This window comes from Rattus rattus, chromosome 8, assembly GCF_011064425.1.
Source record: "Rattus rattus isolate New Zealand chromosome 8, Rrattus_CSIRO_v1, whole genome shotgun sequence".
In the NCBI taxonomy this organism is placed as follows: domain Eukaryota; kingdom Metazoa; phylum Chordata; class Mammalia; order Rodentia; family Muridae; genus Rattus; species Rattus rattus.
Window position 1 is genome coordinate 33,388,009 of NC_046161.1, and position 262,727 is coordinate 33,650,735.

Below are 262,727 nucleotides of genomic sequence, written 5' to 3' on the forward strand. Positions count from 1 at the left end.
GACAAATTCTGGGTAACAAGTAGGGAAGACCACTCGTCCATGACGAAAAGAGTTTATTTGACCTCGGGCCTCTTCCCAAGTCTCTTGGTTTCACTGATCCTTGCTTCCTCCGTACATGTCAAAAGCTAAGGGAAGAAAAACGACCAATAAAATAAGGCTGAGTAAGGATAATAGAATGTGTTGTTATTTTCACTAGTCATCTTGGAGTCAATTCAGGAGTGATGTTAGGAACCCTGAAATGCCAAGCCGATTTGATTGCCCCACAATCCTAGGCCCCTCCCGCGGACTGATCATCAGAGGGTGGGGCAGGCGCTGGTGTGTAGACCGCGGAACAGCTCTCCGCAGTCTAGACAGGACAGAGCAATCTCTAGCCCCGACTGCGAGAAGCTACAAAACAGTCTTCCCGTTGTTGTCTAAGGGTTTAATGGTTACAGAGGTTTGATTGACAAGCATTGCTATCCAATCGAAACTGAGGACAGTACATGTCGACCAATAGAGGGCGTAAAGGAGACTGACGTGCACACCACCCACCACGCTTTGCGTTGCCTGGAGCCACAGCAAACGTCAGCTAGTAAGAAAGACGCTAGGTGCTGGAAGAGCGTCTTTGATTGGTCCATCATAAATTTTTTAAATGAATTCCTACTTGTGATTCGTCCAAAGTAGACCAAAGCCTAGGTGAAGGGGACGGAGAGCTAGGGGTGAACCCTGGTGAGGAACCTGAAAGCCAGGTGAGGAGCGGAGGCTGACCGCAGAGGTTTGGAAGGTGAGGGCGGGAGAGGCGCGGACCACCTCAGGTCATCCCGGCTGCTGGCCTGGGATTACTGCTCAGATCCCAGTGTTCCAGCCGCGGTACTGGGAGCTGATGTGTGGTGCAGCCTGCAGACTGAATCGCTGCCTGCCTAGTAAAACCGGCAGGACGGTGATGCACCCTCTTTCTACCGTCAGGTGTCACCTGGTCTTTGGGGGGGGGGGTGGCACTTGATTTTGCCAAGACTTGCAGTGATTGACCAACAAAGATGGAGGCATTAGCCTAATATTTTAAAACCCAAATGAGGTCGTAGTTTTTAAAGTAGAAAAAAAAAAGTATAGGCGCTCAGTCCTCCAGTTTGTTGTTTTTTTGAGAGAGATCTTGCTAAATATCCCAGGCTCGCCTCAAACTTGTAGTCCTCTTGCCCCAGCCTTTTGAATGCTAGGATGACCAGTGTGTACTACTACACCAGGCCATTCTAACTACTTTTGAAGGCTTGGAATAAGCAATAAAAAAAGTTGAAAAGAGAGCTGGGTATGGTGGCGCTAATCTTTAGTCCCAGCACACTGGAGGCACAGGCAGGCAAATCTTTGTGAGTTCGAGGCCATCCTAGTCTACAAACCTTTTCCCGGGACTGCAAGGGCTGTTACACAGAGAAATTCTGTCTTGAAAAAACAAAAGAAAGAAAATCAAAAAAGGTTTCTCTGGAAAGGCAGTCCTGTCAAAAACACCTCTCATTTTCTATTGCTTTCAAGGACTTGGTTCTGAAGTTCGGGGTACGGGCATGGTATCATCCACCAGCAGCCTTATCTGTAATCTCCATCTGCCCCAGGCAGTAAACTGTCCTCTGAAATAGGTGTTTTCTCCCTTAAGATCCTCAGCTTGTTTTGCTGTGGTGGCTTAAACCTTTAATCTCAACACTCGGGAGGCAGAGGCTGTCAGTTCTCGGTGTGAGGCCAGCCTGGTCTAGCTCCAGGACAGCCAAGAGTAGGCAAAGAAACCCTGTCTCGAAAAACAAAAGCAAACAAACAAAGATCGTCAGCATGGTGGTGAGCATGATAGTTTTCATCCAGCGAGCCCTGGGTACAGGTTTTTTTCATTTTTCCCTGGAAATTGGGTGAAAAGGGCTGTAGCACCAACCTTAGTTGAAGAACGAAAGACATACGCATTAAAAAGGGTCTGGAGAAACTTTACAGGGGACCTCACAGCCTCCATCACAGGGAGGAAAAATAACAGAGCACCTGGCCTTCCCTTGATCTTGTCAACTGTTGCACACGGTGTTTAAATTTGCACAAATTGGGTTTTTTTTTTTCCCCTCCTCTAAAGGTTACTCGCTTCAAATGAATTTACTCTTAAAATTGTGTTGGCTTAAGCATCAACTCTCAGAGACTATTCGGATGGTATTCTGAGTCTTAAGTAAATGGACATTTTTTGTTTTTGTTTTAGTCAAGTCTCACAAATAATTTAGCTATTCCCGAGGCGTGGGGTTGTAGCCCAGATGGCACAGTCACGCCTAGCATGCACGGGGACCTGAGTTCTGTCCCCATTGTGTCATAAACAGGGAGTGGTCCACACCTGCAATCTCAGGGAAGGTAGATAGATGATGGGTGATCAGAAGGTCCCTGGGGCTGGAGAGATGGCTCAGCCCAGGCTTAAAACAACCTGTAACTCCAGTTTCTGGAATCTAATGCCCTCTTCTGACCTCCACAGCACTTGCCAAACATCACACGCTCATGCACGAACATCAATTAAAAAAATTTTTTTAAAGAACCCCAAGACAATTGTTTGGTTATGAAATAATGACTCTTGTTTTAGAAGGGCTTGGAGCTGTTTCTCCTGTCACTGAAAAGTCAGACTATAGGTATAACTTGATGTCACCTGGGCCTGACAGCACCCATGGGGATAGAAGCTCAATGCTTCTGGTGTTCCCAGCCTCAGCTGTCATTTATCCTGATTTCTAGGGGATAGGAGTTTGTTTGTGTCTTCTAGGTTATTGTACGATACCCAAAACAGCACAGCTAATCCTAAGTAGACGTTTTCTTCAAGGAAACCCCATCGGCTCAGCCAGTCACCCTAGTTGTTTCTGATCTCCCTTTTGACCCTTTTCCATTTCCGTAGCTAAGGCAAGTTCTTAGCTGGAGAATTGTGGTAGTCCCCTAACTGATCATCCGTCTCCGGTCTCTGCTACCAAATCTGAGTCTTAAGTGAGGGTACACTCCGATGTGGGAGAGATTGGCTCTACACAGGAGCTGTGCCACTGGGCCACTCTAACCCTGCCTCATGGTTATTTATTCGTTTATTCATTTTTTGATAATTTTACTTTCAAACAGTCTTACCAAATTGCCCAGTTGGGCCTTGAACTTGAAATTCTTCTGCGTCAACTACTGAGGGAGTCGGGATTATAGGCCTGAAGCCGCTCTAACCTAAGCTATAACATTCGTCTTATGAAAATGATGAACTCTCATGAGTCTCAGCCTGGGAAGATGGCTCAGCAGTTAAGAGCACTGGCAGAGGACTGAGGCTCAATTCTCACACTTACACAGCAGCTCACAACTGTCTGCGGCTGTAACCTCAGGGGACCTGCACCCTTGCACAGACATATACACAGGCAAAAGACCAGTGGGCGTACAATAAAAATAAACATGGGGCACAACTTTAAAAGTAAGTCTCACAAATGTTTAAGAACTAGAGGCTATCGAAATCTCTAGTTTGGGGTGTCTGCCAGCCAGATTAATAAATATTAGCATTCTGCTCATGGTTTTTAATCTTAAAGAAACGAAGCATCAGAAATTGTTAAAATCCCTTCTATCCTCTTTGCTGGTCCCATCCTGTTTTCGTCCTCCCTTCCGGAGACTCTTCCCAGAATCGCTGTGTTCAATTCACACTCATTTTTCTTTTGTTGTTGTTTATTATGCGTGTTCCGGGGTTTGTGCACTTACATGTGTGTGCATGTGGGAGGACATGTGTGTGTGATCCTCAGGAACTCGTTTACTATGTTTGAGACAGGGTCTCAGTGATCTAGAGTTTAACTAGGGAGGAGTAGCTGCCCAGTCAGCTCCCAGGATCCTCCTGTCTCTACCTCTCCAGCACTGGAGTTAAAAGTACTTTTCACGTGGGTTCAGTAATCTAATTCTTCCCACTTCCAGGGCAAGCACTTTATTGACTGAACCATTTCCCCAGCCCAGTACCCATACCATTATACTTTTGATGTATAGATAATATATGTATATGCATGTGTGTGTGTATGTATGTATGTGTGTATATAATTGAAGATAACTTCCTTTAAGTTCAAAATGTAAATCAAATACTTTGGATTTCAGTTTATGGCTTACTTTTATTTACCTTTCCCCACCTCAAGCTATGTTGTTTTGTTTTGTTTTGTTTTGTTTTGTTTTTTTTTTTGGTTCTTTTTTTCGGAGCTGGGGACCGAACTCAGGGCCTTGCGCTTCCTAGGTAAGCGCTCTACCGCTGAGCTAAATCCCCAGCCCCCATGTTTTGTTTTTTTTAATCACTTAAAAAAGCTCCACGTTTATTTTGCTTTCTGACTCCATGCCTTCAGCCCGGTTCACAAGTTTTCTGCTCCTCAGTAAGGCAGGCAGCTTGACGCCGTCACGGACACACATGGAGCCACCATAGGCCCTCTGCCCTGCTTCTTTGTCTTAGACAATCTCATAAGCATCGTGTCTTCCAGCAGGAACCCCTGGGAGTCTGCCTGGGCCCACACTACATGTGGATTTAGGTGTTCTCCCAACCTTCTTGCTATAACGGTGAACCATCCTGTTGCCAGGGGCTTAGAGGCAGCCTAGTTTTCTTAGAGGCTGCATTGTAGGAAAGCCCACAACAGCATGGCAGACACTGGGCCATACAAAGTATCTCTAAAATTTTTTTTTTTTTAGATTTATTCATTTATTATATATAAGTACACTATAGCTGTCTTCAGACACACCAGAAGAGGGCATCAGATCTCTTTACAGATGGTTGTGAGCCACCGTGTGGTTGCTGGGAATTGAACTCATGACCTCTGGAAGAGCAGTCGGGTGCTCTTAACCGCTGAGCCATCTCTCCAGCCCACCAAGTATCTCTAGACCCAGTCCCTAGAAGAGGAAAAAGAAAGGGTGGCTGTTTATTTGCTCTCGTGCTTTTGTATGTGTGTGTATTTGTGTCTGTGTTTGTTTAAGATGGGCCCTCGCTGGTCTGGATCTAGAGATGTGTCTCCCTCAGACACCCCCTACAGACACAGCCCCGCAGGCAGTACGGACACAGGCCACTGTTCCTGGCTTGCAACCTGCTTTTGTCCCTCAGCACTGCTTGTGGGATATATCCGCGTGTCGATGAATGTAGATCAGGTCCATTCGTTTGAAGTGTTCATGGTGAGAATATAATAAATCCACTGGATAGGTTGTAGCATTTACCTCCTCTCTGCTATGGAAATGACAATGACTTCCCTCGTGTGTGTCTCTGTAGATGAGAGTTTCTAGAACTCTTTTTTTGAACTTTCAAGGGCGGTGCATGCCGCCAAGGGACATTTGAGGCCAACTTGAACTATTACCATGGCTGGAATATGCCAGAGAGCTCAGACTGTTGGATGCTGTGGAACGTTCGGGCAGCCCTCAGACGAAGAGTCACCCTGCACCTTGTGCAACTTTCCAATGCCCTCTAGGATATTCATTTAATAATTATCTGGGCCTAGAACCTAACTCCCATTTTTTGTGTTAACATAATGTATTTTTTGGCACAGTTCAGTGAAGTGTAATTTCCAGGAATGTAATTCAAGGGAAAATTATACTGATCTGTGGTTTGGAACTTGTTCCCCAGTCTAGAAAAAATCATCTAACCGAAGGCGGCACAGCTCGTGGTATTTGAGTTGCCAGCACAACACACCTGCATGGTCTGCATGTGGGGCTCTCGCTCGCTAAGTTTAGGCGAGCATCTGACTACTGTACTTCATTATGTATTCTAGTGTAGTCAGCCCGAACGCTCATAATTCGAACATATGCTGTTTCATTATGAATTACTTCCACTAAAAATCAACTTCTGTACAAGCTACGGGGTAGAGGTCGAGCTTTATTGTTTCCTGGCTAGATATTCATCTGCGTTACCACCACTGTGAAGCCCTCTTCACACTGGGCCACGAAGCCAGCCACTTCCTAGGGAGTATGAAGTTCTCACAAATGCCCAGATCTGCGTCTGGGCTTTCAGTTCCGTGCGATTGGTCCATGTGTCTTTGTCCCACTGTCACACTGTTTTAATTACCTTGGTTTCATAACGTGTCTGTGGCAGTTGGTGACAAGAAAAGCACATTGCCGTTCCTAGTTCTCAGAGTGGTGTTGGCTATTCTTGGCTCTTTACTCTCCTGTGTGAATTTAGGATTCCTTACAAAAAAAGAAGTATTTTTAGATTTTGGTTAGAATTGCACTGAGTTTTCACGTTAAGAAAAATTGAGATCTTTTCATCAAACCATCTCATCTGAAAGCATGAGTTACTTCTCTATACAGCCTGCTTCATTCCACTATCCAGGTACTTTTCAAAAGCCTTTGCATAAAGTTGCCTAATTTTGGCTGCAAAAATCTTACAAATATGTTTTGTACTTAATCATATTTACACATATGTACATATACATGCCTATTTTTGCTATGTGAGTTTGAACTCTATTTAGATATTTAGAAGGTAGTGAAGACAATACCACCTCAACCATTACCTAGCTTTAAGACACAGCTCATGACCACCCGTTTCACATCAGCACCCTCATTTTGTCCCCCACAACCCCTAAATGACACGAAATGCCCAGGTACCACATTCTGTTGTCTGTCGTGTGTTGTATGTGACTATATAGATTCATATGTTATAAAGAATCACTATGTTTTTTTTCAAAGATTTATTTTATGCACATGAGTACACTAGCTGTCTTCAGACACACCAAAAGAGGGCACCAGATCCTATTACAGATGGTTGTGAGCCACCCTGTGGTTGTTGGGAATTGAACTCAGGACCTCTGGAAGAGTGGTTAGTGTTCTTAACCACTGAGCCATCTCTCCAGCCCCTAAATCACTATATTTTAAAAAGTGCGTTCCACTTAAAAAAAAAAAGGTAATTTTTTATTTTATCTTATTAACTGTCCAGTGAGCATTGAGTCCTCTCAGAAAAGGTTTTGTAGTGAAATATAACACATACAGAAACAACCCCCACCCCCAGGTGTATAGCTAGATACAGATTACCAAAGTTACAAAGTCAGGAAACGAACACCCAGATCAAAGAACAGTTTTATCATCCATGCCCCGTCCCATCACTCGAGGTAAACAGACCTCGGCAGTGCCCTGGAGCAGTTGGACCTGTTTCCGAACATTACGTAATCGGAGTCTACGGTGAACTTGTCACTCTGCCCTTCGCCTGATGCTTGTGAAATTCACCCGCACTGTTGGATGCAGCCCTGTGTGTGACGGACTGTGTGCATTAGGCTCTTCATCCCTATGGACTGTGTGCATTAGGCTCTTCATCCCTATGGACTGTGTGCATTAGGCTCTTCATCCCTATGGACTGTGTGCATTAGGCTCTTCATCCCTATGGACTGTCTGCCATCTTCATCCCTATGGACTGTCTGCCATCCTCATCCCTATAGACTGCCACCTTCATCCCTATAGACTGTCTGCCATCCTCATCCCTATAGACTGTCTGCCACCTTCATCCCTATAGACTGTCTGCCATCCTCATCCCTATGGACTGTCTGCCACCTTCATCCCTATGGACTGACTGCCATCCTCATCCCTATAGACTGACTGCCATCCTCATCCCTATAGACTGTCTGCCACCTTCATCCCTATAGACTGACTGCCATCTTCATCCTATAGACTGTCTGCCATCCTCATCCCTATAGACTGTCTGCCATCCTCATCCCTATAGACTGACTGCCATCCTCATCCCTATGGACTGTCTGCCACCTTCATCCCTATAGACTGACTGCCATCCTCATCCCTATAGACTGTCTGCCATCCTCATCCCTATAGACTGTCTGCCACCTTCATCCCTATAGACTGACTGCCATCCTCATCCCTATAGACTGTCTGCCATCCTCATCCCTATAGACTGCCACCTTCATCCCTATAGACTGACTGCCATCTTCATCCTATAGACTGTCTGCCATCCTCATCCCTATAGACTGTCTGCCATCCTCATCCCTATAGACTATCTGCCACCTTCATCCCTATAGACTGACTGCCATCCTCATCCCTATAGACTGTCTGCCACCTTCATCCCTATAGACTGACTGCCATCTTCATCCTATAGACTGTCTGCCATCCTCATCCCTATAGACTGTCTGCCATCCTCATCCCTATAGACTGTCTGCCATCCTCATCCCTATAGACTGTCTGCCATCCTCATCCCTATAGACTGTCTGCCATCCTCATCCCTATAGACTGTCTGCCATCTTCATCCCTATAGACTGTCTGCCATCTTCATCCCTATAGACTGTCTGCCACCTTCGTCCCTGTGGACTGACTGCCATCATCCTTTGGCCATCCTGGTAGACATACAGAGATCCTTCGATTGGTTTTTATTTGCATTTTTCTGGTGGCTAGTGAGGTAAGGACGTACATGTATTGGCCATTCTGCTGTTCTCTGTGTGAAGTTGGTTCTCTTGTTTCCCTCTGATTTCTGAAATAACAGTAAAATCCATTAATTTGGGTGTGCCATTTGTTGTAGTGCTCTTGTCTGTTTGACTGTACGTTTAGAGGTTTTGTGGTTAGGTTCATGTGTCCTCCAGGTTATAGCTCTTGACTAAATCATTTCTCTCAAACCTGTTCTTATGGACACTTTCAAATCTTTACGTATGCTGTTTTGTTACAAATACTGTTCCACTAACTTTTATGTTGTTTCACCCTGTGGTGGCAAAGCATACAAGATGGCGTTCCCCACCCTGGCCAATTGCACTGTGCAGTTCACTGTGCGGTGTGTTTTCCTGACTGTGAATCAGAGCTCCAGGACGTTAGTCCTGCAAGGCTAGAGCTCTGTGTATATTGGGTGTCCTTGCCTCCTTTCCCTGCCGTTGCTTTCCTAGTGTCTGCCTCGTGTATCTTTCTCAAATTCAGTGTTTCACCCTCTCGTTTGCCGTTTCTGTCGCTTTTGTAAAGAGCTACTTTGAATTTTTTAAAAAGTTCAGGATGAGAATCTCTCAATGATCAACTCTGGGGTGCTGGTTCCACTGACTGTGTCGTATAAAATTGAAAATTTCCCACTCTGCGGTGGCACAGAGGACCTCACCCACAGCCTCGTTTGTGGGAGGCCACTGCTCCGCCATTGATCCCAACCTCCCGGCCTATTTCATATTTATTCTTTAAAAATTGTGTGTGCGGGTTGGGTGTATGTTTATGTGGGTGTGTGCATGCATGTGTTCAAGTGTCCCTGTGTGCATAGTAGTTCTTGTTACTATTATGCAAGTGTTTGGTAGAGGCCAGAGGTCAAGGCCAGGTGCCTTCTTTGGTTGCTTCTCCATCTTATTTTTCAGTCAGGATTTCCCACAGAGCCTGGAGCTCACCGGTTGGCTAGACTGACCACCAGTGAGCTCCAGGACTCTCCTTAACCCACTCCCCAGTGCTGAGAGTACCATGGTCACTACTGCTTTTCTGTGACTGCCAGAGATTGGAACTTGGGGCCTCTTGCTTATGCAGTAGACACCTCACCAACTTAGCCACCTCCCTGGTCCCCACAGATTTATTCTTGAAGGAACTTTGCATGCCTACTGAGTGGTACCCCACTCAGCGACTTTACTTTAGCCTCTTGGGGATCCTGTAGGTTTCTCACTTTTATTGTAGTTTACATTAGGGATCTCATGAGCTGAGGCACAACTGGAGAACCTTCTTAGGCCTCCATCTCCAGTCAGAACCACTGTGGACTTTGAGCCCAGTTCCTGCTTACCCATCAGGCTTTGGGGGTACATTAAACTAAGAGCACTTTAGAATGTTACCTTTTTACACCTCCGGTTTTTAAAATTCCATTTTGTTAGACACTTCTGCTGTTAGCCCCATTAACCAACAGTTCCCATCATCTGTCTACAGTGTACCACTGTGGTCTTACCTCCCCTTCACTTGAATTTTGTAGACTGGTCAGCATGGCTTCATTTATTCACCAGCAAATATTTGTTTTATTTTACATAATCTTGATGCTGAGAACTGGGGAGAGCAGAGTGGGCAAAACAGTTTCTGTCCTCGGGAGGTTTTTTTTTTTTTTATCTTAATAAGAGGTAGAAAATGAACTTGTAAACAAATGGATAGGAGAGCTAACCGTGGAGGCTGAGGCTAAGGATCTGTAACAGGGCATTTGCCTGTCATGCAAGAGCCTGGGTCATTAACTACAGTGAAGAGTTCTCCGAAAGACACAGAGAGACTCTTTTGGAGAGTTATTTTAGATGGCAAGTCAGGGAAGGGCTGTCTGAGGATGACCCTCCTCCGATGAAGCCACATTATGAGGAGAGGCCACACAAATAACCAACTAGCGGGTGCCTGCCTTGCTGGGGGCTGCCGGTCGAATCCTACCTCTGGAAACGTCAAGTACAGAGATCTGAAGACAGGGACGTACTCGCCGTGCTGCAGATACTAACATGATGTCCTCGGGGCTCTAATGAGGGCAGAGTGCTCGCTCTGCAGGGAGGACAGAGGCAAGCGGGAACTCCCTCTGCTCTGCCATCCTGTCACACCGATTCCTCCCCAGTGTGCAAGCGCTGATACCCCCTTAACCTTCTCCCTGTCTCAGCTCTCAATATGTGTTGCTCTCGCTGCAAATAAGAACGTAATACAGATAGGCGTTTGCATCACGTTGTTCTCTGGTAGACCATAAGCTTTGCTGGAATGTGTGTCTTATTTCTCTTTGTCATCCCTAAGGAAGAGCACAGTGCTTTCCATGGTGGGCACAGCACAATGTTGACTGAATAAACTTCCTTCCTTCCCTTCCCTTCCCTTCCTTCCCTTCCTTCCCTTCCCTTCCCTTCCCTTCCCTTCCTTCCCCTTCCCAGTTCATGCTTAGAGTCTCTTTCCCAACAAACTTACAACAAAAGACCTCAGTCTATTTCCACTGTGTTTAAATCAGCCAAAGAAACCCAGAAACCCGAGGAAGAAGCTGTTTTCCTAAGATCTGTCTCTGACACTAAAAAAGAAACTCAGGAACGTGCTCTAGAATGGCATTGCCTCATTAGTGGAGAGAATGGTACCCCGCCCAACCCCAGGATAGCCTGACTTTCAGCATCTGTGGTGATCTATTTGGCAAAAGGATCTTTGATGTGGGTTTAGACCTTACATCTGGTGATAGTGGGTAGACAGAAGACAGAGAAGGGAAATGTCACGTGGAGATGACAGTTCCTGTAGGTGCAAGCAAGGGAGTGCCTGGGGTCCCCAGAAACTAGAGGAGCCAAGCAAGCATCCTCCCTTAGATCCTGTAGGGGATGCGTGGCCCCTTGGACACCTCTGTTTCAGACCCGTGGTGTCAAAGGCTGAAGGAAGGAATTCCTGTTGTGAACCACAGCTAGGAAACCAACACTAACTTGCCTCTTGTATAGCTCAGACGCAATACCTTTCTCATTGCCGAGACTAAACAAGCCAGTGTAGAGCGCTTAGCCTGTCGTAGGAACCCAAAGGGGTGATGTCTGTTCTAGGGACGGGGTGTTTTCTTCCTTCTGTGAAGGAGAACTTGACAACAGAGTGGAAGTTTCTGTCTTGTGATTGCCTGCTGAGTCCAAGTTTAACGGAAGCCTTGGCTTTCTGTAGCCTTTGAAGAAGACTTGGTTAAGGTTTGTGGAAGAAAAAGAGCTCAGATTTCTAACGTGGGCTCCAGAAATCAAAGTGGAGCCGAAGAGCCTGAATTTGAAATGACAATAGGCAGAGTAGAAAGCAGCCTCCGTCCAACACCCCCTCCCCCAGTCCCCACCCCTGTTCACACATAAAGAAAGCTCTGGGTTCTGCATTCCCAGTTTTCATTAAGGGACTCTGGGGCTGGACATTCCTGAAAATTAAAGACCATGAGTGAGCCTCCTGACATAGTGGTCATCAAGATTCCTCACACCGAGTCCAGGCTTTCTGTGATGTCTGAACAGTAGGCACACTCAGGAGGGGAGGGGGGCAACCAGAGGCTAATGCTGCTCTCTGTCCCCTAGGATGGCTGGCATGGTGTTGGGAGTGGGTGCTGGCGTGTTCCTCCTCGCTCTGCTCTGGGTGTTGGTGCTGCTGCTGTGTGTGCTGTTATCCAGAGCCTCTGGGATAGCTAGGTAAGGCATTCTTTCCAGCCGGGAGTCCTAGGTAAAAGCAATTAGAGGTAAAAATCGCTGACGCTCATTAAACATTTAGAATTCAGAAGATCATTTTTGTAATTACTGGCAGTTTGAACGAGTTGCATTTTAACCTCTTATCATAAGCACTAACTGTGTTATTTATGCTCTGAGGCAGAGGTGGGAGGGCAACGGAAGCGTGTTCTTCAGTTCTCACTGTGGAGGAGATGGATGGTGGGAGGGAGGCAGAGATGACAAGAAAATCTACTTTGGCTGCTCTTGAGTTCCTTGGGAGTTGTAGGCAGAAGTTTTGTCTAATTGTTCAGATTTATGGCACATGCTTGGTCCAATCCTTAAGACTTTACCCTGGGCCCACAGACACTGAAGTTTTCAGTGAGATGGCCTGGCCCTCAGTACCAAGCCATAACCTAATCCTGGAGACACTTGAGATACACAATGTCAGGGTTATGAACAGTAATAAACAGACAGCTGCAGTATTTGCCGAAGTGTTCTGGTCTGAAAGAACAAAGGTGTGTGGGGATGGGAGGGATGTGTATGTCTATACGCATGAATGGACACTTTGTGCAGAAAACGATGAATTCCCATTGTTAGGAATTGGGAGTTACCAGGAATAAATAGGAAGATACCCAGCTGGTACCTGTCCTGGGAAGCAAGGCTTCGGGGTGGAGGACTTTGTGGGCCTTCAGGGACAAGCCAGCACAGGCCTGTGACCCCAGCACAGGCCTACGGGTTAGAAGTAGACAGTCCACAGTGCTTCTGATACTCAGATCTCTTTGCTCCCAGGTTCTCCATCATCTTCGTCTTCCTGGGTGCTCTGATCGTCACCACAGTTCTATTGCTTTTCCCTCGAGCCAGTGAATTCCCGGCCCCAGAAGGCGAAATGAAGGTAAAGCTACTGCGTTTCATTTTGCTCCTAATCTCAGCCCCTCCACCCTGCCCTGAGAGCTGTTCAAGCAATGAAGAGGCTCCAAAGGAGCTGCAGGGCTCCTGTCCCTTTACCCTGCAAAAGGGTCTTATGGATCTCACCCGCAACCGCACCACCGGGCAGCGATTTATCTGGTGTGACGTCATTTGCCACTTGCATCAAGTTGAGTGGCAATGTAGAAAGCCCTCCTTACTTAGAGACAGGAAGAGAAAAGAGTTAGGAACTAGGAACTGGCTGGCGTAGGCTGTACATGCAATGTTCCCCACTCCTGGTAGCATTGGTTCAGAGTCTCAGGTCCTGATCAAAATGGGTGTAATGCTCTCGGGGTGCTTTTCCATCCTGAGGGACTTTTTCCACTGTTGTGTTAAGAGAGTCATTTCCATCAAGAACAGTAGGTAAGAGGAGCCTTTCCATGGGAAGCAGAAGGTGAATTACAGATGTGTTCTATACCAGTGAGTGTCATCTTCATCCCCTAGACCACATCTGCCAGCCCCTACTTCTGTAAATAGATCTGCATCACCCCTGCCATTGTCCCATTTCTGCAGACCTCACCTGTTCTGGTTCATTCCTGACTTGAGGCTGGTTCTACCGTGTGTGGCTGCTCTCAGACCCATAGGCTCTTGCTAAGGGTACTGACCTGTCTGTCCCATGACATCTTCTGGTGGTATTCTGATTTCCTCCCAATAGCTATTTTAATTTAGGAGTAGAAGCCATGCTAGTAGTTAACATTCTTAAAGGATTACTATATTAAGAGACCTGTGCTAAACACCTTGTTTATATTGTCTTGTTGAAACCACACAGCAACCCTAAGTTAGGTACTCTTGTTTTCCGGGTAAGAGGGTCAGGTGACCTGCCCAAATCCACACTCCAGGAAGAGCAGAGCAAGGATTTAAGCTGGGCTCTGTCCTCAGAATCTTCAAGTGTGCCGGGCAGTGGCGCACACCTTTAATCCCAGCGTGTGGCAGGCAGAGGCAAGTGGATCTCTGAGTTTGAGGGAAGCTTGGTCTACAGAGTGAGTTCCAGGACGGACAGAGCTACACAGAGAAACCCTGTCTCAAAAAACCATACTCCATCGCCCCCCCCCCCAAAATCTTCATACTTGTTGGAACTCAATAGAATATCAAAGACCATTCTCCAAATCTGACAGATTGTCAATTTGACATAGTCCATAAAATTACATAATATTTTGAAGTAAAATGAACACACACTTCCAGCTCTACCTGAGACTAATGACGGCGAGAAGAAGGAAATTAGCTCTGGAAACTCTAAGGGAAATTATGCTTACCACACAGATTCCAAGAGTTATTCCCTTGGGTGTCAGGTTCTTCTCTGCAAATGGCTTACCCCAGTTTCTTTGTTTTTAGGAGAAGAGAGTGATACATGCTACCATGTTTGTAATTATTGCAGGTGTGACTAGTAGAAAAGGCACATTTTCAAATCAATCCCTCTCCTTCGTCATATGAGTTTCGGACCCAGGAGACAACCAGGATTGAGCAAAACATGTTTGTCAGCATGGCCAGCAGAATTGGAGCTTTCGTTCTTAGGTTCTGAGAGCCTGCCCCTGCAGCAGCCTGGCTCAATACTGTATCAATAATACATGGCCTGGGCCTTCTGCACCCAAGGCCTGCTAATTGGCTAATTAAAAAGTGAAACAGTCAAGCGAGCAAACATGTAGCCCGCGAGAGACTTGTTCAGTACCAGAGCCAAGGTCAAAGTTATGTTAAAGCTGTTTTATCAACCTGACCTTGGTTGTAAGTTGACTGTTGGGGTAGTCTCTGGAGCAGCCGGGGTGGCCGCAGTCGTCTTCTTGATGTCTTCGGATCTCACCCATACCTCTGCTCAGATTGTTCAGGGGCTTTGTGCATCAACACTGTATTAGCTTTCTGTTGCTGCTGTAACAAATTCCTGCCAGCATAATGGTTCCTACCGTACGTAAATTTGTTATTTGTGGGTTAGCAGCCCATCACCAGTCTCCCTGATCTTTCCAGCGGTTCTGGAAGAATGCCCACTTGCTGACTTCTTCCAGCTTTGAAGGCTGCTCCTAGTGCCTGGCTCATGGCTTCCGTCTGTGGCCATCTGCAGAGCCAGCAGTTGTGTCACCTCTCTGACTGTATCCATTTCACGACTCCTTTCCCGAACGTATTTTCTGCTTCTTTCATTCTGTTTTGTTTCTTGAGACAAAGCCTTACCGTGTAGCCTTGGCTGGTGTGAAATGCAGTGGAGATCCGCCCACCTCTGCCTCCAGCGTGCCTTTATCTTTTAAAACCTCTGCTAACATTGGGCCTCCCTGGATTGGATAATCCAAGCTAATCTGCCGACTTCCAGGTCACAGCCTTAACTCCACTTGGTCATGCAATCCATGCGTTCACAGGCTCAAGGCCTTAGGGTCTCTGGGCTGTTATTTAGGCTGTGACCATTACTGTCAGGCATTTGGGACTCTCTCCAGGAAGTGGGTTCTCATGGCTTCTGTGAAGTACGTTAGGCACTCATTTGGCTTATGATACCTGCTTCCCCTGCCCATTTCAGCACCACCGCTTAGCTTTGGGGAGAATAGAGCTCTGTTCCTTACAAGGGGACGGCAGACATCTGGGCAGAGCCAATAGCAGATACAGGTTTTTGTCAACAAAGACCGGTAAAATTGGGGCTTCCCATATGACTGGTTACTAGGCAACCAACTGTATGATGGGGCAAGTTCCATACCCTTTTAGTGCTTTAATATCTTAGATAAGTGGCCACTTTCCCTCACTCCCTTGCAATTAGAGTTCAGAACTCTTCTGATGCAAGCTTCAGAGTCAGCTTGTTCTGAACACTACTCTTCCCCCTAAATTGAGCCATTTGTTTCCTGTACCTTATTATTATTACTAGTTGTTGTTGCTCTTCCTCCTCCTCCTCCGCTACTGCCTTCACCCGCCGCCCCCCTACACTCCTCCTCCTCCTTTCCTGTGAAAAACTCTCATTTTCTTCCCAGGAAGCCTAAAGTTTTCTTATCCAAAGGCAGAGGGAACCCAGGGCAGGATACGACTTGAAGTTACAAAGAAACACCCGGCACAGCCATCCGATTTCCGGTTCCCACAGGCCGGGCACCGGCATGGCAGAGGTTCCATTTTGATATTTTCTCTCTCCAGATTGTGGATGCCTTTTTCATCGGCCGCTATGTCCTGCTGGCTTTCCTCGGCGCCGTCTTTCTTGGAGGCCTCTTCCTGCTTCTTACTCATCATGTGCTGGAGCCAATCTATGCCAAGCCACTGAGGTCCTGCTGAGCGTGGTAACGGAAGCACGGGACATGTTGGCGTCATGGATGATAAGCACAAAGGCACTCTCCGGAGCCTTGGCCACCTTCATGTCTTCAGACTAGAGGAATAACCATTTGTTGCTAAGGCAGTCCTCCTGAGCCTTGGCCTTCAGAAACTCAGTAGTGAAGCAGAGTCCATGGATGTAAATTGTCACCATCAAGACAGGCACAACTGTCTTCTCAGAACCCACACTCAGGATTTCTGTCTGTTTTGAATGAATAGCAGTGACAGTGATCTGCCTTGGGTAAATGTTCAGTCAAGCTGTGAGTAGTGGACTTGGGGGAAAGAGTTTTGGGCTCTGTTGTCCAACAGAAGAAGCCGGTCCTTTTTAATAAGGTATAAATAAAGTTCTCAGTTGAGTATTTGGAACCGTTTGGAAGAGAAAGGCACTCAAACACAAAATTGTTTTAATGAGATAGTTTGGAAGACGTATGAGACATCGGTTGTTGACCATTCCTTATGTGCGGTTCCACAGAGCTCGGTAAAGACAGTGTGTGGCACTGCCTGAGTTCCAACAATGCAATAAACAAACTCCTGGCTACAGCTTTTGGGTATCTACATTTGAAGTTTGCTCAGAGATTAGAAGGGAGGTACAGAAATGTTAGATGTCTTCCTGTCATGTATTTTGGGTCTTTTTCTCCCAAATTTGGTGGCCTCCGAATGCTTTAAGTGTTTAGTATTGTGTATGTGTCCACTTTGGGCTTTGGCCCTTTCTAGTTTCTTTCTTTGGCAGTATTATACATTGAACCCATGGCCTCATACAAGTACACTACTATCCTATCCCTCTACTTATATTTTTGTCTTGAAGAAAAATTGCACTGTTTCCCAGGCTGGCTTTGAACTTGTCACCCTGCCATAGTTTCCCAATTAGCTGGGGTTTTAGGCCTGAACCATCAGGCCTGGGTCTTCTTATCTCTTGGTCAGTTGCTCAGTTGGTTGATTCCAAGGTCTCACTTGGGGCCTAGAGCTGGCTTGAACGCTGGCTCCTTCTGCCTCAGCCTTCTTGGGTACTCGAATTGCAGATGTGTCCCCCCACCCCAATATCCCTGCCTCTGTGTTTTCATCTTGAAAACTCTTTCTCCAAAATTATTAAGGAATGTATATTCTCAGCATATAGTATGACGTCACATTTGTCTAACTCCCAAGATCAATAAAATTTGTCACTAAATGGAGTGGAGGGCCCAGTCTGCTTCTGCTTTGGAAGTGTCACCCTGCCTCTCCAAAGCTGTGTGAAGAGGAGTCGTCTAGTCTGAGAGCGGGAAAGGTGGCAGTGCCAGCCAGATGCCTGGGCTGGAGCGGTTCCTTTGAGACTGACGTTTTAGAACAATGTATTACTACTGCTCTTATTTCTAAGTAGAAAAATCCTGAAGTTTAAGGTGATGGACTCTCTTGGGCTTCACACAGCAGCCAGTTGGCAAACCCAGATGGGTCAGAAGCCAGTTTCTCCCACAACACAAATAAACCTTCCACACCAGTGGGTTCTCAACCCTTCTGATGCTGCAACCCTTTAATCCAGCTCCTCGTGTTGTGGTAAACCCCAGCCATAAAATTATCTCCATTGCTACTTCATAACTCTTAATTTTGCTAGCTATGAATTATAATGTGAGTATCTGATATACAGGCTATCTGATATCCTACTCCTGTGAAGGGATCACTTGACCCCCAAAGGGTCACAACACACAGGTCAATAGTAGTGGCTCTGGATTTGTGACCCCTTGGTTGAGAACTTGAGAGAGGATAGGGCCACTTCTTTTTCCTACGTCTCCTTGATTCCATTGTTGGAGTATAGAAAAGCCCAATTCTACAATGTCATGGGAGCTCAGCCCAACGACAGGAGGCTGAAACCAGTGATTATTGGGAGTTAAGACTGGCAAGGACCAGATATGGTCGCGCTCCACTTGAACTGGCTTGTCTGCTTAACTTGGGGGAATCTTTCTAGATGAGAGTTTATTCAGAAACCTTCTAATGAAATTGATTCTTAGTCTGGCCTAGAGCTCATGGGGAAGACATAGAGAAATGTCGTTCTGAGAATGGAAGGGAGAGGCGGGTGTGTGGAAACTGTGAGGGAGGCGAGCAGTCCGGAGCTCAGGTCTATTTGCCTCAGTGCACAAAGCTTCCAGGTACCTGTCAGCCTTCCTATAGAGTGCCTTAGCCCGCCCAAGCGGAGCACAGACCCTGACAGGCGCAGACTGCGGTGTGCTTCCTCCCAAGAAGCCCTCTGGCAAGGCAACTCTGGAAAAGCTCATAGAGGTTCCTGATCATAAATCTATCTTTATCATTCCTTTGCAAAGGTGTCCAACTGGAGGCCAAAAGATACCAAAAGTGTTGGGGTTGGGTGGGGGCGGGGCTCTGATCCCTGATCTAGTTCATAAATGATTTAGTGTTTCCTAAACCAGAGGGATGAAGAGAAAGCTTCAGAGAGAGGTATGTTACAATAGCAGTAAAGGCCCATTGAAGAAAAACTGGTCAAGAGAATGGAATCTGGCCAGAGTAGGGACCTAACGTCCGAGTTGGGTCAGGTCAACCACCTGGCCGAGAGATCACTGCTAGGATGTCAGGTTCCCTTTAGCTATACTAAAGACTATCTGGAATAAATGTCCTGTTAGTGAGATAACACACGTAGGTAGGTCTGCTTACCTCTCTAAATACTGCTCAGAAAGAGGCAGCTTCTGATTTTTCTCTTTCAGATGTTGGCCAGAACCTAAGTATGTTTTTTTCTGATAGTTTGGGCTTCCTTACTCCTTCTCTAAAGCCACTGGCTTCCCAGCCATGTGGTGCAAGCTGCCAGTTCTGGATGATGCTGATACCACAAAGCTTCTTTCCTTCGGTGTTTTCTTCCTCCAGGAAACTCCTGAGATCAACAGCTTGCCTGGCCTGGAGGTTTTCTCTTAAATTCTAATAGAATTGTTCTTGAGCTTAAAAATAAAAACCTTCAAAAGCAGCACTAAAGAGATGGATGGCCCAGTGGCTAAGAGCACTGACTGCTCTTCCAGAGGTCCTTAGTTTGATTCCCAGCAACCACATGGTGGCTCACCACCATCTGTAATGAGATCTAGTGCCCTCTTCTGGTGTGCATGAAGACCGAGCATATATATATATGTGAGTGTATACATATATATATGTATATATATGTATGTATATATGTATATGTGTGTGTATATATGTATGTGTATATATATATATATATATATATTCTTTAAAACCAACAAAACCAAAATAGTCTATAAAGTCAGTAGTTAGTAGCTGTGAGGTTTTAATTATCTACATAGATAGGAATTTTGGTAAAGGTGAAAAAACTAAATTCCTTCTCAGATATTGCTATCCAATTTTTTTAATTGATGTCACAGGCTTATATATTAAGAGCTGGCTTTATACAATGCACACACGTACACACACCATATCACGTATTTCATTTTGGCTTGCCTTCTACAGTTCTTACCTGTAATAACTAGTATGGTGAAAGAAAATGATAACTTTCTTCTTTCATACTCAAGGTAATCACGTCCAACTTTAAAAGACAGATAACAAGAGCAACAACAAAAGTCCAGAAGTGGAAGGCTAAACAAACGAACTGATGGAGCCCAGAGATGTCAACATGGGGTATCACTCCTTATGCTCAGGACCTGCTGGAGACAGGCTAGCCTAGGGTTATCCCTCAAACACCCACCCAGATCATCTCAGGGTCCATTAGCTGTTCTCTCCACAGGGCAGTTTGTGTTCATTCACTGTCCCGAAAGACTAGTTATTCCTCACTGTGTGAGAGAACAAGTTCTTGGACAGAGCTGCAGGACAGTGTCCTGTCAGGCCAGACTAGAAGTACTCCCCCCCGCCCCCCACCCCCAGCTCCATTACAGTAGAACGTTTGTCTAGTCAGTTAAGCAATACTGAGCAATATTTTAGAAATGTCAAAAACAGCCAAGCATATTGAATATTTTGATAAGCAACTTAAAAATTTCTCACTGGTAAATGGAAGATTGTTTTCTGATCCAGGGTTTCAGATAATTCATGTAAAAGTGTTCCAGAGGAATTGTATCGGAGCACAGGCACTGAGAGCACAGCACTGCCCCCATGCAAATACCATTCTGCACTTCAGCACCGATGAGTGCCCAGTGGACCTGTGCTGATGGAGTGAGGCAGTGGAAGGATCAGGGTGGGTGTGTCCCGGGTATTTTATTCTCATATGGAGATGAGTTTCCTGTTCTATTCTCCAAGACCTAACCTTTCATATCAACTCAGTTCCATTGCCGAAGAAGCTAGGTGTTCCTGTTTGATTCCCAGTGTGTAAAGAAATGTGTTGTTATTTCACAGATGAGAAACAGGCAGAGGAGAGTATGGGTTTGTAAATTCACAGTAGTAGTGACTCTCAGACTTGAAGCACCAGCACTAACTCCTCATCCATTCATTTTCATCTCATACCTTAAAGATCAACTTTCGATTCCAAACGGCTCCTTAGTCTTCCATTGATTAGCTGTTTGCACCCACTGTTTCCCTTACTCCTATCTGTAAAGGTAACATTTCTTTAGAACTACTGATACTGATAAGAAATGATAAACGTGTCAGTCCAGTCTTTGGCCTAACCAGATTTGAGAATCAGATACAGAAAGTAATCCGGAAATGTGTTGATAGCCCTGAGTGGAATGTGACAATTTAGGACTGGGAAGGACTTTTCATAGTTGACGGAAGTGACCCTTTAACCCCACCCCCCAGCCTGGAAATAAGCACGTGCCATTCACGCAGACATGACGGTTTTCATTTCATGCAGCATAGATGCCGGGTATTTCTCGAAGTGCACTGTAAGCGCTTATGTTGTCATGTGTCAGATCTATTAAGTGGGTCTCGTGAGTGCCCCCACTTGACACAACAGGTACAGACTGGGAGAATCACTCAACAAGGGGTGTTCAGGAGTCAAGGTTGAAAGTGAGGCAGTTTGGCTCAGTGTTTGAGCTCTGAACACTTGTGTGTCCGTAAGGTACAAACAGGATTAAAGGGACCAGATCCAGGCAACACAGATCTACTTGAGAGAAACCCCTAGAAGCAGCTGTTGATTGTAGGGAGGAGGTCCAAAGTCTGGAATTGGGCAGGAGTGTGGAACAAACTCGTTAAAGTATACTTAAAGACGACGCCATCGATGAGCTCTGAATGGGGCACCGTGCAGCAGCCAGAAGAGGGAGCAGTGATTTCTAAAAGGCTGGAAAGGATGCTGTCCTACTGGATGCTATGTGGCCAGCCCTGTATTCGTGTTAATCTTTGGGGATTTTGGCACACGCACTCTCACACACGTGGTGGATATGCATGTGAAGACCATAAGTTAACCTCAGGGGTCTTTGTAAGCTGCCATCGGTGTTGGCTTTTGTCTTAGGTAAGTTCTCAGCAGCCTGAAGCTTGCTATCTGCCTGTTTCTGCCTCTCTGGATTATAACTCGCCACCACACTTTTCTGGGGGTCAAACTCGGGTCCTCGTGCTTGAGCAGCGAGCGCTTTACCCGCCGAGCCAGCTTCCGTGCACTGGGGACTTCTTTTGCTTTCGTGTGCTTCTGACTGTAAGTTGCTCATGTCCTGTTTTGCCCTAATGATGCCTATTAGTTTCCCATTGCTTTGCTAAAGCAAAGTCCTGCTTTAACACATGAACACTTCACGTAGCTTAGAACAATGCACTTGTATCATCTCACTGCCTCACAGGACTAAGGACAATACAGCAGGAGATATTCTAGGGGAGAACTATTTGCTTGTTTTTTTTCAGCTTCTAGAAGTCACTCACATCCCAGGGTTGGTGAGTCCTTTCTGTACTCAAAAACCAGCAGTGTAACATCTTCCAATCTCTCCCACCCGTGCCTCACTGTCATTAGTGAGAGCCTTGTGGTTATACTGGGCAAGGACCTGAAGTCTCGTTTATCACGTATAAATGTATTTATGGGTTCTAAGAATTAGGGTGTAGACATTCTGGGTGGGGGCATTACACCTGCTACAGAGTATAGGGCCCCATTTCCCAGCTGTAAGGATGGCTTCCTTCCATACTCCAAACCTCCCTCACTCCCATAGCCTCGCGGACAAGGTCTGCCGCTTTGTCTAGGTCTCAGGGCTCCCTACGGCGGCCCTCCCCACCCTCAGTCTGGACCCATATTTAGGTTCCTCCTCACACCTTCGGTGAAGCCTCAAAATGCTCAGCTCTACGAGCAGCTCTTTCTTTCCCTTTCTCCTCCGTACCTGCCCCTCCTCACACACTAGACCAGCCTCCCAATGGATCTCTAAAGGAGAAACACAAAGAGTTATTGCCTTTTAATTACACGTGCTATTGTAGCATCTATAAGGAAGAACATTTTAAGCTTAATTGAGACCAAATGTGAAGTTAAATTAAATGAATAACTAATTAACATAATGTTCCTGCATTAGCCCCGAGTGAGTGCAGAGGCCTGAGAGAAGACAGGTACCGGGCCTCTGGTGAGCAAAATGTGCGCAGAGCTGGGAGGTTAGGGGGATTGGGGGTACAGAGCTGGCCTGTCGAGTGAGTGCAAAACGGTACATGGGGGGTCCTTCAACCTTTGGGATTTTTCTCTGACCCTCTTTCAGCTACAGCCTAAGCCCTCATTTTTGAGGCCTGGCTCTGGGCTCCCACAAATCTTCTGAAGCTTTCTAATGGCTCTCTTGCCTGTCTGGAGTACATGTGTTTGTTTGTTCGTGCGCTGGTCCTTATCCTAGCATAGGATAGCATGACAAGATTTATATTAGCCTCTTCTGTCTTCCAATTCTCACTGCCTTGTCATATTGATCATCCAAGGCCCATGAATTCTTCCTTCAGATGCTGTCACGTCTGAAGCCACCAGGATTGCCCCTACCAGCCCTTATCCACCAGCCCTGTTGCATCAGGTCTGGACTGATGAGGTAGCCCTCAACTGAGGTCACTGTGTTCTTTTGGCTTGTGTTGTTTCTATTTTCATATTCTGACTTATCTGCTAAGGAGACAAGAGCAGCAAGTGTGACTAACACTTCACACTGATCTCCCTTCACACCGATCCTATGCCTCGAGCAATGCTATACCCCAGTTCTAGATGAGGAAACAGGAAGAATGTGGTACATAATGGCACTGGGATGGAGAGGACCCCCAAGAACCACTCTTTCCACACTGACCTCAAGAGGGTGGTAGGGAGGAATCTGAGGAGTCAGGAAGCAGTCCTCCTTCTCTGCAAAGGAACGGCAACACCTGCCTACCGTGGACTCTACCATGGGATGCTATCACCATCTAGTGGCCTACAGAAGTAACACAGCTTTGCCTTAAAGCCTGTCCTTTCCACATAATGTCAGGTACTGAGCAGACTACCATGTGTCAGCCCCTGCCCTGTACCAGGTCCTGAGTAGAAGAGGTTCCCGAATAACTGCTTCCTGCAGAACCAAAGTGACGATCAGGCAGGTGAGCTTTATATTTTATTGTTGAGGCCAGAGTGTCCAGCTCCCACACTGACCGACACGACGTCCCAGAGGACGACGCAGTGGATGTATCTTGTATGGGGGTCTAGAGTCCTGCTGTACTGCAGGTGTTATCAATGTCATGGCTAATGCCCTCTGGGAATGCCAGCTGTCACAGTCCCAGAACACCAATCTTTGTTGTTCATGTGACAGCGCTTCAGGAGCCCCAGGGCTGCTGCTCTGCCAGGCCCTGCCACGGATAAACAGAGGCACAGTTGGCAAAGGAAGTCTGTGTTGGTGCTGATGGGCAGCTTAGAGGTCAGGCGGAAATGCCGGGAGTCGGCCTGGCATGTCGTGAGCCAGGGCTCAAGAGTGGAAGGTGCGTGCATCAGAACGCCAGGCGGGAGGTGGGCACGAGATGGCTCCGAGCGGCTGCTCAGTTCCAGTTACTAGGATCTTCATTTCTTGCTAAACTTGGCACCTGTGCTCAGGGTTAAGGCTGGTCCACAGCCACTTCCTGTTCGTTCTGACAGGAGCTGTCAGGACGGGAGCATCCAGCGCTAATAGGCATTGGTAGTTGCCATTGTACACAACACCCCTTAGCTTTCAGAGCACTGACCCCAATGTCTTCATCCACTGAGGCATCTTCAGGGTGAGGCAAGGGAGGTACTGGACTCCTAGAGAGGGCCATGGTCAGGAGCCCGAGAGCGAGTCCCTCCACTTCAGTACTCATGACAGCTCCCTCACCCCATCCAAGCCTTGCTCTAATGCTTCTAAGAGGCTGAGTTACCAACAGGATCACGTGGAGGATAGATCAAGAGGGTCCTCCTCGGGGAAATACAGGAAGAAGGGTAATTCACGGACAGAGATGAGAGAGAGAGGCCTGGCACTTTGGAAGCCAGGTGAAATCCCTCACTGGTACAGGGTGATTACTGAGGTTATAATTTAACATGGGACGGAGAGATGCACCTTTTCCAGGCCTTGCTCCCTCTCGGAATCCAAACAAGCAAGAGTCTGAATGTGCCCTTCCTTTCTGCTTTCAGCTTAGTTTGCCATTTTCCCATGCTTGGTGCTCAGCAGTCCCTTCCCACAGAGTTTTCTGTACCCTTCCTTAGTGGCAGTGTAGCTTTGGGCTAGACTGGTCAGATCAGGAGGCTTTGCCTCCCGCTGTGACGCTGTGACGGAAGTTTCCATTCTCTTGCTCATAGGAAGCACATTGGGTGCCCGGCAGGGACGGCCTATACTGTTCTTCCAATCAAGGCCTCAGATTTGTTTGTACCTGCGTGAACAGGGGAGGGGGGATGGAAGAGAAAGTAAGCCATGACTTAATAAGCGTCTGCCTTTCATGTCTACTGTCCATAATTAGGCTTCACCTTTACTTGTTGGGCAGGCGCTAACAAGCCAGAATAATATGGGAAACAAACTGTTTCGGCCACATTTGGCCACTTCCCAAAGAGCCTCACTCCCTATCTCGTTTTCTCTGTGCCTCAGACCAACCCTAGCAGGCACCTGAGGGAAACATCCCCATTATGTTCAACGATGCAGAGACTCAGGCGTTTGCCAAGGCCTTAGACAGAGGTGAGTACAGAGAAACCAAGAACCTCCAGGGACTCGAGGTTCTCAGCCTAGAGCTCTCCCTGCCCCAGTAAATCTCTATCCCTTTCTTAATGGGCCTTCTAGGAAGAACCAGCCTGGGAGGGCTGCAGTGCCCAGGAAGACAGGCCGCCCCCACAAACCTGGGTTCTGTTTTAGGTCCTGCTAGGACCGTCTCCTCACTTCATGAGGATACCTGCCCCTCAAGGTGGCCGAGAAGTGAGCGATACAGTTGAGGTGAGCCTGGCCTTCAATCCAGCTCTCCACACACTTTTCTCCCTTTCTGCTTTTCTTTCTCCCCCTGGCTTCCCTTCAAGTCTAGCCCAGAGAATGTTGGTGAAAGGAGAAAACTTAATGCTGTCCAGTCCCCTGCCCCTGCCCTTCCTCCAGAGCAGGGCAGGGAAGGGCAGGGCAGACTCTGTGAATGCCTCCGTGTGCTTCCTGCTTTCAAGTTTTCTCTGTGTATGATGCCTTCTTAAAGTAGAAATGCTTCCCCAGACGCTGTGTGGGTTTACCATGACCCCCCGGGGGGGGTCTTCATTTACCATCCGGCCCGGGTCCGGGCTGTGCCAGCTCCTTTGCTTAGTAAGATACTTCTGCCAGAAGAGCCAGCAAGGCCCTAGGGACAGTCGCCCAGTCACCAGCACCTCAGCCTCTGACTCAGCCACTGACCTCTGTGACTTCCACACCCACCACCTCTGGGCACCAGGCAGAAACCACACCGGACTAAGCACTGTTGGCAATTTGTTCCAGAGGCTTTGATTGGTCGTTACCCTTTTCTCCACAGCCCAGGCAGAGGGGTCAGATGATTTCTGACATTTAGGAGGCATCTGCAGCTCAGCCTCAGATCAGAGAAGAAAAGGTTCTGGGTCTCTGGCCCCTCTGCCTCACAGGTGTGTCCCAAGCCCTTTGCAGCGTCTCAGATCCCTGAGAAACAGTTCCCAAGCACCATGCTCTGACTAGCTTGAATCTCCAGGTATGGCTCCCAAGGAAACAGAAAAAGCTGATGGCAGGAGGGAAAAATCATACGCAGGAGAGGAGAGGATTTCCAGGCAGCCCACGTCCACAGTCATACTTGAAGGAAATACTCACAAAAGTCATGGGACTTGAGGAAAATACTATCGCGGGTGGGTTAGGGCCAGACTAGAGCTATGGAGACACACGGGGACAACAGAGGCAAGGTTAGTAGTTCTGGAGAGGGATGGGGGTCCAACAGCACATCGAGGGTGGCTGCTTCAGGGTTCCTGAGGCCCACAGTGGCCCAGCACAGACTGAGGATAGAGTAACTGAGCGCTGGGTTGAGTCCTAGAAGTGAGATTAGGAGTATGGCCTCCACTGCTAGAAAACTCACCCACTGTTTCTGCTGCGGGCCGTCTTCCAGGCCAGGATCTCTTTGTACACCAACCTGCAGAGGAGCTGTGGGGGGATTCGGGGTAGAAAGAGAAGGGGAGACACTGTGAGCTTCCAGGCTCAGCTGGCCCATGGGACAGGTGGCTGAGAAATTAAATGAACTTCCATACAGGAGGAAGTAATTCTGAGCAAAGGGCAACTGCCATTCCCACCATCCCAGAAGCCCCAGTGTTTTATACTGGGGTTCCAGACTGCACACATAAAGCATTCCCTAACTGACCTCTTTGTAGCCCAAGACCGCTTACCACGCAAGCCAAGATGTCGGCAGAGATGAGCATGTAGAACACATTGTTCCAGCCTGTGGGGGAGATGAGCCCGGCCAGCAGGGGCCCCAGAGCCGCACCTGTACAGAACAGTTTCATGAAAGCAATATACGCACCTTCCCCAGCCACCCTGGGCAGCGTGCCTGGGGGTGCACCCGTAACAAGGCTGTTGGGAGTCCAAACAGTGACAAACCTATGGAGCCGGTGCCGTCAATGATGGCTGTGACAGTGGAGAGGGCCTTGGCGTTGCCCTTCAGGCTCTCGTGTGTACCCTGGGGAGACAGAGTGGAGTGGGGCAGCTCAAGCTAAGCAAAACCGCTTGGGAAGAACGGTGCTGGGAGAAAGAAGACTCGGGTGTGGGGAGGGGCCCTGAGGTTGAAAGGAAAGAGCCTGAGGAGGTTCTGCAGGACAACAGATGGGAACGGGAGAAGGGGAAATGTCTCTGTAGACAGAGCCCCCGGCCCTCCCTCAGCCCAGCCTGGTGCCCACGTGTGGCTCACTCACCAGGTCAGCAGAGACAGCTGTGGTGATGAGTGCATAAGGGCCATTGACCAGGACCCCACAGATAATCAGCATCACTGCGAAGACAGCAGAGATGGCGTTATGAGAGATGAGGGGCCGTGTGCAGCCCCGCTCAGCCCCAAGTCCAGAGCAAGCCACGTCCTTGCCGTTGGCTCCACACCCACCCACACCGAGGAGTTCCCCAGGCAGAGGCTCGCTAGTGACCGGGTGGGATTCACACCACCTCCTCACCTATGGAGCTGGTTATCCCATTCTGGCCAATGTAGTTGTACAGGAACATCTGAAGGAAGAAGGACATGTTTTCCTCTTGCTGGGCTAGACCTGAGTCTGGACCAGTCCCTGCCTGCTCTGGCATTCTGCACATCACTTGTTTTTCCTGCCTTGTACATTCTCAAAACGGATGGTGTAACTATGGTAATCTCTAATTTCCTTTTTATCCCAGTCTTCTCGTTTTGAAACAAGTATCATGTAACACAGGGGTTCCCGGAACTCACTCTGTAGCTGAGGAAGACCTTGAACTCCCGATTCTCCCCTGCCTCTACCTCCCAAGTACTGGGATTACAGGCATGTACCACCATGTATGGCTCTATGATTTCCCCTCCCCCTAAACATCTTCTCAATCTCACTGTTCCTTGGCCAAAACCTGCCGCAGCTGGTGTCCCTCTTCTCCACCAAGGTTAGATAATCACTAATCCCATCCTGCAATTATTGACCCTGGTCTCTTTTCACAGAGCCTGGTCCTCTGCCGACTCTCGCTTTTCCTCCTCTACATGTGCCCAGGAATACACATGCACACATGAACAAAGGCATAGCTATGCATGCAAATATGAAGATGGATACACAGGTGTGAGGCCTAGACACCCGACCCCGAGCGTGTGCATGCTGAGACCGTACGCACCATGGGAGCAGCCAAGATCAGCATGACGCAGCAAGTGGTGGCCCTGCCATTGGTGTAGTCGCTGATGAGCCCTGCCATGATGCCACCTGAAACACATGCTCACTCACACGCTGTCCCTGACACTACCATGCTGTTCCTCATCTGCTACCCAGGTTTGTCCCAACACCCCGCCCAGTACTGGCTGGCCTTAGGAGTCAGCACCTCCCTCTGTAGTCTTCCCCTGTTCCCATCATGCCGAGAAACCAGAGCTCGCTGGTCATTTTTCTCAGGCCCACCCAGTCTAGCAGGAACAGGAAAGAGAATACACTAGGAGGCTTTTCTGCTCTGCCCAGATCATGGCCAGCTGTCCCTTCATTCTGTCCCTCTGCATAGAAGCAAACAGAAAGACAGCATGCCAGGACAAAAGGACAGGGCCTCACCTATGATGCCACCAACATCGAAGAGTGTGGATAGGTCCCCGGCCTCCTTGGCACTAAAGTGAGCTATGGAAAACAGAAAAACATAATCAGACACTCAGGGAGGTTTGAAACGATGCTCCTGAATGACACAGCTGGAAGAGTTCCTGTGACACATCACTCCTGTCTGAGGAAAAGGCTGAGGCTCCATGGCCAAGTGATTGGCTAGGGCCACCAGGTGGGTTTGCAGCAGCTTGTCACACACTCTCTCAGGGACAAGTCCTACACTGCTCTCTTTCCCTGAAGGATGACCTAGACCTTCACAGTAAGGCCTCTCCTGCAGGCCTGGTACTTGGCTCATGAGAGCATCTTCAGTTCTTTCTCCTGGAGTATAACAGCTCTGACTGGGCTCTCTCTTTGACCCACTCCTGACTTAGAAGCAAGCTCCATGGGGGCTCTTCCTAGGCAGGCCACTGTAGGTCTGTATTAATGCTCATGGCCACAGGAGGAGACCTGTAGGAAGATGGGGCCCTGGGTTTAGAAAAGGGGAACATCTAGAATCTTGACTTGTAACTCCACCCTCAAAGCTGACTCATACTCTGAAGTCATCAGCAAAGCCACAAAACAGATTCGCAACGCAACGTCTGCAAAACTGTGGCAGCACCCTCAGAGAGAGAGTCCCTCATGTAGAGCTCTAGGTCAAGCTACAGCTTGAGATCTGACCATGACTGGTCCTGGTCTCCCATTCAGAGTACGTGTGTGTATGTGTGTGTGTGTGTGTGTGTGTGTGTGTGTGTGTGTGTGTGTGTGTGTGTGTGTGTGTGTGTCTGTGTATAGTTGCTATCTTTTCCCACAGCTGGGAAGGCGTAAAGCAGCTCTGGGCTAAAGGTCTTGGGTAAAGGGTGTGGTTCTGAATCCCAGGGCCAGCGGAGTAGAGCACATTGCTTTTTGGTATGTTACCCCATCAATGGCAAACCAGAGACTCTAGACTCTGAGCAGGTGGAAATCAAACAGCCCATTCAACCACAACAGTGATCTCCTTTCACCTTTGCATCCTTGGACAGGGGCAGTGGAGAGTAGCTTTGGGGCAGCTCCCTCAGTGTAGCCCAGAAGACCACAGTACAAACACATCGCTCCCATAATGGTCCTTGGAAGAAGAGCCATGGAGTCCATGGAGTCCATGGAGTAGGAAAGCTCACACAGCCCTTCTTTGAGTAGGAGGTGTTTGAGGCAGACCTCCACCTACCTGTGAGCCAAGTAGCCCACACTCAGGCTAGGGAAAAGAGGATTGCAGGACAGAGCTTTTGACCCTAAGGCCCAACCCAGCTCCGAGAGGGTAGGTGGCTGGAGACATGCATGGGCTCAGCCTTGCCTGTGTACTGGAATGAAACCCAAGTATCTCCCGGCACCAGAAGTGGCCTTGGCCTCCTCCGAGACTCTTTTTGCTCAGCTCCTCTTCTCCTGGGACTTACCCACATTGAAGATGTACAAGGGCAGCCAGTAGAGAAAGGTGTAGCTGACCAACTTGGCGAAGAGCAGACATAGAGAGAACTCTATCACACCCTGGGGAGCACAAGAGAGACACAATGGAAAGGGGCTCAAGAGATCCCCAGTCTAGTGGAGGCCCTCCAGGTGGCCAGCACTACCCCATGACTAGCATCATTCCCACACAGAGCAACCTCAAATCTACACCCCCATCCTAATGGCAGCAGTGTGCCTAAGGCTGCATGTCATGTCAAGATAGGCCCCTGTACATACTGTCCTTCTCATGCAGCCGCCCCACCCCCTCACATCTAATAAAAACACCAGAGAGACTGTCCTCCCTTCCTTTCACAAACATCTCACCGGGATTTTGAGTGCCCCCAGGAAACTGATGGCTTCAGGCTCAGGGCCCTGCTCCTTGGAGGAACAGGCTGCAATGTCCACACTACTTTCCCTGCTGCTGTAGGGACTGTTCACAGGATCCTCAGGGTTGTCCCGTTCCTTCTCCAGGTCATCCTGAGGAAAGAAGACGACCCCTCCTTGTGGGCAGGGCCATGTACCCACCTTCCCCTAATGGGGAAGACAGCCCCGTTGAGAGGTAGGGGGTGCTCATCCTGGAGAAGGTGGACGCTTCTCTCTTGGGCAGGCAGGCACATTAGGTTGTGGGGCATTTAACCTAAGAGCCCAAAACTGGTTCTGTGATGTCACTAGACCACAGCTCTCTCCTCCAACCCTGGGCCCTCCCATGGCCAGTTCCTGCGATGTGGGGAGGAGACAGGGCTGGGGCTGGGGTGTCAGACTCACATGGTGCTGGGGAGGGGTGCAGTCCACATCTTCTGGGTCTGGAGGGGGGATAGAGAAGTGCCTTTCTGAGAAGGTTGTCAGTACACAGACCCTCGCTCTACAGTGGAGAGTGAGCCCTACAAGTCCCATGTGACCCCCAGCATTATGGGAGCAGGCTGTCTAGGCCTACCTGCCTCTTGTAGAAACTGTCATAACTGCTTCTTGGACTAGTAGTTGTAACACCTGACCTTGCTAACTCAAGGCTGTCAGAGAATGGGAAAAAGCCAGTAGCTGTCTACACAGCCCTTCGGCAGAGCACACACTAACAGACAAAACGTCGACGCTACATCGTCCCTCTTACACCTTCAGAAATCCTCCAGAGCAAGCACTGCTGTCCCTTTACAGATGGGAAGACAGTGTCAGGGTCATCTGATGCCCTGAGCGGCTTTGCTGGAATATCCAGCTGCTTCGTCCCACGAACACACCTTACAGCGTGGGGGTGGGAGGGGTCCACTCACACTCAATAAGAAAGAGGAAGGTGATGACGCCCATGACAGCAGTGATAATGCCAGGCACGATGAATGACAGTCCCCAGTGCTGGTTCACCCAGATTCCAGCGATCAGGGAGCCCAGAATATTGCCCACAGACGTGTGGGAGTTCCAGATGCCCATGATGAATCCCCGCCTGAAGAGGAGGGAAGGGAAGGGGGGCAGTGAGCGAGGATGTAAAGTGAAGAAGTAGAATAATAAGTAGAAAAACCCACAAAAATATAAGTGAAGTGTGTACGTTTTTCATTGATTGAACCTTATCTTAAATTAGCTTTGAGCGATAAAGTTAATTTTATGCTGAAAAAATGACTGGCCCAGCCATGCTCAAAAGGCTACCTCTAGCCTTTGGGATGTACCCACAACTGATATTCTGAGTCCCCAGACAGTGCCTTGCCTGGGGACCCATTGCTTTAGCAGGCCCTAGGACCAGCATAGATGGGAACTCTGATCACAGGGAAACTGTGAACCTTCCATCCTTCTCTTTGACCCCAGTCAGTATCACTCTAAAACAGTTGTCTTCAACTGGGGGGTGATTCTGCCCCTCAGGGGACATCTGGAAACATCGGAGATGTTCAATGGCCATAACTTGCTGCGTGTTTTGCTACTGGCATCTAGTGGGGAGATGCTAGGCATACTGGAAACAAGAAACAAAAACCAGCAACACCCCCAGAGCAAACAGTGGAACAGCTCAGACTGTACGTGCCGAGGGTGAGAAACTGAAGCGAGCTAACACAAAAGCCAGTCTGAGAAAACAGCATGGTGGGGCCTTTTATCTTCAATCAAAACTGGAAATTCACCTGTTATAGGAATTATAACTAAGGCTGCCTGCTCTGTGGGCTAAATCCTAAAGACAGACAAATAGCACTGCCCTTTAGTCTCAGAGACGTTTCTTCTCAGTGGGTGAGACCCAGCAAGAAGACACATTTTCTAATCTTTTCCCCTGGAAGTGGTCCAGAACCCCCATCACCCCGTGCCCCACCCCCACCAGGGTGGATCGCACTCCCTCATCTCACTCACTTTCCCTTCCCAAACCAGTTGCCAACACAGGTCACCACAGACGGCCAGCCCGTAGTCTGAACAAGGCCATTGCAGATCTGTAGAAGAGAGGGAGGGTGAGAGTTAGCTCAAGCACTTTGGGTAGAGCTGGTTCAATGACGTGGAGCCCTCCACACACCCTGCATTGAACCATGTCTTTCCCTCACTTGCATGTCCATATACAATGTCACATGAGCTGGCTTCTCCTAGCTCAAGATCATGTGAGCTGAGACCTGACTTCTCATGCGTCTCAAGCAGATTCAGTGTAGTGCCCACGGAAGGCTCACTGAGCCGGTCATTTGAGACTTTGCAGGGTTGGAACAGGGTCCTGAGCATGGTGACAGAAGGGACTAGAACAAGGAGACCAAGTCTCTGTCTGCTCTGACCTGGGGATGGCCAGGGATCCGGAAGGACCTCTCTTTGAGGGGAACAAAGGCCCAAGTGCTGTGCAGACTCATACCTGGATGAGCACGAAGTACCAGAGCATGTGGATATTCCAGAAGTATCCCAGGCCGAAGAGGGAGGTGAATAGGCCGCTGAGCACCATTCCAGCTGAGAGGTAGTAACGCAGGGGCAGCCGCTCCCCAAAGATTCCACTGGAGAGAAAGACGGGTGAACTCCAGGTTAGCGGAGCTCTATATCCGGTCTACCACCTCCCTCTCCCATCCCATATTACTGAAGCCACTGCGGCATGGTGACCAGGGCTGATCTGTGTCCTACTGCGTTCCAAGGATGACTCTGGTCCTCCCTTCCAGGGATCGTCTGCTTTATGACACGACTCTGACAATTCTGTTGCCCGTGTCCCTCCTTGCTGGCTGACCACTCCATGTCACATGTTTCCCACCAGCGCAGTCTCTTTCATCAACTGGATGGTTCTACCTACTGTGATTCGTGAAATATCCCCTCCTGCATGTGTTTGGGCCCCATGTGTCCCTTCATGCTTCAGGGTCATATTCAGATTGCCTCCAGGATACCTTTTCTTGGCTGTCCCTAACGAAATGCAAACTCGACACTCTAAATTCTAAATTCTCCCTCCTTTCGTCGTGGGAGCCTCTGAAACACCACCTGTCCTCAAGTTCAGCAGCTTAGGCAGCAGTCATGCTAGCTTGTAACCTTCCTTGTCTGCCACAAGCCTACCTCAGCTTCTCCCTCACGCCTGGCTCAGCTCCTCCCATGGTTCTCCCATTCCACATCCCGGGGCAGGCCCTCTGTAAATGACCTTATCCTTAAGCCCTGTCTCCGTCTGTTGCTTCTGTACTCCTTCTGGTAACCCTGTGAGAGGTTCCGCCTGCATGCCATGACGTTCCCTACACATTTCAAGGCTCACCTCCTCCAGAGCCTTCCTTAACTCCTTGTCTTCATCCCAAGCTTGCACTACATGACTACCCGACACTTCAACGATTTTCAATTAGCTGCTAGCTGAGGGTCCTTCTACTATGCTGTGAACTCCCTGAAGGCCACACCCTGCCTTGTCCATCAGAGGATTGCTGGCAGCAAGTGCCAAGTTTGCTAGGTGAGACCCACACTGTTATATAGTTTAGACAGCCCTGGGTAAGCTTCTCCTTGGGAATCTACTTGTCCAGGGCTGTGCTTAGGGAACCCTGGTCACACCTGCCAACACTTCCCTAAGTGGAGCATCCAGGAAGCTATATAGGAAAAGAGCTGCTGATAGCAGTCCAGCAGCAGCAGGTGGAGGAACAGCGTGGTGACCACAGAGAGGGACAGAGGCTGGCCATGGGCTGATAGCCTGGGTGAGGCCTTGGCCTCAGCCCTGCTCGGAGGCACTTTCAGCTCTCTCACATTAGTCTGAAGTCCGAGTGAGGAGAAACAGAGAAACAGCAGCTATGAAGAACCCACCCACCCCCGATACCCCCAACGGGCATGGGGGTCTCCCTTTCTCTTACCTAATAAACATGCCAATGGCATAAGCCACTAGGAAGGCATTGTCCACAGCTCCCAGTAGCTCCTTGTAGTCATCCTTGTCTGAAAGCAGATGGGAATGAAGAAACCTGGCTGAGTGTCTGCTCTGCAGAAAGGTCCCTTTCACTTCCAAGGGGGGATTAGGGAGTACAGGAGGCCATGTGCCCTGTTCTTACCGAACGGACTCCAGCTGCACCAGGTGGTATCGTTGAGATCGTGGGTGTCATTAATGGGTCTGACAATATCTGAGCAGTTCTGGTGCAAGCGGCTCTGGGAGGCAATGGCATACACGGGTCAAGGGTCATACCATGCCCTGAAACCCACTTGGCCCAGAGAGAAGCAAGAAACCTGCTACTCAGTCATAAACACCGCTGCTTCCCACCACAGTCCATGCTCCTTCCTGCCAGTAGCTCCTCCAACAGGGATAGGTAACCATCCAATAGCCATGAATGGAATCCACAGAGCCTGGACCTCCTGCCTTCTTAACTCACCCACACCCACCCACGGTGCTGTCTGGGAGGTGGATGTAAATGGAACATGTAGGAAGGTTGTAGGAAAGAGCCACCGACATGGGTGTCTGCCGGGTGGAAGGGTCAGGTCTAGTGACCAGGGTAAAGTAGATTGGGAGGGGACTGTCTGAGGTCTAGAGCATGCTGTAGCACACGCTGCTAGGCCCGAGCTGTCCCACATTCTTCCTTACCAACCAGGCTCACCTTAACGATGCTGATGGGCTTTCTGGACATGTGATAACAGACATAGACGAGGAAGGTGAGCAGCAGGATGAAGCCACGGAACCTGGAGGAGATAGGAGCATCCCAGTCTTTAGAAGCCCGGCCACAGCGCCCTCAAGGCCTCAGCACCGCCAACATTTTGCCTTTAGGCTCTCCTCTAGACACAAGTTCCTGGGGCAGAGGCCAGGAGTGTCTGGGAGCAAAGGGCCCCTGTTCACACACACACACACACACACACACACACACACACACACCTCCTGCCACCATCTTTCCAACCTCTTAGCCCCTCTAGGGTTTCCCTGAGGCAATGCTGTCTGTTTGTGTAGAACAGGTATGGCCACAGAGAGTTAAAATCGTTTCCTAAATGTCAGAAATGATGGGCATGGGTGGAAATAAAGGAGAGAGGGGTCTGTCTGCAGAGTGAGGGCCATATTCGCCTTGTGCTTAGACGACAGCAGACTTGGCCCAGACGATAGGAAGAGATGACTCAGCTGAGACAGCTGGTGACAAAACCTGAGTCCTCTCTCTTTGGGTCCCTGGCTAGTCGATTTCACTGGACAGAAAGATCATGATTTCCTCCGAGGCTCACATATCCCGTGTTCACTCCCCTGCCCTCCTGCTCATCCCATGGGCCAGCAAGATGGAAAGAGCAGTCTAATGAGGGGCCTCTCAAAGTTTCCACAGCAGCGTGCCCACTTCCACCCAAGGGTCTGGGGAGACTCCTATAGCACCCTGATGAGTCACTGTTTCCACAGCAAGGCATCAGCTGAGCGGAAGCAGCAACCAGGAACCAGGAGGTATATGGAAAATAGATCTCAGAATGGGACTGACTGAGTATAGCTCAGAGGCAGAACACAGGTTTAGTATGCTTGAAGCCCTGGGTTTCAACCCACCGGCAAACAGACCAGCCTGAAAGAAACTGTTAGACAGTAGAAGGCTCAGTGCCTCTGCTCATTACAGAACAGGGTAGAGGAGAAGGGTGAACAGACTCTTCAGCACTCGTCTCTCTTGGCTTCATGGACCTAAGGCAGATATTGGATGCTCGCCCTGCCCTGTATGGTAATCTGCCTCCAAACTCCAAACTCACCTCCCCGAAGCATGTAATTAAGCAATGCAGGCCGCCTCTTGTGAAATAGAAGGTGTTTCTGCAGAGCCTGAATCGAGTTGAGCTGCCAAACACCGTCTCAGTTCACCCTGGACTTAAGTTTCCTACCTGGGCATCTGTTTAATTCTCTGCCCTGTATTCTTCATTCTTAACCTTGGATGGTTGTACAAACCCGTTGTCCCAGAATCCAGTAGGCTAAGGCAGGAGGACTGGGAGTCTGAGGCCAGCCTGGACTACACAATGAGACCCAATCTCAAAGTACCTCTTTGGCTACTTGTTCCCAGGCATCTATGTGACTCACCCAGGTCTTATAGGGACGTCAAGGAAGCCAAGGCTACTCCAGATGCCTGCCTGTCTCAATGATTGATATTAAAAAGCTTGGTGACACCAAAGTTTTCCAGGCCTACCAGCTGCCATTTAGCTTATTCCTAGTTCAGGGATTTCTAGAATATTCTGAGAAACTTTAGAGAGAATACACAGCTAACCTAAGCAAAAAGCAATAGATGGAAGGAATCTGCAGCCTTATAGTTAACTGGGATGTTGCTTAATCCAGGGGAAAGCAGGCAGATTTGAGTGACAAATTCCACTCACCAGGTAAGCCCTTTCTGCTTCTGGCTTCTTCAAGTGCACATGGATGGTAGCATCGGCCCCACCCCCCACCTATGTCACTCTCATCCTTGGGTACCTGTAAGTGCCACAAAGCTTGGTTTGTGTGACCACTTATCTTGGCTGACCGCACAGGGGTGCCAGGGCTACAGGTCATGACCTATCAGGTCTTTTCTGGTTCTGAAAGACCTTTCGGAACATTAAGTCCCACAGGATCCCCTGAGAACACAGCAGTGATGACTGGTCAACAGAAGACCCCAATTTTACCCGAGAAGTCAGAGGCTGTACCTCAGCAGACATGCCAGAGGCCTCATGAGCTGCAAACAACCAAGAAGGCACCAAGAAGGCAAAGCCAGCCGTTTGAACCCTCCCGCCCAATGTCCACACTGCTTCACTCCCACATATCAGGAGCATCCCAGAAAGGCAGGTCCAGCCCACCTTTCCCTGGCTTCCTCCTACCTGAGTTCCCAGCTGTTAGTCCTTATCTGTCCCATGCTCTTTCCATCCAGAGCCCTGGCCCTTCCAACGGTAGGTAGGAAATGCCATTGCTTTTCAAAAAAAAAAAAAAAAAAAAAAAAAAAAAAAACATAGACTCGCCCTCGCAACCACCTTTATGAGAAAGGGGAAGAAAGATCCTGCCTTCTGCAGGTCACAGGGGAAACAAACACACAGGGAGAATTAGAGCGACTGTGACGTAACTGCAGGAAGCCTTGTGTCCCATGGGAGCACAGGAGGGACACCAAACCCAGAGGGATAGAGGTGGTGTCATGAAAAGGTTCCAGGAGATATGATTGGTTTCAAAATCAAGCAGGAGATGGCTAAGTCAACCAGGGCTGGGAGATGGGCCAGGGAAGAAGCATCAGGGAAGGCACAGGCATGAAATAACACGGCCTGTGTGGGAACACTGCATGGCTTAGGATATCTGGAAGAGGAGACTGAGCCAAGCACAGAAGCAAAAGAGGCCAGATGAGGTAGGACCTAGGTTAGGTAGGGCTGTGTGTGCCAAGAGGTAGAGTTTGGGCTATCGTTTGAAGAGGACAAGAAGAAGCCACTGGGAGGGTGAGGCCTTCCTAGGAGTGGCTATGAGCCAGGTGAAGCCAGGGGGAAGACCCATGTGAGCTTCCTCACTGCAGGGTGGTGCCCATCCCTGTGCCTTTCTATTCTGCTAGCCACTTCTAGGTACACGGCAGCCTCACAGGATGCCCTAGATATATTTCAAGCTCATGTCCGTAGAGACAAGTAAGGACTTAAAATCAGGCAAAAGATAGTCTAATTTTCTAAACCTGTTTACTCCTCTAAGAAGGGCTTTTTCACCTTATTCACAGAAGTATTGACAGTTGTTTTGTTACAGATCTTACAGCAGTCCTGATACCCAGTGGGCACTTAAAAATGGCTGTTGTTTCACAGAAGAAGGGGAGTTCCAGGACTTCATTGCCTGGCAGAAATTCGGAGGCCATTAGACTTTCCTCACTACTTCTCAAGGATGTCTACCTAAGTCTCCCAGAACAAAAAGACCTAGGGATGCTAGTTCCTTCCCTTGTTTAGGGAGGGTAGGGTAGCTGCAAGAGAGTCTGCAACCATACAGGAAAGTGACTCTGAGTAGCTAAGGTCTTCCTCAGGTCAGCCAGTCCATACTAGTATTCTGACCTGTGATTTTTTTTTCAGCCCCCTGCAGGGGCCTGCCCAACCTAGATCACAATCTCCCAACCAAAAACCTGACCCCTAAGTTAGCAAGAAAGACAGGATCCTTGAGAGCCAGGGTTTTTAGCCTGGGCTGTATGGTGTTAAGCTGACACTGGATTCCTCTGGGGCTTCCTGCCTGGCCTCTTGAGGGTTAAGCTCATTAGCACTGCTGGGCCCCAGCAGTGTTGGAGTCAGGCCTCCTACCTACTAGCCAGTGCTCCTTTCAGGGCACATCAGGTGTGCATGGGAAGGGCCCCCAGTGCTGTCATCAAAGGGGCCTAGGACCATGGGGGATAAGTTAAGGGTGGAGCTAGACTGAGGCTTCAAGGAACTCAAGCTCACAGCTGAGGACTCTGAGCAGGGCAGGACCGACAGGTTTCACTTCTCACAAGCCCTTCCTTCCCTCAGAAACCAAGAAGCCCCATAGGAGGAGCAGGGAGAAAACCTAGAGAGCCACAAGGCTGCCCTGGTGTGGAGCTGGACTGAGCAATCAACCAGTCCAGGGGTCAAGGAACACGTTGGGGAAGGTTCCCAGACTACTCTACACAGCTGTCCCATGACCCTGTAAGTCTCTTTTGTTAGCAAGAGGTGGCACTTTCTTAGAGTCCCACCTCCTCCACCATATGCTGGTTACTGAATAACCAAGTCAGATAGAGAGGGACTAGCTATCTCCTAAGTATTAGCTGACAATCCAACTTATTCTTTCCCAAGACCTCGATAATAGCTTTATCACTTCATTAAGACTTTGCACTAAGAGTGATTCTGGGCTTGAACAGGGAACAATGTGTCCCACACTAGCAAGAGATAATTAACAAACACCACCCCTACGTACCCTCATCGATACCACAACAAGCCATCACGACCCCAAGAGTAGCCTCTGATCTGTGGAGAGGTGGGAACAGGCCCCTCTCCTCAGTCAGCCCTGTTGCCTACCTCCTCTTGCTTTGCTCTACAACTGCTTCTCTGATAACCTTGCCCATGACTTAAGAGACAATGGGGCTTTAATCACTCCCAGTCACTGACCACTGCCCCTGCTTCAACCTGGGACAGCCTCGAGGACCAACATCAGGATGTGACTGCAGGTGACCTTGGCACTTGCCCTGAGGAAATGAACCTGGTGACCTGTTCCTGGGTGTGCCAGTTCTAGGGTCAGCAGGTTCTCAAAAGGATAGAGGGCTGGGTACAGTAACAACCAGACCGGGATCAATTTGGACTGTGCCACCACTGTCACCTTCTACCAAGTCCTCCACCAACACTGGGAGATATCCTAATGGGGAAGGGCCAGCCAAGGAGAGATACCCAGGGGCAGAGTCCTGAGTCATGACTGCAGTATTCTAGAGTGAGCAGGGACAGGATAGGCTAGAAAGGCCTCTGAGGAGAAAGCTATACTGGGGCAGGGAGCAGGCCTGTGGAATCCCAGTCCCCTTGTCCTCCTCATCCTCTTCTTCTTCCTCTAGATGGGTCTTAGCTACTGCTCTGAGGAGTGGAGATAGATGACTTAGGGCTCATCTAGCTAAGAGGTGAAAGTTCCATACTTTTCAACAAAGGCTGTTTTCCGAAGAGAGCACAGGTATGAATATGGCGACGGCCTCATAGCTGTAGTCCTACTCAGGGAAGTAGGATGATGGCCTTCTAGGACCCTTAGGAGACCTTGTCCTTGCCCTACCCTCACTGTCTCCTGAGCATGCAGAACTCAAGGCCCAACTCCCCCACCATCACTTAGTGACAATCAGATGGGGGTGGAATCTGGTTTCAGGGCTCTGTCCCTATTGGCCAGCTCTTCTGAAGTCCACAAACTGGCACCCTTAATGTGCTGCAGCTTACAGCCTGGTGCATCCATTCTTTCTGAGCTCTCAGGGCTTCCCTATTTGGTTTGACTTTCTTCTCAAATATATAGTCCTCTTCCCAATAAATAAATGAATAAGTAATACCTTAGCCACAAACATCATCTAGAAAGTTCTGAGTTCCTGTGGTTACTGGCCCGTGGTTTCTTCTCTGGGAAGGATCTTGGGACCCAGTCTTATGTCCACGAATCTCCCTAATCTAACACTGAATCCCAACAAGAAGCATGGGGCTCTATGGGCTGGCTCATTGCCCTCGTGACAGCTTTCGTGCCCTGTGGCCAGTGTTACTTTGGGACTGTCTAACTCTAATCTCAGTGAGTCCTGGTACAGCTTGACTGAAGAAAGATCCTGACCAACTATGCAGACAACTCCAAGCCATTTGCTGCCTCCTAGACAGTCCACAGAGCTTGGGCTGACACCCATTCAACGTGGTGGGGGCTGGGGGGGGTGTCACGTGGGTCCGTTCTTTAAGAAAGGAAAGAGGAAACATCCAGGGGAAAAAGAGGAAACCCAGAAACCAGCTGCTTCCAGCTGCAATAAGAAAGATGTGGGGGATGGGCCTCTAGGTCACATGCTGGTGACAGGAAGATGATCAGACTCCAGCATTCTTGGGATCATTCCTCTGTAGGACAGGGCAGCCCCAGCTTTCACCACAGCTCTTCTTAAACAGTTTCTTCTTCTTCTTCTTCTTCTTCTTCTTCTTCTTCTTCTTCTTCTTCTTCTTCTTCTTCTTCTTCTTCTTCTTCTTCTTCTTCTTCTTCTTCTTCTTCTTCTTCTTCTTCCTCCTCATCTCTTCCTCCTCCTCCTCTTCTTCTCCTAATGAGTACACTGTAGCTGTCCTCAGACACACCAGAAGAGGGCATCAGATCCCATTACAGATGGTTGTGAGCCACCATGTGGTTGCTGGGAATTGAACTCAGGACCTCTGGGAGAGCAGTCAGTGCTCTTAACTGCTGAGCCATATCTCCGGCCCCTTAAGCAGTTCTTTCTGCCGCTTTATCAAGCATCTCTTTACAGGAAGCAGGAAAATAAGATGAGACAGGAACCATCTGGACTCAGATCTGATTCCAGCCCTCCGGCCACAGAATAGGGAAAAGGACATCAGACTTTTACGGCAAAGGAAGCTGAGCCTTCATTTCTGGTTTAACTTCTCAGGCCTCCATTTTATATTTACAATAAAAGAATAAAGAACTGCCTAAAATTGTCATAAGGGCTGATAAACACAACGGGTGCACAAATATCTAACACGGACAGCATCTCTCCATGTGTGTTTGAGTACTTTTCTGCTCTGTCTTCCTCACCAACTCCACCACAGAGATCAGTCTGTCAGCATCGCCCAGCTTCCACGGGAAGATTAAGGTACAGGAAAAACACAGTGTGGGAGTCAAGCTCCTGCTCCTCCAGCCTGAGAAAGCTGGCGCCCTCCACACCCATTCCTGCTCATCCAGCTGCTGTGTCACCCTGCTCCCTCCTCCAGGTCCTGACTTTCTCCTCCACAAAAGTCCTCAGGAAATTCACCCAGCCCTTTAAGCATCGGCCACAGTCATCTCTTTGGAAAGATGCCCCTGTTGTCCCAGCTGCCCCCAGGCACGCCTATGAAGATATTGGCACAAAAGGCAAGGAATCAGGCAGACCTAGGGCTAGGGACCTCCTGGGTATTTTTGGTGGTACAGAAGCGCCGTGAATTAGTGGTGGTCTACTTGGTCTTGACAGGGCGTGGAGTAACACCTCCGGGCTGAAACTCCACAGACAGCAGCCACCCTCCACACACCTGGTGCCGCCCGCTCACAGTCCCACTCCAAGGACTGCTTTCTGGCACACCCTGCTCCTGCTGGCTGGAGTTCTAATTAACCAGTACCCAGACAAAGACTGACAGATTTAATGATTCAAGGTCACCTCCTCCCAGTGGGTGAATCCCTTCTACAACAACAATTTCAGGTGCCTAGCTAATTCCAACTACAGAGGCCTAAGTGCTTTAAAAAGCCTTTCGTTTACATGTGTATCTTAAAGATAAAAAGGCTATCAACTTGAGGGAGGGGTTTGAGGGAGGGGAGCTGGGAGGAGTTAGAGGGAGGATAGTGAGGAGGGAAGGACATACAATTCTATTCCAAATAAAAATATTCTTTTCAGGCTGGGCTAAGGTGGTGCAAAAGCACCAGGGAGGCAGAGGCAGTCGGTTTGAGGTCAGCCTGGTCTCAGAGCTAGTTCTAGGACAGCTAGTCTGCACAGAGAAACCCTGTCTTGAAAAACAAAAAAGAACCCAAATTATATACGTATGTGTATATATATATATATATATATATATATATATATATATATATATGTGTGTGTGTGTGTGTGTGTGTGTATGTGTGTGTTTATCTATACATATCTATATATATATATATATATTTTAAAGAACTGAGTAAATGTAAAAATCAAACTTTTCATTTTAATCTTATTAATACCCTGAGAGAAACGCATTTCCCTTTTCCTTCCATCCTACGGAAATGTAGCCTCAGAGAGACTAAGTGGTTTGTCTACAATGACAAATGATGGTGATTTCTTATTTTCCACCCACATGATCATCGGGAGTACAGTGGGAAGACGAAAGGCTTAGGAGTCAGATTAACCTGGATCCAACTCCAGTTCAGTCATTTGCCAGCAATGCAATGCTGTACAAACTACACGCTTTCTGTCTCTCGTGTTATCAGTATGTCCCATGGGGGAACTAACGGTTCACTTAAAAAAAAAAAAAAAAGACAAATTAGTAATCCGTGGTACACAGTAGTAAGGAACGCTTATAGAGTGACAGTCAGTAGTAAAGCTTCTTGGGGATTTAACACAAGCCTGGCACCCATCCAAATGTTTTCCGTTTAAACCTCAGCAATCTTACGAGTAGGTATCTTGTTATCCGTATTTCACAGGTGAAGAGTCCAAGACTGGTATCTTCACGTCAATTTTGATGCTGTCCCTAGGGTTCATTTCTAACTTCCTTTCACACTGTAAGTCCTTATCCTGTTGTCTCCACCTCAGCTTACGTTTTATTTAGCACAGGAAATGTGCATTGGTTTGACATCCGTCTGTAATGATCCTTGGTAACGACAGAGAGAGTCACAGTTACTGCGTGCTCCTTACATGCCAAGGGACTTCTACTTCTACCCCTATTTAACACTTCATGCTCAAAGCCATACTCACAGGAGGCAGTTTTCTTCAAAATCAATTCAACTGACCTCTAAAAGGCACCGTGCATGTATGAATCACGGCCCTTTGACACTCCGTGTGTGCAGTGCTGCTTCTAAGCTTGCTAACTCGGGGCTGTGCATGTAGCTAAGTAGCAGAGTACTTGCTTGGCTTACCCAGGACCTGGGTTCCACACCTAGGGCAACAAAGCCAAATAAATAAATAAATAATGTTGTGTGCTTTCTGTACTGAGAGGTTGGCATGTGACTGGTTCTTTACCACGATTCGCCGTCATTTTTCCTGATGTGTGCTATTTTGGGCTGAGGTTGTAGCTTGGTGGTAGAGCATTTGCCTTGCGTGGTTGTGGGATGTGTTTTGTGGATGGTAATGCAATTTGCCTCGCGTTGTAGTAGGTGCAAGTGGTTAAGTCTGGAAAGCAAGTGAGTGTGATAAGATCATGTCAGGGCGGGCTCAGGTGAAGATCAGGGTTCCTGGAAAGCCACCTAGATTTTGTCTTCTACCTTTTAAAAAGGGAAATGCTGAAAGTAGAATGGCTTTGCAAACCAATGCTCATCAGTTGGTGTTAGCAGCCCTGGGAAATCAGAACATAAAAGCAGTTTTCTCTGCATTAAACTTACATAGATAAAATGTCATTATTTGTATAAATAGTTCAGAAATTTCTGTATGATAAAGTACACAGATTTCTGAAAGCTGTCTCTGTCTATGTTTTTTTTTTGTTGTTGTTTTCTTTTGTGGTGTCTGGGGATTGAGACTAGGGTCCTGCGTGTTCTAGGCAAGTGCTCTACCAGTAAACTGCAAGCTCAGCCTTTTTCTATTTTCTATTTTGAAATGGGGGCCCCTACTTGTCCAGGTTGGCCTTGAACTCACGATCCTCCTACCTCAGCTTTCTGAGTATCGGACAATTACAGGCCTAGCCACATGTTTCCACTGATCCTGATGTTCCTTTGTCTCATGGCAACATGCAGGGTTGTCTGCCGTAATTTCAGCTACCAGCTAAAATGTTACCTAGGTTACAACTCTAGTTCTTTAATTTGAAATACAGCAACTTCCCAGGCCACTGATCCTCACCTACAAATCAGATGCTTAGGGACCTACCCTAAACTTACTCTTTTATTGTTTATAGTCTCTGCATATTATGTGAATGAGTCTCATATTTCTTTAGGGATGTATTTATTTTTATTTTACGTGCGAGCGTTTACGTGTATATGTATGTTTGTGCACCACTTGCATGCCTGGTCCCAATGGTGTCAGAGGGTGTCAAATCCCCTGGAATGAGAGTGGCGGTCGGCTGTGAGCTGCCACGTGGGTGCTGAGAATACATCCTGGGACCTCTGGAAGAGTAGCCAGTGCTCTTAATGAATGAGCCATCTCTTCAGCCCATCTCATATTTTTTTGTATGTTGTATCTAAAAGTTTCTCCTAGAACTTGTGCTTCTTCATTCCTATGAACTGAGTACTTACTCTTCTGACGGTCCCACTGAACAACGCTAAGTACGCAGTAGTGGACAGTTAGGGAGACTCTTCTGTTCCAGAGATTGCTAAGGCAGGATGTGCAGGAGCAGCACTAATCAGTAATCACACAGCAGTGAGAGTGTGACTGTCACGTACACTTGAAATGTTATTATAGCGCTCCATTTTCAGGATGCCAGTATAAGGAAGACCTTTTTCTTTCCTCTTAGGTGATCCATAACCCATGACAATTTAATAGGTGTTGTGTGTGTGTGTTTTTTTAAACTGAACTCCTCAGAATGCAGAAACTTCCAGTGAGTTTTCTTGTTCTACAGGGTGATGTGGCTATTTGTAAAGTGTCCATAAGAATCTTTTCTTTTTTAACAAGAGCATATTTAGAAATGATTATGCAACCAAGGTCTTGCCTGGGTGTTGTATTAGACCAGGATGTCTTTTTAATATCCACTATATCAGCCCCTCTGAAGGAACTGGTGCTCCCTGTGTGGAGCCAACACTAATAGAGCACTCCAAGGGAAGTGCTTTTCTGAGTTCTCCATCTCACAGGAGAGGAAAGTCAGTTTTTCAGATCTAAAAGCCTTATGATATTTTGGAGGGGAAGGGGGAGAGGAGTCGTAAAGAAAGAAGGATTTGCCCAAATCTATAGCAGGTAAAATCTGGTGAAGACAGTTTCTTGGCATCTTACCTCAAGGCAATAAATCAGAAAGTGAGTATTTAAAAACAAACAAACAACCAACGTGTGGCTATGAAAGAGCAGGGCAGTGGCTCAGTGAGCAAAGCGCTCTCTGCACAAGCTGAGCTCCGTCCTCAGCGCCCACGCTAAAAGCCTGACGCAGTGGTGGCTGCATCTGTGCTCCGGGGCCCTGGAAGGCAGAGACAAGCCGGAGCTACTGAGAGCTTTGTGGAACTCACTGGTAAATTCTGGGTCCCAGTGAGAAACCCTGCCTGTCTCAAAAAATAAGATGGATGGCTCCTGAAGGCAGACACCTGAGGCTGACTTCTGGCCTCCACTGCCAACGGATAGATGGATACACACACACACACACACACACACACACACACACACACACACACACACACACACACACACACACACACACAAAAACACACACACATAAATACACCACACCACACACAGACACAGACACACACACACACAAACACACACACACACACACACACACACACACACACACACACACACACACACACAAACACACACACACACACACACACACACACACACAACCACACACACACACACAAACAAACACACACACAAACAAACACACACACACACACACACACACACACACACACACACACACACACACACACACACACACACACACACCCACCACACACACAACAAACACCACCACACACACACACACATGGACCATACCCCCATTCAGAGTCACACTAATCCTCACACACATAGTACACACTCACACAAACACTCACTCACACACACACACTCACACACACACACACATACACACACACAAACACACACACACACATCTTAAAAAAATTTTTTTTTAAAGATTCCTTATGAAAACTTCCAGTAGTTCAAATTTAACATGGTCTACCTGGTTAATTAATGCTTTTGCTGGACATAAGTAAACAATGAGATTAAATCTAAGGATTAAATCTTTACTGTGTGGATCAAAATTTTTTTCTTAAAGATTAAAAAAGAACCTGAAACAGAGTCTATAAAGTAAAGGATATTTTGAAGAGAGAGTACCTTCCAGATCATCTGAATCTAGTCTGTCATTTATCGTGATTTTAGTTTTTCTTGACATTGAGCACCTTGGGCTCCCTGAAGTGGTAGCTAATCGATAGGTCATAGAAAATATGTCCACTAGTGATATAGCTTCAAGAGTCTTAATGTATAAATGAGTCTATTTGTGTTATGATTTTAAAAATTGTGGTAAAATATACATAGCATAAAACCTTATCATCTCAACCACTTTTCAATGTAAAGCCAGGGCAGGTAAAGCCAGGGCCGGCAAGTACATTGTGCACCCATTGCTGCCGTCCACTCCACTAAACGAGAACTCTCCACTCCCCTCTGAGTTCTCTTTCTACCCAATTATGACGTCTTCCAGCTCCTTCATTATGAGGGCAATGCATTCTCTCACCCTCATGTTTATACCCTTTTGAAAGTCATTTTATATCTTTCTGAAAACACAGAACTGTTTCATGGTTCCAAAATTTAAAAGGACCACATAAACTACCTAAAGGATTTTGTATATGATTAGCCTGAGAGGGCGAGAAACAAAATGACACTTTTAAAAACCAGGCCAAATTGATCACTAAGTATCTGCCCAATCTCAAGATGACCCTTAGTTTAGTTTGAGAATTTAGATTTGGCAATGCTGTGTCATCTGTTTTTCAAAAGAAGCCAGCAACTAACTACTTTGTTAAGTTTTAGAGTTTATAAACGACGGTAACTAACAAAACATTTGAACACCCTTCCTTCCCAACCCCTTGCAAACTGAGTACACTGCCCCTAAAGCTCAATAAGAGTGGCTGAAACTTTTCTTCCCAACATAAGGGTGACCTTGTGGTCGAGGGGACAGATGCTGTAAATGCCATCTCATGCTTTTAAGGGTGACCACCCAGTGTTGGAGCAGCTGCAGCTCTGATCCCAGAGATCTGCTCGAGCTAGGTATCCCTGAGACGGGACTGGTGCCCCCCAGGCGGGCTTAACGAAACCAGTGATTTCTGGCTTGTTACCTAATCCAGTCAATAGGGGACCTAAGCTCTCTGGCTCCGTTTATATCCTACCAGTTCTTGGCCTCGGTTCCCTACAGACAAATCCGGATCCCCTTAATACACAGATAAGACTTGGAGGCACTCTACAGGTACCCGCCTGTGCGCCTGTGTTTGCAGATACAGGTGGCAAACCAGAAAGGATGAAGAATCTAGGCACCCTGTTTTTCACTGGGGTTGTACAGAAGTCTGGGCTAAAGTGGAATTAATAGTTCTGTGTTACTAACCTTCCACGCCTGCGCCACTGAAGGAGCCCTGCCAGATAGAACTAAATCCCCCCTCCCCCACCCCGGGGACGCGCAGAGACATCCGCCGCCGGAGCAAGTCTCTGCGCGTCTTGGTAGCCTCCCTCCCCAGCCTCCCTGCCCAGCCCTGCTCACCAGCTGTCCCTAGAGAAGGCGCGGAGGAGCCAGATACCCGGAGCCAGGGAAGACCGCATCTTGCGGCGCCGGTACTCGAAGCTGGGACTACGGAGGGTGCAGAGCCGGCGCGCGTCCCCGCCAGTGTCGGCAGCGATTTAAATGCCCCGCCGGCTGGCCCGCCCCAGGCAGGCCCATGGCCAGAGTCCCCGCCCCTTGAACATGACCGTCCTGCCCTCTAGGTCACACGGAGTGCAAACCCTAGCTATCCTTTTGCGCTCACTAGCAACTGTTTTCTATGCACTGCCATCTATTTTCTTGAACGTTCTCTCCTTGTCAGAAACCGGCAGTCTGTAGTTTCCTGGGGCTCCTATTTCTTGTCTGAGCTTTTCGGTTTCACTACCCACGAAGGGATGGGGAACTGAAAACAGCAGCCCTTACAAGTCATCAACTCGGTGTAACGTCCGGGCTCCGGCAGTGCTACCTGTCCTAAATGTTTCTGTGCCCTGACACAGTGCAAATCAGGCGCTCTGTGCAAGCGAGCGCAGTGGGACTGCCACATTGACTTGTCCTTAGAGTGCGGGCGCTCTTCCGGAGCCCTGGAAGTGTCTCAGGGATCCCCAAACCCACCTCTCTGGTTCTGGTTCTGTCTGCTCAGATTCCAGTTTACTGAGCCTGCCCGGAGCCTTCCTAAAGCTCCACTAGCCTGTTCTGCCTGCTGTAACAATGTTGCCAACACTGCAATCTCCCCTTTCCAGGCACGCAGCCAGGTGGCAGTGAAGAGCTACAAGGGTCTTCCGTGCTCATAAAAATGACTGCCTCTTGATTGATGATTTCAGGGTATATTTCCACCTATAAAAAGAAGCTGTGATGAGATTCTTGTATAGGAAACCGAGGGCAAAATACCGAGGGGTGGAAAGGGAAAGTATTCGCCTCAAAAGTAAACTTGTTAATAGTACATAAAATAGGAATGTGTCTGTGCAAATGGGTTTCAGCCCTAACCCCACCCACCCCTAACTCCTAGGAGTGCCCAGTATTCAGAGCAAGGTCAGGGAGGTGCAGCAAGAGCTCCACCAAACAGTGGAGGACTGAGGATAATGGGCTTGGCTAGTCAGCCCTGGTATCAAGCAGAAAGAGGGTAAGCAGAGTTATAAAACCCAGCAGTACCCAGAATGGGTCTAGTGCCAGAAATAAAGGCAATAAGTCAAGGTCGGGGTAAAGGAATAGAGGAAGGAGAAAGGCAATAGGCAGGAGGCACAAACGCTATGGTGTGTAAAATGCTGGAACACAAGAGTATCATGTAGTATGACTCAGTGAAATCCCTAAGTACAGGGTCTAGGGAGATGGCTCAGTAAGAGCACTTCCTCTGCGAGTATGAGGACCTGAGTTTGAATCTCCAGCACCCACATGGAAAGCCAGGCATGGCTGCCTGTGCCAGCGACCTCAGTACTAGGAAATGAAGAGAAGTAGAACCCTGAAAGCCTTAATACACAGTATTAAGCCCACCCAAAACTGAGTCTTTGTAACTCAATTAAAAAAAAAAACACCCTGTCTTAAGACAATAATGGAGAATGATAGAAGAAGACACACCAGGTCCTACTCTGGCCATCCGCCATCGTATGTGCATTCACAGGCAAATGCACCACATGAAATACACACACACACACACACACACACACACACACACACACACACACACAGAGAGAGAGAGAGAGAGAGAGAGAGAGAGAATAAATAAATAAATAAATAAACAAACTGCCTAAGTACTCATCCCTTTCTGTTCTCACCCCTTTCTTACCAGTCAGTGAAGTGGGAATTATCAAAATGGATAGCATGACTTTAAGCTCTCATTGGCCTGGGGCACTCCAAACCCAGGTGGCAAACACTCCTGATCAAACAGAAGACACACGGAGTGAGCTGGCATCCTCTGAATGATAGCCACTGATTTCTAGGGGACTAAGAGAAGGATCGGGTTGCAGTACAAATGAACCAAGGAAGCTGCGGGTCATCTGAGGTGACTCAGTACATAGGTATCAGTAGAGGAATGGAGAGACTATTGCCAAGGTCTTTGTGGTGCTAGCTAGCTAGACTTCAGCAGTACAGGCAGCTGCCTCTCCATTTGAAAGACAGCACACTACTGTTTGTTTTGCATGCTTTCCCAGAGTGTTCTGGTGTCTCTTCCATAGTTGTATCTGCTGAGGGCTGGAATTGTAAGACTAGGTGCTCATAAGTGCTTATGCTAAGTGCTCTGAGGTTGTAAGACTATGCCCCACCATGTGCTAACAAGTACTGAGAAGCAGGGCCATTCCTCCAACAGTCTTTGCTGCCTATGGATTTGGGGCATGAACCGTTGTCCAGGGGTTAGGCTGGCACCTGGGGCACCCTTCTCACTTGCTCCTGTAGGGCACCTGGATGCTCTCTGCTTCCTGCTGCTTGACACTGCATCTCTCTCACTCTTGCCTCACCTTCCTCTTGTATCTGACACCCCCATACAGCACCTTCTCTAACCCTGTGGGATGTGACTGGTGTTTGAAGAAATGAGGTAAGGAGGATCAACTCAGTCAGCCACTGAAGGAAAAGATCATAATTCCTAATTGGCAGCCCTCTAATTACTATGCTCCAGTATTAGGCACTTGTGATGAAGAAATCCAACGTTAATAGTCTTTTTAGCCACAAAGCATCAGTTTCAATTGCTACTAAATTTCATCGATCACCATGTGGTTTTCTGTTTATACTCTTAAGCAGTGAGTGCCTTCCTTGGTTTTAAGGAAGGGACAAAAGGCCGTGAATGCTCCTGAATATTGGAGACCAAATGTCAAAAGAAGTTACTAGGCTGAAGAACAAAATATCAGCATACAGGTAAGCATCAACTTAAAAATGCATTTCTCCTCCCTTTTCTGTCTTATAAAACAGATGACAGAAGAACCGTATCTCAAGAGATGTGATTGAAGGGGCAGGAAGTTGGGATACTGGGAGAAATATAATACTTGGAGTTTTCATTGAGAGACAGACACTAAAAATAGAAAACACTGCTTAGAGTCCGAGACAACCCTGATTCTCCGTTCCCATAGCTACGAAACATGGACAGTGACACCTGCAGTACAAGGTGGCTGTAAGAACTAGAAGTTACTTATATAAAATATTTAATAGTGCCTGACATGTTCAGTAGTTCTTGTAGGTAGAGAGATTATGTATGTATAATCAGACATCAGCTCAGCGTTCTTACAAAGAACTGATGTGTATAGAGGTACAGGTTTGTCTTGTAAAATCCTTGACAGTGTGCTTGTGGGCAAGACAAACCTATGCTACGCCACTCAGTGAAAGCTGCATTTCTTTTTTTTTTTTTTTTTTTCTATTTTTCGGAGCTGGGGAACCAACCCAGGGCCTTTGCGCGCTTAGGCAAGCGCTCTACCACTGAGCTAAATCTCCAACCCTGAAAGCTGCATTTCTGAAATGCCTATCAAAGAAAAGCTCCACCTTGATAAAATTAGTTACAAACAAGGGTTTGGATTTACCAAAGACTGGACTGGCAGTTAATAATGTCCTGAAGAACTGTCTTGACACACCACATCTGCAGCTTCTCCCGTACCCAGCCTCCTCAGCTGACAAGAGACAGCACAACCTCAGAGTCATTATAGAAGGGGGAACAGTGCAGCATAAGTGGTTAACTATCATAATTTCTCAATGTTGCTTTGCTTAAGAAGTAAATGGCAATGGTAAAGAGGAGTTTGTCTCGGTGACCTAGTCTCACAAGTTGCTGATGGTCTTCGGGTGAAAGCAATAATTCATCCATTTACCTATTTAATAAATGTGTGTTCAGTGTCAGTTTTGTGTTAGGTTGAGGACAAACTGATAAAACAGGCACAGTGCCTGACCACAAAGAATTTACAGCTGAATAGGTCAGGGATGTATAGCATAGCCCCACTTCCAGGGTAGGTTGGTAAATCGATGTGAACAAGAAAGCACACTACAGAGTGTGTTCATAGAACTAGAATAACCCTGAGATGGGATCAAATACTTCTTAATCTCAGAAGGCTTCACTGTATGTAACATGCCCAGATTTGAGGAATGGCTAGCTGCTTACCATGTAGAGAAGATGAGAAGGTAGGGACCCACAGAACACATCTGCAAAACAACACACCACAAAAAACATGATCCTGAAGGAAATTCTGCATAGCTGGCAACTGTTTTCCACATGTGCATGGTGGAAAAGAAAAACTACAGAAGATGTGACTGTTCTTAAGTGCAGTGAGGTGGTTAAGAGCAGTGAATGGCCATGCTAACAGGTTGAGATTTTTCCCTTTGAACAGCAGTTGTTATAAGAGGGTTTCAAGAAGGGTTCAGAAATACTGAGCCTAGTTAGTCGTCCACATTTGAAATCCCAGCACTTGGGAGGCAAAGGCAGGAACATGAATTCTAGGTTAAACCTAGGCTAACATAGACACTTCTAGAATGGAGAAAGGGAAGCGCCCAGAAAAGTTAACCACGTGCAGTCAAAAGACCAAGCGAAGAGCAGCCAAGCAATAAGAGGCCCACTCCAAACAAGTGCCAGACAGAACACTAGAGCTCTCCAGTCCTGTCAGCCAAGACTACAGGTGACCCGTATTTCTGCTTACCCCTGTCTACAACAGATCCCCATACCCTGAGGTGAGAACTGGGAACTTCAAATGTGAAGAAACTTTTACCTCTTCTCAGTAATAATGAGTACTCCGACCCATACACCACAGTACCATTGGAAGTCCAGAGGGGGAGCAGTTAGAAGATTCATTCCACCTCCCATAGGACTGTCCTCAGAGGCCTAGTCAGAATTCTCACCCATCTAACCATAATAAGGTATACTTGGTCCCACAAGGGTGACAAGTAGGACCAAGTAGGAAACCTATACTTTTAGCCATTGTCACCTAGCAGAGTAGGTCAAAAATAAAAAACAAGAAACATGACCCTCGGAACATATTGTCACTTTCCTAGTAAGTGTAAACTGAGTCAGGAAGGTGGCTTAGCAGCTAAGGTTACTGCCGTGCCCGAGAACCAGAGTCCTTGGAACCCACAGGATGGAAGGAAAGACCTGACTTCTGACCTCCACATGTGTACCATGGCACATGCATGCATGCATGTACACAGAGTCATTGTTTAAGTTTGAAACACACTTACCATACAGTTAAGTTTCATTCTTGGGCATGTATACCGAGTAAGCGAACATTTCTATCCACACGAAAGCCAGGACACAAATGTCCACAGCAGCTCATCTAAATAGCAAACATTTATAAATGACCCTCAGAAAGTAAATGGTTACAAGCTTGCTGTAGGTGGTACACACCTTTAACCCCAGCACTCAGGGAGCAGAGCAAAGCCATCTCTGAATGTGAGACCAGCCTGGTTCAGAACGGCCAGGCTGTCTTGAAATAATGTCTTGAAAGAAAAAAAGATTAAATGGCTACATCAAAAAGCCAAGTAGTACATGATATCATTTATATTATGAATTATGAAGATAAATAGGATATAAAGATGACAGTGTGTGTGTGTGTGTGTGTGTGTGTGTGTGTGTGTGTGTGTGTGTGTGTAGATATGAGTTTAAGTTTATAGGGTAACACAGGGATCTTGGTTACAAGGGAGTCCTTCTGTATCTGGATCATGTGGTGCTTACTTGGATCAAAACATGATAAACTGAGACAGAGATATATGCATGCACATTGGCTAGCCTTGGTGTGAACAGGCAGGCGGCAAGACTCAGGGATTAACTGTAGGATTGACATAAATTCCCTGATTTGAGATCTGTCTTGTTGGAAATTCTTATTCTCAGGCCCTAATCATTTTTCTAAGCACTTTTACTAAATCTTCCTGTCCCTACTGCCTAGTAAGGAACTGGAACAAGCTCTTTCCCAGTTTATACCAACTGAGCTCTAGCTAGAGAGACGGACAGGCATCACTTGAAAAAGGCAGAAATATGTCAGGGGCTTCCAGGTTCTTAGCACGTCCTTTATTACACAGAATGCGGTGTGCAGCAATGCCCTGAGTTAAAACATCCGGTCCGGGGGCTGGAGCGATGGCTCAGTAGTTGAAAGTATACTAGTATTTTGGAGAAGCCAGGTTTGGTTCCCAGCACTCAAACAATGGCTCTGGCTCGCAACCATCTGTACCTCCAGTTTCAGGAGATCCAACACTCTCTTCTTGCCTTCTTGCACCAGGCATGCAAGTGGTACAGGCATACACGAAGGCAAAGCACCTGTACACATAAAATAAAAATAAGAAAATATTTTTAAAAATCTATAAACAGTTATCAAGTGGAGTAGAATGCCTATGTGTAGTAGTTTAAGTAGCTACACTGTGTTGGGAAGTTTCTGACCATAAGAGAACAGGCAAGTTTTCACAGAGCACTTTGCCTCAGAGGAAGTAAGTGCTTAAGGTTGAAAAATTCAAAGGGCACTTCACTCAAACAAAAGCCAGTTAATCCTAAGGGACACTCCTGCCAACTGATCTAAATGCTCCCAGCTCTCTATAGCCCCAAGGAGAGGCTATCAACACCAGGAGATTTACAAAGGGGCAATACCCAACTTAAGCTCATTTTAGCAAGATTTCTAGTCCCAACTATGAAGATAAGGGCTCCTGGCAAACACAGGCACGTAAAGGAGCCTCGCAGTCCGTTTCCTGCATGTCAGATAGACACAATTACATAACCCATAGTGGCCTGAACAAATTGCCTGTGCCTGCTGCCTCGGTGGGCCAGAATATAGAAATGCAGGTCCAACTGTACTGTGCTTCTAGAACCAAATTCATGAACTATATAGAGATGAGTCACTCATCTATACATTTCCATCTTGGCCATTGTCAAGAGGAAGAGGTAGTAGATAAGGACTTTAAACAATGGGAAACAAGAGATACATATTTACTGAGCATCCATTGTCTCTCAGCTATCATCACTTGTGTCAGACGACATTCCTTAATCAATGAACTTCCAGGTTGAGCCATTACATGTAAATCTACAAATGTAATAACAAATACCAAGTGTTGTCACGAACTCAAAACTAGCTAAACAGCTCGTTCCTGTTGTGTTAGTCTATGCTCCATCCCACTCTGCTTCCGACTCTCCCTCTGCTCTTCACTGTTAGTCCTACTCTCAGTTCTGTTCCTCATGTGCCTCTCCCAGTCTCCACTATGTCTAATGCGAATGACTCAAGTTATTTACAGGGTGAGAACGAGTTAGAGCTACAGGGAAAGACTACCTGAGCCCAGCCCCTCAAAGACAAGAGTGGTATTACAGTCTTTTCTGTCATCTTAAAGAGCTTTAGGCTTATGTGAATAAATGTTTTGCTGGCATGTGTGTATGTGCACCATGTGTGTTCCTGATGCCTGCAGAAGTCAGAAGAGGACACTGGGTCTTGTAGCTGGAATTACAGGTGGCTGAGCCAATATGTGGGTGCTAAGAATCAAACCCGGGTCCATTACAAGTGCAGCCACTGCTCTAAACCGCTGAGCCATCTCTTTACCACCCCCCCCCGCACCCAAGATGCCTTTTCTTTCAGCAAAAGTCAATTTTTTAAAAAATGTATACAATACAATGTCCTGATGCATGACAGAAAAGATGATCTTGTACCTTTACTTTTTGACAAAATGTTTTAATTCCTTAGAGAAAACATTGTGCCCACATGGGAACATAGGGTAGGCTTGGCCTCTTTAGGCTGAACCATAACTCAATCTTAGCAATTCAAAGGTGGGTGGGTCTCCTAAGATGAGGGTACCTACAGCTTTGAACCAGGAAGGATTTACAAACAGGCGTCAACTCACCCTCAGATTGAGCAAGAGGGAAGGCAGACTGATTTGCAATTTAATTGACACACCCACTTATTTGGCAAACTCATTCTTTCATCTTCCACCTTCAAAAAGAAAAAAAAAACTAGTTTTGCTCTCTTGCCCTCTCCTCTTGTTCCTGCTCTCCCTCTCTCCCTTTACCCTTCCCCTCTCTCTACATGCTCACGGCCAGCCTCTACTCCTCTATCCCCCAATCCTCCCTTACCCCTACTAGGGACATAGAACATGCTTTTATTTGGGCAGTGACATAAAAGCCATACTAGATGGACTTGTATTCCAATACCCATTAGCTCAGCTCATTAAGAGACCCTGAAACAGCAGTGGACCAATGTGCTTGTGTTGTAGAGAAGGCCTTGCCTCTTGAATTGTTAAGGAACATTTACAATAGAGATATTCACATATGGTATTAAGAATGGTACTGGAGAGAGTAATTCTGTTGTTAACATAAAATATTCACTTTACTTACTATGTGCTAGATACTAGGTTAGCCACTGGACATATGCTATCTCACTGAATTCTCAGAATTCTATGAAGTTTCATTTTTCCCATCTAAAATTTAGATACCTTCAGTAACTGACTTAAGGTCACGTAGCTGGCATCGAGAAAGATCGGGATTTAAACCATAATCACAATCTTAACTCCTACAAAAACTATCCCACAGGAGTACAAACTCTGAAGATAAAGCAAGAGCTTCAATATCAAAGGACAATTTTGGCATGTAAATAGAAACAAAACATGCTTATAAGGAAGCAGAAATCTGGAACCCAGGTCATTTTACAGGAAAACTGATCCCATTTATAAAACAAGCTAATTTTATTTTTAAAATGGGGAAGTGTTTTTAGATTAAAACATTTATAGATTTACATGGCATCAAAGTACACATTCTCAATTACCTGAGATTTTATTTAGAGGGAAGGTAGAAATCGTTTTTTCGTATCTTTGAGTTAAATGGAATGGATGTTCTTATCCCCATTTCAAACAGATTTCAAAGTTGTTTTTACTAAACTACCATTTTGTCCTTCTCATTTTTACCCTAATGTCCTCTATGGTTTTTCCTCCTTGATTTCTCAACTTTTATAGGGCTGGGAATTCAGATATACTTCATAAAAGCAGGTGATGAGGTGCCTCTCTGATTACTCATGGTGTGAGCTTTGTTACAGAGCCTCCATACCGACCCAGTCTGTAGCTTCTAGGTTCTATTCACCATCTGAAAATGCCTGCGTCAGAAGTTCCAAAACTTTGAAATAACACTTTCTCCTTCAAATCTCTTTATTCATAGGAGGAGGCAAAGGGGCAGTAACATAACATTTCAGGCTTAAGACTTATGCTGTAAATTACTCAAAACAAACAAACAAACAAAGAAACAAACAAAAACCCCCACAAACAAAAAACAAGACCAAAACAAAGCAGAACAAACCTCAAACACAAAATAAAGCAGACAGCATAATGATTCTCATAAACCCACCCCCAGGATCCAGTATTATTAAGCTTTTGTTACCACTTACTTGAATCTGCTCCTTTGTCCTATTTTGTTGAATTAGGATGAATCTCAAGACACACTTCCATTTCACTCACTATCTCAGTATCCATGTCTGTGTTGACATAGATCTTTTCGTTTCCATTGCTGGCTTTTTTTCTTTGGGGTTTGTTGTGCTAAGCACTGAACCCAAGGCCTTGAACATGCTAGGGCATTTGCTTTATCACCAAGTTGTTGGAGATTAGTTCTAATGCTTTGAATTAATCTGGCTCCCGAAATCGGGAATCTGTGTGTCCAAATGCTGAAGGTCCTTGTGCCCAGCTGGTTTTTGATCAATCAATAAAGAGCCAATGGCCAATGGCTAGGCAGTTAGACTGAGGCGAGACTGTGAGGAGAGAGGAGGGAAGCAGAGATTGCCATGGTGGGGAAGAAGAAAGACCAGACCTAAAGGCCCACCAACATTTGAGGATCAGGGAAAGTGGCCACATGGGCCACTTCCCCAATTGTATTTGGGGTAGCAGAGATGAAATATAGATTTTAAAAGATGTTAACTCAAGAGTATTGGAGCAGAAGAATATTTGCTAGCAGTGGGAAGGATTAGAAATGCCCAGCCATTAAGCTAGTCATGGCATATCAAAATTAATTGGTGTGTGTGTGTGTGTGTGTGTGTGTGTGTGTGTGTGTGTGTGTGAATTGCAAATCCAGATGTACATGTGAGACCTGTTGGAAGCACAGAGTCATTAATAAACTACCGCTACACCAAGTTACATCTCTAGCCATCATTTCTTTTCATTGTCACTCCTCACAATACCAGTAACTATGACTTACACTTTCTTGGATTAGATCAAGTTACCTTTTTCAGACTTTCTCCTTTCAGCATCCAAACAAGGTTCACATGTTATATTCAGCAGTCATGTTTATAAACCTTTTAATCCAGAATGTAAGGCACTAGCCTGCTTTAAAAAGTTTCAGTTTTCCTACAGAATGACCTAGGTTCTAGGTATCTGCTTCTTTGTGGTAAAACTTGTTCGTTTTCTCTTCACACAGTATCAGTCAGAAAATGACTTACGTGACCATTCTCTAACACACATTAAATACTGTTCTAGATGAGTAAGCATTAATTTATCATATACTATGGAGAGTTTCAGGACTCAGGGTCTCTTTTGTGTAATAGATTAACTGTTTTTGAGACAAAGTTTCACTATGCAGACCAGGCTGGCCTTGAACTCAGAGATTGGTCTGCCTCTGCCTCCTGCACTGTGACTGACGGTGTAATGTAACTTTCACTTATACAGAACTATGTGCCATCCTTGAGTTTTCTTCAAGAACCTGGGCTTTAAAAAAAATGCTAAAAGACTGATATGGTTATAATCCTTTTCCTTTTCTTTTTGCAGAAATACTTCATGGAAGGCATTGCTTGTTTGCTTTTCTTTGCAATGCTAGGAGGGTTAGGAGATTCAGACAATGGATGACCTGTCCAATAGGTTGGCCCATTAATGAGTGCTATAGGTACTGGAGTCTGAGGGGAGACATACGGCCAAAATTTCCGCTTGGGGCCGTGAATACATGACTCCTGTTGTAGCACTAAATACCTTACTTTTTAGACTCCAATTTGGTGTGTTTGACATAGCACACCCCCTTAGGATTATCAGCAACACTGAGGGCATGGCATGATGGATCCTCTGCTTTTGCTTTAAGAAAGTTTTAAAAGCCTAAAGCAACAAATTGAAAAACTTCACCCAATACAAAGAGCTGGATGCTTATCTGTTTTTGTCTTTCTTTATAATTTGAGGCTCTCAATCTCGTCTTTTTTTTTTTGTCCTAGAAACCTGAAGATACCTACAATGAGACACAAAGTGATGACTACATGTAAAAGATAAACGAGAAGAAATATTTTGCTTCTAAAAGTGAATAGAAAAGTGATGCCTGCTGCCTCCTTTTCTCTAATTTAAATGGTTAAAAGACAGAAGCAGTTTCTAGTCAAAGCTTACAGTCGGTGGTCAATAAAGTTGTTGACAATCCTATTCCTGCCCATCATAAGAGGGCTAAAAAGATAAGGGTGAGGCCTAGATAATTCAGTGATAACTGCAACACTACAAGGGAGAGAACATAGACACTTCGTAAATCTAAGCATCTGGAACAAGCTCGCTCAGGTTGAACTAGCTAGAAAAATGTGCCACACATATTGTTTTAAAAGAATTATTTATTTATTTTAGGTATACGATACATTGTAGCTGTCTTCAAACACACCAGAAGAAGGGTATTGAATCCCATTACAGATGGTTATGAGCCACCATGTGGTTGGTGGGATTGAACTCAGGACCTCTGGAAGAGCAGCCAGTGCTCTTAACCATTGAGCCATCTCTCCGGCCCAGCCACACATATTCTTCTTTTTTTTTCTTTTTTTTTTTTTTTCGGAGCTGGGGACCGAACCCAGGGCCTTGCGCGTGCTGGGCAAGCGCTCTACCGCTGAGCTAAATCCCCAACCCCCACATATATTCTTGATGGTTGTTATCACAAGGAAACAGGCAGACATCCCTGTTAGTACATGGTCCTAAACTTGCCTCTACCACAGAGCTCTAGCTCTTGGCATAGTCTATGGCAGATGATGAAGGATTCTCTGGGTAAGAGCTGAAGCTGAGCTCTCAATGCTTGTGCCCCTCTGGTTAAACTCATGCCTTTACTGTAAGTGCTTCTGTTCTGCCTTCCTGGTGCATTCTGACAGGATCAGTGGGCAGCACAGAGACCTTGTCTCACCCTTATCTCTGGAATAGGTTGGCTCTCCATCTATAGTAATGGAGAGCTTTGCTGGATACAGTAGCCTGGGCTGGCATTTGTGTTCTCTTAGGGTCTGTATGACATCTATCTAGGATCTTCTAGCTTTCATAGTCTCTGGTGAGAAGTCTGGTGTAATTCTGATAGGTCTGCCTTTATATGTTACTTGACCTTTCCCCTTACTGCTTTTAATTTCTTTGTTTTGGGCATTTGGTGTTTTGACTATTAAGTGACAGGAGAAATTTCTTTTCTTGTCCAATCTAGTTGGAGTTCTTGTAGGCTCCTTGTATGTTTATGGGCATCTCTTTCTTTAGGTTAGGGAAGTTTTCTTCTAGAATTTTGTTGAAAGGTTTGATCTTTTCATTATGTCCTGGATTTCCTGGATGTTTTGGGCTAGGAGCTTTTTGCATTTTGCTTTTTCTTGGATTACTATGCCATATGTTTTCTATGGTATCTTCTGCCCCTGAGATTCTCCCTTCTGTCTCTTGTATTCTGTTGGTGATGCTTGCATCTGTGACTCCTGATCTCTTTCCTAGGTTTTCAATCTCCAGGGTTGTCTCCCTTTGTGATTTCTTTATTGTTTCTATTTCCATTTTTAGATCCTGGATGATTTTGTTCAATTCCTTCACCTGTTTGGTTGTATTTTCCTATAATTCTTTTAGGGATTTTGTTTCCTCTGTAAGGGCTTCTACCTGTTTACCTGTGTTGTCCTGTATTTATTTAAGGGAGTTATTTATGTCCTTCTTAAAGTCTTCTATTATCGTCATGGATGTGATTTTATAAATTTATTTTTTTAAGATTTTATTTTATTGTATGAGTACACTGTAGCTGTCTTCAGACACACCAGAAGAGGGCATCAGATCTCATTACAGATGGTTGTGAGCCACCATGTGGTTGCTGGGATTTGAACTCAGGACCTCAGGAAGAGCAGTCAGTGCTCTTAACCACTGAGCCATCTCTCCAACCCCCATGGATGTGATTTTAAATTATAATCTTGCTTTTCCAGTGTGTTGGGGTATCCAGGGCTTGCTGTGGTGGGAGAAGTGGGTTCTGAAGATGCCAAGTGGCCTTGGTTTCTGTTGCTTAGATTCTTGCACTTGCCTCTCGCCATCTGGTTATCTCTGGTGTTAGCTGGTCTTGTTGTCTCTGACAGTGGCTAGACCCTCCTGTAAGTCCTGTGTCAGCTCTCCTTGGAGACCAGGTCTCTCCTAGCAGGATTTGGGTACTGAGAGATGTGGCATAGGGTCAGCTCTGGGCGCAGACAGAAACCGGAAGGATTCCATCCCAGACTGCTCCTCGGTTCTCACATCCCGAGGGCTTCTGGGCTAGTCCCTCTGAGTAGAAGTGGTAGCCCTCCCTGCGCTCTCAGGTGTGTCAACACTCCTGGGAGATCAGCTTTCTCCTCACCCTTGTCTCTGACACGTCAAATCTACCAGTAGTCTACACTCAGTAAGAAGAGCAAACCAACTGCAAAACGTGATAGTGAGGGCAAAAGTAAAAACAGAACACATGCTTACGTATTAGAGCTGTGCTGAAAATCACATTGCATAGCCATCTTTTTTATCAAAAAATCACTGTCCAGAGACATTAAATTATTTGTCCTAAATTAGCACCAACAAGGGAACATGAAACCAGGCAAAATGAGTCCTGATAACTTTTCTGAGGAGATACTACATAAGACTATCATGATGAATTACCTTTAATAAATTCCAATTGTCTTTATTCTGGTCAGACTAAGTCTATAGAGAGAGAGGGGAAAGTCCTAGAAAAGTAATATCACAGTAATATCAGTAATATCACATCTCTACATGCATTCCAAGGCACTGATCACTGGGCGAAGGGATCATACCACCATCACAGGTCCAGAGTGAGGCAGCTCTGCGCTGCTGACCCAGAGTCCAGATGCTTGTAGGACTTCAACTGTGCCTAACTGTTTATTTAAAACCATTAACTTAAGAACTCGCTCCATTTATGCACAGCTGAATTTTGCAATTATTCTGTGTTGAACATTCTACTGAAAACAATGAAACAGAACACAGAAGAAAAGGTTGGGTAGAGGACACGTTTGTTTAATTATTTAATAAATATCGACACAAAGTCCAGTAAGTATCAGGCACAACCTTAATATTGGGGATGTATAACAAAATTTAACAAATAGGAAGTATACGAGCCAGCGGGAAGAAAAGATAAATAAATAACCCATCGCCCAGGCTAAGCAGCAGCATGAAGGAAACATTTAAAGAGGGAATATGGAGCACTTGTGTCAGGGGTGAGTAGGAACGGACACTTTAGCTCATTAGGGAGGCCTCGTGATAAACTATGTTTGAACAAAGATGAAGGACACAAGCTAAATATTATCAAAGGAAGATGGCACAAGACAACCGATGAAAAAGCCTTGAAGCAAAAGTGTCCTTGGGGTGCCCACATTAGAACAAGCCAGTGTGGCTAATCAGAGCAGAGAAGAAGGAGGCAGGAAAAAAGTCTCAGATCTGCTTGAGGTCACACTATCATTTCCTGCATGACACTATAAGGACAAGCCATTCCTCCTGAGTAAAATCAGAAGACAGAGGAGACCTGTGCAGGAGTGGAAGGGCATGACTGATCTTTCTGACTTTGAAAGGTCTGCTCTGGCTACTGTATTAACAACAATGTATGAGCTGCACATAAACAGAAGCAAGAAAACCAAGGAGGAGGCTACTTAGTAACTTAGGGGAATGAGGCAAGCACTGTAAAAACAGTTGAATTCTGAGTGTATTCTATGGATAAAACCAATAAAACCTGTATACAGCTTGCATAAGAAAGAGTGGAGAGAGTGACTCCACAATTTTTGGTGAAAATAAATGAGATGGAAATGGCATTTACTGAGATGGATAAGAGTATAATAAGGAACATTTGTTGCTAATTTACTTAAGAGTGGACTGGGGTGTGTTGTTAGAACACTAGGATGCTGTGTTGTTAGGAGTGGAGAGAGGAAGATGTGCTAAGTGTAGCAGGGTATGCCTATAATCCTAGCACTTGAGAGGTTGAAGGCAGAAGGATGAGACATTCAGTCATTCTTAGCTACATGAAGAGTTTAAGGCCAGCACGGATTACAGGATATCTGTTTCTGGGGGGAAAGGAGGGGAAGAGAGAGAGGAAAGGGCAAGGGGAGGGAGAGAGGGAAAGAAGAGGAGAGGGGAGGGAAGAAAGAGGAGAGGAGGGAGGAGAGGGGGGGGAGGGGAGGGGAGGAGGGGGGGGGGGGGGGAGGAGAGGAGAGGAGAGGAGAGGAGAGAGAGGAGAGGAGAGGAGGAAATGAGGGAGCACGGCTAGAAAACTCACAAGTAATCCATAAGAAAGATGGTTTGGAACATTTCAAGCAGTGGCAATAAGAACTAGAGATAAAACTGAATTTAGACACATGGCATCATTTGCTAATGGAATGATGCAGGATGAGAGAAAGAGAAGAGCAAATGATTTCTACAAGGTTTTGTGCAGAACTGTCGTTATCTGATAGTGGGTAGAGTGTGGAAAGCACAAATCTTTGGGAAACCAAGCATACAGAAAAGTTATCTATGCAGCCAAATTTATGAATCTGGAGTTTAGAGATAAAGTCAGGAGCTAGAGAAATAAATTTCAAAGTTGTTCGTATATAGTTGATACTTAAAGCCACAGACTTAGATAAAAGCTCAAAGGAGCAAGGGGAAGGAAAGATAGAAAAGAAGAGAAAAGATTTAAAACTTTGACGTTGGGGATGCCAGGTGATAAGGTGATTAAAAAAGTGATGGGTCACTTATGTTAAATCCTGTTGATAATTAGGATGAAGTTTAAAAATAACCTTTAGGTTTAGCAATGCAGAAGCCACTGGTGACTTTGGCCTGGGACAGAGTCCACCTGCCTCAGCCTGTCTAGTGCATGCACCACCACAGCCAACCTCAAGAATGTTTTCACAGAGTGGTAAGGCAAACTGCTAATGTATCAGTAAGGCAGCATATGAAAAGGAGCAGTAAGTACTGAGAACTCAGGATGTTGTTTTAAAGGGAAACAAAGAAGTTTAGTGGTAACTGAAATTATGTCAGGTAAACCAAGTTTTTTTCTGTTTTTGTCCCCCCCCCCTTTTTTTAAGTTGGGTAGTTTTCAATATGGAAAATAATTACAACAGTTCTGTGTACTTTTAGGAATATTCTAATAGGAACTTTTGTTTTGAGACAAGAGTGTCTCTGTGTAGCCTTGGATGTCCTGGAACTTGCTCTATATACCAGGCTGGCCTTGAACTCCAGATCTACCTGACTCTGTCTCCTAAGTGCTGGGATTAATGGCACTTGCTGCCACCACACCTGGTGTGGGAGAAATTAATGATGTAGTAAAGAGAAGTACTGAGGCAATGCCTTTGAGGAGATGGGGGAGCTCACTTCAGTCACAGGATGGGACAGGATAGGAAGAGAGCTCCGCAGTAGCAGGATTAAGTAGGCACAGGCAGGTGTGCCTCTATAGATAACAATGGTGGGAGCTGTAAGGTTCCCTGTGTCTATATTTCATGCATACAGAGAGCCTTGCTATCAAATAACAGTGAGGAGGAAACACCTACAGATAATATGAACAGCCATCCAAGGACTATTCTCAAAAAAATTTTTTAAAAATTATTCTGTGTATGGGTGTTTAGCCTGCATGTGTGTCTGAGCTCCATGTGCATACAGAGCTGGGCCTGTGGAGGACATCAGATCAGTAATCCTGAAGCTACAGATGATTATGAGCTGCCATGTGAGTGCTGGGAACTGAACCCAGGCCCTCTGGAAGAGCAGTCAGTGCTTTTAACCAAGGAGGCATCCATGTTACTTATCCACTCACTCACTCACTCCCTCCCTCTCTCCCTCCTTCCCTCCCTCCCTCCCTCCCTCCCTCATTCTGTACCGGGATCAAACTCGGATCAAACTCCTCGACTTACACATGCTAAGCAAACACTCTGAGGGACAGTCCCTAGGCACACACTACTTTAAATTTAGTTATTTTCCTTACCCCTAAACCCTATTTCTGCTCCAAAAATCAAAATCCATCTCTTTAGGATCAGTTTTTACCTTTCAGCCTCTTCCTCCTTAAAATTCTCTGCTAATCTAGGAAGGAGACTGAAGTTTACCCTGCAGACTTTGATTTACCCCTGTCTTAGTTGGGATTTCTCCTGCTGTGGTAAGGTACCGTGACCAAAAGTAAGGCTCCAAAAGGAAAGGGTTTGTTCTGCTTGTAGTTCCACATCACAGCTCATCATCAAAGGAAGTCAGGACAGGATCTCAAGAAGGGCAAGAACCTGGAGGCAGGAGCTTATGCAGAGGCCATGGAGGGGTGCTTGCTCCACATGGAGCTCAGCCTGATCTTTTATTGAACCCAGGACTACCAGCCATATGGAGACATTTTGTCAATTGAGGCTCTTTCCTCTCTGGTGACTTTAACTTGTGTCAAGTTGACATAAAACTAGCCAGGACAACAGTCATGCAAATTTAGGAACAAAACAAGAAACTTGGATTCCATATTTCCTTCCAAAGCACATGTATCACTTCAAACAGAATTCACCACACTGCAACTATGTGTGACAGGTGACTTACTTCTTTTTGATCAAAGCTACTGCTCTCAGACCTCTGTAAGTCACAGAAGGAACCACTGGCCACTGGTAACATAAGACCAGATGCAGTGCAAGGACATTTGCATCTGTGGTGTTTTGAAGAAGAATAGGCCCCATAAGCTCATAGATTTGAATGCTGGTCACCAGGGAGTGGCACTATTAAGAGGTGTGGTCTTATTGGAGCAAGTGTCAGTGGGATGGGCTTTGAGGTTTCAAATGCTCAAGCCAGGCCCAGTGTCACTCTCTGCCTGCTGCCTGTTGATCCAAAAGTAGGACTCTCAGCTCCTTCTCAAAACCATGTTTGCCAGTCGCCATGCTTCCCACCAAGACGACAATGGACTAAACTCCTAACACTGTAAGCCAGCTCCAATTAAATGTTTTCCTTTGTAAGAGATGCCGTGGTCACGGTGTCTCTTCACAGCAATGAAACCCTAAGGCATCAACCTTGAAACTTTTATATATAGACTGAAACTAAAAGACTTAAAAGTTTTCTGATGATATTCAATGGCCCAGTTTTAATCATCATTTTACTATTTTGAGATCACACAGTCAAATACCTGTTTCAGAAAACCAAACTTAGAACAAATAAACAAACAAAAAATTTTATGAGGACTAAAGAAACAAAAGTCAATACAACATATCTTAGGAAAGTAATACTGTATTAACAAAAGAAAACCTATTAAAATTTTTTTAAGGTAAGAATGTAAGTTTGAAGCTGGCTTAGCCTACATGGCAAGGCCCTGATCCAAAACAACAACAACAACAACAACAACAACAAAAAACCCAAAGAATACATAATAATACTAGATGTAGAAAAGCATCAGATAAAATCCAACAATTCCAGGATAACAACACTCAATAAGTTAGTAATAAAAGGGAACTTCATCAAATCTGATAAATACCACAGAGACTAAAAATTCATTGCTCTTAAAGTACTATACAATTTTGTGCATGATGTTCTAACCAGTAACAAGACCAGTAATTAGACAAGAAAAAAGACATAAGAGACTGAGCTGGAAGTGGGTTTCTATTTTAAGATGACAAGATTCAACATATAAAACATTCATGGCTGGGCTAGAGAGATGGCTCAGTGGAGAACAGTGCCTAGTGACCTACCCTGATAATCTGAGTTGCATTCTTGGATCCCAGTGGAAGAAGGAAAAATGACTTTTTGAAGTTGTCCTTGACCTCATATATATAGCAGTAACGCACACACACACACACACACACACACACACACACACACACACACACACACACACACACGTTAATAACTAGAACATAAAGTTCTGGGTTGAGGATACAGCTCTTGCTCAGCTTCACAAAGTCCCAGGTTCAGTCCCCAGCACTGCATTAAGTGGGTGTGGCAGTACATGCCTAGACCTTCAGCACTCAAAAAATAGAAATGGGAGAGGATCTTCCTAACTACATACTGAGTTTGAGGCCTGCCTAAGTTACATAAGACCAGGTTCAAAGTAGAGAGGAAGGAAAAAAGGCGATTTCATTTACAATGACATCAATGCAATAACATTAGGAACAAGTTTAACCTACACACAAGTTTTGTCCTCTGTAAATGTAAAACACAGCCAGGAAAAATTAAAGCCATATCCATATAAGATCTCATCCCATGTTCATGGGTCAGATGCCAATTATTTCCAAATTAACCAGGAATTCAGTATGTTTCTTATCAGAATTCAGCTATTCTTTTGTGGATTTTTGTTTTACTTTGTTTGTTGTTGTTTTGTTTTGTTTTTGGCAGAAAAGTGACCTTAAAACTCATGAAAATGTATGGACTCAGAAATGTAAAATTGTCTTTTTTTTTTTTTTTTTTGGTTCTTTTTTTGGAGCTGGGACCGAACCCAGGGCCTTGCGCTTGCTGGGCAAGCGCTCTACCACTGAGCTAACTCCCCAGCAAAATTGTCTTTTTTAAAAGGACAAAGGTAGGGCTCATACTTGTCTACTTGAAACTTATCACAAAGTTATAGTATTCCAGAAATATTCTAGGTAAGGACAGGCACAGGATGAATGGTACACAACAGGGATCTTACAAGTGAGCTCTGACATGTCCAGTCAATTCTATGTGGCAAATGGTAGTCTTTAGCAAGTGATAGTGGGATACTAGGTCTCTACATGTTAAAGAACGACCTTTGACACACATTAGCTTAAAGTGGATAGTAAGTGACTCTTAATATAAAACCAACACTTTAAAAACTCTACACTTGTGGCCTTGGATCAAGTAATGGCTTTTCAGACAATAGCAAAAACACAGGCCACAAATGTATATATTTATAAAGTGTGTGCTACAAGCTGCAGAAACCACTAAGAAAGTGAAAAGCAGCAGTTATTACACTCTAATCCCAGCATTTGGGAGGCAGAGCCAAGCAAATCTTTGTGAGTTCAAAGCCAGTCTGATCTGCAAAGTGACTACCAGGACAGTAAGAGCTACAGTGAGCTACAGTGAGACCCTGTCTCAAAAAAAAAAAAAAAAAAAAAAAAAAAAAAGAAAGATAGTTCCCAGAATGGGAGAGAATACAGATGATACAGCTGATCAAGGATCTATGTGTAGCATATATTAGCAGCTCTTCTAATTCTGTTGAGGTTTGGTCTTGCTATCTATTGTAATGCTAAGTGGTGGCCCCCAAGACCTGGAGTCCTCACATAGATATGTGACCCTTCCCCAAGCTATTTCTGATTGGTAAATAAAGATGCCAACAGCCAGTAGATAGGCAGAGGAGCCAAAGGTGGGGTTTAGGTTTCCAGGGCTTGGGGTCTAAGGAGAACCAAGAGAAAAAGAAGAAGGTGTAGGAGGAAGAGAAGCCACTATGGGTTGGGTGAGCCATAAAAACTTGGCCGTAAGGGCTGGCCAATTGGAGTTAAGAGCAGTCTAGATGAAACACAGTAAGTAATAACTCGGGATTATCCTAAGAAAGTAGATTCTAATAGCAGAGAGGGTAGGCATCTGCCCAGCTCCTGTGCTGTTTAAGGCTTACATAAACATAAAGGCTGTGTGTGTCTTTTATCTGGGAGCTAAATGGTCAAAGGCAATGTAGAAATTCCAAATCAGGATTAAAATTTCTACAACATAATGCCATAATAAAAAGACAACCCAATTATGAAGCTGGCAAAATATCTGACTAGCATCTTCAAAAGACAGACCCACACGGCCAAAAGGCACATGAAAAAGATAACCAACATCAACTGCTAGGAGGAACTTTAAAACCACAATGAAATACCACAGCACAACCACCTGTCTAAGAGATGAATGTTGGTGAAGAACGCGGAGCCTTTCTTTACATGTTCTGGGGAATGAAAAGTAGTGTGGCTCCTTTGGAAAACAGTTTGTAGTTTGTCAAAAGTGAAACACAAAGCTGCTATGTGACTCCAGAGTCTCACTCCCATAGACCATGAAATGAAAACATGTACTACAGAATCCCGAGAACAATTCTCATAGCAGAATTCATAAGAGCCATGTAGAAAACCCCCCAAATGCCTAAGAGGATGAATTAATAAATGGTTTTATTGTTACGATTACTATCAGTACTATTCAATACACCAATGAATCTGACAACGCAGATGAGTGTTGGCATCAGGCTAACTGAGGAAGTTCAGTCAAAAAGAGCTCATATTGTATATTCCACTTATAAGAGGAGTCACATATAGGCTTATTTATACATTAAAAAAATAGATTAATGGTTACCTAGGATTAGAAAGGGATTTTTAGAGTAGGAAGTCTCCAAAGTGACTGACATTATGGGTTCCTTATGTTTTATTGTTAACATTTTTAATTAGTAACAATTATATAAAAATTGCTTGTCATGGAGAGCTAGTTTGAGGGCAGGGAGCCTTGTGCTGTGTTCTGCATTTCCTAGAGAACAATAGATCAGGATGACTAAAAGTGACTCAAGAAACCAAAGGCTTAAGGCTGCTTATGCCTTCTTTATGTAGACAGGCAGAGACAACCACAAGAAGAGCCAATGTCCTTCTCAATATTGCAGTCCTTCTCAATAGTGCTCTAAGAAATGGAGACAATGCCTGGGAAGGGAAATTTAAAATTATGAAATGACAAAGTTGGATAGAAATCCCTCCGTTTGGAAAATGAAGGACTACAGACCCTCTTCCAGGAGGCCTGAAGGACACAGGTACTATGGCTGCCACAGACTACTGTCTGCATTCTTGTTTCATTCTGTCCGCATTCAGAATTCTGGCCCAAGATCAAAGCCACAAATCCTGGGAGTCTCTATTTGTAGATGTTGTTAAACAAGCACACACAACAGTTGAGTGAGATGGTGAACAGCTTAAGTAACAGAGAAAAGCAGGCCTGCATCAGTGAGGTGGTGAAGCAGAGGGAGAAATATGAGAAGGATGTCCCAAGTACAAATCGATGGGAAAATCTGACAGTAAAAAGGATCCTCTTGATTTGTTCACAAGAAAGAGAAAGAAGATGAGGAGTAGCAACAGAAGCAGAAGGAGAAACAATTATTTTATTTGGCTTAAAAATTTTTGAGACAGTTTCATGCAGCTCAGCTGGCCTCAAACTCTTAATCCTTCTGCATCAGCCTCCATAGTAGTGGGATTAAAGACATGAACCACCATGCTCAACTAAGAATGTTTATCTATCTCCTTGCAAACACTATAAAGAGGGGAGTACCATGATCCACACATCTTAGTTGAGCTGTGTCTATTGCCCTCAGGGGTTTAATTTAGAATCTGACCAATCACACCGTGGCTTCTCAAAGCATCTATGTTTACATGAAGTGGACATGTGTGTCTGGAGCTCCTGAAATTGTATCCAAGTTGTACATGTTTCCAAACACTTTAAAATGAAAAGGTGCTCTTGTGTTCTCCTTACTTTGCATTTTGCTTTTGGTATGACAAGGCAGTTGAAGATGTTTCTAGCATTATGTTTTTAGTTTGTGAGTTGATCTAAGCATCATTATTGGCTCTAAATATGAAAAGTGGACATAAAGCATATCTATAGCTTATAAGGTAAACAATACAACAATAACAAACTCTTGATGCGCCTTGCTTGGGGTAGAGAAAATGACTTTTGGAAGGGCTATAGCGCATGGGTGCGCTGTGAGGCTGGAACCGTGGACACTGTGGTAGCTTCCAATAGCTTCAGGTTGCCTTGTGGTTTTCTACATGACATAGCATTTTGCTCACACTCTTTACCTGTGAAAAAGAGAAGCTAGCATGAGAAGTTTTTGGGTTTTGGTTTTTTCTCTTAAGTTATTATATATAGATATACAGTAATTTTATGTATAGATATACAGTAATTTTTACACAAACTGAAGAATTCTTCACTGTCAGCAAAGAAACCCTGAGTTAACTCAAGTTCCAGAGCCCTCTATACCTACAGTGAAGCAAACACTCATATACATAAAATAAAAATAAATAAAATCTCAAATTTAATATAAAATAAAATTTAAAAGTCCTATCTCCAATGTCACTGAATGAAAAAAAGAGGCAGTCGTTTAAAAAGTAAAAGAGATGGGAGGAAATTTTTCTTTAAAAAAAATGTATGCCAAATTCAAATTCTTCTCCTCTCTATTCTTATATAAAACTAGAAAAGCCAATGGCCCTATAGATGGCCGTTAAAGTTCAGAAGTCTGTTTCTTTTCTCCCTCTTCCAGATACTTTCAGAACTGTCAAGATTCCAAAGCACAATTTCAGAAGGATGATAAGATAATGTCAAAGATTTCTCATGAGTTTCTCTAATTAAAGAAAAAGCTTAAAATACATTTTTTAAAAGAAAAAAAGTCCAACAAAAAAAGTAAGAGAAACCTTACTTTTCTAATTACTTTAAAAATAACAGGTCCCACAAAGGTTTAAACCAAAGAGACAAGTTTGCAGCTTTTGATATTGGTCCCAAGGCACATAGACAGTTAGGTGGACTTCCTTCCAGATAGTACATCGCATACATTTTAACAGCCTTTCCTGTATAATTTTTGTGGTTGACTTTAAGTAAAGGTGGAAATACTACCAGTCATCGTCACTGACTTCATCCTCTTACTGGAGACTTTGTTTTGAAGTTCTGTCTATGTGCAGAAGCAAAATTACGAATGGCATTTCGAAGAGTTGCGTTCCCCTCAGAGATATCAGAAGAATTGATGACTGAATGCAATGCCCGATTATATGCTGCAAATGAAGGTTTGCACAACAATGAATAAAGTTAGACTCCAGACAGCCTTCCTACTTCTTTTTCCTATTGGCACTGCTTCATTACCCAAAATGCCACAGGCACTCGTTCCAGCCACAGAATAAATATTTACTGAGTGCTGACAAAAGAGGCTAACCCTGTGTGAGGAAAGAACGGAGATTATAGAAAATGGCAACAAGTGAAGTTGTAGTAAAAAGTGCTTCCACACCACAGGCATATATACAATGTCACCCCAATAGGAAGATGAATATGAACGAACAGCTAGGGAACCCCGGAAAGCTGTGAGAAGCTGTACTGTTTCAAGCGGGCTTTTGAGGGATAAACAGGAGGAAAGAAAAAAAGCACTATAGGTAGAGAGCTAAGTGTATGAGATACAAAAAGTATAAGAGGAAGTTTGATGAGGCTGGAGTGTGGCCTGAGACTAGGGAGAAGTATATAAAATGTCATGCATTTCATATTGTCATAAGAAGCTTTAAAGTAACTCATAGGACCGATAAATTCATATCACACAGATGAAGCATTTTGAATATGTCAAATATTTCAATGTTTATGTTTATGAGGCTGACAGAGCCTTGACAAATCAATACTTACTGCTGGGCAGGAAACACGAGTAATTACAGAAAGGACTCCCTCCATCGTCTCTGCCTGTGGCTCTTGATAGAGCTTCCCATCCTAGTTGGTGTCCCCAGCAAAACTGACAGTATGATATGGATATATGCTTTTAAGTCTGTATTAGACGGCATTAAAGTATGGCGATAACAGACTCCTAATTTAGCCATAAAGGACACACTTTTTTTTTTTTTCTCAAGACACGCTCTCTCTGTGTAGCTCTGGCAGTCCTGGAACTCATTCCGTAGACCAGACTGGCCTGGAACTCAAAGAGATCCATCTAACTCTGCCTCCCTCCACGTTCTGAGCTTAAAGGCATGTGCACTACTGCCCAGCGAGGACAGACTCTTAAGGTGCTCAATTAAGGGGAAATCTGGAATCTAAGTCTTCTTTTTTTTTTTTTTTAAAGATTTATTTATTATAGATGAGTACACTGTAGCTGTCTTCAGACACACCAGAAGAGGGCATCAGATCTCATTACAGATGGTTGTGAGCCACCATGTGGTTGCTGGAATTGAACTCAGGACCTCTGGAAGAGCAGTCAGTGCTCTTAACCGCTGAGCCATCTCTCCAGCCCGAATCTAAGTATTCTTATATTCAGTGTAATGAGCTGGAAACGCTTCTCCATCATAAGCAGGACCAGTCAGAAATGAAATTAAAATGATATTCACTGTCTCATATATTTGTTCTCTAAAGGTATAAATAAAATTCTCTTAATTATATGTAGATGTTTGATTTTAATTGTTACTGGGACTTAACTATTCCTTAAGGACTTACCTCTATAGTTTTTATAGAAAATGCAATTGTTGGCACAGGTATCAGGATGAGCATCCCAAAAATCAGGACCACAACAGCACAGCGGAGGTAAAGTGATATTATAAAGCTTCATTTTCTCCTGGACCTGGGCTCGTAAAGCTTCTACATATCTATGGAAATACAGTGCAGTCAGGTAAGTCAACTATTAGGAGAATAATATGCATATACCTGATTTTATAGCCAGATTTCTCTCCTCTGTGCCTCTAGCTTTCCTGTGGGACATGGCACTAGGAGAATATGGTGCGAGTCCCAACAGGTCCGAGCCAGTCACCGAAGCGAGGAGCAGTATGAGAAGGCGTACAGGGTCTCTGACTTTGTATTTTTTGAGACAAGATTTCTCTGTATACTTCTGGCTGTCCTGGAACTCAGAGATGTGCTTGCCTCTGCCCTCTGAGTACTGAGATTAAAGGCATGGGCCACCATCACAGGCTAAAGCAAGCCTGTTGAAGAATATGAGAAAACCTACTTTCTACTAGGTCTCTTCTAGATCCAGAATTTCCTGCAGAACGTTAAAGTCACCTTACATATTCTTTCTCTCTCTGTTGCTGTTTTTCTCTGGCTCCTTTTATTTCTTGCAGTTGTAACTGAGCTAAAACATCACTTATCTTCTTCTCTTCTGAACAAGGTTCTTCATGACAGTTCACTCTTAGGAGTCTCTGCTCTTCAGCGTAGCGCGCTTGTTCTTTCCTTTTCTTAATTCTGAAAACAAAACAAAACATAATTAGAATTTTCTAAAACTGTTATTTAAAATTAGCTTCCTGATCCAAGTAACTCAAGAAATGCCCTCAAAATATGAGAATTGCAAAATCAGTTCATCAATCTAAGAGCATCTTCAGAAAGCATTCATGTTGGCTGACGTGAGTTTATCTTCTAATCGCCTATATAAATCCATTCTCAAAGGGAAATGAGAACTGGTCAGTAAAACATTTTACATAAGAATCCCAGCATAAAAACAGGCTCAGGCTAAAAGTACATATGCCACTACCAAAATGGTGTAACAGGCCAGGTTTGTCCTCATACCAAAGAAACTTAAAATGAAAATGCATATAAGGCCAGGTAGTACTGACTCTTGACTTTAATCTCAGCACTAGGGAGGCAGAGGGATCTCTGAGCTTGAGGCCAGCCTGGTCTACAGAGCTAGTTCTAGAGTAGCCAAGGCTATATACAGAAACCCTGTCTCCAGAAAATGAAAAAGAAAGAAGCAAGTAAGATAAAACAGCAGAAATAACAGCTTTCAAGACACTGACATCAACTAGGAAAACACAGTAGTCCCTAATAGATGAGAAATAGAAAAGCAATTGCTATCATTGCCAAACAGTTAGTGCCTTCAATGTTTCTAGACAATAGCACTGGGGAAATTCAAGTGTAACCTGGTTAATTCCCCGAATAAAACACATTTGTAACAGCAATACATTTACCAACCAAAAGGTCAAAAATAAATCATAATGTTAGATATTGTCTATAATGTTAGAATGTCTACTGTTGTGATAAACACCATGACCAAAATCAACTTGAGGAAGAAGGGTCTATGTTTTATCTTACAAAGTCACAGTCCACCAATGAGAGAAGTCAGGGCAGGAACTCAGGGCAATAACTGGAGACAGGAATCAACGCAGAAGTCATGGAGGAATGCTACTTACTGACTTTCTCCTGTCTTGCTTAGACTGTTTTCTTATATAACTCAGGCCCACCTGTCCACAGACTACAGTGAGTTGGCCCCTCCCACATTCATCATTAATTAAGAAAATATGTCAAAGACTTGCATACAGGCCAGTCTTAACATAGGCATTTTCTCAATTAAGAGTCCCTTTCCTGAGATATGTTTGTGTCATGTAGAAATGACCTCTCCCCACCAAAACAAACCCTAACCAGTACAAATATCCCATCAACATACGGTGATTTGAATGAGAATTGTCCCTATAGGCTCATAGATTTGAATGCTGGTCACCAGGTAGTGGAACTATTTTGAAAGGACTAAGGGGTGTGGTCTCGTTGGAGAAATGTGCCACTGGGAGTGGGCTTTGAGGTTCCAAAAGCCCTATACTGGGCATCACGGTGCACACCTTTACTCCTAGCACTTGAAAGGCAGAGGCAAGTGGATCTCTCTGAGTTTGAGGCTAGTCTAGACTAAAGAGTGAGTTCTAGAACAGCAAGGGCAATGTAAAGAAATCCTGTCTCCTAAAACTGCCAAAATAAATTATAGATAGATAGATAGATAGATAGATAGATAGATAGATAGATAGATAAACAGACAGATAAACAGACAGACAGATACATAAAAGCCCATGCCAAGTCCAGCGTGAGTAAGTCTGTCTTTGTCTCCCTCCTTCTCCTTCTCCCTCTCCCTGTCTCTACCCCACTACGGATCAGGACTCAGAACTCTCTCAGCTTCTGCTCCAGTGCCTGCCTGCATAATGCCACGCTCCCTTCCACGATGATAATCAAGTAAACTTTGGAAACTGTAAGCCAGCCCCAATGAAATACTTTCCTTTATAAGAGTCACCACAGTCTTGTGTCTCTCCACAGCAATAGAACAGTGACTAAGACACAAGTATGCAAAGGAGACAGGGAGAGAACACATAATGAGTAGAATCATCAAACAAGATCAACTACAACCGGACTGCTGGGTTAGAATTACACAGAAGAGGGTTGGGATTTAGCTCAGTGGTAGAGCGCTTGCCTAGGAAGCGCCAAGGCCCTGGGTTCGATCCCCAGCTCGAAAAAAAAAAAAAAAAAAAAGAACCAAAAAAAAAAAAAAAAAGAACCAGAATTACACAGAAGAACATTTACATAGTCACTACAGACATATTATGTATGTTCAAAAATAAAGATCAATTTAGCTCAGCGGTAGAGCGCTTGCCTAGCGAGCGCAAGGCCCTGGGTTCGGTCCCCAGCTCCGAAAAAAAAGAAAAAATAAAAAATAAATAAAGATCAGCTGGGCATGGCGGCATATATACATCTCAGCATTCAAGAAGCTGAAGTGTGAGGATGATGCCAAGTTTGAAGCTAGCCTGATCTATATAGTGAGTTCCAGGTCAGACTACATTACATAGTGAGACCCTGTATTGCACAAGTTACATGAAAAAGATGGAAGTCAATCTTCCAGGGCTGAAAGCTACAGTTTCTGAGTAAAAGAGACAGTAAACATGACTTTGTCAATACAATTTTGTCAGAGATGCAAATCTGAAAACATAAAGATAGAAACGCTAAGGTATATCACAGCAAAAGGAACGCAAATGAAAGAGCATAGAATTATTCAGATCAAAAGTCAGGTAAAGAAATCCAATAGCCATTTACGCAAAGATGAAATCAAATGGCACCATTCACCATACCAAGGAAATGCAAGCCAAAGTTACAAAATAAAATAAAATTAAACAAATCTAGCCAGGCTACTGGCGCACTAGCACTTGGGAGGCGGAGTCAGGTGGATCTCTGAGTTTGAGCCCAGCCTGACCTACAACATAGTGAGTTCCTGAACAGCCAGGGCTATGCAAAAAGACCCTGTTTTAAAACAAATAACAAAAAGATCATCTAACATCCATCAGAATAGTTACCACTTAAGAAAAAAAAAAGTAGCTGAGGGCACCTCAGTTGGTAGAGTGCTTGCTTAGCACTCAGGAAGCCTTGTGTCCATCACGTAAAATTGGCTGTGGTATGTTCCTAGTTCTGTAATCCTAATGACTAAGGGACAGAGGTGGGGGCTCAAGAGTTCAAAGCGAGAGCGAGAGAGCGCGAGAGCGCGAGAGAGAGAGAAAGAGAGAAACAAGGTAGGCATGGTAGTGCCTATCTGTAACCCCAGCTTCCTGAGAAACTTAGGAAAGTGGAACAGACATTCAGGTCCAGCCTAGGCAGAGAAAATCTTCTTGTGCAGTTCTTGATGGGATTCAAATGACAGGCCACTATGGAAAACAATTTGAAGTCTTTTTAAAAAATAAAAGCATGAAGCTGGAAAGATACCTCAGAGGGCAAGGCACACTGGCTTTTCTTCCAGGGGATCCATGACCCATTCCTACCACTGACATGGTGGCTAACAACTCCATTTACAGGGAATCTGACATTTTCTTCTGGTCCCTTGGGTACAGTATGTACATGTTGTGCATATATACATACATACATGTAAAACACCCATATACACTAAATGAATAAATAAAAACTTAAAAATAAAATAATTTTAAAGGATACACTATACCTGAGTAAAAGAAAGCATATATATGTAAATATATAAGGTATAAGTCATATACATGTGTATATGATATCAGTGCCAGTGTATATTTCAGAGCAAAGAAAATGATAGATAAAAAAGGAGATCTACCATACACTTTTTCCCATACACTGCTTCATTACATAAGTCTGACTGCCCTAGAACTTAAGATACTGACCACAGTGGCCTTGAATTTACACAGTTCCACTTGCCTCTGCCTCACAATTAAAGCTATTGGTATTAAACATCACAATGGGCCTATATCCCGAACATTTTTAAACCTAAGAGTAGACATTAAAATATATGTAGGGTTTTGGATATAGTTCAGTGGTAAAGGGTTTGCATAGTATGCATGAGACCCTGGGGTAAATCCACAGTCCCACACATAAAGAAATATATTTTGGGATCTGAAGAGATGGCTCAGCAGTTAAGAGCACTGGTTGCTCTTCCAGAGGATGTGAATATAATTCCTCACACCCACAAAATGGTTCCCAAAAATCTGTAAGTCTAGTTCCAGGGTATCTAAAACATTCTGGCCTCCTTGGACATTAAATATACAAGTGGTACACAGATACATATGCAAGCAAAACACCTAATATATAAAATATTTTTAAATTTTGTGTTTATGTTTTAAATGTGTATATAAATATATATATGACTATGCATACACATACGGTAAAAATTCATAGAACTATAAAAATATTAAAAATTAAAATATATGCAAAAATTAGAGACCTTAATTACTGACACAAGAAGTCAGAAAAAAAAGATACAGTAGAAAGAGTCTATGAACCAACCTAATTGAAATTTATAAAAATATTGTAAGATATTGAGAGTAATATCTATTTTTCTACTACAAAGGTCTTGAACTTGAAAGCTTTACCAAGATAGACAATACTCTAGAATAACAGTTACAATCCCTGTGTGGGGGGTCAAACAATCCTTTCACAGGGGTCACCTAAGACCATTGGAAAATACAGATATTTATATTACAATTCATAACACTAGCAAAATTACAGTTATAAAGTGACAACAAAAATAACTTTATGGCTGGAGTTTCCACGACATGAGGAACTATATTAAAGCATCACAATGTTAGGCTGAGAACCACTGTCTTAGACTACAAAACAAATGTCAACCAATTCAAAAAGATTCAAGTAACACACAGCATATTTTTTGATATGATCAAATAGAAATAAATTAACAGTTAAAAACAGACAAACATTTACAAAACCAAATATATTTGGGAACTACATGATATACTTCTAAATAACTCATGATCAAAAAGAAGTGGCAATTAGGAGGAATTTTTAACTGAGTAAAATGATATACCAGATAAATCCAGTTAAAGAATATTTTAATAGAAGACTGGAGAGATTATCAGGGGATAAGAGTAATGGCTGCACTTCCAGAGGACCCATTTGAATTTCTAGCAGCATCCACATGGCAGCTTATAATTGTCTATAATTATAATTGTCTATAATTCCAGTTTCGGGGATCAGTTTCTTTGACACCAGGAACACACATGGCACATAGACGTACTTGCAAAAAAAGTATCCATACACATAAAATAAGACTTTAAAAAAAGGACACAGTAGTAAATTTTTAGCATTAAATACATATATTAGAAAAATAAAAAGGTCCTCAGATCAAAGACCTTAGCTTCCACCTGAAGAAATTTACAAAGAGAAAAATCAAACTCAAGATAAGTATAAGAAAAGAGATAATAAAGGAAATAATAGAGATCTGAAACAGACAAGTGGAAAACAAAAATAATAACAATATACTGAAATGAAACTTCTTTGATAACTGTTGAGTCAGTCTGTGAGAGAAAAGATACAAATTATTAATATACAAATAAAATGATATCATTTTATTGAAATATTGAAAGCTCGGGACAGTTTTGTGCCAATAAGTCTGACAACTTTGGTGAAGTTACACTGTGAAAGGTATACATTACTTACAGTCATTTAGTAGCAAGAATAGAATTATAGCTAAGAAGTTTTTCACAATGAGAAGTTCAGAGTCACAAGCAAATTCTACCAAAGGCTTCAGAAAACAAGCAAGCCAGCTGTCAGTCATCCAACAAGACTGAAGAAGGGACAGTACTTCCCCACTTGTTCCCTAGCATTAGCATTGGCCTCAAGGCCAAACAAAGCCCCAGATATCAGGAAAACAAAAGCACAAGTTAGTACCTCTCAACACACACAGAATGAAGTAATATATTTTATCTATTTTCTTTTCTGGAGCTGAGGACTGAACACAGGGCCTTGTGCTTACTAGGTAAGCATGACACTACTGAACCACCACCACCACCACCACCACCACCACCACCACCACCACCACCACCACCACCACCACCACCACCACCACCACCCCATCTATTTTGTCTATTTCCGGTCTATTATGACATTGTTTTGAAATTTCCATTTATGGTTATTGACAGCATATAAGAGCTTTAGATACCAATGTGCCCTGCAACCTCACTAAACTTCTTTTCAAATTCCAGTGGGTTTTTACAAAATGATCATGTCATTTTCAAATAAAGGCAGCTTTATTCCTTTGTTTAAATTAGATTGTTTTATTTCTTTTCCTTGCTAAGCTGCACCAACGAGAACTTACTTTCAGTATGACTTGAACAGATGTGACAAGAATGGGCAGCATCTGATTTGGGAAGAAAGCATTGATATGAAATACATTAGCAGGAAAGTTAACCAAAATCTTTCCAGTTTTTGAAAAGGTTTTAAAAATTTTATACATGGGTGTTGGACTTTGCAAAGTAATAATGTAGCTTTACTCCCTTCTCTTCCTTCATCCCTTCTATTGTATGTTAAATCAAATTCTGGTCCTGGGGTACAACCCACTCGGTAATAAATGTTGCCCTCTTAATATGCTGTTTGGTTCTCTTTGCTCAGAATGCTGATAGAAGTGTGAGCAGTAAACCTGTGCGCATAATGCCTCAGGTGGACATAATGGAGTGGATATAATAAATTCTACTGGGAATGGAACTAGAGGCAATTCATACTCCATTCCTACAAATAATTTGTCTCTGTTTTTTTCATGTCCTGAGACTATGCAAGGCCAAACTTAAAGGATACATTTTCTAGACTGGATCCACTTCTTATGTGTGGCTTTTCTTCGCTTGCAGTAATACTGATACAACCACTTTGAAAAACAGTTTGGCAGCTTCTTTCTTTTTTTTTTTTTCGGAGCTGGGGACCAAACCCAGGGCCTTGCGCTTCCTAGGCAAGCGCTTTACCACTGAGCTAAATCCCCAACCCCTTGGCAGCTTCTTTTAAGACTGAAGCACACACCTATGTCATTCGCCAGGTACTTAGTCAGGACAAGGCATACTGTAAGCATACTAAAGCTTGCTTTCACATTTCATTGGAGCTTTAAGACCAAGTCAGTGCCGGTTTACAAAGCTTCAAAGTATGAGATGACCACTTGGTTAGGGGCTGAAGCTCCTTTCCCAACCTGAAACTCCTCAGAGACTTAAGGAGTCTACTTTGCTTGTGTTCTAAATGGAACAAAACCTAAATGACAAACATCCATACAAATGTTTACTGGAGAGAGATTTTGTGACAGGCTCCATGTGTTGCAGGATGGCCTGGAATTCCCTATGTAGTTTCCTTTCTGTTGCTGTGATAAAAGTATCTGGTCCCTTGTTATGAGAAAAGACTTTACTTTGTCTTACATTTCCAGGTCACAGTCCATCATAAAGGGAAGTCAAGGCAGGAAGTCAACCCGGAACCTGATTATCAGAAACTGAGGAATGCAGCTCGTCGGCTTGCTCTCAGGCTCATTACCTGGTTCATTCTTAGCCTTTTATACAGCTCAGGCTCCGTGCCTGAGGAACAAGTGCCACCCATAGAGGGCTGGGCCTGCCTACATCAATTAATAATCACAATTCCTCATAGATACACCCACAGACCAACCGGATCCAGGCAAATCTTCAATTAAGGCCTCTTTCAAAGAAGTCCAGGATGTGTCGAGATGACATTAACTAAGGCTAACCAGGATGCGAGGGATGACTTCTGGCCCCCTTGTTTCTTCCTGAGTGGTAGAGTCACAGGTGTGTACTATCTCACAGTTTCTGTAGTGCTGCAGATCAGACCCATAGGGAGGGGTGTGTGTGTGTGTGTGTGTGTGTGTGTGTGTGTGTGTGTGTGTGTGTATGTGTGTGTGCGCATGCTAGGCAAGCAGTCTATATCCCTAGGTGAGCTATATCCCTAGCTAGTCACTGTAAGTTTAAGCTTCTTGGGAAAACCACAAAAAGTTCTTCTGAAAAAAAAAAAAAGAGTAATCTTGAATCCCCAAAGCCTCTGTTGGACATACATGAAGAGACCACTGTTGCTTCCATACTTCCTATGGATAGATAGAGCTAATGGATCTGGGCAAAGTAAACTTTAAGTGTTCTGGAAAGGATTCATTGCCAGTAAGAACCATTCTTTAGAAGACCAAATAAAGTGTTGTTAAGGATCTTGGCTGAGGTTGATGCCCAGCTTTATGGTTGGCATTTAGGGATCCAAAATTCAAGTGCAGAAAATAGCTATAGATTGCAGAAAAAAAAAACTTGAAAACTAGAATTTGAAGTGAAGCGTAAAGCTCTGCCAACTTCTGACAGACTTGTTGCAAATGACCAGGAGTTACAATCAAGAGGTGAACAAAGGACACAGTATCTTGGTAAAGAAATCTTCTGCTTAAACTGCTGTGAACACAGTTGAGATGAAGGATTTACAACATTATAAGAACTTAGTTCATGAAGCAGCAGCAGGCTTAAGAAGACCTTGCTTGTTTGTTTTTCCCAGGATCTTATTATATGGCTCAGTCAGGGCTCTAACTCGCAGTTCTCTCTACCTCCTCCAGGTACAATTCTCCCCTCCTCTACTAATTTCTTGGTACCAGACATCAGGCCGAGGGACATGCACAAACTAGGTAATCACTCTTCAACTCAGCTAAGCAACAGTCCGAGTCCTTGGCTCCATCTGTGAAAGTATTACTGTGGGAAAATGCTATCAAATCGTACCATGTGCCAAGAGATATATATTTCATAAAAAGAAGGGTCAGTTAATGGTACTGTTATCTTACTGTAAGAAACTATTATCCAGGTATCTGCAGAAGACCAAGGCTAGTCAGAGCTCCAGGAGCAAGTTCTACCCCAGCTTGGACTACAAAGTGAGTAAGAGACCCTGTCTCAAAATAAAAATAAAAGTAAAAAAGAAAAATTGCCATAGCCATTTCAATGCTCAGTAACTATCACTCTGATAAGTCAGCAGCTATTCACACAAGAATGGGAGATTTAACAAATAAAAAGATTACAATTTGTTACTCAGGTGATTGTCAACATTTACTAAAAAAGAATTTATTTGAGGCATGGTCTCACTCACGATGTAGCCCTAGATGGCCTAGAACTCACTATGTAGAACAAGATGGCCTCCAGTCACAGAGATCTTGCCTCTGTCTTCCTAGTGTTAGGATTAAAAACATATATCACTGTTCCATGTAATAAAGTATTTTAAATGAAAGTGTGTGTATGTATGTATGTAAGTATGTATGTATGTAAGTATGTATGTATGTATGTATGTAAGTATGTATGTATGTATGTATGTATGTATGTATGTATGTATGTATGTATGTATGTATATTAGAGTGAGCCTGAGACAACTTTCACCAGGCCCTGAGGCCCTGTTGGGGAGCAAGCTCTAGACAACCACCAGTCCAGCACCCTGCAGGCCCTTGGCAGCACACCATGTCTAACATGAACCCTGCCAGATAACCTCTACCTGGGGCCGTGCAGTCTGGGCAGGGAATGTGTCCTAGCCGATCCAGTCCAGTGTGGGGTGGGTGGAAATGGGGAATGGGAAAGATGGGGATGTCAGTGGGGTGGGTTACTGTGAGAGAGTCAGCCCTGCCACTTGTCTGCCATGCAACTACAGTGTTGAGAAGAATGCCCTCTCCTACTCTCACTCCCTGCCATATTCCACAGGACAGAGAACTGGCCCCATGGCCATGAGAGCGAAAGACCTTGCCCTACCCCTCATGGGTTGCAGCACTCAGGAAAGAGCACTCTATATCTTGATTGGGCAACACAGTAGAACTGACTCTGGTGGTAGGGGATGGTTGTGGGTGAGCCAGCCACTCTGACGGTATAAGATGAGACCTGGCCTAATGGTTTGGACACGGGTGAGCCAGCACCAAGTACACGAAAGCTGGCTCTGTCCTTTGGTGGCTGCAACATTGGTTGAACTAGGCAGGGCAGTGTGGAAAGCGTGCCCTGGAAGTGTGGGTGCAGGAGAGCAGGCGAGCTAACCAGCTCAGATATCTCCCAGGCTCAGATTCGGTGCTTTGTGTTGGCCTACTCCAACATGTACCCTATCTATGAACTGATGGAGCTCATGAAGAGGTCAGTCCTAGAGATCCAAAACTACAGGATCTCCATGACACAGGGCAACACCAGGGTATCTGAGAGGAATACCATGAGATTCCGGTATTGACAGTGTAGCAGAAGCCAAAGGCCTCAAACCAGACCAATGACTCATTGCAAGTGTGGACAAAAGGGTATACTATGGGACACACTGTGACACACTATAGCTATCATGTGATGGTTTGCTTATGTTCAGTTCAGGGAGTGGCACTATTAGAAGGTGTGGCCCTGTTGGAATAGGTATGGCACTGTACGTGTGGGCTGTAAGACCCTCATCCTAGCTGCCTGGAAGTCAGCCTTCCACTAACAGCCTTTAGGTGAAGATGAACTTTCAGTTTTGCCTGCACCATGCCTGCCTGGATGCTTCCATGCTCTTGCCTTGATAACAGACTCAACCTCTGAACTTGTAAACCAGGCCCAATGTTGTCCTTATAATTGTTGCCTTGGTCATGGTGTCTGTTCATAGCAGTAAAACTCTAACTAATATAGAAGTTGGTACCAGGAGTGGGGTATTTTGATAAGCCTGACCATACTTTTGTTTGGAAGAATGTGGATTTTGGGACTTTGGATTTGGAAAGCAGTGGTATACTTTAAATGGGGTTTAATGGGCTATCCTAGTAGTAATATGGAAGACTATGTTACTGAGAGTGGTTTGAATTGTGTGGACTTGGCCCAAGAGGTTTCAGTGTAGATTTTCAATATGTAGCCCAGAGACTGTTTTTGTGGTAATTTGGTGAAGAATTAGGCTACTTTTGCCCTTGTCTGAAGAGTCTACCTGAGGCTAAGGTAAAGAGATTTATATTAATTACACTGACAAAGGAAATCTCAAAAAAGCCCAGCAGAGACTGTTCTCTGGTCAAGTCTCAGGAAGAGCATCATAAACAAGCATATCAAGCTGGGAAAAAAATATGTATAGAATATATGGTTTGAGTATTAAAGGGGCACCAGGAAGTGAAATGGAGCTGAATCCACTGTTCCAGGATATTAAATTGAATTATGGAGTAATGACTTTGTGGTAAGATTCCGCCCAGCTAAATTTAGGTATGGTCGTACAAGCCTTTAATCCCAGGAGGCAAAGACAAGCAGATCTCTGAAAAAAAACTGAAATCCAGGTTTGGTGGCCCACCTTAGGAGACAGGCATGCAGATCTCTGAATTCAAAGTCAATCTACAGAGCAAGTTCCAGGACAACCAAGCTTAGGCAGTCAAGGAACTGGAAAACAGAAAGCTGATGATAATGTAATAGAACAAGGGGGCTGTGCTCCTGCCCCAGGAGGTAGCAGAGCTTGGCAGCTTTGGCCACCTGGCTCTGGCTTGAGTCCAGAATAAAAAGGAATACTGAGAAAAATGATGCTAGTTAGCTGGAGCTGAGAAATTAGTGGTGATTAAGAAGAGACCAGCATCACTGAGGTTAAATCTTCTGGGAAGTGTTCTCTGAGAGCACAAAGAAGCTGTTTTCCAAAGACAGCCAAATGTGCTGCAGCTACATTTGGTAATGTGTAAGAGTCACCCAGGTGGTACTGGTTTTGAAGGTATGAAGGGGTCATGAAGAGCAGCTGAGGCTTGGTACTGTGAGAAGCCATGGAAGGTCATTGGTGAAGGTACAGCCCAGGACTGAAGGGGTCATGCAAAGGAGTTGAGGCTTGGCACCATGAAGAGAGCCTATGAGAGAGGCTATTGGTGAAGCCTAGTTGCAGTGGAAGACTGCAGTATACTGGAAATGCCAGTATCATGGTATAGTCACCAAGAACTATAACGATAATGGATCAACTTGAGCTTAGAGTGCTACAGAGGGCAGAGCTGGAGAAGTGAAGCCAGCCCTTTGGAGGCTCCCAGAAGATCATGTGTGGATCTCAGACATTGAAACAAGAAGCTGTAACATTAAAGTTGCCTTGGAGAACCCAAGATGTTTGAGATACCAGAGCCTTGGGCTATCTGCAGAGAAAAGCTGTTAAAAGGAAGTGGAACCAGCCCAGGAGAAAGAAGTTTGTTGCAGTGAACAAAGATGAAAAGGGAGTTGGAGAACTGAAGGCCACTTTGACATCAGACATGGAGATGCAGAGTTTGGATCTGCCCAGCTGGTTTCCTGTCTTACTTTGGGGATTACAGTTAAGTGACTGGATAGACCTCAAAAAAGACCTTGAACTTTGGACTTTTTTTTAACACTGTTGAGATTGCTATAGGCTTTTGAAATTATACTAAACCTATTTTTCATTATGCTATGTTTGGGTATGGCCCCCACAGACTCATGTTTGAACAAGCCTAGGGGAACAAGGGAGTGGCACTATTAGAAGGTGTGACCCTGTTGGAATAGGTATGGCACTGTACGTGTGGGCTGTAAGACCCTCATCCTAGCTGCCTGGAAGTCAGTATTCTGATAGCAGCCTTCAGTAGAAGATGTAGAACTCTCAGCTCCTCCTGCACTATGCCTGCCTGGATGCTGTCATGTTCCTGCTTTGATGATAATGGACTGAACCTCTGAACCTGTAAGCCAGCCCCAATTAAATGTTATTCTTATAAGAGTTGCCTTGGTCATGGTGTCTGTTCATAGCAGTAAAATTCTAACTAAGATATAGCACAAGACTTTTTTCTTCTTTTGAGAGGGGAGATTGCAAGGATGGAGGGTGGGTACACAGCAAAAGGGAGATGAGTGGGATTGGGGTGCAAGATGTGAAATTCACAAAAACCAATAAAATGTTTAAAAAGTGTATATATTATATATTTTTAGATATGATGCTATTACACATTTACTAGGCTATGTTATAGTATAAAGATAACTTTTATATGTAGTGGGAATACAATTCAAGTGGCTTTCTTTTGTGATATTCACTTTATTGCAGTGGTTTGGGAACCAAACCCATAGTATCTCCAAAGTATGCTGGAATATAACTCTAAAAATTGCTAACCAGTCCACTCAAAAACCAGACTAGTATTGCCTGGGTTAGAGGAGAGTATAGAAGGATGCCAAGGGGCATGACAAAAGTTCTAGGGAAGTCAGATGACCTAGTTAGGGTTACTATTGCTGTGACCTTGATCAAAAAGCAATTTGGTTTATTAGGCTTACTCTTCCACAGCATAGCCCAGCACTAAAGGAAGACAGGATAGGAACTGAAGTAGGGCTGGAACACAGAGGCAGAAGCTGATGCAGAGGCCACAGAGGTTGCTGATCACTGGTTTGCTCGGCCTGCTTTCTTATTGAACCCTGGACTATTGGTACAGGGATGGCATCACCCACAACAGTATGGGCCCTCCCCATTAACCACTAATTAAGAAAACGCCCTACAGCCAGATCACAGGGAGACACCTTTTCAGTAGTGGTTCCTCCTTTCAGATGACTCTAGCCCGTGTCAAGTTGACATAAAACTAGCCAGCACAGCAGGCATGTTTACTGTTATGACACTGGTGGTGTTTCGTATATTATATATTTCAAAACTTACCAACTTTTGGTGCTGGGGAGCTGGCCCAGTCACTAAAGTGTTGGCCATACCAGCACGAGGGTCTTAATTTGGGTTTTCAGCACCCAAGAAAAAGGCAGGTGCAGTGGCACATGTCTGCCATCCCAGTACTGGCAAAGCAGAGACAGGCAGATCTTTGCAGGCTGCTGGTCAGCGAGTGTAGCTGAAATGCTAAACTCCAGGTTCAGCAAAAGGCCCTTTCTCAAAAAATAAGGTAAAAACTGATTAAGAGCGTATACTTATTGTACCCTCTAGGCTATAAGTACATGTGTGCACATGCACACATAAAACATGTATACACACATACAAAAACACTTTATCAACTTTTATACTGTCAGTACACTTTACACACATCAATAAATTATATCTAATGAAATCTCCAATTATAACTAGAGAGGAAATAAGCAGTGAGTACAAATTTCCTGCAAAGCCCTGAGTTCAATCCCCCAGAATAAAATGGGAAAAAAAAAAAGTCAGGGCTAGAACTCATAAATACAAGTTCTCCAGGTCATCTGCTAAAAATTACTTGACAGCAAATAAGATTATCATCTGAAAAGTAGTGTAGAGCAAAATCACACTTTTCCAAAGACTTATTTATTCTACTTTATGTGTTCAATGTTCTGCCTGCAGGGTATCAGATCCTCTGGAGCTGGGGTGGTTGTGAGCTCCAGAGGATTAATGCCTCCATTTGATTAGATCAAGTTCTAGACATCGTTCTACAAGAACGAAAAGATCAGGCACCAGAAAAACAGGCACAGATGTTGTCAGTGTTGAGTCAATTCATCCATACTCTGACTGGTTGCAAGCCACTGCCAGGACAGAGAAACACACCCACTTTACACAAGGGCTTCTCAACTGCCTTCTCACATTTGTTGCATTTTCTGAGCTACCCCTGTAAACCTAAGCTGAGTATTCCCCAAAGCACATAAAAACTGATTTTATGATATGACTGAAACTGCAGTACGACATATAGGGGTAATAGGGCAGAGGTGTGAAATCTCATTATTGCAACCTGGGCACAGGGAATCTCTTTATACCAGGAAAGACAAGCTTTAAAGGCATGAGGAATGAGAGACAGGGGTTGTAGAAAGCCCAGCACAAGCACATACATAACCACACCGACTTTATATGCAGCGCTCAGCGTATGCGAAGGAATGAGGAAGAGACCAAAAACACGCTACATGACACGTGAGGCCAGGATAGCAGTGGCTTTGGGCTGGGATCTAGCATAAAGAACAGTTTGGTTTGGTTTGGTGTTTTTCGGTTTTATTCTTTTTGGTTTTGTTTTGTTATGTCTTATTTTTCGAGACAGGGTTTCTCTGTATAACTAGCTGTCTTGGCTGGTCTCCAACTCGCAAAGATCTGCCTGCCCTGCCCCCTGAGTCCTGGGATTAAAGGCATAATTTTTCACTTAAAAATATTTCTTTTTATTTTATGTGTATGGGTGTTTTGTCTATGCTTGCCTATGCACCATATGTGTGTGGTGACCACCAAGACCGAATATGGCATTAGATCCCCTGGAACTGAAGCTACAGATGGCTGTCAACCACCATGTTGGTCCTGGGAATCAAACCTGGATCCTCTAAAGAACAGTTAGTGCTCTTAACTGCTCAGCCATCTCTCCAGCCCTGCTCACTACTTCTTTATTTTACTGTGAACTATGCTATGGTGACCCAAGCTTTTGAGTGTGGTTAAAACTGCTGTATCTGCAACATCATGATGGCCACCCAAGTATCCCTCCCCAATTCTACTCAGTAATGATTCATCTTGGACAGCTTGACTGAACTGAGAACACATAGGGCACTAGCAAAACATTCTTTGCTGTGCCGACAAATAGGTGTGCCTACTAGTGGGTTTCCAGAGGACATTGACCAAATAACTTTTCAAAAAACAGCCAGTTAAGAAACACTTTGAGGACATTCATATTTGTTAAGGTCAGTAATGAAGCAGAGTGAGATCTTCAATGATGAAACATGAAAAAGAAAAGAACAGCATATATTCAAAATGCATGTTAATTTGGGCACTATAAGCAGCAGCATAACAACTTCATATGAAGTTCTTTCTGACTAGGGTGACTCTTTATTTGTGCTGACCTTTTAGGTACTGCTAACAAGACAGAATTGACGGCTTTAACTACCTGCCTCCACTTAGAAGCCCTTCTCCTCAACTTCCAGCCTCCAGTTCTATACTTCTTCACCTACTCTGAAACAGCTAATAGATCTAGCATTCCAGAAAAACAGCTCTTTAAGGTCACTTAATCCACTTTTTATTACATGCATTCTTTGTATAAGAATACTGTCCTACAGGGACAAAAATGCTATTACAATAGTTTGTGGCCCTCCAAAAACATACATACATACATACATACATACATACATACATACATACATACATACATACACACACACACACATATACATACACATATATACAAAATCCATTCTGTGTGCTAACATTTTAGGGTGTGTTAGGGTCTTTGGCAATCCAGGTATGGATGGAGCACGCCTTTAATCCCAGCACTTGGTAGGCAGAGGCAGGCAGAACTCTCAGTGCCAGGACAGCCAGAAACACTGTCTCAAAAACAAAACAACAACAACAACAACAACAACAACAACAACCACCACCACCCAGAGCTCTTTGGCAACAATGAAAAGGCTGAGGAAGTGTGGGAACACTTTCCTGTTCTTACTGACTTGCCCTCTCCTTGCTAACTATTCCTTTCTTGAAACTTCTTGCTCAGCCTTTGGACAAACTGTCTTTGCTAGGTTTCATCACACACCTCTCCAGACTCATCCTTCTCTGTCTACCTTGCAAGCCCGTCTCCTCAAAGCTCTAGTAAATATGTACCTTCTCTCAGGATATTCTCGCCCCAGGTGATTTAACCTAAGGCTGCTGCCTCAGTTACCACCCACAGCCACCTGTAACTCTCAAAGCCACAGTACTGTCATAGATTATGTCCCTGGGACCCAAGTCCATTTACAAGTCAATCTGACATTTCCATTGGATATCCCATAGGCATTTTCTTAGGGAAAGAATCCATAGCTTTGGCCAGAATTTTCAGGATAAGAATTACCACCATAGAGAGCTTTCAGAAAAGAACAGAAAATCCAAAATGATAGTGCTACGAAGGCTGATAAATAAACAAGTCTCTATTCTCTAACGTCTTCAAAGCTTCTTATGCAAACATACCCTTAACTGACACACAATAGAAACAGAGGGGTCAGAACAAGGTGTGACGGCTATTATAACATCTATCCGGTAATGGCAAAGGTATTCTGAAACCAATGTCCATTTTTCAATAAAAGAGAGCTAAGAGTTTGAGAGACTGGAAATTGGTCTACAAATTCAATATACTGGTCATCTCACAAGTAAACTAGTAGATACTACTGTTTATACCTCTGAACTGTATTCTAAAAACATACTGGCAATCATTATGAAACTATTTATAAAATAATATAAAATATTACCTTCTAATTGGGAAAACAACTGAAAAACTTTGGGTTTATTGAGACCTGATCTCATTAGGTAGCTTTGGCTGGTTTCAATCTCGCTATACAGATCAGGCTGGCTTCGAACTCACAGAGATTCACCTGCTCCTGCCTCCCTAATTCTAGGATTAAAGGTATATACCATCATGTCCTACAAAAATTCTTCTCATCACTTAGTCCTCTTCTATGCAGTAAGGCCAAACACACCACTAATTCTTTACAAAGTGAAACTAAAATAAAGGCATAGAACTAAAACTAGGGGTTATCTTTTGACTCCCTGGACTTTCTTCCTGTGTAATTATGAAAATTTGCCAACACTAACAATATGCTCAAATAAAAGGAATTTGGTTTCTACGATGGAGAAACTGGCTTATTTTTAAGTGAAAGTGGTGCTCTGCTAGAAAAATAGCTTCCCACGGAGGTATAAGTCTGCCTCTTTGATCCACAGGATTAATACTAAAGCCTAACCCAGCACAGTCTCAATCTTTGCTCATACCGCTTTCCTATCCAGCCCTTTCCATGGCTCCCAATCCCTGATTCTGAAAGTATTATTCCTTAGCAATTAATTTAGCAAGGGCAAGGGATGTAGCTCAATCAGTAGGATATTTGCATGGCATAAACCCCAGGATCAATACTCAGCGTGGCAGTTCACACACTGAGTGAGCACTCCCAGCACTCAGGAGGCAAAGGCATCTATAGTCTAGGAGTTCAGGGTTGTCCTCAGTTACGTAGTAACTTCCAGACCAAGCTGAACTATATAAGACCCATCTCTAATAATGACAGTGACAATAACAGGAGGAAGAATTTAGCATTTCCTACTGAAATCTTTATGTGCCTCAAGCTCATATGCCCCAGTCTAATATCCTCTACTCACACTTCATTCACTTGGTAGCACAAACCACAGGTCTAGGACTCATCCTTAAATCCCCTCTTAAAACCGCCTTCTATTCTTTACTACCTTGGTCTTGTCGCATGTGACGAGCATGTTAAAGATGTCTAAATCCAGGTGATGGCACCAAATCTGGGATAAAGCCCCAGTTCTGTAACTTTTAAGTGTAATCTTACATTAGGCAGACCGCCTAACCTTTCTAGGGCTCATTTTCTCATCTTTAAAATTAAAAGAATAAAATCTACCTTATCAAGTTATTGGAATCTGCAAATTAGCTAACACCTCTAAAGTATTAGGTATCATACCTAACAGAGTGCAAACATTCAATGACTGGTAGTTACTGCTACTGTGAAGGATGGTTCACTCAATTAACACAGTAATCTGTGTAATGTAACTGACTCACAACGAGGGTTTAATATTTTTTAAAAAAATTAATTTTACTCTCTTGTCTTATTTCAATAACCTCCAAGTCATTAGTCTTATCTATTCCTACAATGCCCTTAACTGGGCCCCTAACTGTTCTCAGTATAAAGTCCAACTTCCTCCTGACACACTAAGCTCTTTATGATCTTGTCTTTATGTTTTAAGGCTCACCTCTCACCATTTATTTAGCTCTGATCACATCAGAAATGTCATATTATCTCACGAATCACTGCTTTTGCAATGGTAGTCCTTTAACCTACAATCCCAACTTTATCTCATATAGTTCGTTTCTCACACCTAGGCCTTCAATTTTAGTTTAAAAACAGTTTCTATGCCCCCACATACTCTTTTCTTTCTTTTTTTTTTTTTAAAGATTTTATTTATTTTATGAATGTGAGTACACTGACTCTTCAGACACACCAGAAGAAGGCATCAGATATCATTACAGATGGTTGTGAGCCACCATGTGGTTGCTGAGAACTGAACTCAGGACCTCTGGAAAACAGTCAGTACTCTTAACCTCTGAACCATCTCTCCAGCCCTCTTTTATTTCTTATAATAACAGCAGCCACTAATAGCTATTGAAAATTCTATGTCGAGTAAATTTAGATAAGATACTACCTTATTTTAGTCAACACAGCACCTTTACAAGATATATAATACTATTCTCATTTTATAAAGAAGCAGGAAGCAGATCTGGGAGTGGATGCTTTATAACTCTTAATACAAAGCATTATGATGATCTACTAATTGATCTGCTTCCATTTTCCTCAGCCAAATCTACTGTGTAGGTGTTTTGAAGACTGGTATTGTAGTTTTCATTTCTCGTACCCCTAAACTAAGACATTCACCAATAAATAGAAACACCATAAACACTGCTAAATTAATGGAAACCACATCATTTAATTCTCATAAGTGGGCAAAGAGAAGAAGTTATAAATTCATGCTTACAAAGCAGAACCATGGGCTGCAGAGATGGCTCAGAGGTTAAGAGCACTGACTGCTCTTCCAGAGGTCATGAGTTCAATTCCTAGCAACCACATGGTGGCTCACAACCATGTGTAATGTGATCTGGTGTGTCTGAGGACAGTGACAGTGTACTCACATATATAAAATAAATAAATCTTTAAAAAACAAACAAACAAAACCAAAGCAGACCCATGATAATTTTAGAAACTGGTTTTTGCCTTAAAGTTAAAACACACAACCTCCATCAAAGAATGCATAAATTTAGTTTCTTCAGCAAGAAAAAAGAGAAAAAAATTAATTTTATGTCAACAAGATGACTTTAAGTCTTCTGATGCCATCTGTAAAACAATCAGTAACTTCCGTATTATTTTCTGATGTCAAGAATATAAACCTAGGGGAATAAGATTATCTAGAAGAAGACAGTGATAAAAGCCTTAAAGAAAAACATTTGCTTTTAAAGGCCAGTAGTGTTGCTATATAAAACTCCCCACCATGCCATGTGTTCTAAGATTTAGGTAGGCATCAGACCTACAGGAGAGGCATGTGGGCTTCAGCTAAATAAACTGAGCTAAATGCATTTCCATTCTGTCTTTAACCTACTGGACCCAAAGAACTGAAAGATTATCTTTACTGTTAATCAGACCATAATTATGGCTAAACGATAAGACATAGTAAGTTATGTGTGGCCTATGTATTACTTCCTCAGAGCCAATACTCTTACTTAGGTCCTAGCATTGTTACTGATTACATAACCACAATTCTAAAGAACATCAAGAACACAGACACCTGAGCTACGGATGCAGTAGTTAGTTGACTGCTTGCTTAAAACACACAAAGCTGCAGGTTCAATCCAAGCATGCCTACAATTCCAGAAACTGAGAGGTATGGCAGGAGGATCAGGAGTTCAAGATCATCCTCAACTACGTGCTCAGCTCAATATCAACCTTGGCTATGTGAAACTCTACTTCTAAAAGAAAAAAAAGTTAAGATATTAGAGCTTTACCAAAAACTACACTAGAGGGTTGGGGATTTGGCTCAGTGGAAGAGCGCTTGCCTAGTAAGCGCAAGGCCCTGGGTTCGGTCCCCAGCTCCGGAAAAAAAAAAAAAAAAAAAAAAAAAAAAAAAAAAGAAAAAAAAAAAAAAACCTACACTAGACAACTTCATAAGGATTTTTTCCAGGACCCACCAACCTAGCCCAACACACATACACACACACACATACAATCTCTCTCTCCCCACTTTTACACGTTTTACCAAGTGTCTTTCAGATAATAGAGTCATCAGTATTGTTATATACCTTGGAAGTGGGATGCGTGTGTGTGTGTGTGTGTGTGTGTGTGTGTGTGTGTGTGTGTGTGTGTGTGTGTGTGTGTTTATGTGTGTGTATTATGAATGGACAATGACATACACACAGAGACTAGGGGAGTATCACATAAAAACTTCCTGTGTACTTGTACACTCCTACTGTGAAAGAACTAGGATATTCAGACAGAAGGAAAATGCTCTTAAAGTCAACTAATGAGGGAAAAAAAAAGGAAAAGGAAAAGAAGTACAGGTTTTGCCAAAGTTAAGCCAGTGATTTCAGCATTCAGGAGTACTGACAGGAGGATCAGGAGTTCAAGGCCACATTTGGCTACATGGAGATTTTGAGGATGCCCTGTGCTATATAATATCCTAAATATTGAAAAACAAAACAAACAAAATGAGATGGAGAGATGGGCCAGTGGTTACAAGTAAGTGTTACTCTTGTAGATCACTGGAGTTCAGGTGTCAGCACTCACCCATACCTTCAGCTCCAGGCAAACAAATACCTTGCAAGACTGCATGCTTGCATATGTACAAACACAACACACACACACACACACACACACACACACACACACACACACACACACACACACACACACTGAGTTATAAAGCGCTTAAGGACTCAAATCAACTAATTCTTAAGTTTGTGGAGTAAAAGGGTAGCTGAAACAATCTGAGAGGAAAGGATGAAGGCAGGGAGCTGAAGCTCCAGACTTAATAAACATCTAAAACAATCAAGGCTGTGGTCAAAAGGATACAACAGAGATTTCAGAAGCACATGAATGTAACTAACTAACGGTTCACAAAGGAGCAAAGGAACATACTGAAGAAAAGACAGCCTTTTCAATAATGGTGCTGGGAAAAATCAGAGTATCTTCATGCAAAATAAATTAAACACAGACTTTGTATTACTTATAAAAAATGTCAAACAGTGCAGCCAGGCATGGTGGCACATATCTATAATCCCAGAGCTTCAGTGCCTTAAGCAGAAAGATTATGAGTTTAAGACCAATCTGGGCTTACCTGCAAGATCCTGTTTCCAAAAAGACACAAAGCAAAATAAACAACAGCAACAACAACAACAGTAACAACAACAATAACAATAACAGCAGCAGCAGCAGCAGCAGCAGCAGCAGCAGCAGCAGCAAAGCACTTCTAAAGCAGGCACCGTGCAATCAAGAACGATACTTTCAGTACTGAGAAGAGCAGGAAGTAGCAACAACAGTTCTTAGAAACACTGAGTTTGGGGTTGGGGATTTAGCTCAGTGGTAGAGCGCTTGCCTAGCAAGCGCAAGGCCCTGGGTTCGGTCCCCAGCTCCGAAAAAAAGAAAAGGGGGGGGGGAGAAACACCGAGTTCCAGACCAGCCTGGGTCTTGCCTTAAAAAGCAAAAACAATTCCCACCAAAAATGAATTATAGAGCCAAACATAAAGTAAAACCATGTCGTTCCTAGAAGATAACAAAACTGACAAAGCTAGGTGATTTGCATATGGTAGAATTAATCCACAGATATGATAAATTAGACTTTGTTAAAATCTTTTGCTCTGAAAAGACACTGTCAAAGGGATGAAGAGATTTGACAGAGACTGAAAGAAAGTATTTTAAAAGATTTTACATAGACCTTATACTCAATATATACATTAAAAACTCTTAAAAATCAAAATAATAAAGCGGTATCACTGAAAATGGAGAAACAGAGCTGGTGCTTCCTCTCCTGGTTTGCACTCATGGAACTGAAATGGACTAGGCATGCTACTGAAGGAGCAAAGTAAACATCAATATCACACACTACAAACTTTGTATGCTAAACAGAGACCTGCCTGCAAGTTATACTGAAGCAATAGTGGCACAGATGTCATGGGAGCAGCCAACTGCCTTCTGATTGGGTTTTAAGACCCACTCCGAGATGGAACCCATGCCCAATACTGCTAAAGTGGCTGAGAACCCGAGTCTCGATAGGTCATAGACCTAAAGGAATCTTATCCTGAGTCTACTACTACTATTCTGCTAAAGGAGAAATGATGGCATGCTGTTACACCCGTAGAGCAGAAATCACTCAGTTCTCCCGTGAGGAGACTCTTCATGCAGTAGATGGAATTAACGTTGAGACCCACAAGTGGACAGTGGGCCAAGTGAGAGACTTTGGAGCAGCGTACCCTAAACAGGATGTGCTTACCAAAGCTCCCCTCCCTCTTAAGGCTCAGGGTCTATGTGTAGAGGAAACAGAAAAAGTGCAAGAGTCAAAGGTTGGGGTCGGGGGTAGGACTCTAAGGAAAAATCATTTTCCAGACACAGGCTGGTACACATATGAACTCAGAGACCAAGAAAGAATGCACAGGACCTACACAGGTTCAAACCAGAAAATCTCATCACTGAGAAAGGGACTTGGACACTGTGCCATACCTAACCAAAAAGCTATTTGCAACTAATACCTGATAGGAAAAGAAAAACCAGATTGATTTTTCCTTTTTTTTTTTTAAGATTTATTTATTTTATTTATATGAGTACACTGTAGCTGTCTTCAGCCACACCAGAAAAGGGCATCAGGTTCCATTATAGATGGTTATGAGCCACCATGTGGTTGCTGGGACCTCTGGAAGAGCAGTCAGTGCTCTTAACCACTGAGTCATCTCTCCACCCCAGATTTTTTTTCAAATGGAGTGTTAGTGGGTATTAACAACCACCCCATGGCCAGGAATAGTTGGCCAACAAAAAACAGACTTCAGGGATTTCTGTGTACTTTTTGTTTGGTTTGTTTGTTTGGTTGGTTGGTTTTCTTGTGGTTTTGTTTGTTTTGATTTTTTAGGTTTGTTTGTTTTGAGAAAGAGAAAGAATATAAAGCTGGGTGGATAGGGAGGTGGGGAGTTGAAGAGAGGAAAGAATGTGATCAAAATATATTGTACAAAAAAAATCAATAAAAATAAAAACTAAAAACGAGTGACCCAATTAAAAAATAGACAAGAGATTATTCTGCGTAGACACAGAGTCCAAGAAGATAAGCAGATGGCAAGTAAGCATGTGAGAAGGCACGGCATGTCACAGGCCATGGGGAGGTGGATGCTGACAGTGAGACACACTCTTCTAGAATATGCTCCTTAGAATGTGCAGACCCCAACCCTGACCACCCCAGACGCTGACAAGGACCGGAGCAACAGAACTCTCACTGCTGGTGGGAATGCCAAAGGTGCCACTGTGGGAGACACTATGGAAGTTTCTGACAGAGGTGAAGGACACTTTGAACATGACCTAGAAAGCACACTTCACATTTACCCAAATGAGCCCTTAGGAAGGTTCGTTCACACAGCAGCTGCTATGGCAGCAGCAGCTGCTATGGCAGCAGCAGCTGCTATGGCAGCAGTCGCTACAGCAGCTTTACTCAATAGTACCAAATCTTACAAGCATCTAAGACGTCCCGAAGCAGACAGAGGACACTTAAGACAGTTAAACATCAAGAAGGTACACTACTACTTAATTTTTTTTAATTAAACATTTTTTAAAACAACTATTTGGCCAATAAGCTGGATCAACCAGTAAAAGGATTTGCCGCCAGGCTTGACAACCTGCGTTTGATCCTTAGAAGAAAACTGACTCTTACAGGCTGTCTTCTGACCTCCACAGGTGTGGGTACCCCTCCATACACACAAAACATTTTTAAAAGAAACAACTATGGAAACGTGAAAAGGAAATGCAAGAACCTTAAATGCATACCCCTAGCCATAAGAAACGGCCCTGAAAAGCTTACATACACACTGGAGGAAGTGAGACCACAGAGAGGAGTGATGGCCTTAGAGGGAGGAGATGGCCGAGCACAGGTTTCAGGGCAATGGAAATAACTGTATGCTATGTGTGACACATTTTGTTACTATATACTTGAATATACAACACCAAAAAGGAATTGTACAGCACGCCATGAACTCTGGTACCAGTGTGCTGGCGCATGCCATGAACTCTGGGTACCAGTGTGCTGGTGCACGCTCATCAGATATAACATGGTACTCATGGGAAAGCTGCACAATCTGGAGGCAGGAGGTTATTTGGAGGTTACTCTGTCACTCAGTTTTAATATGAACTTAAAAACTGTTCTAAAAAATTAAGTTTATAAAAAAAAAAATCATACAAGTAAGACATGGTAGTGCACCTGTAATTCTAGCTCTTGGGACACAGAGGCAGGAAGATGACTACAAGTTTGGAGTTAGCTTGGTCTAGATAATGAGTTCCTACAAAGTGAATGTGTTCCAAGAAAGAAAACAAGAAAGACTACTGCCTGATTATTGCTCCTCCTCCCCCACCCCCTCTTTTTATAGATTTAATTTTTTTTTTTTCTTCTTCTCTTTTTTTCGGAGCTGGGGACCGAACCCAGGGCCTTGCGCTTGCTAGGCAAGCACTCTACCACTGAGCTAAATCCTCAACCCCTATAGATTTAATTTTATTTTTTAGTTTTGGGGTAGTGAATGGTGTGTTGGCTGGGGATTGAACCCAGGGCACCATGTTTTACCACTGAGCTACACCACGAGCCCAAATGTGGTCATTTCTAGTCCTTGGTGTCAGTAAGCATTCCATTACCCTAACTGGTCATTCAAGTCTCAGAAGGAGAATCAAAAAACTTACTTTTCAGCCCTCCTCTTTTGCTCCCTTTGTCTGTTCTGTTCTTTCACTTGTTCTCTTTCAATATCCATGAAAATCCTCCTGTGTCTCAGATATTGCTTCTGACGCTAAGGGAAAGAAGATAAAATTATCAAGCCTATTCAGACAACTTTGCAAAGAAGGGTAATATTTTTATTCTAAAGAGAAGAAAACTTTCAGATAATGAAGTTATATGTGATAAAACCATTAACTTCCTTCTAGATTGATAACAAGACTATTTTCAAGTACACAGCTATTTTTTTAATAGACAAATCAGTAAAAGTGAAAATTTAGTTTACCCTTAGTAAAAGCTGAAATAGTTAATACGATCTGAAAATACACACACACACACACACGCGCGCGCGCACACACACACACACACACACGTGTATCAGATTGCCCTTAGTATAGTCCACTTGTCAACAGTACCTAGGAAATTGTTATATTTGACACAATAAGGTACATACTATATTTACTCTGTGTTCTCAAGCAGTATCATAAAAGCAGGGCCGCAGAGAAAGGAAGGGAGGTATTCTATAATAGAACAATAGCCCATTTAACTTGTAAAGACCAAAATCACATCACAAAAATATACTCCAAGCCGGCCACACATGATAAGAAGTGCAAAAGAGATGAAGTCTAGCAGAGTATCGTGCTCATAAACAGAATGAGCACAATAAAAGCAAGTGTTCCTTGCTACACTGCATGATCTGTTTATACCTCTGGATTAACATATTCTCTTTCAAGGACACAGGCTGTTCAGAGATGACATCTACACATACACTTGGGTAAAAGAATCTTTTTTTTTTTTTTGGAGCTGGGGACCGAAACCAGGGCCTTCTACCACTAAGCTAAATCCCCAACCCCGGGTAAAAGAATCTTAATCTGAAGAGGGACTCTTATTATTGAAGAAGCATCAGGGGAATGTTTCCCATTTGAAACTGGCACATGACCAGCCAGGATTTAAAACTGTTAGTTTAAACTACCTTTTCATTGAAGGACCAGAGAAGCCATAAAAGTATTCCCTTACATAAGTTATAGTGACAAATATGACAGCTAGAAATTCACCATCGAATCTTTGATTTCACACAAATGAAGCTTAAATCCCAAGAGCCTATAAGAGAAGTTAAGCATATTATACTGACAACATCTTTGGCATTTGTGATTTTTATTTTATTTTTAAAAAATATTTATTGATTTTTATATGTCCCAGCAGGCAACATGCATTTTGGATTATTCGAATCTTGCATTTCTCCTGTGCATGTTGGCAAAGTGTTTTGCATGTATGTACGCTTGTATAGCAAGTGCGTGCAGTGCGCCTGAACTCAGGCTCTCTCAGGAAGCAGCCTGCACCTTAGCTGCTGAGCTCTCCCCAGCCCCGGAGTCTGTTGCTCTAACGAGTTAGACTAGCGAGCTGCCTCCAACTTCACACAGAGTTCAGAAGCAGTGCCATCGCATACCTCTTTTTTGTCTTCTTCTTGATCCACTCCAGACTGAAATGGCAGCAGAGCTTGCTGTTCAGTGCTCGGTCCTGTTCGATACTCCTCACAGAGCTGCTGGAAAGTCCAATGACAGTCACACGTGACAAAACTGCCAAAGCTCCGTGAACCCTCTCCATGTGTCTGTCTGGTACGGCCTGGGGGAAACGGGCCGATTACCTACTGCGTCTTCTAGAAAAGTCTCAATGTTAGTTGGTCTACCTACCTAAGCACTTGCAAGCCAAGCAACAGTTTCCAGCTTCTAAAAAGAAAGAAACTGCTTTACACTTCCTTATTTTAAAAACTACTGCTCTGCAGTACTAGAGGGAGAACTATGGAAGCAGAGTGCTCCAGGCACCGGATCCTTTGGAAGTGATAAAAGTGCCCTCCTCATACTGACTGTGCTGGTTGTCAGCCCTGTGAGCACTCACAAGATACTGACCTGTACATCTGTCCTCACCATCACAGTCACAAATTACACTCCTTCAAACCTGTATGTAACCCTCATTCACAGCCCTCATGGAGTTCTCTGCAGACATACAGAGACACGAAAGATTTGAGTAACAAAAGAATGCACTTCCCTGCTGGGGCTGTTTCAGCTCTCATGACATAAACAAGCATCTTTTCTGCAGTCTACTTGGTGACAAATTTAATGTGTTTTTGTGTTGGTAATTTCTCTGGTAACATGAACCCCCTATTATATGGCACATATATTATCACTCCTAAGCATAGAAAGGTTGTGGTGTGGATTCAATCTCTAACACAAGAGACATGTGTGTGCAGTGGGTAGGGGATGCTATGTGCCTCACAGAGAAAATACATGTGAAATAAGTTTTATTCAGGTTTGAGTCATGATGCTGCTGGCTGAGATCAATGTTAAGGATCAACCACATATATTTTCTTTTTGTGGTTCTGGGGCTGAAATCCAGGGGTTTGTGCACATGAAACAAATATTCTACTATTAGGTTATATCCTCAGCTAACTATATAAATTAAATCAAGTCCTTTACACAGAAATATGTAAAACAATTACAAAATATATACTAACTAAATGACTATAAGTAAGTCATGGTCCATATGGACAAATGCTCTAGGTAAGGAAGCAAAGACCATTCGATGAGGAAAAGACAGTCTCTTCAACAAACAGTATTAGGGAAATGGCTAGTCACATACAAAAAAAATGAAGCCCAGCCTTTAGCATATACCATTTACAAAAACCAACACAACATGAATAAGATCAAGAGATGTAAACAATGTAAGAAAACAAACCAATTCTCGTATATATGCCTAGAAGAGGGGAAAGCTATGTAACACCAGATTTGGCAATTCATGGATATGATACAAAAAATATAGGTAACATTAAGAAAAACAAATTGGACTACATTAATATTTGCATATGAAAGGACACTCACAGAGTAAAAAGGGAACATAGGAAATGGAAGAGATTTTCAAAGCAGGTATGCTTAGACAATGACATGCTCTCCCGTTCCCCCAGATGTCCATATCCTGGTTCCCAGCTATTGGTGCTATTTTGGTAGGCTTTAGAGCATTTAGGAGGTCAGGCTGAGTTGAAGGAAGTAGCCCATTAGGAATGTGACAGTGAAGGTTGTATGGGTCCTCAGCCCTTCCTCTCTTTCTGTCCACCATGACTTGAACCCCCTCATATATCGCTGTCACAATGACATTCTGCCCAACAAACTATGGAGTGAACCTTTCAAATCATGAACCAAAATAAATGTTTCCTCCTTTAAGTTGTTGTCCCAGAGATCAGAAATATTAGAGACCCCAAAGTAGGCAGGCTAAGTCACTTGTACAGTAAGTCTGTTAACTGAAACTTCATGGGTTAATATGTTGTTGTTATGTCCTAACGACAGCACAAATCTATTGTTCATTGTGTCTGCTTTGCCTTGCTCCTTTATGACCCACTTTCCAAATATTTAACCCTGCCATCAGCCTTGCCTACAAAGAAAAGTAAGGGAAAACATCCAAGAAAGTCACTGGCAGGACGACTTCCTACTCATCAGCATCCTGGTTTACAGGGACCAGGAATCCCTGGTATTCCTGGTGACCTATGGACAGCCCCAGAACCACAGAACACAGTCAATTACTATAAGAATTGTCAGGCTAGGGGTAGAGCCCCAAAGTAGAACACTTGCCCAGCATGCATGAGGCCCTGAGTTCCCATCACAAACACACAAAATTAATCATCAGTCCAGAGCTCACCTGGTTACAGCTAAATTTAGACTCCCAGAACCGCCATGTAAACTTTCCAGCTTGTAACCTCTGCAAGATGGACCTTGGTGTGAAAAGCCTTCCATCTCACACTTGCTAACTTACAAACAAGCAAGCTTTTCTCCCATCACTATCTCTTTAGTTATTGGACCATCAGCAGAAAAAGACATTTCAATGTTTATACCTATGTTTGTTAGAGCTTATTCACAAATAACCCAAGTGTCCATTAATGGATGAATAAAATATAACACACACACACACAAAATTAAGGATTTTAAAATGAAAATACTGTACTATGCTATAGCATTATGCTAAGTGAGGCAGGACAGTCACTAGAGGGCAAATATTCTATGAAGCTGGTCCCCAGGAGAAACTCAGACTCTGCCGAGACTGGAAGCAGGATGGTGCAGGAGGAGAGAGTGGCAGGCTTTTGTTTAATTAGTACAGTTCCAAATATATATGGTTAAAAAAGTTTGGGCTGGAGAGATGGCTCAGTGGTTAGGAGCACTGTCTGTTCATCTAGAGGTCCTGAGTTCAATTCCCAGCAACCACATGGTGGCTCATAGCCATCTATAATGAATCTGATTCCCTCTTCTGGTGTATCTGAAGACAGCAACAGTGTACTCAAATACACAAAATAAATAAATAAATCTTAAAAAACAAAAAGGAGAAAAACAAACTTTATCATAAAAAAAGTTGTGGGGTTGGGGATTTAGCTCAGTGGTAGAGCACTTGCCTAGCAAGCACAAGGCCCTGGGTTCGGTCCCCAGCTCCGAAAAAAAAGAAAAAAGAAAAAAAAAAAGTTGTAAAGACAGACAGTTGGCAGGCTGTCCAACACTGTGAAGGCACTTACTGCCACTGGAGTATATATTTGAAAATGTTTAAAATGAGTTGATTGGTGGCTGATACCTTTAATTTCCAATAGTCAGAGACTTAGGTAAGATTTCATGTTCAAGGCTAATATGGGCTATATATGCTATATATGAAGACTGTTTCAAGAACTCAAAAATATATTATAAATAAAAATGGTTTACATGGCAAATTTTGTTCCATGTTTTAAACATTCATGTATTCTGGGACCACAGGGTTTTTCAGGTACGCATACATCAAGCACTGTTTAAGCATTTCACAAGAGTTTACCCATGGATTAATGCATACATTTTATTTTAAATGTTTTATAAGGTTTTCAAACTGTAAGACACAAAGAATTACTTCTTCATATTTCATTATTCCTTCCCCACATTCATTTTTAAGATTTTCTCCTTTTAAAACTTGTCTATGGATAAACTATTTTCCAGGCACTTGTGTGATAATGCCTGCATATATTTCTGTTCATCATAATCTGGGGCAGGGGGTGAGTTTGGAGCAGTGTCCTGCTACTGGCTTCCAGTGGGTAAATGAAAAGAAGACACAGATATAGGAAGTTAGGAACAGTGGCTGGAGAGATGGCTCAGAGGTTGCTCTTGTAGAGGTCTGAATTCAATTCCCAGCAACCACATGGTGGCTGACAACCATCTGTATTGTGATCTGCTGCCCTCTTCTGGCCCTTAGGCATGCATACATGCAGGCAGAAAGCTGTATGATGTATACATAATAAATAAATACTAAAAAAAAAAAAAGAAGTTAAGAACACATCTAAGAGGGTATAAATATTTACATATTTCTATAACACATGAAAATATAGTATCATAGTTCAATAGTTGAAGTTTAAAAAGCTGAATAATCGATATATAATGTCATTATATAAAAATATATGTGATACACAATCCAATAAAAAAATCATTTGTAGGAGCTGGAGAAATGGCTCAGTGGTTAAGAGCACTGACTGCTCTTCCAGTGATCCTGAGTTCAAGTCCCAGCAACCACATGGTGGCTCACAACCATCTGTAATGGGATCTGATGTCCTCTTCTGGTGTGTCTGAAGACAGCTACAATGTACTCACATAAAATAAATAAATCTTAAAAAAAAAATACATTTCTATGCACACATATATGCATGTGTATGCAAATTAAATGGTCTAGACTGATGAGCTTTAAACTGTTGATGGTAGGTATTTCTGGGAAAAGGAAAGGCTGAGGAAATAGAATATGAAAAGGCAACTTTGATCTTTACTCTGTCCATACTTCTGCATTTAAAATTTTGCATTGAAAAATTTATTGAATTGAATCCTCCTAATGGATCAATTTGGGAATCCTCCTAATGGATCAATTTGGGAATACTAAAATTAAATTGGCATCTATAGATAACATGTTCTGTCTGACTGTATTGTGAAAGATAAATTGAAACAGAATAGAAAAGTCAAAGCCAAGAAGTCAGTTTCCTAGATCAGACAAAATGGAGGTAGACACTGGGCATCAATTAAAAGACCAGTTAAGGAACAGCAAGGGCCTGAGCTAAAATGATGGCGACAAGAATAGAAAAGTATAATGTGAAACCGTCCCAATCTGTCTCATCAAGAGGATCTAAGAAGGCAAGATGACTTAGCAAGGAAAGGTGTTTGCTGAACAAGCCTAGAGACTTGAGTTTGACTCCTGAACTCGAGGAGCTGTAGGAGACTGCCTGCTATTCTAGTTTGGTTCTCCATTGCTGTGATGGATAGACACTAACCAAAAGCAACTTAGGAAAGGAAGGGGTTTATTCGGCTCACAGATTATGGCCCACCACTGAGGGAAGCTAAAGCAGGACCTAAATCAGGAACTGAAGCAGAGACCATGGAGGAAAGCTGCTTCCATGGCCCCACCTCCCCTGGTTTGCTCGTCTACCTACCTTATACAACCCATGACCACCTCACCATGAGTAGCATCACCCACATCAACTGGGCCGTCCTACTGGAAATAGCAAATAAGAAGATTCCCCTCATACATGCCTGCAAGCTGGTCTGACGGAAGCAATTCCTCAGCTGAGGCTCCTTCTTTCAGGTGGGTCAAGGTGACAGTGAAGCTAATGATGGCTGACTCTAACAAACTGTTCTCTGACCTCTACACATGCACTCCATGGAATGTGAACCACATTACATCATGCCATAGCACACAATAATAATAACATTTTCTAATTGAAAAAGGACCTAATATCAAGGTACAGAGGGGATATGAAAATAATCCCCAGGGTTGCACATTGCACAGTTAAGTGGGTAAAGTAACTGATCTGGAATGAGCACTCAGAAGTCTTGAGACAGTCACTGGGTATTCCTAACTACATTTCAAAATCATCAAAATACAATATTCGGTAGCTGAAGTCACAGAAGTAAATGTTACGGAGATGGTAAGGGAGAGGTGGAAAGGGTGAGAGGGAGGGAGGGAGGGAGAAACAGACGGTTTACTAATCTTTAGAATACAGCACACTAACAGAAAACAAATTCAGTAAAGAGGAAGGCTGAGCAAAAGTGATCAAAACTCTGGGAGAGAATCACAAAGGGGAAGGGTTCAGGAAGAAGCAGTGTCCTACTCCAATGCTGCAGAGGGCCAGCCGCACACTGAAGCCCAGTGTCCACTGACTTAACAAGAATGGACCTAGGAACCTTCTAAACAGCACTCAGGTTCAAGGGTATTGGTGAGGACTGAGAAACTGCCTATGTATCTAAGTCAGTGGGAATAAAAAGGAGCTAGTTAACATTAAAAAAAAAAAAACTGGTTGTTATAACCACTAAAATTATTTGCAGATCCCAATTAGGAAAAAAATATGAGCATCATGAAGAATTATGAATCTTCAAAACCACTGTCTATAGAACCCAAGAGAAGTTTTATTTTCATTTTGTTTCTGTGGTGCTGGGGAAGGAAGCAAGGACCTTGTGCATGCTAGGCAAGCTCGTTACCAATGATCATATCTCTCTACTCCAAAGTAGTTTTGGGTTTTTGTTTGTTTGTTTAAATAGAAAACACTTGAGCACATCTCTACATCTCTACAGGGGAAATAGTTTAAGATGCATCCATGATATAAGATAATTAGTGGGCTGAGGCCGTGGAGAGCTCATAGGCAACACCCCGCGAGCAAACCTGAGCCTGGGGACCACAGGTAAGACAAACTTTTCTGCTACAAACGACTTGCCTGGTGATCTCGGGTCACACAGAGGCGGAGTTCCTCTGGGGCCGGACACTTCCGGTGTTTGGCCAGAGTCCCGGACCAGCGGAGGATCCCTGCCTTCAGCAGCTCTCTGCTCCCAGGCCCCCCGGAGGGGAGTTCTGGCCGCCTGGTCGGGCGGGCACTCCTGAGGCAGCAGAGCGGAGGAGACCACCAACACTGCCCACCTCTGCCCACATCCCTGGCCCAGGAGGATGCTGTATCTGGCCTCTGGGTACCCGTGAGGAGGGCCCAGGAGCAGCAGATCCACTGCGTCTGAGACACCGCACCTGAAGGGACCGACCGGATAAACAGTTCTCTGCACCCAAATCCCGTGGGAGGAGAGCTAAACCTTCAGAGAGAGGCGGACACGCCTGGGAAACAAGAAGAGACTGCATGCTGCACACAGTACTGACCCCAGAGGAAAACAAAAGCTATCTGGAACCCTGGTGCACGGAACCTCCCGGAAGGGGCGGCGCAGATCTTCCTGGCTGCTGAGGCCGTGGAGAGCTCATAGGCAACACCCCGCAAGCAAACTTGAGCCTGGGGACCACAGGTAAGACAAACTTTTCTGCTACAAACGACTTGCCTGGTGAACTCAAGACACAGGCTCACAGGAACAGCTGAAGACCTGTAGAGAAAAGAAAAACTACTGCAAAAGCAGAACACTCTGTCCCCATAACTGGCTGAAAAAAAACAGGAAAACAGGTCTACAGCACTCCTGAAACACAGGCTTATAAGACAGTCTAGCCACTGTCAGAAATAGCAGAACAAAGTAACACTAGAGATAATCTGATGGCGAGAGGCAAGCGCAGGAACCCAAGCAACAGAAACCAAGACTACATGGCATCATCGGAGCCCAATTCTCCCACCAAAGCAAACACGGAATATCCAAACACACCAGAAAAGCAAGATCTAGTTTCAAAATCATATTTGATCATGATGTTGGAGGACTTCAAGAAAGACATGAAGAACTCCCTTAGAGAAACACAGGAAAACATAAATAAACAAGTAGAAGCCTACAGAGACGAATCACAAAAATCCCTGAAAGAATTCCAGGAAAACGTAAATAAACAAGTAGAAGCCTATAGAGAGGAATCACAAAAATCCCTAAAAGAATTCCAGGAAAACATAAATAAACAAGTAGAAGCCCATAGAGAGGAGTCACAAAAATCCCTGAAAGAATTCCAGGAAAACACAATCAAACAGTTGAAGGAATTAAAAATGGAAATAGAAGCAATCAAGAAAGAACACATGGAAACAACCCTGGATATAGAAAACCAAAAGAAGAGACAAGGAGCTGTAGATACAAGCTTTACCAACAGAATACAAGAGATGGAAGAGAGAATCTCAGGAGCAGAAGATTCCATAGAAATCACTGACTCAACTGTCAAAGATAATGTAAAGCGGAAAAAGCTACTGGTCCAAAACATACAGGAAATCCAGGACTCAATGAGAAGATCAAACCTAAGGATAATAGGTATAGAAGAGAGTGAAGACTTCCAGCTCAAAGGACCAGTAAATATCTTCAACAAAATCATAGAAGAAAACTTCCCTAACCTAAAAAAAGAGATACCCATAGGTATACAAGAAGCCTACAGAACTCCAAATAGATTGGACCAGAAAAGAAACACCTCCCGTCACATAATAGTCAAAACACCAAACGCACAAAATAAAGAAAGAATATTAAAAGCAGTAAGGGGAAAAAGGTCAAGTAACATATAAAGGCAGACCTATCAGAATCACACCAGACTTCTCGCCAGAAACTATGAAGGCCAGAAGATCCTGGACTGATGTCATACAGACCCTAAGAGAACACAAATGCCAGCCCAGGTTACTGTATCCTGCAAAACTCTCAATCAACATAGATGGAGAAACCAAGATATTCCATGACAAAACCAAATTTACACAATATCTTTCTACAAATCCAGCACTACAAAGGATAATAAATGGTAAAGCCCAACATAAGGAGGCAAGCTATACCCTAGAAGAAGCAAGAAACTAATCGCCTTGGCAACAAAACAAAGAGAAGAAAAGCACACAAACATAACCTCACATCCAAATATGAATACAACCGGAAGCAATAATCACTATTCCTTAATATCTCTCAACATCAATGGCCTCAACTCCCCAATAAAAAGACATAGATTAACAAACTGGATACGCAACGAGGACCCTGCATTCTGCTGCCTACAGGAAACACACCTCAGAGACAAAGACAGACACTACCTCAGAGTGAAAGGCTGGAAAACAACTTTCCAAGCAAATGGTCAGAAGAAGCAAGCTGGAGTAGCCATTCTAATATCAGATAAAATCAATTTTCAACTAAAAGTCATCAAAAAGATAAGGAAGGACACTTCATATTCATCAAAGGAAAAATCCACCAAGATGAACTCTCAATCCTAAATATCTATGCCCCAAATACAAGGGCACCTACATAAAAAAAGAAACCTTACTAAAGCTCAAAACACACATTGCACCTCACACAATAATAGTAGGAGATTTCAACACCCTAATCTCATCAATGGACAGATCATGGAAACAGAAATTAAACAGAGACGTGACAGACTAAGAGAAGTCATGAGCCAAATGGACTTAACGGATATTTATAGAACGTTCTACCCCAAAGCAAAAGGATATACGTTCTTCTCAGCTCCTCATGGTACTTTCTCCAAAATTGACCATATAATTGGTCAAAAAACGGGCCTCAACAGGTACAGAAAGATAGAAATAATCCCATGCGTGCTATCGGACCACCACGGCCTAAAACTGGTCTTCAATAACAATAAGGGAAGAACGCCCACATATACATGGAAGTTGAACAATGCTCTACTCAATGATAACCTGGTCAAGGAAGAAATAAAGAAAGAAATTAAAGACTTTTTAGAATTTAATGAAAATGAAGATACAACATACCCAAACTTATGGGACACAATGAAAGCTGCGCTAAGAGGAAAACTCATAGCGCTGAGTGCCTGCAGAAGGAAACAGGAAAAAGCATATGTCAGCAGCTTGACAGCACACCTAAAAGCTCTAGAACAAAAAGAAGCAAATACACCCAGGAGGAGTAGAAGGCAGGAAATAATCAAACTCAGAGCCGAAATCAACCAAGTAGAAACAAAAAGGACCATAGAAAGAATCAACAGAACCAAAAGTTGGTTCTTTGAGAAAATCAACAAGATAGATAAACCCTTGGCCAGACTAACGAGAGGACACAGAGAGTGTGTCCAAATTAACAAAATCAGAAATGAAAAGGGAGACATAACTACAGATTCAGAGGAAATTCAAAAAATCATCAGATCTTACTATAAAAGCCTATATTCAACAAAACTTGACAATCTGCAGGAAATGGACAATTTCCTAGACAGATACCAGGTACCGAAGTTAAATCAGGAACAGATAAACCAGTTAAACAACCCCATAACTCCTAAGGAAATAGAAGAAGTCATTAAAGGTCTCCCAACCAAAAAGAGCCCAGGTCCAGACGGGTTTAGTGCAGAATTCTATCAGACCTTCATAGAAGACCTCGTACCAATATTATCCAAACTATTCCACAAAATTGAAACAGATGGAGCACTACCGAATTCCTTCTATGAAGCCACAATTACTCTTATACCTAAACCACACAAAGACCCAACAAAGAAAGAGAACTTCAGACCAATTTCCCTTATGAATATCGACGCAAAAATACTCAATAAAATTCTGGCAAACCGAATCCAAGAGTACATCAAAACAATCATCCACCATGATCAAGTAGGCTTCATCCCAGGCATGCAGGGATGGTTCAATATCTGGAAAACCATCAACGTGATCCATTATATAAACAAACTGAAAGAACAAAACCACATGATCATTTCATTAGATGCTGAGAAAGCATTTGACAAAATTCAACACCCTTCATGATAAAAAGTCCTGGAAAGAATAGGAATTCAAGGCCCATACCTAAACATAGTAAAAGCCGCCCTTACAGCAAAACCAGTGGCTAACATTAAACTAAATGGAGAGAAACTTGAAGCAATCCCACTAAAATCAGGGACTAGACAAGGCTGCCCACTCTCTCCCTACTTATTCAATATAGTTCTTGAAGTTCTAGCCAGAGCAATAAGACAACAAAAAGGAGGTCAAGGGATACAGATCGAAAAGAAGAAGTCAAAATATCACTATTTGCAGATGATATGATAGTATATTTAAGTGATCCCAAAAAATTCCACCAGAGAACTACTAAAGCTGATAAACAACTTCAGCAAAGTGGCTGGGTATAAAATTAACTCAAATAAATCAGTAGCCTTCCTCTACACAAAAAGAGAAACAGGCCGAGAAAGAAATTAGGGAAATGACACCCTTCATAATAGACCCAAATAATATAAAGTACCTCGGTGTGACTTTAACCAAGCAAGGGAAAGATCTGTACAATAAGAACTTCAAGACTCTGAAGAAAGAAATGGAAGAAGATCTCAGAAGATGGAAAGATCTCCCATGCTCATGGATTGGCAGGATTAATATAGTAAAATGGCCATTCTACCAAAAAGCGATCTACAGATTCAATGCAATCCCCATCAAAATACCAATCCAATTCTTCAAAGAGTTAGACAGAACAATTTGCAAATTCATCTGGAATAACAAAAAACCCAGGATAGCTAAACTATCCTCAACAATAAAAGGACTTCAGGGGAATCACTATCCCAGATCTCAAGCAGTATTACAGAGCAATAGTGATAAAAACTGCATGGTATTGGTACAGAGACAGACAGATAGACCAATGGAACAGAATTGAAGACCCAGAAATGAACCCACACACCTATGGGCACTTGATTTTTGACAAAGGAGCCAAAACCATCCAATGGAAAAAAGATAGCATTTTCAGCAAATGGTGCTGGTTCAACTGGAGGTCAACATGTAGAAGAATGCAGATCATCCATGCTTATCACCCTGTACAAAGCTTAAGTCCAAGTGGATCAAGGACCTCCACATCAAACCAGATACACTCAAACTAATAGAAGAAAAATTAGGGAAGCATTTGGAACACATGGGCACTGGAAAAAATTTCCTGAACAAAACACCCATGGCTTATGCTCTAAGATCAAGAATCGACAAATGGGATCTCATAAAACTGCAAAGCTTCTGTAAGGCAAAGGACACTGTGGTTAGGACAAAACGGCAACCAACAGATTGGGAAAAGATCTTTACCAATCCTACAACAGATAGAGGGCTTATATCCAAAATATACAAAGAACTGAAGAAGTTAGACAGCAGGGGAGGCAACAACCCTATTAAAAAAATGGGGTTCAGAGCTAAACAGAGAATTCACAGCTGAGGAATGCCGAATGGCTGAGAAACACCTAAAGAAATGTTCAACATCGTTAGTCATAAGGAAATGCAAATCAAAACAACCCTGAGATTTCACCTCACACCAGTGAGAATGGCTAAGATCAAAACTCAGGTGACAGCAAATGCTGGCGAGGATGTGGAGAAAAGGGAACACTCCTCCATTGTTGGTGGGGTTGCAGACTGCTACAACCATTCTGGAAATCTGTCTGGAGGTTCCTCAGAAAATTGGACATTGAACTGCCTGAGGATCCAGCTATACCTCTCCTGGGCATATACCCAAAAGATGCCCCAACATATAAAAAAGACACGTGCTCCACTATGTTCATCGCAGCCTTATTTATAATAGCCAGAAGCTGGAAAAGAACCCAGATGCCCTTCAACAGAGGAATGGATACAGAAAATGTGGTACATCTACACAATGGAATATTACTCAGCTATCAAAAACAATGACTTTGTGAAATTCTGTAGGCAAATGGTTGAACTGGAAACTATCATCCTGAGTGAGCTAACCCAAGCACAGAAAGACATACATGGTATGTACTCATTGATAAGTGGCTATTAGCCCAAATGCTTGAATTACCCTAGATGCCTAGAACAAATGAAACTCAAGACGGATGATCAAAATGTGAATGCAGATCGCTCATGAGAGACACAGCCAGAATACAGCAAATACAGAGGCGTATGCCAGCAGGAAACCACTGAACTGAGAACAGGACCCCTGTTGATGGAATCAGAGAAAGAACTGGAAGAGCTTGAAGGAGCTCGAGACCCCATATGTACAGCAATGCCAACCAACCAGAGTTTCCAGGGACTAAGCCACTACCCAAAGACTATACATGGACTGACCCTGGACTCTGACCTTGTAGGTTGCAAATGAATATCCTAGTAAGAGCACCAGTGGAAGGGAAGCCCTGGGTCCTGCTAAGACTGAACCCCTAGTGAACTAGACTGTTGGGAGAGGGCAGCAATGGGGGAGGGGTGGGAGGAACACCCCAAAAGGAAGGGGAGGGGGGGGGGGGATGTTTGCCCGGAAACCGGGAAAGGGAATAACATTCAAATGTATATAAGAAATACTCAAGTTAATAATAAAAAAAAAAAAAAAGATAATTAGTGGCACAAGAGTCTACAAGAAAAAATAAATGTAGAATATATATCCAAGAAACCACTCTTGCTCTAATACAGTCAGATTAGAACGTTGGCAAAAATAAATAAATATTTATAACTATTAATAGCAGTAATAATTGTGAAAGCTTTGGTTCCTTCCTTCCTCCTTTCCTTCCTTTCCTCCTCTTCCTCCTCCTCCTCCTCCTCCTCCTCTTCTTCCTCCTCTTCTTCCTCCTCCTCCTCCTTCCCCCCCCCCTCTCTTGAGACAGGGTCTATATAAACCAGCTATGTAAATCACAGCTCAAGTGCTGTGATTAAAGATGTATGCCACCATGCCCAGCTTTTGATTTTCTTTATGCAACAAAATTCCTGAAGTAAACTAAGGGAGGCTTTAAAGACTTGTGTGGCCTTAGTCTCAGAGATCTGAGCCTAAGGTCACATGAATGTGTTGTTCTTGGGACCATGTTATAGGATTATGTAAGATAGATCATAATGGCAGGAGCATGCAGTAGAGCAGAATGATACATTTCATATGGACAGGAATGAGTGAGACAGGCAAAGGCCAGGAAAAAGGTACATTCTTCCAAGACACATGCCTAGTGAAGATCTTCTACACTAGTCTCCACCTCCTAGAGTCCATTTATGAAGTCGGTACCTTTATGATCCAATCACTTCCCAATAGCACCACCATCTGGAGACCAAGCCTTCAAATGAGCCTTTGTGGATACTTTAAATCTAAACTATAACAGACAGAAAGAACAGATAAAAGGCCTCGTCCCTCAGGTCCTGCAGACTATACAAATGACAACATTGAAGAAGCTATGACGGTACATCCTAGGCCAATCTTGCAGGCCCAAACTAAAAATGGCAAAGAGCAGTCATTCAGCAGAAGCCACAGCCCACATCTACTTCCTATCATTTTGACTCCTTTAAAGAGACCAAGAGGAAATTTGTTGATCTTTTTCAGGCACCCTAACACTACTAGTCACCTAGAGCCTTTTATTCTAAAATAATTCATAAAACCACAAATAGAAACAATGTAGAGGGTAGTAGAATTTTAGTAGAAATGCGTAAGATCACAGCCTTGTGATATTTCTTTTAACACTAGCGATCTTAGTTCAGTATCCTCAAACTTGACCAATGCTACCCTAAAAAGTTCTGGCACAAGCTTTAAGATAAACTTTACAACAATGTGGTTTTTGATCAGACTCCCTGCTTAGTAAGACATCTCCAGCAGCATATATACTCTGTGGTCTGCCCTACCTGTCGCCTGCTGCACGTGTCTCTCCGTTGTCTGGGTGGAAGACATTCATGGCCACTGAGATACAAATCCTCTTGCCACCTTTCAGCTGTCCTAACAGATGGCTGCTGGCTCTGAAAACACACATCAAATTGTGTAAATGGGGACATAATAGTGAAAATACTAAGGCTTCTGTCATAGCCCCAGGTAATCTAAATAAGCCAGAATGCTCTGATCTGTTATATACCATAAAAGTAGAGATATTTCTTGTCACTATCAATCTTGGCACCATCTGTAAAACAATCGTAAATTTTACCTATGAGACAAGGATCACATCAGTATCTATCTCCCAGGTTATTTTAAGGATTCAGTAAGATAATGAATACAACGCTCTAAAACCGTTTGGCCTATTGTTAATGCTTCATGAAAGTTGCTATCATTTTTAAGATGTGGTTAATGAGGATAGTGGTTTTTCCCAGTGCTTACACCACCTGTACTAAACACCACTCTCCCTGCTTTCTGGCAGAGGGTGAGTCCTGGATCTCATATAATCCATAGTACTCTTTTGCCATCTTCCACCTATCATATGCAATGCCGGCTCATAGCTCCTGTACTGTAAGACAATATAAATATCAATATAAATCACCAAACACGAGGATGACATCTACAGCAGTGATTAAAGCTTATGATGAGGACTGTAGTAGTGTTAATCGATCAGAATGGCAAACAGAACAAAAGGCAGCCTGTTTCTGTTCTTTGCTCATTATTATTGACCTTAACAGTGTACACTGAAGCAATTATTGCAGTGCCTGTCAAGTCTGCAGCCCAGATCTAAGCACTCTGCTCTTTGCAGAACGCTCTTCTCTACTCCATCTCTACTCATTCTCCCGCACAGGTTAGGTCTCAAATACTGTGTGAAACATGAGTACAGTCTTCCAAAGCAGCACCTTGTACAATCTTCCATTTCTCTCCAGATAAAGTCTGTCCGATACACTTGATCAAAAGGAACTACAAAGTGTCTCAACAGAAATGAGCTCATTATACTACAAGAGAAAATCCGAGACTAATGACAGAAAAGAGGATGTGTGTTGTATGTGTGTCTGTGTCTCACAAAAGTTTCCAAACTCACCATGAAGTAGGAACAAACTAATGTAATGAATCCTTCATGGCGCCCTTACTAGCAACCTTTATTTTTTCATCTATGACTTTTCCAACTTTTTTTAAAATTTATTTTCTATGTGTTTTTCATGTGTAAGCTTTGCCTGTGTATATGACTGCACAGTACACATGTGCCTGGTGCCTGCAGAAGTCAGAGGGGACACTGGATTCTCTGGAACTGGAGCTATAGGAGGTTGTGAGCCAGTGTGAGTGCTGGGAACTAAACTTGATTCCTCTGGAAGACAGCCAATGCTCTAAACCCACTGAGTCATCTCTCCAGTATCTTCTCCAACATTTTTTAGGAGTATTTTAAAGCAAACACAGATTGTTTTAGCACATTTCAAAATACCTATACATTTTCCTCTTAGCCTTAAGTCTATGTATTCCACATAAAAGCTAGCTTGATAAATCTTGACTGAAGTAATGGTGTTTTTTCTTTCTCAGAGGTTATATGGCCCTCATTCTATAGATTCTCTCTACCTGTTCTCTAAGGAAGACTTGGTTCTGAATATGAGGTGGAGCATAATGAGGACACTCAAGAGGCAACTCCTTACCTCACCCCTTATAAAAGTTGATGGTTGCTTGAGAAATATGTCCTAAAAGATAACAAAGACAATAACAATGGCAATAATAACATAACAAGAATCATCCTGCATGGAGTAATAAGCTAGTCAAGATCTTGCATGATTGTAAAATTGCTTCAGTGAGAACTCCATGGAAATCTTGATGTCTAGAACCAGTGACAATGCTACACTCTTAATCTAACCCTTTCCATTTTAATTCTTAATCCTAAACCACACATAAGAGACCACAAACTCACCAAACCTTAAAACAGCTTAAGGTCAGCTACTACTTTTCATGCTCTTCATGTCAGGGCAATGAGTTTGTGAGAACACTATGGGAGCCAGTAACAGAGAATAATCCTGGTAAATTAAAACAGTTTAACTGCCTTTTGAGTGGGAGAATTTATTTGACTTACCTGGTTTACTAAATAAAACAGAGTCATATTACCACTAGGTGCAAGATAGAACAGAAAAAGAACTGAATTCTTGAGGGTTCACACCCTATGTGCATCCTTCTTAAAGCAGAGTGCCATTCTAGTAGAACTTAGAACTCCATTCCCACTAATGTCATGCTGCCCTACTTTGTCTCTGATAAAGTCTTAGACTTGTGGTTTGGGAGGTAGATACTGGTAACTCGCCAGAAAAAAAATTTCTCTCCCTTTCCCATCTGTTATATCAAAGAATGGCTCCTTAAAGTTTACCTCCTAAAAGAAAAAAAAAAAACACATTGTGTAGCAGAATAATATGACAGAAATGATATTTAGGACAGGTGAAAACCTCAAGGTAATTTTTAAACTCAGAGTAATATGAAATATAATGGCAGGTAGCCTTTTTTTTGTCAGTTCTAAAGTTCAGCTGAGAGTCCTGGAAGATCCAAGTTAAACCCCAAGCAGTTAAGTTTCTGCTAGTCTTTGTCCTTTTTCTGCTCTACCTTGCTGCTGATGGAGACCTGTTAGCACCCACAGAGATCTTGACAGACATCAGAGCAAGTGCTTCACTCCCTGTCTATCTCTCAGAACTGATTCTGGCTTCTCCATGTTTGCTTTAAAAAGAGCAAATACAATGTGCTGGTTGCTGAGTTAAGAATGACAGGTTAGCTTAGACTGTCGGCCTGGGTGAGAATTTGGCCAAGTGCTGTTCTCCACACGTCTCCTCCTTCCTTCACCTCTAAATGATCTCTCGCTGAAAACTGACCTGGAACCTGTGTTGAAAGATATAACTGGGTACTTGTGGGACATGCCTCTTTCCAACTTCCAGCTGCCAAAACAGATGATGGCTGCCAGAAATCTTTATCCTAATAAAGAATTATATTGTTATACATAAATCTCCCAGATAGATGAAATATATTGCTGACATTACTGTTAACATTTTGTAAGAACCCCAGAGTTTTGGAAAGAATCAGTCAGGAAACTGCCATTTGCAGTAGGTATCTCTACACCAGCTGCAGAGGGATCCTTGCAGATCCTGCTGCAAACTGAGAGTCACATGGGTCGTGTTCCCTTCCTACTGCTCTGTCTTACCTGACTTTGCAGTGGAAGATTCTGCTCCTGATAACTGTGTAGATAGTTCTGGGCTTTGGAAAGAACATCATGATCCTGACATTTAGGAAGAACATGCGGATCTCTTCGGTCCTGATATATAGGTAAAATATACTGATGTCTGGGCAGGGGAAACTGGTCTTCAGGTGGGAGATCCTGCTTCTGACATTTGAGTGGATGATTCTGTTCTTTGGGTAAAGCAAGTTGGTTTGTAGGTAGAAATTCCTGGGCTACAGGTAGAAAATGCTGGTCCCGGTATTTAGGTAAAACATTCTGGTAATGAGGGAAAACACAGTGATCTTTGGGTAAAGAACCCTGGTATTGACAATTGAGCAGAAAATCTTGGTCTCTGGATAGAAAGGCCTGGTGTGAGGGTAGAGAATCCTGGGCTTCCAACTCAGTATCCCCGTCTAGCTCAACAGTCTGGACTTTAAGAGTGTCCTGAATTTCCGTCTTCACAGCCTGGCCGTCTGGTTCTATGGTCTGAAACTCCATTCCAGCGGCCTGGGTGTCGGGCTCACCACCTGGCTCTTTAGGTTCAATTCTTGAAGCTTTAGGCTCAACAGCCTGGACATCTATCATATCACTCTGAGATTCTGGAAGGCAGCTTTTAACTTCTACAAAATAACCCTGGGCTTCTGGAAGAACAGGCTGAAGACTATGAGGATACAATTGCTTTCCTTCATCTTCCTTTATTACAACAGATAATGGATTTTTGAATTTTACTTTCTAAAAGGAAATATAAACAAAAACAGAGACTGTTAGATGGTAAGAAAAATCTAGATGTTTTTCCCTATGAGTCCTAAAATAATATTAAATGATATCATAATCAAACAAAACTAGAATAAAAGATGAACTTCAAAATAGCCCGAGTCAATATAAATCCTTCATCAAAGTCAAACTTTTTAAAGAACACTTTTTTGCATTACTGGTGACTGAATTGAGACTTCATGCATAAAAGACAAACATTCTACCACTGGGCTACATACTCAGTCCTGCTTTTAGTTTTGGGATAAGTTCTCACAAAATTGTTTAGGTTGGTCTTGAACTCGCTCTGAATCCAAGGCTGATTTGGAACTTGTAATCCTTCTGCTTCAGTCTCCCAAGCAGCTAAGACTGGAGATTGTAGCCCTTAGAGCTTTGGTTTATTTTATTGCCTTACCTGAACTTTGCTGAGAGCCTTTTCTTTGTCTTCAGAAAGGAGATCCTGCTGGCAGCTCTCAAACAAATTGTCTCTCTCCTCACTTACCGCAACAGATGAAATTTTCCCACAGCCAAGGTCCTAAAGAAAAAGCAAAAACAATTAAAACAAGAAAGAAAAAAAACAAAACAAACAAAAACCCCAAAACCACCAGTGTAGCTATTACAAGTAGAAACCATATATTTGCAACAAAATCTTAAGACTTTAGATACTGCAAACAAGTCTAACAGAAGAATGCATTCAAATAGCATTAAGTGTTTATAAAGTACAAGGCTGTACACTTTAAACCATAAAACATAATTAAAGATCTAAATACATGAAGAGCTATCCCACATTCATAGTGTGAAACAATACTGTTCTTTGGCAATATTACAGAATTTGGAGGACAATCTGTCATCCCAGAACTTGAAGGTAACAACATGAATTCATGAGTGAAGAGCAGCCTAGGAAATATCCTCAAACCTTATTGAATATACACACAAAGATAGACACACACAAGTGCGCGTGCACATACACACAAGCACATACACAAGCACACTCGCGCACACACACACACACAAGCACACTCACGCGTACACACACACATACACACAGACATACACACACACGCACACACACACATACACACACAAGCACACTCGCGCGCGCGCACACACATACATACACACAAGTACACGCGCACGTGCACACACACACACCCCAACCATGGCTATATTCCCAACGTTGAAGATTACAGGTTGATCTACGAACTCAAGAATCCCTATCAAAATGCCAGCTGGCTTAAAGAAAAAAAGCAAGACAGAAAAAGCCAGTAGAATTAACAAGCAAATCATACAGGCACACAGAATATTAGAAAGATGAGGGGTAAGAAACAAACCCACACGTTTATAGTGAACTGACACCTGACCAGGGTGCCAGGACAATACAATGGGAAAAGAATAACTCTAACTCTAGCATTAAGACAACTGGGTATCAAATGAAAAAAGAATGAAGTGAACAACGTCTTCTGTTCTCTTATGAACATCACCTCAAGGTGAATGCAGACCTCCAGGCAAGAGCCAAAAGTTTAATGTACTTGGAAGAGCTAGGAATCAAATGATAACAGGTAACCAATGGGTAGGAGACACAACACAAAAAGTTCAAACTACAAAGGACAGCAATAAATAAATAGACCACTCCAAAACTAAAGTGTGCAGCCTGTAAATGATGCTACTAATAAAGTGAAATGATAGTATACAGAAAGGGGGGAGGTCACATGCCTACTTTCCAGCAGACTAATATTCATACACAGAAGGACCATTTAAATCTTTCCAATAAAAAATAAGATCCAATTAAAATTTTTCAATAGACATTTTCTTCACAAGAGATACAAATTGGCAATAAGTATCCATCTCTCCATTTCCCTACCTGATTTTCTATAAAGTTCTGGTAATACATTGTAGTTAAGGGCCCACATGGACCTCATGGTGGGGGAGAGGGTTCCTCTCCTGTTTATTTATTTGTCTTGATATATGCTGGTTTTCTAAAAAAGGGCTTTCGGGGTGGGGTGTGTGTGTGTGAACAAGCCAATCTATATATAAATGGTCTTGAGAAAGCAATGACTTCATGATACACAATCTTTATGAATGACCTAGAATAAACAACAGCTTTGAATAAAGGGAAATTATTATTTGTACTACAAACATACAAATAAATCACACGTCAACATGTGGATTAAAATATACTGGAAGAATATATAAACTTTAGAAATGACAACCTGCAGCTTTTCTAGCTGCTAACAGCTACAGAAGACCATAATTTCAGTCTTGGCAATCTGACAGCGGCCAAGCAAGAACATGTTGTACTTGTATCTCAAATTTTGAATGACAATGGCAAATAGATTTCACTAAAGTCTAATAAGAGAATGACTGCAGAATTTAACAGGGTTACAATGTAGTTCTTTTTGATTGGTAGTTTCTGCTTCACCTATACAGGAAGGCAGAACATAGCTCAGATATAAACAAAAGTGTAAGTGTAAGAAAGGTTTCACTAATTTCACAGACCATTCCCAGTTATATGGAGTAGATCTATCTCTATTCTGTAGTCTGAAAAAGAACATGACATTCTCTGGAAAGAAACACACAGCCTGAACTCATCATCATCATCGTCATAATAATAAGTTACACTCATATGGCACCTCTGACGTATGAAACTGGTTTGTACAAGGATGTTATCTTTGGATTAATTTTCTCTTCTACAGGATTAATTATGTGAACAGTATTTTCTCTGGAAAAACACGAACTGAAATGTCTGAATATATTCCAAACAATGTAAGATACCAGTCTCTAGGAACTAACAACACCTTTTTCCTAGCATATTAGAAAGTGTCCAATCCTTTTTCTAATGGTACCTGCCAGTGACTCTTAACAGTCTGAATCCATGGCAGGTTTAAGAAGAAACAAAGCATAAAATAAAAGGTATTTCAAAGTTACAACAGAATACTGGGAAAAAAGCTATCATAAGACTACATCTAGGATGGGCTACCATGTGTGAACATATAGATGCCTATTTGCTTTTTAAATTTAATTTTTAAACTTTTAATTAATACTGAAAAGGAAGATATTCATAGTTTAGTACCCCAACAATTACAAATTTAGAAACAAATGTCTCTGAAAGCCATGTTGCAACACTTAAAGAAAAACTCACCTATGTGGTGGGGATCCCACAGGTCTATCACCTAATGAGTGGTGTTATATAGGTATTTAGTTTGTGAAAGTAGGCACTATGATTTTACAATAAGGAAATCAATTAGCAACACATTTCCCTGAGTGTACTGCTGTAGTTAAGCAGCACAGTGTGTGTGTCCATGCCATATGCCAAGTAGGCACTGAAACCGGGAAAGAGCTGAGAAACGTGATGGCAGAAGTGCACTAACAAGCCTACGTGGCTACTGCACTAGATGCTGCCACCCAAACACCAGATCAGTGAGCAAACACATGAAAGCATCAACTGAGCACCCATCAGTAAAACCTTAAATAAGTAGGACAGCCAAACAATGCCATTTTCTAAGTATAGGCCTAAATGTACTTATACTTTTAAGCCTGGATCTACACTTAGTTTCTAATTCTTCATTCTAAATTTAAATTCCTTTATTAAAATTAGTGCTCACACCAGGCAGTGGTGTTGCATACCTTTAACCCCAGCACTCGGGAGGCAGAGGCAGGAGGATCTTTGTGAGCTCAAGCCCAGCCTAATCTTCCAAGACAACCAAGGTTACATACAGAAACCCTGTCTATGGAAAACAAACAAAAATAGTATTTATTATTTCTTTACTAGAAAATAAAACATATATATTATGAAATAAAAAGACAGAAGGAAATAAAACCATCTATAATATTATATAAAAATATGAAGTCCTAGACTTGATTCTCAGCAAGTACAAGGGAGAAGAGGAAGAGCAGTACTAACTTCCGGTACCATTTCTATCCAAATGTTTGTCTATACACACAGCATTCTCTCCCTGTCTCATTTTTCCTTATCACACACAATTTCTCATTTCAGATCCGGGTTATTTACTTATTTATTAAATACTTCCATACTAGTACAGAAGTCCCCTGACAGAAATCTTTTTTTAATTAATTATTTATTTATGAGTGCACTGTCACTGTCTTCAGACACACCAGAAGAGGGCGTTGGATTCCATTACAGATGGTTGTGAGCCACCATGTGGTCGCTGGGAATTGAACTCAGGACCTCTGGAAGAGCAGTCAGTGCTCTTAACTGCTGAGCCACCTCTCCAGCTCCCCTCTGCCCCCCACCCCAGATCTCTGTTTTTATTTTCACCAACATAATGTCAACATTTGTTAAATAAACACATATACTTTTTTAAATTAACATTATAGAATAGGTAATTTTATATCCTACTTTTTTCACCTAAGTTTTCCCTAATCGTCACATACTATTCAAACATACGATATTTTTTAAAGAATGGCTATATTTAGATATGTCTTAACTTATTCAAGCATCCCCTATTAAGAGATATTAAAGATTACTTCCAATTATTTTGCATTTCTAAATTATGTTGATATAAAAATAACCTGTTAACTCTACTTTCACACATTTTTTAAAGCAGCATATTAGAAATTAGTATACCTCTTGGGTAGGAGAGCTGTTCTTTCCACCATTCAGAAACACTGATGTCTTTTTTTCACTCACAGTTTTAAAGGACGCCAGCTGGTGACGTGCCTGCTTCATAGTTTGACTAAGCTGCCAGGGAAAGGTGGAAAAAAGAAAACAAAAACAGGTTAAAGCCTGAATACCAAATGCACTGGGTGTTCCAACAGGAAATCAGGTCTCTATTATTAAAAGATGCCAGACTTAGGACAAGAGGATTACTTGCAAAGGAGCCTTTAATCTGCTGAAGTGCTTTATAATATTGCTGCCAATATTCTAAGATAAAACTTGGTAACTTTGTGACTTGACTTAAGGTTTACTAATCAAATCTATTTTTAAATAATATATACCTTTTATATATAAAATGCCAATATATAGATATACTTAGAAATTATTGAGCAAGTACATTCCTTACCTTTATTCACTGGGCATTACTGTTTTTATTACTGCTTCCTATAAAACTCCATATCTAGTTCCCTAAAACTCTTATTTCCTATTTACATGAATCTTTTCTCTACCCACCTCACTTGAAAACTAACACTAGCCTTTTCTCAGATTTCCTTTTCATCCAGAAAGCCTTCCTAAATATCCTAAATATCATTTCTTCTGTCACTGTGATGAAAATATCCTGACAAAGGCAACTTAGGGATTGAGGTGGGAGTGGGTAATTCCATGTTATAGTCCATCATTGTAGGGAAACCAAGGCAGGAAATTAAAAAAATGCTGGTCACATTATAACAATAGAAAGTGAGCATTCGCATACATGCTTACTTGATTCCTTGCTTGTAATCAATTTGATTTTTCCTTTCTCATTATAGTTCAGAACCCTTTGCCTAGGGAATGGTACTACCCTCAGTGGGCTGGATCTTTCCACATTAATGAACTTAATTGAAACACCCTCCACAGACATGTGCACAGGCCAACCCGATGCAGATATTTCCTCACTAAAACTCTCTCCCTAGGTATTCTAGATTGTGTCATGTTGACAATGAAGGCTAACCACCACATTAATGTAGAATGCATATGTATATAAAAGAACCAATTTGTTTTAATTATTCTAAGAAACAAATGATATGTGACCATCATATAGTTTTATATTTACTCCTTATTCTAGTGATTTTAGTGCAAAACTATTTATTTTCCAGTAGCACAACCTATTTTATCTCTCAAATCTTCAAATCACATTCACTTAGGAGAAAAAAACCTATATATCATTTTAGTTTAGTATAAGTAAGGCATCAGGTAAAGGACAAATATTTCCACACTAGTTAAAGGAATTATAGCAAGGCTAGGAATACTTCTAACCCACTCATTTAAACAGTGCTAATGGTATCAAGTCTTCCTCAAAGAAAACTGTGACTTACCAATATAGTAATTGATACTATATAATTTTTACCAATAATGAGCTAACGATAAAAACTAAAACCACTCTTACTATCAGACCTATGTTCTACAGTATATCTTTTCTTCTTAGTACTTGCTTCTAGAGAGCTACACCTCTAGCCAGATAAAAAAGTTTGAAACACTACTCTTTATTCTACCAAAAGGAAGACTTCTGGATCAAGTGCATGGTGGCTACAGAAATCAGGACAATCATTCACAATGCAAGCACGCATCCTGTGCAGTTGGAGTTAAACAACATAGAGTGAGACATGTGCTGCATTGTTTACTGTTAGGTAAAATAAGTTTCAATGACCCATTGGATCACTGAGCCAAGGATTCCAAACATCTGCTGCAGTCTGTTGTAAGGCGGTCTTCATTTCCCATCACTTACTAATTTCTTATAGAGTTTGAGTCATAAGCAGGTTTTCCAACTGGTCCACCAGCCAGAAAAAACACCATGTTCTGTTTTTCCTTCATTGCCCTAAACTCTTTGCCAAACTTCGACCTTGTGAAAGCCTTTTCAATGACAAGAATTTTAACAGTCTGAATACCGGCTATCCAAAAATACTAGATCTTGATCCCTGGAACTCTAAAGGACACTTTATAAGGCAAAAAGGGTCCTTGCAGATATGGTTAGGAACCCTGATATATGGAAACAATCTCATTTTATCCTCATGGGCACTAACTGCCATCACAAGTGTCCTTGTAAAAGAACAGCAGAAGGAGGTTTAGCAACGAGGAGATAGTGTGAAGGTGCAGACAAAGGCTGATAGACTGTAGCTACAAGAAAGGGCACGGCAGCAGATAGACACCAAAAGCTAGAAAATTAAGGGACAGAGTTTCTTCTAAAACCTATTGGTGCCTTGCCCTGCTGCTACCTTGATTAGGATCAAGTTTAGATGTACAGCATCTAGAACCATGAACAAATACATTTCTGATACTTTAAGCCATTTAAATTGGGTAATCTAGATGTATATAACACAAAACACAGAAAATAGCTATTACTAGTATAAAATTAATAATTAAAAGAAACTAGTGTAAAAGAACACTTGTATTGCAAGATAATGATGATTATACTGTGTGTACACTTATATGTATATGTTTAAAAGTATATTCAAAATACAAAATTTTAAAGTATCTTTTTTTATACAAAACTAGACACATAACTCATTCTTTTACCACCTGTTACTGACAAGTAACAGACTTGCACCAAATGACTAGCCAAGACTAAACTTACTTGATGCAGCTGACTATAGTGGCTCATGTCTGCAACCCCACCACTTGGGAGACTCTGGTAACAGGATTGCTGCAATCTCAAGGTTGTTGTACTCTCAAGGCCAGCCTCAGCTAAGTAGTAAATTGCAGGAAAGTCTCAGTTCTGTACTTAGAGTCTGCCTCGAGACAAACAGGTAGGGTCCTGAAATGGCTCGGCTGTTCTAAGAGCACATATTACTCTTCCAAAGGGCCTGAGTTCAGTCCCAGCACCCATGTGGGGAAACTGACAACTACCTTAACTTTAGCTCCAAAGGATCTGACCCCTTCTTCTGGCCCCCATGAGCCCTAATCCCCAATGCACCCATCAACATAAAATTAAACAGCAATTAAATTTTTTTTCTTAGAGGAGATGAAAAATCTAATACAGAAAACCTAGCAAATAAAAAAGAATTAATGTAACTCCAGATAAAAAAGTAATTGCAGTTCCCACCCAGCTAAGCTGTGCTCAGCCTCAATCTACACAAAATGATAATGTAGTAATAGTATAAAGAGAGGGAAGGGTAGAAAGGTGCATTTGTTATGGCACAAGGGAAAGAAGAGAGAGCCAAACCCTCACCTTTCCTAATGGGACATCAATAACACGCTCTAACATGTGCTTCTGTGTGTAACAGTTTCCTCTGAGATTGAAATAATTTGGTCCCCATCCTGCAGGGAAGTCTTTAAACAGGATGGAAACGACTCAAAATAGCTGAACTGACCAGATTCACTAGAGCTCTCCCAGTGTAGGCATAAAGTCTGAGCATCTACTCCTGACCGAGGCTAAGATGCGCAGACGAGAAAACTGAGCTGCCAGAGACTCAAGCAAGCTGAGCTGTGAAGGAGACTGACTCTCAGAGAAGAAAACCCACCAGACTCAGACCAGAGCAGCTGCCTGGAAGAGGTTTAATCCAACTGAGGCATCTGGGAAGGACACTCTCCAACCTGTGGAGTTGCCTGCAGGCTGTGTTGTGGTCTCCAGGCTCCCCCTGCGTGAACTGTCACCCATGCAGGGGTGGGCTTTGGTAATTCAAAGTTCTCCTTGAATCTTTCTGTTCTGTTAGTAACTCCTCACCTACACTTCTGTAGCTCACCCTAATAAAACACCAAATTGGACTTTGGCCATGTCTGTACTCAGTCTGTTGTGTGTCCCCTAACTTGGGTGAGTAGACCTACGTGTTGAATCTTCCCAGCTACAGGTTTCTACAGAACAGCTTATTATTTAGAAACATGAATGTTGCTACCAAAATTTAAAACTTAAAAAAAAAGAAATCAAATGGTTGCTTTTGAGGAGGGAGAAATGGGCAGAGTATTTCTGTTCTTAAAGTATAGATATTACACACACCTTACTCTTTTATTTGTGTACACAACTACACACACATACTATTTCAGACTTTAGGCATATCCTAGAGAACACAAGCCTAGATCTTCTTCCATCCAAATAAAAACATCAGTCAACAAAAGTCACTCACACTGACTCGTAAGAGACAGTGTCCTCTTTGTGATATAGGGGCCGCTTCTAGTGCCTTCTGAGGAAAGCAGGTATTTCACAAGCTCTCCTAAAAGTTGACAGCCTCCTCCCTGGCCTTAGCTGCTTGAAACAGAAGCTGAATAGCTGCGTATCAAGTAATACAGGTCTTGTACATGTAACAACGACAGAAAAATCCATCATGCTTAAAAAGTTTTACTCATCAGCAAAAAGACTTTAGCCTGATGAAATAAAAAATTATAGTATAGAAAAAACGTTGATTTAAATGTCAAAATCTAGGCCAGAATTATTATATTATAAAACAAATTTAAGACAGTCAGCAAGTATACAGGGTAAAATTTAACAATATTTATTGTATTTTTTCTTTAGCTCTTAATTTGATCATGTAATTCTGCCCATTGGAAAGACAAAATTTATACATAACTGAAATAAAACTATTTGCACTATGTAGGTCATGGATAGGGATTAATATTTATAAAATGCCACCCTACTTTGTTGCTATGGAACTCATTACCAATTTAAGATACGCACAATACTACCATAATAGCTATCCAAAGTTGAATTTATTTAAATATAATGTAGTACACTGGCAAATTATACTGATTTTTTTCTTTTAAGTAGGGGAGTGAGTTTGATGTACGGTCTCATGTAGTAAAGGCTGGCCTCATTGACTATGTAGGACCAGTGTGCAATTTCTTCAGTACCAACTGTGTATATTCTTGACGCAAACTCTTCTCTTGCTTGGGTTGCCCTGAATTACCTGAATGGTACCTGTGGTGGTTTGAATGAAAATGGTCCCCACAGACGAATGTATTTGAATGCTTGGTGCCAAGTTGATGGAATTGTTTGAGAAGGGTTAGGAGGTGTGGTCTTCTTGAAGAAGGCATGTCATTTGGGGTGGACTTTGAGGATTAAAAAACCTGACCCATTCCTAGATAGAACTCTCCTTTCTCCCTCTTCTACCCAACTCCCTACTGCTCCAGGATCATGCCTGCCTGCCTGCTAGTGCCATGCTCCCTACCATGATGGTCATGGACTCACCTTCTGAAACTGTAAATTGCTTGGTATCTTAGCACAGATATAGAAAACTGAGACAATACCTTACAAATAATTTAAAAACTATTTTATATTATTTAAGTATTTAAAGGGCTAGAGAGATGGCTAAATGACTAAGAGTGCTGGTTTCTCTTCCGGAGGACCTGAGTTAGTTCCAAGCACTCACATCAGATGGCTGGCTCACAACTGCCTTTAACTCTGGCTCTAGAGGCTCTGATGTCCTTTTCTGTCCTCCTTGAACCCACACACAGACACACATAACCAAAATAATAAAAAATAAATCTTAACTACAAAAGTAACTATTTCTAGGAAAGATAAAGAATAGAAATCTGGTGGTGTAATAAGGGAATAGAAACAACATAGGATGTAAAATAATGAAACTAAATCCATGACATTCCTGCACCAACATAAACAAAACTAAAAAATGGATCAAATGTAAGATCTTTATATGAGACCTGAAATTCAACTGTTAGAAGAAACCAAAGAAACACTTCAAGGTTTTTAAGAACTTTCTGAAAGCAGTCTAATAGCACAGAAAATATTTCTAACAATTAATTGACAAATGGTATTGCATGAGATTAAAAAACTTCTATACAGCGTAAGAAACCATCAGCTGCTGTCCCTTGCAGAACGAGAGAAGCCCGTTACTGGCTACTCATCTGACAGAGGATTGCTACCTGGAATCTATAAAGAACTGAAAAAGTTAAACACTAAAAGAGGGGAATCTTGTGCAAATAAATAAAAGGGCAAATGAACTGCAGACAGGTCTCAAAAGAAAAAATACGTATGGCGAGAATATTTTTTGAAATGCTCGAAAGCCTTAAGTACCAGGGAAATGCATATTTTAAAAAGGAAAAGCTGCTCTGAGAGTCCAGCTAATCCATTAGCATTGGGCAAAGGTGGAAGCGGAAGGACCGTTGTATATCTTTGGTAGAACGCAGACTGCAGCCACTATGGAAACATCCGTTGGAAACATCAAAAACTAAAAATACAACTAACAAGTGACCCAGCACTAGCATTTCTGTGAATACACCTAAAGGAACCTGAGTCAGAATATCACAGACAGCGCACAGCCAGTTTACTACTGCACTCTATGTAGAATAGCCAAGACAGAAGGCCTGCCTAAATGCCAACCAATGAATAAAGAAAACACATGATAGACACACAAATGGAATTGTATTCATCCATAAAAAGGGGTGAAATGTCATCTGCACGGGGCTGGAACTGGAGACCACCATGCTAAATGAAAGACTCATTCAAACGCATTACCACATTTTCTCTTATATACAAAATCTGTGTACACACAAAATCTGTGCATGCACATGTCAGGAGCACACACACACACACCATATGAAAGTAAAGGGGATTAAGAAAGAAGAAGAGGCAGAGGTCCTGAGTTCAATTCCAAGAAGGAAGAAGAGGTCTAAAAGGGAGAGAAGAGCAAGAAGATAATAAGGAAAGAACAAAATACCACATTTTCACTTCTAAAGAATCTAGTTTTAGAGCAAAAGCAGGGAGAGGGGAGGAGGCAGGCTAACAAAAGGAAGAAGGATAGAGAACAGAAAACAGTGGAAGAGGGCAATTAAGAGCAAGGTATAACAATATACATAAAGATTCATGATGACATTATTGTATATGCTACCTAAAAAGATATTTTAAAAAACCAAGATAGCAAAATATTCCGTGAGAAACAGAAAACTACAACAAACCATGATAGTCTGAAAAGAAACAGTGCTAAACTGCATGGTCTAAAGATAAATGTGTTATACGTAAGAGTGGAAGTACGGTAAGATGTTTTTAAGATGAAATCTAAATGAAATAAGCAAGAGACAGCACAGAATCCAAAGCTGTAATGATAAATATCAGAACTAACGAAAGGAGCTGTGCCACTTAAAACTTCCCCCGCTCTGTGCTCTAGTTCCTTAGTTTCTGTTCCTAATTATATTTGGCCATTCAACAGGTAAGGAATAGCAAGCATTAGTAGGAGGCTGGGTATTGAGACAAAGAGAAAAACTAGCCAAAACACATTTTTCAAATTTACTACAGTTAATTTATTATTACTACTGTGTGCATGTGTGTGCACACGTGCATGTGTGCGTGCATGTGCACCAATGCTTGAAGGGCTGAGGACAACTTGTGGGAGTTGGGTCTCTCCTTCCACCATATGGATCCCAGTTCCCAAACTCAGGTCATTAGGCCTGTGCCAAGCACCTTCCTGTTCAAACAAGTGTCCCTACCAAATCACAGCTGAAATACAGAGGCCAGAAGACAGTCTACAGAAGTTGGCTTTCTCCTCTCACTATGTGGGTCCTCGAGATTGAACTCAGACCACTAGGCTTAGCAGCGAGTGCTTTCCCACACTGAGCCACTGGCTCCTAAAAATGTTATTTATTTCATCTTTTAAAAATGTTTAGAATTATTTTATATGCTTGAGTGTGGCTTTGCTTTTTTTAAAAGATTTATTCATTTTAGTTTTACGTGCATGGGCATTATACCTGCATGTATGTCTGTTAGCTACGTGTGTTCAGTGCCTGCAGAGGGTAGAAGAGGGCATCCGACTTTCTGGAACTGGAATCACAGGTGTGAGCTGCTATGTGAATGCTGGGAACTGAACCTGAGTCCTCTGGATGGGTTCAGTTAGCCTATGAACAATCTCTACAGCCACTTCCTTCCTTCCTTCCTTCCTTCCTTCCTTCCTTCCTTCCTTCCTTCCTTCTTTCCATTTAAGGGAAGTGTAATTAAGTACATACAATTCAAGCATTAACTCCTAGACAAACCTGCTTTTCCTATAACTCTGTACATCCTGTAGTTTGAATGTCAAATGTCTCACGTAAGCTGGCATGTTTGAACATTTGATCCCTAGCTGGAAGTGCTGCCAAAGGAGGTTATGTAACCTTTAGAAGATGGGGTTTTTCGGGAGGAAGTAGGTTACTGGGGTGAGCCTTGAGGCTTTAGCATGGCTGTTTTTTCTAGACGCTGCTTTTTGAGCGCAGACACAATGTAAAGAGCCGGCCTCCTTCTCCTACCACACAGACTACTGCCCTGAACTATGAGCCCAAATAAACCCTTCAGTTGCCTTTGTCAAGGTTATCAAGGCAACGGACGGCAAGGTAATTAAGATAATAGCTGATGCTTATATTATCAAGTATGTTCCAGATGGCAGATCATTTTATCCTTAAAGATGTAAATGTCAGATAAGCCAGAGCTGTTACAAAGAGAAGCCTTGTCTTGAGATAAAAAACAAAACAAACTCAACTCAACTCAATTAAACTAAAACCAATCAATGCCAGAGGCTAGAGAGACAACTTAGCTATTAGAAGCACTGACTGCTGTTAGGACACTAATTCAAGTCTGAGCACCCACAACAGCTCACAACCCTCTATTACCCCAGTTCCAGGGTTCCAATGCCTTCTTCTGGCCACCACGGGCACTGTACACACATAATATACACACATATGCGCGCGCGCGCGCAAAATTATACCAAATCATATTAAATAATAAAATAAAAAGTTAGGAAACAAAATCCCTAAAACCCCAACCACAGTATTCTATTTTTCTACAGCTTAAAGAAACAAAATCTGAACAGTTCACTAACGTCCAGAAGCTAAACTGTGTTTGCCATTGCTATTGTTTAATCAACTCTAAATAATGAAGAAGTTAATGCTTCAACAATTTCATTGTCTGGTTTCATAACGACATCTAGTGGATTAAAAGTGCAATAGAAATAGTAAAAATAAAAACAACCATTGGCTATGAGGGCAAAAGTCCACAGGACCAAATTAATAATAAGTCACTGAACATCCTGAGTCCGTCATCTCTTTTCAAAAAAAAGGGGGGTGGGGGGAGTGCAGTATACAAACTTTTAACTTTCATAATACTAAGGTTCTTTATAACCTGATTTCCTATCTCACCTCACCTCTGTTCTTTTCCTTCAAATAATACCAACTAGAGGCTTCATCACTTATTCTAGAAGCACATTACACGTCCTACACTTTTTACTGATCTTATCTCAAACCGTGGAATTTATCAATCCAGTTCAGCATATCAATTCAAAATAAACAGTTCAATCTGTCTCTTGCAGGAATTCTCCCTGTACTCTTCCCTTATAATTTAAAATTTTGGAATTCCCATGGCACAATCTTTGGGGTATAACAGACTACAGTATATCTCTCTGGAAATATAAACCCATGGAGGGTCCTATTTCAGATATTATTAATACTCCCTACAATGTTTAACACATATAATGTGTTCACTTACATGCTGACTGATGTGTTCAAGCCAGAAGAAATTCTATTACAATGAAATGTAGAGTTATAATCATGATAGTAAAGACTTCACTCTTCTATTGCTTATAATGTATCCAGTGTCTAGTTTAATAAATTAATTTTTTTCTTTTCTTTCTTTTTTATTAAGGCAGAGTCTACATGGCCCAGTATGACCTCAAACTTTATATATTTCTTTTTTTTTTTTTTTACTTTTTACTTTATTTCTGACCTGATTCCTGAAGGCTAAGATTATAAGTGTATATCACCATGAATGGCTCCTATTAATAAACTTAAAAAAGAAAATTAAAATAATATAAAAATGATTACTAAAAATCACACAATGCCCCCAAAACAATGAAAACAGTTTGGGGCAAAAGAAATTTAAAAACGAGACTTAAAGATGATAGAATGTCTCTTCTAATACTCTCTCTACTTATTCATAGGTCACAATTCAATAATGACCAAGCACTATGGGGAGTGTATTGCTGAATGGCCACAGCCATGTCTTAGGGTTTTACTGCTGTGAGGAGACACCATGACCACATCAACTCTTATGAGGACAACATTTCATTGGGGCTGGTGTCCAGTTCAAAGGCTTAGTCCACTATTATCATAGTAGGAAGCATGTAGGCAGACATAGTGCTGGAGAGATAGCTGAGAATTATACATCTAGATTAGCAGGCATCAAGAAATGACTGCCATACTGGGTATGGCTTGAGCATCTGAGACTTCAAAGCCACAGTGATCACTTCCTCCAACAAGGCCACATCTCCTAATAGTGCCACTCCCTATGGGCCTAAAGGGGCCACTTTCTTTTAAACCACCACGTTCCACTCCCTGGCCATTATAGGCTTGTGGCCATATCATAATGCAAGAATGCATTAAGTCCAACTTCAAAAGTCCTTATAGTCTTTAACCGTCTCACCACTGTTTTAAAAGTCTAAAGTTCAAAGTCTCTTTTCACACTCATGCAATCGCTTAAGTATAATCCCCTGTAAAATCAAAATGAAAAGCAGATTATGTATTTCTAACATAAAGTGACACAGGATATACATTCCCATTCCAAAGAGGTAGAAAGGGAGCACAGTGAGGAAATACTGAACCAAGCAAGACCAAGACCAGCTGGGCAAGCTCCAAACTCTGCATCTCCATATCTGATGTTCTTCAGATCTCCAACTCCTGTCAGCTTTCCTTGCTGCAACTTCTTCTTTCTCTTGGGCTGTTTCCACTCCCTGTTAGCAGCTGTTCTCAGCACATATCACATGATGCTAGCCACCTCCAACATTCTGAGGTCTCTAAGGCAATCAGAGCTTTACCTTCACAGACTCACCTAATGGGCTCTCTAAGCTTCCATGCAGGGATACACTCCGGACACATGCCTGTCTCTGTGGCTCTCCTTACTCTCTGAGGGAGATTCCATGACCCCTTCTATCTTGACTCTAAAGCCAAAACCATGTGGCTGAAGCTGCCAAGCTCTGCTTGCTAGGGCTGGAACTTGGTCCCCTCTTTCAATTACATCTTCATTAGCTTAGTGTCTTCGACAGTTACCTTTGCTGCCTAAGCTTCCCTGCCCTGGAACTCACGCTACAAACTGGGTTGGCCTTGAACTAAGAGATCTGCCTGCCTCTGCTTCTGTATCCATGTGTAAAGGTGTGCACCACCATACCTGGCTCTGATCTTTTCTTTAATTCCTTTTCACTAGCTGAAAGTTTAGCTTGGTAGGATTTTGCCCTGAAGTCACCACTCCCCTTATTACTATTACACTGAACCATTTATTTCCTCTCTACTTCTTGGTGCCTCTTTTCTCTTTGAATTGTACATTTTGCCTTTTTCCTCGCTTAGTCTGTTCCTTTTCATTATAGATCGTCATAAGAGTGAACAATAATAATCACGTAATGGAATTTATACTAGGGTATTTTGACATTTTCTCTGGCAATGCAATTAATCCAAACACTTCAATTTAGCCTCAGGCAGATTTTTTGAATAAGGGCAGAAAGCAGCCACATTCTTCACCAAAATATCACAAAAACAGTCTCCTCTGAAACATATTGAGCCAGGTCCCTACAAATCAAATCATCCTCATTACCACTGACTTTCATGCTCCTAATAGGATGGCCACTAAGTCCCACTTAAAGCATTCAACTGCTAATCCAAAGTCCAGACTCCAAACTAAAGTACGGTCAGGCAGGCCCATCACCAATACTCCAGTCCCTGGTACCAAATTCTGTCTTGGAGTTTCTATTGCTCTGAAGAAACACATGACCACATCAACTCTTATAAATGAAAATATTTAATTGGGGGCTGGCTTACAGTTCACAAGTTTAATCAACTATCATCATGGCAGAAAGCATGGTGGCCTACAGACAAACATGGTGCTGGAGAGGTTGCTGAGAATTCTATATCTGGATCAGCAGGCAGCACAAAGTGACTGTCATTACTAGTGTGACATCTGAGACCTCAAAGCCCTGCCACAAGTGACTACTTCCTCCAACAAGACTACACCTAATAGCGCCACTCCCTATGCGCCTATGGAGGCCATTTTCTTTCAAACTACCAGAGACTCCAATGCCTTGCTAGTGGCAAAGCCTTCCCTGGGTGAATTCAGAGGGACTGTTGTAGTAAAAATTAACTGGGAGTTTCTACCTCACCTTAGGTCATTTAGTTCCCAGGACCCAAAACCTTTATATTTATAATAAGCCTAAACAGCACTAGAGCTGAGCAGATATCAAACCCTCTAAGCAATTTTATCTATTTCCCTGTTAATAAATCCAAGGTATAACTTGCCATGTTCCATCTGGGCTGCTCTTACTCCAATTGGCCAGCCCCCATGGCCAGTTCTCACAATCCTATGACCCACAGCATCTTCTCTCTTCACCTCTCTCCTCCTCATCTCTGCCTCAGAACTCAAGCAAACCCCAGGAACCAAAGCCTCACCTACCTCTCTTCTGCCCAGCTATAGGCTGTAGATATCTTTATTTAACTAATAGTTTTAGATTAAGGAACAAGGTTATATACATCATGTGGTGTACATGAGGATTTCCTCATTCCTGAGGCAACCAGATCCTGGGGGTCAGTATTTAGCATCACAATGCACAGCAACAGACCAAACCTCAACAAGGGATGGCAAATCCTTTCTCTAGTCCAGGTACAGATGTTTATGCAGAAAAAGTTTAACATAGCTGATATTTATGACCCAAAAACTGTTCCCCTACAGAGACAGCTCCTGAGATTAGCTACACATGGCTCCTTGTTCCAGCTGTATATAATAAGCCCTGCTTCCTCAATTCAGCTGTATGCAATAATACGCCTCACTGTTGAACTGCATATGATAAACACGCTGAACCTGAGGGCGCCGTAGCTTCTTCACCAGAGAGCCCAGTCTACCTGATCGCAGCTTTTCTGTTCATGTATCTCTCTCTCTCTCTCTCTCTCTCTCTCTCTCTCTCTCTCTCTCTCTCTCCTCTCTATATATATATATATATATATATATATATATATATATATATATATATATATATCTGTCTTGTTGCCCCAGTTAGGTCAATCCCTGAAGCTATGCAAGGACTTGGAAAAGTACATTAACTTGGAGTAGAACAGCTTTGGTTCTCACATGGTCATCGTTTTCCACACTTATTTCTCTTTCCTTCACACTATCCCTAAGTGTGTGTTTTCAAGTAGAATGAAGAACAATTCTTAAAGCAAAGGTAAACAACACATCAATAAAAGCTGAGGTAACCAAAAAAAGGAACTGATGGAATGGGAAGAATGATGCTTCCCATACTGCTTTAATTTTTAAGTATTAGCTACATTAAAAAAGTCACCAAAATTTTTTCCAAGTATTCTGGATATGTTAAGAATTTACTATATTATCACCTGACATATAGTACAGATAAATTTATTGTAGTAATTAGTTTAAAATACAAAAGTAAGAAAAGCAAAAAGTAATAAATAAATTGTAATATTTAATTGTACTGAATCCCTTGGCATCAACGATCAAGATCATTTCTGTCTGTAGCAACAAACTGACGATAACATATACAGAACATAATTTCAGTACAATTGGAAATTTGATGCTCCTTGACTCAAGACTAATACATTTTAATTCTAGACTTTTGATACCTTTCTTTTTTCTTTTTCTTTTTCTTTTTTTTCTTTTTGTCAGAGCTGGGGACCGAACCCAGGGCCTTGGGCTTGCTAGGCAAGCGCTCTACCATTGAGCTAAATCCCCAACCCCTACTATCCCACTTTTAATAGATAAAAAGTGGCAAGAAGGAGGAGGAGGAGGAGCAGCAGCAGCAGCAGTAGCAGTAGCAGTACAGTAGTAGTTGTTTGCAATGTGAAGACCAGAACTCATATCCCCAGAACCGATATAAAAATCCAAATCCAGCAATAGGGAATGGGTCGCCAAGTTCAGTAAGAGACCCTGCCTCAATATATAAGGTGGAGAGTGACTGACAAACACAACTGATGTCAACCTCAAGCCTATACATGCACATATGTATTCCTGCACACACGCACGCATGCATTCACGCAAGCCCATTCATATACACATACAAAAAGAAGGGGAAGTTAATAGGTCGACTCCTAATATCTATTGCATACCCTGAATATATCACATCTATACATTAGAGGACTGAAGGGTGTTAGCATTCTGTCTAAGCTCTACCCCACAGTTATCTGGCAATAGCCAGGTATGCCTGACACTATAAAAGGGGCTGCTTGCCCCCTCCTCACTCTTGCTCTTCCCCTCTTCCCCTTTGTCCCTTCTCTCCCCATTCCCCTCCCCACTTCCCTCCACGTGCTCATGGCCGACCTTTCCTCCTCTCCTCTTCTACTCTTCTCTCTCTCAGTCCTCTCCCTTGTCTCGCCCTTACATTAAACCTCTCCATGTGGAACCATGTTGGCCTGGTGTGGTTTGACGGATGCCAGCCAAGATTTCTACCCCAACAAAGGCAATCATTGAAAGAGAAAATAAAATGTACCTCTACTTACAGCTTGAGCTTGTTGTTCAAACAACTGATTCTGATTCTCTGCATCATCTGTTGCATCACCAAGCACCAGGGAAGTGGGGAACCTAAAACTTCCAACAGCAGCATTCAAATTGCGAGGGAAAACACTTGTCCTTTTAGAAGTTAAATGTGCTGAGTCTGAATACCGTATGGCTATAGAGCCTTCCTTTTCTGCCTACACAAAGGAAAAAGAAGGGATAATGAGACTCTACTCCATCATAACGTAAGTAATACCTTTTAGCAGCCATAGATTTTCACATTGGACAAGGGAGTAGGGGGGCAGGCCTTAACTGACAGAGGCACTAACGTGATAATAATTTAAGTAGGCTATCTCACCTAGTTCCTATGCAATCCTGTAAGCTTATATCATATCATATTGTGATAGCTAATTGTGGCTGTCACCTTAACTACTTCTGGAATCAACTAAGCAGCTGAGCATACCTGTGAAGGATTTCTTTAATTGGATGACTTGAGGTGTGAAGAACCACCCTGAATCTGAGCCACCTTGTGGTGGCAGCCCACATAAAAATATATGGAAGAAGCTTTCGTTTTCTTGGCTGCTTGCTCTCATTCTCGCTGGCAAGCTCATCAGTCCTGTTGCTGACTCTCGTATTAGAAGCTATTTCTTTGGGATTCCAACAGACTAAAGAGTAGCAGCTTTCTAAGGATCCTCTGGCACCAGTCTAGCACCAGACTGAATGACTATAGGATTCCTGGCCTCTCCATCGGAGACAGACATCAGACCATATCCTCTAAGTCACGCTAATAAATTCCCTATCTGTTCTGTTCATTTATAGAAACTTAATACACATACCATGTATATATAGCATATATCATATAGATACATAAATCATACATATGTATATATTGATATTTGGGGGGCTTTTTTGGACACAGGGTCTCATTCTGTAGTCTAGGTCTGGAATTTGTGGCAATCCTCTTGACTTAGCCTCCCAAGTACCGAGATTATCGGTATGAGCCACCAGACTCAGCATTTGTCTACTTTACAAATAATAAAACTATTATTAGCTCAGTGGTAGAGCGCTTGTCTAGCAAGCGCAAGGCCCTGGGGTTGGTCTTCAGCTCCGAAAAAAAAGAAAAAGAAAAAAAAAACTATTATGCAATTAGAAAAGTTAAGTAATTAATTAGCCCAAGGTCACAAGGCTAGGAGATGACAAAGATAGGATTCAAACTTAAATCTGTACCCAAAATCCTGGCATCGTTTTTTTACATATTTAGAGAAAAGGGTAAAAAGCAAGTCAGAACAGAACAGGAATAAAAAGTTTCTCTACATGAAAACTGGCTGTGCTCAGTACAAATTTGGAATTTAACAACCAGAATCAAAAAGAGAAGTAATCGTGCGATGGCCTCACAGCGTGTCCGTTCACACTACCTTACTTCAGAACTTACTGCTTTGTAAGACTTGTCAAGTTGTTGCTTTTTCCTCAGCTTAGCCTGCTGATTGACCCGGTGTTTGACTTGTCTCTGAAAATGTCTCAGAGACTCTTGCTTCCTTCGCTGCTGTTCCTTAATTTCCTCTTCAAGTATGGATGCTGAAGTCTTTAAAGAAAAAAAATAGAAAGTGGACTTAAATGTCGTCAATTTGGTCCATGAGGAATGTCATGAATGCAGAAAAGTTATTGTGAAGAAGAAAAACTCAGTTCTATACTCTGCTCTCACCGGAAGAGCAAGGAAATAGCAGTCACAACCACTGATCTAAGTGTACTTAGGGAGTCCCAAGAACTCAAGGCAAATCAGAAGCTTTAAAAAAAATGGAATTTGTCAATATTTGTATCAAATGTTAATGTTTTATTAAACTAAAACTAAAGGTGTCTTCATTAATTCTTTTTTTCCCCCTGGTTTTGTGTTTTTATTGGGGTTTACCATGGGCAGGAGGAATTGCCACCAAAGGTATGCCCCTCCCAAGCAGGTCCATTCTAATCCTCCTCCTGTGCCTTCTGGGACGTTTTCTTTTTCTTTGTGCTGCTCTTTGTGCAGCTAGCAGCAGCCTCAGGCTCCTCAGAGAATTCCCTTTTCCTCTTAGGGGGTCTTCATTAATTCAAGGAACTGATTTTGACCCATTTGTGTTATGGTTCCTAACAGAAGAAAACTTTCACCCGACATGTTCCTAATGTCCAGTGTCTTCATCCTTAGAGTTAACCTCTCCCCCTTTCCAGGCGTCACTATTATAGCCCTAACTAGCCTACAGCCCTCTACATAGTTGGAGCTGACCTCAGACTCCTGACTCTGTCTCCAAGTGCCGTTCACTCCATTTTTAACTTAGCTTTCCTTTCGCCCACCTTCAGGACTAACCCACATCCCCACACATTCCTCTGAGCCCTTATGCTACAACCCATTTCATTCTAAACTGATTAAAATGAAGCACTTGTTAACTCTCCTCCTACATTACTAATCCTGAGAGTAGGAAATGTTTAACACTCCTTTCCTTGGCTAATTTACATATGATGGAAATAATGCTTAAATTATATAGAAATTATTCTTCAAAACGACATAACTTAAACTAAATGAATCAAGGCTCTTGGCATTGATGCTATTGTGTAGTCTTTTCCCACACTGAATTTTACCTGTCTTTGTATAAACAACGGAATGAAGCAGAACCATTGGGTCCATGAGTTCCCCAACAAAGTTATTAAGCAACTGGAGCTCTGGAATGACCACCATGGGGAAAGCCAGTATCACAAAGAATTCTGACTCCCACATTGGAGGGAAGCACAGAAAGATCCAGCCAGTCACCAGGTATTCTAACCATCCTGGCCCAAAGGCCACACATGAGAGAGACTTACTGGATATTACAGCTACCAAGAACTAAGAACTTTAACATTCAGACCCATTACGATGTCTCAAATATCCAGTTACTTAAGTCACTCAGCTGAGGCCTAGGACACTGACACAGATACGACATGGCACATTATTCTGTGTAAATTCCTGACACACATTATTACTTGCTTTATGGCACTATGTTCTGATATGACTTGTTATATAACAAAAGATAAGGGGAGAGGGGGTTAACATGCAAGAGAAATCATATAAAAGACCACAGTGACTTTTCATAATGATTTAACTTAACAAATTAATTTAATTTACCAACTATTTTAATTACCAAAGAAAAATGAATTTCTGAAGCTATGAGGCTTTTACAAACCTTGAAATGTTAAGTTCTTCTTTAGAATAGTTCTTCTTTAGAGTAGACAAGCTTTAGAAGTAACTATTTACCGCATCTCTGAATTGACAGTGCTGGGGCTATTAGTAAGGATGGATTCCCAATGTTTTTTGTTTGTTTGTTTTTTTTCTTTTTTTTTTTTTTTTTGCGCTGGGCACTGAACCCAGGGCCTTGAGCTTGCTAGGCAAGTGCTCTACCACTGAGCTAAATCCCCAACCCCCCAATAAAGAGTTCTACCAGATGCTTGATCAAACTCCCTTTGACTGAAACTAATTGTAGAATTATTTAAAAGGAGAAGAGACAATTTGTACGTGGTTAATATTCTGACTATGTGAGAACTTAAACTATTATTAACAAGAAGAAGGGTGTTATGGTAAAAGATTTTGAGCAGTATGATACTACTGACACTGTAAAGGTGTCTTAGTCATTAAAAAGGTGTATTGGGGCACTGAGAAAGCTACAGCAGGTAAAGGCTCTGAAGAGCTGAGTCCCACACCAAGCTCCACATCATGGTGGGAGGAGAGAACCAATTTTTATAAGCCTTTGGACCTCTGCACTACAAACACAAATAAATATATGGAATTAAAAGTTTGTTAAAGTGTACGAACCAGTAATAACAGAACTTTGTACCAATTCTTATTTACTGACTCCCACTTCATGCACCCTTTTCAAGGTGTTCCTCTCCTCCATTCCCCATTAATAAAGAAATTCTGATGGTATGCCTCATGTCTAAATTGTCTTAATTTATTCTAATTGTTCCTCTCATTCTAATCTCTCCCTAACCCCTAGCTTTGAAGCAATTAATCTAATCAAAACAGCTTGATTATGGAACTTATCTATAAATATTAAATAGTGAATAAAGTCAAGACTTTCCCTAGACTTTCTAGCTTCCCACTCCCCTTATTTTCAAATCATGTCAGCCTCCATCCTTCCGTTAAACCTTCCCCTCCAACCAATTCCTTAATAGATCATCTCATGTCTACTTATCCAGATTCTTTTAAATTTTCCCCACCAACCAGTCATATCTTCCTTCTTTGAGTAAGAGAGATATTCTTAGCACTTAATCACATGCAGTCCAACTTTTAAGTTCCTTCCTGAAAGGCAGCAAAGTGGGCATAAATCAATGAGTGTGTAACTATATATACTATGAACATAAATAAAAATTAACTTACTATATTGTTCTGTTATTAACATTTATAATTAGAGGGTGTCGATGTTTTGGGGTGTTTTTGTTTTGTTTTGTTTGAGGCAGGGTCTTACTGTGTCTGACTTGGAATGCCCTATGCAGACCAACCTGGCCTCAATTCAGAAATCCACCTGTCACTGCATCCCCAGTGCTACAATAAAAGGCATGTACCACCACATCTACCTATTCATAATTTTTCAGTATTAATTTGTATCTTTTATGTGTGGGTGTGGGTGAATTGCCTGCATGTATGTCTATACGCTACATGTCTGCAGTGCCCTCGGGGACCAGAAGCTTTAGTCTCTAGAATTGGGATTTAAAAAACAGTTGTCATATGTCATATGGGTACTGAGAATTATGGGAAAGCAACCAATTCTAACTGCTAAGCCATCCATCTCTCTAGCCCAACATTTTTAAAATTTAGTGTGTGTGTGTGTGTGTGTGTGTGTGTGTGTGTGTGTGTGTGTGTGTGTTGGGGGGCTGTACATGTATACAAGTGTGTACGAATGTGTGCATTCGATGGTATGATCTCATGTGTGGAGATCAGAGGACTTTTCAGGAGTTGGCTCTCGCCCTCCACCTGGTTTTGAGGCACAGTTATAGTGACATTTTAGAGTCTTGGTTTCTTTAAAAAAAAAAACCACACAAATATTATGAGAATGTGTTTTCGTTTTGATCCTAGGTGTAGGGATATAGAGCTACTTCAGACTGTCCAGAGCAGGTGACTACGATTCGTCTCGTGCTCTAGCAGGGAGGGACATGATTTTGCCGGCTGCAGATTGTTTCTACAACTGTGTGACAGGGACGTTTTTCAGAGGGTATACAAAGGCTAGGTCCCTGAGAGGTGTGCTGGGATATTGGTTAGTTGGTTGTTGTTTTGGGTTGTTAGGAAGTAACAAGAAGAAATTAGATACCCTGATGACAAAGATCAAACTTGCCTCGAGGAACTCAATGCCTCTGAACAGCAGGGAGTAGCTAGCAATGCTGCCCTTTTCTAGCCCTGACTGTACTCAGGGATCTCCTTTCCTTTCCTCCCTATCCTTTTTGTTGTTGTTATTATCAGTATCCTGGGGTTGAAAGGTAGGAAGAGAAGGAGTGGAGAAGGGTGAAAGAAAACGGGGCCCGAATAGCAGCAGAGACCAGCTACACAGGGTCTCTGATCTCTGCTGCTTCACTCCAGGCCACACGCTGCTGACAGAGTCTCCATACAGGGCTGTGGGGCTTACACTGCTCCACCCATCGTGCACCTCGACTCCAGGACTAGAACCTCAGTCCATCAGGCTTGCACACAAGTCTTTTTACCTGTAAGCCACCTCCAGATCCTTGTGTGATATTTAAATGTCTTGTTGCTTCTCTAAAATCACCCATGTTTAGTACCTTGTACATTCTAAGAACATCGCATATTTCCAACATTCCATAAATACTATATATTACTATGTATATTAGGCAATATTATTCAATTTAAAAACAAGGGGTGTGGAACAGTGACTTGCTCCCTATGCACGATAAAATTTGAACAAAGAGCTAAGGAACAGTTCGTTGAAATACTAAACAAAGCCAAACAAAAACCTTGCAAAACCACTCTCAGCTGTTAGCAAGAGAATCAAATATTTACATGTGTAAACTTTTGAAAAGGCGTCCCTTCATCTGAGATGCTTCTACCTATCTGCATTTACTGCATTTCCATTCTTTCATAGCCAGCAAAGACCATATTTCCTGATTCATTCAAAAACTACATCCTGAAGGACCTACCTACTTTACCCCAAAACAAGAACAAGACGTTCCTTGACCTTGTGGAATTTACAACTTCCTCCGAGTTCATCAGGATTAACCTCTTTCGTTTTTTCTTACTTCATTGTGCTTTATTTAAAAGCTTATAAACCCCGAGCAACTAATTAACATTTAAAAAGTGACCAACTGTCGTTACAGTGTCGGGAAGATGTACCCAGTACCTATGCCTTTCACCGCAAACAATCATGTATGTGAAGTAAACTAGTCTACTTGCTGGTATACAGTAAGAACTAAGTAATATTTGATTATGTCAACTAAAGATGAAGCAAGTTTGGGAAAATACATCAGTATTGTATAATTTTGACGCAAGAATATAATCTGTCACAGAATGGAAACAGTATCCCCCAGCTTTAAGCACCAAAAATCAGAGAAGGCTAATAAAAAAGGCAGGCAGCGATCACAGTATCTGGGTCAACTGACACTCACGTGCGCTGGAATTCCCGACCAATTTGGTGAGGCAGGTTCCACCCAAGCCCCAACTGGTACTATGGCCTGGTTCCTCTCAGCCAGCACTGCCAAAACATCCTTGCTCTTCGTGGGGTTTAAAGTCAGGGGCAGTTTTGTGGGATTCCGAGGCTTCTTGAGGGGGGCCATACCTCCTAGCATTGACTTCTGGTTAGGAGAAAAGAAAAAGAGGGACACGAAATAAAGACGAGGGGAAAAGGTTTAAAAATTACTTTCTGGAAGGAATGGAAACGAGAGAATGGAGGATTCACTTGGGAGATGAAAAACTGCCCAGAGGTGGGCATAGGTGGGCGCTAGGGACAGGACTTGAGTCTGAGAGATGACCGGGTGTGGAAATGCGCCAGCCCACTGCTGCGGGGTGGAGGGGTGTCTGAGGCCCGGGCAGGAGCCGGGGTCCTAAGAAGTCTGGGCACAGGCAGGGCGTCGGAAGTCCGGGCAGGAGGGCAGGGGCCTGTGAGACTCGGGCAGTTAGATAGGGAACCTGTGAAGCCTGGAGCCCGCCGCGATCCGGACCTTCTCACACTCAAACTCCGCGGGCTGCTACGCAAAGGACAAACAGCAAACTGACACACCCGGCCTGCCCTGCCCCTTCCGCATTCGTCACGCATCCTGGGCTGGGAAGGCGGGGATCCGAGAGTTGGGAGTTACGTCACGTCCGCTTCCTGTCCTTTGGTTGGGAGGGCCAGAGCTAGTTTATGAAACTCCCAGCGAGCTTTGGATGCTGGCGCTGTAGTCGTCTCAAATCTCATAGGGAGATGTCTAACATGATGAACAGGCGAGTAAGCGTTCGCTCTTGAGGAAATCTCGGGAAAAGGCACAGCAGTTCTCAATCTAAGGGTCGCCACCCTATTTTGGGGTCGCATATCAGATATCCTGCGATGAGATATTTTACATTACAATTCATGGCAGGAGCAAAAGTACAGTTATGAAGTCGCAACCGAATTTTACGGTTGAGGGTCACCACAACATAAGGAACTGTATTAAAGAGTCGCAGCACCACGAAGGGTGCTAGGATCCATGCTAGAACATGCTGCCAGTGGGTCCTCGAGGTACAGACCAAGCCAACAATCAACCAGAATGTGTTTTTGGGCATCTCCTAAGGTTTACAACGCTATTTCATGATTACCCTCGACATGTGCTTGCGTGTGACCATCACAACTTATTTAGTGGTCTCCATCTCTACTCCAAACACTATTTGGAACTTTTCATTAAACCCAAAGGACATAGATTCATTCATTTGAGTTGTATGTGGGTGCTGGAGGTTGAACCTAGGACCTCTGGCACGTTAAGCAAGTGGAGCAGTGGAAACCCTAGCCCCCTTAATATCTTTGCTTTTCAGTTAAGGTCTCACTAAGGTGCCCATGCTGGATTCGAATTCCCTATGTAGCCCAGGCCTCGAACTTGCAATCCTCCTGCCTTAGCCTATCCAATGATTGGTGTTACAAGCATGTGTCACCAGGTTTCACTTCAACATATATTACTGCAAGCATTTTATATATCAGTATGTTTTCTGGATACTCCAGGTCCAGTGAACAAAGATCCCTTGTTTGGAGAATTTACAAGACATTGACATTGATAGGACATTTCCAGAGAAGACATCAGTAAGACAGTTGAAGTGGTTCTATGTGTTTGGTTTGTATTTCACTTTATTCAGTCCTGGAAATTAAGCTCGGGGCTTCTTACATGCTAGTCGAGAACTATATACCCTGCCAACTTTTTTTTTAACTAAGCAAAGACTATGTAAGATCATGGAACAAACCTTTATACTCTTCAAGGGAGGGTTTTCGGTATTTAGTTGATTGTTTGACAGGTTTTAATGGGATCTCCTAGGTAGTTCAGTTCTTCCTGCCTTAGCATTCCGAGGGCTGGAATAGCAGGCTAAAATATCATACCCAGGTATAGGACTATTTCAAGTAGGAGCTGGAGAGATAGTTAAGACTGCTTCCTGCTGGGTTGGGGATTTAGCTCAGTGGTAGAGCGCTTGCCTAGCAAGCGCAAGGCCCTGGGTTCAGTCCCCAGCTCCGGAAAAAAAAAAGACTGCTTCCTGCTCTTCCAGAAGACCAAAGTTCATATCCCAGCACCCTAGGCACCTACACACACACACACACACACACACACACACACACACACACACACACACTTTCACCATTTGGAAAAGGTATTATTAAGTAGTCCCTGGCCCTCACCAAAACTTTACCTCAACTTCTTTATTTTCCATTAAAAGCTAAGCCACAGGGTTTCTAAGAACCAATACTCATAAATCCAGAGAATTCACATCAGAGGTCCAGCTCATTTTCTAACCTCTTCTACAAAGCTTGTAGTCTACCTGCCTGGGATTGGTTGTTTAGCAAGGGAACGGTTGATTTAGAAAGGTGCGTCTTCAGAGGTTTAAAATACCAAGTTCCGATGACAACAGAGTGTGGAGTCCCGGCTTCGGAGCAGCCCTCAGCAGAGTTAAATAATACTTTTTCTGCAACTGGGAATCCCTGATCTTGTCTGCACAAAGCCCCAAGTCTTCGTGTTCTTGGCAGCAGTCCACCCCACACAGAACCAATTGTTTGCTGAACACCAGGGAGAAGTTTGCTGTTTGGTCATTATTCTCCTGTTTGTGACTCGCTGGACCATAGTTGTTACATGGAAAACTCAGGCATATTTAATTCCTCAAAGCCTGTGCCAAGGAGAAGCTCTATAACAGGAATAAGCCCTCCTATCCCAACTCTTAGAGGAACAAAGTGTTAAGAATCCATATCCAGGCAGCAAAATGCCCACTTTGACCTCCCCACCCCCAAGTTTGGGTAGGGTTACCCACAGCTAACCAGTTTTGGCTGATGTCCTAAAAGCAGACCATAATGCTATCCATCCTTCTTCTTCCTCCCTCACCATCTCCAAAGATAACCTTTCTAGCTAGAAGAACTAGAATGGTTCTTCAGCGTGCTGGGCAGACCAGGTTTGCAATAGCATTTCAGTGTAAATGACACCACAAATGGCACCCACTTTTTCTAAAAAGCATCTGCTTCAGTGATTTTTTTTGCAAAACATTCTCTAATTCTATCACGGACACAGAAATATTTCTTTCTTCTTGGATATATATATATATATATATATATATATATATATATATATGTTGAACATAGGGGTCTCAGTGTCTTTCCATATTTGCAAATATATATCTGGGACAGACAAGAAATGCATGGCCCAGATCCCTGTCCAGGAAAGACTTGTCACATTTTGGGAGTATGATCCCTTTAACTGTTTGCTTCTCAGCCTCTCCCCTCTGATGATGTGAGATGTGGAGTCTCTAATAAGATTAGTTCTCAAGGCTATCCCCATGGCCAAATTCTAAATAGAAGGGCCAAAGAGTAATTTTTTTAGTAATACAATTAGTATTCTTTTTTATTATTTATAACACAGAAAGACTCTTGAGTGACTGGTACGTAAAGGACAATGGAGACAGATAGGAAGAGCTACCTACAAAACTGGTATCAAGAATGGTTGCAGTCAGGTGTATGGACATGTATGCACATGACTTTATGTATACACATGACTGTATGTATGCACATGACTGTATATATGCACATGACTGTATGTATGCACATGACTGTATGTATGCACATGACTGTATGTATGCACATGACTGTATGTATGCACATGACTTTAATCCCAGCACTCATGAGGCAGAGGAAGGCAGATCTCTGTGAGTTTGAGGCCAGCCTGGTCTACACAGTGAGTTCCTGTATAGCCAAGGCTACATAGTGAGGCCCTGTCTCAAACAGCAAAACAACAAACCAAAAAAAAATAATAATAATAGTTATTGCAGTATTTGGATTCACTAATTCCAGATCAAGGTCTGCATTCACACAGCCTCCCTGTCCTTTCCTCCCTCCCTCCCTCCCTCCCTCCTCCCTCCCTCCCTCCCTCCCTCCTTCCCTCCTTTCCTTCCTTCCTTCCTTCCTTTTTCTTAAGACAGTGTCTTTCTATATATCTCTGGCTGTTCTGGAACTCCCTATGTAGGCCTTGAATTCTCAGAGATCCTCCTGCCTCTGTCTCCTGAGTGAAGGAATTAAAGACATCCACCACCACACTGACAGGGATATCCAATCTTTATAGCAAAGAAGCTTGACAGATACAGGAACTTTGTCTTTAATATGAAGCTGGTTTGGATTATGATTTTTATCTAGCTGGGACTTATACTACTTACTATTCTTCAGACACTTTTTTTTTATTATTATTATTATTAACTTGAGTATTTCTTATATACATTTCGAGTGTTATTCCCTTTCCTGGTTTCCGGGCAAACATCCCCCCCCCCCCCCTTCCTTATGGGTGTTCCCTCCCAACCTCCCCCCTTGCTGCCCTCTCCCCAACAGTCTAGTTCACTAGGGGTTCAGTCTTAGCAGGACCCAGGGCTTCCCCTTCCACTGGTGCTCTTACTAGGATATTCATTGCAACCTCGAGGTCAGAGTCCAGGGTCAGTCCATGTATAGTCTTTGGGTAGTGGCTTAGTCCCTGGAAGCTCTGGTTGGTTGGCATTGCTGTACATATGGGGTCACGAGCTCCTTCAAGCTCTTCCAGTTCTTTCTCTGATTCCTTCAACAGGGGTCCCGTTCTCAGTTCAGTGGTTTCCTGCTGGCATACGCCTCTGTATTTGCCTTCAGACACTTTTAAAAGGTTTTTTTCCCTTGTTTTTGTTTGAGACAGTCTTGTATTACTTTGGCTAATCTCAAACTTGCTGTGTACACAAGGGTGGGTTTTGTTTGTTTGTTTTTAAAGATTTATCTATTTATTATATATGAGTGCACTGTAGCTAAATTCAGACACACCAGAAGAGGACATCATACCTCATTACAGATGACTGTGAGCCATCATGTAGATGCTGGGATTTGAACTCAGGATTTCTGGAAGAGCAGTCAGTACTCTTAACCACTGAAATACCTCCCCAGACTAAGGGTGTTTTTTACTATCTGATCCTCCTGCCTCCATACTCTAAGTGCTAGCATTATAGATGTGCACTCTTAAACACCCGGACCAAAAAAAGTTACTATTAAAGTATGAATTTCAAACATTGAAGATGCTTTAAAATATTTTGCACCCTTTAAAAGTGATGTCAAAAGAAGAACAGGGGAATGGGTAAGAGAGTGTCTCACAAAGCCCAGCCTGGCATCAGATTCACTAGATAGCTGAAGAAGACCTCAAAAACCTGGTCCTTCTCATTATACTGCTCAAGTACTGGGGCTATAGATGTGCATCACCTTGTTTAGCTCAAAAGTCGAATTTTTAAATTGTAGTATAGAACTGAGCAGATGGCTCAGAAGTCAAAACTCTTGCCCCAAAATAAAAAAAGACCAGTGTCCAAACCCTTAAAAATTGCATAGGGTTGGGGATTTAGCTCAGTGGTAGAGCGCTTGCCTAGCAAACGAAGGCCCTGGGTTCGGTCCCCAGCTCCAAAAAAAAGAAAAAAAAAAAAAAAAAAAACAAAAAAAAAAATTGCATAAATGCCTGGCAAGCTGGTTCACCTGTAATTCCAGCTTTAGATGGCAAAGAGGGGAGCCCAGAGAAATCTGGCTAGCAGGACTAGCCACCTCGGTGAGCTCTGGACTCAGCTGAGCAACCCTACCTCAAAAGAATAACATAGAAGAGGGATTGAGGAAGATTTGCAGTATGAACCTAGGGTTCACATATACACACCATACACACGGATGAAGAAGAGAAAAATACAGAGTAGGTAGCAGGGCACTACAAATACCACAGAACAGTAACTGTTTTAAGAAGTTTGAACCAGGGCTGGAAAGATGGCTCAGAGGTTAAGAGCACTGTCTGCTCTTCCAAAGGTCCTGAGTTCAATTCCCACAACCACATGGTAGCTCACAACCATCTATAATCAGGTCTGGTGCCCTCTTCTGGCCTGCAGGCATACATGCATGCAGAAAGCTGTATGACATATACATAATAAATAAATAAATGTAAGAAGTTTGAACCATTTGCTTGTGTTTGGATTATTAGTATTATAATTATCCATAATTAACACTGACATTTTTTAATACCTAAATCTCTAAAGGTATCATAGTGTATAAAACAAAGACTTTGAAGACATTTTGGATTTATATTCATGGCTTTATTGCCATCTGTAATCAAGTCATGTTTCCTGAGTCTTTGCCACCAGATCTGTAGATGTAAAAGGATAAAAATTAACCTTTCATGGTTGGTTTAGCTGTGGTAAGAATTATGACTCATATGGAAATGAAAAATACATAATAGATTTTTAATTTATTTTCTTTTCTCTTTCTTGCTTGCTTGCTTTTTGTTTGTTTATTTTTGTTTTTGTTTTTTTGAGATAGGGTTTCACTGGGTGGCTTTGACTGTCCTGGAACTCTCTCTGTAGACCAGGCTAGCCTCAAGCTCTCAGCAATCCATCCGCCTCTGCCTCCCAAGTGCTAGGATTAAAGGTGTGTGCCACCATAGCCCTGTCCATTTTATTTTTATTTTTAATATAATTTTACTAGCTTTCCCCCTCAATTCTAGCTTGAACTTGTGTTGTGTGCCTTGTTATGCTGCCAGAGTCACAAGTTTGTACGTCATCAGTCCTGTTGTCTCAAAGATACTGTTTCCTTGGAGTAATCCCTATTTCAGTCTCTTGTAATCTTTACATATCCTCGTCCACGTATATTTCTAAGCTTTGAGGGGAGGGCTTTGGTGAAGATACTCCACTTAAGACTGAGTGCTTCAAACTCTGTCACTCCCTGCACAATGCCCAGGGTGGCTCTCTGTGTTAATTAACATCTACTATGAGAAGAAGCCTCTCTGATGAGGCACTGCTCTATGGGTATACGTCATTAGGAGTCATTTTATTATCATGTTCCTTTAGCAGAATAAAAGTATTAGGTTTCCCCCTAAGCTATAACCTATCTAGTGCCAGGTTCTTGGCCAATTTAGCAGTGTGAGGTATGGGTTTCTCCTCATGCAATGGGCCTCACATCCTATCAAAAGGGTTGAAGCTGGGTGTAGTGGCGCATGCCTTCAACCCTAACATTAAGGGGCAGAAACTCAGGGATCTCTGTGAATTCAAGGAGAGCCTGGTCTCCGAAGTAAGCTATGTAGTGGGACCTATCTCAAACAAATAAACGAAAGAGTGGTTAGTTAACTGGAGCAGAGACTGTGTCTGACTTTGTTGCCTGCCTTTGGACCACTTTTCACTGACTGGGCTACCTCGTCTAGGTTCAGTAGGAGAATATGTATCTAGTCCTACCACAACTTGATATGCCACGGTGGATTGATATCCAATGGGAGGCCTCCCTTTCTCTGAGGGAGGAAGGGAAAAGAGGGAAGAGAGAGAGAAATGAACATGCAGGAGAGGAGGGAGGGGAAAGCTGCCGTTAGCATGTAGCATGAATTAATTAATTAAAAAAAAACAAAAGAAATTAAAAAATAGTTGGTTAACATTTGTACCACTATGGCTCCAATATAGCTTATAGGCAGATTGCTGTTGTAGGTCTCAGGGTTTGTACCTGTGCGATATAAGTGTTTACCTTGTTTACCTTTCTCCACTGGTAGTCACTCGTCAGTAAGGGTGAAGCTAGACACCGGCTCAACGTCTCCGTGTTGAGTGATATAAGTACATGTTGTCTTCAGCTATCGGACCTTGCCATCAGGTTGTAGAGAACAACTAGTAGCCTTGGCAGTAACCTGTGATACCTTGGGGCTCTGTGGCTCAGAACGATTCAACAAGATGTAACACATTTCTGGCACTGGAGAGTTTACTTGGTGCACAAGATGTCTGGTTGGTGCATTGTCTCCCCCATTATAAGATTACTCTGTTTAGATTCCTTTATGTATACATTGTCTGGAAGCGTCTACAGTAGTGAGCTTCCATATGATTTTTCCAAAGGCCTTTAGTGTAAGTTTTCTGCCCCCATGTTCCCTCATTTACCCTTCTCTCCCACCCTTCTCCCCATTTACTTCTCTTAGTCTAATTTACCTAAATATTTTCAATAAATATTTAATGTTATATTTTAATCAAGAAAGATAAAAGCCATGATGTTTTTAGATTATCACTTTCCCTACAAGCTTCCCGTCCCCCATTTTTCTTAAATGTGGCTGAGTTAGGCTCATGGCCCCACTTGGAACAGCTTTCCATTTTCCTAGCTGCAGAGTGTGACCTCTGACCAAAACTAGGCCAACCACAGTCTTTGCACAGAGCTTGGTTTGGTTTGGTTTAAGTGATAGGTCATAGTTGTATATTTGTTCCACGAAGACACTTCTGTCTGGATAAGTGCTGTATGTCCCATGTGTTAACCACTAGCAACATGTGGCTACCTAAACGCAGGTTTATTTTTATTTATGTATCTGTGTGTCAATATGTATGTATGTATGGCACATGTGTGGGGGTGCTTGTGCAAGTGAGAAGAGAGCTTCCAGTTCTCTAGAGCTGGCATTACAGGAAGTTATAAGCCCCTGCATATAAGAGCTATGAACTGGTATCCTCTGGAAGAGAGTATGGGCACTTAAACATTGAGCCTTCTCTTCAGTCCCAGCTATCTAAATTTAAACTAATTAAATATAAATTAGTTAAAACTAAAGCCCCTCTTAATGGTGCGTACCTGTAACCTCAGCACTCAGAAGGCTGGAGCATGAAAAGCAGCTTACATTCGAAACCAGCCCAAGTGCCATAGTGAGTTCAAGGCCAGCTACTGTGTCTCAAAAATATAAATTAAGTAAAAGTTATCACTTGTTTTCTCATTCCTATTAGCCTCATAGCATTAACCCCTACCGTACTTGACACTGTTGGTATGGAACCTTCCTACTATTTTGGGAAGTTATGATGAATTATGGTCATATTGTACAGTATGTACAACCATGGTCCCATCAAGAGTCTAAAAGAGTTTGGGAAATAAAGCTCACACCAAAAGCAATAATCGTCGTGATGATTCTTGAGCATCTTACTTCCTATTTCCACCCTAATTTTGTAACATAACACAAGAAAACACACACACACACACACACACACACACACACGTCCCTGCTAAAACGTTCAATATGAACTTCTATCGTTGATAACCAAAGAGTGGCGGTGATGGTGGCGGTGGTGGTGGTGGTGGTGATGGTGGTGGTTGCTGTTGTTATTATTGTTGTTGCTGTTTGAGACAAGGTTTCCTTATGTATCCTTAAACTCACTATTTAGACCATGCTGGCCTCAAACTCAGAGATCTTCCTCTACCTCCCAGTGTTAGGGTTAAAAATGTATTCTATTAACCCAGCCAAGTAAAGGGGTATTGACAAGTCTTGTTCCTCAGCTTCCAGATAGCCCAGCCTGACTGTGGCCAGGATCTGTAAAGTAAACAAACCCAAATTTTTTTAAGTGTTGCCACAAGGGGTGAAAATTTGGGTCTTTGAAGCCACTTCCCCTACCAGATGAGTGGGAATTTACTAAGACACCTTATTTTTCTCTACTTTCATCCTATATACCAAATGTCTTTGTGTCTCAAGCCCACCACTGATGGTTGTTTGTTATTTTGTGTGGGGGGGTCTAAGCTTTCCTATTATTCACCTTTTCTCTTCTCCCACATCCTCTCTCAGAGCCCTTTTTTTTTCACCTTTTTGTTTTAAAATTAAAAAAAAAATGTGTGTGTGTGTGTGTGTGTGTGTGTGTGTGTGTGTGTGTGTGTGTGAATCAGAAGTGTTAGATCACCAGAAGCTGGAGTTGCAGGCGGTTGTGAGCTGTCCAGTGTGAGCACTGGGAAGCCAATTCAGGTCCCTCCGAATCACAGGAAGTGGTCTTAGGTGCTGAGTCATCTCTGCAGTCCCTACACACCCTCCTTCTTTCTACTCACACTTTTCTTTGGGGCCTGGCTGAGGGAAGATAGTACTATGCTTGCCTAGAGCACATGAAGCCCTGGGTTTGATCTCCAGCATCACATAAAACTGAGAAACAGCCATAATCCTAGGTGCAGGCAGGAGGATCAAGAAGTTCAAAATTTTTCACATCTACCTAGTAGGTTTGAGGCCACACTCACTGAAGGAGATTCTATTATTAAAACACACACACACTCACACACACACACACACACACACACACACACACACACACACACCTTAAAAATAGTTTGTAAATAGCAATTCAAATGTACTACTAACAATCTACTACTCTGGAAGTTTAGATACAGCTTCCCCAGCTATATTTAAGCTCCCAGATAGAGACGGTGCCAACTATTACTTATTTTGAGTTTTGGTGCTTGGATTGATCCCAGGGTCTTGTGCATGCCAAGCACATGCTCTACCACTGAGCTCCTGCCCAGGCCAGCTTTTGCTTTTGAATATGCCGCTACCCTCCCCATGGTCCACCATTCTTAATGTTTAGGACATAGAGTTCTGTTCACACAGTAGGCAATTATTGGATACTGGCCAGCTGATTTTCATTTCTGTGCCTCCCTCTTTGAGAGGCGGTTGAGAAGAGAGATTGAGAAGGAATCCTTGCCTGGGACGGTGTGGGTGGGTGGACACCCTCTGAGGACCTAAGAGAAAGGAGACAATGGTGCTTTTGAGGAGTGGGCATCATCTGTGACTTCCTGTGATTTCCCAGCCTGTTTATAGCCAACACTGAAGCCTTACAAGCCTGGAGCTCCAGAGATGCTCCCTAGAATGTCCTTAAGATTCGAGGGCAGCATCTTAAGTAGGTCAGAGAAAGCTGGCTAGTTCTCTCCCACTCTTTAAGGCCAATTAATTTCTTCCCTTTGTTCCTCTGGAGAGCTGCTTGAACAGGGCACGTTTAGCAACCATAGCCACAAGCCTGAGTTCCTCTGGGTTTCTGAGGGGGAGGGAATTCTATTCAGAAATCAAATATTTACTCTCAGCACAAAAGGCTTTGATGTGTTTTCGGCCTCCAGGACAGAAATGAGTACACCTTCTTTCAACCTCTCTAACTTTACCCAGGACCCCTGGGTACCCAGGGGGATCGTATATTTCTCCTTACAAACCCTGCAGCTTTTGGAGACACGTATCTCCTCAGAAACCCTTTCCTCAGAGTGACTTATCATATACAGACAAATATCCAGGCCGCAAAGCCCCTGTTCAGGGTGAAAGGCCTAGGAAGGGGAGGGGGTGCCTTCTGACTCCTTCTCTACTTTCTAGTTGATATTTCTCAGAAGCCACTCAGAGTAAGGCCACCTAGGGAAACTTCAGAAAGAAAGAGAAGAGGGGGAAAAAATGTCCTTGGAGAGGGCCATTCCTCAATGTCCAAGCTTCAAAAAGCTTGTTTTGCACCGAGGGAGCTAGTTAATCTGCCTCTTGTGTTCAGAAGTTGCTTCTGAGGCCCAGCCCTGCCTCTTCACAACAAAACTGCACACAAATTCCTTGTTTCCCAGGCAACACTTCTCGGCTCTACAAACTAGCTGGCTGCTGTTTGCCTGCAGCCTCTCCCCACCACATTGAATTGAACTGAGAAAAGCAGCAGCTACAGCACTATTTGTGCACAGGCTCACAAATCAAAACCAAAAATACCTTTGACCATAGTGGGGAGGGGTGCAAGGAATGAGCAAAAAGGGCCGCCTCACATCCTGAGCTTAGTTAAAGGAGTTGGTGGTTAAAAAGCTGCGATTCAAATACACGGGAGGAGGATTTCCTGCAAAGTTGGGCCATGAATATGGAGAAAGGTCTACGTTTTCTTGATTGTCAACCTGGAGTCCTTGGTTTACTCTGTAGTAACTGCATGACCTTAGCAAGTTGCTAACCTTTTGGAAGTTTAGGTTTTCTTTGTAAAGTAAGGTCATTTATAATCTTTAAAGTAAGTGCTGGGAAAATTGGATTAATAACTACAAGTAAAGGGTTTGACAGTCAGTTGAAGAGAAATGCACAGACATACATATACACACACACTAACACACATATACTCACACACTCACACATAGGCACACACACACACACACACACACACACAGTGTGGGTGCAGGGAGTTACGGAAGAAGCTTGGGTGGGATGCTTCCACAGAAGGTCCAGTGTAGGTGTCTGGGAAATTATCCTACTCTTACCCTCAGCAGCAGCTCTGAGCATGTCTGGTAGTAGTGATGTAGTTATCGATGGTAAGTATCCCACCTTCCTAGACCCTGCAGTGGAGTCGGATAACTCTGAGACACATTCCTCACTGCTTTCCCGAGTCCTCATAAAGATTAAATCCTAGCTGTCCACAGTGGAAATCTACTTGGTAGGTTGGCTACTTTCGTTGACTTCCTTCACTTCTGTGTCTCGTTCTCCAACATGTGACAACCTGCCATTTACTCTGTGCTTCTAGCTGGAGTTCACATTCCTCTTGCAAGCTCACAGGTTCCTGTGGGTGTCAGACTGAGGTTCCGGGAGGTTCCTACTCCTTTGCTTGCTGTTGATGGCTCTTAACTCCTAAAAGTGACACAATGCCTTGCCGTGTCACCCTCACAACCAAACAGTGTACTTCTTCAGAAAGACAATCTCTCTCTCTCTCTCTCTCTCTCTCTCTCTCTCATTTGCATTAATGTGACTTAGTCAATTAAATGGCTGACTTTTTACTGTGATGGGGCTATTCTGTTGTTAAGAGAGAAAAGGAATCAAACCCAAGGCCATGTGCATGCTGCACACATAGGATGTAAGTGCAGTGTGGATGGATCTGGGTTAAGGGAAGTAGTTGGGGTGAATATGATCAAGACACATTGTGTGAAATTCTCATTGGTAAAAACATACTTTTAAGAAGAATGTGAGTGGGATGCGTTTTAAGAATGTGAGTGGGACCAAGTTTTCTGAAGGCAGGTGGGGGATGTGTGAGTCATTAAGTACGCTCCAAGCTTGGGGGCCATGTTGGAGTCTGTGGTTCCTGCTGCTACTGGAGGCCAGGATGAGGCCCATGCCACTGGAAACCGAGTAGAAGTCTATGATCCATGCTGCCACTGGCTGTTCTGGGCAAGAAAACTTCTTGTGCAATAGTATCCATGACTGTAAACTCATAATTGAGAATGAGAGACATTGACGGCTTCTGTCACACACACACACACACACACACACACACACAGAGAGAGAGAGAGAGAGAGAGAGAGAGAGAGAGAGAGAGAGAGAGAGAGAGAGTGTGTCTAGGCAGGAAGTCATTGAAGAGAGTCCTTAAAATTTTTGATAGAGATGATGAAGTTTTAGCTTTTCACAGTTGATGGCTTTGGGTGGGGGGATGGGAAGGACCCAGTTGTCTTTAAGGGGCTGGCCATTGGGAATTTGACCATGCTCCAGTGAGTATATGGGCAACACAAATTGGACTTGGTGTGCTCTTTTTCTTCTTTTTTTGAGGGGGAAGTGTGCACCGGGGTGGGAGGATACACATGGGAATCAAGTGTTATTGGGATGAATTGTATGAAACTCCCAAATAATAAATACAAATATCACCTTGGGGAAAATCCTATACCCCAAGCTGTTCTCACAGATGTTGCTCTCTTAGCTCCTCTTTTTGGCTTTATTTCTTTCCTTTCTACTATTTTCTACCCCCAAATTCATGTCTATTTCTAATGCAAAGTAGGTTTCTCTTTTTATTCCTTGACTGTGCTCAAGGTCTTACTTAACCCTCCATGTGGAATTTAGGTATTTTCTTCTGCTAAAGAAAATTCCCTTCCACAGAGCAATTTTGGTGACATTTGTGGAAGGATTGGTTTTTGTTGGTGGTGGTTGATTTTTTGTTTGTTTGTTTTATTTCTTTATTTTCTAAATTTATTTTTATGCTAATTATATGTAGTAGGTTTTGTGACATTTTTATAATGAATATAGATCACCTATTTTCATCATATTTATCATTACTGCACTTCTTTGTCCCATTCTCAGAACCCCTCCATCTTTCCAACTAGACCCTCTTCTATTTTCATGTCTCTCTCTTTTTAGACATGGTCTCAATCTGTAGGCCTGGATGACCTGGAACTCACTGTGTAGCCCAAGCTGGCCTTGGACTCATGAAGATTCTCTGCCATAGCATCCTAGGTGCTGGGATTACAAGTGTACATGTCGCAAACTCTACCTTTTATTCTGTATTTGCTGGTGTTGTTTTGCAGCACACAGAATTGCAGCTAGGCCTTTGCACACACTAAGTGTAGCACTGAACTCATCTCAAGCCCTTTTCTATTATTATTAGTAGTAGTAGTATTAGTAGTCATCATCTTAGTAGTAGTAGTAATAGAGTAGTAGTAGTAGTAGTAGTAGTAGTAGTAGTAGTGCGCATGTGCGTGTGTGTGTGTGTGTGTGTGTGTGTGTTAGCTCGAGTCTTGGTCCACCGGTCAATAACACTTTAACTCTAGACAGAGGTCTGTAGGTCTGTCTGTCCCTTGGTGTTCTTCACTGGGAAATAAGGAAGTGGAACAAAGGCATATCTTGTGACAACCGAAATCAAGGTCCTCCCTGCCAGTCTTATAAGACCTTCAGCACTTGGAAGATAGAACGTGATTCCCCATCCTGCTTTTCAGTTTGTTTTCTCCAGTTCCTGAAGAGGCTTACTTAGAATGGTGACTCGGTTAAAATTACTAGCTTCCCCCTTCCCTTGTTCCAGATCACACACTCCAGAGTTTCAGCTAGTGAATATGTGGATAGTGTGTGTGTGTGTGTGTGTGTGTGTGTGTGTGTGTGTGTGTGTGTTGGCGGTAGGGGGATCTGTTCTGAGCTGTAGGGCCTCTGTTGGGGCCAACTGCAGAGCTGTGAGGATAAGTCTGGGTTCCTCAGAGTACTGAGGTGGGGGAATCAGAATCCCTCTCTCCAGAGGAGCAATTAGATGAATGAATACACCAGATTGAGAGCCCTAGGTACACATGGAAGGATGACATGTAAGCCAGGACACACGACATTCACACAGCTCTCTAGTTAAAGAGCCTTTGTTCATTGGAAGAGAAAGGCGTATGAGCAGTCAATTATAAGCTACAAATCTGCTATTCTCAAAACCACCCAAAACGGGATTGCAGAGTTACCCACTGGTCACCGAGACAGATGAAGCGAGGCAGTACTTCTATATGTTTGTAGTTATTATGAGGCCACTGTCTTTCAGGGTAACAGGAAACTCACCAGCTGCTCCTCCTGAGCTCTGCTTGTTACGGTTCTCTCTCCTCAGGTAGCTCGGTCATTCAGACCACTCAGGCTGTCTTCTCCTGTCTTCCTTCAACCCAGGTCAACCCTAGGAAGGATGAGTTGATGGCCTTCCTGAGGTGACATAGCAAGAGGCAGACAGCAGTGGTGTCTCTGAGTGGTGGTCTGCGATCCCCTTGCTGGTCTACAGGGCTCCGTATGAGAAGGGAGATGAGATCTCGTCATCTCTTCAGGCACCAGAATTCCTATACCTGCCTTCTGCCTTTTCTGCCTTCTGCCTTCTCCCTTCTGCCTGTTCTCTATCTCTTAGCATCCCTGAGCCTTCCGTGGTTTTATGGACATTCTGGGGGCCCTTGCAAATTGTGTGCAGTTGTCAGGAACCTAAGCCTCATCACCAGAGTGCAGAAAAAAACAGCGTGTTGAAAATTGAAATCCTTTTTTATCTCTTCCTCTATCCCAGTTTATTTTCTATATAGTACTTCAGACCAGACATCAGGCTTTCTGTTTCCTGAACAACATATCTCCTTTTCCCACTCAGGAAATCTCAAGCCATCACAAACAAAAGTGATTCCTCTAGAACTTTTTAAAAAACAAAACTGTTATCTTGTCTACAGGCTGCTCCATGATATGTTAGAGAGACTTTTCTTTTTAAGTAATGTTCTTTTTGTCCTTTACATATACTATCAAGCTTTTCATCTTCTTTCTAACTTTAAAGTAGAACTTTAAACGCCAAGAGCTAAAAGCTGCTTTTCCCTTCTGTTTTGCTTGTCTGCTATAACAATAGCTCACCAGAAGCAGACAGGTGCGTTCAGTTGTCTAGGCAACAGTCACAGACTCAGAGATAGGGGAAAGAAACAAAAACACAACCAGATTTCAAAACAACAGAGCCTTTTGGCTCTGATGGGCTGCACAGCGGTGCTTCAGTCTTAGAAACCTGGTTTAGAAAACTGGCTTGGCCCAGTTTGTAGAGAGACTATGTAGAGACAGTTGCTATGCTTACACAAGTAAGACAAGAGAAAAAAGTAACGGACGGGGAGTTGGGAAGCCAGGTATGATAGCACATGCTTGAAGGCCTAGCACTTGGGAGATGGAGGAAGAAGAATCAGGAGTTCAAGGCTACAGTGAGACCTTCTCTCATTAAATAAAAAAGAAATAAATAAACATAGAACGGAGTTCTGAACTTTGCTCTCACCAAGATAAAATGATCCTGCATGCATGGAAGAGGAAGGAAGGCTTTTAAAAGGGAAGGAGGCTTTGGGGACCATGGAGACAGCTCAGCGAGTAAAGGTACCTGTCACCAAGCCTGATGGCCCAAGTTCAATACCTGGGACCAACATGGTGGAAGGAGAGAGTCAGCTCCCCCAAGTTGTTTTACACAAATGCACATGCACACATAACAAATAAATAAATTCTATGTTTTAAAAATGTAAAAGGTTATGGGAGAGGGACTCATGAGGCCCCACCTCTCACTAAAGCTTTAGATAGTTAGTGGTTGCTGAGGGGAGACAGAGTCCTGTTTTGTGGTGGAACCACTGGGAGGTTAGCCAAGCTCCAGGAAGAAAGCCTCTGCCCACACTCATGTAAACACCTCTGATTAAACTTAGTGGGTCAAAAACAAAACAGAACAGAACAGGACGAAGCAAAAACATAACAGAATAACTTATTTTCCAGTCTCCCCCTCCTCCACACACAAAGCTTCAGAGAGCTGTTTCTTTTGTCTTCAATAAACTTTGTTTTCCTTTCTTGGTCATCCCCTGACCTCCACCCCCAAAAGATATGAAATTAGGAAAAAGATTTGTTGGGAAGAATGCCTTCCCAGCAGATTTGGGGTGAGAGGGTAAGAGGAGGAGGGGGGAAGTGAACAAAATATACTATATACATGTAGAAAATAGTCAACGGATTTAAAAAATATTTTTAATTTGCCTTTTTAAAAGGGAGAGGGCTGATAAAATAGGGCAGAGTGATGCATACTTGAAATTCCAATACTTGAGCCATGGTAGCAGGAGGATCAGGAGTCCAAGGTCACCCTCAACTACCCAGCCAGTTGGAAAGCAATGAAGGTCTATAAGATCTTGTCTCAAGAACAAAGACAAACAAACATGGGACGTATCCTACAGTGCCACCCGTGAATTGCTAGCAAGAGTATAATTGACTTAGGTCCTTTGGAAAACAGTTTGGGAGTTCCATAAAAAGTTATAAATAGGTGTGGTGTCATCAATACCCATAACCCATAACAGGCAAAAAATCCATGCAGACAGAAAGTAGGTCAGTAGTTAATGGGGCTGGAAAGAGGAAGAACCATTAGTGACAACTAAGAGAAGACATGCTATTTGGGGAGAGCTAACTAGAACTGGATATTTGTAGTAGCCTCAGAACCTTGTGAAAATACCAAAGCCACCAAACTGCACATACTAAAAGGGTGAATTTCCTGATATATGAATTATGTCTTAATTTAAATGTTTTAAATATAAAAATAAGGGGGAGGGGAAGCGAGACTGTTGGGTGGCTCTCAAAGTTTAAGTCTATCAACATAGACTAGTTTTAACTTTAAGATTAAGTACCTCCACATATAATGAATGCTGGGATCAGAGGCATGCACCACTATACCTGTTTTGGTTTTTTGAAACAAGGGTATCACTGTGAACCTCAGATTAGCCTTGAACTCCCAACCTTCCTGCCTCTGCCTCTGTAGTGCTGGTATTACTGGCATGCACTGCCACACTCACTCACAGGCTTTCTCCCTAACTAAGCATTCGCTGGGCATTCTATAGCAACTCTTCACCAATCCTCCCAATCATTCCTCCAAGGAGGATATTGTTTTAGCCACTTTACACAGGTGAAAATCAAGGGCTCAAAGGTATGGAGTCCATTCCATTACCACAGAGTTACCAAGCATTTTATGAGAAGGCATGGCCAGGAGGGCGGGCTAGGCTATCACACTGAGAGCAGAACCCAAGGGTGCTGGATTGTGGAACATTAACCTCGTTTTTACTCTGACTTGTCCTAGAACACTTGACAGTGGATTCTGGAAAGATGCTCCCAGCATCTGTCTGAACCTGTGACAGGAGACAATCCCAACCAGAACAGGCATGAAAGAAACCGAAATCAAACCCTTTTCCAATTTTCTTCTTGTGGTCTAAAACAGGGTTTTCCAAGTCTTCAGTAATTCTTCGGGGTCTCTCATTTCCCGATATATCCAAAAGCGCCTCCTCCCATCCCTACCTGGCCACCTTTTCTCTCTTATTAGAAGTCTGTCCTGAAACAGAAGGAAGAATGTGAGGTAGAGTCTTGTAAAAGTTGGGACACTGAGCCCAGATGTGCCTCTGCCGTGGGAGTGGGACTTTATTGCGAGCCAAGCCAAGAACCGCTGGACCAACAGAGACGCATAGGATGGAACCTGCAATCGAGATTAGCATCTAAACAGATATTCCTGTCCAAACTAGGGGGGCGAAGGGCATGGAAAGTAGAAAATGCTAGGTCTGAGCAAAGGGAGAGGAGAGAACAAGGCCAGCAACACACAGAGCTCTGTGTATTCAGAGGGAAGTTGGCAGGGTTGTGCCCGGGCAGAGAAACTCCGAGTGGTACAAAGGGACGTGCCCGGAGTGGAGAAATCATGCTAATTGTCTGCACCAGAGCTGGAGAACGCCACCCAAAATGAAGAGAGAAAGGGAAGCCCTGTCAAGAGCCTCCAGGGCCCTGCGCCTCTCTCCTTTTGTCTACCTGCTTCTCATCCAACCAGGTAGGAGACCAGAGGGTCTGGAGAAAAGAATTGGGGGGCTTTTGACAGAGGTAAAGGGAGAGCAGAGTCTGAATACCTCCCGGGCTGGAGGAGGGGAGAGAGCTCAGTGGCTGTGGGAAGCAACTCAGTGAATTCAGAAATCAGTGTTGAATATATCTGTTCATTCCCTGTGCTTCCCGCCTGGCCCCTGGCCCCCTCCCCGAAAGGCTGCATGACTTTGGAGCGCCCACGGCATTCAGTACATTAGCTGGAAGGCATCACGCCACTTCTTATGGGATGACTTGCTGGCGTGGGCCAGTCCAGCATTCTTTTTAAGAGCTTATGTGAGCTCTTGGTGGGAGGAGAAGGAGGGCAAATCTTGGTTTTACACCTCCCAAACCTCCCCGATGGCGTCTCTGAGTGTCAAACAGCTTGAAAGATGAAAGAAGCTTTGTAGATAACGAGCCTCCTGGTTTAGGTAGCAATCAGTCCTAGTCATGATATACTCCAAGCCATAGACACCTACCTCTTATAGCGCCCCCTATCAATTCCGTAGAGAACTGATCTTCTTATAAGTGCTGTAGATATATGTATGTGTGCATACGATTACAGGGAGCCGAGAAATGCACATCTTAATGTGGCAAGCGGATACATAGATCATTTTAACAAAAAGCAGGAGTCAGGGGAAGAAAAGTCTCCTGCCTTCATCCAGGAAGCTGGGGCTGGTGGGGCAGGATGCTGGTGGGCGTTGAAAAGCAGGGAATGTTTCTTTGTAGAAAGAATGTCTGCACTGAGTCTTAGAAGATGAGGAAAATAGGTAGGAGCGTGAGTGAGATTATTGTTGGGAAACAGACAAAGGTCAAGAGCTTGAAATAGTCTCCTCGTGTGTTTAGGTGGAGCCCAGAAGTTTAGCATTGCTGAGGGGAGAGTGTGAACTGAGTTCAGTAAAAGCCTTGTAAACCTTTCTCAGAAAATGAGATGGAGTCTATAAATGGTGGGTGGGGAAGCTGTATGATCTTTAATTCGGGAACTGGCAGGATCAGATATACTTTTTGGATCTCTCAGTCTTCAGTGAGGCACTGAAAGAGAAACGAGGAGAAATAGATGAGGATGAAAGTCGATTTCATTCTTCTGAACCCATGAAACAAAACAACACAGACGGGGCAGGGTTAGTTAGGTAGCGGAAAGTTGGTGTCTTGCTCTGAAAAGCAGGCCTTGGAGATCAAAGTACCGACAACCCACACTCCCTCCAAGAGCACTAAGGACAGGCATCTTTGTCTCGTGGTAGCAAAATTCCAGCCTTCAGGTGGCGTTTTCCTGTTTGCGTGTCAGTGTTCAAATGTCCCAGTTTTCACAAGGACTTGTGCGGAAATGGATCCACCCTACTACAGTGTGACCTCATCTCAATTCCTTGGCTCTGAAAAGACCCTATTGCCAGAAGAAGTCGGATTGTGAGATGCAGGGCTTGGGGATGGATTAGGAGGATTTCAGTACTGTGGAATTTGCCTCTATTCATTCCAGATAGAGAGCTTGTTTGTCTGTCTGTCTGTTTGTTTGAGACAGGGCCTTCTCACTCTAGCTCTGGCTGGCCTGGAAGGTGCTATTTAAACCAGAGTGGCCTCAGATTTACAGATTTGCCCATCTCCGCTTGGACCATCAAGCCTGGCCAAAAAGAGAATTAACCCCCCCACACACAAAAAAAAAACAAAAAACAAAAAAACAAACTTAGCAAATTAACAAATACAACAATAAAAAGACATATAAGGGAAGACTTTCCAAACATAAGTCTCTGAGTTGAGCACACCACTTTCACTAATTCTATTGGCTAGAATTTTGACACATGTCCATACCTAAGTGCAATGAAAGCTGGGAAATGTAGTATTAAGATTGGCATGGAAAGGGTCAGAGGGATGGCTCCGTTAATAGTACCTGCTGCTCTGGTGGAAGACCTAGCTTTGGTTCTAAGCACCCACATGGTAGCCTCTTCTGACTCTCTCTCTCTCTCTCTCTCTCTCTCTCTCTCTCTCACACACACACACACACACACACACACACACAGGCACTGCACATGCCTGTGCATATCATACACGCAGACAAAACACTCATCCACATAAAATGAAGTTCAGGTTCTGATGTTGGTGTTCAGGTTTTCTCCACCACAGCTTCTTCCTCCTCCTTCTCTCCCCCCCTCTTTTGTTTTCACAGTTATCTGCTTATTTTGTGGGAGTAGGGCACAGAACTATGGAGGTTTCAGAAGCAGTTCTCTCTTTCCACTCTGTGGGTCCCAGATAATCAGGTTTGGTGACAAGAACCCCTACCCACCAAACCATCTTGCTGACCCCAAATCAGGCCAAACTCAGCTTCTTAAACTCACCATAGCACGATTCACGGAATGTTCAAATAAGCCTTTTCCAGAGTCTAAGGTGTTGACACCTTGATGAACATTAAAAGGTTTGAATTCAAGCATTGGAGTTTTTACTCTTTGGATTCTTCTGATCCTCTGCTTGGTTTCTGTGCTGATTTTGAGAAGTGGGTGGATACTGAGAATAGTCTGACACTGTGGTCCATGTATCTGTGAACTTTAGACAACTCTCATGCCTCGGCCTCCTGAGTTCTGGGATTACATGTATGAGCCATTGCACCCACTATCTTTTTAGCCTAAATTCCCTACCAAAGAGCAGTGGTGATGCTTTTCAATTTAACAAATGATGTAATTGAAAAATGCCATAGAGGAAAAAGCACTAGGCTTAAGGATATAGTGTATAGGATATGTGCCCTTAACAAGTGAATGAGCCCATATAATCATCCCCTAGACAAAGAAACAGATATGGCTAGGTCGATGGCATACACCTTTAATCTCAACACTTTGGGGGAGGCAAAGGCAGGAGGATCTATGTGAGTTCAAGGCCAGTCTAGTTTACATAGTAATTCCAGGTCAGCCAAGGCTATATAGTGAAACCTTGTTTCAAAAAAAGAATAAACCATGCTGTCACCTCAGAATCACCCAATTATATATTTATTTCAGTCGCTTTTAGCCGCTGAAGCAGGCACCTTCAAAGAAGACTTCTGTATTAATGTGCCTCCGGAGAGCCTCATTTTCAGCATATACTTGGTGGTGCAAGCTGAGCATGCTCAGAGGCATTACCGCCATTGTACAATCTTCTAAACATGTACTCCATATCATACTGGCATGCCCAGGGTACACCCTCTAAGCAATAAAGCTTAGGGTTTGGTCAACCACTATACGGGTATGTATAGACTCCCAGAATGAAATCCCCACTCTCCCTTTGTTTAAAGAAGGCATTGCTTTAGAAATAAATCTTAATGTTTTCCTTCTCTACTTCAGGTAATAAATCTTTCTCCACTCCACTTTTATGGCTTGGCAATGTTTATTTTGGCTTTGCACTCACCAAGATATGAACCCAAGTAGTTTGTGTTGCCTGTTACTACAGAAGCCAATGAACAGAAGCAGGAAGTGAATCTTTAAACAACATGTTATTCACAGAGCCAGCAATCTAGCAGTTATTACCATTTTCGGATCCTCCTTACTCAGACCATCACTAACTAACCCGCGCTATAGGGAACAAGAACAAAGGATAATAATCAATCCAAACTTCAATCTTATTCCTCCAGTCAGGCGGTTGAGCCTTGCCTTTTTAATTCATGTTGTTGGTTTTTTTTCCTTCTTATTTCTTCCTGTGATTTTCCTTCATTATTGTCTCTCTGTGTGTAGTTGGGAAAGCACATAGGACTAAGGCCAGTAGGTCTCACATTCCTCTCATGTGATTATCAAGTTACAGAGTGTACATGCAGATTCTTATCCACAATATACACTGCTATGAGCTTATTTCCTCTCCCACATGTCCTCTAACACTGAGATGTTCTGATACTAAGCACAGGCTCAGAAGCACTAGAACCAAGTGACTCCAAGTGACTCCTATTCCTCCAAGCAGGCCCTACATTTTAATAGCCCTCTTAGAGAACCTACCATTGATGAATTAACCCATTGACAAAGTTAATGCCTTTATGAGCCAATCATCTCCAATCTCCTTGTCCTAGCTAGTATGAAATGGAATCAAATTATTGTTTAAACTTACATTGCCATGATAACCAAGTCGATAATCAAGTTGAGTTTTTCTTATATTCATATCAGCCAATTTGATATATTTTTCTCTGAAATACCTGCTCTAAGTCTTTAAAAAGAGGATTTAGGATTTGTTTTTATTATTTTAAGTAAGCGTGTGTGTGTGTGTGTGTGTGTGTGTGTGTGTGTGTGTGTGTGTACTCTAAGGAGTCTGTATCTATTCCCATGTCTTGTTTAAAATGTTGTTTACCCTTTTATACTTAGATTTCCAGTCTATGTAGAACTGATATATGCCCAACATATTTATCTCCATATGTCCCAGCACTATTTGTTACAATAATTGCTATTGGAATAAGTCCAGGCAACCTGCCACTCAGTGGTCAGTACTGGGGAGCCCAGAGTTGGTGGGAAGGAAACTATTTATTCATGAGTTGTCCGTAAGTGGCTATCATCCTTAAAGCTCCACCTTAGAGCCCGAGGAGATGGCTCAGTGGATAAGAGTACTTGTTGCATAAGCATAAAGACCTGAGTTCAAATGCTCAGAACTCACATAAAAAGACTGGTGATGGCAAGTTCATGCCTGTTAAACCCAGCATGCGGAGTTATAGAGGAGACAGGAAGATTGTTGGGGTCCTGACTACCAGCCTAGCTCCGTGTTCAGAGAGACCCTATCCCCAGGAACAAGGCAGAGAGTAATAAACGCGGACATGCAGTGTCCTCCTCTGGCCTCAGGGTAAGTGAGCACATGTGCAGGTGCATGCACACACACACACATTAGGGGGGAAGAATACAAACATTTTGTGGGAGTGGAGTGTACGTCAGGAAGTCTGAACGTTGAGTAGAGGCCTTTCTTATCCAAGCTATGTACCTCCTTCTCTGGAACATCGAAGTGGACCTCAATCCCCTGGGACTGACCAGTTCCTGTAGCTCTTTTTGGATGGATGTTATTTGCTTTGAGTTAAACCTCACATCAGTGTATGTGTTTTATGTTGGTCAGTGCACATAACCAAAGACTAAGGACAAAGTTACAAAGGTCACCAGAGTTAGCAGAGCCTAACCATTAGATGACGTTACCAGAACTGTTAGAATCAGAGGCTTGGCCCTGGCAAGTCTAACAAGCTAGGCTCAGACACTTGTCCTTGATAGGCCAATTAAAAAGACAGCAAGGGACTGGCAAGGTGACACGGTGAGTAGGTACTTGTTGACAAGTCTCACAATCTAACTGGGATCCATAGTACACACATAACGGGGGGAGAGAACTAAAGTGTGCATTAGGGCACATACTATGCCCTTCACAAACAAATAAACAAACAAATGTAAAAGAAGAAGACAAGTAATAGTAAAAAGCACAGAAAGAGTATCCAGTGTAGCCACAAAGGGAAGAGGAACAGAAAAAGGCCCAGTGACCCATCCCTACAAGTCAGGCTTTGGGGTATAGACATGAGGTTTAGGTTTATACATAAAACAAGAGGTATATATAACTAAGCAGTCCTGGTCAACAATGTGGTCCGGTCTATCACTAACCCATCATTGTTTGAGCAAGATGGTTGACAAGTGAGACCTACAGGAACTTTCCCCCTTGGGTGGCATTAGGCTTCAGCCTTTCCTTCTCCAATAGTAAGGTTCCTGAGGTATTCCAGTTCGTTGGAGACCATTGTTTCAATGTCTGATGGTCATAGGGACAGCACAGTGTCTCTTTAGAGTACTAGCAGGACAGTTGCACCAGAATTGGGGATGCCTGGCAAAAGAGAGTAGCAAAAACATCAGAGAGGGGCACCTTTGAGAAGGGCAAAGGGAGAGAGCAGCTCTGAAGCAGTGGTCCTGTCATACAAGGACAACAAACCCTCTCCTTGCTGCACTAAGGTCACCTTTGTCATGAATTGGCACGTCATATACAAGTGTGCTCTGCTCTGCTCTGTTGATCTGTCTTTACAACAATAGGAAAGGAAGTTTCCTGAGATTTGAATAGTAGTGTAATAAATTATAGCTCAATGTTTATTTTTATTATTAATAATAATTATTATTATTTTACTATTATTAATTTTTTCTGAGATGGGGTTTGCTAAAGATATATTATAAGACTGAATTAGAAGACAAACAGTAGTTATTTTTGTTGGTGACGTTAGGTGGTTCTGGGTCAAGTTAGCTTTTTCTATCTCAGCAGTCTTATGATATCTTCTGTAACCTAGCTCTATAGTTCCATTGCCATCCAGCCACCATACAGCTTATCTCTTTTCCCTCTGTGCCTATCTGTCTTCCATACCTCAAGATCATCTCAGGATCATCCCTAAATAGGAGGGAAGATTATTAAAGACCAAAAGCAGAAAACAAAATGTTTTTCCTTTCAGAGAAAAAAAAAATTCTTGCTACCCTTGGGTTATTGTATGAGGGGTCTGGTCACCACACTTCAAAAAGAAATAATACATTTGGGGAAAGCCCAGGAAAAGGCATCTAAGACAGTCAAACGAATGGAATGAGACAGAACCCAGCAAACAAAAGTTGCTTCAGATGAAAAAGGTTATAAGTGTGGTTTCTAGTACTAGAGAATATGGGTAAGGCGAAGAGAGGCAAACTACAGCATGAGTTGGGCACCACCCCACTGATGCTTTTGAAAGGTGACTTTAAAGCAAAATGAAGACTTTGTCCCATAAAGACACGAAAACCAGTAGAAGGTTTTAAGGGATGCAGCATGAAGAGACCAGAGTTCCTTTCCTCAGAGTCAAAGGAGGTCAAATCCTCCTTGAGTAGAAGCTACTGACCTAATGCCCGGGCATTGTTTAGTTAGATAGGAACATCTTGTAGATATGGTAATTTCCTTTTGTTTTGCCTATGGTGAGAACAGAGACTTTCTACAGAATGATGCCTCTGAGACAAGGATTACGTTAATTGCTTCTCCAGGTTGAATAATCCTCCTCCCTTTTATTACCACTCTGAGCCTGAGGTGTTAGCCATTTCCTGGTTTCTGTGTCCTGCTTTGGCTCCTGTCCCAGTTCTCCGCGTCTCCTGAAAGTTATGAAACCCAAACTTAGATTCTTTCCAGTTTCTAGGCAACTGTGCACGCTTAGCAAAAATGTTCTTGTCACCAGAGTCTAAGAAAGATGGCGCCATCGTCTTACAATGAGTGTGCGTGCATCCCTTCTTCTTGTGGGCCTGCCCATGTTCACAACATAAGGAGGGCAGCCTACTGGGCTAGGGCAAATTAGGAGACAGTTAAAGGCTGCATCTTCTCCATGGTTTTATCCAAATCTAATCTAAATTGATTTTTTTAAAAAAGGCAGAATTAAGGGGGAAACATCACCAAAAATGGCTACTGGGAACCTTGGGATGGAAAAGGAGACAATATAATCCAGGAAAGCCCAAGAGAAAGAGATCAGAGATTACAGGAGTAAGAAAGGTTATTAATACCTTCTACTTGTCTGAGGTCTGGGAATATCGCTTGTAGAATGAAATGAGAAGCCTGGGAATTTGGTACTTGAGATCTGTATTAGTCAGTTCTGCATTTCTATAACAAAGTATCCATGGCTGAACAGATTCTAAAGAAAAGTTTATTTAGCTCATAGATTTGTAGGTGGAACTTCCAAACAATGTAACACCAGCTCTGGAAAACACCCTCGACCTCTTTTCATGCTATCATGATACAATAGATGGCATCAAAGAGTGCCTATGAAAAAGAGAGATCAGTAACACAGGAAGCCAGCGTGGGGTTGAGGGAGCTTAGCTCATTCTTCTATAACAATTTAATCTCTGGAGAATTAACACAAAGTCCCACAATAACTTTCTTAATTCCCTCCAAGGACGGTGCTCCCAGTGAGCTTACCCACTCCACTCTCTCCTAATACCTCCACCTTGCGGGGAAGGCTTAACACAGAAATGCTGGAGGTTCAAACTTATTTTGATTCAATACTTATTTTGATTTTGTTTGCATTGATTGTTTCACCTGTGTGTATGCCTGTGTGAAGTTGGAACTGAAACTGGAGTTACAGAAACTTGTAAGGTGCCATTTGGGTGCTGGAAATTGAACCACAAAGGCAGGTCTTCAGGCAGAGCAGTCAATGCTTTTAACTGCTGAGCCATCTCTCCAGTCCCTCAAAATTTTAAAATACTTATTTTATTTTTTTACATGTATGTGTTATATATGTGCATGTATTAAGTGCCCACAGAGGACATCAGATCCCCTGGAGCTGGGGTTACAAGTACTTGTGAGCCACCTGATATGGGTGCTGGCACCTAACTTGGTCCTCTGTGAGAGCTGTATACAATTTAACCACTGTGCCGCCTCTCCAGCCCTTCCTGATTCCGACTTGCTGACCTCTGAGTGACTCCACACATAGCACTAGCATGTGCTGATCCTATGATTTCAGACAGGGTTCTGGGAAGTGAGCGGATACCTCCTCACTACTGGAACATCACCAAGTCCTACACACCAAGCTCCTTTGCCTGCTCAGGGAAATTTGAAAGCTTGCATTTTTAAATCTAGCCGAGAATGGAACCTAGTAGGTGTTAGACATGTAATCCCGTTTAAGTCATGGCGATACTGAAAGCTGAGAGAAACTTTACGGAACGTCTGGCCAGGTGGATTTTTAGTCTGACACACAGGACCACCGAAATTACTAGCAGCTCTGTTGCTGGGGAGGAGAGAACTCGGGTCCCCATCGTCTCTTCTGCCAAACAAATTAGGTAGATGGAATCATCTTTCACTTATTTCCACTTTTTATGTAAGATTTTTAGAAAAACAAAAATACTGTTGCTTTAAAAAATGTTTGAGATCAGGCCAGGAATGATGTCAAATACATTTAATCACAGCACTTTGGAGGCAGAGGCAGGTGTGTCAGCCTGGTACATATAGCAGGATGCAGGCCAGCCAGGACTGCACAGTAGAACCTTGTCTTTAAAAAAGAAAGGAAAACAAATGTTTGAGAGAAGGCTGAGCAGTTAAGAGCACTTCTCGATCTCCCAAAAGACAGAGGAGTTCGGTTTCCAGCACTCAAGTCAAGGGGCTCACAGGAGCCTCTATCTTCAATTCCAAATAATCCAATGTCTCTTCTGGCTTCCACAGGAACCCATACTCATATAAGACACATTCACATAGACACACATACATACAGATTATTAAAAAGCAAAGATAAGCATGACCTTTAAGACTGGAGAGATGGCTCAGCAGTTACGAGCATTTGTTCTTGCAGAGGACCCATGTTCCATTCTCAGCACCTGTGGGACAGGTCACACTATCTGTAATTTCATTTCCACAGGCCTTGACACCCTCTTCTTTCTTCCCCGGACACCAGATATGCATGTGGTACACATACATACATTCAGGCAAAACATTCAAACACATAAAATAAAAATAAATCTTTAAAAGTAATGCTTGAGGGCTGGAGGGATGGCTCAGTGGTTAACAGCACTGACTGTTCTTTCAGAGGTCCTGAGTTCAATTCTCAGCAACCACATGGTGGCTCACAACCCTCTGTAATGGGATCTGATGCCCTCTTCTGGTGTGTCTGAAAACAGCTACAATGTACTTATATACAAAAAATAAATAAATCTTTAAAAAAAAAAAAGTAATGCTTGAGGTGCTGGGGTGTAACTCAGTTTATAAAGCACTTGCGTAGTATGCATGAAGCCCTAGGATCATCGTAAATGCTGCATAAACTGTGTGTGGTGACACATGTCTACCATCTCAGGACTTGGGAGGTAGAGGCAGGAATATCATACATTCAAGATCATTCTTGGCCGTAGAGCAAGTTTGAGTCCAGCCTTGGATACCCGAGAAGTCATCTCAAAAATCAGTATAAAAACATTTGTGAGATGGGTGCTTGTGTACACTTTCATCATCCCAGTACTCTGGAAGCAGAAGCAGGAATATTGTGAGATAGAGGTCAGCCTAGACAGCATAGCAAGACTCTCAAGACAAGACCAAACAAAAGAAAAAGCTTCCAAATAGTTATCTTTGAACATTCTACCTTCCTCAACACAAGGCTTCCTTCCTATAAGCAAAAGGTATTCAGCTAATCCCACCTACGGTGGCTTTAGTCTGCAGGGCCATCTCTTGAGGTTTGGGGATACTGGGCTGATGGTGGGTAGAAATTTGGAAATCACTTAGAGATCATCTGGTCTAACGAACTATTGTGCAAAAAGAAAATCTGAGCCACAGAGAGGCAGGAAAGTGGCCTTTCCTTGACCTTTTATAGAAAGGAGGAACCCATACTTAACAAAGCACCTCACTTTAAGTGAATTGACTGTGTTTGGCAAATAAAAGTTGTTTAAATAGACGTCGTTTACCATAACCAACCATTAAGTTCACTTAGCTCTTGATTTGGTCTGGACCACCTAGTTCAAGTAAAAAAGACAAAGAAAAAAACACAGTCCTGCATTCCTAATTTTATCCCCATCCCCCTTCGACAGGGTCTCATGTGTCCTAGGCTGACCTCATCCTTCAACTCATGGTGTAAGTCATGAATGATCTTGAATTTCTCATCCTCCTGCCTCTACCTCCAAAGAGCTGGGATGGTAGTCTACAGCCCAGTTATAGTCACTATTTTTATTTTGTAAGTGAGAAGAATGGGGCTTAGAAAGATTGTTTATCCAAATGCAGTAAGGAGTAGACCGCCATCTTGGAAGGCCCTAAGTTTCCAAAGTCTTTATTCTCTTCATTCAAATTCTTCCTCTGTAGAGAATGCAAGTGGGGCTGGGATTTAGGTGAATTCCCAGAACTTCCTTTCCAACTGTAGAACTGTTTTCTACTGAACCCAGTTATACCTGGGGTAAGGACAGAGTGATTCTTGATGTGCCTGGGAAGTGCCCATGTATTTGGACCCCTGAGCTTCCTCTTCCTGAGAACTGTCTATTCCTCTTTCTTTTATTTATATATATATATACATATATATATATGTATGTATATATATACTGTAGCTGTCATCAGACACACCAGAAGAGGGCATCAGGATTACAGATGGTTGTGAGCCCCCATGTGGTTGCTGGGATTTGAACTCAGGACCTCTGGAAGAGCAGTCAGTGCTCTTAACCACTGAGCCATCTCTCCAACCCACATTCCTCTGTCTTTAGGAATCTAAGTTCCCATGTTTTCTCTATTTCCTGCCATACTACTTCCATATCAAACCTGACTCATAGGATGTTCAATAAATATTTCTATGAGAGGAACATGTAGACAGTGCATATGTATAATCTTCTGGAAGAGGTAGGCAATGAGGAAGATGCCAGAGAGACGAAACAATAGAAGACCTGGGATATCTATAAGGAAAGAAAGACAGAGGAGAGGGAGCAAAGAACTTCCATAGGAGAGGAGATGGTGCTGATGGGGAAGAAGCCAGGACTGGCAGGAAGTTAAGGGTCTGAAGGTGTGAGGAAGATCATAGGACTTGAAGGAGGAAGTGGGCTCTGGAGCTGAGGGCCTGACACTGCCCTCTTCCCCAATGGGCCTCTGTTTGCAGTCCCCCTGGAGGGGGTGAACATCACCAGCCCAGTACGTCTGATCCACGGCACAGTGGGGAAGTCGGCCCTGCTTTCTGTGCAATACAGTAGCACCAGCAGCGACAAGCCCGTGGTGAAGTGGCAGCTGAAGCGTGACAAGCCAGTGACCGTGGTACAGTCTATAGGCACAGAGGTCATTGGCACTCTGCGGCCTGACTATCGAGACCGTATCCGGCTCTTTGAAAATGGCTCCTTGCTTCTCAGCGACCTGCAGTTGGCCGACGAAGGAACCTATGAAGTGGAGATCTCCATCACTGACGATACCTTCACTGGAGAGAAGACTATTAACCTCACTGTGGATGGTAAAGCACTCGCAGGGAAGCAGGCAGGACCAGACTGGGCTAAGGCTAGACCCACGGAAACGCAATGCAAAGTCTGAGTGGTCATTAGTGGTACCGAGGCGCAGCCAACATGGATCGAGGGCCATGGGTGGGCCAGCCCACTCAACGTTTACAGTAATCAGGAGATAGATAATGTCACTCTCTTCAGAGGTACAGGGAATAACCCAAGCTCATACAACTGATAGAGTCTAGTGTTAAACCTTGAAAATTGGTCCTAGTTTCCCCCAGCTAAAATGTCTCCTGGGCTATCAGTTTAAGTAAAAGCCCAGTGGTTTTGAAATGGCATTTAGGAAGAAGGGAGTGAGGGCATTCACCATGACTTTGTTGTTCAGTCTAGAGGTTGCTTAAGTGGATGAAGAATGAATGAGTGGATGCATGGATAGGTGGATGGATAGGTGGATGGGTGGATGGATGGATGGATGGGTGGGTGGATGGATAGATGGATGGACTATGGGACAGGAGTAAGCTAGGGATCTTAGAGGGACTCCTCAGCCGACAGACTGAACTATTAGACATTGAAGATGGGAGAATAAAGAAGGGGGAGGGAGCACATTGTAGACTATGACTCACAGGCATCTCCATCCTCCGGGTCTCAGTGCCCATTTCAAGGCCACAGGTGTTAGTGGCTTCAACCACTGTGCTGGAGCTCAGCGAGGCCTTCACCCTCAACTGCTCCCACGAGAATGGCACCAAGCCTAGCTACACCTGGCTGAAGGATGGCAAGCCCCTCCTCAATGACTCCCGAATGCTCCTGTCCCCTGACCAAAAGGTACTCACCATCACTCGAGTACTCATGGAAGATGATGACCTGTACAGCTGTGTGGTGGAGAACCCTATCAGCCAGGTCCGCAGCTTGCCCGTCAAGATCACCGTGTATAGTAAGTTTCCCTGCCTCCCCAAGATGCAAATATCCACTGGGACAAAGGACATTCCAGAGAGAGACTGTCTAGAGCAGTGGTCCTCAACCTCCCTAACGCTGAGACCCTTTAATACAGTTCCTTATGTGGTGATGACTCCCCCCACCGTAAAATTATCCTCACCACTACTTTGTAACTTTAGTTTTACTGCTGTTATGAATCATAATGAAAAATATCTGTGTTGTCTTAGGCAAGCCCTATGAAAGGGTCGTTTGACACCACCCCAGGGAGATCACAACCCATAGGTTGAGAACTGCTGGTCTAGAGGGAGTGAGGCAGGGGTAGAGGTGGGCTGACAGTCCTTGAAGGACAGCCACAAGTGGGAGGCAGGCTCTAGGTGAGCTCTGCCTTTGTGCCTGGGCCCTTCTCTTCCCTCCCCTGCTAGTCTTCTAGTCACCACACCTGCTCCCCTTCTCAAAGTGCCCCTACCTCCTCTCCGTTTCTCTTTCCTCAGGAAGAAGCTCCCTCTATATCATCTTGTCTACAGGAGGCATCTTCCTCCTTGTGACCCTGGTGACAGTCTGTGCCTGCTGGAAACCCTCAAAGAAGTCTAGGTAACTAGTCAACGTCCACACCTTAGTTTTTCTTCAGTTCGTTTCAACCCCAAGTTTAATGTTTCTAGCATTGAATCTGGGGTTCATGTTCATACTAGGCAGTCATTCCACTACTGAGCTATATCCTTATTTCCCAAGTCTTTCTCTCTCTCTCTCTCTCTCTCTCTCTCTCTCTCTCTCTCTCTTTCTTTCTCTCTCTCTCTCTCTCTCTCTCTCTCTCTCTCTGTCCCTGGCTCTTTCTCTCTCTCTCTCTCTCTCTCTCTGTGTGTGTGTGTGTGTGTGTGTGTGTGTTTTCTATAGGTATAAGAATTCGACATGTTGGTTTGGTCCATGTGTGTATAGATGCACATGTGCATGTGTGTGGATGTCAGAAGTCCACCTTTGCTGTTATTCTTCTGCCTGTCTTTGCTTTCTTAGTGCTGGGACTACAACTGTATGCGACTACACCTATCTTTCTTATGTGGATTCTTAGCGTTAGACTCGGGCCCTCATGCTTATAAGACAATCATTTTACCAAATGAGCCATTCCTCACCCCAGCTCCCAATTCTGCCTTCGTCTCTTTGAATTTTTTTTCCTCCTAGTGTGTACCTTTCCAAGTGTATTTTTCCATTGTGTTTGGAACTGCATCTGGGCTCAGTTACCTCTGACCCCTAGGGCACTGTTGATGGTGATTTCTCCTTGGGTTTGACAGCCAGCTGGGTTAGTGGGCTGCCCTTTAGGTCAAGGCAGTACAGTTTACAGGGGAAAAAAAAATCTAAAACTCACATTGGATAAATAGCCTACCCACAGCTGACAACAGTTTTAACGTGCAAACCTAGATGTGCCTTATTCCAAAGACTGCCATTCCCAGCCCATCTTCCCATCACAAGGCTTCTTCTGTGTCCGCTAGAACCCTTTCTGTGTCCATATCCCGTAGTCAATAGCTCTGTTCTTGGTGGGGGCTGGTTTGATTTGCAGGAAGAAGAGAAAGTTGGAGAAGCAAAACTCCTTGGAATACATGGATCAGAATGATGACCGCCTCAAATCAGAAGGTAAGCTCTCTGCTGCCCGTGGGCCCAGTCCATCAGCATCCAGACCCGAGAAGCCTGCTGGGAAAAGGGAAAGAGGGCGATGAGCAGCTCACCAGAGTCAAGGGAGGTGCGAATACGGAATACAGGTGCTGGATGGTGTACAGCAGAGGTTCTCAACCTGTGGGCCATGACCCCTAACAACCTTTTCACAAGGATCGTCTAAGGTCATCATGAAACAGATATTTACATTATGATTCACAACAATAGCAAAATCACAGCTATGAAGTAGCAACAAAAATAATTTTATGACTGGGGGGGGGTCACCACAACATGAGGAACTGTATTAAGGGTTACGGCATTAGCAAGGTTGAAAAGCACTGGTCCTTGGACCAGACCCCCATTCTTGCCTTCCCTATGCAGCAGACACCCTACCCCGAAGTGGAGAACAGGAGCGGAAGAACCCAATGGCGCTCTATATCCTGAAGGACAAGGTAGGCTCCTCTGTCAAGGAGACCCTACAGCGAGCTAGGGAGCGTGTGATGTGGCCATTTCTTCATAGTATTTGCAAAAATCCCCACTTTAGAGATTGGAAAATAGGTCAGAGAGACAAAGCAACTTGTGAAGGGATAAACAAGCAAATGAGTGACAGTCAGAGGCCAATCTCATGGACCACCCTAGCTCCCACGATGTCCAGTCTATTCACATGGCCTACTTGGTGGTCATCCAAGCCCCTCGGCTGTTCTCTGCTCACATGCAATAGACCCATTTGCCACAACCAGAACTGAGAGGATAGATGTGGCACTGAGTTCATTGAACCTGCCACGTTCCTGGGTCAAACAAGGTGTTGTCTGCCACCTAGCTGGACATGGAGGTGTGGGTGGAAACTCCAAGGGACACCCTACACACACAATCCTGCGTGTGCCTCTGTAGTTCCTAGTGCCTAAGAAAAAGCACTCCCAGATTGGGTTCAGGGGACCACTGACCCTTTCGGCGCCTGTGTTTGTAGGACTCCTCAGAGCCGGATGAGAATCCCGCTACAGAGCCACGAAGCACCACAGAACCCGGCCCGCCTGGCTACTCCGTGTCGCCGCCAGTCCCAGGACGCTCTCCGGGGCTCCCCATCCGCTCAGCCCGCCGCTACCCGCGCTCTCCAGCGCGCTCCCCCGCCACGGGCCGGACGCACACGTCGCCACCGCGGGCCCCGAGCTCGCCCGGCCGCTCACGCAGCTCCTCGCGCTCACTGCGGACTGCTGGCGTGCACAGAATCCGGGAGCAGGACGAGGCTGGGCAGGTGGAAATCAGTGCCTGAGCCTCCTCGGGAACCCTCTGCGGTTGCCCACGGTCTGCTCTCCGCGGCCGGGGGGAGGCTGAGAAGTCCCGGTGCCTCTGGCCAGGGGTGAGGGGAGATCAGGCCTGATCCCCGTTTAGGATGCATGACGTGTGTGAACTTGCACAAATGGGTGGAGCGCTGATCTTGGTGTTAAACCCGGTTGCATGTGCGCTGGGTTTACTGGCTGTGTTCTCTGACTATGTTCTCAGTGGGTATGAGCTGTGCCCTCTTAGGACTACATAGATTATTAAATTTCTGGCCCAATCCCCTAAAGGATTTTATGGAAACTAACAGTAATTTTACCCAGTGAGCCGATCCTATGCGCCCCCTGGAAGCGTTTATGCTTCCAAACCACCTCCCAATCCCACATGCCTCCGATCCCTAAAGTCTGTGGTAGTTTTTCCCCCATCCCAATTTAGAGGCCACTTACCCCCAAACGCACACTAAAACTAAAGACCAGACTGATGGTGGTTCCTGCGTATACAGGGCCTGTTCTGATTACAAAGGAGTCTTTGTCTTAAGGACCTATTCTGGACACCTGCTTCCCCATCTCTCCAGGTGATGAGAGAGAATCCCGGGTGCATTCCTGAGACCCTTGGAACCTGGGACTAGGCAAGGACAAAATTTCAAGCTCACAGTGCTTGGTGGCCTCCAATGGTCTCCCCAAAAGTGTGCCGTACTGGTCTTTCTTCCTGTCAGTTTTCATGAGAATGTGGGTGGACTTGTTCCTAGAGACTTGCACGCCCACTCACCCCTGACCTAGCAAGCTGTCCCTGACAAGGATCTGGTTTTGACCATTCGTGCCCTTCTTCCCCACTGTTGTTTTATGAAACAAACTTCCAATCATCCCCAGGAAGGTTGAGAAGCTTCCTTGAGCTGTAAGAAAAATAAGATTCTACTCCCCAGAGAGACATGAAAAGAGAAAGAAGCTTTACATGCCCCGACATGTCAAAGCAATGGCGGCCCACCCCCTAGCCTCCTGCTTCCCACCTGCCTTGCTCTTAGAGGCAGTGGACAGAGCCAGCTCCCTAATCCGTACTCCAGTCGGAAGACAAAACGGACTGGGCCGCTCCCAAGCCATCACTTCTTTGGGCATTTTGAGAAAAGGAAATGATGTACTGTGTAAAAACAGCACAGGAATAATAGATGAAAGCCAAGAAGACGCCGGGTGTTCTGCCCTCTCTTCCCTAATGCCCCCAGGGACCCTTGCACCGCTTGTCCCTCAACTCCTAACCCTCATCTTTGCTTCTGCATCATCTCATGAACAAGGCCCTGTATCCTTCACCTCCACATCAGAATACACTTCCCCCCCAGCCCTGCAGGAACCAAGATTTCTAGTTTGCCTGCATCCCCTCACCCGAGCAGCACGACTCTCTCTCCCCCATCCTGATGGTCTACCTGCTCCTGTGTCAGGAGTGTCTGCAGCTCTCCTTCCTCAGCCAGAACCCACAGTTCACTAACCTTCCCAGGTGCCTCATCCACGGTAAAATAGTGCGTGTAGGTGACAGTGCAGGCAGGCTAGGAGATGTAAGATGCAGAGGGCTACCTGTTGCTCAGCCTTGAGGTACAGGGGTGAGGGATAGGGTGCACGAGAGCATGCCACACCCTGGTGCTGAATCCCGGCCGGGCTGGCTTCCCAGACTCAAGCCAAGTTTGCCTTAAATCGGGGGTAAGTAAGGAAGTGGGTTTTTTTTTTTTTTAATTTTTGTTTTGCTTTGTTTTGATCTTCATCTTTGTATCCACTTAGCATCTAGCCGAGTGCATAGCACAACCTGGATGCTCAATAAACTTTTGATGAAATGAAATAATTTTATTTCCACATAAGCAAACGGAACAGACGAACAACCTGAATTTACAAGTTATCTCCTTTTTCTCTTACCTTCCTTTACTGCCGTAACTTTCTTCCCATATTGCAAAGCATCCATTCCCAAGCCACCACTCTCATTCATTCATTCACTCATTCATTCATTCATTCATTCATCATTCATGTGTTCTCTTAGTTACTAAACAAACATTCGTTTGTGTACCATTGACTGTATCCCAGACACGGGATAAAGATGTAATTGTGCTGTGACTTCTACTCAGAAAACACTCTCACAGGGGAAGACAGTAAGTGAACAGATTGTTATAACACAGTGTGTAAAAGCAATAACAGAAATAGACACAATTTAAGGTACTCAGATATTTAAGGTACTCGTTAGGCCTCTGGGGTCTCAGATACTGGATTTTGTGAAGTTGAGTTGAAAGGATCTCACAGAGAAGGCTAAAAAAAAAGCATATGGAGAGAGATGGGTTGATGTATAGGTGGAAAGGCTGTCACATGATCAGAGAAGGGACTTTCAGGAATGGCAGAACAGATGTGACTAATAGTGCACGTCTAGCACCTCAGTGCTTGAAAAGCTCAACCAGGAGGACCTCAACGTCAAGACCAGCTGAAGCACATAGTGATGCCTTGTGTCAAAGAATCAAAGGGGTGGGGTGGGGGTGGGGTGATAGAACAGCCAGGACCTTAGAGGGCTTCACGTATGAAAAAGAATTCAAAGGCAAGGTTAGGGATTGACGTGTCGCACCTAGATATGGTGCTTGCCTGGCGTTTGATCCCCAGGAAAGAAGATGAGTCCCTAAGTTAGATCCCCAGGAAAGAAGAAAACGGAAGTATAAAAGAAAAAGGAACATGTTAAATTTGGCAACAAGGGGGCATAAGGAGTCCCAGTCATCGTGAGCAGGAGTGAGAGCCAGATTGCAGTAGGGGAGTCATGACTAACCCAGCTGAGGCTGGATACTTGAAACCGGGTATTCCAAAGTTCTTCCTGTTTCAGAACGGCTCGATCCTGCCTGAGTGTACTATATTTAGTTTATATTACCGGGAGGAATTTCCAGAGAACCAGATACAAAATGAAATCCAGATAGATCCAGAGTGCTTTAGTACTAATAAGATAAGGAATTATCCGCATAGTTTGTTCGCATTAGAGTTGTACTGAAAATGTATGCTTAGCCCACTGCAAGGTAAGAAGAGCTGGGTCTGAGATTCATAGATTAAGTTGATGTCCTAGAAAGGGGCTCCCTGCTGGAGGTGCACAAGATGGCTGGCCAATGAAACTGCTAATCTTCTGTGGAGAAGAGGATTTTAATTTTTCTGTTATTAAAGTCAAAGATGAATTAGCAGGTATGGGGATGCCTGTGACCTCAGCAACTGGGATGTAGATGAAGGTGGGTCACATGATTAGTGCCAGCCTGGGCTACATAGTAAGGCCCTATCTCAGGCATTGGGAAGAATTAACATAAACAACAAGAAGAAAAGGTTAATAAATATATAAGGAAACGAGCATGACTGAGCATCAAACAATTTAAGATGCAGTAGATTCAAGCCCTCAAAGCCATAAGGTGCTGGGATTATCAGGTATGAGATAATGATGGAATGCTGAAAGGAACAGGAGACAACAAAGACTACAAAGGCTGCAACAGTGACCGAGTCAGAAAAGGAACAAGGTAAACGTTCATAAAAACAGGGCTGGTGAGATGGCTCAGCAGGTTAAGGCACTTGACATCGAAGCTTACACCCTGAGCTTGATCCCCAGAACTTAGCTGGTGGAACTGACTCCTACCAGTAGCCCCCTGACCTCCACATGAATGCTGTGTTGCATGGACACACACACACACACACACACACACACACACACACACACACACAGAGTAATCAAATAATGTACAAAACGAGGGCAGGAGGATCGGGAGAACAGCATGGGTAATATAAGACCATGTCTCAGAAGAAGCACAATAGCAGCAAAAAGTAGCCAAAGGCATTAAAATGCACATCAAATAAGTCTGAAGAGACGGATAGCTAACTTGAACATAGCTCTGACACTGTTCAAACCGGAAGACATGAAGATGAAAATGTGAAAAGGAGATTAAGGGCTATGTCACGTAGAATGAAAACGTAGCACCTTTTATTCAGACCTCCATGGAGGGACTAATGGAAGGGAAGCCATTATTCTTTCTAAAGATTTATCTTATTCTTCATTATATGTGTGTGTGGGGGGGGTATGTGCACATAAGGACAGGTGCCCTTGCAGGTCAGAGGCCTTCCAGGGTCACATCCCTTGGTGCTGCAGTTAGAGGTGGCTGTAAGCTGTCTGACAAGAGTCTGGGAGCCCAGCTTGGGTCCTCTGCAATAGTAGCATGCACTGTCACCTGCTGAGCCATCTCATCAGCCCCAGGGAGCTGTGTGTGTGTGTGTGTGTGTGTGTGTGTGTGTGTGTGTGTGTGTGTGTGTGTGTGTGTGTGTGTCTTTTCAGAGGCAGAGTCTCAGTATGCTGCCCTAGCTGACCTGGAACATTCTATATAGACTACTAGGCTGGTTTCAGACTCAAAGAGACCTGCCTGCCCTGCCTCCTGAGTGCTGAGATTAAAAGCTTAGCTTAACACATCCAGCCAGGAAAGCCATTATTTTAAAAGATAATCGATAATTTCTCCTTTTTAAAAATTTTTTCCTTTATTTTTATTTTATGTGTATGGATGTTTTGTCTTTCCGTATGTCTGTACACTCATGCACACGTCGTCTTCGGAGGCCAAAAGAGGACATGGGATATACCCTGAATTGAAACCACAGATGATTATAAGCTACCATATGGGTGCCAGAAATCAAACTCAGGTCCTCTGGAAGAACAGCCAGTGCTCTTAAACACTGAGCCATCCCTCTAGCCCTAGATGTTTTCTAAAACTCGCAAATATATGAAATAATTAACATGCATAAATGGTAGACAGAAATGCGTGACAGAAAAGTATGCCAAAATAAAGGCTTGAGAAACAAGGACAGGTGAGTAAATGATAAGTGGACCTGAACAATGCCTTGTAAAATGATAGTGTTTAGTCTGCAGTCCCCAAAGCCTGGGAAACAGAATACAGGCAAATAATAGGGCTTAAGTTGAGAGGATTTACCAGAATTAAACTATTTCAACGTATTTGAATTCTTTGGGAAAGAGGAAGTGGTTAAGGTAATAACTTCAGGTTTTAATAAGTATTCATTGAGTAGAAATGAATTAACACCTAAAGGTCAGAGGTCCAAGATCAAAATTGGCTGCACAAGGAATTTCAACCCAGCTTGAACTGTGTAGCAAACTATATACACTTTTAGTACATATATCCACGTACGATTATTACAATGTTTCCACTTGCTATACTATAGTTTTATATTAAGTATATACTTATTTACCAATAAAGAAGGAAGCACATTAAGGATACAGATATAAATCCAATCCATTCTTCAACTTCCAAGAAAAGAGAAAAGGAGAGTAAAAAAAAAAAAAAAACAACCTGCAGACAATAAAATGCAAAAACTTAAATAATAGGAAAATGGCTAAATTGTAAATGATCTAAATTATCTAGCGAAAATATAGAGATATGTCAGATTGCATTTTTAAAAACCCTTACATATGCCATAAGATTGACATATATTGAAAAGTTGAAAGAAAAGATATACTAAGCAAACACTAAGCCCACGTAAGCTATGTGGCTATTTATATAAAACAAATGGACTACAGGCGGGGTGTGGTGATGGCACACACCCATAATCCAGGCTACTCATATGTTAAGGAGGATCAAAAAGTCAAGGTCTGTTTAGACTACATTGTGAATTCGAAGCCAGTCTGGGCAATTGAGCAAGACGTTGTCTCAAAATAAATTACACTGGGTAAGAAGAGGAACTAAAGTAATGCAATGATAGAGCACCTGTCTAGCAATGCAAGGTCTTGAGTTCAATACCCCAGTACTGCAAATAAGCGTACTATAAAAATAAGGAGAATGTCTGTTAGGGTACGGAAAAAATCGATGGAGAAAGAACCCAGACTCAGATAGTATGCAAAAACAAAGAGCGTTTACTCTGCAGAAACATCTAGCATACAAGGGTTACCATTGTTTCCAAATGGCAACACCCACAGAGACTCTCGAGTCCCTTTGTTAACAGGACTTCTTAATTGCTTCTGAGATAACAGCCGACTTCTAAAACCTAGGGCACATTCCATGGGGTTACAGAAACCATTAATCGAAGGTCATAAAAAAAAAATGCACACCACAAGACCTCGGGTACAAAAACGGTAGAGAAGATATTGACTCAATTTGTCAAAACTTCAAGGATGGCTTAGTTACAGTCTAAAACTTTTCCATGACCCTGTGAGATATTAACAAATGGTGAAATTTAAGCCAGATAACTGCTCCTTTATGTAGGCATTCTCTTTTACAACCTCTTATTCGATTTATGACTGACTTTATGTGAAGACTTACACTGAGTTTTTTCAACACGTGAACACAAGCTCTGAGAGTCTTGCAAGTACAGAGAACAAAGAGCAGAAATAATTTCCCCGCCCCTTTTCTCCCACAATTCCCTGCCTTTACCTAGCTTCCTGCTGTGTCCCGATTGAGGCGCTAACCAGAGGATGCAGCTGCTACCCTGAAATCCTCTCGGTTGGGTGAATTAGCTGCAGAAGCTGAGTACCCTATTCTCAGGATAGAGAGCAAGTGCTCCATTGTCTAGTTTCTGAGTGGATATAAAATGAAAAATAAATTCCTAGTGTCTACACAGAGAAAACCCTGCCTCGAAAAACCAAAAATCAGTTAGTTAATTGATTAATTAATATTAAAATAAAGAAGACATCTAGAAAGATACACAAGCAGTAGCATAGCCTTACTTCCTGATTACCTGAGTCAGCATCAGCTCCTCCTGTCTTTACTAAAATGCCTTTCTCACTGATCCATTTTTCTTTTTTAAATTACCGAAACGAAGCACCTGAAGCAGGTAAGCCTTAAAAAGAGAAGGGATTTATTTGATGCTCAGTTCTGGAAGTTCAAAGATACGGCACTGACATCCTCTGAACACTGTTACTGACGACAGTAACAAAACCACGTGAGGGAGTGAGAAATTACCGGTGAACAGGAAGCCTAAGAGTAATTCAGGTATCAGACTCAGGCTTTTACAACTTGCTCTTAGGAGAACTCCAAGACACCAGCATTCCTGTCACCTTTCATAAATATCGCTGGCCACACTAACAAATTAAAGGAGACAAATCATATCAAAACATTGCGAAACAAATATTTGTAAAAATCTGATGTTTATTCTTGACTAAAATAATTTTTAGTAGGGCTAAAGACATGGCTTGGTGGTCAAGAGCACTGTTTATTCTTCCAAAGGACCCAGATTCAACCCATACTATACACATGGGAGTTCGTTACTATCTGTAACTCCAGTTCCAAGGGATCTGACACCCTCACACCAATGCTATTTTTTTAAAAAAGTTTTTAGCAGAGTAGAAAAGAAAGAAAGGAAAGGAAACTTTTAAGTTCTGATAACATCTAAAAAAACACAGTGTACATATTCACAGTTATACATCAGAAATAACCCTTTTGAAAATAAAGAAGTAAATGCCGATGGTTACAACCACGACCATATTTAATATTGTACTGATAGAGTAAAAAAATAATAACAAAGAGGAAATTGTCACTTTATTTAAATGAGACAATTTTTCTATGTAGCAAAGGTCACCATCTGCTCTGCAACTAAGTGACTTAAAACAATAACAATTTTATTTGCTTGCAGTTCCTCATATTAACAATTTGTGCTGGACTCAAAGAGGCAATTCATTGGCTGGGGCTTCCTGGGGTCATTTATACGATTGTGTCATCCAACCGCTTGAATTGGAGCTGCGTGACTGAATTCTTCACGTGTCTGATGACAAATGCCCAAGTAGGTTGAGAACTCCCCGGCTATAATAGTTGATCTGTGTTCTCTGTGCCTAAACCAAGCTAGTAGTCCCCACAGGTTAAGAGAGGAGAGCGACTTTTGCAAGGCTTCTAAGGCTTGGTCCTGGAAGTTCTTCAGCAGTGCTTATACTGTATTCTGTTAATCAAAGCAAATCATGAAGCCAGTCCGACTTCGATGAGTTGAAAAAGCGGTCTCTTTTTTCTTTGAAAAGAAATCGTTTTCTATTGTTATTGAGGGTTGGTGTGTATACATACATGTGGTGTGTGTGTGTGTGTGTGTGTGTGTGTGTGTGTGTGTGTGTGTACGCGCACGGGCGCGTGCATGTGTGTTATTTCATGGCGTATGTGTGAGAGCAAGTGCACACCTGTTATGTGTAGAGGTCACAGGACAATTTTGGGAAGTCAGTTCTCTCCTCCTACCACGGGCTTATGGATCGCCTGTTTTTACCTGTCTCCATTTTGCTGGTCGCAGTTCCCTTCTTGATGAGAGGAAGCAAACATTGCAAATAGCAGGCATAAGGTGCGGTGGGAGGCACTGCGGCTACCTTTGCAATCATCTACAGTACAGTGTAAAACATTAGCTAAGTACACTAATGTGTAAGATGATATAAATTGTGAAGCTGTACTGAAAGGGTGAAAGATGTCCTCAATAGTGAAATAAGCCTACCTGTGAATCAGAAGGCTGTGTCGTAGACTAGCGACCCTTGCTGTGTGTTCAATCTATTTGAATAAAAAAAATTCACAAAATCTTCAAGGAGCTCGATAGGCAAAAATAGCAGACACTTCTGAGAAAGAAGTGAGGGAAGGAGGCTGTTGAAACCTCAACGCTCATCTCCAGTAACACTTCTCTTCCAACAAGGTCACACCTCGGAATCCTTCCCAAACAGTTCAACCAACTGAGAACCAAGAATTCAAGCACAGGGTCCCATGGGGGCCATTCTCGTTCAAATGCCCACACTAGTGGTGGGCGTACTCATAATCCCAGATGTAGGAGGCTGAGACGGAAGATGGTGAGTTCAACTCCAGCCTGGGACGTATAACAAGACCCTAGATGATAGATAGATAGATAGATAGATAGATAGATAGATAGATAGATAGATAGAGAGAGATAGATAGATAGATAGATGAATAAATAAATAAAATTTAGAGCTGACCAGTTGTTCTGAGGATTCAGTGGTTCAAGGACATCAAAAAAACTGATTTTGAGGAAAACTCATTTTGAGGGGAAAATGTGAATATCCTCTAAGGTTAATATGTAGACATCCTAAGGCCCAGACATTCTTCTCCTAGGCATATGCTCTAGAAAACTTATTTTACTATTTCACTGTGGATTTCTTGTTGTTTTAGTCTATGACAATCTCAGTCTATTCTCAAGCTTGTTATGTAGCCGAGGATGGCACTGAACTCCTGAACCTCCCATCTCTGCTATCAAGTTCTGGGAGTCTAGAACCCATTCTAGAACTCCAGTCAGCTTGCTCTAGAGAAACCATTAAACCCTTAAGATTATTAGAACGGGAGTCTATCTCAGTTCATTTTGTGTTGCTGTAACTGAGTAATATATAAAGAACATAGACTTATTTCTTACAGTTTTGGGAACTAGAAAAGCCAAGATTAAAGTCCCTACAACTGGCAAAGTCCTCTTTGCTGCGTGATCCTAGGCTTTGGGGGAGGATTCGTTCAAATGAAATTTTGAGGTAGTTGTGTTGGCTAGTTTTTATGTTAATTTGACACAAGTGAGAGTCATGTGGAGGAGGGTGCCTTAATTAAGACGCTACCTCCAAAAGGAGGGCTAAGTCCTTTAAAGTTGGTGTCATCCCTGGGCTAGGGACCCTGATGTCTATAAGAAAGTAAGCTGAACAAGCAATAGGGAGCAAGCCAGTCAGCAGCACTCCTCCATGGCCTCTGCCTCAGCCCCTGCTCCCCTGCTTTTTCCTTATTTGAGTCTCTGCCCTGACTTCCTTAAATTATAAACAACAGTGCTATGGAAGTATAAGCCAAATAAACTCCTTTCTCCCCATGGTGCTTTGGTCATGGTGTTTTATCCCAGCAATAGAAACCCTGACTAAGGCATCAGTGCTGTTCATAAGAGAATATGAAAGGAAACTATTTGATTAAGCACTACACTGTGAAGCAAGATTCTGGTACTGTTCTGGAAAGAAAGCATTATAGAGTACCCTATCTTCCTGATTGCACCTAATTCAGGATCCTTGTCTCCTTGGTCCCTCTTCATGAATGTTCCCGATATGACTCAGTTCTACAGTAGTGAGTCCTTCCTAATACCCTCTTATTGAGACACCACATATTCCCCCAAGGTACTAATGCCTCCCAGGAGGGAGCACAACTTGTTTACACACAGGTATGTCTGGTGGTCTTTGGCTAGGAGGCGTAGCAGAATGAGCATAAAATGTATATCTGTAGATGACATCAGCCTTTGAAACCTCCAGTTGGGCAATGTTTCGTGAAGGTGTGACCCATAATTCCTTGAAAAAAAATGAAAGTGATGGGGAGTTGAGAGAAAAGATGTGTTGCAGCTGGTAAGATGAGTTAGAGAGTGAGGAAAGGCACTTGCATCGAGACTGACAATCTAGAACTTTGTAGAGAGAATCAACTCCTACAAGGTGTCCTCTCCTCTCTAACGGCCTCCTCACTGTTACTCTCTGTGTGTGTCTCTCTGTGTCTCACTTTCTGTCTGTCTCACTCTCTGTCCCTGTCCCTGTCTCTGTCTCTGTCTCTGTCTCTCTCTCTCTCTCTCTCTCTCTCACACACACACACACACACACACACACACAGTAAAAAAAATTTCAGATTTGGTCCCCAGCAACAAAAAAAAAAAAAAAAAAGAAAAGAAAAAAAAATTTTCAGAGAGTGTTTGTGTGTATATGCACATGTGATTTCAGGTTTCTGAAACAGAACAAAGCACTAAGAGATAAGTTGAGACAACAAAATGACATCAGGACACTGTTCCCAACCAACAAAGAGTCATCGTTGTGCCCTGGCTTGACTCACTTTCCCTCTAGCCTTTGGCAGCTTGGGACAAAAATAAAAACTTACAGAAATTGGCACCACCTGACTTGAGCAAGGGCTACAGAGATGGCTGCTCTCACAGAAGACCAGGGTTCACCGCCCAACACTCCCAAGTGGGCTCACAACTATCTGTAACTCTAGTCTCAGGGCATCCAATACCTTCTCAGGGCACTGCAGGCAGGTAGAGCCCAGACACACAGGCAGAGGAAACACCCATATACATAAAATAGAAATAAATCATTTTTCAAAAGAAGCAGGAAAGAAAAGAGAAAAAAGAAAAGAAAAAAAGACACAAAACAGGTGAGACCTTTAGGCCCCCGTGTATCTAGGGTTGGCTGTGGTTCACTATAGTTAGGCTGCTCAGGAAGAGGGCCATGCTGTATTTTAATGCCCAAAATTAACCTGTAAGCCCCAAGGGCCTAGTAACTTCTTAGAATGCTGGGAATTGTAGTTCTTTACAAAGCCTCATGGGAAAGTAACTATAGGTTCATCCTTATAAACCCCTGTAGCACATGGCTCAGGGCTGTTCTCAGCTGGGAGATTTCAGAGAATGGTCCTGACTAAAGTCCATCTCTTCGTCAGCATTTAATATTTAATAAATCTTGCCTTAAACTTGGCTCAAAATGGTGGGCTTGGTTTTTCTCTGGCAAATTTTAGGATAAACAGTACCAAGGACATTTAAGGGCCATATATCGCATTTTAAAAAACATACTTAATGTTCTGGATACAACATAGCCCTCAGGATGTTTCATAGACAAAGAAATGAACTCAAAGGGCTTATACAACTTATTTCAGGTCACATGTTCAGAAGAATAGATACTTGTCTGTATCTGGCTTCAAATACCACCTAAGTTTGCCCTTTGACCCTGACAGCTAGAAGAGGAGTCCCCAGCTGCATGTGCATAAAACACACTACAGGAATCCAGGGAAGCAAGGAGCCAGACGTAAAGAAAAATTCGCTCTAAAGGTCTACTCAAAAGTGTACCTGGTCCTTTCTCTCTCTTCTCTCTCTTGCAAATAGCCAAAAATAAGATACTCATGAAACGGGCTAAAGAGATGGCTCAGCCGTTAAAGGCTAGGCTCACAACCAAAAATATAGGATATGAAACACTAGAACCAGGGGTGAAGGAAGGTACAATTTAAACAGTCACTGGGCTTGCATGTCACCAGACCCCTAAAGCAGCAAACTTTCCCCAAAATAGAAACAAACAGGAGGTGGCTTCCAGGCACCCACATCATCCCGGTGACTCATGTGGTAGGCTCTTCCTTAGCCTGTGGAAATGAGACAATCGGAGTGCTGGAAATGAATGTGTGTCCCTGAGTTCTCCTGGATGCATTTGGAGTCTTTTTTTTTTTTTAAGATTTATTTATTATATATAAGTACACAGTAGCTGTCTTCAGACCCACCAGAAGAAGGCATCAATCTCATTACAAATGGTTGTGAGCCACCATGTGGTTGCTGGGAATTGAACTCAGGTCCTCTGGAAGAGCAGTCAGTGCTCTTAACTGCTGAGCCATCTCTCCAGCCCGCATTTGGAGTCTTAATGGCCTGCGGGAATGGTCCACAGTCAATGTTCCCTCTGATCGACTTCAGTTCTCAACAGGTGACTCTTCAGAATAGTGAGCTTTACGTATGGGACAGGACATGTGACTATAGGTAGAGGCTACTCTCCTACTCCCACAGACTTGGGGTTCCAGTGCTACGTTACAGCACCCCACTCTCTGTTTTTCTGCTCTGCTGTTCTTTCTACCCAGCTGAGCATGGAGCTGGGGATAAATCTGAGCTCCTTTGAGCCTGACCAGTTTTTTTCTTCTGAGGAAAATATATACCGTCTTTCTAGATCATAGAAACTGAGTAAGATCAAGTTGGTCTTGGAACATTAGCAGAGACCTTGGTAAGTTCTCCTAAGTAGAAGCAAAAGAGACTGAAAAGGGACTGTCTGTCACCAGTCATAGTATTCTTTTGGGACTCAGCCATTCTTGGACCCTGTGTACCTGGGAAATCCCAGGTTCATTGAATCTGCCTGCCACATCCTTTCCTGTCTCATCTTTGACTGACTTCAGCCATGTGAATGTCCCTTTCGTCAATCTGACCCCACATATCCTCCAAAGAAGGCACGGACTTGGCCAAACGCCCTTCGTGCTTCCATTTTTGCTTTGCTTTAGTTTTTGGTTTTGTTTCGTTTCGTTTTGTTTTGTTTGAGACAGGGTCCAGCCTGGACTAGACTCAAACTCATGATCCTCTGTATGCTGGGATTTCAGCCATGTGCCACCATGCCCGGTCTGCTTCCATCCCCGAAATCTCAAATGCTAGTCCGACCCTGATTCCAGTCCTTCCATTTACATTCACATCTATTCTGTAGCCTATAGACCCACTCAGTTTGCAGAGACTATAGTACTTTCTTTCATTAATTCTGTCTTAATCACTCTTAGTCTGCCTCAGGAGAGAGGGATGAAGCACAGAAGTGCCGTGGTTAGGGCTGAGGCTGACCCTGGAACCCAACATGGAGTGGGGAGGAAGAGAGAAGGGTCAGCTGGGTGAGGGGCCTCCAGAGAAACTGACCAGAACAATTAAGAACAAAGCCTGCGCGCTCTTCCGCTGAGGCCGAGAGCCTGACCTTGGCCTTCCGCGAACAGCTCTAGGAAATGGCTGAGATTCCAGATTTGGAAGGAAGAGACTGGTAAACAGGAGCTGGGCTCTGAGAAGAAAGCAGCCTCTCTGGGTTTTAGGGAGGGGCCAATGCAGTCAACTTATTTGCTATGTGGGTCGTTTGCCAGGTAGCCATAGAAGACAGGTGTCCGGCCAGGCGAGCCTAGCGAAAGGCTTCACCCCACATCTTCCCCAGGCCTGGTGCCACTGCAGAGAGTTTCAGTGATGGGATAAAACAAGCCAACACAAGTGACACTTGTGTGTCAAGCACTGTCTGCATCGGGTAGTTCTGTCTATCTGATTCCTCTCATTCCAGTTTTACTCTGGATCTCAAGGTGGAATCTACTATTAATATCCCCATTTTACGGATATGAAAACTGGCTTTTCAGATGAAGGAATCTGCCCAAAAGTCCACAGACATCATTTCCAAGTCTTTTTTTTTTTTATTTTTAAAGATTTATTTATTACATATAAGTACCCCGTGGCTATCTTCAGACACACCAGAAGAGGGCATCAGATCCCATTACAGATGGTTGTGAGCCACCAAGTGGTTGCTGGGAATTGAACTCAGGACCTCTGGAAGAGCAGTCGGTGCTCCTAACCGCTGAGCCATCTCTCCAGCCCCTCCAAGTCTTTTGAAGAAAATGTGGACACAGTCCATGGATTTTCAAAGCTTAAGGTTCTGCATCATTCCTACTTTCTAGCCTCCCAAGACTCAGGGAACGGACCAGAGATACACACTTGCTACATGGGCCCCCGCAACCCCGTGTGCCCCTTGATTTCTTGGCTGGAAACCCCTTAGGACTCTACCTTCAACTCCTCACTCCTGTGTCTGAGGCTCAACCTCTGGTCTTCATCGTCCTCTATTAGGTGTCTGGCTAGTGGTAAAACCGTAGAGACTAAGGTCTAGGCGTAAGCTCTGAATAGAGGTGTGGCGCTGGCAGACTAAGGACATGGGTACAATTAGGATCAGTGTGAGGGTTTCATTTAAGAAACCCTAACTCAGACGTGAAGTAAACCCTTAGCTGGCAGTTAGCGCCCCATCCCGGGGATTACAGCTGAAGTGTAGAGGTCAGAGAGTTTCTCACCTCTGGTCCCCTCCCAGTTTTCTAAGGCACCGAGGGCCAGGCAGGAAGCATCCGTTTCCTCAAAGCTGCTTCCCTACTGGGACAGAGGCTCAGTCACAAACAACTACCACCACCCCACCCCTCCCCTTCTTCCCTTACTGCAGTGAGCTCAGAACAACAGGACAAAAGTGTATGGGACAAGGAGAGAAGCTGAGAGCAGCCGTGGACTCTGGAGGAATGGGCCTCCTGGGGACTAAGTGGCCTCTGCCTCTACTGCTTCTTTTCATCATGGGTGAGTGGGCCCTCCCTCTCTTAACGCATGCTCCTGGGTTCGTGGCTGCTCCCTGGTTCCTGGCCAGATCCCTGTCTGGATCCAAGGCCAGCAGGACAAAGGAGGATCTCTTTTGTCTGGTGTTTTTCTTCTAATTAGCAGTGAAGTGCCAGAGGCATAGATGAGGGTTGGGGTATGGGTTTGAGCATGTCTGTGTGTGTGCATCAGAGACAGAACGAGCTATTCAGACCTTGACCTAGGAACTCAGACCCCCTCCCCTCCTAGTTAGCTTCTTATTTGGAAATAGATGTTCGGTAATATAAACCAACACACAAGACACAGAAGGAGTGCAATACAGAAGTCTCTCTTTCCCTCTTAGGAGGCAAGGCTCTGGATTCTCCACCCCAGATCCTAGTTCATCCCCAGGACCAGCTACTTCAGGGCTCCGGGCCGGCCAAGATGAATTGCAGAGCATCGGGCCAACCACCTCCCACTATCCGCTGGCTGCTGAATGGGCAGCCCCTCAGCATGGCGACCCCAGACCTACATTACCTCCTATCAGATGGGACCCTCCTGCTACATCGGCCCCCTACCCATGGACGGCCGCAAGATGACCAGAACATTCTCTCAGCAATCCTGGGTGTCTACACATGTGAGGCCAGCAACCGGCTGGGCACAGCAGTGAGCCGGGGTGCTAGGCTGTCTGTGGCTGGTGAGGCTTGGGAGGGTAGGCTCAGGGTGAGGCAGAGTTAGGCTGCGATGCTTGTGTCCAAGGAAATACGAGGGTCTATCTATGAAGGGAGGCCCGGGTGCGGTCTTGGGATGAAGGTTAAACTAGACAGAAACAGGCAAGGAAACCCGTACAGCAGAACTGGGTAAGCGCGTTAGGATAAGCCGAAGGACTCAGGGTGGGTAGACATGCTTCCTGCTGATCCGCTGACCTCCCCAATAGTCCTCCAGGAGGACTTCCAGATCCAACCTCGGGACACAGTGGCCGTGGTGGGCGAGAGCTTTGTTCTAGAGTGTGGTCCTCCCTGGGGCTACCCAAAGCCTTCAGTCTCCTGGTGGAAAGATGGGAAACCCCTGGTCCTCCAGCCAGGGAAGCGCACAGTGAGTGAAGCCCCATTCCTGGGAACTGCTTTTCCCATATATCATCCCGTCCTGGGCACATCAAGCAACTGACCCGCTCTCCAGTGGCATGTCCCTTGGAAGATCTGAGGAAGGGAGGGCAAGGAGACCTCAAATTGCCCTCCGCCCTCTAAGTTTCTCACACTGAAGACTTCACGGAGTATCTGACCCTGACAGGTATCTGGGGATTCTCTGATGGTGGCAAGAGCAGAGAAGAATGACACGGGGACCTATATGTGTATGGCCACCAACAGTGCTGGACAACGGGAGAGTCGAGCAGCCAGGGTGTCTATCCAGGGTAAGGACAGGACTCATCTAAAATCCAATAAGGGCTCAGGAGATAACTCTGTGCGTAACACGTTTGCTTCATATATGTGAAGACTCAAGCAACCCAGCACCCATATAAAAGCAGAGTATGACAGTCTATGTCGATGATCCAGTACAGACAGATGTGGAGTACAGACAAGTGAATCCCAGAAGCTAGCTAGACAGACGAGTCTGCCCAGTGGGTTCCAGGTTCAGTTTGTCTCACAAAAAACAAGATGGAGAAGAGCAGTAAGGGAGCTTTAGGCTTCCATAGCCACGCTCACTCACATACACACATGTGAACCCACACTCAAAGTGCAAGGCAAAGTAGGAGACTCCAGTTAGTGTGGTGGCCAGGTATGGGGTTCAGGGTCCAAGTGGTGAGGCCTCCCTATGTGAGGCTAGAACGGACATAGGGATACTCTAGACCTGGAAACTCTGGGAGCCAAGTTTATCCAAGATGAAGACATGTTCCACTCCTCCATCCTGTCCCTGTGATCTCCCCACAGAGTCACCGGACCACAAGGAGCATCTAGAGCTTCTGGCTGTTCGAATTCAGCTGGAAAATGTGACCCTGCTGAACCCAGAACCTGTAAAAGGCCCCAAGCCTGGGCCAGCTGTGTGGCTCAGCTGGAAGGTGAGGCAGAGGACCCTGAAAACACGGAGAGCTCAGATTAGGACTGCCACGGACTCCCTAGTTCCCTATCCTTACTCTGACCTCTCCCCAGGTGAGCGGCCCTGCTGCACCTGCCCAGTCATACACAGCCCTGTTCAGGGCGCAGAGGGACCCCAGGGACCAGGGATCTCCATGGACGGAGGTGCTGCTGGACGGCTTGCTGAACGCAAAGCTTGGGGGTCTCCGCTGGGGCCAAGACTACGAATTCAAAGTGAGACCGTCCTCCGGCCGGGCTCGAGGCCCTGATAGCAACGTGTTGCTCCTGAGGCTGCCTGAACAGGGTCAGTCAGGATCCTGCTAGGCCTGGGGAAGATGGTTCTTTATCTATTCCAATCAAGTCTGGAAGTGCTGGGAGGTTAGGGGAACTCCTACTTGTGGATTCTCCTGTGCACGGGGAGGCAAACAGCTGGAGGAGGTGGCTTTCCTTGTGGAACTCTGCCTCTCAATAGCCCAGTCTCTCTCTTCACCTCACCCTCACACAGAATCCCCTCCCTTAGCACTTCTAACAATCTCTTCCTTTTCTCCAGTGCCCAGTGCCCCACCTCAAGAAGTGACCCTAAGACCTGGTAACGGTAGTGTCTTTGTGAGTTGGGCCCCACCTCCTGCTGAAAACCATAACGGTTTCATCCGTGGCTACCAGGTATTCCTCCAAAATGACACTGACCCTGGAGTTCCACAAAGCCTTGCCTGACTGCTCCAAACCAGCCTCTAGGTCAAAAAGTGAAGGGATTTGCCTTCCTTGAGCAAGTGAGCAAGGACCTACTTAGTCTGCCAGACACTGCCAAGCCTCTCATAAACTACTGTCTCATGGCATCTCACAAGCAGCCTTGGGCTATTATCTCTAACTGACACACGGAAAGCCGGGTCATGGTCATAGATGGAGGAGAAAGAACAGAAATCAAAGCAGACTGGGTTAGATGTAAGTCTTTAACACTTGAGTGCTCGAAATGTGGGTGCTGGACTGGCAAGAGGCAAATCACCTGGAAACTCCTTAGGAGGGCAGACTCTCTCGGGTCCTTCTAGGCCCCCTGCATTGGGAATCGAAGACGAGGCTTAACACCTGTATTTTAGCAAGCCTCTTGATGACTCGAAAGCACATGGAACCACTTGTCCCGGGTGCATTGTAACAGATTACTTTGCCTTTCTGTCTGTCTAGAAAGAAGTCTCTCTCTCTCTCTCTCCTCTTGGTAGAGGAGAGGGTATATGGACTGTGGTGTTGTCTCATGGGACAGCCCCCAGGAAGCTAGCACCCTTAGGAAGACCACATGCCCATCTGCACATGAAGGGCTCGGTACTACAGGCAGCTGCTCACCTTTGCTCATGCCCTAGGTCTGGAGCCTGGGCAATGCCTCATTGCCTGCTGCCAACTGGACCGTAGTGGGTGAACAGACACAGCTGGAGATTGCCGCACGAATGCCAGGCTCCTATTGTGTGCAGGTGGCTGCAGTCACTGGTGCTGGGGCTGGAGAGCTCAGTATCCCTGTCTGCCTCCTTTTAGGTGAGGGAAAGGTTTTATCCATATCTTCTACCCCACCCCATGTTGTCCCTCTGTCTTCCTGTTCCTGTTCTACATTTCCAGCTCCTCTCTCTCTCTCTCTCTCTCTCTCTCTCTCTCTCTCTCTCTCTCTCTCTCTCTCGTCTGCTGGTCCCACATTGTCCCATTTGCCCTCCCTCTGAGCTCCACATCCCAAACAGAGCAGGCCATGGAGCAATCAGCACGAGACCCCAGTAAACATGTTCCCTGGACCCTGGAACAGCTGAGGGCCACCTTGAAACGACCAGAAGTCATTGCCAGTGGTGCCGTCCTGCTCTGGTTGCTGCTCCTAGGCGTTGCTGTGTGTATCTACAGGCGACGGAAAGCTGGGGTGCACCTGGGCCCAGGTGAGAAAAGAGAGCCCACATATATAGGTCTCCCCGGGCCCAGCCAGAATGCCGCAGGGGCTTTGATCTCTAGGAAAATGCTGGGATCTTTCTTCATGTAACTGTTCCCTCATTTTCTTCCAGGTCTCTACAGATACACCAGTGAGGATGCCATTTTAAAACACAGGTGAGAGGCCAAAAAGGAGCCCTTAGAGAGGTCAGAGTGAGTGGAATCTTGGCAGAGAATTAGGTGGAGTTTTAGTCTGCACTCCTGCCAGGCAGTATAGGGTCCTAGTATCTGAAGCTCTCCTGGACTCCATGTGACAACGAACATGTAGTTCTCTCATCAGCTGAGAGACCTTCTGTGGCTGTCAGAAGATGAGCAGCCCTGGTGTCTAGTCCCCTCTGCCTTCCACTGTCTACCTGATAGCGCTTGCCTCTTGAGCTATCCGTCTGTCTTGCACATGCTGCATGCTTCCAGTAGGGGGCGTCCGGCTCCTAGGTCATAGATTTATTCATTGTTCCAAACCAGGGCCGAACAATAGGAACCTCTGCTTCAACTGCTAAATTAGCAGAGTAGCAGAGTAAGTCTGTAGTTGTGTGAACAATTCTAAGAAAAAAAATACATTCTCCCTCCAATCCCCACCCCCCTTCACACATACACCATCGGCTGAGTTTTACACTTAGAGAAACATTTCCTCTCTTTGTCAACTCTTTTAGTCTTTTCGCTCTGGTCTGAATTGTTTGAGGGGAGTTTATTGAGTATCTACTGTGTGCTGGATGTGTCAGTGTGTACCTACTGTGTGCTGGATGTGTCAGTCCCTCAGGCTACCAACTTGCTCTCATACTCTCAGCCCAGAACAAGGTTCCAGGCTGCCTGGCACCGTGTTCCTGGGTTTTATTTTGCTCTCTGGCTTCTCTCTTCCCACTTCACCCTGCCTTTGCTCTGCTCTGCTCCTCTGAAACCTCTTCCCTTGACCTCGAGAGAGAAATTCTATGCAGATTGGCTCGTCCATTCCTTTGGACTAGTCTCCGTCCACCAGGAAGTTGCAGGCTAGGCAGAGATAGACAGAAGGGCAAAGTGGGTTGGGGATTTAGCTCAGTGGTAGAGCGCTTGCCTAGGAAGCGCAAGGCCCTGGGTTTGGTCCCCAGCTCCGGAAAAAAAAAAAAACAAAAAACAAAAAAACAAAAAACAGAAGGGCAAAGTGAAGTTGGACATGCAGTGTGTACCAGATACATGGAAGGGGACAGAGCAACAAAAGAAAGAGGGGCCCGCATTTACCCTATCAAAGAGGGGGGAGAGGGAGAAATAGCTTGCTATGTCCGTGGGGAATGTAAAGCATTGTTCTGGCTGGGATATGTGGTACGTAAGTCAGAACAAAGGATAGTGTTAGGAAGCTGGAAGCCCAACTGAGGAAGCTTAGCCATGCTAAGCGTCTGAACTCTGTCTTGGTAAACAGGGAGCAATTGAAGGCTCTAAGCAGAGTAATCTTAGCAAATCACTGATCTTGAAGGATTATTCAGGCAGTGGGAAGCCAGTAGCCATTATAGCAAGCTTTTACTCTGCCAGCAGAATGATTTCAAACTTCCTCAACTCAAGTCTCACGGCTTCAGTCTTATATGGAGGGACTCTGTGGCATTTAACAGTTGAGGGAGCAGGGTGGCTCCCCTCTCTGAGTAGATTTATTTCCGGGGTTGTGCAGCTAAACGGCGATAGGTAGGGGCTTTCCATTTGTGTTTCCCTACCTCCATACTTGTTCCTTTGGTCTCAGTATCGATAACAGTCGCTCCTAAAACCCCCCAGCTCTGGACAAATGAGCTCCTTCCTGATCCCAAGATCGAAAGATGAGTTCAGGGACACCAAGTCAGAGGTCGCCCTCAGGGGTGTGCAAAATTTGAAAAACAGCTATAAAGTTAAAGCAGACACTGCCATTTCTACTTCTCTGAGCTGGACGTCTTGACTAATCGGGTTCCTATTCCTCCCTGCCTTGCCTTGTCACCCCACCACTGTCCCAGGATGGACCACAGTGACTCCCCATGGCTGGCAGACACCTGGCGCTCCACCTCTGGCTCTAGAGATCTGAGCAGCAGCAGCAGCCTCAGTAGTCGACTGGGAGTGGACCCTCGGGACCCACTGGACGGCAGGCGTTCCTGTAACTATGCCTCCTGCACTGGGACCTCGGGGATGCAAAGTGGGGGAGGAGTGCAATATGCTCCCTATAACTCCTTTGGTCGTTTTTTATGTCAGTGATCTCCTGGGACCCCCGGAGCCCCGGTGTACCCCTGCTTCCAGACACTAGCACGTTTTACGGCTCCCTCATTGCAGAGCAGACTTCCAGCCCTCCAGTCCGGCCAAGCCCCCAGACGCCAGCTGCTAGGCGCCTTCCACACAAGTTGACCGGAACCTCCAGCCCCTGGGCTAGCTCAGATAGTCTCTGCAGCCGCAGGGGACTCTGTTCCCCACGCATGTCTCTGGCCCCTGCAGAGGCTTGGAAGGCCAAAAAGAAGCAGGGTAAGGATGGGAGAAAAGCCACGCTCTGGGGCAGATGGGGGTGGGACTATTAGTGGTAATGTGGTCCTCCGGCTTAAATCAGGCCCAGCCTGGTCTTTGTCTCTCAGTGAACACAGACCTTTACCTCCACCCGCAGCGGAGGTTTGCTCAGCTCCTCTTTTCAGTAGCGGGCCCTGGCTCTGCACTCAATATGACATAGAGAACATTTAATGAGCACCACTGCATGCCCGGCGTGGTGGATACAAGAGACATAAGGCACGTCTTTTTCTCTCTTCCGAACCCCATCTGTGATGACAAACAAACAAATATAGTTGGAGCCTGGCCAAAGGGGATCAGCGCTAAAAACAAAAACAAAAAACAAAAAGCAAACAAAGCCCAGGTTTTCCAGAACTCGTGCCCCACACATTATACACTGGTCTGCTTGGACACCGACTCCCAGTTTGCTTCTCGGAGACAAATGTGTATAATCAGCCCTCCATATACACGGAGTCTGTATTTGCAGACTCAACCATCCAGGGATGAAAACTGTTCTTCCAAGGGATGCTGGACCCAGTCCCCAATGATATGATGAGATACCTGTAATACTTATAGGACAGATTGATCTCTTTATTTCCAGCTGCCTGTTCTGACTTTCTAGAAGAGAACAACTACAATCTCCATTTCTCAAGCCACTCCTCTACTTGCATTTGTTATGTTAAACCTCAAGGCAGATTGGTCGGATGGACATTGTTCCTCTAATTTTACAGAGAGGGGAAAAATTGTCACAATGGTTGGGTGACTTGTTCAAAAAATCCCAAAATAAGGTGCAGAGCTCAACTTTGAAGCCAGGATGATTTGTCCCCAAAGGCTCCTGAATTTCCAGGGAATTCCTTAGAAAGGTCTCTGCTTTGAGGGTTGTTTTCCCAGCCGCTGCCCTACAAGGCAAGATACTGCGTTTCGCCTGCCATCTTTATGGACTTTCTGAACGACTTAAAGAGATTAGTCAGTTGTTTTTAAGTAGATAAAAGGCCAACTTCAGTTTAAAAAAAAAAAAAGGCAAGGGTGGATTAAGCGTAATTAAGAGCATGTTCAAGATGGACAATTTTATAGGACTGTAAATATTAATAAGCTGGCACTCTTTCCCATTTTGCCTCTGGGCTATTGCATGATCAATCTTGAGTGGTAATGAAATGCCAGCTAAAATAGTTGGAATAAGTCTCATCTAGGGGTCGTAAACTCAGTGGTAAAGCCCTCAGTTGGCATGCAGCTGGCCCTGATTTTAAACCTCAAAAACACCAAACAAACAAACAACAGTCTTTTTCTGTGGAAAGCTACAGTGACTTTAATGGAATATATGATCCCTCTTGGAACATTAATAGTTCTAGAAAAAGAGGAGTTATTTTCTCCAGCCATTTATTTCTTTTCTCCCTTCCTCTCTTTTCCCCCTCTCTTCTTTCTTCCTTTTTTCCCCTTTGCTGCTGGAGCTTAAATCAGGGGCTTCGCATGCTAAGCACGTGCCCTACAATGGAGCCACACCCTCATTTCTACAGCTATACTTCCTAGGAAGCTTCGAATTCTGCCTCAGGACTTCCTAGTGTGCCTTTTAGCTTTTCACTTAGGAGGTTTACCTCACCCTAGCCCTGTCTTCCCAACCTCCCTGGTTAAGAAAACAGTCACATAGGCTAACTGCTTGCAAGGTGAGAAATGAAAGTTATTAATAGATTCTCTCTGAGAAGAATACTTGTCTTCGCGGAGCAGAAATCGATGGGTGGAGCAGTAGGACGCGATAGAGATCAGGAACACTGGAATGCACGCATTGGAGAAGAGAAAGTTGGTTTTGGAATATGTTTGGCGCCAGGGGCTTAACGATCTGCTATTATTGACCCCTCAACACCATCCTTTGAAGTGGTCGTTCGCAAGTGAACTTGATGTTCGTAAAGCTTGATGCATTTCACTGAGGCCATACCGCTAAACTGGCCAGTGAGCTTCCCAGTTTGTCAGGGCTGGAGAAAGATGGGAGCAGAGAGGAGTAGCTATCTCCCTCCTTCTCCCTGTAGATTCCCTCTAGATCCGAGGTCCCAGGGCTGAGTGATTGAATAACAAGGCTAAAGACAGGGCCTACGATTGGGGTCTGAAGAGCCTATTCTTGCTGTCCCTAACCGCTGTCTTTCTCTTGTAGAACTGCACCAAGCTAACAGCTCCCCGCTGCTCCGGGGTAGCCACCCCATGGAAATCTGGGCCTGGGAGTTGGGAAGCAGAGCCTCCAAGAACCTTTCTCAAAGCCCAGGTGAGAGAATATACCTAAAGGGGAAGCGAAGGGGTAAAACAGGTTTTCAGGCTCACCATTCACACTGGGGTCTGAGCAGGTTGGGATCTCCGGACTGCATGGGATTCTAGGGATCTGTTTTTCTCAGGCCCAAACTCTTGTTCCCCACGAGAAGCTCCCGGAGCAGTGGTAGCCTGGCGTGCCCTGGGACCACAACTTCACCGAAACTCCAGTGAGCTAGCAACTCGTCCACTCCCTCCGACACCCCTTTCTCTTCGTGGAGCCCCCAGTCATGATCCACAGAGCCAGTAAGAGGGCATGGGTCAGGAAACAGAGTTAGGACACCGAGGGCGTGGGAGATGTTGATGAGACGAGATGGAGGCTGAGGGATGTGGACCTGCAGAATGATTTAACAGTAACTAATCTGCCGTCTCTCCCATCCCCCACCCAGGTGTGTGGAGAAGCTCCAAGCTCCCTCCTCTGACCCACTGCCAGCAGCCCCTCTCTCCGTCCTCAACTCTTCCAGGCCTTCCAGCCCCCAGGCCTCTTTCCTCTCCGTTCCTAGCCCAGGATCCAGCAACCTGTCCAGCTCCTCACTGTCATCCTTAGAGGAGGAGGATCAGGACAGTGTACTCACCCCTGAGGAGGTAGCCTTGTGCCTCGAGCTCAGTGATGGGGAGGAGACACCCACGTGAGTATGCTAGGAGAGCTGAAACACTACAGCTAAGCATGCTAGGAAGCGCACACGCCTGCCTCAACTGCCATGCTCCTGCTACTCTGCCCTAACCAGCGTACGGTCTCCCGTTTTTTGCTTTTTAGGAACAGCGTATCTCCTATGCCAAGAGCTCCTTCACCCCCAGCAACGTATGGCTATATCAGCATACCAACCTCCTCAGGACTGGCAGACATGGGCAGAGCTGGTGGGGGCGTGGGGTCTGAGGTCGGGAACTTACTGTGCCCACCCCGGCCCTGCCCCACCCCTACACCCAGCGAGGGTTCCCTGGCCAATGGTTGGGGCTCAGCTTCGGAGGACAATGTCCCCAGCGCCAGGGCCAGCCTGGTTAGCTCTTCTGATGGCTCCTTCCTGGCTGACGCTCACTTCGCTCGTGCCCTGGCAGTGGCTGTGGACAGCTTCGGTTTCAGTCTGGAGCCCAGGGAAGCTGACTGTGTCTTTACTGGTATGTGGGCTCGCCCACCTCCCTTAGAATGGACATAGCTCCCTTATTCCCTAAACAAGAGCCAAGGCTTCCTAGTCACTGTTAGCCCTCACGGTCACTTAAACGATTAGTTTCATTGTGGTGGCACATGCGTGAAGTCTCGGCATTTGGGAAGGAGAAACAGAAAAATGAATTCCAGGCCAGCCTGAGCTATATATAGTAGAATCTTATCTCAAAAAGGAGAGGTAGTATTTACTGAATGAGTGGTATGTCCTGGGCATTTGGAGAAGTGCTTCACGTGGATTATTAAGAACTCCGTGAGGAGTGTCCTTTACCTGTCTTTCCCAACACAGAGTACAGTAGGTCAGACAGATGCATCAACCTCTTCGGGATGCCCCACAGTGACAGACAAATGGTCCAGTTATGAAGCCTAGAGGAATCCAGCCCAAAGGCCCAGCTCCAGAACCAGGCGATTCACCAGATGTGGGTCCCAGAAAGAGCTGCTCCACACTTGCTCTTCTCTCAACTGGCACTTCATGTGCTGCCTGGCTCCTGCTGAGCGTCCAGGCCTCATGAGTGCCTGTCCACGGCTGAGGCTGAGGAACACTGGGCTCAGTCTCTCTGTGTGTCTGCAGTAGGTGATTTAGTAATCACTGGTCCCTTGGAAGTTCAACACACACACTCACACACACACACACACACACACACTCTCTCTCTCTCTCTCTCTCTCTCTCTCTCACACACACACACACACACTTTCTCTCTCTCTGTCACTCTCTCTCTCTCTCTCTCTCTCACTCTCACACACACACACACTTTCTCTCTCTCTCTCTGTCACTCTCTCTCTCTCTCTCTCTCTCTCACACACACACACACACACACACACACACACGCACGCACACAAGAGATCCCACATGCATACTATCTTCCTTAGCCTTACTCTACCCTTTGGCCTCAAGAAAAACAAGAAAGCCTATAGCAAAGAACAGGACAAAAATTACCCAGGTCAGGGCTAGAGAGATGGCTAAGCGGTTAAGAACCCTCCCGTGTCCTTGAAGAACACTCACGTCCTGGTCTGATCATTCATGTCAGATGGCTGGAAAATCACCTGTAATGTTAGCTCCAGGGGATCTTCTGGCCTCCATGGGCATTGTACTCACAGACATTTTAACTTACAGAGACGCTTACATGTATACTTAAAAAAACAAGACAAACGTTTATTTAAAAAAAAATTATATCCAGGTCAAAAATGCCCATCGCAAAAGGAAGAGGATACCCAACGGTAGGAAAGGGAGAGTGCAGAGAGCTGGAGCTGTCCTGGAAGAAAGCAAGCCAAACTACTCTCTGTAAAGAAACACACACGTCAGCTCTCAGGGTTTGCAGCCACTGGAACTGATGGGCTGAGTTAAAGCTAGGTTTATATTTAGGGGTGTATGTGGACCCTAAACCAGTCCGAAGCTTTCTGCTGTAAATTGGTCCCTAGCAGGTGACTACTGAACCTTCTGCTGACTGACCTACCTTCCTTGTCAGATGCCTCATCGCCCCCGTCCCCTCGGGATGATCTCTCTCTGACCCGAAGCTTCTCTCTGCCACTGTGGGAGTGGAGGCCAGACTGGTTGGAAGATGCTGAGATCAACCAGCACACCCAGAGGCTGGGGAGGGGGCTGCCTCCCTGGCCTCCTGATTCTAGAGTCTCTTCCCAGCGAAGTTGGCTCACTGGTGCTGTGCCCAAGGCTGGTGGTAAGTATCTGGCTGACTGGCTAACATGGTGACCTTAATTGAGAAGTCCTGGAAAAGAGTCAAAAGGGAGCCTGGCGTCTTTGTAACTCTATTCTCCTTCAACTTCAGATTCCTCCTGAATTGTCCCTGAGATGGCCAGAAGAATACCCAGACCACTCTCCTGTCTGTCCCCAGGCCTTCTCATGGGTCTTGGCCTACGCTTCTCTGTAATAGAGGTCCATCATCACTGGGCTTTTGGAGAATCCTGTCACTGGGATTGTTAAAACAAATGAAGGCAAACCAAATTATGATCTAGGGAGTCTTGGATTCCCACTGAGAACAAGGCAGCATCTCCTGGTCCCTGATCTCCCACCCATGTGGATCATGGAAAGAAGGGAAGCCAACCATGTCTTCAGGAAGGATCGAAATGTCTGTTGGGGAGGGCTATAGTGGAGGACCCATGGAAGAGCCCTCTCATACCTACTTGGACTCCTCCCTTAGAGACCAGCTCAGCCCTTCCCCCAGCCACACCATACAAGGAAACTAAAGGAGCAAAGTCATGGATGCAGTGGGTCCTATCTAGCATCCCAGTCAATGCTCCGACGTGGGATCAATGGAGGAGGCTGGAGGAAAGGAAGTGGGAGGACGTGGAACCAAAGCACTCCTCTCATGCCACTGCCACTGTGAGCTTAAGGAACTTGATTCTATAAAACTGTAAAGACTTGAGTTCTGTGACATCATTCCTTGGGCTCTATTTTTGGGAAGGGTGCCTGCAGAGATGTTAAGAGTTGCCTGGCTAGCGAGGGAATCACGTATTCACTGTGACTCAGTGAATGGCCTCGTTTCTTCCTGGTGTGCAATGGAAGGGAATGAGATATATCCTGCACGTTTAAAAGGAATGTAAAGAGGGCCGTGTGGGTCTAAGGTGCTATAGGTCTTGGGGAGCCAAGTCCTGTTTTCTGCAGCCCCAGCTCGGCTCCCTGTAGTCACCAATTCCAGATGGTGTCTTAAAATTAGACAGGCAGCTAAATTCCAGGGAAGGTAGAATCACCTGGGATACTTGGCTAGTGAACACTTTTTAGTCACAACTGCAGGACAGATGGACCCTGGTGGAGGACATGGGTCCTGAACCAGTGAAGGCCACTAGAGGGCAGGCTACCTGCATCTCTCTCACACGTGCTGGGTAAGGTCATGGGCAGAACTGTGCTAAGGAGCACCATCGAGGCCAAAGAAGATAGCTCTGGTGTGTGTGGAGGGAGGGTGTGCCAGCAGCAGGGCCCAATGGTGCTCCTTCCCTAAACCCTGCAGCTCTTCCTGAAGACCACCCTGAGTTAGGAAGTATGACCCGGGTGGCTGATTTCTGAGCTATGCTCAGTGAACCAGCCTGGCTGGTTTGCGGGATCTTGAAAATGGGCGTTGCGCACCCACTCAATTTTTTTCCTGTTTTAGACTTCTTTCTTTCTTTCTTTCTTTAACTTTCTGGCAAAATTCCTCTTGAAACCATTCCAACTCTGTTTGCCAGACTGAAGGGGAAAGGGTATCAGCACACATCAATATTCAGGTCAAAGTGGAGGCCATGTCATGGCTCTGAAGGTCCAAGCTATTTAGAGAACTGAGGATGAAGCAAGCAGCCAAGGTGTGGGTCAGCTATGGGGTGAGAGTGACAGCGACCGTGACGCAAGTCTATGGCAGACAATCTCTAGATCCAATGTGGCCAAGAAGCACCCTTTGCAGACACCCTCTGTGAAGGAGCCTGGGGCTATGAAGCACATACTTCCTTCTTGGCTGGGATGTCACTCACATACTCTTTTTTGTTTTGTTTTGTTTTGTTTTGTTGAAGACAAAGTTTCATGTAGTCCAGGCTGACCTCAAATTTGCTATGTACTGAGACTGGTCTTGAACATCTAATTTTCCTGCTCAAGTGCTGGGATTACAGGCAAATACCACCACACTGGCTCTCTTTGTTTTTGTTTTTGTTTTGTTTTGTTTTTAAACTTGTATTTGTTGTGATGTGAGTGAGCAGATAGACCGTGGAGAAGGGCACCAAAGAAGAGGTTGGCTCAGTTCTCTGAAGAAGGGGCAATAATCTATGTGTTGGCTATATGAATACCCCTATAGTAACAGTGTGTTGTGGTGTAGACATAAACTATCCCTCCAACAGGCCTAGGTGGTGAAGGGCGTATCTGTTGTCATTATTGAGAGGTGACTGGATCATGCCGGCACAGTTGCATGTATGGGCTACTAACAGTATGGTATGACTGGAGAAAGAAAGCCACTGGGATCATGTCTCTAACAGGCATATCTTGCCTTAGCCACTTCTTGTATGCTTCTTCCTGCTTCTTGGATATTATAGGTGGGCAACTCTGCTCCACAGTGATGGTTTACCTTGCCATAGCCACAAAACAAGATCTAGCCAACCGTCAGCTAGGCCTAAAAAGCTGAGCAAAATAACCCTTTCCTTCCTAAAGTTGCTTGTATGTCAGTGAGTAGTGGACTAACACACACTGGAGGACAGTGGACTGACACACTGGGGGACAGTGGACTGACACAATGGGGACAGTGGACTGACACACACTGGAGGACAGTGGACTGACACAATGGGGACAGTGGACTGACACAATGGGGACAGTGGACTGACACACACTGGAGGACAGTGGACTGACACACTGGGGGACAGTGGACTGACACACTGGGGGACAGTGGACTGACACACTGGAGGACAGTGGACTGACACACACTGGAGGACAGTGGACTGACACAATGGGGACAGTGGACTGACACAATGGGGGCAGTGGACTGACACACACTGGAGGACAGTGGACTGACACACTGGGGGACAGTGGACTGACACACTGGGGGACAGTGGACTGACACACACTGGAGGACAGTGGACTGACACACTGGGGGACAGTGGACTGACACACTGGGGGACAGTGGACTGACACAATGGGGACAGTGGACTGACACACTGGGGGACAGTGGACTGACACACTGGAGGACAGTGGACTGACACACACTGGAGGACAGTGGACTGACACACACTGGAGGACAGTGGAATGACACAATGGGGACAGTGGACTGACACACTGGGGGACAGTGGACTGACACACTGGGGGACAGTGGACTGACACACTGGGGGACAGTGGACTGACACACTGGGGGACAGTGGACTGACACACTGGAGGACAGTGGACTGACACACACTGGAGGACAGTGGACTGACACAATGGGGACAGTGGACTGACACACTGGGGGACAGTGGACTGACACACACTGGAGGACAGTGGACTGACACAATGGGGACAGTGGACTGACACACTGGGGGACAGTGGACTGACACACACTGGAGGACAGTGGACTGACACAATGGGGACAGTGGACTGACACACTGGGGACAGTGGACTGACACACACTGGAGGACAGTGGACTGACACAATGGGGACAGTGGACTGACACACTGGGGGACAGTGGACTGACACACACTGGGGGACAGAGGACTGACACACTGGGGGACAGAGGACTGACACACTGGGGGACAGTGGACTGACACACTGGGGACAGTGGACTAACACACTGGGGACAGTGGACTGACACACTGGGGGACAGTGGACTGACACACTGGGGACAGTGGGCTAAGACACACTGGGGGACAGTGGACTAACACACACTGGGGGACAGTGGACTGACACACTGGGGGACAGTGGACTGACACACTGGAGGACAGTGGACTGACACACTGGAGGACAGTGGACTGACACAATGGGGACAGTGGACTGACACACTGGGGGACAGTGGACTGACACACACTGGAGGACAGTGGACTGACACAATGGGGACAGTGGACTGACACACTGGGGGACAGTGGACTGACACACACTGGAGGACAGTGGACTGACACAATGGGGACAGTGGACTGACACACTGGGGGACAGTGGACTGACACACACTGGAGGACAGTGGACTGACACAATGGGGACAGTGGACTGACACACTGGGGGACAGTGGACTGACACACACTGGGGGACAGAGGACTGACACACTGGGGGACAGAGGACTGACACACTGGGGGACAGTGGACTGACACACTGGGGGACAGTGGACTAACACACTGGGGACAGTGGACTGACACACTGGGGGACAGTGGACTGACACACTGGGGGACAGTGGGCTAAGACACACTGGGGGACAGTGGACTAACACACACTGGGGGACAGTGGACTGACACACTGGGGGACAGTGGACTAACACACACTGGAGGAGAGTGGCTTCTGTTCCTCTGGGAATCAGGCCAGCCAGTGTCACTTATCATCTGTCCTTATCTTGTGATTTTAACAGAAATTCCAAAGGATGCAGAAGCTACCAGTGTGTGTTGATCTACAGCCCTTCAGAGCCTGCTCTGCTTACAACACCGCACAAAACAAGTCGGGGCCAGGACTCAGAGCAGAGGCTTTTTTCTTTTCTCCTTTTGTACAGACACGTCCCAGTCATAAAGGGATGGAAAGGAAAGAGCTAGTCCTCCGGTTCCCATAACAACTAGAGCTGTTGAGATCCTGTGCTTCAGTGAGTCATGAGCATCATTGCCGGGAGGAAATGTGGTCCATCCTTGCTCCTCGTGACTCATGTCTGCTGTCCAGGGAAGGGGTCCCCATTCTTGCCCTGTGGCACTTTCAATATGCTCGTTGCTTCAGGAAGGGTCATCTTGGTTCCTAAGGAGAAAAGAGTGTGTGAAATGCCGGGAGGGAGGGCCTGCTATTCTGTCATTGGACACACACAGGAGGGACCAGCCTTTTTCTAGTCTACTCCTCCTGTGGCGGACCCAGACTCTCTTCTTTTGTGTCATTACGCCCTCAGCCCCTGTCAGTTCTTCTCAAGGACTCTTCCCTTACAGCCCTCTCTGGGTCTTCTCTTTGCAGTCTCCTCTGGAGCCCTGTACTTCTTCCCTGGTTCCCTCTGGCCTATCCTCCCAGTCCTTTGCTCTGCTTCTTATGTCCTCTGACTCCCACCTGTCGGCGATTCCGTCCCGGCCTCTGGCTCTGACTCTGGCTCCGGCTCCGGCTGCGTCCAGGGCCCCGAGAGCCCCGAGAACCTCGAGAGCTGTTGGAACCCCTAGAAGAATTGCTACCAGCGGTAGAGCAGGTGCTGGTGCCCTGGCCATGGCTCAGGAAGCTTGGTCTGCCGTATGGAAGCCAGGCCTCTTCTGCAGCACAACCCAGAAGTGCAGCTGAGCCCACAGGAGGAAGCAGACTCTCACCACTTGTCCGCTGCCCACCCTGCACACTCTCCCAGCTCTGGGTAATGACTGAGGGATGGGCACCGGCAGGTTAAAGGCCTAACTAACACATGACCTTGACATGACATGGGTTCAAGAACATGTGGGGTGCTCCTGAGCACAGAGAGATTAGCACAGCACCCAGACCCTAGTTTTCCTTGGCTTCAGTCCTTAGGAGTGAGGGGAGGGAATTTTGGGGAATCTGAGGACCTTTACTTAGAGGAAGTGAAAGAGATAAGAGACAATATCAATGTTGACCAGACACGTGAATCCAACTGAATCTGGGGACTTTGGGGACTTCTGCAAGCCTCCAGGCCCCTCCCACTGCCCTGGCTTTCCTTACCATCAGGGTGGGGGCCACGTTGGGCCCCTGGAGGTTGGGCCCCTAGAGGCACTGCCTGGGCCACTCTCCTCTCCCCACTGTGCTCTCGCTCTAGGGAAGACATGCTGCCTGCTGCTCTCAGACCCAAGGGCCAGCTCGTGTCTTCCTCTGGTGGTGGCAAGGGTGGTGGGGGCAAGTCTGAGGAGAAAACTTGTTTTTTAGCCAAGTCTCCTGCTTCTCTCGACACTAATACACCCTGACACTGGGAGGCAAATAACTGATCCAAGGTTTGGCGTCTCCTGTTCCATTCCTCTCGGTTTCCTGCCCATTCTCTCTACTAAGTGTCACCATCTCCCAGGCCCAGGGCTCTTCTCACCCCCAGGACTGTGTTCCCTTCTATAAGGAAGAGCCTTGGTTTTCTTCCGGATTCGGGCCCGGTGTCCATGGAGTGGGGGAGTCATCTCTCCAGTTACCTGGCGAGTTCTCCCTGTAGTATTAAGAGACAATAGGGGACAGGTATGGGAAGGCATTGAGGAAGGAGGTCGAAGGTAAAGGGAAAACAAGCTTTGAGGGGAGACAGTGAGGTGGGGGCAAGTTGAAGGTGGGCAGACTCACCTGGTGCACTGCTGGCTGTACTAGGGACAGGACTGGGGCTAGGGTGATAAGAGACTATAGGGCCAGCACCCAGGCCAACGGGCCTTCCATCATGGCTACTCAGAGCAGGCTGGGATACGCTGAGAGGAGAACTTGGCCCAAGGGGCACCCTCCTGCAATGACATAAGGCCTCAGCATTTGCTCACGCCACAAAAGCAAGAGCTTACTGTGTGCCAGGCACTGTACACTCAGCCTAATACCTAGGCAAGACACGATTTGTCCCCCACAGGGCCTCCAACCAGGGAAGCGTGAGGACATCCATGTTTGCAGGCAATGCCTCGGAAGTCTACAGACCCACTCTAAAGAGAGACAGCCTGAAAGATGAGTGAGAGCTCTGCTCGACGTCATCTTCCTTCCCATGTCATGCTGCCACCTGAACACAGCCATGAGCCCTCTGGCCCCTCTTCACCTATATATCCACCCACCCACCAAACCAGTTATATACTGAGGGCCTATGAGGCTCAGGGCATTCAACAACTCCTCACCTGGGCATCTGATGGAGATGTGGGATGTCGCTAGGGGGCTGGGGAGGGTCAGGAGGTGAGGGGGTAAGAGTGGCTGTGGACTGCTGTCCGTAAGAAGAGGTAGGGGAGGGAGTTTCCCCTCGGGCTGGAGCCACCATGCACGCACCACTGGAACTTGACTCAATCAAGTGTTTTTTCTCAGGCATTGGTGGGCACCACTCTTCCAGATCTGAACTGAGGTGGAGAAGGAAGGTGAGAAGCAAAGGACTGGGAAGCTTCCCACTTTCCTCTGGAAGCATCTCTGACCACTCCCTGCTCTGGGGCTTCTCTAAACGTGAAGGGCACGTGCTGCTGGCAGTGTCCCTACCTGCCCTTCAGCTCCTCCTCAGGCCCCTCTGGACAGCTCAGTTCACAGGAAGGGGGAGGTGGCGGCAGGGCTTCTGGCCAGCTCAAAGAGGGCATCTGCACAGGTTTGCCCAGAGGCTTCCCTTTGCCTCCCCTGGCTCCTGAGGAGAGGAGAGAGGGGCATGCCAGGAGCATTCAGAAAAGAGCCAGAGATGTCAGTGTGTCAAAAGGAAGTGACAGGCCGGGTGCCCGAGGGTGGAGGATGTTGTGGATAGGACTAAAACGAGGAAGTTAAGAATTGGGGTCATACCACTGTCCCCCTCGCTCCATTCGGGGGGAGCATACTGGCTCCAGGTGCTTGGGTCCCCAGAAGAATGTTGAGGGAACCCTCCGTGGAAGGTCTGTAGCTCTTCCCCTACTGGGTCAATGGTGCTGTAGACAGGACCCTCGCCAGGGGCATTAGCACCCCGTGCAGTCTGAGCCAAGTATAGGGAGATTCCTGCCTCTGAGGAGGAGAAAGAGGGAGGCCCGGGGGAGGAGACAGACACACAGACATAGGGGACAGAGGAAGAGGGCAGGCAGAAGGAGATTCCATAGGATCCACTTCCCCCACCCCAAGTCTGACATGTCAAACCGAGGCAAAGGTTAAGGTCTGATGGCTGTGCTATAACTCAAGGTCCATTCCCCAGTCCTGCAAGGATTAACCAAACTCAGGAAGGCCAGGGTTCCTCAGATCCCTTCAGTGTGCCCCAGGAAGCTGACAGAGTGAGAAGCGAGGGTGGAAGAGGGCTAAGTCTTGGGGGTGGGGTAGGTGTACCTCCTTAAGGGTATTAGAGCTGCTCACCATTGTAGTATCTATCATCTGGATCAGGATTGCTGGGGCAGCAGCTCCCCCGGGGTTCCTGAGCTGAGGGACTTCGAGATGGGTGGGGCCAGGAGTCTGCCAGCCATGGGTAGGCAGCAGGGCCAAGGCCCATGGGTGGCCTGAGGGGAGCAGGTGAATATTGGGAATGGGGAGCCAAAAGAAGCCAGCAAAGGGAGGAGAATGGCAGAAATCAAGAGTCACGGGACAGACGTGATGGTTAGGAGTAGGAACTGGGAAAGGCTGGACATTGAGAGGTGGTCAGGCCTGGAGTGGAAGGGACACTCTGTCTGTAGAAACAACAGTCGTTAGAAAGGCCACAAGAATTACCTGGAACTGGATCCAGAAAGGCCCTCGGAGTGTGGAAAGGACACTGAGGAAGATAAAGGAGAAAGTGGTAAGAGAAGAGCTGGTATTGGGGTTCTCAACCCTGAAGAGTAGAGACGCTTACCTGCAGGTGTGTAGGCAAAGGAGGCTTCCAAAGAGGAACCCGGAAGAAAAAGAAGAGGGAAAGTGAGGTGAGTGGTTAGGAAACCCATTTGTTTGTGTACTCCTTGATCCTGGACCCAAATCTACTCACGTTGCACATTGGGCCAATTTTATATTAATTTCTTGGAGTGGGACTAAACACACACTCTCTCTCTCTCTCTCTCTCTCTCTCTCTCTCTCTCTCTCTCTCTTTCTCTTTCTCTTTTTCTCTTTCTCTTTCTTTTTCTCTTTCTCTCCCTCCAAGATTTCCTGTAGCCCAAACTGCCTTGAACTCACTATAAGCCAAGGATGGCTTTGAACTCCTGATCCTCCTGCTTCTGCCAGTCCCCCTTCCCTGGAAATACAGGTGAGAGTCACCACATCTGGCTTCATTTTCACTTTTTTTCCCCCTAAAGCTTTCCCAAGTGATTCCAACATGTAACCAAACTTCAGAGATTACTTTTATTAAGAAGTGGATCTTTGAGCCGAGCAGTCTAAATAGCAAGGGTCATACAGGTCCTCTGACTTGGAAAATACTTTCCTCTTTCCTGAGGTTGAGTTGCAAAAGCCAGGATCCCTGTGCTCAATCTAACACCTCTGTCCAAATCTGGGTACTTCCCCCTCTGGACCCGCACTCTCACTACCAAGCTTATTCTCCACTTTTAGCGCCACTCCCCATTCCGGTGGACTGTGGTCCCTGTGGACACACCTTAGGCTCCACCCACTCGCTCAGTGGAGGTCCCATATCCCCCGAAGCCCCACCCACGTAGTCTCCTAGTGCCTGGAGGCGTGGCTCTCACCGGTATAATGACTGAGCTCTTTGCGTTGCTTCTGGCGCCGATAGAGGGCGGCGCAGAGCCCGAGAAGCAGCGCCCCACAGGCCGCGCTGCTGCCAGCCAGGAAAGCAGGCTTCCGCAGCACCCTAGCCAACCGTTCCGCCAGCCCCTCGCTGACCTCAGGCCCGGGCTCCGCAACCGGAGGGATTGCTGTGGGAGTCAGAGAGATAAAAGGAGACGAACCCGAAATCCAGGGGCTCGGAAGGCGCCATTCCGGATCCGTAAGCCCAGCTAACCCCAGTATTCCACCAAGCTATTTTTTTTATCACTTTTAATTTTTTATTGCCTAATTTCATTCTATTTATTTATTTTGAGACAAGATCTCACTGTATCCTTGGTTAGCCTGGAGCTCTCTATGTAGACCAGGCTGGCCTCGAATTCACAGAGATTCATCTACCTCCGCCTCCCGAGTGAGGGACTTAAAGCTCTGACACTCTTGGCTCCCCCAAGTTCTCTAGCTCTTCTCTCCCATGCCCACCATCGGACTCACGCAGCTGCACTAGCACTGGGGCACTGGCCACGCCCACGCCAGCGCTGGTAGCTGCTGCCACTATGGTTCGATAGAGCAGGCCCGGTAGCAGTCCCCGGAACATCACAGAGCGTGCCCAGCCTGCTGCAGATCGATTGAGGTGGAATCGGCTTTCATTACCCAGGCACCAGATCTAGGGAGATCCCAGATACAAGTAACGTCAGGAATTGGATTTAGGCCCCAAGGAGAAACTTGGGATTGTAGTTAGGGAAAATGTGAACCCTTTTCTTCTCTCCCAGACTCTTCCCAGACCCAAAGCCAGACCTAGGTTCCTTCCACCATAACTTTTGGCTCTATATCTCACCTCCTCCACCCCACTCCCAGCCCCCAGCCCACTCACCCAATCCCCCAGTCCAACCCTGTACCTGGTATTCAGTGATAACCCCATTTTGCTGGGAGGGAAGTGGAGGCTCCCAGGATACAGTGATACTGCTGTTGCGATCACCCCCCAAGGCCACAGCCACTCCCTGAGGGGGGCCACTGGGGGCTGGCCCAGGGTGGAGCGTGGTAAGAAGAAAGGCACAGACAGTCATTGCAAGCTACCCCAAGCTTCGTTCTCCCAGCCCATACATGACAGAACAGAAAGGCACCCCCCTTCCCACCGTGCTGTTCAAACCTCCCTGCGCTCCCTCCTCTCCAGTCTCTGTCACTCTGCATCACATCCTTACCCTCTTCAGGAATGCTCCGGGTCACAGAGGGGCTTTCAGCCCCCAGCCCCTCCTGGCCTTGGACTTGCACCTTGATCTGGATTTGGGCCCCAGGGGGGAGGCCTCTTAGCACAGTACTTTGCTTGTGTAGACTCTGTACGTCTAGCGCTGTCCAGCTTCCCTGGTCAAGGCCTGCAATCCTCCAAGACACACGGAATCCCTGAACCAGCTGGACAGGGCCCTCTACCTAAAGGAAATAGAAGAAAGTGTGTTCGAGTCCTGGGAGGAGGCTGGAACCACACGGGACCTCCAAGCCCCGCCCCTAGTCCACTCCTGCCTTCCCTAGCCTCTCCCCAACTTCTCCCCCTCGCTCCACAGATGCCCTCATGTCCCCCACCACCATGCCAACTTTCACCACATCCCTGTGCCACACTCACAGTCCAGGACACCTGCAGAGTTCTGGGTCCAAGGACTATGGGCTCCTGCATTCTCACGGCCACTTCAGCCAGTCCTTGCTGGCCTTTCCACGGGTCCTCCACTGGCCTAGATAGGCTGCTGTCTGTTGACCAAAGAGCCCAGTCAGCAGAGGCCACCAAAGGCAAGAAGTGTGTACTAAGGCTATGTTTGTGTTCTGTCCCTGCCAGGCTCACGGACTGCAATGCATTACAGCACAGCCGTGTTAGGGAGTCTTTTACAGAAGTAACCAGGAGGAGCAGCTAATATGAGTGGTCTCTTTTTCCTTCTTTTCTGCATCCGTTCAAGACCTCAACTCATTGTCTCTCATATGCGCTTGATTCCCCCCCAAGTCCCTTCTAGTCTTAACAATCTGTACTATATGTGGTTGGGAGGCTCAACGGTAAGGGAGCTCCTGAAAAGGATGACTAAGATGGCTGCCTATCAGGCGCCCTCATTTCCCCCTCCTCCCTTCCTTGGGCCTTCAGGAGAGAGAAACATGACTTCCTGCTGTAATCTGGGCTGTCAGTATAGACCTGGAATATCAAAAGAAAACTCGGTGAACCACGGTCATTCTGTGGATTGGATGGGGTGGGGGCTACTCCCTGCTCTCACTCAATCATACACATACCCATAAGGCCTCTGGCCTTACCCTGGGTTTGAACAGGCTCAGAGACAGGACTGGGTTCACTGAGGCCCCAGGCTCCAACAGCTCTCACTAGGAATAGGTAGATGGTATTGGGCTGCAGGCCGCTGACGGTGTGCGTTTCCAGCTGTACCCCATCTGCCACCGTCCGCCACGTGTTGCCAGCTGCTTGGCTAAGAAGGAATGAGATGACGGGACTGTCTAAGCCAGGAATGCCCAACTCAGTCTCACCCATTCCCTGCAGAACCATACTACCTCCTTGGGGGAGGGGGTAGAGAATCCTTCTCTCAAAATAGCAAAGGCCATAAGGATATAGGATCCCCCCCTCTTCTTAACTGTATCAATACTATGCTGTGGTCTCTATGTGCACGTAGACATACACACATGCAGACTTGCAAGCACACATATACAGACGCACAAAATAGTCTCCATACCTGAAGGCCTCTATCACATAGGAGGTAGCTGTGGCCCCAGACTGTGGATTGGGCTTCCAGGTCAAGGTAATGCTGTTTGTGGTTACCTCTGTGACTATTGGCTGAGAGGGAGGGCCTGGAGGATTACCGGGTTCTGCTGCTGGACCTGGTGATGCTCCCCAATGTTCTGCAGTGATAGATTATCATTAGAGAGAGAAACTGGGGAAGGAAGTGAGACCTGCCTCCTTCCTAAAATGCTATGGAACTCCAAGAGTGGCAATGGCTAAGAGGTAACATAGTATATTAGCCCAGATTCACATCTGCCTCCCAAGTGTACCAGTCCAACCCCATCCCCATCCCCATCCCCACCAACATAGCATTTGGAAGACAAAATTAATCCTGGGCCTCAGAAGATAATGACTATTTTTAAAAAACAAATTTGGAGAAAGCTACTGGCAAGACTAGACTAGTGAATTAACTTACCTCGCTTCCTAAGCCAGCTATTCCATGTGGCCTCCCCTATGGAACTCTTGGCCACACAGCTGTAGAAACCCATGTCCATCTCCTGTAGGAGAAGGTAGAGTGCTGCCCCACTGGAAGTGGAGCACAGTAGGGTGAAGGGGTGGAGAGGCAGGTAACAGAAGGATGAGGAAGATGCTGGATACTTTAGGAAGTCTGAGAGAGCAGAGAGGTAGAAATGGATTAGATGCCTAGTTGGTGCTTACTAGAGTTGGAATGTGGACCAGATAGCTATTTTCCAGTTACAGGGACTCCAGGGATGGCACTCACCTGTACACTGGCAATGTATAGTGTGCCGTTGTCCATTAAGTTGAACTGTGAGTTATCCCCCTGCAGCCACCTCTCATCCTTCTTCCATTGGACATTGGGCTGAGGGTTTCCAATCACTCTGCATGGCAGCCACACAGAAGAGCCAAGTACCAGTGTCTGATTGGCTGGTCCCTGGAGAATGATGGGAGGTAGTCCATCTATGGAGGCTGAGAGAGGGAGGGAGAACTTGGGTCAGGAAACCTTTGTCCTTCTGCCTTATATGGCTCATCATCTCATCCCTCCCTCCTTGGCCTCCAAGACGGCTTTAACAATCATGTCTAGTCTCTGCCTGGGACCATTTTGCTGCTCGTTTCCAAACATCAAGAATGTCCGTCAGGAAAATGCCATTTTCCTTTTAGACACATTGAACAACATTCGAGGGAAACAGACCTCTTAAAAGAATGGATCCTGGGTCCAATCCTCTCTCCACAGACACATACCTCCTTTTATCTCTAACAGGGCCTTAGCCAGGATGCTACCAGCCACACTGACAGCCTGGCACACATAGTAGCCACCATCCCCGATCTTTACTTCAGTGATGTTGAGCTGGCCTCTTGGAGAGACTAAGAGGCGCCCCATGGGCTGGAGTGACTGACTAGGGAAGAGCAGGACCTGGAATGGAGCAAAAAAACAAGATAGGGAATTGGCAGTGTGTAGAGAGCCCTATTCCTGCGGAGAGAAGCCCTAAGATTTTAGTTTGCACTCTGCCTCCAGTCATTGACATGACCCTGGTCAATTAGTTAGCCAACTGACAAAAATAATGGACATTTATTAGAAGCTCTCAGCTTCCATGTCCCCGTTCTGTGACTTTATTGGTTGACAACCTCTAAGAAGCTTAGCTATGAGATAAGGCAGGAGGATCACAAGTTAAGAGACTGGCCTTAGCTCAGAAGATGAACTATCTGGGGCCAGGGGAGATGGCTCAGTGGTTAAGAGCACTGGCTGCTTTTCTAGAAGACCTGGGTTCAGTTCCCAGCATCCACATAGCAGTTCACAACTGTCTGTAACTCCAGTTCTAGTAGATCTGACACCCTCACACAAACATACATGCGAGCAAAACACCAATGAGCATAAACAAATCTTTTTAAAAAGAAGAACTAGGGGCTGGAGAGATGGCTCAGCAGTTATGAGCATTAACTGCTCTTCCAGAGGTCCTGAGTTCAATTCCCAGCAACCACATGGTGGCTCACAACCATCTGTAATGGGATCTGATGCCCTCTTCTGTTATGTCTGAAACAGTGTACTCACATACATTAAATAAATAAATAAATAAATAAATAAATAAATAAATAAATAAACAAAGAAGAAGAAGAAGAAGAAGAAGAAGAAGAAGAAGAAGAAGAAGAAGAAGAAGAAGAAGAAGAAGAAGAAGAAGAATTAACCAACAACGACTAAAATAAAACAACCTTGGCCCAGTATATCTTTATAAGCCCCAATTTCCCCAAATTTGACTCAGAGCTTAGGGATCAAACTCAGTATGAAGGAATCATGGGAATGTTTCATAAAACAGCATGATAAAAGCTAAATATTTTCTGTCTTAGCATTTTACTTTAGAGAGACGTGTGGAGAGGATAGAAAACAAGTTTTAGTCTCTGGACAACAGGTCAGGCTGAGACTCTGACTGATTCCCCTCTTACTCCCTCCTACCAACACCATTTTCATCCCCATGAGGACCTAATTAAAATGCAACAGTCACAAGAACTAGAGATGTTGGGGAATTGTGGCCATGGGTTTGGAACAAAGATCTTGTAGTTTTCCTGAAGTGTAGATTTACTGTAGTTTACTATAGTGACCCTGTAGCACAGTGCCCACTCCTTCCACAGAGAAAATCACTTAGGTTGTAACTTCCGTTCTGTTGGGTAGTGTGATCTGGATTTGTTCACTGGGTGGAAAGGAGACGGTTGTGAGTGCCGCTGGTGAAATGAGCAATCAATAGGGCAACTCATCTACCCTAAGAAGAGTTAATTCCTTCAATACTTGGTTTCCAGGTCCAAAAGCCAAGGCCTAGAGGGGTTGGGGGAAGAATAACTTATCTGGATTTCTACTTTCAAGACAGCACATAAAGATCCTCTCAGAACTGTTCCGCACCACCTAACATATTATCATTGAGTTGTCCAAGTGTCGAAATGACCTGGTCCTTTTTATCCTCATCGTTCTTATTTGCTCCTCTCAACCTGCAAGAGTTTCTGGGACAGGAAGCTGAGAGAGAAGTTTGCAGAAAGTGGAGGGAGAGAAAGATCCAGAAGGAAAATCGGTCGGAGCTTTGGAATGCTCTACCCACTTGACTTCCTTCCTTCTGCCAGAAGATGGCAGGGGGCGGGTTTCCTTTGGTCTCACATTGGAAAGACACGTTTTCTCCAGGAGCTGCTGTCTGGTTCTGGGGCTTAGTCACAAACTGTGGTGGGACTGGGAAGGAGAGAGACAGAAAAGGGAGCTGGGATTCAGTGGTAGGGAGTGCAAAGCTGGCTAAACAGAGCAGACATCCATCCTCGCTCAAATCTCCTTGGTTTTATCTTTTCTCCCTCCAGAAGTATCTCTCATGATCCACCCATACCTCCTGTTCTGTCCTCTCTCCCCATTCTCCTCCACCCCTCATATCACCCCTGCAAGCTGACCCAGGAGGAGCCCTCACCGTGAACACTGAGAGAGCCAGACGCCTCTGCTCGGCCCACACGGTTTTCTGCCACACAGGTGTAAGTCCCCTCATCTTCAGCACTCACTTGCTCGATCCAAAGGCTGTGGTCACTCCGAATCTCATACCTGCTCCACTCCCCACACCAAGCTGGGTTGGCCACAGCTACAAACCCCTTCTCTCTCCCCCAGAGCAAACACCAGGGTCAAGATAGGCAAGGCAGGATTCACATGGTACAAAAGAAGATGGCACCCACTCTATGAAATAAGTTTAGCCAGGGACCACTAGTTCTGGGAAATAAATTTCTCTATGCCATGGTCAGGGAGGGTCTGGGATTCCTTGGATCCTTCTGCTGTCAGAAGGAAGGGGCTTCTCACCTGCCAGTGGGCAGCTCCCCATCATCCTTGCGCCAGCGTAGATTGGGCTGGGGATCTCCCTGCACCTCACACAGGAAATTCACAGGGGCATCAGCCAGGACAACCTGGTTTATTGGTCTACGCAGAAATGAGGGACGCTCTACAGAGTAGGAGCCATTGAACTGTCAGGGGTTCTGTTCTGCACAGTTATTTGCTCACTGGGCTACACACTCCCATAACTCCAAAATGCCCGGTGCCTACCCAGTACCACAAGTTCAGCTGCCCCACTCTCTCGTTCTCCAGCCATGTTGGAGGCTACACACATGTACATGCCAGCATCACTCTTGAATGTATGTGACATCATCAGCTTTCCTCCACGTATCTGGAGAATAACAAGGGTAACATTGGTCCTTTACAGTCATCAAAATGTTTGTGAGTGTGTGTGTACACGTGTGTGTGTGTGCGCGCGCTTGTATATGTGTGTGTAAATTTCTTTTTTGGTTCTTATAGTAAGTTAATTAAGAAAACTAATGAAGTTGATTCATGTGTCAGATATGGGGGTTTGGGGCATCATGGTGTTCTCTCTTAAATTTTTTTAGGGGAGGGAGGTTGAGACAGGGTTTCTCTGTTTAGCTATGGATGTCCTAGAACTCATTTTGTAGAACAGATGGGCTGCCTCTGCCTCCCAAGTGCTGGGATTAGAGGTATGCATCAGCACACCCAGCTCTCTCCACTTTAAAAAAACAAAACAAAACAAAACTCAGTTCTTTACTTAGTAGCTTAATTTCAGACCGTCTACTATACAATAACAAGACATTATTACTAGGTCTCAAGACCCTTAAGACTAGTGGTTCTCAACCTTCCTAATGCTGCAACCCTTTAATACATAGTTTCTCCTGTATGTATTCTCATAAGGGTGTGGCGACCGCCAACCATAAATTTTTTTCTTGATAGTTCATAACTGTAATTCTGTGGCTCTTATGAATTGTAATGTAAATGTGCGATGTGCAGAATATTTGATATGCATCCATCCCCCAAAGGGGTCACAACCCAGAGGCTGAAAAGCAGTCTTAGATTTTAGACTTCCTTCTGAGTCTTCCTCCTGTAGACTCATTGCCTACCATGCATCTCTCTCTCTCTCTCTCTCTCTCTCTCTCTCTCACACACACACACACACACACACACACACACACACACACACACACTCTCACATCCTTCCCTCCTCTTCCTTAAGCTTTGTATTGCCCTTCTTCCAGGTCACCAAAGGCTCTGGGTGACCCTTAGGGGGCACGCATTCCATTACTGCTGGCTCTCCCACTGCTACCACCACGTTCCCAGGAGATTGCCGGAAATCATCGCGGAGGACTGAGAATAGAGAAGGGGCCATGGAGAGAAAGATCAGAAAAATAAACAAGGTAGAATAAGGTTAACAGGAGCTGAGTGTCCCGGGAGGGGGTCCGGACTGACCCGGTTTTCTGAAATACCAAGTCAAACCTACTTCTTTCCCCATGGTCAAGGTTTGGCGTTAGAGACCAAAGGTCTTTGTTCCAAAAAGAGATTCAGTGGGCTGACCCCACTCCGCCCTGCCCCCCCCCCCAGGCAACTCTCTGTTGGTCTTCCCGAGTGCCCCAGGCTCTAGAAGCCTCAGCTGACCAAACTCTCACCAGCTACTTCCAGAGAGGCGTTTCTGCTAGCGGCTGCTCCCAGGTAGTTGCGAGCCACACAGGTGTAGACACCCTCGTCAGGCCGAGAACGACGCCCGTGCACGATGCGGGGAAAGAAGAGGGCACCGCTGGGCAGCAGCAGGCGGTGAGCGCGCGGATCCTCGCGTGCAGTGGCCACGCGCGCCCCATTCTTGTACCACTCGATGTTGGGTCGAGGCCGGCCTTCAGCACGACAGGGCAGAGTGGCCGGCTCGCCCCTGGAAACGACCAGATCTGGCGGCTGCTCCACGATGCGTGGCATGGCATCCTCTGGTCCAACTCTTGATCCTGGAGAAGGAGGTAACTCAAAGTGCCCAGGCAAGGCAACTGGGGAAAAAAACCACGGCTTGCTCTAGAGTGTAAGGGCACACTCTGCCTCGCTCATCTCTCATGTTTTCTTTGCTAGAGAGCCATCTGCATCAGCCCACCTGTCCTTCCCCTCTGTAGGCTCTGATATCGTCTTAGCCTGGAATGGAAATGCCCTCAGATAGGCAGATCTATAGAAGGATCCGGGCACAAACTCCTAGGAAGGCGTTCTGGGCCTCCTTGAGATCCAGGCCTCCTTTCTTGACTTGTGTAAGTGAGAGATGGCTGAGCATAGTTTAGCGAGGAACCTGTACCCTAGCAAGTTGGTCTGCACTCACACACACTGACTCGCACATGTAATTCTTGCTCAGTGAGCAACCAACCACGCATGCTGTACCGTAGCAGACACTAGATTATTCACCTCTGAGTGATCCCTGCCCCCCAAGGTGAAATGGACAAAGCGAATTGTCCTTCGTTTAAGAAAAAGTGTTGAGAGTTGGGGCTAAGACTAGAAAGGTTCTTAATTTGAATACTATGAGGCCCCAGATAATCTATTATTATTATTATTATTATTATTATTATTATTATTATTATTATTATTATTTCCATGGATCCTGTGATATCACAGAAACTAAATATGGCGGAAGTGGAAATTTGAGTGGCGCTGCTTTTCCTGAAAGGTACAATTTTAAAAATCAGGAAAGAAATTCCTTTCCCTCCTTACTTTCTTGAAACAATTTCTCTGTAGATTCTGCCCCTTCCTTTCTCCTGTCCTACAGACCTCCGTTCTGAAGCTGGTTCATCTCCCGCCTCAAGTTTGGAATCCAGGTGTAATCCTCACCCACAAATGTCCCCACTCCCCATTTGTATCCCCATCCTCGTTTTCACCTATACAGATATGGAATAGTTAAATACTGACTCTGAGCACTCAGTCAGACCTATCTGCTTCTGCCAATAGGCGGCGCTGAAGACTTTCACAATCCGGTGTCCTTAAATAACCAGGGACTGCTGGGCGCATCTGTTCTGTGGATCTCTCTCGCCCCCACCCCTCCTACCCTGTTCCAAGATCCTCGGGGGGCCTCTTGGTTTTAAGCCCAGTGGGGGATTAGGTTTCGTTTCTTGCCCTTCCTTTTAAGAGTTCTGGTATAGAGAAAGCTGGGACGTGGTGGGTGCAGGCTCCACCCTGGTGGGGTTGATTTGACTGCTCGGAGTAAAATCAATTTCTCTCCCACGTATAGAAGAGAATAAATTTTTCAGTTCTTTCCCTTCTAGATGGAATCTCTGCTCTCCCTGTCTCTTTTCTCCGTTCCATACCAATCCTGATTTGGAAACACTCCACCGAGGAGAGGCCCCTGGAATGGCTAGAGCCCAGGCTTTGTCATTGAAATGCTCTGAGCTGGAACCTCAGACTTGACAATTCTCAGAGTTAGTAAGTTGGACGTATTATTTAACTTCAGCCCATTGGTGGCCCATGCCCGTAAGCCTATTGCTCTGGATGTAAAGGCATTTGGATTAGGAGTTCAGAGGCTGACTGGGCTACATAGCTAGTCTAGGTCTCAACACACACACACACACACACACACACACACACACACACACACACACAGCTCGTCTCTAAATTTCACTTTATGTGCAATGTGGGAGTCCAAAACCCCAAAAGGATGTAAAGCACATCAGTAGCTATGACAAGTTTACTGCTATTTGATATCCTTTCCTTCCCAGCACTTTCATATGGCCCCTACAGTCTCTACCTGAGTGAGACTCCAGGCTCTAGTATTTGTAAACCCATCTCTCCACATCACAAACCCCTCACACGTGATGAAAATGCACTTAGGTTCCCTGCTGCCAAGATTTTGTTCTATGCAGCTTTTGCGATCACTGCCCTATTCTTTACCTCCATAGCTGTGTTTCCCTAGTGGCAGTGTGTAGCGACTAACAGTCCTCTTCCCTCATGGCTTTTCAAGCTGGAATGAGAGGATAGGTGTCTGGTGTGAAGCTCTAGGTGAGTCAAGAAAGTGGGTGAAAATAACTGCTTGGTCTCTTGGGACTCCTCAAAGGTGATGAGACTGGAGAATCCCAGCCCTACTCCTTCCATCAACACCCTTCTGGTCCATTCTTCCCCCCTAATTCCTGCAGAGGCAGCCCAGGGCTCCCTTTCCCTGGAATTTCTTCCTGCTGGTTCCTGGTCTCCAGAGACGCTTCGACAGCAGCCTAATGAATAGCTAATGACCATGCAAATAGGGCTCTGGGGCTCCTCCCCTGCACCTGAGTACGAGAGAGAGAGAGAGAGAGAGAGAGAGAGAGAGATCTTTAAGATGAGAGAGAGAGAGAGGACCCTTTAAGGCCCCGGAAATGTGGGACCCTGAGAGTCTGGCGACCTAGCCTCAGTGGGACAAAGGCTTCCCAGAGGAAGAGTTCCCGACGTCGCCAGCCGGGAGCACGATCAGGCTTCTCTCCAGACTGCCTGCGGCGCTCAGGGAGGCAGCGCTGTCTCAAGTTATTTATTAATCACTGTAATTAGCGGTAACGACCTCGCCACTACTCTGCCAGGCTGGGTCAGCTGTGAGTCTCACAGGGGATACAAACTTATTACTAAGTTTCCTTGAAAAGATCGCTGACTTTGACTCTCCGCATCAAAACACCTACAAAGTTGGGGGCTTTCCCACCCCTGCTCTGAGTAAGGTTTTTGAAAACTTTAGGTCCTTGAAGTGACATCTGCTACTTGGGTGGGTCACCTAGTGCCTGGTTTAGCCTTGGCCGACTGGCGACAGCGTGCCCTCTTCTAACGTCCCTTCTTAGCTCGGAATTTTCCCTTCACTGTTCTCCCATCTGGGGTGGGCGTGATAGGTGGGTAGTAGGAGAGATGAGGAGATACACCAACTCAGATGCTCCTTTGGGACCCCACCTCCCGGGAGGTCCTTGACAGGCGCCTCTTCGTCCTGGAAGGGAAGGAGACCTTCGGTCTTCCCCTCCAAGTAGCCCTCTCATCCCGATCCCCAAATCTAAGGTCCCCATCAAACAGTCTCACCATTGAGAGAGGGGTCTCCGGGAGGAAGCAGGCTAGGGTTGAGCGCTGCCATCGAGGAGTTGAAACCAAAGAGTAGCTCGCTGGAGTTGGTGATGTCTCCCGCCAGGGAGTCCGCGAACAAGTTCATCTGTAGTAGTGTTTTAAGCAGGTAGCGCAGCATAATGTGGCCTGCCTGGGTCTTGGGTGGGGGCCTCGGAGCCCAGCCCCTGGGTCTGGGACCCGTGGGCCGGGAGCCGTAAGCCCCTCCACAGCCTTTGCGCGCTGCCGCAGCCACGATGCCGCTGTCCTGCAGGCGTGCCTGGGTACCGGCCGTGCCTCTGCGCGGGCTGTCCTCCTTCGCTGGTTCTTCTCTCCACCCCCCAGTGCCAGAGTCCCCTGGGAGCTGGGCGGGCGGAAAGCAGGTGCCACTCGGATCACGCCGTAATTAAGGGCTTAATCCGCCTCCTTCCATACCCCCACCTCCACCAGAACGGCCACTAGCAGGGCAGCGCGCAAGTTAGAATCCCCGCCCCACACTCCTCTCATCAAATGTTGCTCTGAACCTGGCGGGAGAGTTTTCCCCTCTCAGAGCACCCAAGATGCGGGCTGAGCCTCTGTCAGACTCTGCTCTTCTTTCTAAAATTATAACAGGAATTATTTCCTTTCTTGAACGTTAGGGAAATTGAGGCATTGGAAGAGCGAACGCTGTTGAGCTCTAATGTCCCAACTTCCATTCCAGTCCCTTCCAAATTCTGGGGCTTGGAGACGTGAGCGCAGGATGCTAGGATGCTAGGATATTAGGAGGAAGAGAATTCCACTGCTGGATCACCTCCCGCCCCACCTGCGCACCCTGATTCCCCTTAGCCCTGTGGTTTGGCAGTCGAAGTCCACGGTATATAGTCTCCCAACTTGACCTGGAGTCCTGCCCAAGACGCCCCAGTCAGGAATTCCTGCAGGATGTTCAGAACTGAATAAAACTGGAGGAGACTCCGAAAATCCAGGCAGCTCTCGCACCTATTAGCATAGTGCATCGCTCCGCTCTGACGTGTTTTAGAAGTTGTTTTTACAGTTTTGAAGAGAACAAAAGTCTAGAACAAAGGAAACAAAGTGCCAGATTGTGCGAAATTATTGGAACTGGATAACAGCTGGTTATCCTCGGGGTTGGGGTCGGGTGGCGTGTGTAACAGGAAAACCAAAGCCCCAGTTCTGTCTTGTCTAGGGTTATTTTAACCTTGGAGATATCGCAGTCGACCATCTTTGCTTTTGCCCCTCTTCTGCACACACTTTTTTTTTTTTTTTCCTTTTCTTTTTTTTCCGGAGCTGGGGACCAAACCCAGGGCCTTGCGCTTGCTAGGCAAGCGCTCTACCACTGAGCTAAATCGCACACACTTTTTCTACACTGGAAATGTTGTTGAAGGTAAGAGCAAGAGATCCTGGGCTCCCCATCTTGTGGGCTCCGTGGAAAGGCCGTGCAGTGGCTGCTTCTGATCCGTAAGGGGACGGCTGCACCGGAAGACACTCTGAGAGCTCTCTAGGCTACTCAATCCCAGGGTGGAAGGTGAAGCTGTGGCGGATTCCAAACCCAAAGCAGGTCAACGAGCAAAGAAACGTGACTCCTCCCGCCAGCGATCCACTCTCTTACCAACGGTCTGGGACGTTTAGTGCTTCGGAGTCCTCTGCCCAGGACCAGAGACCTCAAGGCGGGATGAACTAAATGGTGGGGGTTGATGGGGCTCAACAGTCCCACGGGACTTAGAGCCCTGGGAGCTAATATGTGTGTCATCTGTGGGTGCTGAACTGGTCCCTGGTGCATCCACTGAAGACGAAATCTGGGCAGATCTTGCGGATGGGATAGGTTAGGGCACCAAAGAGAAGGTTTTTTTTTCCCCCCCATCAGACCCTTGTCACAGGGCCATGCTGCAGGGCCATACCACATTCAGCAGGAGAGGTAAAGGGTGTGTGTGCTGAAGTCCTGTATTTGCCAATCAGAAGACACCACCATTCTAGACCAATCTCTTCTAGGTTAAGGATGAATCGGACTATTTGATCTGCTCTGATCCTCAGGTTCAGGATCTTAGGGACCTTTTGCTTGGCCTTCTGCTGGCCGGTCTTGCGGGTTCCATCACATTAGAAGCCCAAGTAGGGCAGAAATTTAACTTCATGGCACCAGGCCTTGCTTTGGAGCTGGGAAGGCTGGTAACCCCCAACCATGCAGATTTTGCCCTATCCTAATCCCTTGATTTGCTCCCGGCCGGCCTCTGGGCAAACACACCCCCCGCCGGTGTCTAGGGGCTTGTCACCCTGTTAGCGGATTTGTTTCCGGAGACCGCACAGTTAATTGGCCCTTTATGTGGGGATCAGGGCGTATTTGCTCTGGGTTCCCTAAGCGGAGATGGCAGCACAGCCCGTGGGCACCGCTGCTTCCTAATCCCTGTCATCTGGATTTGAATGCTGAACAAACGGAGGAAAGCCATCTTTCTAGGACTCTTGGCCCCTGTCTGGTCCATCTTGTGAATCTCACCTCCTCTCTCTCTCTCTCTCTCTCTCTCTCTCTCTCTCTCTCTCTCTCTCTCTCTCTCTCTCTCTCTCCCTCCCTCCTTCCCTCCCTCCTTCCCTCTCTTTCTTCCTCCCTTCTTCCCTCCTTCCCTCCCTCCTATTTTTAAACTAACTTCTAAAAAATAAAATAAAAATAATAATAAACCTTCCTATTTTCCTGTTTGTCTCCACTGTTTCCTTCGATATGTTTGCAGTATCTCTAGAATATTACTTCTCAGAAAACCAGATCTAAAGACAAAAGAGGGTTAAGGACTCAAGGGAGATGGCTAGAAGGTTAAGTTATGCCATCTACATCACAAGTTACTTCCGTCTCCTTTCCCACCTCCTCATCCACCAGGGTCCCCAGAGACTCTCCACTGGCAAAGGTGGAACCCAGAGTAAGAAGAGATGACCCAACAGGGGTCACGGGTCCAGTAGTTCTGCAGCGCCCCCTACCCCTTGTCCTAGGGCAGACAGGAAAAAAGCCCTTCACCTCTTCAAGCACAGCTGCCCTGTGAGTTGCTTCCAAAGGCATTGTATGAAGAACGTGACTCCTGCTTACCTCCTCGCACCAGATCGAAACCAAAAATACCACAACGCTGGCTTTTGTCTTTTGCTTAGCTCGATAGACAGCAGTACCCCCACCTCCATTTTCCAATCTGCGGTGCCCTGCAAGCACAAAACACACTGCCTATATATTGCCCTTGGAGGTGTTCGCTTGTGCCTTTGACTTGTACGCTTCCATCTTGGGATGAAAGAACCAGAACTCAATTCCAAGCAACTCCACTTCCTCCGGTTGTTTGTTTGGTTTTGTGCATCTTGTTTGTTGGCTGAGTTGGTCTCATGTAGCCCAAAGTGGTCTCACCTGACAAGGATGGTCTGGAACCCCTGTTTTACATCCCAAGGTCTGGGATTGCAGGCATGGGCCAGCTGAGGACTTCCTTATATTATTCGAGGACCTTCCTTTTGCCAATAGTGTGTTTCTACTATTGAACTTTAGAAAGTGCAGGGGAGAGGAAAGGAGGTTTTAAAGGGGGACTGGCAAAGAAGAAAAGTGACAAGGGGCATAGGAGTGGGAAGGGTCGAGTGTATACCCTGAAAGCGTTCTGATCTCAAAGGGAAAGAAGTGTGTGTTTACCGGTGGAGCTGCAGAAGAGAGCGTGGGGCAGGGGATTGACGAGGCAGACATCTTTCTCTGGGTTTCATTTTGGAGATGGCACTAAGGAAGAAAGTGAATGTGTCATACAGGAATCTGACATGAATGGTGTTTGGGGAGTCAAGTGACTCTTAAGGGACTCCCCGCCTGTCAGAGAGAGAGAGAGAAAAAGAGACAGACAGACAGACAGACAGACAGACAGACAGACAAAGAGACAGACAGAGAAAGAGACAGGCAGAGAGAGAGAGAGAGAGAGAGAGAGAGAGAGAGAGAGAGAGAGAGAGAGAGAGAGAGAGAGGCAGAGAGAGAGAGAGAGAATGAATCTGGATTGGATAAGAGAATAGTCCCCCAGGCTAACATTTGCTGGCCTAGTGCCAGCACAAAGGCCAGAGAATGTGGCTGGGAATTTTCAGTGACCATGCTGGGGGCCATATGGGAGGGTTTCTTGGTGGTCCAACACCCATACGCCAGCTGGTAGTGGATGAGCTGCTGGCATGTGATTGCCCCAGAGGATAGTCTGAAGACAGCCCCTGCAATCTCACACTGATTATTGCCTCTGCCTCTTCTTGATACAGAGAGAGAGAGAGAGAGAGAGAGAGAGAGAGAGAGAGAGAGAGAGAGAGAGAGAACTCTGTTTATATCCCCCTAGAGCTTACTGCCTCCCAGCATCCTCCCTGCCTGGATCTCTTCCCAGGTTATAGATACCCATTGAACATATGTGTGGGTGGGTGTGTTTGTCTGTGTGGGAGGGGAAAGGGACACACGGACCTAACATCTGCCCCACCCCCACTGAGCTATGCCAAGAATAGCCCCAACAGGGTTGCTAACTTCAGAATGATGACTCTGGGTCCAATGACCCAGCCAGCGGGGCTGGGGGAGGTGCGGGGGTGGGGTGGGGAGAGGTGATAGGAGCGGGGATCAGAGAGCAAAGAGCAGGCAGACAGCAGGGGCTTCCCCTGGCAGGAGCCAAGGTTCCTTGGCTGAGACCCTGTAGTAGCTGAGATAATAAGCCAGGCCCCCTGCCCCAGAGTACCCCTTTCCCTACAGGGTTCCAGTAGAAAGCCCTGCAGGGGCACGGTTTGCCATACACCCAACCAAGTCCAGAAATCTGGGAGGCACTTGGGTGGAAGTGTACACATCTCATTGCAGATATAACAAAGGCTGAGAAAACTGGGACTGTTTTCTCCACATCGTTAGCCCTTTTGAAGTTTTCCAAAAGCATCTGAGCACATACATTATTATCCTCTGGGAACCCGAGTACCACCATATTATGCTGAGCGGCGCACAGCCATACAGTGCACTTAGGATCAGTCTCCTACTTAGTCACACTTAGCTTATTTCTGGATTTTGTTTTGTAGACAGAGCTACAAATAAGCTTCGTGCGCATACACACACGCCTTTGCATGTTAGCATATCTACGGGGTACATTTTTTATTTACATTTTATTATTCTGCAGTTTTGTTTGTTTCAGATTTTGGTGGTGTTGGTCAGAGGTGGACAGTGTTTGTTTGTTTGTTTAAGGCAGGGTCTCACCATGTAACCCCGTTTGGCCAGAGACTTCTTTGTAGGACAGGCTGGTTTTGATTGAACTTACAGAGTTCTTCCTCCCAATGCTGAGATTGTGCAACTATGCCCAGCTGGTTTGGATATTTGATACAAGCTCTTACTATGTAGGCCAGGCTAGATTAAAATTAAATTAAAATCTTCCTGCTCAGACTCCTGGTGCTCGGATTACAGTGAACACCACCCGGCCGAGCCGTTTGTTTTTTTGGAGGGTTTGCTGTATAGCGCAGGCTGATTTCAAACCCCTGCTCCTCTTCCTAGAATTGGAAGTCTGTACTACCACACCCCAGTTGAATAAATTCTGGTTTCTTTCACACATGTACCACAGACTGTACTGACTATGTAGCCAAGGATAGCCTTGAAGTCCTGATCTTTTTTTATTCATTTTATTATTGCTGTTGTAATACAGCAATACAGGGTGTTTTACCTGTAGCTATGCACCATGTGCATGTAGTGCCTGAAGAGGGGCAGGTTGTAAGCTGTCACGTGGGTGTTGGAAATTGAACCCTGACCTGAGAGAGCAGCTAGTGTTCTTAATTGCCGAGCTGTCTCTTTAGCCCCAACTCCTGACCTTGCCTTGACTTCCCAACCCTTGTGGCTAGCTGCACTTAGACAAAAAACTTAGTTGTTGTTTTATCTTTATTTATGTGTATGTGCATGTATGTGTACACATTTACATGTGTGTGTAGATGGAGTTGCAGGTGGTCGAGAGGTGCCTGATGTGGATCTGGAGAACTGAACTCGGGTCCTTTGCTAGAGTTACAAGCTTCTTAACCACTGAGCCATCTCTTTAGACCCTTTTAAAAGCATTTTTTTCTTAATAAATATGTTTATTTGTGTTGGAGGAATGTGGGGAACCATACGATGGGATGTTTGTGGAGGTTGGATGGCAGCCCATGGGGACTGGTTATTTCCTAACATCGTGTATGTTTGAGTGGATAAAATTCAGGTTGTCAGGTTTGGTGGCAATTGCCTTTACTCACTGACCCACCTTGCTGTCTCCCCTGCTGTACCTTATCTGTGAGGGCCTGGGAGAGGGGTCAGCCAGGAAAGCCCCTACCCCCAAGTCAGATGACCTGAGTCCAAACTGCAGAAACCACATGGTGGAACAAGAGAACCAATTCCTTCAACAACATGTCCTCTGACCTCCACATGCATGTGTGGCCTCCATGAGCGAGCACACACACACACACACACACACACACACACAAATAAATAATAAACGTTAGCTTATATGTTTACTGTATGTGTACGAGTGTTTTGTGTGCACATTTGTCTGAGTTACTTACAGCTGGAGGCTGGCATGTAGGTACTGGGAATATAAACAGGGTCCTTCAGAAAAGCAGCCAGTGTTCTTAATCATTAAGCCAATCTCCAGCCCAAATGCAAAAACAAATTTGGGGGGGGTTGGTTTTTTTTTTGTTGTTTTTTTTTTTTCTGGAGCTGGGGACCCGAACCCAGGACCTTTAAACTTGCTAGGCAAGCGCTCTACCACTGAGCTAAATCCCCAACCCCCGAACTGCTGTTTTCTTAGTCATCCAACCCCTGTGACTAGCTGTCACAAATCCTTGTGACCCAGTAAAATCAAAACTCTAGAGGCTTGTAATTTATCCATCAGATTTATAACAATAAATTCTTTTTGGTTCTTTTTTTTTTTTTTTTTCGGAGCTGGGGACCGAACCCAGGGCCTTGCGCTTCCTAGGCAAGCGCTCTACCACTGAGCTAAATCCCCAACCCAACAATAAATTCTTAACTCACAAAATATCCACACAATGAACTCAGAGCCAACTCATACTGATACAAGTTGCCCACCTAGACTGGACAGATTGTCCTATATTATTCTACCCTCTTCTATGATATGCATAGCTACCTGTGGCTATTTCAAGCCATGTGGATCTGGTTCGTCTTCTTCCTCCATCTTTTCTGTCCTTTAGTCTGTCAGTCCCCTGTCCTTTCTCTGAAACTCTCAGCCCTGCCTTCCTTTTTCATTGCCCAATCACAGATTCATGTCTTATATTTCACCTGCGCTCGACAGCAATCCACAATAAGGAGACTCCTACCAAGGAATCAGGTGCAGGTCTGACTACAGATCTTCATGTCTCTGTTCCTTCAGATCCCACCCTGAGTCTCATCCACAGCTCTATAGCAGAACACCTACTGTGGTCTCCCTTGCTTCTCTGACTCCATGCCCAATGAATCAGGAAGATCTCCTGCAAGTCTCCTTTGCTCAACTCATCCCAGTATCCTATCCTTCATTTCCCCCTGCTGCCCACATCTCCTGTGGATCCCAGACTTTCACTTCCTAACCTATCATTCCACAGTTGCTCTATCCAGCCCCCAACTTCAGCAGGTACCCCAGCTAGCCTACAGTCCACTCCTTCCTGAGAACCAGGTAAGCTGACTATAGATGTTCAACTCTCCCTCTGTTCCCAGATCCAACCCCCTCTCTTCCCCAGCTGTACAGTGTGTCTTTCCCTGATTCCTTTCCTCTCCTCAAAACAAATTTTTTTAAGGGTAGAAAACATTATCCTTAGGCAAGATGTGGTGAGCAAATAAATGCTTGTGACCTCATTACTTGGAATGTGGAGACAAGACGATCAGAAGTTCAAGGCTTCCCAGTGAGTTTTGAGGTCAGTATGAGCTATATGAGACCATGTCTTCAATAAACAGTTACTTTAATTAAGTAAACTGACTAAAGTCTCATAGCAGCATACAGCTTTCTTTTGTGATAGTCTGCGTTGAGTAAGCTGGCCTTGACCTCACACTGCTGCTCTTCAGCCCCTTGAGTGCTGAAGTTGCAAGCCATCATTTTCAGGGATGACTATTTGACACTGGACTGTTTCTCCCGATCTCAGCATTCCTTTGTTGCCCATGGTTCTTCGTGTAGGGTTGAAAGGCCCCATGAACTTTCTCCCGTTCACATTAGCGTGCCCACTGCCGTTATACAGCTCATGGTTAGGAAGTTGTCTTGGTGAGACTTTATGAGTGTAGCTCCTGACATTCTTAGGAAACAATCTCACAGCAACCTCCATGTTCCTCTGGCTCTTTAAGTCTTTCTGCCCCATCTTCTGCAATATGTCCAGAGCCTTGGGTATAGACATTGTATGTGGTGTAGATTGTCTCCTGGGACTGGGTTCTACCACTCTGTATTTCTGATTGTGGTTGTCTCTAATCATCTCTGTCTGTTACAAAGAGACGTTTCCTTGGTGACAGGTAAGGACTACACTTATGCGTGGGTATAAGAACAAAAATTTGGTGCTGGAGAGATGGCTCAGTGATCAAGAGCACCAACTGTTCTTCCTGAGGTCCTGAGTTCAATTCCCAGCAACTACATGGTGACTCACAGCCGTCTGTAATGAGACCTGATGCCCTCTTCTGGTGTGTCTGAAGACAGCTACAGGGTACTCATAATAAATAAATAAATAAATAAGAACAAAAATTTGGAATGTAGTTAGTTATCCTGGTTTAGTAAAGTGGCAGTTATAAATCTACAACTTCATTACCCTTGTGTAGTTGACTAGGTTTCCAATATTAGGTGTAATTTCCCTCTTGTTGAGTGGTTATTAAATCCAATTTGAAAGCTGTTGGTTATCACCAACATAGATGTGCCACTACCACACCCTTAGGGTTATCAAGCCCTGTCAGTAATTGTTATGGTCCTAGTGTGGTTGCTTTTTTCTTTTGGGAGCTGTTGAGGTTTGGTTTGTGGCTATGTATTGTAGTGTTAAATTCTGTATCTCAAGGTCTAGTTGCCTCAGATGAGTGAATTCTCACTTATACTAGCTTTTGCTGTGCAAAGTTTGTTCCTTGGTTTAATATTATTGGTTAAAAAAGATGCCTACAGTCTGAGCTGCGCAGAAAAGAGGTCGGTGTGGCTTCAGGGCTGAAGCTTGGGGTTTGAAGCAGAGAGAACAGGAGGATAGGAGGAGAAAGAAGGAGCCATGGAGGGGTCGGGGATTTAGCTCAGTGAAAGAGCGCTTGCCTAGCAAGCAAGGTGCCATGGAATAGGTAGGTCCTGAATACATGGTCATGAGGGTTGGCCAGTTGGAGTAGGAAAGACCCAGGCAGAACATGGCAAGTCAGATCTCAGGATTACTGATAGGGAATTAAAAAAAAATTAGCACAGAAGGTTGATATCTGTCCAGCTCTGGTGCTCTAAGACTTATTACAAATATAAAGGTTTTATGTCTTTTATGTGGGAACTAAATGATCTAAAGTGGGGTAGAAAGCCCCAAATAATGTTTACCATAACAGGGAGCTTGTATGGCACCTCCTGGTACCATGAAAGCTACTCCTCAGAAATAAAGCTTTCAGACCAGCTTGCTTTCTGGTGGAGGTGATACATGACAATAAATAAGATAAATTAGTCAAATCGGCTAATATTAAATAGTAAGTTGAATTGTGAAAAAAAACAGAGTTTTTTTTAGAAAACAATTCATGAATCTTTAACACACATACAAAAATAATATACATCTTTATGATATTTTGATACATACATAATGTCATGAGGGTGGTACCATCAAAAGTGAGATTAGATCCTGAGGAAATGAACCTCCCTAGAGGTGTCTAAACTCTTTCATTATGTGATTCTAACTAGGAATTAAGACCAGGAAGAAAGGCCCTACCATTGACTTTGTCGGCACTTTTGCTTGGACTTCCCAGCCTCAAGAGCTATGAGAACAGTTCAGATGGACCTGGATTTAATCATGGGAATGCCACTATTGCCCTTGTTAAGAGTAGATGTGATAGACTAGAGAAAGCCTAGAGTGGATTCAAGGATAAACAGAAATTAGAGTCTTATTGAAATTCGGCTTGGGGTTGGGGGGTGTGTGAGATAGTTGAAAAATAAGATAAAATGTATTAAGTTGAAAGAAACACTCATGTTGATATAGTCACTAAGATTGTCATTGAAAGGGAGAAATTATGACACAAGAAAAGAGAGTTTCAGGAGCAATATCCCCAAGCAGGAAAGGGGAAGTCTAATGGGCAAGTCAATGAGTTCACTTGGCTAGGACTTATAGTTGAGATGGCTCAAAGGGTGCAAGTCGGGTTTCATGAGTTCAAACCCTGGAACCCACATAAAGACAGAAGCACAGAATTAACTCTATCAAGTTGTCTTCTGACCTCCACCAAGACATAGAATAGCAGGTAGGGACACAGTGGAGGGAGGTGGTAAGATGTAGTATTGGCAGCCCACAAGAGTCCCTGCTCTTCTGGTTGTTTCCTATTCTCCATAAGATAGAAAGCAACACTATCAAGTGAGAGCGAACTTAGCAGAAACCAACCTGTGGCTAGTGATCATGAATTACAAGTCTTTCCATGGCCTTGTCATTCCATTTGGCTCTCTGAGCACAGGTACAGGAGATACGATTAGCTAGTTGCCTTTGTCTGTAGCTGTGGATGAGCCAGACAAGCTCACACCAGTGAAAGTTGGGGGAGGATGTACACAGGAAACACCCTGACGAGTGGCCATACCAGTTTAAGGTAAGAATGGAAATGAGGCCATGAATTAACAAACTGAAGAAGCTATGTGAAAAGAAGTTGAAGCCAATGGAAGGGAATTGAGATCAGTAGGCTGTCCCGTTCTGATCTAAGACTTGTTGGAATCAAAATAACAGTAGTGCTGTCTGAGAAGATGGCTCGAAGGATGCAAACCTGAGTCAAAACCCTGGAACCCACATAAAGACAGAAGCACAGAAGTCATTCCATCAAGTTGTCTTCTGCCTCCCACATGCACATTAATAACAATAACACATTAAAAATTACTTAAAGAAGTAATAATAAGTATACTAGTCAAGAAACAGGAAGTGGAGATAGAACATAAAATGCTTGAAATTGAGGTCATGGATTCTTACTATTTATGATGCTCTAATAGGATGTGACCACAAGTCACAGAAACGCATGGCTAAGGTTGAATAGACAAGGTTGTGGGACAACAGGAGATCAAGCAATGCAGCAAAGGTAGTGGATGGGTTGTTTGAGTTCATATTAAAGTCACAGAGTGTGAGAGCTGAGGAAGAAAAAGTCGGAGAAAGTAGCAGCGATCTGGGAGCAAACTGTACAAAAGAAAAAAAAAGAGATGTCATTGCCTTAGAAGTAAGGATTGAGTCAGGTACAGTGGTGCTTGCCTTTAATCTCAGCACTCAGAGAGTCAGAGGCAGTCAGAGGCAGGTGACCTTTGAGTTGGAGGCCAGCCTTGTCTACAAAGCGAGTTTCAGTAATCCAGAGAGAAACAAAGAAATCCTGTCTCAAAAAATTAATTAGTCAATATATTAAAAGTAAGGGCTGGGTAGCACCTTGAGTTGGAGAGATGGCTCAGTGGTTAAGAGTACTGACTGCTCTTCCAGAAGTCCTGAGCTGAATTCCCAACAACCACATGGTGGCTCACAACCATCTGTAATGGGAATCCAATGCCCTCTTCTGGTGTGTCTGAAGACAGCTATGGTATACTTATATATAATAAATAAATAAATCTTTAAAAATAAAAGATGGAAGGTACCAGAATATTACCATGTTTTAGGGAGGAGGAGGAGGAGACTAACTCAGATCTAACCATAAGAAGTTTATTCCACCTCTAAGTCCAGGGATACCAGTTGTTAGATTAGCTACCAGGCTTACCTTTAATAATCTTAAAGCTTTATTCCTTTACATCTGCAACAGTTTTGTTACAGTTCTTCTAATGTTTATATCACTGTTGAGTTTCAATAATAAATGCTCTTTTTTTTTCTGAACTTTTTCTAACTTCATGTCTCAAGCATCAAAGTGACCATGCCACTCTAGTGAGTTTCCAAGTGCTATCGTCACCTCTTATATGTCTCCATTTTCGCTGGGCCAGTTTACGTTTCTGCCATCTTTTCACCCAGACTACTGCAAAGCCAGCACTATAGGGAGTTATTATACATTTGTCCAACTACCACTTAGAAGGCACCTACTAAGTGCCAGTCACTGAAGTACATGTCTGCCTCTGTACAATCTGATCATGTTACATCACAGTGGCTCCTCCTTTCTGTAGATAGATCTCCATACAGGCAACAGACAACATTCATCATAGCCTTAAGGAGCTGTCTACCTTCCCAAAATATTGTCATTACTCTTTACTGTCACCTCAGCCCCCTACCCATCTCTATCCTAACATTGACCTCCCTCTTATCCTTGTCTATGTGTCTTTATACTTCTGCACCTTGCTATTTCTTCCAAGAGTATTCTGCCAACCTCCCCACATTAAGCAGCTTCTAAATTCCTTCTACCTGTTGATCCAGCCTTAGTCACCTGATTTGTGCATCTTCCTGAATCTCCTAGTGTAGAGCCTTTCCCCAGGCCATTTGGTTTATTCCTTATATGCCTTCATAGATGGTATTATTTTTGATGTTGCCTCAAACCCTCTATGCAAATAACATGACCCTGAACGTCTGATCCTCCTGACTCTGCTTCACAAGTGCTGGGATTACAAGCATATGACATTATACTCAGTTTATATAACGCTGAGGGGAAAACCCAGGGCTTGGTGCATTTGGTGTATATTAAACAAGCATTCTGCCAACTCAGCTACATGGCTGGCTCTCATAGACGGTGTTTTATTTTCTTATTTCTTCCCCATAAATTCCAAGTCCTGCTTAAAGAGGAAGCAAGTTTCTTTCTCTTTGTATTTATGATGCCCACCATACATATGACACATTATTAGAACGCCTCATTTAATGATGAAGATTATTTATTATAAACATACCATTACTAAGGCTGTTTTGTATATGTTTGGTGTATTTACTCTGTTAACTCTAATAACTAAAATTAGATACAGTTATTGTTCATATGTTATAGACAGGGAGATGAGCAGAGTGATTAAGGAAGTAGCCCAGAGCTCTCTGATTAGGAAACAGAGGGTCCAGGACCCTACACAGATAGGCTTAATCAGAAAGGCTTACAGTATCCTCGTGAAAGCCCTGCATCTCCTTAGCAGAAGAAAAGCTCCCTTGCCCCACCTCCCACACGAACATATCCCACCCTCATGCATAATTCAAGGGGCACAATGACATCTACAGTCACTTTGCTGTATGAAATTCACCGAGACCTATGACTCCTTTTCTGCTATTCTGTTTTTTAAGTCTGAAATCCTCCTGGAATAATCCTGCTGCGATCTGTATTTGGTCATATTTGTAATACCTGGCATTTCTCCGGTCTCTGGAAAGTCTAAAAACGGACTCTTACATTTCTTCTCAATTTCTTTCATCTCTCTCCCTCTTTTTCCCCCTCCCTTGGCCCTTCTTCTTTGGTGGGAATGAAATTAACAAAGGAAGAGACCAATTAGGATCTTCAAATCCCCTAAGTCCTGCAGAGAATGTCCCACTTTTCAATTAAAGAGGAATATTCCCTTGTCTCTAATGAGTCCCATTCAGAGGGAAATGCTTTTGTGTTAAACACATATGTGAGTTTTCCAGGTCACATAGCTGAGAGTCGTTCATGCTTTGTTGTTGCTTATGGGTTCATAGAATTTTTTTTCTATTCTCCTTGAATCCAAGATTTAGCTCCAGAATCAACAGGGAGCCTTTGCTCCCTGTTGGTTCCTCACACCATGAGGTGTTCCTTGCCATTGGCTCTCCAGGAGCTCATCCTTAGAGTACAGGTGACTCCAAAAATCTCTCTGAGCCCCCCCCCCCCAAGAGGAGCACAATCCGTTAAGTCCAGCCTTGCTGGAACCTCATTCCCCATCTACAGAGAGAGCAAAAGAATAGAAGGAGAAGTTACTGGGCAGAAAACATATTTTTCCTTTTCTTCGTTATTTGCGTGCTCCTGTCTTTTTATCTTTCTCTGTGCCTATTGACCACCCCCATCCTGCAGCCCCGTTTATTCTTTAAGCCTTACCTCCTCGGTCCTGATTGCATAGTTCATACATATTCAGCATTTCCTAGGAGCAACCTCTGAATGCTATTTCACCACCCGTGTTGTTCACCCATCTCATCATAAATGGGGCTGGACTCTCCTCAGTCACTTGCCTCTGTCCCTTTCACCTTGCACTTATCAGCAGGAGGCTTAATCACAAAGGGATTTCTTACTGTGACTGGAACCCCTTACGGATTTGAGCATTGATAGTCTCAGGCCCCTATCTCTAAATACTCCATGATGAGAAGATTTACCCAACCCACGACAAAAGCCCTGCCACTGAAAAAGGAGAACAAAACAGGAATGAATCTGCAATTACAATTCAGGTATAAAAATGATAAGTGCTATGCCTGGCATAGACACTCAGTTTTATTGTGTGAAATGACTTAGGCATAGGGAAGTAGAAAAGAAGAAACTGAATGGGTAAGCAACTGTTGAATCTGATAAGAAAGAATATATCCTGACACCCCCCCCCCATTCTTTCCATACTTTTCCTTATTTGAAACAGGGTTTCAATATGTAGCTCTGGCCGACCTTGAACTCAGGAACCTCTTCCCTCACCTAATGCTGGGATGATAAGCATATGCCAACATGCTCACACGCCAACCTGATTTTCAACTTCAATAAGGAAAAGGACTTAAAAAGATCACTTATAAAGGGCTAATTGGAACCCTCAGGCTGCAGAGCTCCTCTCCTCAATGGACACTGGAGAACTGCCTGAGACCAGATAGCAGCCATACCTCTTTCCCTCCTTGGTTTGGTATGATGGTCCACCTTTGCATTAGACAAAAGGAGGGAGCAGAGAGGTTAGCATGTAAGTGTGGGGGGAGTCAAACGACGATAGTCCTTTTTGCAAACATCCCCTGACACGGCCTTCTGTGAGATTCTAAACAAATGTCATCCCACTCGGCTTGACCCCTTCCAGTCAGGGAACTCAAGCCTGATGTGCTAGGCAAAGCAGCTCCTGATTGTACAGTCAGTCTCCTCTGCTGGTCGTGGTGCAGATCCTGCCTCGAAACTGAAGGATTGGTTTGGAAGTGAGTGGCAATAGAAACATGGTCAAGAGACAGAGATGGGAAGGCAAACCCGGAAGAAAAGGAGAGCTGTTGGTTAAGAAAGGGACTGTGGAGCCTTGCAATCCACCTCTGGCCAAAAGTCCCACGGAGACTTAAATTGGCAAACACGGGATATGTAGCAAGGAGTTGGGCCAGTGTCCAAGAAAGCAGCTTCACCAACCCCATTTAATGCTGTATTGCAGCATTGCTCATGTCCGACATGAGTTTGGGGACTATTCCACGGGGCTACCTTTAAGAGACGAGGGATACTGCCAGCAGACGCTGTGAAAGTGTCAGGGATGGGAGCAATGTGTGTGGAGACAGGGCCCATGTGTTTTGGACTCTATTAACTAACTCCCTCCCATCCATCACAGCCTCCCCCCAAGGCCGCTGCAGCCCTGGCAGCTGGGTCACCCCGGGGAGGCTGGGCTGGGGGTCCCTAAAGGGAGCCAAGCTTCAGGCAGAGCAGCAGAGACACATGTGTGTCTGGCTGAGTTGGGGCCGGCACCTCATTGAGAAGGGGGCCCTCCAAGCTGGGCTTCATTAGGGCAGTGGCACTAATAGGGAGGGGGTTCAGGGGGCTGGGCTGACAGCCAATTACTTGCTCTTCTGCATTATGGATTAACCCATCTGGGCCTGGGAGATTGGCTCTGAAAGGGGCACAAAAGGGGGGGCGTGACCACAATCACACACCGAATTATCCTGTCTGAACACTATTGTCCACCAACAAACGGGGCCTCTGGATGGGTGACCCCCTTGGGTGATCTCCATCCCCACTGCTTGCCTCATTGGAAGAGCCAGAGGTAAACTGCTGCCTGGTTAAAAGGAAAGCTGTGCTCTGGACAAGGATGACAAGGACACCGTTTCAGAGAGGCAGGGGATTTAGACAGAGGAGCCAGGCTGAGGTGTTGTACTCTCCTGTCTTCTCTCTTTCTCTTGTCTCTCCCAACCCACACTTTGGTTTGGATTTCAGTTCTTTGAGACAAAATCTTGTGTAGCTCGGGCAGGCCTCAAACTCATCATGTAGCCAAGGATGACCTTGAACCGCTCATTTCACCTCCACTTTCCAAGTGCTGTGCTTTTGTGCATACACCACTGTGTGGAGTCCTAAGACTGTGTGTGTGTGTGATATATATATATATATATATATATATATATATATATATATATATATATATATCAACAGAATCCCACTGAAGAGAAAGAGCTCCTTTAGGGAGATGGGGGAGAAGAGAAGAGGAGGTGACTAGGAAGGACCAATGTCAGGTGCCTCCCATCTCACCCATCACCTCTCCTGGGCTAATTGATTCCAGATATGAATAAGGGGCTCTCACATGGGTCTTGAAGGGCCCTGGCCCTGCTCTGGCATCTTGGATGCTCTCCCTGTGGGAGGGTCCAACCCCCCTCCCCCACGCTCCTCTTCCAGGAGTAAGCCCACCCTGCCTGGTGAGGGAGAGATGTTGGAAATAATGGGCGAGGGCAGCAAGCAGGGGGCTCTCTCTTCTAGCTAATCCCCTCATTACCATCTCATAATCAGAATCACGCTTTCAATGTAAATGGGTATGTTAAATATTGGTTTCTCTAGACTCAAGGTCCTTCGGAGAAAATCATTGATGCTTCCTCTTTTGTAGGTGCTGCTGGTTCTCCCTGTGTTTGTGTGTTGGGGGGGGTAGCATCAGTAAGGGTGGGGTTTTCAGGGTTCATTTAGTGTCTGACAAGAAGGGGCAGATAGATTTGTTTTCCGTGGACCTGAGTAGCTTCACTGTCCTTGATTCAGTAGAAGATACCGGTCCAGAAGAAGTCTGCAAATCTCTAACTCATCTGCTCTATGTTGGAAGCTGGTTGATTTCAAGCCATTCCTTTAAAAAAAAAAAATTCCTTATTCTCTTCCTTTGCCCCACCTCCCCGTGTGTGTGGGGGGGCATGATTGCTGGGGTCCACAGGAGCCAGAAGAGATCATTGGATCCCCTGGAACTGCCCAATGTGGATGCTAGGAATCAAAGTCCAGTCCTGCAAGAGCAACAAACACTCTTGATTCCTGAGCCATCTCATGCAGACCCGAAGTGGTTAAGGACCAAGGACAGACTCTTGGAAAGATCATCATCACTATTCTCTTTAGGTTTGAGGGTTCCACTCCTGGCAATCGCTTTGAGAACAACACCTATAGCTCAATGCTAGGAATGAAGACTCTGATGTCTATGCCTTTGTGCACTCAGTTCCCAGCTCTACTGCTTTAAGTGCTGGGTCACTGGATCACAGCAGACAGGTAGCTAGGTTGGGTGTGGACTATGTCATGGTTCCCTGTTTCAGTGCCCTAATCTGTGGGATGGAGGTATTAATGTTAGAGCCTGCTTGCTAGAGTCGTTGGGAAGAATAAGCCAGAACTACACAGCAAATTCTTATTGTCCATTCCAGATAACGGCGAGCCATGTTTAGTTGGTTGGAATATGACTCCTGTTTATATGTGTATTACTCTACAGGACTAAACCTGCCTGACGTCACTGGGTTGGCGATAGCAGAGCTGTTTCTCAGTTCTGGCCTGGAGTGAAATCTGCAGGTGGTCTGAGACCCTGGTTCAAAGTTTCCCCTAAAGAAAATGAAAGTGGGCTCTCCTGAAGTCCTTTGCTGTTTTGGATGCACGGTCAGGTTCTGTCTGTTCAGCATCCACAGATGAAGGACAAGATGACTTCTACATTGAGGCTGGCTGTGGTAAGGCCACCCCCTCCCCTGAGTCAATGCTGAGAGTGGAGCCAGGGGCACCATGTGGCTGGCGCTACTGCTGCTGCCACTGAGAAGAGGGCGGGAGATGCCTTCGGAGGGCCCCCTCCAGGGCCGCAGAGAGGTCTTCCTCTGCTCAGCTCCACCGTTTAGCTTTCTCCTCATTAACTCCCCGGCCTCATTAATCAGCCCCGATGAAATGCGCCCCCGGGAACACTGCCCGCGCGCTCCGCCGTTTGGCGCTTTAATTATCCTCCCAGCGGGAGGAAGGAGTGGTTGGCCGGGCACAGCGCTACACCAGTACACACAGACCTACAGATCCACACACTGGAGGATGGCTGAGCTCAGGTAGGACTAGGCGCGACTTAGCCAAAAGCTCGGCTTTGGGCTGTTTCCCCGAAGTTTCCAGGAGCCATTGTGGAGTCTTTTCTCCTTTTTGTAAGGCTTTGAAGATCTTCTTCCACACAACCGACCCATTTCTTTCATCTGACTTCATTTACTCGCCACCTCTTCCAGGTGTTGAAATACAGACAAAGCGCTGGTTAGGAGCACAGGTCCAAATACAGTTAAATATCCAAACAAAGCAAAAAGTCACCAGTAGCAAAGTGCTATTTTTTTTAAGATGTATTTATTTATTATATGCTGTACACTGTAGCTGTCTTCAGTCACACCAAAAGAGGACATCAGATCTCATTATAGATGGTTGTGAGCACCACGTGGTTGCTGGGATTTGAACTCAGGACGTCTGGAAGAGCAGTCCTTCCTAACCACTGACCCACCTCTCCAGCCCCCACTAAGTGCTATTCTTAAGGAAAACACCGCGTGCTGTGGAGAGGCAGGCAAAGTGGTGTGCTGAATACCAACCTGCCAAGGCGGGTCAAAAACAGTTTCTTAAGTTCAAGCCTCAGGCTGGGTCTTCACCTGTAAATGGGAGTTAGAAGCAAAGAGCTAATAGAAAGGGCAGAACTACATAGACCAGTGTGTATAGAGCCGGGCCATAATTCAGTGTAGTTGGCTATGACAAGGTGACAGGATAGGTGGAAGGCAGCCCAGCCTTTCAATGTTAAATTCCAAAGGCAATAATGAGTTCGTGGTGGATTTTAAAACTACAAGGCTTATGTTTTGGAAAACCTTGGTGCAAAGAAGAAGAATGAGTGGGAGGAGCCTGGAATGAAGTCGGGGAGGCTAATTAGCATGCAAGGTGACTGGATGTGGGAGGTAAGAGAGAGGCATTTAGAATACTCCCAGTGTTCTTCTGCAGAGCATGCTCTGAGAATCAGGAAGGAGATTTTCTTGAGATGTCCTAGGCCTCTGGCTCAGCTCAAATAGAAGGTAAGGCACAGGCCACTTGCTCCCCCACCTCCAACCTCATCTGCTTTCTCCTCTTGGTAAGTAGCAAGAACACTTCCATGCAGTCAAGGTTAGGTAAATTATGGTATCAGTTTTGTATCATTTATAAGATGAGAGCATTGGAATATATCTAGCTGACCAACACACACACACACACACACACACACACACACACACACACACACACACAGCTGCAACAACCCAAGAAATAGATAGAAAAGACCAAGGCAGGGTTAAGTGACCACTGGAGGGATGATATACCCCTGAGGAAAAGTCTGCTCTAATCTTCTAGAAACAGGACAAAGAACAGACCCCAGAGCTTAGTGGTTTCCCTATGAAATCTCACTTTAAAGTAGCGGTCAACATACATGAAGTCTAAAACACGTCAACTGGATTTAAGTCTAAATTGTAATGCCTTCCTTTTTGGCTAGTTTTGGAAGTGCTGGAGACAAAATCTAGGGTTTATCAAATACCAGGCAAATGCTCTACCACTGAACTAAACCCCAGCCCTCCATCAGGGTGGGTTTCGATTTGGTTTGGATTGGACTTAAAAAACCACCACTCACCTTTAGAAGATACCTACAAATCAACCTGGTTATTTAAAAAGAACTAAGAAAGCAGGGCATGGTGCACACCTTTAGTCCCAGCACTTGGGAAGCAGAGGCAGGTGGATCTCTGAGATCAGCCTAATCTACAGAGAGGGTTCAAGCCAAACATCTATCTTGCCTTTCTTACTCAAAAGAGGATAAACAAATAGTTGAAGGCAGGTTCACCTTAGAAAAGTATCTTAGCTCATAATGAGGAAATCATAGAGACAGAATGTCATGAATTAGCTGTCTCCCCTGAATAATGAACCTGGGTAATCACTGTCACTGGATGCTCATATGACAACGCAGAAAAGCAGACATTACTCCTGATAGACACATGTGGAGACACATCGCCTATGACGCACTCTGGGCGGGGGAGGGGGACCCAAGCGTTAATTGATCATGCCTCTATATCTAACAGCCAATTTACAGGAAATAATAGGGGCAGAAAAACATGTCAAATGACACCATAGGGATACATTCAACCAAACCCAGACTGGAAACTCCACAGAACAAATGACCTGGTTTCCTCAACAAATGAATTGCAAGGAGAAAAAAAAAATAATTAAGGGGTGGGGAGGACAGCAGATTAAAAGAGACAACACACTGTATATATTCATTTGGGTCTAAGTTTGAACACTGAAGGGAATAAAACAGCTGGGAACAATGGTGGAGTGTGTGTATTGTTTCATTGGAGGCGGGCAAATTGAGACTCTCTCTTTCCATGATTTCCTCTTCACATGAGCTGGAATCCTTTCTAAAGATAACCCATCATCAGATTTGTAGATTTGGTGATAAAGAAGTGTGATTTTAGATATGCTAATCCCATTTTCTTTATTTTTATTTAAAACGTTTTAACTGCCATCTCTATGTGTGCGTGTATGTATAGGATTGCGCATGCGTCAGAATTCATACGCGGAAGTTAGAGGACAACTTGTGAGGAGGGTTGGTTTTCTCCTTCTACTCTGTGGGTCTGGGGATCGAATCAAAATCGACTGTAAGGTTTGGCGGCAAGCATATTTTCCCACAGAGCCACCTCGTTGGCTCACTAATGCTATTTAAAAGATTTCTTTAGTCCTTATTTTCAACAGGACTATCTTGAAATATTTACAGAAGAAGTTGTAAGGTTTCTGGTATTTGCTCCAAAACCATGAGCAGATGCTGGGACTGATACTGATATTGACAGATATTGGATGTGTAAGTGCTGAGCTGGACATCTGACTTCTAACTTTGTGTGTTTGTGTTATCCATGACAATAGTTTGGACAGCACAGTGTATATAGAATACATTTATAGGCCCAAACGTGCCTGTGCTCTGAATTTGGTCCATGGGCTGTGACAGACTGTGACATTTGGATCTGATCAAAGTTGACTTTCATCCAATCCACCTCAACAGTGAACTCAAACCCTGGCTACCAGACCTCGCTCTCATAAACCCTTTTTTTAGTCCATTTTTTAGATCACTTTCTAGAGAGGATAGTTAAATAAAGCCACCTGAATTGCTGGGCATGGGACACTACACGATAAGGACCTTGGGAGTTAAGTATCGCCACCTAGAACCTGTCCCTAAGATCTTTACCCATTTCCCTCCAAGTGTTAAAGGTGGATAGTACAGGTAGCCAGGCTTCACCCTTGCAGAGGCTAAAGGCTTCTACTGCCTAGGAGAATAAACAAACGAAGGTATGACTGGACCCCAGGACCCAGCAGCTAGAAAGGAGCTGTTAAACTGGAGAGGGAGAGCGTCTGGGGCGGAAAGAGGAAACTAGGGAAAGACCGCTCATCGAAAGGCACGTTGAGAGACCTAGCAGCACCGCGTGAATGATTTCCGTAAAGTCTCTTTCCTCTTTGCATTTCTCCTTTATTTAAGGAGAACCCCTTTCTTAGGCACCCATCTGCGGCTAGGGCTGCTCACTTAGTGAAGAAAGGGCAGGGCGGCTGGGAGAATGAATTGCACCCACGCGGAGGGAGCGGCGGTGAGACGTAGGCTGGCATCGCGCGGCGACACACAATGGGCCATCGCGGATACGGGGCACAGCGAAAGTTGTGCATTGGTCTCTCCCCAGCCCTGCCATCCAGAGCCCCGCCAGGGACTCGCCCCTCCGGTTGACCGTTGGTCTCCGGTGCAGACCTCTCCATCATCCCCGCGCGCCTCAGCCCGGGTATCTTCTCAGCGACCGAGTAGCAGCGCTCTTGGCTCCCACTTTCACCATCAGCCGCTCCCTGGCGGGCTGGAGTAATGAGCCGCCAGGCAACTGGCCCCACGCCATTGTGTGCGCGCCGGGGCGAGGCCGGGTCTCCGCGGCGCGGTGGAGGGTGACCACGCGCGCCGCTGCGCCCCTCGCTTCACACCTGCTCCCCGCCCCCGGCCGGCGAGCGCGGGCGTGGCCTTCCCCTCCCCGGGGGAGGGGCCTCAGCTGGGGCAGCACTTGGTAAAGAGGCCGTGGAGAGGACGCCCGCGGCCGGAGGAGGCGTCGTAAATTTGGAGCAGATGCGGCCTGGCAGTCAGTCACCCAGCTCGGGGCGGCGGGGGAGGGCTCCGCTCCGCGCCCACGCCCCTCTTCTAGTCAGCAGCTGAGTCCCGCGGACTCCACACCTAGGTGACCCCGGACTTAGGACATATGGAGCCTGTCTCCCACTCCCACCGCATCTGTCCTGTGCTTTTTGTGTGTCCTCACTGCTGGGAGAAGTCATGGAGGGAAAGGGGAAATGCCTGAATTCAGTTACTACTTTCTTCCTAAAATGAGTAGTTTCTTCAGATGAGACTGACAGTCTGCCACCCTGGTCCTGAGCTAGAAACACAAGTAGGGAGGCACAGACAAAAAAAGGATAGGGTGGGGGTGTGCAAGGAGGGCAGAGTAAAAATAACAAGGAATAATACTTGCTGTAGTTTATTGCTGTGATACTGCATGTTTAACTAGGGTGGCATTGTAACCATCCAACAGAGCAAGGGGCTTGGTTGCCCCTGGGACTTGATGGAGTCAATTCTATCTCGAGGCACTTTCCAGTCTTCCACTATAAAGAAGGGAGGTGAGTCTTCCATGAGTCTTGAAGGGATGGAGAAAAGGATACTGGGACGGGGACAGTCCCAGTTACTTATTCTGGACACCGTAGAGGTCTCTCTCTAAAGCAACGTGAAATGACGTCTGAGTCTCTGACTTCTGTATAAAGATCACAGTACCATAACCTGTCTCACCAAGGCTAATTTGGAGGTTATGTTCACAGCAACGGTGCCAAGTGGAGTTGGCAAAACCTTCTATGACGACCCTGTGTTTTTCCATCTGGGGCTGTTTTGTTTCCTCTGCCACTCAGGGGAAGTAACTAGGCTGGCTGATGGGCTCCTGGGCCGCCTTCCCTTCCTCTCCCTTCAGTCTCCAGGCCTGCGCTGGTCAAAATACAGTTTGCATCAAAATCACTTGAAGATCCGAACACCCACAGTTTCCGATTCTTTTCTTCTGGGAAGGGGCCAGGCAATTTGCATTTCTAAGAGCTTGCACGGCGACTACTTTGGTAATGCTGTTGCAATAGCATCCTCACTGTGAGAGCTTAGTCTAGCTGGAGAGGACGAATCTGGGCTGATAAAATAGGTGGAAGAGGAAGTACTCAGTCCTGGAGAGGCTGGGGTATCTTCATTCTCAGGCAGAGATCCACAACCAAACCAAATGTCTGGAAGACCTTCTGGTGTGTGCGTGTCTGTCTGTCTGTCTGTCTGTCTGTCTGTCTCTCTCTCTCTCTCTCTCTGTGTGTGTGTGTGTGTGTGTGTATTTGGAGATTGGCGCTTCTCTCAATGGACTCACAATTCACTCCTGTTCATAGTCTTTCAAAGCAAACCATGCTTTAACCCTTACATTCAGGAGGCAGAGACAGGAGGATCTCTCTAAGTCTGAGGTCAGCCTGGTCCAGAACAGCAGGACTACATAGAGATATCCTGTCTCAAAGCACAAACAAACCAAAAACATATCCCAAAAAGCCTTGAGCAGCCTTTCAAAGGGACAAAGGGAGCAAGAACTACTTGATTGGTTTTTCTAACCTGTCCATCAGTCACTGAAGCAGGACGGGCGTGGTCTACACGTTTTTGCCTGTAAACCAACTAATACAGGTTATAGTGCGATTCAGTGTTTGTGTATGAATGTCCCCCATCTGCTGCTTCTGGCTGTTTGAAACACTCTTAAGGTGACTTAAGAGATTGAGTTTCAGCTATCTGCTGACAATTATTCCCTAAAGGGCCCCATTATTATCATCAGTAAGGAGCCTTTGGCATAATTATCACAAATAATGCTGGAGTTAACAAAAGTAAATAAAAAATTAAGATTGAAAAAATATTTAAAGTAAGCATTAGATGAGAGAGAGAGCAAGTGGCTTTTTATTTCTCACCACCAGATGGCAGACTTTGCCTCATTAATGAGAATCCTCCCCGGAGCTAAAGCCTGTGGAGGAGTCTCAAATCAGAGCCAGGGCAAAAGGCGGCTGTTTCTGTACTTAGATGGAAATTGCAGCAGGGGGAGTAGGTAGTTGAAAATGCCGTTGTATCTGCTGCCAAGGTACCTAAGGCATCCCGTGATTCTGCATCTGTGAGAGTGGGGCGGCTTATACATGCTACATTTTCTTTCTGGAAAGGGACACAATCTCTTGTAAATGTCAGAAAACGGGCTTCTCAACTAAGAACCGTGCGGAGAGTCTAGTTTTAAACTGGAGGATTCAGAAGCCATAAAATGTGGCATCCCTGCGCAACTTAGCGAGCACACAGCTTGGCTTCTCTTGCTTCCAGCCCTTGTCTGTGGGCCACCCTCGTATTTCTTGCGTGTTCTGGGGTAGTTTTTAGAAAAGGATAGTTGGGGCTGGAGAGGTGGTGGTTAAGAGCACTGGTTGTTCTTCCGGAGGACCCAGACTTCTATTCCCAGCATTCGAATGGCCGCTCAAACCTGTCTGTAACTCCTGTCTCAGGATCAGACACCGTCACATAGACATACACGCAGGCAAAATACTGATACACATAACATAAAAGTTACTGTAAAATAGAAGGATAGTTTAACATACCCAAGGGAGAGGTGGGCGCAAACATCTCAATATGTGTGTGTGCTTTTTTAAAAAAAACGTTTTATTCATTCTTTGTGAATTTTACATCATCATCTTAATCCCTCTTGTCTCCCTGTTCCTTTATCTCCACTCTCTGGCCTTGCAACCTCCTCGCAGGAAGAAAAAAAAAATCTCTCATCTTGGAAGCTGAAGTGTGTCATACGGTATACTCTTTTGTCCACACATCTTTAGTTGGAAATGTTCATTGCCATGAGTCATTGGTCTGGTTTAAGGCTTCTAGCTTCTGCTACACTCTCAATAGGAAACCTTCACCTTGACTCCCCTTAGATTTCCTGTTGTTGCCCCATGTCATAGACATCTTGCAGCTTTGAATAGGCAGGACTGGCCCCTTCACACACTCCAGCAGTTTATAGATGGTGTAGATGTTGGGGTGGGCCAGTTCAAAGCCCTGGATCTGATTGGGGCTGGGGGGTAGCTGAGTTGGTTAGCTCACCAGCTCTCCTACCACCAAGGTCAGCAGCACTTGGCAGACAGGGGTGGGGCCAGCTCACCACCCCACCCACCCTTGCACTCTTGGATACACACACACACACACACACACACACACACACACACACACACACACACACACGGGTCAGCTTTATTTGTGCTGTCCAGGTGTGGTGCAGAGCCTGCTCTCCCAATGAGAGGGACAGGGCTAGTAGTTAACTACCAAGGTCCAACTATCAAAGTACTGAAGTCCGGCAATTAATCCCCCCCCCCTTTGGCTCACCTAATTAACATGCTTAATTAAAATTAAACACCTCATCCTAACACAGGGTTTCCCCTTGTACCTTCTTTATAAACTGCCATTTTCCTATGGGCCACATCTGTGTCCTCTCTATCCAGAGGCAGTCCTTTGTCCTCTGAGACAAATATCCCTTCCCCCTCTCCCTTATTCCCTTCCCCTTCTCCCTTGTCCTGTATCTCCTGTCTTTGTCTCTTATTTCCTGTCCTCTGTCCCTCTGGGACAAATAAATCTCCTTTGTGCTCAGAAACTGGCCTTGGTGATCCCCAGCCGATACTTTTCGTAACAATCTTGACTCTCAAAGGATACTCAGTGTATGACAAAACCTAAATAACTAGAGGAAGAGCGACACGCAGCAAGAATATGGCGGATTTATTATGAGCCGAGTTGACCATTTAGTAGGAAATGATATGCCTAGCATGTGAGCTCACTCTGCAGCTCTTTCTCTTTTAACCAGCATATGGCTCTCTGCCCAGGAAAGATCTCCAGCCCAACATGGTTTTGGGCTCTGGGTGGTTCACATACATTGTAGCGGCTCCCTCATAAATCTTCCTAGAAGAAACACTATTCGAAGATTGAAGCTGCACATATTTGGATCTTTTTCTATGTGGGCTGCTAGAAGAATCAGTCTAAATATATTTATGGAGCGCCTGCAGGCTACATAACTTAGCACTTCACCCTTCATTGAAAAGCCATTAAAACAATTGGTAGGTCATGCTTGGAAGCTCTTTTCCTTTTACAAAGGAATTTTCTTAGTTGCTAGATTGGCAGGAACTAATTCGGGATACAAAACTAACAATCTGATTTGAACTAAGCCTGTCTTATGTAAACCCTGGCACTCTGCAGATAATATATGTGAATTTGTTCCTGTGTCTTGGCATACAGGCTTAAAGGCTGAAGCCCCAATGGCCCTAACATGTACATATAAGGGAAAAAGGGTTTAAAACTAGTGAGTCATCATATGCTAATGCTCCGCCGAAGTTAATGTTTACCTAGAAGGTTAGAGGCTATTAATGACCCCAGTAAATAAAACTGTTCACATGTATAACAGTCCTGGAATGTCATACCCTCATGCCTTCATGCCAGAAAACTAGGCTTGAAGTGACCAATGTAAAAACAGACTCATTCAACCCAACAAATGGCCTTTAAATTTGATTTATAAATGTGAGGAGATATCATAACTTTATTTTTTTATTGAAGATTCCAACTTTTATTAGCATATGCATATATCCAGTTGGTTGCATATTTTTTCATTTGCTTTTTTTTTTTTTTTTTTTTTTTTTGGTCCATGATTGTTATGTCTGTGTGCCACATGCATGCCTGGTGCCAGAGGTCAGAAGGCAGCATTGGATCCCTGGGACTGGAGTTATGGACAGCTGTGAGCCACCACTTGGCAGCTGGGAATTTGACGTCTGGTCCTCAGCAAGAGCGAGTGTTTTTGACTGCTGAGCCATCTGTCTAGACCTGTTATCCTAATTAGTTAACAAGACATTTATGTCGACTACTTCAGGCCCTGGGATAGAAATTTCTTCCTTTTCTTACATAGCGTCTATGTTATGAGGTCTTGTTAAGAGTGTTTAGCTGTAGTGGAGTGTGCCATTTCTATCTCTGTCCCATGCTCCTACTCCAGAATTTTCTATAATGACAATCCAACCCCTTTATTGCATTTTCTTAGGGCAGCAAGAGAAAGAGCACAATTGTGCAAGAGAACCTTTCATTCCTTTTCATATCTATCTATCTATCTATCTATCTATCTATCTATCTATCTATCTATCTATCCATCTATGTACACATATATATGTATATATACATATATGCATATACACACATATACATACATACATATATTCTTTTCCTATACCCTTTCCTCAGCCTAGTGTGTTGGTAAGTTCTCGGGTCTGGCTTTCCAAATGATTTAATATCTCCATGTGCTCCTTTAGTCCCGCTTTACTTTGAAAAAAATGTATAAAGTGGCACCTTTTTTTCTCTTACTTTTAAGAATAAGTTATTTATCACTCTATGCCTGTGGGTGGTGCTGAACAGCTGGTGTTGTTTACTGGTCTGCCAAGGTGCAGAGTCATTTTGTCTCTGTGTTTGCACTCAGAATGGAGTAAAAAGCTGTTTGTAAAATGGAGTCTCTCCGGGCAAGGCAGAGTCTAGAGAAGCACCATTTTTGCGCAATGTAGAGTAACATAGGTCAGTGCGTAGCCCGATCCCAGCATATGGTAGTACTTCTTTTGTACTACCTTCTTTTGTAAAGTAAGTGAAATTACAGTGCTTATGGAGCGCTTGCTGTGATGCAAAGCATTAGTGAGTGGAGGTTCTTAGAACTCACCAAACCCATGCTCTCTGAGTGAACAGAAGCTGTCCTGAGCTCTGTGACTTCCAACTGCCTTACCTCTGTTGTTGTGAATAACAACAACAACAACAAAATATAATAATAATAATAACAATAATAATTTATTCTCTCTCCTGACACAAACCTCCTAATGCCCTTCAGATCTCTGGGAGTGATAAGAATCCTTATCATGCTAATGAGGTGGCTGGGGCACCCTCCTGAAGCTGTTCACAGAAGAGACAGAGGTTGGGAGCTTCAGCACTTGACCCTCTGGAGGATGCGAGGAACCTACTGATGTCTGAGCGGATCCCTGTTGACCGATGATGTAATCGGTTATGCCTACTCAGTGCAGGTTCTAGAGCCCATGGAGCTTTGGCACAGCTGACCAGGTGGAGGCTTCCAGACTGGCGATCTACAGAGCGTGAGGAGGCGTGTCCCCACGTCTCTCAGGCTTGCCCCGTGCGTCTCTTCCGTCTGGCTGCCCACCCGAGTCCCTTGTAGTAGTCTCTATATTAAGTGAAAAGTCTTCCTAAGTTCTGTGAGCCATTCCGGTGAGCTAAATCCAAGGAAGGCGTTCATGAGAACTCCCAGTGTGCAGCAGGTCATTCGGAGGTTTCTAGGTGACGCGCTATGTGTTTCTAGGCAGTAAAGGGCACTGCTGTGTGGGCTGAGCCTCAGTGTGGACCAGGCAGCCTAAGGTCAAAGACACCTCCTCCAGGCACCTTCCAAAAAAACAAACCAAACCGGAGACTAGAGGGATGATTAAAGGGATTTATTGTTGTTTGTTTTTTCAGCACCGGGTTTCTCTTTGTAGCCCTGGCTGTCCTGGAACTTGCTCAGCAGACCAGGCTGGCCTTGAACTCAGATAAGCCTGCCTCTGCCTCCCAAGTGCTGGGATTGAAGGCACACACTACCACCACCCCTCCACTAATGGGACTTTCAAGGAAACCATAGAGCTCTGAGAAAACCTTTCACTTTGTGACCAGTTTAGGACCCCGAGCTGTTCTTTTTGCTCATTTTAAACTAGGAAATGACAAACGTTTTGAGGACTGTTAGCTGAAAATGTTAAGGTTTGAAAGTTTTAAGGGGCTACTCTGAGAATCCGTTTCTCCTCTCAGTTCCCTAAACCTTAGCTTGTAGTCTTAGTTACTTCTCCTGTAATAAAATACCCCGACAAAAGCAACTTAGGCAAGTTTATTTCAGCTCACAGTTTGACGTTACGAGTCATCCTGCGACGGCGGCGGAGTTCCAGAGGTTGGCCCCATTGCTTTCTCAGACGAACGCCAATGCTCAGCTAGCTTGCTCCTTCTCATGTGGTCCGGGATTCCAGCCTATGGAACGGTGCTGTGCATATGTAAGGTAGGTCTTCTTATCTCAATTAACCCAATCTACCCAATGCCTCATAAAGGTAGCCAGGGCTAACACCAAATGCACCAAAATGTTGTAAGACCCCATAGTGGCCTTACCTCAGGAACGCAACCCACAGAGCACAGACTGACAAAGTGACCGCTGCAATAGCATGAGGGTATAAGGTTTTTTAATCCACGTACATGGGCTTGCTCATCCACCCAGGGAGAGGCAACCCCAAACTCAAAACACACACAACTTTTATTCATTACAGAGGGCAGACTTCAGCAACAGGGTTAGCTGGCTCATTCTCATTGGTGGTACACAGGACAAAGGATCTGGTCAGGTATTGGCTGGCCTGCTCAAGGGGCTGTTCTTGGCTCAGTTGGTCACTTTCCTCATCTAGCCCTACACCTTGGTGAATCACTGGGAAAGGGCTAAGTTGGCACGTCCTTTGGGGGGTGGGTGAACTGGGTGGTTGGTCAGGGTCAGGGTGACATCTTGCGGTTGTTCTCAGAGTTTACCACAGGGAGGGGTAGGGGGTGTCTTTCGGAGAATAGTTATTTTTGTTTTCTCTTAACTTTAGCTCAGTCAGAATAGCCTGGTCTTCTGACTCAATATCTTGACCACCAAAACCTTGTCATAACATTAGGCAACCTGACGTCAGATGTATTTCTCAAAGCCTTGTTTTTACAACTTGGTTTCTCATATCTATGAAACTTTATTTCTTCATAACCTAATACAGGTGACTCCTGCAGGCATGCCCAGAGACTTGACTCCTTCGTGATTCTAGAACCCATAACGTTGACGATCAATATCTACCATAATCCTTCTTCCCCAATGACTCTAACTCGAGTCAACTTAATAAAAATCGGCCTGCGCTGTTCTTCACCGCTAAGCCATCTCGTCAAACCCACTATTTTTTCTACTTCCTTTAGGAGCATCCGTTAGTACAGGCAAACAGAACAAAAGTCTCACTGAACTCCCAGTCAAAAATCCCAAAGGGATTTTTATGTTCTCGGAGAAAGCTCTGTTTTGAGAAGATTTCAAAGACAAACAAGGTATCAGACCTTCTAATTTCTGGTGGCTCAGGTAGTTTTGGAGGTAACGCTGAGACCACGTTTCGAGCACAGAAGTTTATGGGGGAAAAGAGCTGGCAGTGAGGAAACAGATGTCTGAGAATAAGGAAGGGAGCCAATAGAGGCGAAGAGCTGGAGCTTAATCTTCCGAGAGAGGGTGTAAAGCTCGTTTCAGACTTACTCCGCCAGAGGAGCAGAGGTGGGATATCCAGCTACAAACTCTCCATCTGCTGCATCTTCCTCGCTCTTAACGGAGAGCGGGGTGTAGAATGGCCTCACAGAACCCTAGACAATATAACGCCATAACTTTTTTTTTTTTTTTTTTTTTGTTTTTTTTTTTTGGAGCTGGGGATCGACGCCATAACTTTTAAAAATGCATTTGAGTGCTTTGCCTGCCTGTTTAAGTGCACCAATAAATGGAGTGCTCAAGGACGCCAGAAGAGGGCAGTGGGTCCTTTCAACTAGAGTTATAGATGCTTTCGAGCCTCCTGGTGGATGCTGAGGGCTCAACTCGGGTCCTCTTTCAGAGCAGCAAGCGCCCTTAACAACGGAACTGGCTCTTTAGCTCCTTATTACGACTTTTCTAATGGAGTTTGTGAGAACCTCCATGGGGCATATACATCTATGAAAAAGGGCTCTAGTAACACTGAGTTACTGTCACAAGGTCCAAGCAGTGAGGCCGCGCTAACCATAGCCAGATACTGCCGCAGAGCCTTTCCTTGTTCCGAGTCCCCTTCAAACCTCCTGAGCCATCTTATATATGAACGGAAAGGGTTTTGTTGTTTTTGTTTTGTCTTTTTTGTTTATCTTGGATTGGTCTTTCGCTTTGCTTGTTTTATTTTCCGTGCTAGAGATGGAACCCATGGCTCTGAGAAAATTTTAACCACTGCGGAAAGGAATGAGTCAGCTATTGTAAGGGTCCATGATTCACTGAAGAATGACAGCCCAGACTCAAATAGTATGTAAATGCAAAGAGTGTTTTATTCTGCAGAAGTTCAGCATGCTGGGGTCTCTCCATTACCAAGATAGAGAGACACCAAAGGGAGCTCCTACCTGGGAATCCCAGGGTAGGTGGGCTCTGTCTTACTCTATCTCTAAGAACATTCCATTACTGGGGCGTGGGGGATGGCTGGAAACTGCTGACCCACTGTCCTTGTTTCAGGCCAGGTGGTGAGGCAGTTTCTGATTAGCTTCCTGAAGCTTGGGTTTTTAGGCCTAATCTCCTGAACTGCCAATTTGATGACTGTCACCACGGAATCAGCCCAGCCTTTTCACTTGAGTAAACCCTTGGGGGAAAAAATGTCCTCCAGTCTCCAGATGGTGACACCCTCTAATCACAGCAATCAGGAAGCAGAGGGAGGTGGGTCCTTGAGTTCAAAGCCAGCCTGGCCTATAGAACTAGTTCCAGGACAGCCAGGATACACAGAGACAAAGCACAAAATGAAAGAAAGAAAGAAAGAAAGAAAGAAAGAAAGAAAGAAAGAAAGAAAGAAAGAAAGAAAGAAAGAAAGGAAGGAAGGAAGGAAGGAAGGAAAGTAAGAATTCCTCTAAGTTCTGCCTAGGAAAGGAATAATTTCTCCTTTTGCTCATCTGTTAGAGTGATGTTTTTTGTACACTGTGTGAAGATGTGTCTCTGTTCTTTCTTGTCTGTCTAAGACACTTTCTGATTGGTTAAAATAAAAACCTATGACCTACAGCAAAAGGCAGAATAGTAAGGTGGGACATCCAGCAGAGATAGGAACTCTGAGAAGGAGATTCACCACCAAGATGCTGAGGAAACTGGATGTATGAAACTGAGGAGAGGTAATCAGCCGCATGGCAGAACACAGAGTAGTATAAAAGGGCTAATTTAAGTTAAGAGTTAGTTGGGGAACAAGCCTAAACTAAGGCTGAAAACATTGTAAATACATAGAGTTAGGAGATAGCAAATGGAATTTTCCCATTCTGCCCTACCATCTCCCTACTTAAAACCACGAAAAAGCCAAAGAGATAGCTCTGAAGTCAAATAGTCCTCTTACCTAAATATGCATACTATGGTACACACACACACACACACACACACACACACACACCCATCCACATACCCCACAATCACATAGCACACACACATACCATATACACATGCCTACACACATATATTCCACACACACATATACCTACACGAATACACACACACACACACACACACCACATCACAATCCACATACCACAAACATATATCATACACATATGTACCTATACACACACATTCCACATCCACATACCTCACACATACCTACACATACATACACACACATCCTCATAGTACACACATATACAGTAAGCAAGCCCAAATACTGTTTGAAACATTATTAAATCTCTCTCTCTCTCTCTCTCTCTCTCTCTCTCTCTCTCTCTCTCTCTCATTGCCAGAGGCCAGTCACATGAGGACTACATAACATGAGTTGCCATTTCTCCAGCCGCAGCAACTGCTATCTCGTTTCTTCCCCAGCACTAGCAGCTGCTGCTCCCCCATCCTTTCAGCCTCCTTGGTGGGTTTCCAGTTCTTAGTACCAGCTGGTCCAAAGGCAGAGTTCCAGCAAGGCAGTAGAAGACACAAGCCTTCAGAGGTTAGGCTCCAGCACAACGTGGCTTCTGCCATACTTTACGGATAGATACAACCCAAACACAGGGCTATCTCAGATCCAGAATGTAAGGAAAGTGACTCAAACCTTAATGGGAGAGTTATTTAGTGTTGGGACTGTGTATTAGCAGTTTTCTGAGACATTTCCACATTGCCCTTCACAGAAGTCTCACTCATTCTGAATCCCTCCTGGGATGTGTGAGGCTACTAGACCAGGTTTCCCTGGGCCTCACGATGTGGTATAATATCTAAAATTTTCCTTTGCCAATCTGATGGTTTAGAATGGCTTCTTCCTGTAGCTTTGACTCACACTTCTAGAATAAGGATTCCATATATATTTTTTTTCTTTTTTTTTCGGAGCTGGGGACTGAACCCAGGGCCTTGCGCTTGCTAGGCAAGCGCTCTACCGCTGAGCTAAATCCCCAACCCCAGATTCCATATATTTTACCTTGTTATCTTTTCTTGAAATTAGTTATTCGTCAGTCTCCTCTGTCCCGTTGGTTTGTTGGCTTGTTACCTTATGGTATATTGAAAAAACGAACTTGCACATGTTAGTGTAGATGTGCTCAGTACCAATTCTGGGACAATTTACAGTCTTTACTCTGAACTACAAGTTTCCTTAGATGCCCAAGTTTGCTCCTAGTGAGGTCTACCAAGTCTCCCCTCCCCTGAGAGAGTCTGATAGTATGAGAGACGTTGATGCCTCTTAAATAAGTCAATGTGCCAATTTCATGCATTCTGTGTAGATTCATGCACTTTTAACGAGCTAGGTTCCTATGATTACTAGAAAGTTCGAAACTCTTCTGGAACAAGTCTCAGAACTTGGGATTGACAGATGTAGTTCAACAACACTAATGAAATGACACAGTGAAGAACAATGATACATTCCTGCCCCAGCACTTGGAATGCTGGCGTGGGATTGTGAGTTCAAGGTTAGCCTGGGCTACACAGCCAGACCCTGTCTGAAGAAACTAAATCGAATAACCAGCCAAAGGTAGAAATGCACACCACAGAGGTCCCAAGTTTTAAGACCTAGGGTCTGTATCATCCTTCCCACTTTGATGTGTGGTGAGGGTGTTAGCCATGGCGACGTAGGTCTATGGTATTGAACTCAGGTTGCACTCAGTTAGAGAAGTGTGCCTGACTCAAGTGTCACTCTCACGAGTGAACCTGGTTTCCAGTCACATTCCCGCTGTTGTCCGGCTGGTTTCACTCCTCCCACTTTTCAGGGAATTTCAAAAGGAAGTCAGACCTTCCCCAGGAAGGACAAATCTCCACAGCACATATATCTGTGTTGTTCTTCTTTTGGGCCTTTTTATCTTTTAATTTTTTTCATGGCGCTCTATTTTGGTATCGAGACAGGGTTTTACTCTTTAGCCTCAGCTAGCCTAGGACTAACTTAGTGTGAATGCTGGCCTCAAACTCATGGAAATCCTCCTGTTTCAGCCATACAAATGCTGAAATTACTGGTGTCACTACATCTATCTTTCTCTCCTAGTCTAAAAGTATTTTTTTTATCGCACAGTGGCAGAATAATTAAAACCAACACTTACACTTCATGGTTTGTGTGGCTAATGTCCCGTGCTTCTGATGTAGCTTAACCAACTTCTTGGTGTATCATTTCTTATGAAGATATTTGTGGCATGTACTTTCTGCTTTCTCTTCATTCTCAGCTTAAAAAGCACAACAGTAACAACACATCTGCACTGTTATTATATGGAGAGGTGTATGTGAGAAAATGTGTGGATGTGTGGAGGTGAGAGGGCAGGTTTTGGGAGTTGGTTCTTGGCTCCCACTGTGGGTATCTTCAGGCCTGGTTGGCCAAGCACTTTTATCTGTTGAGCCATATCACCAGCCCCACCGCTTCTGATTTTTGGAAGGGACTCGCTATGTAGCTCTGCCCAGCTCAGAACCAACTCTGTAGATCAAGCTGGCCTCAAACTCACATTAATTGCTTCTGCCTCTGCCTGCTTCTGCTGTGTGCCACCACAGCTCCCCAACCCACCTCCCCTGCCAACCTTTTGAGACAAGGTCTCTTTATTATATATCTCTAGCTGTCCTGCTCTCTATATAAACCAGGCTGGCCTCAAACTCACAGAGACCCACCTGCCTCTGCCACCTGAGTGCTGGGATTAAAGTCATGTACCACCACACCCCGGTCAAACAACTCTTTTTTAAAAAAAACGTATTTTAATGCTACGTGTGTGTGCATGGTACGGGTGTGAGTGTGGAACATGGGCCGGTGGGGATCAGAGGATAACTCTCAGGAGTTGGCCCTCTCCTTCCACTGTGGGTGGGTTCTGGAGCTCAGACTCAGATAACCAGGCTTGCCTGGAAATGCCTTTACCCCGATTCATCTCAACAGCTCCCCTTTCATCTTCCTAGTAATGCAGTGACACAGTGTTTTGGGATGGACAGAATGTGAACTTCATGTCTTTCCTCTCTTTTAGATAATCTCCCTCCCCCCCTTCCTCCCTCACTCCAGTATCTCTCTATGTGTTAAATAACAAAAACTACTTTTCCTGGGAAGACCTAACACACACATCTACTCACCCCAGATAGGGATCCCACGGCAGAACAAAGCATAACTTGGTGAACCAATGGGTTCTATTAGGGTTACTTCCAGGGATATGGGTGAGGGGTCACTTATAGGAACAAAAATGACTCAAAGACAGCTGCATCACCAAGGCCCACCCCAGCATGAGTAACAGCTCACAAAAGCTGGACATAGGTTTCACAAGCTGTAGGCAGCTCAACCGCTCGAAGAGTGACCTTTCTGGTTCCTCAGTTGACGGAAACCTCTCGGGAGCAGCTCCGCTGGTTTCTGCTTCTTTCAGGCAGTGGGTTTGCTGTTGGAGGCTTCTTTGCCACTTTTGTTGGTTACTCTGACAAGCTAGGGTCTAAAGAATCTGGTCAGTTGCAGGGGATTTCCTGGACACCATTTTGAGTTGTTTTCCTTCCTGCTTAAAGAGCTTCCCTGCAGAAGGGAATGTTTCAACCGTTACAGATCACTGTGGCTCTGGCTGATCTGGAACTCAATGTGTAGACCAGACTGGCCTGGAGTTCACAAGTGATCTGCCTGTCTCTGCCTCCCCAGTGTGGGATTAAAGGTGTGTGCCACCGTGGCTGGCCAGATTTATTTATTTATTTATTTATTTATTTATTTATTTATTTATTTATTTATTTATTTATTTATAGATAGGGATTTTCTGTGCAGCCTGACTGTCCTGAAACTTGCTCTATAGACCAGGGTAGCCTTGAATTTAGAGATCCACCTGCCTCTCTGACTCCAGAGTGTTGGGATTAAAGGCGTGTGCTACCGCAGCCCAGCAGATTAATTTTTTTAAAAAAAAGATTTATTTATTTTTATTTATATGAGTACACTGTCGCTGTCTTCAGACACACCAGAAAAGTGCATCGGATCTCATTACAGATGGTTGCAAGCCACCATGTGCTTGCTGGGAATTGAACTCAGGACCTCTGGAAGAGCAGTCAGTGCCCTTAACCACTGAGCCATCTCTACAGAGCCAGATTGACTTTTTTTTTTTTTTTAATAGGGAAAGTTTTATCTAGGCATGGTGGTGCTTGCCTTTAATCTCAGGACTCCTGAGGCAGAGATCAGAGCATCTCTGTGAGATTGACTCTAGCCACTTCTAATTAGAGGCTGGAGAGATGACTAAGAGCCTATACTGCTC

At 44.6% G+C, this 262,727-nt stretch overlaps 6 protein-coding genes across 7 annotated transcripts; 3 read left to right on the plus strand and 3 right to left on the minus strand.

Moving 5' to 3' along the window:
• Positions 1-645: 645 nt before the first annotated feature.
• Tmem218 (transmembrane protein 218) lies at positions 646-17,407 on the plus strand. 2 transcript variants are annotated; one of them, XM_032910827.1, is made up of 4 exons: positions 646-728; positions 11,886-11,996; positions 12,801-12,903; positions 16,068-17,407. In XM_032910827.1, the coding sequence occupies exons 2-4, from the start codon at positions 11,887-11,889 to the stop codon at positions 16,200-16,202; spliced, it is 348 nt and encodes a 115-aa protein (XP_032766718.1). In that variant the 5' UTR covers positions 646-728; position 11,886; the 3' UTR covers positions 16,203-17,407. The 2 variants fall into 2 exon arrangements, with proteins under 2 accessions (XP_032766718.1, XP_032766719.1); XM_032910828.1 differs by having other exon boundaries at positions 659-763.
• Positions 17,408-24,782: 7,375 nt separating this feature from the next.
• Slc37a2 (solute carrier family 37 member 2) lies at positions 24,783-48,373 on the minus strand. Its single transcript, XM_032909766.1, has 19 exons — positions 48,262-48,373; positions 35,199-35,280; positions 34,662-34,755; positions 34,470-34,548; positions 33,026-33,161; positions 32,548-32,624; positions 31,500-31,666; positions 31,003-31,040; positions 30,562-30,714; positions 30,189-30,279; positions 28,741-28,803; positions 28,322-28,407; positions 27,655-27,703; positions 27,406-27,479; positions 27,095-27,173; positions 26,884-26,981; positions 26,580-26,644; positions 26,321-26,377; positions 24,783-24,914 (listed from the first exon to the last, which is right to left on the minus strand). Exons 1-18 carry the CDS (start codon positions 48,318-48,320, stop codon positions 26,347-26,349), a joined length of 1,521 nt encoding a protein of 506 aa, XP_032765657.1. The 5' UTR covers positions 48,321-48,373; the 3' UTR covers positions 24,783-24,914; positions 26,321-26,346.
• Positions 48,374-71,018: 22,645 nt separating this feature from the next.
• On the minus strand, positions 71,019-144,953 carry Ccdc15 (coiled-coil domain containing 15). The gene is given in 17 exon segments (XM_032910912.1): positions 71,019-71,060; positions 71,872-72,026; positions 73,435-73,583; positions 73,993-74,172; positions 99,240-99,343; positions 100,715-100,810; positions 114,716-114,826; positions 116,331-116,404; positions 116,407-116,446; positions 117,052-117,117; positions 117,934-118,680; positions 119,114-119,233; positions 123,284-123,397; positions 137,741-137,932; positions 139,168-139,317; positions 144,342-144,527; positions 144,862-144,953. Coding segments are annotated over 15 exon segments (2,460 nt in total). The 5' UTR covers positions 144,522-144,527; positions 144,862-144,953; the 3' UTR covers positions 71,019-71,060; positions 71,872-71,889.
• Positions 144,954-162,943: 17,990 nt separating this feature from the next.
• On the plus strand, positions 162,944-179,156 carry Hepacam (hepatic and glial cell adhesion molecule). Its single transcript, XM_032910070.1, has 7 exons — positions 162,944-163,176; positions 174,688-175,029; positions 175,665-175,946; positions 176,440-176,539; positions 177,498-177,571; positions 177,971-178,041; positions 178,557-179,156. The coding sequence occupies exons 1-7, from the start codon at positions 163,092-163,094 to the stop codon at positions 178,857-178,859; spliced, it is 1,257 nt and encodes a 418-aa protein (XP_032765961.1). The 5' UTR covers positions 162,944-163,091; the 3' UTR covers positions 178,860-179,156.
• Positions 179,157-193,565: 14,409 nt separating this feature from the next.
• Positions 193,566-205,601, plus strand: Robo4 (roundabout guidance receptor 4). The gene is made up of 18 exons (XM_032911036.1): positions 193,566-193,665; positions 194,024-194,356; positions 194,597-194,754; positions 194,950-195,070; positions 195,588-195,715; positions 195,807-196,035; positions 196,282-196,394; positions 197,084-197,252; positions 197,450-197,635; positions 197,759-197,801; positions 199,631-199,767; positions 199,863-200,126; positions 202,285-202,392; positions 202,520-202,679; positions 202,823-203,062; positions 203,191-203,549; positions 205,059-205,268; positions 205,377-205,601. The coding sequence occupies exons 1-18, from the start codon at positions 193,566-193,568 to the stop codon at positions 205,385-205,387; spliced, it is 3,069 nt and encodes a 1,022-aa protein (XP_032766927.1). The 3' UTR covers positions 205,388-205,601.
• Positions 205,602-209,682: 4,081 nt separating this feature from the next.
• On the minus strand, positions 209,683-226,289 carry Robo3 (roundabout guidance receptor 3). Its single transcript, XM_032910890.1, has 28 exons — positions 226,009-226,289; positions 222,636-222,962; positions 222,183-222,336; positions 221,233-221,381; positions 220,993-221,131; positions 220,616-220,743; positions 220,265-220,389; positions 218,424-218,595; positions 217,945-218,150; positions 217,639-217,720; positions 217,177-217,342; positions 216,749-216,915; positions 216,081-216,202; positions 215,665-215,890; positions 215,362-215,483; positions 214,958-215,129; positions 214,432-214,617; positions 213,615-213,638; positions 213,494-213,536; positions 213,146-213,285; positions 212,612-212,806; positions 212,324-212,462; positions 211,978-212,190; positions 211,454-211,605; positions 211,215-211,325; positions 210,860-211,036; positions 210,251-210,468; positions 209,683-209,953 (listed from the first exon to the last, which is right to left on the minus strand). The coding sequence occupies exons 1-28, from the start codon at positions 226,166-226,168 to the stop codon at positions 209,942-209,944; spliced, it is 4,227 nt and encodes a 1,408-aa protein (XP_032766781.1). The 5' UTR covers positions 226,169-226,289; the 3' UTR covers positions 209,683-209,941.
• Positions 226,290-262,727: the final 36,438 nt, after the last annotated feature.

Excerpts from the sequence above, each read along its gene's own strand:
- Tmem218 (XM_032910827.1), top strand. The coding sequence starts at position 11,887 with ATGGCTGGCATGGTGTTGGGAGTGGGTGCTGGCGTGTTCCTCCTCGCT. Across the intron at positions 11,997-12,800 it reads AGAGCCTCTGGGATAGCTAG|GTTCTCCATCATCTTCGTCT; the intron begins GTAAGGCATTCT and ends CTTTGCTCCCAG. Across the intron at positions 12,904-16,067 it reads CCCCAGAAGGCGAAATGAAG|ATTGTGGATGCCTTTTTCAT; the intron begins GTAAAGCTACTG and ends TTCTCTCTCCAG.
- Slc37a2 (XM_032909766.1), bottom strand. The coding sequence starts at position 48,320 with ATGCGGTCTTCCCTGGCTCCGGGTATCTGGCTCCTCCGCGCCTTCTCT. Across the intron at positions 32,625-33,025 it reads GGTACTTCGTGCTCATCCAG|ATCTGCAATGGCCTTGTTCA; the intron begins GTATGAGTCTGC and ends TCTCTTCTACAG. Across the intron at positions 27,480-27,654 it reads TGGGATAACCAGCTCCATAG|TGATGCTGATTATCTGTGGG; the intron begins GTGAGGAGGTGG and ends CTGTCTTCGCAG.
- Hepacam (XM_032910070.1), top strand. The coding sequence starts at position 163,092 with ATGAAGAGAGAAAGGGAAGCCCTGTCAAGAGCCTCCAGGGCCCTGCGC. Across the intron at positions 175,030-175,664 it reads TATTAACCTCACTGTGGATG|TGCCCATTTCAAGGCCACAG; the intron begins GTAAAGCACTCG and ends TCCGGGTCTCAG. Across the intron at positions 176,540-177,497 it reads AAACCCTCAAAGAAGTCTAG|GAAGAAGAGAAAGTTGGAGA; the intron begins GTAACTAGTCAA and ends TTTGATTTGCAG.
- Robo4 (XM_032911036.1), top strand. The coding sequence starts at position 193,566 with ATGGGACAAGGAGAGAAGCTGAGAGCAGCCGTGGACTCTGGAGGAATG. Across the intron at positions 195,716-195,806 it reads CTGTGTGGCTCAGCTGGAAG|GTGAGCGGCCCTGCTGCACC; the intron begins GTGAGGCAGAGG and ends ACCTCTCCCCAG. Across the intron at positions 202,680-202,822 it reads AGTCATGATCCACAGAGCCA|GTGTGTGGAGAAGCTCCAAG; the intron begins GTAAGAGGGCAT and ends TCCCCCACCCAG.
- Robo3 (XM_032910890.1), bottom strand. The coding sequence starts at position 226,168 with ATGCTGCGCTACCTGCTTAAAACACTACTACAGATGAACTTGTTCGCG. Across the intron at positions 212,463-212,611 it reads ATGGAGCGAGGGGGACAGTG|GAGCCAGGGGAGGCAAAGGG; the intron begins GTATGACCCCAA and ends TCCTCTCCTCAG. Across the intron at positions 211,037-211,214 it reads AAGGGAACACAGTCCTGGGG|ACTTGCCCCCACCACCCTTG; the intron begins GTGAGAAGAGCC and ends TTTTCTCCTCAG.